The sequence below is a fragment of the Haemaphysalis longicornis genome, unplaced genomic scaffold (assembly GCF_048455015.1).
Source record: "Haemaphysalis longicornis isolate Haplotype H1 unplaced genomic scaffold, Haemaphysalis longicornis Haplotype H1 scaffold_5, whole genome shotgun sequence".
NCBI lineage: Eukaryota > Metazoa > Arthropoda > Arachnida > Ixodida > Ixodidae > Haemaphysalis > Haemaphysalis longicornis.
In genome coordinates this window covers 98,542,014-98,797,613 of record NW_027526385.1, presented here as the reverse complement: position 1 = coordinate 98,797,613, position 255,600 = coordinate 98,542,014, and the positions used below count along the sequence as shown (strand labels likewise).

Sequence of the window (255,600 nt, the reverse complement as noted above, 5' to 3'; positions counted from 1 at the left end):
GTCAGAGAGAAGCGGCTTGGAAGAAAGTTCTTAAAAACCAATGCCCATCCAATTGGACCAGTTACAAGTTTGCGGCTGCCATATTCAAGCGGATTGTTTCTAAAGCAAAAGAAAATTATAACACCGAAAAGTTTGCCTCTCTAACAAAGTCCAAAAATAGACACATGTTGCATAGATTCATTCGTTCCAGAAAGGTTGTACAAGATCAGGATAACGGCAGTCAACAGTCAACAAGTGAGTCCATGGAAACATTGGAACGAATTGCGCAGGAACTGGAAACTCGTTTTTCTTCTGGGTTGGCCTTTCCTTTTGTGTGCCAGGTTTCAAATGAGGGCTTCGCTCCAGTGACAAGGGTGGAATTAGCTGATATTGTTTTGCAGCTGTCTGAGTCTGCTCCAGGGTCGGAATGGAAACTCGCTAAGGTGGTAGTACCATTGTTGAAAAACGAAAGTTTGGGTTTCGTCCAAGACAATATTAGGCCGATTTTGTTGACTAGCAACGTTGTAAAGCTAGTTGAAAGGTTATTGCATAGCCGGCTTATGCGGTTTCTGAACAGTAATTGTATTCTAAGCCCCGCCCAGATTGGCTTCAGACCTGGAAATTCTATTTGGAAGGCCCACGTCGACATCGAGAGCCGTATTAAATTAGCTCGCCGTCTAAAACATGTCAGTGCACTCGTAACCCTAGATATAGCAAAGGCTTACGACAGCGTGGAGTACAGCACGTTGATGTCACGCCTTGCATTTAGCGAGATTCCGGGGTACATTCGCTCCTGGATTGGTGAGTTTTTGAAGGGAAGGAAATTCTTTTGTTCCAAGGGTGGTTTATCGACATCCCAGTATCGCCAATTTAGTGGAGTTCCTCAGCGATCAGTTCTTTTTCCTGTTATTTTTAACTTACTCCTAAGTTCTATCCCAATGCAGAAAGGCATATCTACCTATGTGTATGCCGATGATATTGCTTTATTCTCGGCTGATAGGTACATCCAAGCGTTGTATCAGCGACTGCAGGACTATGTGGTTGTCCTGGATAATTGGCTCAGCACGTTACACCTCTCGCTAAATGTCAGTAAATGTGCTGTTATAGTATTTTCCTGCAATAACCCTATATCATTATGTCTTACTTACCGGTTGCAATCCATCCATCAGGTCACGGAAATTAAATATTTGGGTATAATTTATGACGACCACCTCACATGACGTCGTCATATCACATTGCTGCCAAAGGTGAAAAAGCTGCTGGAGCGCTGCGTATGCTATGTAATCATAAATTCGGTATGCGTAGAGACGCCCTGCTAATGATTCATCGTTACTATGTTCGCCCTGTATTGGAATTTGGTTGCGTGTTATTTTCTGGCTGCGCGACGTACAAACTCCATCCCCTATTTCTGATTGAGAGATTGACTTTGCGTTTATGTTTAGGGTTGCCAAAGTATGTAGCTAACTCTGTATTGTACCTTGAGGCACGGTTGCCTTCACTTCTCTATCGATTTAAATAGCTAACTTGTGACATTTCTAAAACTGTTTGAATCTCCATTACGAGGCTCAACCCATTTTTCTAATTACGTGGCCCCGATTTCAGCGTCCTCAATTGGATTGCGTACAGGCATGGCTCTAGCCTCCAGCCCTATTCTGATAATTAGTCGCCTGTCGACATAAGCTTGGACAACATTTTTCCTCCGCATGCGAAATTATTGCCGGCCCGATTACTCAATAATTTACTTGAAGATCATTTGGCTACTCTTCATACTCATGTCGTCATTGCCACAGACATATGCTTCGCAAAGTGATGAGAAGGTTGGAGTAGGAATATATTCTCAGTCTCTAGATTGGTCCTTCTCAATCAGGCTACCAGACTATACCCCGATTTTTCAGGCAGAATTATTGGCGATAATCTTAGCCCTTAATAAACTACAGCATAGATTTGCGCGGGTGGTTATCCTTTCGGATTCTCTCTCCGTGTGCACCGCTCTAACAAATGATAAAGATTCTTCCCTTCTATGAGCAGTGGGTGGAGCAGCTGACCAGCTCCGAGCTCTCGGACCAGCGCCGACTAGAGGAACGGGCCCGGACGGCCAGCCAGCTCCAAGGCATCTTGGAATAAGGATGCCTCTCACTGGGTGGAGGCCCTACGAACATCCTCCTGCTCATTACTATAATAAATGTTTGTCTCTCTCTCTCTTCCCTTCTCCGGTCATTCCGTTCATTCGTTCCTTACCAGCTTCGTGAGATCCGGTTAGTGTGGGTCCCTGGTCACGCAGGGATAATCTTCAATGAACTGACAGACCAATTAGCCAATTTGATTCTTGGGGTCCTGCCGTCGTGAATTGCCCAATTGACAGTTTTCTTCGGGGGGGGGGGAGGGGGGGGGGGCGAGGTTCAGGAGCTTTCAAGATTTACAAATTAATCGGCAGGATGCCCTTCGATCATGCTCCGACTATATTCACCTCTCTCATTTATGGAAGCCTAAATTCTGTGAATCTCGTAAATGTGAGGTGGCAATCACAAAATTTCGCTGCAGAATCCCCCCTTTAAATTTTTACCTACACAAAGCTTGTCAGGTTTTATCTCCTCAATGCCCTTTCTGCAAGGCCCCCGAAACTACAGAACACTTTCTTTTAAATTGCCGCGGCTTTTTCTCGATGCGACGCACGCACCTTAAATACACGTTTAATCGGCTGAATCTCCCTTTATCTTTAACCGTTATTCTTTCCCTGGGTGCTTCCGTCCTAGGATATTGCAACATAGATGTTGTAACCACCTTTCACTCCTTTGTTGCGGCGACAGGCCGGATTCCCTGCTAGACAGCTATGTCTTCAATCGCATTTTTTTTCCTGACGATCCTGTTCTATCCAAACGTTTCTCAATATTTTTCTCGTACTTCACTTTTTTTTTCTCTCTCTCTCTCTTTAAAATAAACCAGGTCACAGCCTAATCATTACAGGCAGCTTCTTGGTCAATCCCCCGCGTGGGTATGCGCCATGATTTAAGGATCCAAACAACCAACCAACCCACGACAGGATTCTGCATAGTGGGAGCATAGGTACTGTCACACATTTTTTTGTACTTTACGAAATTTCAAAGCTGAGATATATAACTATGAGAAATGCTTCCTTTTTATCAGGACATATCTCCCAGCAAGTTTCAACAGCGACCGTTCAGTATAACATATATTAAATCTATTTTAATCAGATCTGCTCGCACGAGAAAGCCCAGAGCGGGCCAGCATGACATTGGAGAGTTTTAGCAGTCCGTCCGTTCAGTCGTGTATGTTGTTACCGGGTTTACCGGGACCCGTATGCGCCTGCGCGCGCCGAAGGGTGAGGAGGACGGGCAAGGAGGCGCGGACAAGGCGAAGGCCGGCCCGCGGAACTAATCCCCCTACCGCGACGAATGCACAAGTGCCCAGACGGGTCCCGGTCAACACGGTAACTACGTACACGAAGGAACGGACTGCTAAAATCTATTTTAAGTGCGAATGCACTTCTTAAGCGACCCTGAACCTGCGTCCACCGGCGATGTCCGCATAGCATACCCACTTGGGGGATTGGCCAGGAATCTCCTCGTCTTCCTTGGCAACGGGGGGAGATGGGCGCGCGCTGCCTGGCCGCTGACATGGCACATACCCACGTGGGGGATTGGCCAGGAATCGGGCGTGAGAAGGGCTAATGCACCCGCTTAAAGGAGTACTGACACGAAATTTCAAAGCTGAGATCCGCTCTAGCAATCAAGTACAACGACAACACAAATAGGTGTCTGTGAATAAATGCATCTTTCTTTCTTTGCAGTTGTGTGTGTGTGTGTGATCTCTCTTTCGCGAACATTACCGAACCGCGCAAATTCAACTCGTGCATTCGCACTTTCACATTCTTCCCCTCGGGGAAATGCGGGGAATTTTTTAATCTCTGCTCCTACGAGAAAGCCCAGAGCGAGCCAGCATGACTTTAAAAAGTTTTAGCAGTCCGTAAAGACTAAACTTACTGAATGCTTTGACTAGCAGATACTTCTGCACCCCTGAATTACGTCATGCGTTTGCGTTCCTTTTTGCGGTTCATGCCTCGTTTATGAGAATTTTTACCGTTTCTTAGAGACGCCACCGGCGCTTCACGTGTGCACGTGGCAAGTGGGGTCCTCCCTCAACGCGCTGGCATGCATACTTACCTGGTGCTGGGCTGTTCGGTGGTCATGATGGCCGACTTACCTGGTGTCGGAGTTGCGCTGATCCGGACGGGCGGGCTGTTCGGTGGTCACAAGTAAGTTTGTTTTCGTAAGAAAGATCATGTCTCCCGCCGACAGCGCGGGCGGGCAACCCCCTGGGCGACCGCTGGGCGGAGTGAAAACTTCGCCATCTTTCCAACCGACCAAGGACCTCGTCTTCAATGTCACCGTGCCTGCCGACGCATCCGCAGTCTCTGTCATCGACGCCGTCGTCGGCCTCCCGAACGTGTACATGGTTCAACACCTTGGAGGAGTCAAGTTCCAATGTACCGTTTACACGTCTGCCGCCATGGAGCAACTATTGCGACATGGTGGCCTGTCTATCTGCGGCAAGACCGTCGCCATTGAAGCCCTCGCGCCGCATCTCACCCGCGTGGCTTGTCTCTCCCTCCCTGGGTACGTTGCCGACGAGCATCTCCTTAGGGCAATGGCGCCCTATGGCAAGGTCGTCGCAGTCGAACGGCCGGCCACCGTCGACCGTCCTACAGTCCGCAATGGCCACCGCATCGTTCAAATCGAGATGAAACCGGAAAAGCCCGTGCCAAACTTTATCCGAGTCCTAGAACATCGCGTCATTTGTGACTACCCCGGAGTGCTACGAGTCTGCAGCCGTTGCAAAAAAGCAGGCCATTACCGGAAAGACTGCAAAGAAGATTTCTGCGACCGGTGCTCGACCTTCGGCCACACAACAGCAAGCTGCACGGCAAAATGCAGGCGGTGCCGAGGCGACCACGCCACTGCTGACTGCGTCAAGCCACGAAGCTTCGCTGAAGTTCTCGCCGGTCGCGAGCGACGGCAGCGAAGCGTCGCCATGGAAGAAGATGGTGGGAACGACGGAAGCACGCCCCCTTCAAGCACGGTGTCAGCAGAGGAACCTGTGGCACCGTCTCACAACGAGGCTAACCCGGTCGAACCCGAAGCGCAAGCGTCCCCACCTCCTCTACACGTGACAGCCACTGATTCACCGCAGGCAACCCCCACGGGAACGGAACACCCCAGCGAGAGCAGCTCGTGCAGCTCTCCTCAGCCCCTCGTCATCGTGGAAGATGAGTCCTCTATGGAGACCAACGAAGAAGAGGAGCAGCTCCACCATTCCAAGGCCGACGATGGCAAGAACGACGAAGCCATGGACTCGGACTCTTCCGTGTCAAGCAGCGAAGTGAAAGTAGCGCGAGCCGAACTTCGACGCGCACACCAAGCAAAAAGGATGAAAAAAGAACTTCAACAGCTCAGCGATGACGAAGACACGTAAGCTGAAGGCTCCGCTTCCAACCCTTCTAATCATGCTGCTTAGAATAGGAACGCTTAACGTTCGGGGATTTAAAGACGAAAGTAAGCAGAATGACGTCATACATTTCGCTCGCCGTCAAAATATAGATATTTTATTGTTACAAGAAACGAACTTGTCAAGAGCGGCAGAAGTTTACGACCTGAAAAGAAAGTTTGGAGTAGATGGATTTTTCAGCCTTACGACGCGTCAGTTTTGTGGCACCGGTATCTTAATCCTTAGAAAGGATTTGCTTCATAAGCATTTCTTCCACCAAGACTATTGCGGCAGAATACTAGCCTTAGACCTGAAAGTAAAAGGCACGAGCCTACGCATAGTAAACATCTACGCCCCCGTTAAAGAGAGCGAACAAAATCCTTTCTATGAAAACCTTAACGCGTACATGACACACAATATGCCAGTGATACTAGGGGGAGATTTTAACAATGTCCTCAATTCTGCCCGAGACGCAAAGAGCCCGAGACAGGCACCGCGACCAATGTGGTACACGAGAGAGCTAAGGAAGCTGATCAGTAATTGCAACATGGCGGACGTGTGGGTCAAACTGCACGGGCAAACGTACGGCCCCACGTGGGAAAGGGGTCCGGCTAGCTCCCGCATCGACAGGTTTTACGTAACACCCGATATAGCGGACATCGTAACCTTTTCGTCAGTGGAAAACCCTAGACCAAACGCACCGCCGGTATCGGATCACCAGTGCCTAAAAATGAAAATCGCCATCCCCTCGACCGATGTTACGGATCGCCCTTGGCGCCTGTCTAGTAGCTTGTTAATCGATGGAAAAACGAAAGAGAAAGTGGGAGAGTTTCTCCAAAACGAGCTACCAAGAACGGAACCCACTTTAGCCGCCTGGATGACAATTAAAGAAAACCTAAAACAGACGCTCAAAAAATGCGGACGCTGCGTCGCACGCGAACACACCGCACACATGAACGCTGTAGCGACGAAAATACGCATTTTGGAACGCGCGCCACAGAAAACCGCCCTTGTAGGACAGGAGATTGCAATTTTAAAGCAAAAACACACGGAACTTATGCGGGAAACGTCGCTCGACGCGAGACTTAAAGCTTTCAAGATAAACGCCACGGGAGGCCCCAACGCGTATCAGTACTTTCACCAGCGCCCGAAAGCGCCGATCGCCAACATGGCAGATATCGACGCGTTCACAGACTATTATCGCGAATTATTTGCTCGAGCCACCGACGACGAGCAAATCTGCAACCTCGGCGATCTCTTGCGCGATGTGCCGACTGTTGACCCAGCCTTGCGCGAAGCGTTAGAGGCACCTTTTAGCACAGTCGAATTAGACGATGTTGTTAACAAAGCGCGCACTGATTCATCCCCAGGTCCAGACGGCCTACCATGGGCCTTTTACAAAGTTTTTTGGCCACAACTTCGTGCCTTTTTCACAAAACTTGTGCACCACGCAGCATCAGACCGAAACTGGCCCCAATCGTTCACATCGAGTCTTTTAGTCCCGATTCCGAAAGACAACTCTCGAGCAGACGATCCAAGTACATGGCGGCCAATCTCTCTGCTAAATGTTCACTATAAAATCATAATGTCACTGATATCGAAAAGGCTCCAGGCGGCGCTGGAAACGATCATTGATAGATCACAGCATTGCAGCGTGCCGTACCGAAACATGTACAGCCATTTAAGCGCAACCCGTGACATACTAAGCTACGTCACAAAGCGCAATGCAGCTGGGTACATAGTATCACTAGACCAGAAAAAAGCCTATGACAAGGTGAAGCATGAGTACCTTTTCGCCACTCTCAGAGAGTATAAAATCCCGAGCACATTAATAGCAGTATAGGGTCTGCATGGCCGGCATACTAGGAGAGCCTGTTCAACTCGAGAGAGGAGTTCGACAGGGGTGCCCCCTTGCCCCCATACTTTTCATTATCGCCATCGACCCGTCCTTGCGAGCAGTACAACAGGATAGAGTTTTCCGGGGAATTCCCCTCCCAGGTAGCTCCTGCCTGAAGGTACTTGCGTACGCTGACGATGTGACACTGTATGCGCGAGATGAAGTGGATGTGAAGGAAGGTCTGAAATGTTTCCAGAGTTACGCGAGTCTTTCGGGCGCAGAATTAAACATCCGAAAATCGAACACTATGGCACTTGGACTTTTCCGACAGCAGACACCAATATTAGGTCTTCCACTCAACGACAGGCTAAAAATATTAGGTGTCACGTTCAATGAACACGGGCCAATCCAAGAGAACTGGAACACCATAAGGGATAACATCGAAAAAGCTATAAATCAAACACCAGCAACCAACATGTCCATGCACGAACGTGTACATGAAGTTAAAACAACGATTTGCGCGAAAGCATGGCACTTATCCCGCGTACAATTACCTTCACCACAACAGGTCAAGAAAATCCACATCTAGGCATGTTAGGTATCTGCTTCGATGGACAAATAAACCTCTTCAGTCAAGAAAATCCACAAAATTCTCTTCCGATTTATATGGGCAAGCCCCAGGGAACGCGTGCCTCGAGAACAGCTACACAGCACCGTGAACACGGGAGGACTGTCAGTACCGAACCTGTACATTGCCGCCCGGCAGCTCGCTTTGAGAACAATGTTCGACATTCTAGAAGTGAACGACGAACCAGCCGCCACCCTCCTCCGGTACTGGGTTGGCCCCCTAGGAAAGCACATAGAGGACATAAACTGGAACCAGCTTGCCAAAAGCGAAACTCCAGGCCGCCACCAAACCACCGTGGTAACCTACCTGAAAAAAGCCAGGCAACATCTGCAAGACGAAAACCTACGCGAACTATCCCCCATTGAGGCATCAGAAAAGCTCCCCACCACGCCGTTTGGCGTCATACGCCCACCGACTACCCGTCGCCGACCGGAGAAGCGGTGGAAAAGAGCGTGTCCCCCGTGGTTGCCACCGAACCTACGAGAGCTACCGTGGAAGATCGAGGCAAGTGCCATGGCGACCCGCGACCGGCTAGCCAGGTGGCGCATTACGCGCGACTGGTGGTGCACTTACTGCGGGCAGCCAGAGACGACCGACCACGTCTTCGCCCAGTGCAGAGTCCCCAAGGCCTTCTGGCGACGCCTGTCGTGGATCACGAATCTTCATCTCCCACTGAACCCCAAAAACGACCAAGATAGAAATGCAGGAGCACGTGAGAAACTGCGGCTCCTGTACACCGCTCTAGGTCGGCAAGAACTGTGGCGGAACAGGTGTTTCGTTGACTCGTTCCGCGGGAAGCATGCACCGATCATCCTCATGGTGAATAATGTGTCCGGGAAAGCCAAACTCTTCCTCCAAGGCCAGCTCGACCTAACCAACCAGGAATCCTTCCAACAGTCGTGGTGCTTCAGCGGCGTTGTGTGGTTGCGGGGAACGGATCTGGTGGTGCGCGGCACGCGTGCCGGGGATCAACCGTGAACGACTCATCCCGACGAACCGTGCACGTGCTGTGCAAGTGTGAGGCACGCGTGTTAGTGAATTGAAAACGAGTCAACCCAACGAAAAGTGTGTGCGTCGTGTAGGCGCCCGAAACACCAACCAGAGTGACAATGTATACAGAACTATGTGTGTGTGTGCGTGAAGCACCCTGGAGGAGATGAGACACTTTTGTGCCTCCAGGGTGGTGACTGTCGTGTGAAATCCCCACAGAGGATATAATTTTGTAAATAGTTATTTCTTCTAGCGGGGCAATCCAGCCCTCTCGATGCAACATGGACGCTCAAGGAGGCGCTAACGCCATCCCGTGTCTTTCCATACCCATCCTGTATACATGTGTCACGAATAAATATTTCTGCCCGGCGCCCCAAGTGGAGGCTGGCCATTGCACTGCGGTCGGCTGAAGCTTGCCACTACTCCGAACTGGGGTAGATGGGGCATGCAATTTTTGGTAGTGGGGCTAGGCGTTCGCGCCAGCCCCTTCTCAATGAAAATCCAAAATCAGATTAGTGTGGTGAGAATGTTTCTGCAAGTCATAGTAGCCCAACTTTGATTAATGTGCAGATTTTCAGGAAAATCTGTAAACTCGCACAGAATCCATACGCCGCTTGTCTTCACTTGAACTGCCTTAATCACTTTACCACGAATTATGCATATTTGTGCAAGTTTCGGGCGTTGCATTGGTTGCGTCATGGTTGTTCCGTTTCCATGATTTGTTTAAACAGCGGGGCTGTGTACAAGCGGTAAGTTAGCCGTTGCAGGAAAAAATACCAAGAAAAAAAATTGCCCGCGCATCTGCTCCTTTCGTTGCAAATGCCTCCCTTCGCTTTCCCGATCACCTCTCATGTTGTTCCTCTTGCGTCGCGCTCCTTATAAGTGAAACACGCTAAAGGTTTGCTCAAGCCTATTTAAATTTACGGCGTTCCGCTGCTCTAGGCCGGGTGCCAGCGCTGCCGTACGGAGGAGACGCGCGTGAATTGAGGCGCCCTAGTTCAATGTTAATAGTACCGCGTTTTCCTAGTCCACGTGCGTTCCAAGCAGAACGTGGAACCTATCTAGTGGAACCTTTCGTAACTGTTGCCACTTGATTTCTTAATTAAAATGCCGCCAGAAGCTATAGTGGCGCGGGCGACAGCAGGCGACGGTGGAGTGAATTTTTTTCTGCAGTTGATGAAGTATTTAACTCGCACAAATCAAACATGTATAATTTTTATAAAGGATACGCTGCAAATATCACTTCTGTATTAATTTTTTGTCTTATATTTGCGTAATGTATTGTTGTTCTTCAACAATGCTGACAAGTATGAACATTACACCGGACTTAGACGGGCACATTTAGCTGTGACTATATAAGACTGTTGCGCAGGCCTTGTTTTACTGTGGCCGGGAGGCTGAATCGAGTCACAGACAGACAGACAGACCAAAATTTCTGGGTTTAAGTAGCCCAAGGAAAACTATCGCCTTTAAAAATGTCGAGCGCCCGTGTGCCATCGCGGCGGTTACCCAGCTCGCCCATTGTCTTTAGCAAAAAAAAATAAAATAAAAAAAGAACTCTGGCGCTATCGTCAAGCGCTACTGCGCATGTAGAAAACCATAAGGGAAACTTGCACTCACGCGCAGGACTTGAATGGCGAAGCTGTTGTGAGCATTGCCGGACACATTGTTAAGTTTCAATATCATTAGAGTTTTAGCAGTCCGTCTGTTCCGTCGTGTACGTTGTTACCGGGTGTACCGGGACCCGGAGTCTGCGCCTGCGCGCGCGGAAGGGTGAGGAGGAAGGGCGAGGAGGCGCGGACATGGCAAAGGCAGGCCTGCGGAACTAACCCCCTACCGCGACGAATGCGCAAGTGCCCAGACGGGTCCCGGTCAACACGGCAACTACGTACGCGACGGAACAGACGGACTGCTAAAGCTCTATACCCGGTAACTACGTACGCGACGGCACGGACGGACTGCTAAAACTCTCTATTAGAAAGTTTTAGCAGTTCGGCCGTTCGGTCGTGTACGTAGTTACCGTGTTGACCGGGAACCGTCTGGGCACTTGTGCATTCGCCGCGGTAGGGGGATTAGTTCCGGGCCTGCCTTCGCCAGGACCGCGCCTCCTCGCCCTTCCGCGCGCGCAGGCGCAGACGGGTCCCGGTCAACCCGGTAACAGCGTAACCAACTGAACAGACGGACTGCCAAAACTCTATTATCTGCTGCTTGCCCCAAACTGCGGACGTCGGGGCTCCCGTGACGTAGCCGACGCGCTGGCTGCGACTGGCGCGCGCTGCTACGCCGTGTGTATCACGTCATGGTTTCGGGAGTGACGTCATTCTGCCCAGCGGCGTGAGGAGGGTGAAGACCAGCGGTGCGACAAGAATGGTGACGTGCGGGCGCCCTCCTTTCGTGGCGGCCGCTTGGCGTTTGTTTTGTCGAAACCGAAATTGACACAAATAAACGACGCCGTTAATGATTGTTTACGCTGCGATCGACCGTCTAATGTGACATTCTATGATTATAGGGCTGGTAGGCACGCATAGCAACAAAAAAACTTAACTCGAAAATTCAAGAAAGCCTATTTGGCCATGCATTTGTCAAATAACCTGCAGTGAAATTTTAAGAATTTAGTTATAAACGAAAAAGGTCAGTATTTAACCCCGACAAACCTTGAAGACTACTCCCATCCTGTGGATCGTCATCCTGTGGCACCGTACCCCACTGCGAAATTTCATGTCTGCCAAATATGCACTGCTATACACAGACAATCACCCTTTCAATCCCCATGCAAGCAAATATTACGAATTCACTCACTCAAACATTGCTCGTGTTTCCTTAGTGCTTTCCAGAAGAAGATAAGTGCGACTCGAAACCTTTTTGCTTGTACAGTCTTCTGTGCGTACAGGTTCTCGACGTTTCATTTCTGTGCTTCATCAGCGGAAATTCCAGTGTGTAAACATGCGACCTGTAGAAATTGTGCTACCCGATTGCAAATTGTTTCATTTGTATGCCACAGATGATTTTGTGCGCGGCCACTATATGTTCCTTGTTCAAGCAGTCACTTAACAGCGATGACTTTCCGCAAAACGAAAGCTTATATTACGGTTTTTATTGTTTCTAATCATTTAATTTGAACACACTCGCCAATCAGGAACTCAAGCATAGCAAAAATAGTGCAATAAATGGAGGTACCTTGATGTAGTAAGCTTAAAGCGTTTAAACACTTATTGAAAAAAAGTTAAAAAAAAGAAAACAAATTTTACTTTACAAGAATTGAACAAATTTTGATCAATTTGCCGAAAATAAAACAAATTATGTCATACAACCTACCATATATGGAGTTATTACAATGGGTTCAATCATGTATATATTCTTGATGCCGCAGACTGGTACAATGCACCCAAGCATCCACAAACGTCCGTGGGACGTCCGAGGGACGTCCGAAAAACAGCCGAACATCCAATGCCAAGTTTGGACGGCCACGGTACGCCCATGTTTGGACGTACCATGCATTTGTAGACATTTGTAGTACATTTGTAGACATACTGTGGACATCCAGCAACGGATGTGCAAAGGATATATGTTTCCGTACGTCCGAAAGACATCCACCTATAGACGTACAAAATTACCACGAAGCATAAAATAATGGCGTAAACTGATTATAAAAGCAAAAACAAAAAACCACTCTGCCTTTCAATTAAAAAGACTTTGTACATCGAGACCTTGACTTGTATATTGCAAGTTTCACATGTGTGTTTCTAAAATTAAGCCTAATTTTTTAACTTTCTTGAAGCACCTCACTGACTCCAACAGTATCTCTTTGGGGAAGGGTAAATAAGAATTGAGAACCAATAACATACCGTGTGAAGCAAGTTAACCGTGTTCGTGTATGCTTTTCTGCCCAGTAGTGCATTGGTGTCATGATGCGGTGTAGTATTTGTGTGGAAACGTACGCCTCTGTTAATATCCTGTAAATTTTTACTGAAAGTCCATAATACACCCAATTTCCAATGTCCGAATGAATGTAATCCGGACATCCCACAGACGTACATGGTATGTTCATCGGCTCGGAAATGTCCGCAAGAGCCAGAATGGAAGTACAATGGACGGCCGACGGACGTCCAGTGGTTGCTGAGGCATGCACGAAGCACAGCCCATTGCTTGTACACATAGCTTCCCTGTTAATATATCAATCACTGTAATTTTCAACTCAAACACATATTTGCCAAACATTTTGATAAAGGCACACGACTTGGAATAATGAAGGGACAACCTTTATTGTATCACAAAAAACACAGATATCGCGCTTTTAAAATATTCTCTTTAAACAAGGTGAAATATGGCTGCCTGCCCGTTTCTACCATTCAATCACCAAACAGCACCACATCCGGTGCGATCACTTATTAAGCACCATTGGTCATTTGGTCATGCACACAAATTTGCCACAAATTGACCACAGCCACCAAGTGTCCTTTGTAATGCGGCCAACAGCTGCACCCATTTGAGCTAGGTTGCTCGAAGAAACTGCCAGGTCAATCTTGGCCAATTTCTGGACATTACGGAGTTGGATATATCCAACCAAAAAGCACAATTGCGGTGGAAAACTGGACCAGTCTGCACCTCCGGCCCACTTAATTAAAAGATTGCACATTCACGCAAGGCAAGCCTCATTGTAAAAGAAAAGGAAATGGGATCTGCATTTGGGGAAGAAGGAAGAAATGCCGACACGTCCAGGACACAAAGTACAAAAATACAGCACGGCAAATAAAGCTCCCATGACAACTAAAAACACATCTGGCGACTGAAATCTTCCATTAGTCGGCAGATTCCTTACTGCATTCTACTTTCAGCGTACATGTAGTTCGTATGCACTGGGTACCACTAGAGGCCTAATCAGGCCATCACACCACTGCCCCTTTGCTAGAATGAAGCATGGCAAACTGATTGGGCACACAATGAAGTACTAGTGCAGTGCTTTTGCAGTACGGCATACAAAGTTCGCTGCTTTTCTGTGCGACCATAAAACCGTTCTTCCCCTGTCGCTACATGCGATTTTATCTGCAATAGTTGCAACGGCGTTCTGCACAAACCAGATGAAGGTGTTGGCACATTTAAGCTGCCTGCAATTGCTTTTTGCACACAATGATGATGATAATGGTCAACAATAGCTACTTTCTATAACTGGCATGGCACAGCACTTGCCACTGCATGGTGGCTCAAAATTGCTTATGCCACACTTTTACTTGTCTTTGCATGTCAGTATCGTCACAGTGTTAACTGAACTATCTTGCAAAAGTGATTACCTGATGGCATCTTAGTGACAATGGTAATGGACAAATCTTTGTATTACTAACAAGAAGACACTCCTATGCTGAAAAACTTTGTCACTAGAAAAAATGCAACAAGTTTTGCATAGAATGTAGGAAACTTTGTTTTCACTAGCTGTTAAACTAAATTTTGATGCTGGTTGGGCTGAACATCCTACCTATTGCAAGGATACGTAGCAGTATATTACATGCAATTTCTGCATTTCCAAGATGCTAAGTTCACCAAAATTTTTCTAAGGCTGATGTAAAATGCATATGCATGTTGCAATTACAAAATCTGGTACTGTTTTTGTTTCAGCAGAGGCAAGCTCTGTGGGGTACTCAATAGTGCTTTGTTAAAATTGCACAACGGGCAGAAATATATATCCACGCTAGCTATTTATTCAATGGTGTCTTCTAAATGATCATACTAGCCATATCTAAACCCTTACAGCCCCGTATCTCTTCTGTGAGCAGGAACTGTAATTTAATAAATTCGCTCGGTAAAATGCCGACTTTTTCAGTGGACAAGTACTGACACTGCTTTTGAATACAGTTTGCAAACTACAGTAACAAGGAAGCACTTGACACATAAATGCACACCTAGTAGATTAATGTCACTACCAGCTAGAATAGTTGTTATCTGGTGGTCTTAGATGCCGTCGGCTGTCTTGACACTGTAGCCATTCAGTTACTGCACTTGCTAGCTGATACAAGTAGACTTCAAAACACCAACATGTTTTGCAAGCTTTTCACATTTAGTTAGATACAAGTCACGATTGGCACCAAAGATCCAGCCCCATCACACAGTTCATGGCTACATCTTATTCCCAAATGCATCTGCGGAAACAGATTGCCATCAAATGTTTTTCAGCCCAACTGAGACAGGATAACACTAGAGCTTTCAAACAAGGTTTTATGCCATTTGCTGACTCTTTGAACCATCACTAGGGTACCAAACAAGGCACGAAAATTCATTTATGCTCCAACCAATCTTGCTTAACGAACAGACGGTGGTGATCTTCCCGTTCGACTCTGGTGTGCAGAGGGGGCTAGAAATCGGCCGGAAGTAAGCTAACTTTGCATACGGTTTCCTAACAAAGGCGGCATATGCAGAAATTATAATGAAAAGCAATGGTCCCACTACTGCTAGAGCTATGTAAAATAACATTATATTTTAGTATAATCATTCGCTAAACATGAGTAAAATAACAGAGTTCTGCCTTTTAGCCACAGGCATTTACACACACATCTTTTTTGCATTTCAGTTTAAACTCTGAAGATTGTGCGTGCTGAAGTCACAGGTTAGTCGCGTCAGTGTCTTCATCAATGATTTGGAGGGGCATTGTTCAAAACAGCGTCTTCAGCGACAGCTAAATTGCACTAGGAATGACCTTGAAACCACCTCGGACTACTAAACATCCAGGTTTTTTCAAAAATAAAGCCTCCTTTTAGTTATTTGCCCTTTTTACAACTGGCTGAACTCTTCATTGAAAGCTGGTGTCCAAAGATCCCGTAAACAACAGTGAAGTTTGAGCAAAAGACAGAAGCAAGACAGAAGCAAAGTGTTGTACATCATGTCAGAGAAACAGTGGAGCTCCAGAGCAACCCTATAATACAGTTGCAAAAATATGTTCCCAATTTCAAGTACGGAATGCTGTGAGAAAAATGTAGGCAGAGGTTTTGAGGCCTAATCTTGCAGTTCAGCTGCATGATTTAACAAGAAAAAAATTGCAAATAAATTATATATTGCCACAGATAGACTGGCACAAGTGCTAAGCACAAGGTGGAACTGAAACGTACATATACAACGCTAGTTGCGGCAAGACACAGAGAATCAGTTTAACCAAATTCTAAAAGGTGCAAGAACAAAGTGTTTTGGCAGTAGCAGCAGCTACTAGCAAGCCGTCAAGCAAGCTGTCTTGACAGCACAAAAGTGATGGAATAAGTTGCTTTTGTGGATTTTTTTCGTTTTTATAATTTGCACGGAGAGCAAAAGGCAAAACGAATTCCGAATTTGATAGTAACACCGTGTATGCGGTGAGAAAAGTGCCAGTTCAAGGCTTGAAACTAAAATGATTGCAAACAACACTGCAGTGTTTATGAAGGTCACTAAAATGTACACCATTGCAAAGTACAAACATAAACATGGGCAGTCAACAAACACAAAACCGAAACTGCTGCTCCCACAGAATAGAAGCCAAAAAGTGGTCAGGACTGACAACAAAATAAAAGTGGAAATATGATTTGTTTCGCAAAACAACAACAGTTTCCTTCTGAGCAACTTGCAGCCTGCAAGATAGATTTTTTTTTTCACCACAAAAGAAACAACACCACATAGGAGGTGTCGTAAGGCTATCACCACGCGTCTATCTATCTTGGAACACAACGCATTCTGGCACGTCAAAAACATTTTTCGCGAGCTGCACCAAAGTTGACACCGTTCTTGTGAGTATTTTGCATCGATACTTTGCATGTGCTGGCATATTTGAGGTGCACCTGACAAGACCATTGTAGCCTGTGCTAAGAATTGAAAAGAGAAATGCGTACCTACGTAGCAAGGAAATGCTTTTGCAATACCATTCAAGCCTATTGTTCTGCTTTCTTAATTTGTGAGAAAAAAAAAAAAAGACTGCAGCCCTGATTGATTGTTTCAGTTCTCACATTATGCCACTATGAAATGATTGATGGTGAAGGAACTACAAAACTTGGCCACCAATCTAACATGTTTTTTTTAGGGTGTTGTCTTGTGACAATGAATATGAGGAAAGGTCCATTGAGCCCCAGATAGTCACAGCAAGTACGAAATCAAGACCTCAAAACCGCTTGGCTGGGCATAAAGCTTAACAGTGCAATGGCCTTCACTACTCGACACCTTCACATAAAAACACTGTTACACAGCAATTTGCAGCTACCATAAGCACGCACAAACACACACAAAAAAAGTTTTTTGTTCCCGTGATATGAATTTAGGTTCTACGAAAAAAGACAACATTTCTGTCGCTTCCTGCAGTTTGGAGGAATACTCTGTCCATAATCTGGAATTGTACAGTGATAAGATCTTCCTTAAACCAAGTTAATTTTTTTTACCAAGCCACATAACAGTGACATTTCAATGGTAATATAAAAAAATTCCACACAATTTGAAAATGAAGATGACTTGAGCTTTGTGCTTTTGTGTAGTCTCAAGTTTGTCTCAACAAGTTCCAGCATTGTGTTGGCGTTAAAAACTCGTGTTCTTGCAGTTGGGCGTATTCTAATTGATGAATCAAATGATGCAACCACAAGTCTTCCTCAATACTGTGCAGGTTTAAGAACCGCCCTCATTCTTTCCTCAGAATAAACCCCATCTTTTTAAAGCACTGTTACTCTATGGACACAAAGACCAGACGTGAAACTTAGTTGCTAACATTGCACCACACACCATTAGTGACTTTCTGTCACTTGGTAAAAAATTTACGCACATGCCATCGAAAGATAGCCTGAAATAATCTGGAACAAACATACTACACATTGCGTATTGGGCTAGGATATACGAAACACCAGCACCACTGTATCTTCAGCATTTGCCCATTCATTTAGCGATTGGCACAACATCAATTACACATAGAATGCATCTTGCGAGAAAAAAGTTTCTGGCAGCTTGGTGCTCAGCCTATGAAATATTTGCCCACAAGACGTCAGCACCACAGCAGACGATCCTTAATGACGTGGTGAATTTCCCGTTTGTACTAGGGACCATCGATCGTAAAATAAAATACACATTCCTTTCATACATAAAAATACCAGCTGTGCGGCCAAGGTCATGATTACCATACATTCGGAAATGAGCAGCTTAGCCTTCGGAATCACCACATACCATACCTCTGTTCTTAATGTCTCATTCCTAACCCATCCACTATGAGAAAAAAAGAACCACACTATTCTCATTCAAGAGGCCACTCACGCGTCTGTGATGTCAACCCACTTTCATCACCCACTGGCACTTTAAAGTCCCTCTCACACCAAAGACACAGGGCTAGTCGAATACATATTAGGCTCCCCGGCTGGCTTGGATTGGCTTCGTACATTGCGCACCGATGTGTCTGTCCCCTCACTTGGTGGAAAGCACGAGCTTCTGCTTGAAGATCTTTTTGAGTGACTTGCGCTTCTCCTCGTCGCCCATCTCTTCTTGCTTGTCGGCCTTTTTCTCTGCCTTCTCCTTCTTCTCCGACTTGTCCTTCTTTTTGTGCTTGTCCTTCTTCTTGTGCTTCTTCTCGGGTGTGGCCTCGGGTGTAGTCATCTTGTCCTTGATCTCGTCTGAAGAAAACAAGGGCATTCTTTGTAATCACACAAGGTATTTTCACTTCAGTTGAGTCAGTGCTGGCATAAATTTGAACCAACTGTATGACTTAAGCATCCTGTGGTGATGATTGTCAGCTCGTCAGCTCTTTAAAAATTACTTCTCAGATGCGGAATACTTGCACTATAGTGCAATTGTTCAGCTGCAACAGCTAGAAAAGGAATGAACAAGCAGACCAGCCATGAACTAGTTGATCCAGCAGAAAAGAGACGCCTGTTTAATGCAGGTTGTATTTTCCAGCACGATTAAATATCAAAATTAGGAGCATAACAGCACAGCATCCAGAATAATGTGCGTTTAAGACATTTTGATAATCTTGTAAGTCCTGAGTACGAAAGCGTGAGTACTGCAGTTTCTCAAACCAAATCACATATCAATGAGTGTGAAACTGGAATACGGATTGCACTTCCCAGGTCACTAATGTTGACACATCACTGTTGACTGTTACTGTTACTAATGTTACTGTTACTAATCACTGTTACTAATGTTGACACATCACTAATGCTTCGACATCAGTTTTTTGTAACTCCGTAGGTTTCACAGCAGGCTAGAGTCCACTTGACAGCCGACACAAGACAAACAGACCGTACGCCTGAATATTCGGGTACAACTGAATAGTTGAAGATATTAGACGTCACATTCTTAAATCAGATAACAAGATCTATTCGATTCGTGGAAAAAATTTCAGAAACTCTATTTACACACTTTTCTTGAGTGTTTAATGTAAGTGTTTAATATTTTGCGCAGCAATCTACTTTTTTTCGAGACACACAAGCTAGGTTCCGATGCCAACTTGTAGGCTGATATGCCAACCACCTGTTAGAAATGCATTTATGCAACACGAGACTTTGGGGCCCGGGAATCATGATTAGGCTTCTGCGCCGTAGTGGCTACGAAAATAGCTGAACAGGAAAGTTCATGAACTCTATTGCCGCAATCTGGAGTGACATGACCAACCCGTCCTTTTTATCTTTAGCTCCTTATTTTCCAAACTGACCATCAACATAAAGTACAGCACTCGGCGGTGCAATAATACTAACCGATTGTTTTTGGTTAAGCGATCCAAAGTGGGTTAAATAACGGAAACCATTTTCCCAGTTCTTCCGCCACCGCTGCTGACGCACGGGCCTTCGAGACTGCAATCGAAGAACGCCTCCTTTTGTCAACAGTTCGAGGAAATCCCCCTGCCATGTTCTGTGTGCCAACCTGGGGCCTACTCTTTGGCCTCGTTTGCCTTTGCGAGTTGATACCACGAATGTCTGCAGCCACATAATAACGTGCGAGGGCAGAGCCCATGTTCAAGTTGCCAGGTTTGCGAAGCTCAATGCAGCGCCAATTGTTTTCTCTCTTTCCTTCATGCGTGTCTTATTTACAAGTTATTGATTTATGCTTCATATGCCTCTCGTTCGAGTCCTCTAACCGCACCCAAGATTCTGCTGCATTTATCGTTACTTGCAAACCGATAAAACCAGGCTTGAGCATTTTGTTTGTTGGACAACTGTTGGGACTGTCTTCTAATGCAGGCTAGTTGATATTTAACTAGGTGAGGGCAGTGCAAAGGCTTAAGCCACTGTAAAAAACACGGTGCAAGTCTCAGTTGAACTCCCATTTCTTTGAAAGCTTGAAATCAAGACATGACGGCAGGTTTCAGTGAAACAAAAATGCACAGATTTGATCAGGACAATGATTCCCCAAAAGAACGCTGCTCCACTGTGATTGGCAACCCCAAAGAACAACACAGCCTACAGCCGAACAGTACAAAAGCTTCAAAAGCCTTTTGGATCTGACAGTGATGCGGACAGGAATGGACTGAAGACCCTCCGGAGACAAACAGGGGACCCCTGTAACAATCCAAGACAAGCCACAGCCAAGAATACCGCGAAGTCTTAATATGCAAGGAACAAACAGCAATGCATGGATGGAGTACAAACAAGAGACAACAGAGCGAAGCACCGACAGCACAGTTGACAACGCGGAAGACAGTACCAATCCGAGACAAGCCACAGCCACGATTGCCGTGAACTCTAAAGGTACACGGAATGAAGAGCCAATGCATGGACAGAGTACAAGTGAGAGACGACAGGACCAAAGGCCGATGACGATACAGAAGACAAAGCGGAAGGCTATAGTAATCCAAGACAAGCCACACACAGGAGTTCCATGAACTCAGAAGATGCACCAAATGAACAGCCAACGCATACACGGAGTAGGAGTGGGAGACGACAGGATGAAGCACTAATGACGACACGTCTACTGTACAAACCATACCAGGTTATCCGCAGGACAACAGGCCTTGTCTGCAGACCTGCACAACTTTTGGTTTTTTGTTTTTCAAACTACTGAAGAACAGGATTTTACAGCAGAGTGTGCACTTAACAATTTTTGTTTCTGTGAATTACTACCTACTTGAAGTTGTTATGGGATGGAGGATAAGATGCAGAGCAAGGATGAACAAGTGGATATAACTGCACACTGGTTTTTTTGTTGCATTGTGTAATGTTTTGGCACAGCCAGGACAACATGGTGGTGTCAAATGATCCAGTCTGTAGGCTGGCTGTCTGTTTCTGGCTTGATACATTTCTACAGTTCATTCTTTCTACTGCTTCTCGACTAGGCATATATGGGAGGTTTTTCACTGCCTCAGCTACAGGGAAAAATTTTCTGGCTATGGCTAGTTCACAAATTACCGGATTTTATTTCATTGTAATTCACATCTCTCCCATGCTAACCTTATACTAAAATTCCACCTCATTTTTTTTTTTAATGAATCTTGCCACAAAAATAGCAGAACGTAAAAAAATACAGTTGCATTGTGCTCAATTTCACTTTTTCTTCTTAATAACAACAACAACAAAAAGCAAGATAATTACAGTTTAACCACCAGATCTTGCCAACTCTCACGATTTTCACTGGTGAAGCAAGGGTTTTCGCTTACTTTGGGAAAGGTTCCTCATTATTTGGGGGAAAAGAGAAAAGAGGGCATCCTCCAAACAAGCATATGCGTAGGCTTGCTAACATTTTATGGCGTGCGGTGGTTCAATACCCCAACCACTACCTCCGCCTACTACACCCCTGGTCACTCGGCTAATAGATGAAACCATCTGACAAGATAAACGGCTCTAAAATCTCAGTGACCCTGCATGCTAGGGATTCTATGTTTCATGCTCTTAACTGATGCTTGTGGAACTTCAATACGACAAAAATCTGGACTGCACCATAATGTTTTTTGCCGGACAGGCGCCCCCAGAAACACCGTGTGCTGTATTCGTTACCTGCTAGTACTGAGGACACCCAGATCTGATTGAAGGGTGGGCTCATTTATAAAATATCTCTTTTCTGCACTCCCACGGTCAATACCGGAAATGCAATGGGTGCTCCGTCTTAACTACTGTGGGTTCCTGAAAACCTTGTAGGTCTCAAGTCACAAAACCACTATATTCTGGTAAGCCCTGTAATCTCCTGTAGTTAAAGCACTAAAGAAAAATGTGAAGCTACGCACTCTAAAAACTGAATCAAGTCTACTTCATCCTGAGGTTCAGTACTACTCCATCCAACATTCACCAACAAAGTAGTCTTTCACAACACTACACATGAACATTGATTATGGTTACAGTTATACACAAACGCATGAAAATTGCTGGTGTATGTAGTTCATTATGAAAGTGAAGAAGGCTTTGCATGATATGATGCTATTACACTGAACTGTACAAAGTGCTTTCATAAGCTGCCACGGTGATAACATTGCCACTTACTTTGCCTCTGAGTCATCTGCTCTTGTATGCTCCAATCCTCCTGCATGACCCTAGGAAATTGAGAAGAAAAAAAGAACAGGAAAAATCTTCAGAACAGTGATCGTGTTTGCTGTGAGCGGCTACATTATAACAGCCTTCCAGCTTATTAGAAATCTAAGGTTTCCAAAACCCTATCCAAAACCACTCAAATGCAACAGTTGTGTTCTGTCTGTCACCAAAGCTCCTTTTGGTGATTACAGTTAAAATTTTTTAACAATATGCCACATCTAAGAATTGAAAAGTTGTGCAAATATTAAAGTTTGGAGTACTTCGCAAATAATGTTTCACAGTGCAGTCTTACCCTTTGAAATATTTCAATTTTTCGAATATTTGGTAGACGCGAGTGATAGCGCAACAAAAGCTTGCTCCGCCGCACAGCATGTGAACTTTCAAGCTTCAACGCATGGTTTGTCCCTTGAGTTGGCTTTTTCGCACGACGCCGAAGCTGTGCGAGAAAGCCTGACACGTGCAAGCCTTGCGCGAAGGAAGTGCATGCTCACTCTGGTGCATGAGGACACGGTACTCGTGTGGAAATTATAAGCCGAAAAGAAGTTCTCTACCACTATACTGGCATGAGTTAGGAACCAAGATTTATAACTTGTTGCCAATGCTAGCAGTAAGGTACTGGTCATACCTGCCACTAACATGCCCAAGGCCTCTTTTCAACATCGGGAGGAACTGTAGCCAGTCAAATATAACTTACTGTATTCGCAGGACATTGAGGAACCCGAATTTCTTCTATAAATGTATACCAAGCACTTTTCGCGCTTCTTTGCCACTTTGTCTTGATCTGTCATGTACAATTTTTGTACAATGCATTTTCTTAGCAGAACATAACCCCCGGATTTATTTTTTTATTTATTTATTCGTTTATCCTTATCGCCATTACTGGCATTACAGTGGAGGGGTGCACCCATGAAAATTACAATGCAAGCAAAAACACAGATTGTCTTCACATTACAAGTTAGTCTGTTTTTTTTTTTTTGTAGCTGTGTTTTGGGAGCTTATACGTCATATTCCTTTCTAGACTTGGGCACCGTCATTTTACCTTTTTTTTTTTACCAGATGCCAGCACCATATATGAAGGGAACGCCACAACTGCTATGCTGGGCTGTTAGTGCTCCACTCTTTCTGTGCCTCTGTCCAGTGTCCGTGCATTACCCAATGAACCGTAGGTGCTTGATGTTGCATTAGTGGTTGCAGTGCTTGTGTGTGTGTTCTGTTTTGTTTTTATCAACTGTGAGGAACACAACAGCGGATTTTAGGTCTGAATTTTCCGATAGAGTGGGATATGGCGACTCCGGGTGTTGCGAACAGCAGGTGGTAATGGTGACGGTAGCACTCTGCAGTTCTGCGATACAATCAATATCAGGGAGTAAATACGTATTTTTAATGCCACCTTGCTCGTGATGTTCGCCGATTATTTATGTCTACAGAAGCATGTATGTCAAATGCGGAGCGAGTACAACGCGTAGGTCTTGCACTGACTTGCACTCGTAATGAGGCGATGACCACTTTGTTGACATCGCAATACAATATAATCCTGTACTTATACTTATGATGGTTGCTGACAAGTATGAATTAATTGGCCAGAAAAACAACATGACCGCAGAACCAGTCAAATTATTATTCAGAGGTTGTGATCATGATTGGCCTAACTTAGTGCAATGTATGCACACTTTCGCTCGAGGTCGATCTTTGTGGACCCTCTGCTTGTACCATAACTGCTTTACATGGTCAGCAATGCGTGTCTTGTAATTCTAGCACTTTAGATACCGTGAGAATGTGTAAATATAATAAACTTTTTATTTATTCATATTATGTCCCAGTTGAGTTATTTTCCAAATAAAACGTTCGCATATCTCGAGCTGCCTTTGCACATTGTACTGCCGGCTTATCCTGCGGCCTACAAGAAGTGTACGATGCAGAAAGTTACCCTTTCATTGCGTTTGGCAGTGTAAAGCATTTACCTAAAAAGTAAATAAAACGCCGTGATGTTTGAATGTTAGATTAAATGAAAAGGGGATTTTTAACACCAACTGGCTGTAATGACCAAACAATGTACATTATTTTAAATTAATTACAAGGAACCAGAAGTGATGCTATATTGTAAAGGTATATTGTAATGGATGTCATATTGTAAAATGGTTATGTTACATTGTTATATATATTGTAAAGGCTAAAGTTACTTCAAACTTTCAAAAGGGTTCCGTTTCGTCGCCCTTGTCACAGCTTTGCATGTGATAAATAGATTTTGCTCCCTCTGCTTGCCGTTCAAGAAGAGCACCAAGCAGACATGAGAGTTGGTTGTTGGTACAAAGTCTTGCGCTTTAGCAACGGAGTCCACTGATGTCAACTTGGTGTCCACTGGGAAGCGATGCAGCAAAAACATGTCACAACCGCACTGCATTTTCGCCACGCCGTGCCATGCAGATATGCTGCCGGCAGTTTTTTCTCATTTTCTCTGGTTCGTCCCCAACCCATGACAGCACAGTACTGGCCAAGGACGTTTGCACCTTGACCGGCTTTGCAGCATAGGCTAAACAGTCAAAAGTTCTGCAGAAACTAAGCACACAGTGACAAAAACTCTTGTATCATGCCACGGAGCAAGATGCGCAGTTGAAGGAGTGCCCGTCCTGTCTGTTTTCTGTTGTGTGCCTTGTTTCTTGAAGTGCTAACCTCTGTTGCGATGCGCCGAACGATTAACAGCCCAGCGCGCACAGGCAACGCTGGTCTATCAGAGGCGGAACGTGCGTGGGCTGTTGAGTGAACTGGTTCATGAGTATTTTCCTCCTCTCCTGGCTACTTATGGAAAATGGCGTATACCCACTCAATACATTTACTATGGTACAGTTTGCACTCCAACACAATGAGCAAATTTTCTGAAAGAATTTGTGCTCCATGCAGGCAGAGCTGGCAGAACTCATGGGGTTAAGTCTTTTTTTCAGGGCGTCAGTAACACCAAAGTGTATTTTTTTTTACTACAAAGTGTTTGTTCTTTTCCCTCTTCTCTGTACCGATGACAAGCATTTGTACGGCTTGTCCCCACCATAGCGTTCGTGCTGACAGCTCAAAAGTGGCATACAGGTGTGGCAGACAGGAAATTCTCAATGGTGATAATGATGGTGGTGGGCTTTCTATTCACGGCACGGTGATAAAAACAACGCAGGGGGTGGAGCGAGAGAGAGGCGCTCACCTCCTGCGGTCAAGCTCCTGGCTGTCAACGATCTCGTTGCGGGCCTCGACCACCTCGAGGAGTCGCTGCAGGAGCTCCTGTTCCCGCTTGTCGTCATCCTCGCACTTTTGGTTCACTGCACAGAAAACCAAGGCGCCAGTACACAAGTTAAATCGGCACCAGGAGGTGGGCAGCTGTGCCGTGGCAGCCATCCTAGCGTTTGCGGGAAGCAGGCACGCTATATCGCCAGGAGAACGTGACAGTAAACATGATGACAATAACAGCTAAGAAACCCGTCATTGCTCAGTAAAGATGATATTACAGTTGAAACGCAGTCGTGACGGTAACATGAGATGTGTCCCCAGTAAAACAGGCAATGCATATTCACCACTATTGGAAAAATAATTGTACTTTTGCAATGAAGCTCCAATATAAACGTGATTTTGCAAGCAACGGTGTGGCAACAGTGAGGCCTCCACAGCATTGATTGATTGATTGATTGATTGTGGGGTTTAACGCGCCGACGCAACGCAGGCGATGAGGCGCGCCGTAGTGGAGGGCTCCGGATTAATTTTGACCACCTGGGGATCTTTAATGTGCGCCGAAATCTCGTACACACGGGCATTTTTGCTTTTCGCCTCCATCAGAAAAGCGGCCGCCGCGGCCGGGAATCGAACCCGCGACCTCGTGCTCAGCAGCGCAACGCCTTAGCCACTGAGCCACCGCGGCGGGTGAGGCCTCCACAGCAACAAGGACACCATTATTGCGGGGAGTGGCGGTGAGGATCAATTAACAAATCGTATAAAGGGGCTGCTGTCTTTTTTTTATTTCATTGTCCATTGTCTGGTGTCAGTGTAACAGGTTGCCCAACAGATGATACAGCCACCTGGCTTGGGTTAGCTTCCAACCTTAGTGGAAATAAAAAGTCAAAATTATGAAAAAAAAAAAAAAAAATGGCTGGCTTTTCTTTCAATTTCAGAGAGGTCCATCTTTCAAGCTTTAATTGTGCATTTGTGTGTGTGCATGCACCTGTGTGCAGCTTTCAATCGATTAACCCTCCAGTTACATTACAACACTCATTTTAGGCCTCTATCACAATCATTCTCTTGCAAGTGCAATTTCCATTCTTGTGCAAGAAAACGAGCCTATGGAAATGCCAGCCACTACACGCTATAGCATGTATCCCTGGGTAAAAAAGGGGGAAGGCGACGGTGTAAAGCCCCGTTTTCCTCTTGCATTTAAATTAAATGAAAAGGGTGTGAATGAGTGGTACAAAAGAGATATGAGGGCACAGCACTGCCTCCTTACAATTTTCCAGCTTCATCAGCGCAGTTACTTATAGTGAAAACATGTATTGATGACTGGCTCAACAATCAACAGTATCAGGGATTGTTAACCTTGCTTATAGACTGTTTTTTTATGTTAGGCAAGCAGGTACTCAGTTACTATATGACAAAAAATTGACCATCCTGCCTGGATGGTCAATTTTCTATTAGTACAGTACAGTAAGTGTAACTATTAGCATGACCCTTACTAGTAGACACAAGGAGGTCAGGACAGTACACACATATTTTCGATACCACGGCTGCATTGAAACTTGTGCCCTGTCTTTCGTTGTTCACTGAATTTACTATTACTAGCCTAGCTTCACTCCCCCACAGTGCAATGTTTTCCTGTAAAGCCTTATGTGCGTCTTTTTTTTCCCCCCTTTGACAATAACAGGTGCAATGCATAACCACAGCTACCAAAGCAAGGCTATTTGGTCTAGCATCAGTATCACTAAAAGAGTAAACTTTAGCCTGGACAAAATTACCAAATATTTGCTGCAGTTCCAAGCAAAAACATCTGAAGAGCTGACAAAATGCCTCTTCAACCACAGCAAATTCTACAGCAAGCCGGGTTCGCAATAGCGAAAAACAAGAAGAAAAAAAGAAAAAAGACGAGTTACCAGAAATATGCACTTGTTGCCGGTGTTAATTTTATTTGAGCTGCTAAAATTCGTGATGGGTAGGACAAAGCCCTATTGCCTACAAGGCCAGAGTCCAGCTAACTGCAATATCGCCGGACCGCCAATCATTGCTTGGCCACTTACAGCTTGCATTTGCCCAATACTGGCCATGCCAAATTCACCTTCGTCCCTTCCTTGCTGCCTTCCTTGTTCTTTCTTCTTCTTCGTTTTTGCTGACAGTATACTAACACCACATATGACATAAATGAAGGCATAAATGAAACCGGCCAATGTTGCCCATAATATCCCTTTTTTTTCTATTTGGCTTGGCTGGAAAACACCACCTTTTGCCAGGTGCCTTGCACGAAGAGTGCCCTCAAAATTTCGACCTCTTGAAAACCCTATTTCATATAGTCTGCTCAAAAAGAAAGCAACATGCAAAACACAACAGCTGAAATACGCGCGTGGACGCCGCAAGCGGACAGCAAAAATCAGCGATTTTGAAACCGAAACCGAGGATAGTGCGGCCATTGCAGTGATGTTGCAGCTCGCTGGACGGTCACCAGCTCAGGAGAAGGTCTGCATGCAAGCTTTACGCATGCACGGGGCAGCAAATGGGTGAAGCGTGCTCAGCAGAGCTCGACCAGTTCTCCAGACGCGTGGCTGGCCAGAGGAAGACGCCCCCGTCGGCTGGAACGTCACAGACGTGTCATGGTTGTTTACGCGATTCGCCGGCAGGTGCAGCCTGGTCTAAGGTGGAGCTTTTTTAGATGTTTCTGACTGATTAACGAGGTGTTTCCAGGGGCTACCACTTGTGTCCCAGCTGATTTGGGGGTACTTACTACACATCAAAAATAAATTTGGTCGAGGCGAAATTTGAGAGCAGTTGGCCTTTAATGCCCCTTCTTGTAGCCGGCTGCATCACTGAAGAGGAAAAAAAATGGCTGACGGTCACAATACTCCCCAATGCGGAACTAGAGCGCAGTGCAAACTGCAGTCTTCTCGGTGACAGTGCACAGCTGCTGCAACTCAGGGAGTGATTGTGTCATCAGTGAATGCATGATGGTAGACACTATACTTTGGCGTTCTCTTGTAGTGCAATGCCGCCACCGAGAATGCTTCGCGTGGCCTCGGCACACCGCCCTCCCCCTCACACTTTTGCCATGCTTTCATCTTCCAGTTCACTGCTCGCTCTATCTCATCTATCTTTGGAATCTCCTTCCTTCACGTGGTTACAACGAGGCCGACGCTGAGGGCCGATGTGAAACCACAGGAGCGGGCACTTAAGTGCTGCATACTAAAACTGCTTCACATGGTCAACACAATGTTTTACACGGTCCTTCTCCAGTTCTGCTGGGTTCTATGTTGGCAGAAGAAGTCAGCCAGACACAGCTACTTGCTTCCATGAACAGCAAAGTGGCCTATGCAGTTAACTGACTCTTTCCCTCAGGAGAAATAAAAATTCAAAGCAGGTCTCACGTGGCTTGGTCATGATGCAGCGGATCTGGTACTCCAGCTCCACCTGTTCTTCCTCCAGCCTCTGGGAACGCTTGCTGCACAGGCGAGAAGAAACAGAGAGTGTCACAAACACGATGCTCAAGCTGCATGCACAGTGCAGGCTCAAAACACTCGAACGCGCTTTCATTTCACATCACGCTGTGGGAGACTTTTCAGCAGAACCGCAACAGCACAATATGCTAGGCACTCCAAGTCAATGCCAAATTATGACTTCTAAGGTCTGCAGGAAAAGTGACTGCTAGAGTGCGTGCTGAAAAGAGCTTAAAAGTCACAGATACAGGAGAAACCGTCATATTCCTCATTTGACTGACACCTGGTAGTTCCTGTTTTCGAGCACCTCCTATTCAATGGCAATGATGTTCAGAGAATGAAAGCAGTTTACAGTGAGTAAAAATCCACATGGCCGTTGTGACAAAATATTTCCATTCCAAGGTATTCCAATGCTTGGGGTAGGGAAAAAAACGAAAATCTAGTGCTTCCACACTCGTTCTTGCACCTCCCTGCTGCCGCACGAGAGTTGTAACAGAATGGAGAGCTGGGACAGTTGCACACAGCCATGGTAACAGCATTTCCGGGACCACACAGCACTGTACCAAGATCTGTCTACTCAAAAGTGATGCACAGAGCAGCATTATGCAAATAGTAATCAACGAGCTGCCAGAAATGCCACACAGATTGGCATCATTCACTAATCAATGCACGTGATCACCTAAACACTGCACGTAATCTTGTGCTGACAACTCCAGCTGTTTTATGTTGGAATGAAATAGTTCTTCCCCATAAAAACTGACAAAATTTGTAGGTACGTTAGAAGTAGGCCTCATTCTCTCAATGCAGACAAGTGACCAAACACTACACTAGGATCCTGGCAGTGTGGTCCCGGTTTTTGAATTTCTTTTCAGATGTCACAGGATCAAAAATCAAGCTTCCTATTACTTCAGTGGTTCAACATACAACCAGATCACATTTCTTTTTCTGTCTCTCCAGTGAAAACACCAGGGTTGATAGTGTTATTTTGAAAGCAGAATAATATTTCCTTATCTAGGAGCAGAGTGTGCGGAGGTTATAAAACTAACGCTTTCCAGCCAACCCCCACTTTGAAGCAATCAGAAATTAACCACTTGTAGCAGCAGAGTGGCTTACATGTACATGAGTTCCGCCTGCCGCCTAAAGAGGTTGTTCTTCTCGTTGACGAGCTCGAAAAGCTGCATGATCATCTCCTCCTCTTCGACAGTGGGCTCAGCGTCTGCACTCACCAGTAAACAAACAGGTAAACAACAAACAAACAAAGCTCACGCACAGACGTCGGGGTGTGACGTAATGACACGCAGGATGTCCCACAGTCGGTGAAAACGAAGGCACGTTTTTGAGCAAGCTTTGAAGCCCAGAGCGTTACAGTTAATTGCATTTGCCACTAGTAGGCAGCACAGTATGTAACAACAAGGCTATGCAAGGTCATTCTGAGCTGCCAACGAACCACACTTCGTGATCTCGATCAGCGATTGAAAGAAAACAAGTTAGCTACGACGCAGCAGTTAATTCCCAGGGGCAAATTAGCTGGCTTTTTAGCAGCAGATGTATGGAAGAGATACCGCCATCCAGGAGAAAATAAAACCACCATTTATTAACACAATACGCCACAGAGAAACCAAATAAGCAGAAAAAAGAAGTTGCCCAGAATGGGGTGAATGCTAGCTTGAACGTACTCAAGGCAAGTGGCTTATTTCTGCATTCGTTCACACTTCTATTGAGTATCAACATTATGAGACAAGTGTGGCTGTCAGCTTGGCTTCTTCCACATGACTGCTACTTCAGCAGCAAGGACCAACAAGTCTCCAGCAAGAAGCCACTGGTCCGGTGATAATGTAGGGCCCGTGAGACGGAACATTTTCGAAACTAAGTTTCAAAAGGAACGATACGTTTCATACGCTTTTCTTTTGTTCTACATTGACAGCCTCTATCCTGCCTTCCGTCCGTTCAAGCCAGTGTGCACCCACCCACTGTTAGAAGCCCCACAGAAAGCGAAAGAGAGAAATGAGAGAGGAGAAGCATGGCAAGAGAGTGTTGAGCAAAGAAGCAGCGCCCGCAAACCTGAAGCAGCCTGCAACCCAGCGGCGGCGTCGACGACGGAGTGTCCGTCCAGTGGGTACTTGCCGTTGCGGTCCCGAATTTGCATCTCAATCTCACGACCTTGCCTCTCCAGTTCCTCCTGCTTGGCCGTGATGGACTCCATCTCCAACTGGATCTCCTTCAGAGGAATCCGCTTGATCTGCAGGAACATGACAGCTTCTTCAACAGGCCATCAGCGCAGGCAACTGAAAACAGGTGGCCTTCGAGAATGACGACTACGATGATGATGATGGTGTGCATTGACGCAAGGACATTTTGGCCATAGAGCTGCAAATACACCGTGCGGGGGGTGGACACGTAGAAGTTCTAAAAAAATGCATCACATCGGATGAAAGTATTCAAATGTTCAACCACTGAGGGTGAACATTACAACAAAACTAAACCAGAGTTTCAGGAAACGTGAGTTTGTTACTGCTATAAATGAGAGTAGAATTATCGCAGTCAAAAGAGGTCCTCAAAGATGCTACCGCTCACTCTGAGTGTACCTCTGTGATGAGATTAAATTAAGTTCCAAAAGTTCCCAACGGTAGTTATTTTACGGCTGTCGGAATGCAGTCATTGAAGCTCTGTTTACGCCAGAAGAGTAAGCCAAGGAAATTGCCAGTACCAGCAGAACGTCAAATCCCGCCATCAGGTGTGATGCAGTCAGTGGAGGGCTCTTGGCGCGCATAACTGCTTTCCCTAGGGGCGTGCGAATATTCAAAACTTTCGAATATCGAAGCGAATAATGCAGAGTACGCTTCGTTTTCGAATCGAATTGCGCTATTCAAAACATCCGAAAAAATATTTAAAGTAGTTTGAAGCTTCAAAGCATGCGCCGAAAATTTCTACTCGCGGCGACGAGCTTTCCCGCACTGCTCCGGTGACGTGCGGCCAAACTGAAAGAGGGGTCGTTTTAGGGAAGGGCTCCTTGGCCATAATGACAAAAAAAAAAAGAAAAAACGAAACGTAATAGGTTAAAAAAATGGTTCTGGCTTTGCTCAGCTACCCTTGGATATGAAAAGCAAAAAGAAAAAAAAATCACGCCATATCCACGGAATGAATGATGATAAGTGGGGCGAAGCTCGAGAGGGGGAGATCATCGGTAACCGTAACTCTCCCGTGAAAGTTCGCCCATTACATCATTAAGAAAGACGTAAGACTGTGTGCGTACATTGTACAAATCAACTTTCATTTTCGGAGTCAATGCTCCCAGGCCCAGACCTGGTGAAAGACCCCGCGCCATCGAGGACTACCCCGCACCTCCACCACAATTTGTCACGTAGGATGGGACACAACGGTAAAGAAAGAACTTTTATTTAGGGCGAACTTGTGCCCGAACAAGACGAGAGGAAACGAGCAAAGGTCCTTGCGTCTCGTTCGATCTCCGAGAACGACTGCCTGCGTTCGTGGCGTGATCTCTTGCGTGATCCATAGAGAAATAAATCTCCCCCTCGCAGTGCACGTGCGCTCGCGCCTCCATTGGCGAACACAGACAAGCTCGCGCTCCCGGTGCTGAGTTTGCGCTGCCGGTTGCAGCCGGTTCTTGCGCGTGCAACGCGGCCCACTTTGCGACATCTCCGAAAGCATGCGGCGGTCACGTACCACGAGACACAAGGGATGGACAGACCCATGACTTAAGGAGCTTCGCCCCTAAAAAAGCTTGGCTTAGTACGGTTGAGTCTTGGTTTCGCTTGATTAACCGTTGATGTAGCTGTATTGCCGACCACGGCTCAAAACCGTTCGGTCCCGTGCAACGCTCACAGGAGGAGGCCCGGCCTCGCTTTCATTCTCGGCGAACAGCCCGAGACGAGCCAGCGGTGCATGCGTGGGAAGCGGCGGGGACGGTCGGCTGCCGATCAGCTGAGCGGCCGCGACCCGCCGCCTCTACGTGAGCAGAACGACTGAAAACGCGGTCTTGTGCGCAGCGCCGGCAGTGGGCCCGGCGAATCACGCGATGCGCTTCGAGGGGTGTGTCGCAGGGGGTGTGTCTGAGGTCAAAAGGTGAATTTGCGCATCCGCGACGAAAGCTTTGCGTTAAAAAAATTTCCACTTATGCAGGAAACCGGGCGCTCGGTGACTATGTGTGACTATGTCAGTGCAGTAGGCGGCCGGCCTTTCGTACGTAGAGAGAGCTGACTAGGACAGCTTGAGCGCGACCACGCTATTAGTACGTAAAACAAGTATCTCGAGCGAAAAATCCCGCAGCGCCCCCTTGCGGCACCTTACGAATACCACGGGATTATAAGGCTCTGCCTTAACAGATAGCGAGTGAGGCGGAGGGGAAAGTTTTCACCGCTCGCAGGCGTCGCTAGGGGCACGATGACGTCAGCGTTAGGGTTCAATAGTGCAGGCACAGGTGTGGTGCATGCACTGCCCCATGCCTCTGCCGGGCGCACTGCAGAGTCTCCCTCATCTCTGAATTCGATAGCGTTATCGCGTTCCACCTTAATTAAGAGGCGAAACCTTTAAAGGCGAAGCTGGAGCACTGTCCAATTTTTCTTCTATTTTCATTGATTTATTGGAAAGGGCTGAGTTACAAAACTGTACACACACGTGCAATGCGCAAGTTAGCTACGCAGGAAGGACTATAAATTCCTTTAAAAGGACAATGAGCACTCAATGTCGGTGGAGCTTATTGCACAAGCTGCACGCAGCAGGGCCAAAGCTACGCGGCCTACTACCAGGATTGTCCTACCTGCCCAGCATTGGAGGCGGAAGTGTCCTTCCAAACCCCAGGGCCTATTGTTTGTTGCTTTTCTACAGCTGCCCCCACCCCTTCCCAGAATGTCACAGCGAGTTAGGCGAACTCGTAGGGAGGCTTTGCTGGGAGCCGTGTAACATATCCGCCATGCTGCACAAAGCTTGTGAAATGAACTATAATCCACGTTAATGAGTTTGAGAAGAGATTAGCGAAGCAAAGAAGCAAAGCTATCTACTGAAATGTTTGTATTGCCTTTACGTAATAAACTTTTACTTCAAAGACTATCGTCTTCAAAAAAGTATAGTAAGGGGTGCCATACGCACATGCCCCTTGCGCTCACACTCGATGATGATGATGATGATTCCTATTGGTTTCCCCTTTGAAGCGGGGTGATGACATGTCATATTACCAAAAAGGACTAATACAACCATGTTTTACACTCTTGGTTTAATACTAGCGCTGCTTAGAGCAGGCACTAAAGCTTATTAGGCCCGAAATACTTTTTTCCCCCTGTTACAGGTGGTAACTGTCCTAGGCAATATTCCCCTCTCTGCTTTTCGTCCACCAGCATTCTAATCTTCTTTTCGTCCCCTCGACAGCTTTTGAAGTTAACTTCCTCTCTGATACCCTTAAATCCTAGGGCTTCTGGAAGCCCAATATTCCCTTCATGTAGATTTGGATGGATACCCTCGCATTCTAACACTATGTGCCGCATAGTTTCTGTTTCTTTTCCGCATACCACGCATACCCCATCATTTTGTGAATACTTCCCCACAAAACTCTACCAGGCGCGAAAGCCAGCTTTACTGTTATAATACTCTATCTGCGGTGGTGCACCCTTTACAGGCGGCGCTTTTTTTTTCTTTTTTGCTGCCACCGGACCAAGCTTAAGCATAAATAGCTCCGCAGTTAAAAGCAAAATATTAGCAAGTCCAAGAAGAGCTTCGCAAACCTCTCTCCGCACGGGAACGGGAACGGAGGGTGCAGGCCGCTTCTTCCGCTTCCAGTAGCCGAAGGTGTTCTTGGACGGCGTCGGACTGGCCTCCTGGTCGGACTTGCGTATTGACTTGTTCACCTCGTCCTTCTCGCTTTTGTCTCTGCGGGCCGAGACGTCTCCCTCGCTCTTCTTTGCCTGCAACGGGGGCGGAGGCGGCGCGGCGTGCTTCTTCCGCGCCCTCGGAGAAGGCCTCAGCGGCAGGGCCATGGGGGTCCGCTGGAGCATGGGAGACGTGTTCAGAGACCGCTGACTGAGCGGCGTTCCCGTGCCGCTGGAACGCCGAGACGAGAACGGCACCTGCGAAGGCGTTCGCTTGGACGGAGAAGTTGTCCCTGACAGGGACATATCGCGCTCATCGTCCTCTTCTGAGAACGGGTTCAGGGAGTCGTCGTAGAGACTCGACTTGCGCGCCGGCGACGAAGCTGCCTGCGACCCTGCCGCCTCTTCGTCGTCCTCGAGTTCGTCGTTGAAGGGATTTAGAGACTCCGGGTATTCTGGCTCGTCTTCCTCCTCGCTGTCGCTGCCAAACGGGTTGAGGTCCGTTGGGTACGCGCTTTGTTCCTTGTCCGGAGGCTCTGGGTCTTGGGCTTCGGACGGAAGCTGGACGGCCGGGATGCTGGGTTTTGTTGGTGCCACGCTCTCCGGCACCGCCCCGTCTAGCCCAGGGGGCGCTATGGAGGTAGCTGTCCGGTTTGGACTAATACTGTCCCTTGGCTTCCGGCTAAGCGACAGACTGTCTCTGTCTTTCGGGGCGGGACTTCGTTCGCGGGATACTACGGCGTGTTCTTGATCTAGCTTCGGTGCCTCTTCGGCTAATTTAGCTTTTTCTGACATTTCTTCCGGGAAGCCGTCGTCAGAAGCAAGGGACGGTGGTGGTTCGGACGGCAAGGGCGGTGGGCTATCTGACAAAGCGCCGTCGGTTTCTGCCCGCCCGCGCATTTCATCGTTAGATCCAAAGGTCGAGCTCATTACTGACAACGAGTAGCTCCCTGTCAGTCCAGGTTTTAATGTCCTAGTTCGGGGCAAAGGTTTCGGAATTAAGTCCTGCGCGGAAATATCGGATTTGATAACGGGCATGTCCAGGCTGGCTTTGCGGGGCGAAGGGCTCCGACCAGGTGACGTCTGGTCCTTAGCCCCCGGCAGCTTTAGGCTTAGCCTCTCCGTCGTAGGCGACTCCGGACCCGGTGACGCCTCCTCTTGACGACTTCGCTGCTTCCGGAGCTCTGGACTGGCCCCGCCCGCGGACACAGCGAGATCGGTGGCGGATCCTCCCAACTTCGCGCCCTTCTCGCTCGACAACCTCGACGAGAAAAACCTGTCTGAACCACGCAGCGGGCTTGCGGCATTGTTCTCTTTGTCGTCTCTGACGCTCCGTCTGAGCCTGAACGGAGACGTCGACGTGGCGCCATCGGCGGGAACCTGCGAAAAGCGCTTGATATTTTCACGGACGGTCGACGTCGTCCTGGGCTCATCACGACTCCTGAGGAACGACGGCAGTTCGGGTTTCTGGATCGACTTCCACTTGGCCACGGCGCTGTCGCCGCCCGTGGTCCCTTGCGCGGCAGTGTCGTCCAGTCTTGAAGAGTCGACGTCCTTTGTCTTGGCGTCCTCCGACCCGTTCTTCGCAGCACCGTCTGGCACCGCCGCGGCGACGCCGGAGTTAGACGTCTCCCACGGCTTGGCGGTGGTTGGCTTACGCGTCGCGCTCGGCGTCATCTGTGGTGTGCCATCGGGTGTCATGTCTGGCGTGGTGTCTGGCGTCATCATCGGAGTGCTTCCGGGCGTGTACTCCGCCGCGCCGTTTGATGTGGACGTCGGCTGTTGGGTGACGCCGTCCGCGACCATGGCGCTCTGGAACAACTTGCGAGCCACGCGAACGCTCTCCGTCAACTCGAGCTTCTTTTCGGGGACCTCGGGCTTTGGCGGCGCCGCGACGGCAGGTGTGCTGGTGGCTGGGGGCTCGGGCGAAGACGCTTCCTCACCGGCCTTCTTCGGGAGGATAAACTCGGGCCCTTCATCCTGAAAGCAGAAACGGGAAAACAAAAAATGGTGTTTTCGCCGATACACCTTTTAGGTGCAAAAGCCTTCCGGATATCTGTGATCATCCATCGGTTCCACACAAATACCAGGGCTGCAGGAGCACATCTTACACACGCACCAGTATAAGAGCACTAAGTTCCAAGTGTTCAACAGAATGCTGTAATTTTCGGCTGAAAAAAAAGAAAGAGCAAGTGGGCACTTTCTTATCAATACGAGATATCGCAGGCCATGCGCAGCTGGGGGTTGGAAAGAACACACCAACAGCTAACAGAACATGTTTCGGTACAACAAGTTGTCAGTGGTTTTTGCAATCTAGGATTGCTACTAGAAGAGCTGATAGACGGAGTGCTGATCCCTGCCCCCCCAATTGGTCTACCTATGCCTGCACGCAGACAGACAGACGCACCTTTGGGCAGACGGTGCACTCGTACGTTCCGGGCGCGTTGTCGCACTCGTTGTAGGCGCCCGGGTTGAGGATGGCGTCGCAGCGGGAGCATCGAAAGCAGGACCGGTGGTACAGCCGGCCGTCCACGATGAGCCGCTCCAGCAGGAAGACCCGGTTGCGGCACGAGTGGCACGACGTGTCGCCCAGGCCGGAGACCTGCGCGGGTGGCACGTCCCGCGGAACAAAGAGACGGGCGTGAGCGTCAGAGTGGGGACACTATAGCAGAAGCATTTGATAAATGCGCCAGCTCACGTACGGCGGGCTTTTAACTTGCAGGTAACCTAGCGATATATCTTTGCAGAAATCTCTGGGACTTCAGTACAATCCCCTTTTGGTCTTTAATGAAGTGACATGTTTCTGACCACCGAGGTTCAAGACATGGCTTAAATATGGCACTTAGCACAAGCGTCACATGTACCTTTACTGCTAACTGCGCTAGAAGACCCCGCAGAAGCATTCAATAGCTACAGAGTAATTAGTAGTGAGCGTAATGACAGCAGGTGTAATGTGCACTCCACTCGCTTCACCATGCGCAACCACGCGTTGACATTTATTTGGTTACTTTCTGAAAGATTTTAAAGCGCCCGCAGCACGAATGTACAAGACGTATATGATCAAAAGTTTACACATGCTGTAAAAAGCAACCCGCAACAGGTACGTATACTGTACGGAAAAGTTGCAGTCACATAGTCCTTTCGCGTACGCGCGCAAATACATGCACGCATGCGCACACAACACACACGCACGCACCGAGGCGCCCCAAAGTTTGCAATATGCAACCTCAAAGGCACTTCACACATAACGAAGACAAACTATAACATCCCCCTTCCATGGTGGTACGGATGATCTCATGATACAGACTACAAGTGGTGATACTTTCAGAAGCATCTTTGCAAACAGGGTGCGGCCTTCGTCCCTGCACGCGAAGAGGAGGCACCAAAAATGTCCACGGGAATGACAGAATCGCACACCAAAGAATACCCGACGAAGCTACAAATAATTTGTTTGCAACCTCTGTGGAAGAAGTACATTTCAGAACCTTGTTCTGCCAAAGGGCCCATGAAGACGAAATACGAAATTCGTTCGTTAAGCCCCGCTATGCCACTATAACAATGACGCCAAGTAAACACAGGTAAGCCGGATATTAAGGAAAACAGTAAAGCAGTGGCGACCTAACAGCCACTCTTGGCCCGTTCCTTATGACGTCACAAAAACTGCGCGATTGGCGGCCGCTGACCAAATTAGTTCCGTTTGATCGTACCATAGTAATGCAATAGTGTGCAGTTAACAAACGGACAACTGTTTTTAGTGTCCTCCTATTGGGTCACTGCTGACTTCATGTAGCGCGACATTTGAATTTTTTTTTCGCGCGCTATATTAGGTTACAAAAAGATGAACTGAAGATTACCATACTCACTAATGCGAAATTTGCCCGCAGCGTGAACTGCAGTCTTCTCGGTCACGGCGCATATCTGCTGCGTCTCAGGAAGTGATCGCGTGATCAGCGAACGCACGGCAGCGCGCTCTACTGTGCTGTTATCTCCCAGCGCGTCGCCGCTGCCGGAAAGCGTGTTGTTGCAAATCACTTTTGAACCTCCCGCGCAAATGTCACGTGGTTCGGATTACCCACGCAACGGAAGCACAGAGCACGCTGTTGCAAATCGGCTTTGAACTTCCCGCCTAAATGTCACGTGGTTTGGATTAGCTGCGAACGAAACAGCGGGGCTCTTCGATTTACAGTCCCGGACTCACCGCGGACTCCCCGAGAAGCAGTCCGGCATTCGATTTTCCCATGTATTCCTACGGCTTCGGGGAATCCTCGGACTACCCGCGGACTATCCGCGGTGAGTCCGAGACTAAATCGAAGAGCCCCAGCGCTTACGGAGGGGGAGGGCGAGGAAGGCGCTCCACGTGCGGCGACGCGTGAAACCCGAGTGAGGGGAGGCAGTGAGAGAGATGGCGCTACAGCCGCGCGTGCCGCCCTCTCCTCCTCTCCCTTCGCCAGACGCTCCTCCTCGTTTTCTTTCTGCCGTCGCTGCTGCGTTCGGTCACTCGCTCACGAGGACGCTTACGCCGCGGAGCCCAGGCAACGGCTGCCCGAGGGCTGCGCCCTAAAACTTCCCTTTGGAGCGGTGTGGCTTAATAAAGGTATTTTCAAATTAAACGATTTTGCATTTCGTCTTCACGGCTCCTTCAAAAAAAAAAAGGAAAGAAAGAGAGAAAGGCAGGAATTTTACAAGCTTTAGCACTGGCTGAGCAAAAATGTTCCTTACAACAACCACGCATGATGGTCCAGGAACATTACCTCGTGTTGCAAAAAAAAAAAAAAAAATACGACATCGTTACGGAATATTGACACTTCTATTTTTCAAATGTTCCTGCTTCAATAAAAAAATTCTATGACCGCGCCGCAGAAAAGGCAGCCACAATGACACACACACATCGCACCGTCACGTACGCTAAAAACACGCGGCTAAAGAAGACAGCTTGAAGAATACACCGTGTGTGAGCATGAGTGGGCGTTCTGGCAGGCGGCAGAATCGGTGGCAGCAGGCACAAACCGGCGTCACGGCAGCCAACGAGTAGCGTCGCGTCGTCCCGTCCTTGCGAGGCTGTTGAGTCGTCCGAGGTCCCCGTCGTGGGCGCGAAACAATGGGAGGGCGGAAGAGCCCGTCCGTGCTCCCGACAAAACGAGCCAATGCTGTCGTCGACGTCGGGCGCATCGGCGATCCCGACGCCGCTCCCCCAGCGACCATCTCTGGCCGAGGGCCAAGGTGGCCATACGTGAGTGCCGCGGAGAAATGTGCTTAGCAGGTGGAGGAGAATACTGCAGGCGCAGCATAAAAACGCCAATGGTGCGGATATACGTAACGAGGAAACACCCCGTCAACGACTCGCCGGGACTGTTTGGAAGCTCCGTATGTAAAAGGTCCCTGCTTGATACCCCCCCCCCCCCCCCCCCTACTCCATTTCAAAACCCCATTTACAACAAAGCCGCTTTATTTGAAGTGTTTCAAGGTTCGTCACTCAAGCATTGAAGAAAACCGTATTCGCTTTTAACGAGGTAGCACTCATTACGAAGCCAGTTTTCTGTCGTGAGAACTTGTTAAAACGAGGGCTCCCTGTATTCACGTGTACATACATACATGCATACATACATACATACATACATACATACATACACATTCGTTCGTACATACATACATACATACATTGTGTGTGTTATACCCCTGTCACACGGGCACTTTCAATCGCGATTGAAGTGAATCGCGATCGAGTCTTCGAGCGCGCTCGACGCACTGCCCCTGCTACACGGCACGTTTCAATCGCGATTGAGAAGTTGCACGGGTTGCGCTCGTGTTCGCCAGATGGCGCTAACCATGTACTTGCGGCCGGCGTCTAGTAACTTCGCGCGGTCATTCCTATGTAAATATTACCTCACGCTTATTTGGGTCAAGTTATTTGACACAATTTGTGGCGTTGAAGTTGTCACATACTGTGCTATTACTGAGCGGGGACGAGAGTATCGCCGCTTTCGTTCGATCGCGCTTGGAAGCCTCGATCGCGCTTGAGAAACCAGGATTGAGTTCGAGCGGGATCGAGCTCGATCGAGATTAAAACCGCCGTGTAGCAGGTGCCCGATCTGGATTGAGCTCTATCCGGATCGACTCAATCGCGATTGAAAGTGCCCGAGTGACAGGGGTATTAAATGCAATCACACAGTTCGGGCTCACAGCAGTTCCTTCTTAAAGGAGCACTGACACCAATTTTCGGCGTTAATATTATTGTACAGTTCGCTTCCTTCACTCAACAGAATACCCTGGCTGAAATATGAGCGGCCTGCGACGCGAAGAACATAGTTCAATTGGTTCTCATTTATCGCGCCGACGGAGCAGCGCGCGGAGCGGCACTCAGCTAGGGTGCCTCGATGCGCGCCCGCTCCGCTCGAGGCACCCTACACTCAGCAAATGGACATCAGCGTGACATCAGCCCGTGAAGGCAAAAGAAGTGACGAGACAGCGCTCGTCCGAATCTTGTGACGTCAACTTCACGCGCGCGGCCCCACTAGCGGCGAGCGGGCGCAACACCCTCTCAAGCGGACGCCGGTGACGTCCGCACAAAGCGGTAAGGTCAGGCCGGGATTCTGTCATATGCGCCGTTCGGGATAAGAGCACGGGAATTTGAAACAAACTATTTTCAGGCCGTTCAATGTAATTAACTATCGCGCGCTGAAGTATTTGAAGCGCTGTTTCAGGTTTGCCAGACCATTACGCATCGATAAAAGCAATAAAAGTGCAACATAAAATTTTCGTGTCAGTGCTCCTTTAAGCGATATTACCGTGGGGTTATTCAATATGACGCGAAATGTTTTCGCACAGCAAATATCGAAGGCAATAGAATCTTTCTTCGCGCAGATTCAAATTTCGCATGTTGTTCTGCCAGGTTCCACAGACATAAAAGCTATCAGCTATAAATATATCGGCGGAAAATATTGGCGAGTTATAGAACACTAATGTTCCCCAAAAGAGTATTTTCACAGTGTTCGTATCCAACTAGGCTCCTTGACACATGCGAAATACAACTTTTCTGGACTACTTTTTAATGGGTACCGGAACGGTCGGCTACCTTGCAATGAAATAACCAACGTTGAATTTTTCCCTTCCCCATAAAGGACTTCCTAATTTTTATTAGCTGGAATAATTATTTTTCAACGAGCGACTTTACAACAAAATGTTTTGAAAATTAAAAATACCGAACGTCGAAGGAAAAATTTAACCACGCAGAAGTTTCCGTGAATTTTTTATTACTGTAAAAAGTATTTCAAAGCCTCCCAAAAAACTCAAAAATGCAAACTATCCCCTGGTGTGGAGCATACAAAATGTTCAATCAATCAATCAATCAATCAATCAATCAATCAATCAATCAATCAATCAATCAATCAATCAATCAATCAGATCCACGCGCCTCGGGAAGCTCTTGCGCTAAACATCACGGAGTCGCATAAGCGTCTTTTCTGCAGGGAACTTCCCACGAACTTGTACAACGCGGCAGCGGAATATTGTCTGCTCGATGACCTCGTCACAAGGTTTCTTTTTTTTTTTTTATTCTATCAAGGGATTTCGGACAGAACGGCGTAATGGTCTGCACCACCGTGTGAATATTAATTTGGCGCTAGAATATTCCCACTTCCTCGCTTAAACGGCACTGTACACAACCCTCGTCCACCCACCTGCAAACACGCACGCGCGGTGCCGCAGCTGCCCGCATCGACAAGAATTAGCAAAAGACAGACGCTGTGCCGAAATGTAATCAAGTCAACCCTGTCAAACATCACGGGTTCCTCTGCAGCTCGGTGCTACCAGAAACTCATCTTTACTTGAGCTCTACGAGACACTTCGCATACTATTTTGCATCGGATTCAAACAAAGCATTTCAAATTTTTTAAAAATTATTTCAGTGCTTTCTCCTAATTAGTAAAGAATTTCCTACTTAACAAAGATGCCACATGAATTTAGGGTATTTTATGAAGAAATCCAGGCGGAAAATTCTTGTACCATGAGTCCTCCCCCCCCCCCCCCCCCCCCCTTTCCCTTCCCACGATAAGGGTGCCTTACAGGATTCACGTCTGCGAAACTTCGTGTTTAACCTTGCGACGTGCCTGCGGCCGACACTCGACACGCTGTTGATGGAGTTACTTCGGGGAGTTGTTTACCGGGACAACAATAGGGCGTACGTGACACGGGAACCGCACCAATGCCCGCAGCTGGCTCACACCCGCTGAGAATTGACACAGTAGCTAACCGCAACCGAACCGCTGCTCACGCTTTGCATTCCAGGACTGCAGAAGAGTGTCGTCGATCGCACTACACTCGCCTTATCACCGCAGCCGGCTGCTTCTCCGCGCGGTGCAAAGAGTGCGTTACTGCGAGTGTTTTGAACCTGACACGAGTCGTTTACAGTATTTTGACGGCTTTATCTGCTTATAAATTACAGTGGCGGCGACAAACAAATCATGTGAGAAAGAACAGACGATGACACGCATTAAGCACAATCATGTCCTTTTAAAAGGCGCGCGCGCACTGACATCTGGGTCTGTCGCTTGGGCGGAGTATGCACTACATGACCTATAGCCATTCTTAACTTGCCTTAGTGTGTAAAACTTGAAACCCACGACCTTAGGGACAGAAATAGCAAACCAGCGTACAGCATCGGCGTTGAGTGCAGCAGGACGGATTGGAGAGATGCAAGCGGATCAAAAGTTACGAGAGAGCGCAGAAAGTTGTTGTTGCGGAAGGGAGGTTCTGTGTTGTAAGAAAAAAATGGCCCGAGTATCTGCTTGCTTCGCTTCAAATGTCTTCGAAAAACGATAGTCGTTTGCAGCACCTTCCATTTAACCCCCTCTCCCCCTCACATTCATCGCATACTTTTCCTCTCCTCCCATGATCAATACAATAACGGCTTGCTCAATTCAATTCTCCGCCTTCACACTGTCCGAGCGCCAACTCTTGTCACCTCTGGTTTTTGCTGTACCCGTAGCAGCTCGTTTTAGCCTTTCTTTTAGCCTGTACCGTTTTAGTCTGTACCGTTTTAGCCTTTCTGTACCGTTTGTACCGTTTTAGCTCGTTTTAGCCTGTACCGTTTTAGCCTTTCTTTTCAAAGTCGTTTCAACGCGCTTTTTTTTTTTTTTTCGTTGTTGCCGTAACACCCAACCCAACGTGTATTCTTAGCTAAAAGAGCGCTGGTAATCTCAGTTATGCAGTCATGTGCTCATGTGTTTCGCCTTAAGTGTGTCCGAGGTTTCCTTTGCGCCGAAAAATGTGAACCTGCACGAGCCATGCCAACAATTTGAGTATAGCTTTGGAACGGGCCTGCTACGCATACTCCGGGTTCAACATTTTTGGCCGGTTGGCTGAATCGTATGACAGACAGACAGACCAACATTCTCACGTTTAGGTAGCACCCCCCCCCGCCCCCCTAAAAAAACAATGGCGCATCTTGCACTGGCGGTGCAGGGGCTGGAGAAACAGCAGAGCCGGGGTTGACCTAGCTTCTTCCGGTTTTGCTAACTTTTGCTAGGTTTTGCGATGTTTTTGCGAGGCTGTGCTAAGTGTTGAGATGTGACGTCAAGTTTTTACGGATTTTATAAGGCCGTTCCGGTCGGTCGCCTACACACGACAGCGGATCCCAGGGGGGAAGGGGGGGGCAAAGAAGCTATAGGTCGACCAGCTACGCTGTTTCTCCAGCCGTGCACCACTACACTCGGTGACAACTTAAGAACGGCACCGGAAGTTGCCGCTGTGCCTTATCACCGTAGCCGGATGTTTCTCCGCGCGGCGCAAGTAGGGCGTTACTGGGAATATTTTGAACATGGCGTGAGCCGTCCCCGTGATTTTTTGGACTTAATATGCTTATTAACGACTCCAGTGACGACAAACAAACTGCGAGAGACAAGGCAGACGATATCACGCATTCATAACAAACCCCTTTCAAAACGCGCGCGCACTGACGTCACGGGTCCGGCGCTTTGGTGGAGTGATACACTACATGAGGTGGTGCCGTTCTTGAGTTGTAACCGAGTATAGTGCAAGATGCGCCAATGTTTTTTCTCGCGTTTTAGTAGCCTAAGAAAAACGATCACCTTTAAAATGGTATAGTAACGGGTGCAGATACGCATATGTCCCTTGTGCTCGCACTCGAGCAGGCATGAAAGCCGGCTTCACAGTTATAATTTATTTATAACTGCCCTATCTGCGGTGGTGTATACCCTTTACAGGCACCGAAGTTTTTTGTTTGTATTTTTTGTGCCAACGCCACCGGACCAAGCTCAAGCCTAAACAACTCCGCTGTTAAAACTACCGTATTTAATCGAACGCTACGGTAACGAAAGTTTCGTGCCGACTGGAAATGAATGCGAAAGAAAGAAGAAAAAGAAACGCCGAGACAATTACTGCATCTTCTGTCTCTGGGCTACACCTGTCATATGTCTTCAGTACTAAGCCCCCCCCGCCCCTTACCACATCTTGTTTGTCCCCAACGTTGAGGCGTTCCTGCGGATCCATCCCTCCTCGCCCGTTCTTGATTTTGTTGTTTGTTGCGCCTCGGTACTCCCTCCCTCAGTTTCTGTTCGTCTTAAATTCTTTTCTCCCAGTCCGCAGTGGCGCCCGGACGGGCAGGCCCCCCTCAAGATGACACCCCGTTTTCCAAGAAGCTGCTTCAAGTTTAAGCCTGTAAACTCGGCTTAACTTTCTTGAAGCCATGTGCACAGGCTACTTTTTGCGCGAAAATGCTTTTGAACCACTCTCCCCAGCCAGGTAGCCTGCTATCAGCCACGTGTCCTTTTCTTTTGGCGTGCGACAGCAACGTCGACGCCCCGCCAGTACGGCTCAAAGCTGCCAAGTCCTTTTAGTTACGGCTAGAGAACGACGAATTAAGAGTCAGTCGCGCCGCGAAAAGCCTTTCTTTATAGTCGCCGCCGTAAGGTGGCGCCACTGTAGTCACCGCCGTGATTGTTATGGCAGTCTTCATAGCTTGTTGACAGCAAAACGAGCACCCCTTCCGACAGCTTTCCTGTGACCTTTGCCCCCAAACTTTGCACAAATACCTATTCGCTTCAGTCCTGTACTATAAGCACCTCAACACGCCGCGGTGGCTCAGTGGCTAAACGTACGTCTTCACTTGCGGCGCCGCGTGCGCGCCCCGGTCACGTGAGCTGCGAGGTCAGTGCTCTTCTCAGGGAGCTTGGCCGGCGCGGAAAGCCGGCGAGCGGCGCAGACCCGTTCTTCCCTGCTCCCCCGTCGGAGAGGGTTCGAACCGCCAGGCATCGTGCTACTAGAGTGAACTAGAATAAAGTGCTACTGAGCACGAGGTCTCGGGTTCGATTCCCGGCCGCGGCGGGCGCTTTTCTGATGGAGGCGAAAAGCAAAAACGCCTCCAGGCGGTCAAAATTAATCCGGAGCCCTCCACTACGGCGCGCCTCATCGCCTGCGTTGCGTCGGCGCGTTAACCCTATAATCAACCAACTAGAAACACCTCGGAATCTAATCGAATGTGTGATGATATGCCTCCAGGACAAGCCTGGTGGCGCATGTGCTACGACCGTTTTCACACAAATTTGATTTATTGTAATTTGATTTGTTATTTATTGTAATGATTTGTTATTTGATTTGATTTATTTGATTTATTCACACAAATTTGATTTATCAGCCGATGAAGGGGATTTAATCGGAACTTGCCCACACCACCCCGGCCTGCCATCCCCGGAGGGTGGCTCGGCTGTTGCCTTTTTCAAACGGTGACACCTCCTCCTCATCCGCACGAGTCTTTCCGGCGCTGCACGCGTGCCCTTCTTCCTCCGCGGACCTTCCTGGCGGTTGAACCCACCGCGAGCGCGAGGAGGCAGGCAGCGCGAGGAGAATGCGAGTGGGCTTAGCTTTGACCGCCGGTGATTAGGGTTTCCAGGACGAACCAAGTCCCTCAAAAACACGTCCTCCATTCGGCATGAGTTTGCCACATGAGAGCCCTCGAATATCACCCATGGCGGCCACCTGGCCTTCATTGCTGTACCGGGGCTGTTAAACAGTTTCGCTTAGATTATGCCGTTGGGCGCACTTGCGCAACAGAAGGCCGCAAAAAAAAAAAAAAAAGGTCAAAGGCCACCTAAGCACTTCTTTCGAGTTGAGGATGAGAAAACGCCCGAGATCCATCGCTCCCCGCTAGCGTTGTCGCAGGGCTTTGTAATCTTGCCGCGTGGAATACTTTGGGATGGCTTCGATTCGTTTCCTGCGCGTGGCGCCGCCGCTCGTTCCTGCCTCCGCCGTCAAATGGGAGAGTTAGCGACAATGGTGAATTCCGCTGCTTGGTTGTTCGCTCGTTTGGCTGCCCTCTTCCGATAACCCCATCTGCGGTGTGCTGGCGTGGAGAGTTTTAAGGTCGCGCTGTGGAACGCCTCGTGCTCTGGAATGCTTCGCAAGGAGGCGTTTACCGACTCCCGGCCCCGACACGGGCTTTTAAAGACGATGGTCCGTCTGGGGGCTCCTTAAACGCGAAAATTTGTCGTATGTCTGTCTCTCCCTCAATGCAGCTTTCCGGCCAGAACAACTCTTGAGAGAGACATTTATGAAGGCAGAACCATTCCGAACCAATAAATCTAGAAACAGATTACATGCTTGTCAACATTGTTGAGCAAAAAGGAAGCATTAAGCATATTAGGAGGTATTAGGCAATATAAGATGGACTGTGGCCGTGAAATACTGCGAATATCACTTTGAATGAATGAATGAATGAATGAATGAATGAATGAATGAATGAATGAATGAATGAAGTTATTATCACAAACATAGAAAGGCAAGTCAAGCACGTGCAGCTAACCTCACTTTTTCTTCTCCCTTTCCTGTCTGTACGTTTTCCCTTTCTTCCACATTCCCACTCCAGCAGGCGTTCCGTTGTCCACCCTAAGGCGAAGACAAACTACGCCCGCTGGTGGACGTTTCTATTGTCTGGAACAATAAATTCATTCATTCACACATTCATTCGTTCATACAAATGATATTTGCAGCATTTTTTAAATTAAGAATACATGAGATGTTTGCGGTAGCAAATAAAAAATACGCTTTGAAAAAATGTTTGAACCAAAAATGCGAAAAGCGCTCGCGCGCCACACTAGCCCCCGTGGCGGCATTTCAAGAAGCCAAACCGTAACCAAAGGTTCCAGTAAACGGCACGCGAGCAGTGGAGCGCGGTGACATTGAATTGACTTGAGCAACCCTCCACCGTGTTTATCGTGGAAGGATTCAGCCCGACGGGAGGGGGAGAGCGCGAGAGGTGAGCGGGATAGAGACGAGAGGCCTTTACATGGCCGGGGCGGCAGACGACAGCGAAGTGGGCAAATGCGCGGCCATTTTTAGTGGCGAAGCGCCTTAGGACCTCGCTTTGTCCGAGGCTTGTCCCCTGGCGTCAGTGTACACAGTGTTGCGCATGCGCGAGGAGCATTGGATTGGATAGGCTTAAATTGAATTGTATGAGATTGGATTGGATTGGATTTGTATATATGTACTGTACACACGCGCTGTCACTCATTTACATGCGCGAGTGGGCAATGCCACGGGTGATCTACGGTAAGAACGGTCCCCAGTGCTTCGCCCACTCGTCATGATTCACTTCGTGGAGATGCGTGAATTTTTTTTCTCCTTCTTGCGTTAAATGGGCCATTTAATGCCTCCGCCTTTAAAGAAAGTGGAGCAACGCGGCGGCGTAAGCGCTGTGTGGTAATGAACGAAAACGCAAAAATGCATTCCCCGAAATCAATTAAAAGCCATCACAGATAAGCTCTGCTTCCGCACCTATTCCAAAGTGTGTTCTTGTATGTTCCACAGATCGTCCCATAATTTATTGTTATTTTTTTTTTCCTGGAAGTGGCGGGGTGCGTATGTTACGTCAACGACGTTAGATTAACTCGCCTAGCTTGCTTTTCAAGAAAACTCGGGACACAAACTTCATCAGTTGTCTCAACAATGTGGGTTCGACGTTTTCCGAATCCACACTCCTGAATCAGTCGCTTGTTGGAACTATAAAACAACAAAAAAAAATGAATACAACTTATCCACAATCACGGACAAGAGCAGAATTACTTGAGACACTGAAAATTCGTTATTTCTTTCAGTTTGTTTTAAATATAACAATCGGGTATACAAAAAGGTTCGTAATTGGGGCGTGTACAGCCCGACCCCTCGCTTTCCACTCTGGTGAAAAGAACACTTTTGGACCATGTGAGCGCGAGGTTTCAGGTTCGACTCCTGGCTTGATGACACACATGAAGCGTCGATCCGTCGACCCACATTTCGGTACACGGCCATATATCAACAGATGGTTCTAGTTACTCCACGCATGTGCAGCAGGGCCTAATACCAGCTACTTCTCACAAATTTCCCCAAAACACAAACAATACTGCCTTTGCCCGTGATTAAGCAAAAATGGAAATTCTCTAAAGTATATTTACGCCAAAAAGGACTAGAGTGGTCCTAAGCAATAAAAATCCCGGGCCATCTCCACTAACGTGAAACCTGGGGAGGGGCGAAACATGCAGTGTATAAGTGTATTCTTGGAGCTCCGGCGTTTTTGCCCACGGATATGAAACCGTCGGGGTGTACCGGTATACATACAGCTTTGCTGTAAAAGTCTCTTGTCTTTGAAGCGCGAGGCGTAAACTAGTTTCCCGGTGTTTTAGTAGCGTGACTACATGATACGACGATTACGACGACGACATGAGGCGCCGACGGCCCGCGCCCCTAAAAAAAAAAAAACAGACATGGCCATAAGCCATCGAGAAAAGTGCAGGAATGCACGCCGCTTCATTAGATCCCTTTAATATCATTTTTATTCATTAGATCCCCTTAATATCATAGCAATTTCATGTCATTTCAGAAGTGCGCTCGAGTCGAGGACCTTTGTTACCGCGGCGAGTAGCTCACCGCGTCCATATTAATAAAATAATAAATAAAGCAAAGCGCGTAATCTGAAACTGCGCATGCGGCCAAAGGCAAGAAGCCACTCGCTGTGTACACCGTGACGAAGAACTCCACAAAGTAACGCTCACTTGCAGAGGACCTAAAGTAAATTAGATGTGTACTTCCTCCAAGTGCACCTCGAAAATACGATCCCTTTTTTGACGGAGGCGAAAGCGAAAACGCTCGCGTGTCGAAATTTCGGCGCATGTTAAAAAAAGGGCCCATCTCCCTGCGAGGGGGACTCGAGTAAATGCGCCGCATAGGGGGTGGGTGTATTGCGTTAACGTTTAGTGTTTGGGGAATTGGTGGTAGTGAATGCGTTGTATCAGCAGCTTCTTGACGTAGTTTGAATGAGTCAAGGATATAAGGCGCGTTCGTAGCCTTTCATTCTGTGTCGGTTTTGTGGCGCAGTGGGAAGAGCACCATGTACCTCGCGTTCCGTCCACGGGTAGTGAATGCGTTGTATCAGCAGCTTCTTGACGTAGTTTGAATGAGTCAAGGATATAAGGCGCGTTCGTAGCCTTCCATTCTGTGTCGGCTTTGTGGCGCAGTGGGTAGAGCACCATGTACCTTGCGTTCCGCCCGCAGGGTCGTGGGATCGAAACCAGGCGCTGGTAAGTATTATTTTTTTATATAGTGTAGGGGGAGGGGTGCGGACCTGTTGTTGAGAGCGAGGAGGGTAGCGTGATGCGGGAGAGGAGGAGTGGGGGAGAGGGCGCACCTGGAACGGCTGTTGCGGACGCCGAGGCACGCCGACAACGCCGGGTGACATCGTGAGTTAAGGAAATGCCCTGCATTTAAAATACCCAGGTGGTCGAAATTAATATGGAGCCCTCCGCTACGGCGCGCCTCATAACTATGGTATAGGTGCCGCGCTAACCGCCGAAAATTTGAAAATGCGATCACGTGGAAAAAGTTTTCTGGGGAATCCAAGGGATGTGAGTGAGGGGGGAGGCAATGTTTGTGTCCACTTGATTCTTGCACAACGCTTCCTTCTCAATAAGGCCCCGCCTCGCGCCTTGCCAAGACGTTATGCTGCAGAGATCAAGGTCCAGGCCGCGGTAGCCGTTTGAAAGGCGCCATGAAGACAAAATACAAGTTTGATCCATTGAAAAGTCTGCTTTGACTCGCAGTTTTATCGCCAACTACAAACCAAAAAAAAAAAAAAAAAAAAAAAACCCGGGCCATCTCCACTACCGTGAAACCTGGGGAGGGGCGAAGCATGCATTGTATAAGTGTGTTCTTGGCGCCTTGGCGTTTGTGCCCGCGGAGATGAAGTCGTTGGGTAATAGAGGCATACAGCTTTGTTTGAAGCAGGAAGCGTTGTACCGCGAGGCGCTGGGAAAAGTGTCTCGGCGTGTTCTTTTAAGCCCGCGTTACGTTCTAGCGCGATGCATTGGTAAACGAGTATTCCGGTGTGTTCTCTTATAAAAGAACACACCGGAACTCGTAGTACGAGTAACGTTCTAGCGCGAGGTGTTGGAAGACGAGTGTGCCGGTGTTTTAGTACCGTGACTACATGAGACGAGATACGACGACGACGACGACGACAGGAGACGCCAACAGCCCGAGCCCATGAGGGGCTTCGTCCCAAATAACGGAGATGATAAAGAAAACAGATGACGCAGTGCCAACTCCCCGTGCTTCTTTCGGGCGATTTCTCTCTGACGTCACAGAATCTTTGTGCGGTTGGCGGCCGCCGGCCCACACCACGGAGATTACAGTGGGTCTCCGTTTGACCGTTTCACTCGGATACTAACATGCAGCTAGCACGCGGATATCTATGCTTTTGGTGCTGGTTGGTCACCGTGGAGCGAAATTGGAATATTCTCCAATGTTAGGGCCGAAGCCCCTTAGGGGCTCGGGCGGCCAGCGTCTCTCCTGTCGTCGTCGTCGTTTCTCGTATCATGTAGTCACGGTACTAAAACACCGGCACACTCGTTTTCCAACACCTCGCGCGAGAACTCTTCGTGCTTCAAAGACACGAGACTTTTACAGCAAAGCTGTATACCCCCCAACGGTTTTATCTCCGTGGGCAAAAACGCCAAGAATACACTTATACACTGCATGCTTTGCGCCTCCTCCCCCCCCCTTTTTTTTTTGGTGGTAACAAACATCTTTCGTGGCTGGAAAAGAGCTGAATGAGTTACAAAGGCTATTTATTTCGGACTCATTAAACTGATTAAAGAGCACCCTCACTACCTTTTTTACCCACCTCTGCCTAATCCTTACCTCCATCTCGCGCGTACACCAACGCTCACGCGCGCAACTATGCGTTTGAACTGCGCGACAAGGTTTCAGGGTGGACAGGTTGGTGCCCCCCACCACAAGGGAACAGGGCCAAGGAAATGAAACGACACACACAGGCGATGGTGCGAATTTGACGCTAACTGGCGCGACATACGCGCTCGCGGAAGATTATTTGCTCTCTCTCTCTCCACTGAAGTTGGTGCCGTGAAAGGTGATTAAAGCGGCATGGCTGCAACGAGTGTTTCCTGCTTACACGTGTGTATACGTGCGAGTGCGCGCGCGCGCGCAACGTGTCCACGGTTCCGTTTCAGAGTGCGTTCGCTGTACTCGGGAACCCTGCGTTTTAAAGTATACGGTTGTATGCGACTTATACGCACGCGGGCTTTATAAGCAGCCCGAAAAATGGTCACGGAATTAATTTTTTTCCATCACAGTGCAGCTCCTCCAGGCTTTGAAAACTATGCCAAGAGAAAGACCACATTGAAGCTCATGGCTATACTTCGTTTATTTTTATGTATTTGTTGATTTTTCACTTACCAGAGTGGGGACACCTCAGTGCGCCATTTTGCACCATCGCTATTCGTGCAGCCGGAACTCGGCAAAGCCAAGTTCTCAGATATGCCTACACAACGCGAGAATAAGCACCTGGCCAGAATCCTACGAAAAAAAAAAAAAACATACAGAACTTGGCCTATAATTAAAAGAGCCTGCTGGCACGTTTGTATGTAGCTGCGACCGGTAACTTTTCCGCACAACCGAATTATGATTGAAGCAACACGGGCACCACTGCGACTGATTTACACTGATAAATTATCACGCTCAATTGGTGCGCCCCCAAGTGCAGCATAACTCTCTCCAACTTTCTCCAAGTGCAGCATAACTCAACCAGCCTCCCGAGCGCGGGTACACAGCCCCCCCCCCCCCCCCCCCAAATTATTTGCACAAAAAAAAAAAAAAACACGTCAGTGAAAGTCCGTTGCACGCTGCTGTCCTATCTGCCCTGCAGCTGCTATTACCCCGAAGCTCGCCATAATATAAAAATCCCGAAGCCTAACAAGGTGTTATGAAGAGCACATCTGCCCACTTCTGGAAACACCGTCCCTACGCGCACTCTAAACCGGATAACTGACACCAAGCAGAGCGCATACCGTCCAAAATCAACATACGGTAGGCACCCGTTATAGCCAAGTCCTTGGGACACGGTACTGTCTCCGTCGTAGGTGAAACTTCGTTAAAAGCGGAGACGATCTGCTTTTAATGAACTGCTTGGGGGGGCCACCAAACACTTCCAATAAACTGGATTTCCGATAACGCGATTGCGCCATAATCGTATACTTCCGAGGAGCTTTTTCATCAATTTTTTTAAGGCTGGCTAACAGCGGTGAAGTGAACCCAAGCGATCGGAATAATTCTGTAGGTTGGCGAAGCTTCGCACATATACCTTTCAGACACCCACAGCCAGAAACTGCTTTCGTACGGAAGCCTGCGGCACGATCCTAAGCAGTTCTTCCACGGAGCTCCAGGAGTACTACGCTCACCAAATACAACGTAAGTGGAACGCTAACAGGCTTACACGAGACCATATCCTTCAAGCGCACGGCGACGCTTACTTGAAGGTAAGATGTGCGCGCGAAAACACCGCTCTGCTATACACAGAGACCATTTAAGGTCAGCTTCACTACAGTGCACACCTGCGTTGCTGAGAAGACATTTTCGCGGGGGAAATATACGGCACCCGATGACTAAATTTGAACGCCGTAGCGCTAATGCCTACAGAAGCATTCATGTATACCTCAAAAGACTATCACACAGCCCCTTTAAGTAGGCTTCCCCACTACACGCAAGCGCACTGCTGGGAAGGGGTAATGCAGGCGGTCTTCCAAAAATTATGAAGGCCCTAAGAGCTTTGATTCGTGGTATTTTTGTAGGCGCCGAAAGCGACACATCGGGCCTCACAGCTAGACAAGATGAGTCTACATTGGAGTGGCATTAAAAATTAGCATGTATAAGCGCTACGTTCATGAATACGTTGAAATCCATTTCCATTACGCTGCGAACAACTTTATATTGTGCGAAAATTCCGCGAAGTTACCACCACCACCACCAAGAGTACAAGAAACCCTTACCGCAAAAGACGGGAAGTCCTCCACCTGCTAGCACATTTCTTTATTGTGAAACAATCGTAAAAAAACCCAGATAGACACCGGCTGACCACAACTGTGTTTGGAAAACGTTTTTTTTTATTGTTTTCGCACCATACAAATCACTCATCTACAAGAAAGAAAGGAAAAAAAAAACTTGAGCAACAATCTCGCCGAGAAACAGCATGACAAGTTCTCGCGAGGCAAGAAAAAAAGAAAGAATATATTTCACACAAAAAATGCACGTGCGGACAAGAGATATATAAAGAGCATTTAAAACCACATATGCTGTCACGGCAGGTAAACACAAAAAAATAATAAAAAGAGGCATCTATGTACATAAACAATCTATTCTTTATTTCAGCGACAAAAAATGAGAAACACAAATTCTCTCTGCGTAAAAAAAAAAATAAACGACAATAAGGCTTTGGTATGACAGAAATCGTAGACGATCTGCTGTATATGGGGGTTCAATCTGTGGTCCTCTAAACGCTACAAATGATTTGAACTTAATCCTTAATGTGTGAGATGAGCAAACCAAACAAGAAACGTCAAACCATAAAAAAGAGTAGATTTCACAGTAGGAGTGCACAGACTAAGAACAGTATCATTAACAACAGTGTCCCCAGTACACCATAGTCCCTGCGATCCAAAAAGTGCTACCGATCTTAGGTATAATGTCGGCAGTGCTAGGTACAGCAGACTGAGCCTATTAATAAGCCGCGTGCTAATTACTTGAAGTTTTGGTAATTACACCTGCAGTAACCAACGGTAGCACGTGTTAGAGGTTTCAGCGAGACAGGCTGACGTCAACAGCAACACAAAATCAAACGAAAGCAGCTACGGTACAACGGTTTTTTTTGTAGCTCGCGATTATTACCCACACACACATTCACACCTGAAAAACGTATAAACTTGTGCGATTTGGTCTCGAAACTCCGCGCCCATTCCCTAATGCCATTCCCTCTGAATGCGAAAGGAACTCCTCCGCAAGCGCAACTGCAATTACTCGTTTTTGGAACGCATGCTGTGGGTATACGGACAAAAGATGCACACAATAAGGTCATCAAATATAGTACAAGGGAGTCAGGGCATGACCAGAAAAAAACGCTCACCCCCGCATTTGCTCCGATGTCAAGTTTGGCAGTCAACAGGTGCTTCTACAGACGTTACAGTAAATACAAACACACGCATACACATGCACAAGGAAACGAGAGGAACAGCATTAAAACACAGAAGAAAAAAAAGAACGACGACGGATTATCGAGGTGGATTACCAGCGACGTACGTTAGCCAGGCGCAAAGGGCCGGGTACACGCACATGCGCGGAAATATGCGTTTGAACATCGCGCCAAATCGTTTCTATGGACATACAGAAAAAAAAAAAAAAAAAACACGAGTGCACAAAGACAAACGTGAATTTGCAGTCGAACGTCTTCAGAAAAGCTCAGCAGTCAGTTTCCACAAAAACGTTTCAAAAAAAAAAAAAAAAGGAAAACAGCGGAGATGCAACGCCAAGTTTGTATTGACATTGTAAATTCACACGTAATAATAAAAAAAGAACAGACATCACGTGACTTACATTACAGAAAGGAACTCTAAGGAGGAACAACGATTAAAGAAATGTAGGAATGCGTCTAAATTGGACAACAAAGAAAAAAAAAAGGCACATCGGAGCTCCGGAGAGGGCAAGCGGCATGTCGTTGGGGGATTTTTGCCTGCGTGGCGCGAAGGAACAGAAACGCGCAGGCTGCGTACACGTGTGTGGCGGTGGTTCGTTCTCCCCGCGACGGTCATACCTTCGTCGGCGGCCCAATGCTTAGCGCCGCAGCGGCCGGTGAAGACGCCGAGCCGGCGGGCCTCTTCAGGGCCGACGCCGCTGCCGAGGCCCTCCTGCGCGAGCCTAGACCTGCGCAGAGAGCGAAAAAAAAAAAAAAAAAAGGACAGTTAAAAACAGCAAACAAGGCACGACACGCACGCATAACGGCGCAGACAACGACACAGACAACCATGGTCGTCCGCTTTACCCAACGCTTGAAGGTAACCCTAAAGTTAGGCCTAACGGCACGCTTGAAGATTAGAAGAAAAGGTGCGCACAACCAGAGAGTTGTTTCGAGACGACGGATACGTCTGGGGCGTAGGCTCCAAAACTACTTCAAACATCGAGTGCAGCCAGCGCGAGCGAACCTGAGAGATGACTTTCAATAAACCGTGACTTATGACGTGTGCAACTATATATGCAAAACTTAATGGCTGCGCGTGCAGTTCAATACGTGTAATCTTTAGTTCGCGGTTATGCACAAATTGATAGCTTTTGTTTTTAGATGTAGAAAGAAAACCGCACGGCACCTGCTGCGGAAGCCATACAACTGCCGCAGCGTTTGCACAAGGGTGATCATGATGGACGATTTTATAATTACCCACTTTATACTATTATCTAACAGAACCCAACGGCGAAAGCCAGGCATGCCTCTGGACATCGTTCCGAACGGTGTGAATAAGTACGGTTCCGGACATGTATACTCGTATGCTTAATGTTTCGCACAAAAAAAAAAAAAAAAAAAGTGACCAGTTTTGTTATGGTTTTGTCAGCATGAACGCGCCAAGAGCGTTGCAGGTGCGCGATACATGGCCTGGCCGCATTTCCGCAATGCCTAATGGCGTTAGAACTCGCTCGTACCGTAACCGGCCTAGCCAAAGTGTCGGCTGTGCACGACGGCACACGAACCTGCAATGCCAGAGTATACGCTTGACAAAACCTAAGGCCCGCGCACTTCGTCTCCCACAGCGTCCCATGAGATAGCGAAGACAGAAAACTTTCGAAAACATCCTACAGTGGTCAATCACTGCAGGCACGCCAAGGTTTGCGAAGAAACAAACCGCGTCAAGGTTCGCACGCGTTCAACTCAAATCGCAACTTTTCCCGCTCTTTTCTGCTCAGCGCCACACAGAAATCAAGGTTGTGCGGCTGCTCAAAAAAGATGTCCCGCAGTGTTTCCGGAAAGCGAACATACACGAGTCCTTCCGCCAGAGACAGCAGCCGTAAGCGGAGGAGTCAAAGACCCGTGTACGGGAGAGGACCATTAGGGGGCGGGGAGCCGGGTCCGCAGCAGCACTATCTTCGGGCGGTGCCCGGTTTAACGGTGCCGGAAACTTGTGCCTCCAACGACGCGTGTCGATCCCCCCCTTTTAAAACGACCCGAGGGTGTGGTGCGCGGCAGCGGGCATCGTTCGAGCCGTCGCCTGTCGCCGTCGCTTAAGTCGTCGGCGTGCTAATGATCTCCTCAAAAGGTGCCGTCAGCCCGCGCTTAGCACACGACCTCACACGTCCTCGATGCGCCGCTGCGGCCGCCGGAAGTTGCCACAACCCGGTTGCCGCAGCAGACGCAGCTTCGCTGTCTTTTTTTTACTTCACTGGTCTACGCACGCAGCGCAGACGATGAAGCAGACGACGCCACAGCGTCCATCAGTCACGATATTCGCTGGGTGTCGAAGTGTGCGAGTGCCGTAAAACTGTTGACACCCTTAAGGGTAATTTCCACAGTCTAGCAAAAAACGCCCCCTTCAAGTATGTTTCCCCGTGTTTTTGCTGGGTGTAAGGGACGGCGAAAATTCTCCTTAAGGGTGTAAACAGCTTTACAGCGTGCAGGCGCGCGAGCTCGCGATCCCCACACAACGCGGACCCGTGCCCAAGGACTGAGGAAGCCACCGCCCGAAGACTCCAATGCGTCCTCCATAAAGACCTTTATTCTATCTCGTACATCGCTGCGAGAGGCGCTCTTTCAGCTTACGGTACCCGTATTTGCGCACAGCAGAGGCAGGGGCCCGTACTGGTGCCTTCAGAATAGTTGCATCGCGGACCGGCTACCTGCTCGGCTACCAACCGAAATGTACCCGATCAATGGACCCGGGGATTCGCACGAGAGACTTAGGCTGTCTTCGCCGTTAGCGAAGCAACTCGAACTCGACGACACACACCGGGTGTCTTAAAATGCATATCGACTACGGCAGAGAAGGGGATAGGCGTTGAAACGGCTTAACGAAAGGATGACCGAGGGACGACGGCCGCCGTCTCTCAAGCGCGCCTCTGGAGCTGCCATGCAGACGCCAAAGATACCCCCGCAACAGCGCACGTGACGCACCACACGTGCACGCTTCCGTCACGTAAAATCCCACAGGCGATCTGCATCTCGAATAACCAGCCATTCAAGGGTCTGGGCACAAATCGACAAACCCGCTCGAAAGCACGGCCGAGCAACAACAAGCCATAGAGATCCCCGTGACGCAAGGTCAACCGGGAAGCGGCCATCAACTACGTTTTTACTACCGAACCTGCCGGAGTGCTCGCACGACTGCGCCCACGTAGGCCTATAAACAGAAGCCCCGGGACGACAGCACAGGCGCGCAAAATCCGCATCTTTCCTCGACGACGACGCGCCGTAACTGGAGCACGTGGGATGTGGACAGCCGATACACAGCCGCGGAGCGACCGACCGGTGAGAGCTCCCGCTACTCTTTCCCACGGTGCGACGACACGGCGGCGGGCAATGGCACACACGACACACGCGTGGCCGGCGGGGATAATTAAATGAAAATGAGGGTGCACATCCTGGCCAATTTGCTCGTCGCCCGTAAATTGGTCAACCCTTTACGAGTGAAACGCACCCTGCGGAAATGTGGAACGCTCGTTCGGAACGGTTGTCCCTACCCTGCGCATATATATGTACACACGCGCGTACACGGTCGTCCATGTGGGGGGCACTTCTTGCGAGGTTCGCGGGCGATTCATCTAGATCTGGGTGATCTAGATGACCGCGTGAGTTCATTCACCTAGGCCCTAAATGTCATGGCGCCCACCATCACGCCTTTCCGCCACAAAATTACTCGCAACTCGCTCAACTATCATACAACTCATACTAAATAAAAACAACGCCGTTCCTGAAATGCGACGTATTTAACTCACACAGTAGGCATTCTCGCATTTTTTAAATGTTGGCCGAACTTTAACAAAAAAAAAAGTCGTACATTGCAAAACGATTTACAATCTTGAAGGTGTAAATCAGTGTCTTTAACACCCTTACACACCAACAAAAAACACCCTTAAATGTGTTTTATCTTTAATGAACCCCCACCCCACCCCCAAAGGGTGCTTTTTGTTTTGTGATGGGGTGTAAGGGTACTAGTTATAGACAAAAAAAGGGGAAAATCAATTTACAGTGTAATAGTTACGGTACCGTAGTTACTTACGGTACCGAACGACGCGGGACCGACAACTAGGAATACAAGCCACACAACACAAGTCACACTTAGACGAAGCTAATGGCCGGCGGTAAGCAAATTATGGGACGCATAAAGCCGATGACAACAAAGTCCCATGTACCCACACAACAGCGCTGCTGGAACGAACGAAATGCACGCGTCGAGAGTACACACACAACGACACCCCACAAAACACCGATACAGAAACGCAGACAAAACTGACACCGTCGTCTGCTACACTACAACGGGCCACTCAGCGCTCATTGGCAAAAACGAGGGAGCAGACGATTTGCGCAGGCTGCAGAAGCAGTAATACAACCTTCAGCGGAAAGTTTTGCACAACAAAAGCTGAACCACGCCGCCGCGCGTAATAACAACACACGCTCTTAAACACTGTAATCCTGCCATTTTTCAGATTGTTTGCTCTCGGGAGACCTCGAGTAGGATCGCCACGGCGGCGCTGCGAAAATGGCCCGGAGGGTCGCAACTTCCGCGATGACATGTTTAACGGACTTGATGGGCCGTTGCGACTAATTGCGGCACACACAAAGGAGAGCCCTATAGGCACTCAAATTCTAACAAGGAGAGAGACATCGCTCAAGCAACTTTTTTTTTTTTTTTTTTAAGTAAGCTCGCCCTGTAGTATCGTGTTCAGTCCTCCAAACGAACACACTTTTTAAGGAGAGGCTTGTCTGCCAGCGGCAAGGGAGCGTTCCAGCAGAAAATTAGTCCCTTGTTTTGTCTCCGCGCAGCCCCGGAAAGATGCAAATGAACATTCCAGGAACTTTTTCACCAACCTTCTAGAAACAGTGCACTTCGGACGTTTTTGTATTAAAGCAGTTCTCCTTAATGTAGAAATTCCATGCGTTCCTGGACTGTTTCTTCAGAATGATATCACAGCTTTAACATAAACGAGCTGCTTAGGGGTTCCAATACTTTTTCCCTCACCCTAGAATATGTCCATGGCATGAGATCGTTTCGACATGGACACCATTTCGCTCAAAGTTAACAGTAAATCCGAAGCGAGACATCCGATTACGGCCTTTTGTGGTTTCGTGCGGGCTCCAAACCAAAATTACACGCAGAATTGATCTCCGATGACTGCCTTTAGACTGGGAACATTATTTGGCTGTTAGCTCAAAGGCAACCGGAAATAAGGATCCACGGATCCTCACAGGAAAGAGATTATGCCGTGCGAGTGTGAGTATGCTCAGCAGAAATACTAAAGTTCGCTTCACCGCCAAAACCACCACTGTGCTGTGAAGCACAGTTTACGAGAAAGCCGGCGATGGCTCGACAGAGAGGCAGGATCGTCAGCTAGGTACCGAGAAATTTACGCGAAGTAGCCCGGGGAATTCCGACTATAAATTACGACATTTCTCCACCTTGCTCGAGCATGAGTAAGGCTGGAGAACTCTCGGCGGCGACTGTTTTAGTCTAAGCTTCAGTAAGACTGGATCACAGTCCGGACTGTCGGGCATGTGCCGTCAGATTAGCCTGCCGCATAACAACAGCCCGCACGCGTCCCATTAACAAAACAGCCGCAGCAGAGCGTACAGCTGGGCTCATCTGTGAAGGGAAAAAAAAAAAAAAAACGACGACACGGCCCCGTTTTCCACCATGTCTCTCGTGTTTGCATATGTGCTGCGCGGGTGCGAAAGCATTAAAATTGCTGCACCCACGACAAAAGTTCAAAGAAGTTGGAAACTTCGTTCACGTTAGTAACAAACATAGGGAGCTACGACCGTTAGCGACCAAAACCGTAGGCCCTCCCAGTACGAATGCAGTTGGCACTATACTTACGGCTGTCGCTGCACACACAAAGGTCAAGTTATCTCTGACACTGTAACGTGAGTAAATTGGTCCACAGTAAACGCCCGCAAGAAAAAAGTCCTTAAAACCTGGCTCCGCTATACTTCGTCGAAAGTGGTTGTGATCAGCGCTCTATGCATTGCAGCGGGGACCACGAAACAGTTACAATAAAGCGATTTTGTTATCACAAGTGTTTCCGGTACTTCAGAAAAGTGACGTCAAAAATGGCGCTGTGGCGCTGGAATCGGTAGCGACACGCGTCGAAATAGCGGCGGCTGCACAAGTGTACACAGGCAGCAGCACTCTGGGAAGAGGGGGTGCTAAATGGGCGGGTAATACTTACTGCCTTCGAAGTACTGGTAGAACTGGGAGACGTAGGTGGCCACGCTGAGGCGGTCGGGCTCCCGGTAGGCGAGCATGTCCTCGGCGTCCAGCAGCGCGGGGATGCCCAGCTGCGACTCGGCGACGCTGAACGCCAGCCGGTTATTGGCCAGCACGTCGCCCTTGCGCAGCGCCTCGAACTCGATCAGGTCGGGCCGGAAGTGGTGGATGAGCGCGCAGAAGGCCAGCCCGTCGCGCCACGACGAGCTCATGTCCACCACGTTCACGTCGCGGTAGCCCTCCGTCACCCGCCGGCACCACAGCTCCAGGGCCTTCAGGCCCCGCCGTTCGCCCATGGCTGCTGTTGCGTGGGCTTGCCTTGACTTCCTCCGGCCTTGGTCAACCGTCGACTACTGCAGAAGCACTGCTCGAGGACTGCTCCTTCGTGCAGACGGTGCAGGCTCCGGTCAGCGTAGTTGCGGGCCCGCTATCTGGTCCGCACCCTAAAGGCGAACGCTGTCGTCCACTATGGGCGGGGAGGAGAGGGGAGAAAAGGCGAAGGAACCGGGAGGTTCCAGTTGGCAACGTGCGGAACAGGCACACTGGAACCAAGGCGTGTGTGCGCCCTGCTGTGACCAGACTGCCAGGACTGGCGGTGACAACTGCTCGCTTTACGCGTAACTCGGCCGCGGAGAAAGCGCGAACGCACACGCCCGATCTTATCGAGAACGAGGCACGTTTGGGCGGACGAAACGTCATGAAGCATTTGGCACCACGCACAGACGAGGGGAGTACCCATCGCGTGTTTTTTTTTTTTTTTAATGCGCTCCTCTGATAACATTGTCAAACTAGCCGGTACAGTTTAGAAGACAAAAAAAAAGCGCGTGTGAAGGGGGGAGGGGAGGGGGGCAAGGAATACGACCTACATCAATCCCCGAACTTGACGTCTTTGAAAGGCGGGCGCATTCGAAATGTCATTCACCTTACCCGTAAGGTCATCCGGCGTTAACGCACGCGCAGTACAGGCGCAAATCGAGCGCGCCTTCTACCATCCCGAGACAGACAAGAGAGAGCACGCCAGCCAGCGATAACCCTCCCGAGGCAAACGCCGAACTTTCTTCTCAGCCCGTCAAAGTCCCAGCACGATCGGAACCCAGCCCCAGCGCACCCCAGAGGCGAGCAAGGCTGCAGTGCGTGCGCCGCAAAGCGCTCGCCGAAGGCCGGCGGCGCCCGTACAGCGTGTCATCTGCCGCTCAAGGCGGGCTGTTCTAGGTCCGCAAAGAGACACGCAACCCATAGCCGCTGCTCGGCAGCTGGAGCGAGCCGAGCAGCAGGAAACCGGCCCCGGGAGGACAGAACGGTTTCGGTAATGACCTCTTAACGCCGAAGCCGTACGTCGGTCCCCTTTTTTCTGGGTCAGCCGCGTAAGCGAGGGAGAGGGAGAGCGGGAAACGCCGCGCAAACGTCGAGGAAAGTTCATCGACAGCGAACGGGCCCGTATGCAAATTCGCGCGCCATGCCCACGGCGGGAGAAGCGCGCCAAGCCAAGACGCGCCGCAAATAGTCGACGTACGGGCGCGCAATCACGCAAGCGCTTGCGTACCGATATGTAACGGCGCTCGATGCGGGACGTGACAGTCGCGTCTGGCAGATGGAATTGCGGCCTGTTCGGCTCACTGACGAGCAGCCCCAATAGGAGGCCGACGCTTGGAAGAGTGCCGCAAAAGTATTCGTCAATGTCAACTTCCCCAACTTCTAAAACGGCCAAGTCTGTAAATCACTGCCCGTACCGTTAGTACCGTGGCTGCTTAGGAAAGACGAAATGTTTAAACGGAATGACAACCTTCGAAGAAGGAAAAAAAAAAAAAAAAAGGCTCCGAATACAAACTCAAATACCGAATACCTCCCAATTTGTTGTTTTCTAAAACTCGCAATAAAATTGACACGTGTTGTACTATCGTACCACAATAAGCACAACAGAAATAAAATAAACTATAGTTCATCTCACAAGCTAGCTGCAGCACTGTGGAGGCTACATTGTTGTCCCCCTCAGGGCGCCTAACTCACCGCGAAGGAAGCGACAAAAGGCGCCGGGGCCGTGCGGTGCCACTTGCCGAGAAGGGAGAAGGGAGTGTCCTTTCAGGACCCCCTTCACGGCGGATTAGGCGCCCTCAGTGGGCGCACTATTGATAACAATGTAGCCTCCACAGTGCTGCAGCTAGCTTGTGAGATGAACTATAGAGTGCGTATTAGCGCTTTCAGGTTCGCCAATGTGTAATAAGGTGAAGTTAATTATCAGTTTTGGGGCTACAGAAGATGCAAACCGTAAATATATATTTCGAGTACGGTCGAATACTCGGCCGAAACATTATCAAATTATCCAATTTAACAAAAAAGATTCCATTTTAATTCGAAATTTCTAACGTAAACAAATTTACGCACTGAATGATGAGGTGGCTGTGGAACGTCGACCGATGGAACTTCAGATGAGACGGACTGTGTGTTCGCATGGGGGCTGCGTCAATGACCGGAGACCTAAGTTTGTCCGTGCCCTACGAATGCGGCGACCCACACGCAACTGGAACCGAAACTCATCTGCAGCGAAATGCGCGCCGAAGGGGACAGCAGGCGACAAAAGAACGCTCGCAGACGATCGTGCCGGATCGCCTGCCCCAGCTGTAGAGCGACGAAACGCCGCGAGCAGTGCGCTTTGAAGCGCCGCAGATCGTGAGGTTCAAACGAGCCTCTTCGACCCATCACGGCTGTCAAAAAGGGAGCCGAAAGGAGGTCCCAGCCGTAGCCGCGGGCAGAAATGAACCGACAGAGCGCTGCTCTCCATTCGATCACTCAGCCTACATTTTTCAAACGCCCTACGGTTCAACGATGAAGGAGGAACACGAAGTGACGCCTTACTGCCGAGGGTTGGCCGAAATAAGGCCATACTGATTTCCACTGTGTGCAACGTCCGCGCGATGACCCGGTTCTCTGCCGCAAGCTGTCGCGACCTAAATCGGAAAACTAATTCCGATTAGAGGGAACCACCATCAACGTTTTGCGGTGGGGGGGGGGGGGGGGGGGGGGGTCCAGCGCCCCGACCTCCGCAACTTAATCGTTACTTGGGTGTCACGCTGACCGAACCCGCGCACCCGTGAAGTTAAGACGTCCGGCGTTCAGAAGTGCAAAACTAATTAGCATGCGCTCACTAAACAGACGTCACCCACCGCACTCACGACCGAGCGCAAAGTTTAAGCAGGCAAAGAAGTTGCTAGCCTCGGGTCAACGAGAATGTTACCTTCCTCCACGAAAGAAATGAGGCTTGCCCACTTCCGGAAAATACGCCCTCGAAGCCCGAGAAAGGGGGGGGGGGGGGGGGGGGGTTACCGAAAAAAAAAAAGTATTTTGTGCCCAATAAGATTTTTGTGCCTGCCCTAAGCAGCGCTAGTATTAAACCAGGAGTATAAAACAGGTATATTCGTCCTTTTTGGTAAGATGACACGTCATCACCCCGCTACAAAGGGGAAACCAGTAGCAATCATCATCATCATCATGCAATCTGCGGGCCGAGGGTTTGATTCGCTGCACTGACAACTCGTGAAGTTCTCTCAACATGTGCGCTAATCGCTATGTCTACAGACACGCAAAAAGTCTGAAGTTGCCTCTGGTTCCTCGAAGGAACACTTTGTATGCTCAGGAATCAGCCTTGTCCGCAGAAGACGTTCGCGGTGCACCATTTTCGGCGCCTTGGCCCAGCCGCCGACGATTCCCGCACGCATGTCCGCCTCCGTTGGGCCCACACAGCCTCCCACCACCAGCAACAATACGCGGGAAAGTAGGCCTAGCTAGATATACGGTCTCTCAAACCAGGAAAGAAAACAGAGAGCAAGACAAGCGGGAAAGGGTATATGCACGTGCAACGTTACGCAACGAGCATTCACTGCTCGTTTTCGTCAAGTATGCGCAGTGGGGGTGACGAGGTTAATGCGCACACGGCCGCGCAAAACACGCCCTATTCGAAAGCAACATGCCGCGGGTACATCTTCCTGGGAAGACCCGGCACTTAGAGAACGCACGCGTCACCGCAATAGACGCCGACGTACAGGCGTTTACACACACACGAGGGCCGCATAACGTGTGCGCGGGCCGCATAAACTAGGCGGAAGAGACGGCGAACGGGCGACCTCTTCAATCAGCGCGCCGGTATAGGCGCAAACGCTCGCGTGACGGTAATATGCATATGGATGCTCCGCTGGTCCCCTCGGCGCTGCACAGAACCACGCTATACATCACGGCGCATTATCTCCGGGGCGCGTGACCGTCCTTTTGTGCGTGTGTGTGTGTGGGTTCGCGCGCTTGCGGTGTAACGCGGCGTTACGTAACCAGGTCCAAGTTTGCGGTCACTACACTTGGAGCGTGTGCGATACGTCGCCGCCAAATCTGACGGCTGGTCGAATCTTAGGAGCGCTCACTGTTTTGGGGCGATGCGCGGTGTGGAGTCTTTGCAACACGAACTGTGATTACCGTTCGCGGCATGGACGCTGGAAGGAGGGATTAATCAGTTTTCTGCCACTACCGCCGAATTCTCGTTTACAAGGCCTGTCTGTCCACGCTGGTCAAAGCTGAGCTTCACCTTCCGCAAGACGCAAAAGCCTCCAAATATGCGGGGAACAAACGTACGCTCTCAAGAGCCCAACACCTTATAACACTTGCCCAACGCGACGGACCACGCCAAACATTTCATCAGATTGTGGGGCAGGTCGGAAACAAGATAAAGATCAACACTAAGAATGGAAACCCAAGGCGTAAGGACACGCTCAGGCAACAGCAGGGCGGTTCGCAACGAAGAGTTTACAATCACCCGCACTTATCTCTTCCAACCACTCGCGAGTCGCGACGCCGGTTAACGCAGACACAGCCTCGAGTGAAATTCGCACTCGCGCAGAATCACGCGTAACATACTACAGCCCACACAGGTTAGGTATTCGGCACAACGGACGGCAAAAGTGTGCGTGTATGCACACACACCGCTCTTCACCGGTTACAGCGGCGAACGATTGTTTAATCTGTCCCACGTGTGGAGTCCCGCCACCGCGCTGAGCAACTAAACGCTCGGCACACGAGGCCAAGGTGACCGCCGCCACTTGGCAACTCAACGAAACGACCTCCCATGATGCTCCCGCCGTAGACAAACGTCGTTAAAAGGAGGCTGCTACAACTCAGAGACAGGAATTGCGTGTACGCAGAAGAGCGCCCGCGTGCACTGTTTGCGGACGAAACGCCGCCGACGCTTGTTCGTCGCTTGAGACAACCGGCGACCTCCCGTCGTGCGGCAGGCAAGCCACAAGCGCGGACGTCGACGAGGACACGTAAAGTGGGTTGAGAATTCGCACGCGCGCGGCGAATTCGCGTAGTCCCATTGCAGAAGATCCCTCAGGAAGCCCGCCCAGCGCGCCTGCGACGTTCGTGCGTCGTCTGCTGCTGCTCGCTAAGCAAGCAGACGACATTTCAGTTGTTGCACCCGTTACACAGAGCGTGTGCGGGGGTTGCGAAGCTACTACCTCGGCGAGGACACGAATTCCGGCGCACTATGTCACGCGAGAGGATCCGAGCTGCTTCGTGCGCGTAGCTGAGGTCGTTCGTCCGAAGGCTTCTTCGAGGGGAACTCCCGCGGACAAGTGTTGCGGAGAAGAAACCCTCAGAGAACAACTCCGCACCGTACGCTTGTCGACGTGAAGTCTTAAGCAACTTGGCGCGAACGCCGGCGGGGTGCTATAGGCCGGCAGCCGACGTATACTGAGTGCCGGATACATGCAGAATGCAAACACTGCTGAGATGAACCGAGCGTGACAGCGCTATCCTCTTGCGGCGCTGTGTATGCATGAATCGAGGATTAGATTTTGTCATGTTATCAGCGCCGCCGAAATTTTAAAGACGCATTGTATTCCGCTTGACGTCAGCTTGAAACAAATTATACTGGACCCCCGAGTTGCATTAAAGACCGGACTTTCATACTGGATCCCAGGCGCCGACAAATGCCTACATGAAAGTAGAAGGAAAACATGGAAACGGCACAATGATGGTATGTGAACTCCGTGGAGTAATGTTTTGCTTCCTGAAAGTATTCAAGGATGAGGCTTTTTTTTCGCTGCCACTGCAACAGATGATGAAATTTTTTTCCTGAGCAGAGCGGAAGGAGGTGTAATGGCCGCTCGCTGGTGGGGGGACTCTTCAGTCCAGGAGTACTTGCGTTCTAGCTGCCAAACGCACCCTGGCGACTGGTCTCCTCTAGTCTTCAAGGATGGTCAGCAGGCTTTCCCGCTGCTCTAAGGTTACAGAGGTGTCAGGACTAATTTGGCTCTAATCGCCGCGGGAAGGGGAGCTCAAGGTAAAACGCACATCCCCGTCACGAGCGTTACGCAAGACGGGTGTTTTATCTTAATATCGGGGCCGCGGCCAGACGGTATTGATCCAAGGTTTACCGCAGTGAGGTCAATGACGACTCGCGGAGGATCGTGCGCGCGTGAGCGAAAATACGCAGCCGCGAGCGTTAACAACGAGCCATTACGCGAGCGATCAGCAGCGTTTCTGTTTCGCTCGCTTGTAAGCCACGCGTCCCCATTCTGTAGGCGCGCTAATGGAGCTGCTGCAGGCGAAACCGTTTGATATCGTCTGCTCACAACCGCATCGTCTGCCATCTGCCGTGACTGGCCGGCGGACGCCGCCGCCAGGGGGCCGTAGGTCACCCCCAGTTAACTCGGCAACCGATACGCCGTAGCGAACCAGGGAAGAAGACCAATTGATGGACAGTTCAACTTGGTATACAATGCAATCGAGGAATCGCGAGAGGCCGTGCCGCCGTGAACGCAGAAGTGTGAACTGCGTGCATGATTGCGGCGATCGCTTTCCGCCGGGGTCCCGTACAGCAACACGCAATCCGTCGGCGGGTCATATGCCGCGCGCACGAGGCTACATCCCTTGTATGCAAAACGGAAACGGCTGGGGGATGGCCCAAGGTTATTAGACGCCCCGCCGTCCGCGGTCGGATAAAAAGGTCACGTGCAACGGCTTCCAAGCGATGCGACCGCAATATAAGGGACGATAAAGACACAAAGAACCAATGGGCGCAGGTGGCGAGGTCCGGGCTAAACAAGCTCGTATACAGAAAAAGTTTGTTATAACGGAATCGTTTCATCGAATTAGCTATTACTTCCACTCCAGTTCATTAACACCAAATTATATCCAATTTTAACAAAATGTAACTTTTCCAAAGGACTTTTTTTTTTATAACGAATGTTTCCTGTGTTTACCTCATTAATATCTGAAGCTCAATTCAGCCATCAGACCTCACAGACTAAAACCCGAAGTGGCTTAGCTACAAAGCCTAGCTGAAAGTATTCGTAACGCTTGCGCCTTACATAAAAGGCCGAACGAATTGAACTCAACTTCAGACAAGCAAAACAAAAATGCCCTCAGTAGCAGAAAATACTGCATTAAACCTGGCCATGGACGGGTCTCGAGAAGAGAAAAAAAAAAAAAAAAAAACGCCCGAAAATTCGTGTTATCGGATGTGGGTTGCCTCGCAGGTTTAAAAATCTCGTTACTTCTGTTGCATGTGCATTTGTTCCGCTAGGACTGGATATATGTTCCGAAGTGCTGAGCCGAATGCAGCCAACAGCCAAGCCAAGATCCCAACAAAGTGGATAATCAAATGTAAGCGGCAACAAATTCGAGTTATATAGGTCGGTTATAAGCTACCATTAGCGTTTTTGTCTTCTTTCCGCCAGAAATGGCCTCAACGAAAATGGCTTAATGTCTGGACGGAAGTGCGCGAACGAGACACGCCCTGTTAAGCGACCCGCGGGAAAAATCACACGAACTTCTCGAGTGTGGCGGAAACGAAATAGCAGCGCACGCGAGCGGCCAAAGTATGCCGCCGCAGTAAAATCGCTGGAAGCACGCAACAGCACAGACCGCCCGTGAGCGAGCCGGATCCCATAGGATCTGGCGCTTCGTGCAATTGCCGCTTACGTGCGCTCCCGTTCTCAGGCAAACGACCCGTTTACACGTCACCCAGTGGGAACGCCTGCGAGGTCGTTCACTCAGCGCGGAGGTCCGCAAGTTCGTCAGCTATTCGGATCCGCGGCAGCCGCCACTCGGAGCTCGGTTTGCTTGGAAAACAACAATATACATGTTTCGTTCATTAAAAAGACTGGTTTGCACCGGCAGCAACGATTCCAATTGTGTCGCTAATTTCGATCGAATAATCTAGATGTTGAAAAAAAGATGAAGCAGTAGCGACATTATCCCCGAGTCTCAATGGCGTCAAAGGGTTCGTGCGAATAGTCGCCGTCGACATACGTCACTGCCACGAAGCACGACTGCGCAATTGTAGTGAGCTCCCAGTGCAACTGATTGAGTCACTTGAATGCTAACATGATGTTATTAACATCATCATCATTATCGTCATCATCACCAACCTGTCTACGCCCACTGCAGTGCAAAGGCCTCTCCCACAGATCTACAATTGTACCGGTTCTGTGCTAACTGCGCCCAAATTTTTCATCGCAAAAACTTCTTGATCTCATCTGCCCACCTAACTTTCTGCCGCCTCCTGCCACGCTTGCCTTCTCTAGACAAGCTTCCGTTAATAACATACGAACATACTATTTATTATTGGGCCTCCTCGATTTACCAGTCCTGGACGGTCCGCGGGCAGTCCCAGGACTGCGTCCGGACCGGAGGTCCCATAGAAATACATGGGAAAATCGAGCGCCGGATCGCGTCTCGGGCAGTTAGCGGACGATCCGGGACTGATAATCGAGGCGGCCCAGTGTATCCTCTGCTGCGTCACTGCTGACTTGAGATCGAGCACCGCGAAATTTGAAAGTTTTTCAATGCATATTTCGTTACGTTTTTTTTTTTTTTCGATTAAAAAGCGCATTTCGCGGCTCGGACGGAGCTCATAGAGTTACCAAAAAGCTAGTTAGTTCTTTCAAGTTAAACAAGGACGCATTTTGTCTTGATGGTCCTTTTAATCCTTGTGCACCTATATACTTTCGTAACGAGCCGGCCCTATCTACCAAGTACGAGACTTGCGGTCGAACAGCTCCACAAGCACGTCGACCAAAGCGAAGAAAACATTACTCAACCCTAGCGCAATCTCTTTAAGGGGGCGTACATCGTCACATATCGCTTCTTGATAAATCGTTACCACACGCGCCCCCGATGTGTACGAGATAACGGACTCAGGAAGTGTCCCCGCTTGGTCGGTCGTCTGCGGCCAGCAAAAGAGAAAAAAAGAGGAGGGAGTTGGTGCATGCAGACGGAAAAGTGTCGTCTGCTCGGAGGCTGAAGCAGACGGATAACTGGCGAAGCGCAACGGCATCCTCACGAAGTGCGAGATGGTCGCGTTAAAGCAATAATATATAGAGAAAAGGACGCTCTGAAGGAATAAAAAGAACGGCAAGGAGCTCCGCGAGTTCTCAATTAACCCTAAGGCTAAAAGGAAGCACACGAGCGGCTGCAGACGGCGCGCACACCAACTGGATGTGGGTCGCCTCTCTTTATCGTCTGCTACATTTCTTTTTTTGTCGTCTGCTAACTTTTTTTTTTTTTTTTTCCCGGGCCGCCTCCCTGCCGAATGTCGTTTCATTTCACAACGACAACGCGCACTCCAGCACTGAAACGGAACGAGGAAACGACGTGTATAGTGGAGCACGGATAAAGAAAAAGAAAAACGACGTCTTTGAATAATAATAATAAAAAAAAACGCGAGAGGGGGGCGCCCCCCCAAAACCGGAAAAGGTCCCGTACACCCCGATGCGGACGACCTTGGCCGAACTGAACTGAGCTCGTTGCTGGCTGCCACGAATCACCGCAATGGCAGGAATTCTCGACATGCTCGCGGCGAACGTGTTCATTGTTTGTTTGTTCCTGTCGACGCACACTGTTGTTCCTGCCGACAGCTTCCTTTCATCTTTCCACGCCGGAACAAGCGACCCGCTGCACAAAGACACGCGACAACAAACATTTACCAGTAATGTTTTTTTTTTTTTTCTTTCTCGAGTCTCACCTAGCGGCGAGTCCCTTCACAAACGCGGCCCTGCCTCAACGCGACGTCAGGCATAAGAGGTGATGAATACCGTTTAGGCAAATCAGGATATTTAAATAGCGGGAGGTGTCCATTTTGTTCGCAAATTAAATGCAAACGAAATAAGGGAAGACGGAAGATGCAATGAAGAGATGAAGTGAGAAAATTCGGGGGCGAAGAATGGACTCGGCAAAGTTTGGATAGAAATATTTTGAAATATTTGAGAGAAACCTTTGTCCTGCAGTGGACATTAACAGGAAGATGTCGGTGAAGGCGGCGAAGAAGAAAAAGAAAGAAGAAGGGGAAAATGAAGACGATGACGACGATATAAGCTGCTCTGCGTCAGTTCTACAGCCTCCTGAAGATATTGACCAAAGTTTGCGGCACGATGGTCTAGTGTCAATGTAGCGATAACATCAGCCTCGAAGCAGAGAGAGAGAGAGGGTCAACATTTGTTGAACAAACTTAAGAGTCGAAAAAGAAAGGCTGCTGCAAAGGAGCATGGCACGCCGACAGGGATCGCACGCGTGTGGGCTACCACACACCGGTTGGATGAGCGCAGCGAACGACAGTCGCTGTCGTTGTCGCGACGGTGACAAACTTCATCGGACGAGGTGTTCGCGGCAGCCGGTAACAACCGCCGGACCGTCGCCCGGACCCGTTCCCTGCGGCTGCGATTTCTACTTTCCACAACACCCAATATAAAACCGGGTTCACATGTCTTGCCAGGCGAGATAACGAAGACGACGGGGAATGAAATACTCCCGGATTGGAGAGAGCAGCGAATAAAGAAAGAGGAGGAGAAAGAAAAGTGCTTCCTGGGCGCTCCTTCAGCGCCAGACGAAAAACGCCCGGCGCATGCAACATACGAGTCGGGAAACCTGTCGAGATGGGCGGCTTGTTTCGGCCGCATTTTCTTTCTTCGATTTGCAGGGATACTGGGAAGATTCTAACGGGTTTTCCGGCTCCAGCGTTCCACAGGGTAAACCAGCTGACTGTAATCACGACCCCGCAACCGCGGGTTCACTCCGATTTTCTTTTTAAATCTCCGAATGGCCAAACTACTCGGCCATGCATGCTACGATAGTAAGGAGGTGACAGCGCGATATTGATTGATTGTAGGGTTTAACGCGCCGACGCAACGCAGGCGATGAGGCGCGCCGTTGTAGAGAGCTCCGGATCAATTTTGACCACCTAGGGACCTTTAACGTGCGCCGAAATCTCGTACACACGGGCGTTTTTGCTTTTCGCCTCCGTCCGAAGGTAACGGGCGCGATATATGAAATGCAGATTGAAACGGCGTCACGAGAATCGCCCGCAGGAAGACTTTAAATTCCGCTTATCGCAACCTCCCGACCTCTGCTGGCCCTGTGAGTGATTCCGTGCAATAACGTCCCGTCTCACTGATGCTGTGCCGAGAATTCAACCCAACTCATTCAATTAAAAACTCGCTAACGGCGTTACCATTTGTTGGTTCTTGCGACCATTTGGGGGCGCGAATATACAACACACGCACGGCATCGTTGGCCCTCCATTGTGCGTTAATTTTTCTTGATTGATTGATTGTGGGGGTTTAACGCGCCGACGCAACGCAGGCGATGAGGCGCGCCGTAGTGGAGGGCTCCGGATTAATTTTGACCACCTGGGGATCTTTAACGTGCGCCGAAATCTCGTACACACGGGCATTTTTGCTTTTCGCCTCCATCAGAAAAGCGGCCGCCGCGGCCGGGAATCGAACCCGCGACCTCGTGCTCAGCGTAAATATTTCTGACTGGGCTACACAAATGCACGCTTCATAGGCCAGGTGTAGGACTACAATCCTTTTCACTTCACATCATTTTAAAAAAAAGTGTAACTTTATATTAAGCGACCGACAGAGCGAGCGGGATACATGGACAGGGGCGTGGCAAGGACTATGCATGTCCTAGCGCTACCAATGGGTCTTTTGTGGTTCGCACAGTTGACACTTTCTACCGAGAAGCACCAACAAGTTCTAAATCCCACCTCTTTTTTTGAAACACGGAACCCCGGAAAGTTTCCTGTTTTGTCCCGACCTACAATATCCATCCAGGACGACAGGACAGGAGCGGCCGGCTGGAGCTCAGTGGGAGCGGCCTTCGTCATGCGTTGGACCTAATTAGGATGGCGATTGTCACGATGGTGACACAGCGCTCTATCTGGCCACCCCTGTAGCGACGCAAGAGCGACGTCGCACGGTACGTAACCAACTCGCGTAACGTGCACCGCTCGAGTCTTTTGCGTATCTCATTCACTTTCCCCTCGCGGTCGTTCCCACGCGAATGGTTCCGTTTTGTCCCACCCCTCCTCTGGGCAGGGTTTAGCAGATAAGGGCTTTCGCGTGCCGTTATCGTCTCACTGGATCCGGTTAAGCCGCCTTGCACTTGCGCCCTGCAGAGAATACAACGCAGAGAATACAACGGGAAAAGCAACAAACCGAGGAGAAGGCGGCAGACGTTATCAGGCGAGCACAAAAGAGACGTCTGGCGACAGGACGCCCAGTGAATACGGAACGCGCATTTGGCGCCAGCAGACAACCAGCGAGAAGGTAGAGGGGGAGGAGCGCGGCAATGGATTTCCAGGTTGTTAGGTTAGTCTGGATTCGTGTCACAGCCCGAGGGGCCAGGGACAGTGGGCGTGCATTGTCGGGGAGCTGCTCCTACGCCCACAGACCACGATGCAGTTCGCATGCTCAAATGAGTCGGAGCTACTTCCCTCGTGTGTGAGCGCACCGGCGGTTATTCGGCACGCCCGACCCGTGTCCGCATACTACGCTCTGAACGTTTGAACATGTGCTGCATTTGAAGATACGCCCCGCTCCACGCATGCGCAGTGGGTGCTGCTGAAGTTGACCGGGTGGCGCGTTCGCGAGGTTCATTCCGGAGATGGCTAAAGGGGGGTTCGGGGGAGCATTTAGCTGGCCGGCAATGTGGAGAGGATGTGCGCCTGTGGGAGCTTTTCAAACGAAAGTAGTTACAGGAGCCTTTGACACCATCGACACCAACTCGAATGGCACGACTAAGGGTGTACACCAGGCGCTAAATGAGCATCGAAATGGAAGTGCGGAAGCGCGCGTAGCATTGCAGATGAAACACGAACTATTTCTAATATAACGGCAAGCGAGACTCGTTTCTGCTAAACGGAGACGAGCTGGTACATTAAACGAACGCTTTTCTAGCGACGAAATGAAATTTGAGCCTTCCAGGCGGGCGAAACAGCGCCTTTGTGCGTCGAAAGAGGGCAAGCGCTGTAAGGATGACGGTGGACCTCAACACGCCACGAAATCTGGTATATACCGCGCATAATTAGCAACCAAACTTTACCACTGCATGAGGTAAAACACACAACTACGAAAAACCCTGAACAAACAGAACTCGTATTCCCCCCCCCCCCCCCCCAAACACTTATTATTTAAGTAGAAGACACTTATTTGACTTCACGGTCTTTTTTTTTTTTTTTAGCTTGGGACCCTCGTTTGTGAAGCTGTACCTCCTGCACGCATTTTTTCTCTTTTGCTGGAGAAGAATAACCTTGATTTCAGTTGATCAGAAACACGCGGTAAGGTGAGCTGTGAGAGGAGTATACAGCGACCTTAACTGTCCCGACGTTACGACGCACCCGAAAGACAGCCGACCGCCGAATGTTCCCGTAACCTCCGCAGCTCATCGGCTTTCTCCTCGTCCAATACCCACATCCAAACCAAAACCTTGCTTGCGTTAATATCTATCGGTGCCTCAAGGCACATTCAGTGTTGCGGCAAGGCCGCCATCCGGTGTTGCACGTTTATACTCCTAGTTTCCCGCGACACGATCCGCACGTTGTCGACCTTCCCATTGTCACCGGCTTCATACAAAAAGGCGCGACTGCAAGCTGCTGTACACTCCCTGAGGCGTCAGCACCCCACGTCAGCAGGTGGGATATATATATATATATATATATATATATATATATATATAGTGTGAGTGTTCCCCAGCTGGATAGGGGAAGTTGAATACAGCCGGCAACACGCAATCTGTTTGTGGATAAGCTGACACGGTTTAATCAAGCGCGGCGATGCGCGGAGACGTCTCCAGAAACCCGTTATCGGCTGCCAGGAGCTGGGTCTCATCATTCAATTAGCGCTGTTTTTAGTCGCCCGGTCAAGCAGAATTGCGGCCCTTGGAAGGGCGACGAACGAACAGAGGTGACGAAAGAGGAGAGAACCTTGACGTCCAAAAAAAAAAAAAAAAAAAGAAGTTTCGAGGGGAGAATCCGAACATTGGAGCCCGCGCGCTAGGCGAGCAAGCACTTCATTACCGCGTCTATCTCGACGTCTGCAATTGAATGCTCACTTAAACATTGGCTTACGTCATCGCTTCTTTTTTTAAGTTGCAATTGATCGAGCCAGAGGGCGTGCGCCAACGTTTTCGTTTTCTTTAATGCCTGTCCTGAAGGTAGGTGTACACTTCTATGAAAGGTCAGTTGGGTGAAATAAAGACAACTTATTTCCCGAAGACAAATCTCTACGATTTGCCTCCGAAATGCGTAAAACAGCGCCCATCCTTTTGGCAAAGCCGCATCTCATGCGCATATAAATTGTAAACACACATCCGGCTCGACGACGAACTTCCAACAAACCGAAACCAAGGCTTCTAGCATTTCGTTCCGACGGAGATGACAAAATTAATCAATCAGCCGGGGTAACCTTTCGTTCCGTGTAAACATACTCGCGCACATTCAAACGCGAAGACAGGCTGTACGCATTTCAAATTTCCCGCTTCGCTTTTTTGAACGCGAACGTCTGAATGCGCAGCCTTGGCTCAGCACTACCTAAACAAGCGGCAGCTGTCGCGTCGACTAAACATGTCCGAGATGAATCGAGCGTTACTAGGGCCGCGCGAAAAAGTGAAAACACACCTGACGGCCAAGAGGAGAGGCGGCAGAGGCAGACAATTCTGCCTGTAATAGCAGCCTTCGCTTCGATGAAAAGGCTGCAGAGGAAATGGCGCGCTATTACTTGGACGCTGACCAATAGAGAAACGCGTCGGCCGTATATTAATGGCGAGATGTTGGCGCGGATTAGGCCAGCGCCGCGAACACGTGTCCAAGTTGCGCGAGGGGCGCGTTCGAATGTGATGGTGGGCGCAGCGCGATATTTTGTACAACCCGCGACGCTGCGGACTATTTTTCGCGAGTGTACTACTAAACACCGCGCATCGTTGCGCATCGCGGCTCAAAGGCGTCTTACGTCAACCGGGGGCGTTCGGACAAGGACGCGCTCGAAAGGCGGTGCTAAGTGACACTTGGGTGGGGAAGCGGCGGCTACAAGCACGATGTGTTTATGAGCATGGCGAAGCGCGCAGTTGGCGGATGCTGTTGTAACACGAAACCCGAACGCTTTTTCTTTTTCAATGACTGAAGGCGTTGCGTGAATTTCGTTCTCTTCCTGCCATGCAATCGCGTTTTTAACAGCCAGATCCAGGGAATTTACCCGGTGCAAGACCGCAAGTGTAACCACAAGTACGAGGAGTTCGGTCACTGCTGCGATCAAAAATCAGGCGACGAACACTACCGTGCCGACCAGATACGTACCCGAAGCAGCGGTTTGTTCTAGGGACCACCCTAGACGTTTAGGCAAACCAAAAGTTTCGAAGAGGTGATGCAATAACATCGCTAATGTTCGAACGCCTACAAAACAGAAGGCCTACACGGTCACTTGGTGCCATTTGTGACAGTACAGTAAATTTCGCGATAAAACTGAACGAGGCGTGCGGGGACGAGAAACATACCAGACAGTGGTCAGCCGGTATAAGAGGAGACGCAGAATTGATAGCTCAGGCAAGTGGTCATTAACGTTTAACAATTACGGGATAAAGTCAGATGCGGTGACATGACGTCGAACGATATGAGGAATACTGAAAGGGGTGTCCAAATAAAAGAAAATCGTGAACTCAAACACGGGGAAGCCGCGTTCTTACCTTTCGCGTGGCAGCAGGCCGCAGCGATGTGTATGACCAAAGCCCTTGACTCCCTGAGAACACTTCACCTTTACACCACCTTCACGGTCTTAGCCCCTCGTATGTCCCCTCTACCGAGAAAGCCGGCAGTCAGGAGGTACATCCTAGCAAGCAAGCGTCCCTCGCTTCTAGCTAAGCCCTTGTTTGCGTGCGCTTCGAACGTCTACATGTTGCTTCCACGAGACCCTTTTGGAGGCAACCGAAACAAGAGTCCCAACAATGCCGAACGCGTTCCCAGAACGTATGGGGAGAGTTTTGAAAGCACAAGCGCAAGCTGTAGTCCTCCCCGAACCACGGAAACGCGTACGGACGCGGAAAAACAGGATGCGCCGGGGGCATCGGAAAAGAGTGCTTCGAGCGCCGATTGTTGGCTTAGAAGGGGGCAAGATACGGGCATGGCGCGGAGGAGAGGGAGGGGCAACTTCCAGCGTAAAGCTGGATCCGTCCTTGGAGGGCGATGAGATAAGTGCAGGGTGGTGGTGACAACAACGGTGGCACTTTCCTTGATCAAAGCTTGACCGGGGTGGTCGCAATCGAAGTGGGAAAGTGACACGCCAATTAAGGGTCTTGGGAATAATTTCTTCCGTTCGCTCAAGACGTAGATCCTCCAGACGCACGCATGGTCAAGCGACGGGCAACGCATCAACTCGCACCAGAACCAAACCCGACTCGCGCGAAGACGCCAGCAACACCGGTGCCAAGGGGCGAGCCGCTTAATTGTAAGGCCAGCTTTCGAAGCGAGATGTGACCCGAGGAATTGAAGGGAACGATTAAGCGACGCCACGAAATGGAAAAAAAGAAACGACGCTAATTCTAGTGTCGAAATTTCCTTGTTTGAGCGTGATAAAAGCGGTTGTCAGATGCGAAGGCTAACAACGCTATGTGTGTGTGCGTCGCTGGAAACATTTCAAAAACTGCGGCTATTAGAAGAAACACGATACGGAGATATTTTGACGGGGGACCCATGATATAGGACTTACGGTACAACCCAGATGGCACTACGAGTTGTTTTTAAATGTGCACGATGTTGCTGAAACGCGATTCTGCACGGTGTTGGGAGCGACTGCGGCCAAAGTAACAGTTGCCGCCACCAAAGTAACCTCTGGCAACTGGTAAGCTACGAAATTAACCAGTACCGTCAAAACAGCGTCGGCTGCAAACTGTACGCATCGTGGCACTGAATACCTACGATTTCCACAGCGTTGTTTAAAACCTCGATGTAGGTGGATGACATTTCTGGCCCAACCACTTCGTATTCACAGGCGTCTCTCCCAGGCCTCCTCAGCGAGACGTAGTTTTAAGTCTGCTCTCGCCGCCATAAAAGCAACGCGAAAGATGCCGATTTCGCTGTGCAACCACCGATTCGTTTTGGCAGAGACAGGCGACATTAACAAAAAAAATATATTAATGTGATCTTAGGGAATTTTTACTTAGCCCTGAAAAGTTAAACTTCGATAGCGATCGGATTCCAAGAACGTACAACAGCGATAAGCTTCCATGGACTTCCGGTCCTGGCAGTTTCTGGTACTAGAGGCCGAGCCAAGACAGACCAGACGTACGACTAGCTAGTCAGGTGTAAGTGTGGCGGTCGGACCAATACCGTCCTCACACCGCGGAAACAAAACGGAAGAGCAAGCCGAGCGCAGCAGCTTCCTGCACAAAAGCAAACCACGACAACGGTACCTTGCGGGGTAAGAACACGAAAAAAGGAGGCTTAAGAAAGAGAAAGAATCGCGCGGCGTTAGGCCAGCAGCGTCCAAGGCTGCTCCTTGACCCGGCGCATCTCCGACCGCTGCCGTCGCGAGTCCTCGCGAGCGTTCAACAGCGCCTGCATATGCTATAAGCACCCCCGCGCTGAGTGAGCGCGCGCGTGTACGTACAGCACCGCGATACAACGGCAAGGAAGATCACGCCGTGGCGCCAGAGAAACCTGTATATACACGCACTGGTACGAGGGCATTTGGTATGCGTCCCGTTGTCGGCCCGCCGCCGACTGACGCTGCTGCGAAGACGGCGGCGACGACGACGAGCAGGAAATTAACAGGAAAACCGGAACCGCTGGTCAGCGGCAGCACGAGGCGTGGGAAACGGCCCAGTGCGCCCCCGAGAAGGAGACCCCGAGGTGGGAGCACGTCACCCCGGGACTCGACCGCCACCATCGATCTGTCGGGAGAAGTGTTCGCACAGTGCGCCGATCCTTATCGTCTCGCGCGGTGCGCGCTCGTGCAGGAAGGCGTTGATGTTGATGATGACGACGATGTTCCGCGCCTTGAGACCACCGCCGCGTTCAAGGAAGAAACACAACAGGAATGGCCGGTAGTATCCGCTTATCCTCACGGGCAATACGCGATGTACGGACTTAGCTATGCGTTTTTCGGAGGAGACTGCGAATAGATCGTTACGATCCGGGGGAACGAGTTATCTCTCGTTGTATCGAATCGAAAAAAGTTTGTGGGATCAAGCTCAACGTAACTGCCGAGGAGACGCAAGACGGAAGACTATCCAGAGGGTTGCACTAAAATGTATCGAAGCTCCCGAGCACGCACGCCGAAGTTGAACATGGGCGATGAGGCAGACCGCGGAAGCGATACGGATTGACGGTTTAGACCGTGCGGGGACATTGAAATTAGCGCTGAAATCTCGACACGCGGCCGTTATTAGCGTTTAGTTTTCGTAGGAAAACGACCGCCTCGGCCGGGAGTCGAACCTGCGCGCGGCGCGTCCTCGGGACAACGCCTTAGCCACTGAACCATCGTGGCGAGAACGTCTTCACATTGCACTCGTAGCGGTGGCGTCGGAATTCGCGCGATAATATTTTTAAAATGGGTACGGCAAAAGAAAACACTGTGGTCGATTCCTCTGTCAGAGGAATTGGTAAAACAATAAAGTGAATGTGCAGCGAAATCTGCAGCTGAGCATGATTTGCGGGACGGCGCCTGCTTTGTGGGTGTGCTTGGCGAGCGACGTTCTGCTGGCGGGTCGCTTCGGCAAACGTGTACTGGCGTCATCTTCGCGACGGATATGACGTCAGTGAAATCTTGGTGTATCCCGGCATGAAACACTTTCGTGTTAAAATATAAAACCCGAAAACGAACAACCATAAGTATAACGTACTCTTTGGTTCTAAAGGTTGCTTCCCCGCAAGAAGACCCCGTGTGCAGGGGTGCAACCTTTACAGGCCGCTTGCTTCGTTATACTGTCGTCATTTCCGTGACGGATATGACGTATGTGAAATCTTCGTGTATCCGAGAATAAAACACTTTCGCGTTAAAAAAAGGAAAGAAATAAACCTTACACAGCGCCAGTCTTAAAATGTTTTTCGTTATGCATTTGTTTTGTTTTTCTCGATTTAAACGTTTACAAAAGGCCCTTGCAATTACGCACGCACGTGAAGCAAGTACAAGTGTAACGAAACTTCTTCCACCCAAGTTTCCGTTGCATACTTCCCACAAAATGACGGCGGAGCAGTAGCTAAAATCCCACCGCGAATGAATAGTGTGCGAGGCTCCTAGCACGCCGAGAAATCTCGTCACGCTTTGCCTCCCCGCTAAACTTGCCACATGTGCAGCCGTGACGCGTCTTTTTCCCGGCGCCAAATATAAGTACAAGAAAACCGTCGCTATGAATGCGTACCTCCCCATCTCCCTCCTTAAAGTCCTGAAGATTTAATCGTTCGCCCAACAGCTGCTGCGTGTCGGGGCTGTGAAGACGGAGTACAACTTTGTAGAATTTGAAAGAAGTTGGCTTCGGTGACTCACTCAGCTTCATTCCAGCCACGAAGGAGTTTTTTAAAACCGAAAGAAAAGCAGAAATTTCGCGCCAGTGACGTAATACGGGCAGGAGTGGCGCATTACAGGTCAGCACTAGAGACAGTTGTGAGTGTGTTAACTGCCCGTCAGCATTCAAGTAACGGGATGTGTGTGAGACAGACAGAGAGAGAGAGAGAGAGAGAGAGAGAGAGAGAGAGAGAGAGAGAGATAGGGAGAGAGAGAGAGAGAGAGAGAGAGAGAGAGAGAGAGAGAGAGAGAGAGAGAGAGAGAGAGAGAGAGAGAGAGAGAGAGAGAGAGAATTCTGTGACGTCGCAGGGAAACCGGGGGATAGTGAGTGGGGGGGGGGGGGGTTGCCGCTGTTACAGCTGTTCTACCTAAGATCTCCATTACTCGTTCGAATTTCAGGGGAAAATTGTTGGCACTTATCGGGACAAACCGGACTTCATAATGAAGTAATCTTATATTTTGTCTCCCTGGCCGCTTTAAAAACACCAGGACAACTCGTCCCACTTGCTGCAGCGCTTCCGAGAGCTCAAACTGGCTCCAGTTTGCACTACTGGCAACATTATAGCGTTCCGTATCCCGTGTACACTACACTACAAGTTCACAGTGTGTACGCTAGTCCTTAACGTCACGGAGTTCAAACAAGGGGGTGGCCGAGGAACGAAGAGACGAACCCGTTTCCCAGCCTCCCTTACGGAGCGCGCCACTCGATGAAACGAATGACACCGTGCCAGACTCTTCCAAACGCGTCGTGCCGGAAGCGACTCGAAAAGAGGAACCCCACCCAGCGGGGAGGGGGTGCGCCGAAAGCGTATGCGCCAACTCCCGAACAGGCGAGCGAAAATATGCGGTGTGGACGCGACTCCTCGCTAGAGTATATATATTACGCGTACGAGCGCGTACCAAGTAGCACGTGCACACACACTCATCTCGGCGACCGCAAAGGAAAGAAGCTGGGTCACGGCTATAGCCGGGGAGTTCACCGAAGCGTCGGGGGGCAGGTCCCAGAGATATGCTGGCAAACGCGGAAAAGAAGACGCCACTACGGAGCTTAAATCAAACGGGGAAGGGAGGTCGAGGTCGCCGAAGCGGAGAGATATGTCCTCTGGGCGCGCGGTTATGTAAGCCTCGCCCCCACACCGCCCCGAAGCAGACGACACCGTGACCTTACGGCGTCGGACCGACTCGATTCGGCTCCGTACCGGCTTCCGACCACTCGGCAAGGTCAGGCCAAGGGTCCCCGCAAACGCTGACGACGAATAATGTATTGGTTTAACTCTGCGCGGTTAAGTAACTGAAACACCCGCATCGGTCAGCGCAGCCGCTAACACTCGGCTTAGACGACGGGGAGTAGGAACATAGAAGCCACTCATGCCTTGAAAAAGAACAAAACGAAATAGGGGAGGGAATAAAAGCCCTGTAACGTGCCTTCTCGGAAAATGTCGAGGAGATGGTTGTGCGTGCGGTGGTTGTAGCCGCCAAACTGGATCTCTGATGAGAGACCTCGTGAATACAGGGCCAACGCGTTTGATGCTAGCGTTTGAGAGGGAACATTATAGTCTCTTAATAAGATGTATACACTCGTCGAAACCCCAGACAGATACGGGCACCGCCTGATACAACAGCAAGCGTCACCGAAAAGACCGCCTCCAAAAAAAAAAAAAAAAAATGTCGAGCACGAAAGCGAACGCCTTGGCGAGCAGTGCGCGTTTCGAACCGCACGCGCGGCAACAATGACGGCGGCAAGAAGCAACGAAATAGATTTAACAGAAGAACGTTCAGAAACGAAAGCGACGTACAAAACAACCCACCGTACAATAATAAATGGGCTTCACTTTTTTTTATTTTACCACCCGAAAGCCCCGTGGGTTTATACCTAAATGAATGGGTTCCTCAAAACTCCGCCTCGTACAGAACAAAAAGCGCCCTCTCCGCGTGGGCGGGATAGGTACCGCCGCACACAAATCACGCTAGCAGACGACAGGGTAACTTCCAAGGTGCGCCCTTTTTCGCAGATGACAAAACAGCGCTCGCATCGTCGGGCGAGTGAGGATGCAAGCGCTACACACTACTAAAGGGTCGTGTGGGGGGCGCACAAAAATATTGTGGTGTTGTTGCCTTTCTCCCTCGGCACAGCTTTACGCGCGGCCTAGTTTGCAAGCGGGCAGGAAACGGGCTGAATGGGCATGCACGCGCAGACGCAGCAGCGTCTGCATAGCGCAGACGACGACAAGACCCCGGGCGTAGCCTCACACAGTGCACGCCCTAAAGACACGGGTGGGAGACAGACGCTGCACCCAAACCTGAATACGCCGCTGTTCGCGGGTTTTCGCCCCCTTTTTGCTTCTACGACGAAGCGGGGGCGTGTAGAGTAATACGCCCGTCCTAGAAAACATGTCTTTGGTCGATGCCGGCTGAAGTTAAACGCAGTCGCGCGTGAAATGTTGATATCTATGCGCACGGAGATGCTGCCGCGGCGCATGTGTGTGTAACACCAGCGAATTCAACCATATACGACGCCGGTAGCAATGAACTCGACACCGCACTACACTTTTTAGCCTACACCCAAGACATTATGATGCCGCCATACAAGTCGGAAGATAAGCGCCGGGGTCTTCCTCAGGCAACAACCCGTGCGACGAATGCCGCCGCGCTTACGCTCTCGACTCCTTCGCCGAAGATATATTGCCACACCTACCAAACTTCACGGTCGTTGCCGCATAAAAAAATTCGACCACCTTCGCAAGTTAGACGCGAAGACAGAGGAAACAGCGAAGCTGGTGGTCTTCGCTATAGCTTAAACTGCCTGAGTAGATCTGATGCCGAAGTCGAAAGCCCACGCCCGCGCTACGAACCCATCCCAAACGAAATGCTAAGCGCCCCGAATGCGATGATAGCGCAATCGGACAGAAGCCAGTTTCATAACGCGAGGAACCCAGATTCGATTCCGACTACGGGAAGTTTTTTTTTTTTTTTCTTTTTTTTTTTTTTTTTTGAGGCGCGCACTTCTTACACCTGCTCGTCGGCTCTTTGCGGCCTCGCCACTTCCCCTCCCATTTCCTGGCCTAGCATTTTCCTCCTCTCAACTTCGCTGAGCCACGTTTTGAGCGACGCCAGGCACGAATGGAACTCAAGGGATAGCCTCCTTTATTATTTGCGGATACTATTATTTGAGGATACCATCCTTTAAGGGATAGCCTCCGCTGTTAAAATGTCTGCCCAGCGAGCTAACATCCAACACTCCACACTATGCTCGTCACTAAGTACTGCGCCAGCGCCAAATTTCTGAAGGTATGCACTCAGAGACGCCAACATTCGCGCGTCGTATGCAAACCGACTATATTATTCAACTGCAAAGCAAACTGACACGATAACAGATCTCGCCAGGCGTTACGCGGCGGCATGTCTAGACGATGCCGACATGAGTAGTACTAACGAACACACGACCTCCCTTAAACTGGTACGGCACAGACGATAACCCCACGCGGACAGAGAAAACTGCAGCCGGCGAGAACAAAAGAAACCATGAGGGTTTCCGAACACCCCGCATTATAATACTTCCAGCCCCCTCTACTCTAGGGGCCATTAGGGAAGCAAAAAAAAAAAAAAACCCCAGGCGGGAAATATAATTTGTTTTAAAAGCTCCGAACGGCGGGAACACGGTGCCTGCAGATTATTGAACCGAGCAGGAAGGCGCAATTTTCGGAGCGGCAAACTTCAAACGAACAGAAAGGTGCAGCAGCAGCCACCTCCTCGTCAGTTCAAAAAAAAAAAAAAAAAATGTACGCGCAATAGCTTGCGCGCGCACGTCGAAACAAAGGGGGCGTGGTCTCGGGAGCAAGAAGAAGAGGCACACGAGAGTAAATAGGAGAATCGGCAAACCGCCAAAAATAAAAATTGACTTTTGTGAGGCGCACGGCTAAAGCGCACATGGTAATCATCTTGTGCACCATACGCGCCCATGGGTGCGCCATCAGGTTTTTCGGAAAGGGGGAGGAACAGCCGCCTCCAACGGTTAAAGCAAGGAAAGGAAAGGAGACCTGCTAATTCGGACCAAAAAAGAAACAGCATCAAAGAAATAAGGACGAAACTTCTTCAGTCTCGACTACATTCTCGGCCCACACGCGACAGAGGCGCGCCGCCGTATATGGCGCCCTGAGTTCTCTCAGCGACGCAGTGATTTCCCGATCAATGAAGCGACTTTCGTCCATGAAGCTGCCTTCTACGTAAATGAAACTGCTTTCGCGGTGAATGAAGCGACTTTGGGGGTGAATAAAGCAGCTCGAGTCGTCCTCCATTCAAAATAGGAGGAGGAGGAGGAGGAATGTTTTTGTTGAGCAAGGATGAGGTAATGTGATAGTGGTCGGCCTCATAAGTCCAGGAGGCCGTGGGCCTGTGCTGAATCCAGGGCTCGTTGCCAAAGGGCTTGTTTTCGCTCCGGTCAACGTTTACAATAAACGTTGGCTCCGGTGCTGAGCTGGTCAGCGCGGACCGCAATGCTCACGGGAAGGGGAGTTGGTGAAATTGGGGTGGTGAAATTTGCCACGAGTAGATCAGGTGGTATGTAGCGTCACAGTACGGACAGTTATAAGGGAAGATGGATGGGAAGATCATCAGATAGGACTGCGTGGTTATAGAAGGTTTCAGTTTGAAGACTGCGATAGATGTACGCTTGATAGTTGTGTAGCGTGTGATGGGGTGGAGGGTATGTTTTTCTCGTGAGAGAATAATGCGATAGACGGGAGCTGTACGTGTAATCTACTGAAACAGAGGTGGATTTTTTTTTTTTCCTTTTTCAGACAAGTACTGCCGGGGCCAGAAACCAAGAACCACGAGCAAAGAACAGCCGCACAAAGTGTGGCAAAACCAAGTTCCTACACCACCAGAAAAATGAAACCTACACAACAGCGCGTATTCCTGTAGTTTCTACCAAGTCTCGAACGTGCGGGCATTATCACTCGCCTACCAAACTGGCGTGCCAGCACCAAGAAAACAGGCACAAACACCCACAAGAAGCGCACTCACGGATGGATGAACGAGCAAAGTCTCAAATCACTGCGACCCGAGCCACTCGAGCAAGCGGATCCCCTCCCACCAGCGTTGCTGCGTGCCACATAGAAGCAGCAAAGCAGTACCGCTTTTGTTTCCCCTCCGGCAAGAACAAAGCGAAGAAGCGGCGAAACTCACACAGGAGAAAGCAGCCTCTGCGGCGGCGGCGTCTTCGGTAAATACCGCGGGTCGCCAGGGGCCCTCATTCGTACACCTGGCCCCCTAGGCTGTAATTAGGCGAATTTCATCCGGCGGCTGTACGCCTCTTTGGGCGAAACTGAAGCTGTTGAGAGGGGGTGACGAGGTAATGAGCGAAGCCAGGTCCCGGGCCACGGCCGCTCTCTGCGCAAAGCAAAGAGGTGCTGAAAGCCGCCACCTCGTTTCTGGGAAAACAAAGGCGCAGTGTTGCGAGGGACGATTGTTGGCGAGTTTACTTCCTTCACACACGCACCTCCTCCGGCGCTGTTTGCCGTGAACTCGCACGGGTCGCCGTGCTAGAAAACACCCGTTCAACGTGCGCCGTGCGTATTGCGGGATCGAAGCACGTTTTTATTCCCGGGGTGAAAGCAAACACGACAGAGACAAAAAGTCGCCTCCGTGTTGCGCTTTGGAAAGATGTGACCCTTCCTCCAGAGTAGGTCAGTACCGCTGCAACAAACAAGCCAGGATACCACTGCGAGTGAATGAGTGAGCGAGCTTCAATTTGAGTGAGTGAGTGTTGGATTTCCACGAAAGAAAACTGCAGTTATAGACCTTTTTATTTTCTTCGTCTCGGGAGCTTCCAGTTCGTCAGTGGGCTGTGCTAGCGGCCCTACAATTGGCGCAGTCGACAGGAAGATGTAACTACGCATGCGCAACACAGCCCAGAACATGCTCTGATTTTATTGAAGATTAACGGATGAAAAGATTTATAGAAAACGGAAGCTTCATCGTCGAAGAAACGCTACCGGGCCACCTGACAGCGCGTAAAGCCCGTTCTACGTGGGGCGAATTTCGCTTGCGAATTCGCAGCTGCGGCGCCGCTCGTGAACCAAAACGATCTATTCTCGTTGCTGTGGCAAATTTCCAAATGTTTGGAAGAGTGGAACTTCTCTTGTGAACGTCGCTAGCATTTGGCAATATGTCGCAGCAGTGAAAATAGGAAAATAAATCGTCTTGTCGCACGGGCGGCGCCGCAACAGCGAATTCGCAGGCGAAATTCGCCCCATGTAGAACTGGCTTAAGAATAAAGGCTGCGGAAGCACGCAACCACACAACACTCCATTGTGAACGCGGCGTCGTAAAGTATGGAAAGTTGCGCCAGCTGGTACGCATTCATGATATGAAAAAGACAACAAACCTTCTCACAGCGGAACTGAGAAGACATATCAGCACAGAAAAGCGGCGGTGCGCGCAGCTAAACGGCAGGACACGACAACCGGTGCAAAAGACGCATAATAGCGAGAACCACAAACACCGCAGCAGCGATCTCGGTGAATTAGAGGAGCGGAAATCAGAAGGAAGCGCCCGGCGTTGCTGCATCAGTGCACCCGCCTGTCGGGCTCGATGTCGACTCGGCTGTGGATGGGGGATGACTCGGCCGTAATATATTCACAGGCAGGACAACAATAGTACCATGCGCGCCGTGGCGTTACGCAGCCGGTCTCCGTGGTTCGCGTGCGAGGCGTGCCGGCGCCCGCCGCGGGATAAACGCCGGAAGAGAGTGTCCCGCGGCCGAAAATGAGCGGCCGCCCATTAGCAAACCCTGTCGTCCACAGGCTCTCCTTTCTCGGCCCTTCTCTGGAGAGGAGCGGCGGCAGCTGTGGCCACGCACCTGGCGCGTGCCCCGACCACAAGGGCGACGGTCTCCTCGGCAGGTGGCTACTGGGAGAACGCGCCGCCCCAGAGTGTTGGCTCCGCATTAGTTAAGCACCAGCTCGGGATTAAGACGGCACAACACCAAGCTCCCACTAGCGCAGCAAGAAAGCACGACGCGAAAGGAAGCGCACCCTCCTGTTCGGCAATCGACATCGGCATCATACTCTGGAAAGATGGACACATGGCTCTGACTTTAGCTCTGCTTCCTAAGCCTGCCCAAGTACACTGTTGCCGCAAAAGCAAGCGCACCCTCCTGTTCGGCAATCGACATCGACATCATACTTTGGAAAGATGGAGAGAGAGAGAGAGAGATAGAGAGAGAGAAAGAGAGAATACATTTATTGAGCGTCTAAATTGGGAGCGGTTCCTTATTCACTGGAGCCCATATGATGTCATGGCCGCGTGCGCCCGGTCGACCAGCGCGACACATGGCTCTGACTTTAGCTCTGCTTGCTAAGCCTGCCCAAGTACACTGTTGCCACCCTGGCAATTAACTTACGCGGCACAGCACCCACATCTCCCGCTGCCTTCGCCCACTCTCTCTTTCCTACGAGGGTGGCGCTGTTTGTGGGGTTTAACGCACCGACGCTTCACAGGAGTTCAGGCGCGCCGTAGTGGAGGGCTTCCGGATTAATTTTGACCACCTGGGGATCCTTAGGCGGAGGCATATCCATCGTGCCAAAGAAGCTAGGCTACGACGACTTGGCGCGTGCCGAAATATCTACTCCATGCATGCATGCTTTCTGGTGTTCCTTAAAGCCAGTGATGTTTATTTCAGCAACGGCTGCACATAGGGCAGATGCAAAAAAGCTACCGCGGGCACCAAGAGGAGGCACTAAACATTCCAGGCGGGGAAATTCACGAGTGTCTACCAGGAATGCTCGTTTAAGGTTAAGAATGTCGGAGACGGGTCGTGAAAACGTAGTCTACCGAACGAGTTACAGCCCGGACGAATGAGGTGTTGGCCGCGGGCGAAAAGAGACAGGGGCCTGTACATAGAGGACCCCACTTGGTTGGCCTGTGGAAAACGAGAGCGACCAGCAGGCCAGCGATGCGTGCTAATGTCCCTCCATACAGCTCCCGTAGAGGAACTCCATCGTGCGTAGTTCGGGCGCACCAACTATTGGTGAGCTCCTGCACACAAAAGGTGGACACCATTTCCGCGTCATAGTAGGCGACGCGACAGAGAACCCCACATGTCCCTCCGCTGCGCATCTGTCGGATGGCCCACCGCGTCCTATATATATATACGTGTATCCGGCCTTCACACGCGTGTTGTACACGCCGGGGCTCCGTCTTCACGGCTGAGGGGGTGCGCATGCGCGCTTCAGTACGCCCCTCTTCCCACCCTCTGCCACCTGTCGGCTGTTGAGCGTGGCCAGCTGACCGTGACCGGAAAGGGACGTCCGGAAGCGGGCACGCATTTAGACCCGCGGGGCAGCCTTGCTTATTTATGGTTACGGGGACGCCACCCTCGGACCCACAGCCAGGTGAAAACAAAGACCCGGCTTTCGCACGCTGGCGTGCTCAGCACGTGCGTGTACGGACCAAGGGCGGCGCACGGCCTTGGTGCGTACTGTCATTTTGCTTGGGATGCCTCAATCAGCGTGTGCCCGGCGAAAGCGGCTGTGGGCGCTGAGGAAGCTACTTCCGGTCAGAGTGCGCGCACCTAACACGGGGCGATTGATCGAGTATATAGGCCCCTTCAGCTTCTTCCTCCTCGAGACAGCCACTTTACCGTGGGCTGTAGTAGCAGCAGCAATAACATGGGCGCCGTCGACAGGATGATCAAATTGCAGATGCGCAGCACAGTCCAGACCACGCCCCGATGTCCCCAGCGTTTGGAGGATCAAAGGGTCTATACATACACCTGCCAGGGGCCTTTTATACTAACGCTTTAAAGAAGAACTAGGCTAAATTCAAGAGAAGCTGATATTGAGTGGGCCTCTGGGAGGTCGTGGCACGCTTGACGGCAACACAACATCCATCGTTAACTGGTCTCCTCAGTTGCCAGAATTAAAATAAACAGAGGGAGAATAAAAGCAGCTCCTTTTCATTGCAAGTAACTGCGAAAAGGCCCAGCGTTGAAAATGTTGGACGTAACAACACGTGCTCAATCGACGGCCCTAATGCACAACAGGCCACCTTCTCTGCGACCGGCTGTTCGATCATCCCTCGCGAATTCCAATTTCGCGTTAGCGACACGTCATAACACGGTTACACACATATAGAGTCGCGGTCAGGGACAGCAGACGATTGTAAACAGGCCACTCGGGCTGCGGGCGAGTCCGGACCGTCGGCTCGTACATCTCACACGCGTACTAGTGCGTGTCTAACAGATGACGTGCATACGCAGGTGCGTAGGAAAAAAAAAAAAACGCTACAGAGTACAGAGCAAAATTTGAGACTCTGGGAGAGCGATTTCTTCCACACTGGACACGAACAGGCGACGGAGAGTGCCAGGTACAAGTCACAATACATGCCCGATTCGTGTTGATTTTCCCCACAGGGTGAAATCGATAGAAGTCCTCGATTTAGGACGAGCCACTGCGCCAACCAAAGTCGAAATGCATGCTGGAATAGCGGGAAGCCAGCTGAATTGTGTTTCAAACTCTCAAACATAACGCAGAGACGAAATTGAAGGGGAGAAAAAAATTCCGCGCACCTGTTTGCTCCGTCGGAAATGTCATCAGAAAACGATAGTCTCCTGCCGCTACTGAAACATAACACGCTCTGCCCTTACCATCTTTCAGGCTCCCAGCCTCCACTCTCATACCTTCTACGGTTAATGCAATGATGATTTTTTTTTTTCAATTCCATTTTCCCGCACTCCCACTGCTCGCGCGCCATTTACCTCTTGTTTTTGTAGCGTAAGCTACACTGGCCGAGGTTGAGCAGTTTCGCGTGGGGCCGTGAAGGGCCGTTCTGCTCAAGCGCGAGGAGCCTTGGTTTGATTTGGATCAGATCGGATTGGATTAAGTTGGATTGTGTTGGATTGAAATCCAATCCAAGGGGAGTACGGGTGTGTAGAGAATTGGGTCTGCACATTCGCCGGTCTGAGCATTCCAGAGCAGTGACGTCATAAACGCGACAGACGCACTGGCGCCGGTGCATGCCCAGCTGTGCGCCTCCGTTGCGCAGTAGCCAAGTCTGACGCTGCGCAAGAGCCGCTTGATAGCCGTTTCGCGTGGCTCCTGGAGAGCCGCGCTGCGCATGCGCGAGGAGCAGTGACTGGACTGGACTAGATTAAATTGAATTGAATTGAATTGGACTGGAAATCGTTTTAGCAGCAGTAAGCATAATCAGCTGATTATAGACAACCAGGAAACCAAAGAATAACCAGCTGAACCTTAGCTCACGCTACGTATACCCTGGCATAGCCGAGCTAAGCCACTGCTATTTTTTTTTCACTCATTGTCTTTTCTCTGCTATCGTGAAAATCTTGACGTATTTTTTTTTGTCTGTGTCTGTGTCCTTCGTATATATGCACAGACGATTTCGTCACTAAAGATTAGTTGAAGCCAGCGCCTGCCCTGTTCCCTCTTTTGTGTCTTGTCCATGTCTTTGGGCTGCGCATTTTAGTAGACGACGTTTCCCCGACAAGCCCAAACTTGCACATGTACATCATGTAAAGACTAATTAACGTGCGTTCTAATAAAAAAAACACTGCTTCTGCCGGTTATGAACTGACATCCTCCCTTTAGCATGCCTGAGGTTTCCTCGGCGCTGCAGAAAGTGAACATGTACGACCCATGCCAGTGGTTTCAGTAATTAGGGTTTCCCTTGTCTATATATGCTTGTTGAAGAATGGACATTTCAACTTTCGGCCAACCGATTAAACCAAGCGACAGATAGACAGACAGAACCAAATTTTCGCGGTTACGAAGCAGTTTAAGGAAGACAATCGTCTTTAATAACTGGCTGCAGTCTTGGACGCATACACCAGCTGACGATGTTACGGACGGCAAGGAGCTCCTGTACGTCACAGGGCTGTGCAGGCAGAACGGAGAAACCTCGATGAACGGAGCACAGCGCGTAGCTTACGTCAAACAATCATAATAGCCAACCAATGAAGACCGTAAGCCGGTTCCGCCCCATCAAGTGAGAAACGAAAACCGGCCTTTCAGTAGCACGGGCGGGAAGGAGGTTGCGGACGATTTCTGTGGCACAACAAAAAATAACGCCGAGAGGAACAATACAACAACGGAAGGCGTCGGCAAACGAAAACGCCCGAAAACACGAAAGACAAACAGAAGGCGAAGAAAAGGTTCTCTTGGCAGACGAAAATTGCGTTTGACTGACATATCTAGGTCTCAAGAAGCACGCCGCCCGGAGAGATGAAAGGAGGGGGGTTGGTTCGAAGCAGCGTCTCCTTTCAGATACGAGAACGTAGTAAGCCAAGCCAAGGCTGCGATGGCGAGCGCGAATTGGCGCCGTCGTGCGAGCACTCGCTTACACTTGCGCCCGCGGGGGGGCTATCGCGGACGAAAGCAGAAAAACTGGGTCCTCACACAGTAGCACACACCTCGTAATAGCGGGGCGCTCCGCAAGAACCCAAACTGGGTTCACTGCTCTTGCTGCGAATGACACCGATATGGGTTTGGAGAACGCGTCCGTCTGCAGCGCAGTGTAAATAAGTGTCCGAACAACCTGCCCCCGCAGCAGCGAGCGATGTGTTGCTTCTTGCTTGCTTTTCCACCGCGGACAAAGCCCGCTACGGGCCCATGCATTCGAGTCGGTTGCACAGGAGTGACGTTGTGTGCGCTAGCCTGCACATTTACGGTCCTGGAGTAACCCAGGTGATTCAAGGTGTATTACACACGTTTCGGACGATGCGACTGCCTCGAAACAAATTTCCTCGGGCCCACAACAAGCAGTTCGCGAGAACCGGTTACCGGAATTAGCGCGGTTACAACTGGCGGCCACGTTTTCTTTTCATACGAACACTACTGATGCTAGCCGCAACGCACGCAAGAGAGAGCAAGCATCTGAGTGAAACTAAATTACTCTAGCGTTTTACGAACAGCCCCTACAATTGACAAACGGTACTATATTTTGTTTCCGAGAAATTTCGGAGGCTTCATGAAAAAAAAAAAAAAACACCTTCCGCATAATTACGGGAACCATTAACGCTTGTGCGACGTAGACAACACGCAACGGAGCTCTGCCCGTAGCCAGGCTGTCATACTTCTAACCACGCCGCCTTCAAACGCGCCAAGTCGTCCCCACCCGAAATGACCTTTTATCGGTGTTTTCATTCCACGATTTGATGGGATGCGATGCGAGTTCAGCCTGTATTAAAAAAGGGGCCAGTCATAACGCGGCTGGCACAGCATGTCAGTTAAATTGCTTCGCCCCGAGAATTCAATTAACGGAGCTGCAACGAAAACAGTTATCCAAGCAGGGACACCGCATATCGGCTTTTAGTACTGAGAGCAACGTAAAGGAAGAGGTCATTGATTGGATCGACTGATACTGCCTTCTCCTTGGCATCCGGGTAGGAATTTACATGTCCTGTAAGCCCATAGGTTCGTCTAAACCCTCGCTAGTAACAGCGGGCTTGCGTAGATTAAACTCTGACTAACAGGCGACAGCTACCCTACACTACACTCTCCATCCATCGACTGACAAAGGCAAGACAATGACCCTCACGGACGTACAGGCATAAATCAGACGGCCGTAGACGAGGCAGCCAGCACGTGATTTATGTTGCAACCAAAACGTGAGCTCGTGGGAAGTACAGTGAACTAGAAGGTCCGTAGCGCGCGCTGTTCTGACCGTGCACTGTTTGTGGCGTGCTATTTTGAACCGCAATTCCAACACTTGACCGATAACGGCACAGGTGTGCGTGCTTGCGAGTTTGAAAACGTTTGAAAACACGGGAACTATACTCCCCCCTTCCGCGAGCACTCATAAATGTGGCTCTAAAAACACGCTGCGAAGAAGGAGTGTGTGTGCGTTGTGCAGATCCCTGAGCTGCAAGTTTGAAAAGCGCACAAGGCATACGTGCCGTGCCGGATGCCTTGCTCTTTGAGCGCGAAATTCAAACACGCTCCGCGGGCGCGCAAATTTGAAACAGCCAATTTCCGGCGGGATCCCAATCTAAGAAACAACAAACAACGAAAACCAAGCGCGCCAGTTAAGAGTGACAAGTGTCGTGGACACAGCTTGCCAAGGGCGAAACACGCATTTGAAGAGCAAACAAAGGCTCCGCTCGCATACATCGAACGAAGGACACATCTTGCCCCTATGCAAACAGCCCGGGAAAGAACAGTGCGTAATCATCGTCTAAAGGCTATAAGGACACTACGTGGACCACCGAGTCCCACCGCGTGTCTCAATGTCACTCATCCTGTATATATATATATATATATAGTGGCGTATAGACGCATTCTCTTGAAGATGCGAAAATCCCGCCACTCGAGAGACGCGAAAGAGACTCCGGCCAGCACCACGAAGCAGGGCTGGCTGCATGGTCCGTCCCCTTGACAAGGAACGTCAGAAACGAGTTAGAGCGAGCCAGCGGGACGTCCTTGGACAAATAAGGACCACTTCACTACCAGAGATACCCCTCGCCTCCTCTTCCCATTGCGCGAGGAGAGGAAGGGGGCTGTCTGAATTCGAGTTGGTGCGGAACGGCGGCCCTGGACACCAAGCCGTACAACAGGGCCCTACTGCGCAAGCGGCTCAAAAAGCGGCGGCGGCGGCAGCCCCGGGGGACCGTAATTGGCGCACAATGGCACTGCGAAGAAAAACCGGAAAAGTCGCCCGCCACCGACGACAAGGGCGGCAGGGAGAGGAAGAACAAAGGACGGAACGGTGTTGCCTTCTCCACGCGCAGCCAGCAGCAGCGGAGAAGGCTTGTGGAAGCGACGCACGCCCGTTACAAGCTGAAATCTCCGCGATTCCAACTCGAACGAGTCTGGAAGGAATTGGGTGTTTATATGACCCCAGACTCGTCCCATCCTGTTAACGTTCCATTTGTCTTTGTATACGCAGAGCAATTCAATATGAAACATCACCAACTAGCCCCGTTCTACGTCCTTTTGAAGTATGCGGCAGACGCCCGTTATCGCGAAAATGTGAACAGCGCTGTACTTCGAAAGTACCGATGAAAACACCCGCATAGCGTGCTAGGACAAAAAAACTTGCCCTGTTATATATTTGAATGAAGCGATCATGTGATGCGCGTTTACTGCGTATGTACATTTTCCTGGGGTAACGACGATACAGGCGTTTTCATGAACAACATCCTTTGGCGGATCTAGATCAGATTTTTACCGCTTGAGCTGCTAGTGGCGCAGATGCCGTTTTGGCGCCAGACTCCGCACCGATAACTAGCCCTTCCACCGGTGCCATACGGGCACGGTACATCAGCCACAATCCACAATTATGATGGACTCAGTTTAAAGTCAGAAATGCGCATATCGACGGAACCTGAGCGTGCCGAAAGAATACAGCCGACGAAAATGTTCTGCGCGGCGTGTCTCAGTTGTCCCTACTTCGCCTTCCGTCACATTCTAAAACCCGCTCTCATAGTCCAAGAACGCCTTCAATTTTAATATGGCCGGACTTGGGAAGAAACCGCAAGTTAGCCGATATAACTTACGTGGCTCGTGTTACCCGTGAAGCCTTTTTTTCGTAACGGGAGAATCAGCTACCCTTTTCTGTTATGCCCACTACAGGTACTACAAGCGGGACTCGCTAGGGAACCAGTAACGATAACTTAGCTCCACAACAATCGCGATCCAAGAATTGACCTGTCACGTCGGGCTTCTCTGACATGATCATCGCCATCTAACGCCCTTTTTATTCCTCTATTACCCTTAACGACATGCAGCTTTTCTTTTACCGTAGACGTCTGCCCAGCACGCAGAAAACAACAGAAAAAGCAAAGCGCAGGATGACTAAGCATCGTCAGCCCAAGTGGATCGCGTGGATTACGTCGAGCAGGGATTCCTCCCAGAGTCCAGAGAAAGCCGCCCCCCGAAAACAAGCGAGAAAGAAAAGTAAACAGGAAACAACAACAACAACCGGGGAAGATGCGAGAAGAAAGAAGACGATCCGCCCGCCGAGCGCAAACAATTGCGCAGTCTCGGCAAGGCTGGGGCCAGGACACACGCAGGCAATCAGCAACAATGAGCGAAACTGCGGAGGAGCAGCGGCGGCTGATTGCCGCCGGCAGGAAAAGCAGACGACACGGCGCGCGCGAACGGAAACAGGCCACAGAGGAGCGCGCCGAGGAACTGCGTCCGCCCGTTTCCACCGCTCATTCCTCCACTCTTTTGTTCCCGCCTTTTCGCTTCCACCGAGCGCCAGCCCACGTCCCATTACCGAGCACGAGAAAGAAGAGACGAGAACTCATCTTTCCGAACGCGCGCAGGGGGAATACGCAAGTGAGGCGCGTGGGGGGAGGGCCGAATCGGCATTGTCGAAAAAACCGCCCGCGACCGCGAATTTCTCCCAGCCGCGCGGCACTCCGGATCGACGACCACCGCCGTGTGTGCCTTCGGACCGAAGTCGTGGTGGCCGTCGTCATTGACGACGTCCGGGCCGGGGTCACTCGGTTCTGACCCGGTTATTATACCGCAGACCTCGTTCGGATAGCGCCGAGTCTTCGGAAGAAGAGACGGCGGGGCCACCGCGGCTCTCCTCCGAATGAGTTCGGCTCGCTCGTTCGCAGACGACCGCTTTGATGGGCGGCCGAATGAGGTGAAACGGACTCCAGCGAGTCTTTGCGAGTGCGCTGGAAGTGTTGACGAAATTCGCAACTGGGAAACGATAGAGGAGCCACCGGTCAAGCTTTCGATGAGCCGGGTGCTAAAATATTACTACAGATCAAGCAAAAACCATCATCATCAGCCAATGAAAGTCCACTGCACGACGAAGGCGTCTTCCATTGACCATAACACGTTCAACCAATTCGTTCAACCTGCCTCAATGCAAGCGAACGTTCAACCGAAGACTCGACATTCCGTGGCGTTGCTACCAATAACGTGATTAGGAGGTTTGACATCACTTGCTTTGGAAGAATAAAGGCAGTCGAAAGTGCTCCGTGCGTTCACGCTCAATCTTACATTGCACTCATTTTTTGAACACGACGTACTACGACGGTACTTGATGGGTTTGTTACTGGCAAGGCTACGAAATGAAAGAAGAAACGTTATTAACATGGGGATGGCGAGTCTAAAAACAAAATAATAAAGCTCGTTTCCAGGAAGCAAACGCCTTCTTGCCGATGTTTTCACGATTCACGGAACCTGAAATCCACCCATTTCCGTATTTTCACCTTCCTTATTCTTAAACACACACAAACACATAGTGAGAGAAAATGGGAGAGACAACCTGTGACTTTAACGAAACGCAAGTTACCACTCCAAGAGAGGGCAAAAAAAAAAAAAATCCCGGGCCATCTTCACTAACATGAAACCTGAATAGAAGCGAAGCATCCACTGTATCAGTGTATTGAAAGATTGCAAGTCTCTCTCTTCCCACACAGCGCGCGCTGATTGGGCGCCGAAGCAGCGCCCGTGGGAGGAGAAATCGCGCGCTTGCTGAGGCGGTGGCGCCGTCTCTTGCGTTGAACCGAATTTAAGCAATTAAAGGAGACACACACTGGCCGTAAGTTGTCTTCGTGTCACATGCCGCAGCATGCCACGGAGTATGCTAAGTAGCGCGAGGCGTTCGAAAACGAGTGTCCCGGTGTTTTAGCACTGTGACTACATGAGACGACAGGAGACGCCGACAGCCCGAGCCCCTGATCCACCCCACTCGTCAGCCCCTTCGTACTCAGGTCTTACTACAGCGGACGCCTATATTTATGCGGAGGCCGCCGGTCAAAGGCGACTGATCCTTGCTTCTGGGCCGGTATCTGCTCCGACCCGTCGACCCAGCTGCCCCCGTGACGTCTCATGATCCCGATCCAATTTCGGCCTCCGTGTAACCGCCCACCCAAGGATGCCGCCTCGCGTTACTGGCGTCGTCGTGATGGTCAGTTACGAGCCACACGCGTACATTCGTAAGCCCACATGGACCGGTGCAACGGCCGCCATTTCCATTTGTCGTGTGAATTGCGACACGAGTTTCATACTATGTTAATTAGTAAATAAAGGAAGCCAGGCGCTCGTGCCTCGGCGAGTCGTGCTTAACAAAACTTGTTGCTGAGCTAGTTGGTACATAGTTCAAACAAAGTTAAAAACGTGGCGCAAACTAGACGGGACAAGAGTATCTGTGTTTCTTGTCTCTCTTGTCCCGTCTAGTTTGCGCCACGTTTTTAACTTTGAGTCGTGCTTCATTGCAACGAGCGGGGCGTCATGGGCCGTGGAGTACCGTTTTTACTTGGCATGGCTCATTAACAAGCTAGAAAGTTGTCTGTGGCACTAAAAATCATAAAACTGGTGGCAAAACCTTAAAAGTTGAATATCATTCTGAAAAGGTAACTTTTTGAAGGTTTATTCATCGGGAATTTTTTTAAAGCTCCATGCGAGACAAACAAGGCAAAAAGTGCCGCCCCTGTTGCTTTGTCGCCAGCATGGCGGAAAGGTCGCCAGGAGCGACAGGAAGCCATGTTGCAAGCCAAGCCAAGCAAGAATTGCACTCATCTGTTCTGCGGTGCCCGTGGCGGCACGGCAGTTGCGCCAGTTTTCCCCCTAGTTTTACGTTCGTATGGAAGCACAAATTTTGAAACGGAAGAATAAGGGCAACGCTGCCGACGGGCTGAGGGGAACAGCTGCCTCGAACACCTTGTTACGGGGATATATAAATTGCCGGCGGCGCATACGCCGGCGATCGGCAACAATGGGGCACGGATCGCTGGTAGCGGTGCCAATGAGGTTCTATTGTTGAGGTAGGCGACACGGCAATTCGCGCTGGGCTACATTTTTTTTTTCTTCTTCCCGCGAGGTCTGTCTGTGCTTATTTTCCGTGGAATGCGAAGGGAACACGTCATTATTGACAATAGAGCCAAGGTAAATAACAAACGACACGACGCGGACGAGTGACGGGTACTTGCAGGTGGGCCGACACACGCATTTTTCTCTCCAATACGAGTCGGTCCTGGCAATCCCGGCAACGCGTCGAGTACGCATCATTCGGCTATGTTACGGAAACATCGCCATCAAAACGCTCTTTCATTTACCAGATGACGTTGAGTGATCGTTTAAGATAATAAAGGAAACTTGGGGAGGCGCCACTGTGGAGTTACTGGCACAAGGCGAAAGTATTGCGAGGTCCCGCCGGGTCAATTGAGAAAACGAAACGTCCTTCAACACGATTACCAGTACGGGAGTTTACAGGGACAGCTTCGCCGAAAGGCGCCATAAAATGAACGTAACCGTCGTGCGTGCCTTGTTGAGAGAAACTACGATGACCTCGCAAGCCATATAGCGCGCGCTTGGCGACGCGAAAGACCCTCGATTCCCACGAGTGACGCCTCCGAGCACGCTCGCCGAAAAGGGTCCCAAGGATGGCACCCGCTCAAGGGAAAGAGCGGGCGGTTGTGCTTCATCGGTTCCACTCGGAGTGGGCGTCTCATTGACGCCAAAGTGAAACCGAGCGGCTGACTCGCGACCACGACACGTGGTGCCGGGGAGGGAGGAAGGGCTACACCAACGCGGGCCGCCTTCGCCGACGTGGTTACACGCGACACGCGCGCGGGGCTGCCCACAACGCGGGCCCACGGGTGCGGAGGGCTCGTGACACAAGTGCTGAATAGCGGACAGCGACAGTGAATATCGGACACCTGCTCAGAGCCAAAACTATCATATATGTATATACCGAAAGCACCCAGTAACGCCAATTCGCTATATTTCAATGCTAGCGCTCCACGAACCTTTCATAAATCGTTTTACCCGAATTCTCACTTTCTGCGAAGTGTTTCGTGTAATGAAGTTCGTTTACTCGAATTGTCCCTTTCTGAGAATTCTTTTACATAACAAAATCGCTTTATTCGAATTCTCGCTTTGTGCGAAGTTTTTCGTTGTATCCGCTGCAGTGCATGCAGAACAAATACTCGCTGTTTTTAACAAAGTACTGCTTACAACGAAGTCGGTTTCCCGCCCCTAGGAATTCGTTATAACGGGGTATACTGTATGTGTACACGCGCACGATGCACCAAAAGGCCTATGCGGGCAGACGTATCTGCGTTGATCTCTCACCAGGAATCGAACCCGTCACCTCGCGTTGCGCAGCGCGCAGGTTAAGGCGGAAGACAGCTGGCGGTAGAAATCAGAGCCTCGGTATTACGCAACACAAGCTCTGGCCATACTGCGCGAGGTCGGCTCTAAGGCCTGTGCGCAAGCAGTGCTACTACAGCCGGCACAAGTTAAACGAATCGTTCGTTATGCACTACCGGTAACTAAACACTAAACGTATCAATTCTTCAAGTGGAGTAGGCTGCGCAGACCACGTCGCAGTCACCCCCCCCCCCCCCCCCCCACCATATTTTTGGCCTCGTCGAAGGAGAGATCCGTGTTACTGCTCATAGTTTCGGAATCAGTGTTGAACTCAAGAAACGGAAGAAGTTCTCACTGTTTGGGGGGTTGGGGGTCTTCCATGAAATACCTATTAAACGAAGTGCCGTCGCATTTATGAAACATCAGCTAAAGGGCTAAAGCGACATCCAAAGCGAACTCACACAAATGCAGAAGGCCTACGTGAATGGCACGGCACCTAAGAAGTAAACAGCCCCTGAAGCACACCACACGCTGCCCTAAGCCGTTCTCGGAATAGGGTAAGATGGAAGAGACCTCAAGGGAGCGTGGTCAACACAGTGCACCTGCGAATAAGATCGCACGGGCCGGGACAGGCCGCAAGGAGCTTCACAAGAACCTACGGCCCCCTCAGCATACACGGACACGACACAGACGCGGGCTTCAGGGGACGCGAAAAACGGCCCTTTTCTTCTCGGTCGGCAACTCCACACGAGCTGTAACCGCAGCAGCAATAGGAAAAAGCAACGGGACGGCGCCAAACAGAGGCAGCTCGCATGAAGGCGGGACACGTAGAACGCCGACTAGAGAGAGAGAGAGTGAAACCAGGAACAGAACCAGCGCAGCAGATCCCATCCATTGAAGAGAAGCAGCGCGCGTAGCGGGTGTCACCCCAACAAAGAGCCGAGATAAGCTACGAGCGCCGAACGGCCTCAGATAAATCCGCCCAAAAACCTCGTCCACCAGCAGGACAACATTCGAAGGCGGGCGGGGGGATCCCAAACACACGTGTTTCGGGGGGGAGGGGGCACAACACCGGACGCGTGAAACCGCAAGGATGAAATGGTGCGCACGGCATTGAGGGCAAACAGATCTCAGAAAGTCCCGTTCGCGGGTACCGCCACACCCATTCACGGCGGGGAGCAGGCCTCCGTGCGCCGTAGCCGCGGGAAGCCCTTCAATCAGAAGCTGACCGCTCTGCTGCTTCCTCCTAGACAAGCCGCCGGAGCGCAGCCCCACAGGTGCCTTCCAAAAGGGAAGCGAGACCTGGCACTAAACTAGGCTGCTGCACGCACGTTATGGCGGCGGCCCGGCGAACAGCGCATTGCGCCCCCAGCGCCCAAGCAACAGCGGGGGTACGCATGGAAAGATGCGATAGCCGGATATCGAACCCTCGACCACATGTTCGGGCGAACGAGGCCTCAGCCACCGTGTGCCATTTGTAGACGGCGCGAGGGCACTGATGCGAAGAAACATGGAAGCATAAGCTGCTCGGGAAGCGAAGCGTGCCGCATTAAACTGCTGGGCCAATTATTTGATCCCAGTAGGCGTGCAGCAAATTTACCGGAACCGCAGTCCGCGCCAACGTGAAACGCGCACTGATAAAAACAATTAATTGAAACCGGCCAACACATTATAACGACAAAAACGCCTCGAAAGGGGAATGCGATCGAGCCACACGAAGTTACTAGTACGCTGCCCCATAAATTTCGTGCGAACAGCTACGGTCTCAAGAGCTTCCTGTAAACGCCGACGGCATACTTCGAACCGCACACATAGCAATCAGTCCCGTTAAGACGCTCACCTCATCGTCTGCGTACACAATTACCACTTCACTGTTAATCCGGAGCACTGCACTACGGCGCGCCTCATCGCCTGCGTTGCTTCGGCGCGTTAAAACCCCACAATCAATCAATCAATCGCTTCACTGTTTCAATGGAAAAGACGCTCAAATCAGTTACCTTCCCCAAAGAGAAAAACGACGTTCATTCCACCTGATGTCAACGCCCTTCCTTGCATTAAAAAAAACGCAAAAACGTAAAACGAAGAAGCAGAAATCGTCCCCTGTGAATAAAGACAACAAACCGCCTGGCCCACGGCTGCGGTAGATCAAAGGCGCAGCCAGGGAAAGAAGATGGCCGAGACTCGAAGCGTGAACGCATTTATTCGCGAATTCGGCGCTAAGAACAAAAGAGCACTGCAGCCCAGAGAGCGGCCGCAACGCGGCCAGCCAGGAAGACCCGAGAAAGGAAGAGCGGCGGCGTGTGGGGGTGTGTGCATGTGCAGCTTTCATTCCATATATATCCGCGCACAAACGCACGCACAACGCTATTTTTATCGCAGTGCGCGGCAGGTTCATTGAAAGATCAGCAGCAGCAACTTCCCTTTCTCCTGCGCCGCGCATCGGAGCAGACGACACAAAGAGAAAACGTAGCAGACGACACAAAAAGAGCGCGAAGAGTTGGCGGGAAGGGGGAGAAGCGCGGGAACGAACGAAAACTGGCGGGCAGAAAAGGAGGAGAGGAGCGATCATCGATAAGAGACTCGGCGGCATCACTCCGAAAGCCAGCAGAGAACGTACCCACTGACCCACGGTGATCCCAGCCGGCCGGACAGCGAGCCAGGAGCTCCGTTTTTATCGTTTCATCCGGCCCGGCTGCTGCGTTCGTTTCATCCCGGAGAGGGAGAGGGGCGCAAAAGGAAGAGTGTTCCGCACGGATGATAGGCGGCGCGTGAAGTGGATCATGGCTCCGCGCGGTTCTTTGTTACATCGCCCGTGCTGCTATTCCAGCCACCGTCTTCGCCCGAGCGTGAAGACAGGGATTAGATGCGGCCGTGTCGGCTTGAATGACAAGCGCGGCGCGGTTTGAGGAGGGGGTGATGACTTTATCCGGGCTGAGGGGGAAAACGGTGCACGTTCAACGGCAGTTCCTCTGTGCAACAAAGGGTGTACGAGAGTAAAAGGCGACCGGGTGGTCCCAAAGCCAATTCGCGGGGGTAGTTCAGTGCTATTACTGATGTCAGTCCGGAGTAGTTCGCGGGCAGTGCAGGGCAGCTCTCGCCGCAATCATACGGACAAAAAAAAAAGTTGCTGCGGGAAAGTTTTGGACAGCCAAAAATGACAAATCGAGGTCACCTAGCAACGTCTTCCTCTTATCAAGCGATACAGCTATTCATCGAGGCACTGTATCTACACAAAGGTATTTCTTTTTTTAAGGTTTCGCGGAATCGTCGCCAAAGCCACAAGATAAATAGTAAGTACCTCTGAAAGCCAACGGTTCAGATCAGAAAGTAATTACTGATAATACCCACATTTCTTAGTTTTTATTCCGTAAGCGAATCACCCCCTCTTGCGCATGCGCAGACTGGTCATCCCACCGCCTGTGCCAATCAGTGCAGCCACCAAATCAACCCCCCCCCCCCCTCCCTCTTTGGCTACTTTCCTGTCTACAGCCATGACGTCACATTGCCTAATCACAGGGTAACTAACTCAACGATATTAATAACGCTACGCGCTTGACATCGCGTAGCCCTGTCGAAAATGGCCATGAGCGTTACTGCATAACCGCTTTAGCATCGGTTACTCGTAAGAAGGCTTGTTTTACTGTAAGGGTGTCTCCTCAAACTTGTGCACTGTGGGTTGAATTCTCAGCAGCTATTCTGGGATATTTTAAATGGCACAGCTCACCCCCCCCCCCCCCCCCCCCGAATTTATACACGGTTCTTACAGGCTGGAGTGCAGTAGTACGTTTTAGGCCTCTGTTTCGAATTTAGCGTGCATAGAAACACTGTACAGATTTTTGATACTCACGAAGCTGTGGGTATACAGCCATTCGTATTGGAGTACACAGCGTTGTGCCTATTGCCTCATTCTTACTACAGTCACCGCCCCCCTCCCCCGTCTTTTCCCTTCAAAAGAATTTTTCTTTTCATGTCAACAGACGCCCGAAAAACTGGACCTCGAAGTTCACTCACGGGCCTACGTGCGTACAGCAGACGCGGCAATGCTGCGCGGCTACTACACATCCGAAACCGTTAAGATTACGAGGTCGTCACAAGACACTTAGGCCGCTTGCGTGTTATCGAATGCCAATACAAAGGAGCCGGGGCAATGTCGTACAACGGTGCCGTAACGTCTTTCCGGGACTCTTATCTGCTGCGCACTCAAGAGACTGGGAATTGCAGGGATGCGGCCTGCCAGGGATTTATTACACCACTCAGGTGCGTCTCGGAGACGGCATATTGCACGATGCAGCGCAAACATCTGGCAAGCCACGCAACGACGACGTGGAATGCTCTTTTTCGTAAACAAGATAATCTGAGAATAAACCGAGTATATAAAAAAAAGATCCAATAAAACGAAGTGCCGACTGTCGCTCGTTTGTTATTGCCACTGAGACTCCCCACAACATGCAACTGTCGGCAAACCGTTGGCGCACAAAGCCTGCATTTTCCAATGATTTGCTCGCTACCGGACTCCGCATTATTTGCACCTCGCATCCAAGACCGTCACGCAACGGACGGACGTGTAAACGGCGCAGAATTATAATTTTTCGGTTAACGTGAGCTTAGCTCGATTTGACGTGGGCGTTAATTTTACGCGCTTCAGATAACCGCGGCGATAACGAAGCTACCACAAAAAAATGCGCCGCCGACTTTTCAGGAAGATCGATTGATTGTAGGGTTCAACGCGCCGACGCTACTCAGGCGATAAGGCGCGCCGTAGTGGAGGGCTCCGGATTAATTTCGACCCACCTGGGGATCTTTAACGTGCGCCGAAAGTGTTCAGGAGGGACAGAGGCGAAAGTTAACACACGGTGGGTAAGAGGCCACGCAAGCAAGTTGGGGACACATAATAAGCTTCCGCTTCGAGTCGTTCTTATAACAGCAGTTCGGGAAAGCGCAAGAGGCAAAATAAGGCATGGCAGCCAACAGTCGCGGAAGTATACGTAGAGCAAAAAGCGCCTCAACAGCAGGCTACCCTGGCTGCGTCGCGTTGGAAGCAAACCTTTGACGCGACATGCAGAAAACTTGGGCCGAGACACAACGCCACGACCCGCGCGCACGGCACGACAAAAACACGCGCGCCTCCGACGTTCCGCAACAACAAAGCATCGTAATAGAGTCCGCACAGCAGGGGCACCCGACAGCATCGGCCAAAAGACGGAACGGCGCCGATAGGAACCAATAACCTATAGTCCGCCCGGGCTGCCCCGGTGGCTTTCCAAAAAACCGGGTAGGTGGGGGAGCGAGAGAAAATGCACCGGCGGGCTGGTCACAGCAGGGAACACGCCGCACACACACAGACACCAAGAACACACCCAACTCAGAGGGAAGGCACACTCACCTCACGGAGCAGCCGAAGAACACAGGAGCACCAGATCGTGCGACAAGACGAGTATCCCGGGAGAAGCGGCAAAAAAAGGAAGCAAGCAGAGAGATATATCTTCCTACTGAGCGGCCGGTTTCGAGATGCTCTCGGAGCGAGCGACGCACACCGAATGAAGTTGCCGCTCGCCAAAGCACCGACCACCACCGCTGTCTCTCCAACAGCAGCAACAAAAACGAAACGCCAACGCGCAAACTCCGAAACTGACAGACGAAAAAATAAATAAATAACTAACGAGGTCACGCCGCGCAGCGCCCCGTGGCGGGTGTGTCGCCAGGCAATGCGTAACTGAACGACGGAGCGCACATAAGCTAACTGGATGCGGCGGCGATAGGCGGCGCTAGGCGGCATGCGAGGGCAAGCCTTGCGGAGAAGTCTACCTCTCTAAGCAGATTTCCGTTCGCGCGACCCGTTAAAAAAAGCGCGCATTTTAGGCCGGTCAGCTGACAGCGTACTTTGGAGGCTCCGAATGCCCCAGTGCATTTTAGAGCGATGCTGTGTACAGATCATCTCAGCTGTGTACGGATCGGAGGCCGTAAACAAAAGTAGACTACGCTGTGCCGCAAAGCCAACTTCTCCCAAATTCTCTGGCCATCAAACGAAACAACAAAAAAATCAGATTGGCCACTAAGACGACACAATCATTACGTGATATCCGGCTTGGCGTCATTTTCAGTACTGGATGAATTATATGTATTTATGACCTCTGCCTGCAAGTGACGATGTCTTCGTCCCTAAGAAATGTAAATTATTAAAGAGCTTCTTCTCCCGTGATTCGTCAGGATTGCCTACTGGAAAGAGCAGCAATACTGAGGCACAGAACACATGTGCATTTGACAAGCCGTTGACAGAAAATTGCCGAAGGGGTCACTGAAGACTGCAACTTGTTTTTCAGGCTCAAAAAAAGCACGCAAAGCAATTTCTGGCGAGGTGAACATACAGCAATATATTCATTCTTTGAGCATAAACTATCCCTAACATTAGACAATGACGGTTAGTAAGCTCCGTCCTTCTCTTTAAAAATATAAACTATTCCTGTGTATATATTTGAAAGTATTTTGTTTGTACATGGCGTTCACAGTCAACAGTTTTAAAAAATGGAATGAATATACGGATGACGCAACCGCCGCTGGTGCTTCTAGAGCGCTTGTGCTCCCTGTGGTACGGATTTGAAGGAATGATTGGAAAGTATGAAAGTAAGCCGTGCACGTCTGCGCCAAGAATTATGCAGTAGCCAAAAAAAAAAAAAACTCAAATGATAATGTCACTGGCAATGTAACTTCGGGAAGTAGGGGGTAAACGGGGCCAGCATGACCAGGAGAGAGGGGGGGTGCCCCTCGGGAATTTTCAGAGCCCCCCCCCCCCCCCCCCCCCTTTCCGTAGTCAGCACCTGTGGTAACACGTGTTTCATTACAACTGCCCTGAACATATTATTACTACGTTCGACCGCTCGAACGACAACATAACATTGGGAAGTTTAATCTCAGCACGTATGATTAACAACTACCAGCCGCAGCATTAATATGAAGAAAAAAACCATCAAGCCGCCGCTCCCAACACATTGCAGAATCAGCACAAAGCCACCTTAAAACGTATAGCCCCATGTTTGTCTGCTAGCATAGGACTGTAGTTCCTTCCAGGTTTCATCAGGCTATAATTAAGTGGATAGTATGTTTGGTAGCAAACTACAAGCAATTATGTCTTGCTCCTTGCATTTGTATGGACTGCACCCCGGTCAATCGTGCTTTGTGTCGTACAAGCGTTTGGCTTCGCTGTGTGATTATTTTCACATCATGTACCGGGGCAGTCTGTTTGTTTATCTTTTTGCAACTCTAATGGCTGGGGTTCTCGGGGCATGACCACTAACGCCGGAACCTGAACAGGCTCTGCTTGGAGTTTTGCGAGCCACTGCTCCCTAAACAATGTGGCTCCAATTTCAAGTCGACGCCAGAGCAAAGCTGGAACGCAAGCGCTTGTTTTTACCACGATAAACATACAGCTCTTTTTTAATTGATCGGTAAGGAACAACGAAGAGAAATATGAACGACGTCCACTATGTCTGTTACCGCTGCATGCTCTGCTACAGTTGAAGTGCGCGCACATCGACACTGAATGATACATTGCCAACACGTTTGGTTGCTCCACACGAAGCCTACTTCGTGAAGCGCGAAAATATTCTCAAAAGGTATTTTTTCTCTCCAAAGCAGCACGTCCGTTCTTCAACCCCACCGTAACTGTCACAGCATGCCATGGTCATTCCAGTAAAAGTACCCTTTATGTTCTGCGCGCTCGCGAGGTTTACAGACCTTCACAAAAAAAAGGGGGTTGACTATCTTCCAAAAATGCAAATGAGGCGCCTCATTAGGCGTAAGCGACAAGGAGGACCACTCCCCGCGGACAATTATACGTCACGACAAAAGTGCGTGTCAAAATGATGACGCATCGTGAGGTTCGGCTAATGACACTGCCAAGTGCCACTCCCTCTAAAGGCTTGCCGTTTCTTCTCCGTCGTGCGTACCAAACCGCGTGATGGAGACCCCAGCAGCTGCGCTGACCTCAAGGATCCACGGGCCACGACAAAAACGGCGGACAACGGCATCGCTTCATTAGACAACGCACACCTCCTGTCACGGCCAAGGGGGCGCGCGGGCTGTAGCAGACGAAAACGCACGGCTTTTTTTTTTCTGTCGTCTGCATCGCCTGCGTTCGCGCGCGGCCGTCAGGCCCTGTCCGACCGCTGCGCTTGCGGTAACTCTCGTGCCCGGCGTGTTTCTTGCGCGGCCGTCGCCGCAGCAGGGGTGTTTATTTTCACGCGACCTGTCACCGCGCCGAGATTAAGGCCAAAGCTCCGCGGTGATGTAAGATCGGGGCCGCTGGTGCACGACGCATATATGACTCGCAAACGAACTCAGCGGCCCCCAGCGCCACGTTCAAAAGGCGACAGTTCATCGGGACACCGCGTAAACGTGACTGACGCGCGCGTTACGCAAAACGAAGTAAACACTACCCCCTTTTTTGTGCAAAAAAGACGTCCCTCAAAGGACTTCTCTTTTACGGCGCGACGTCACGAACAACGGTTGTTTCGCAAATCTAACCGAACGTTTTTATTTGGTTTTGTTTCTTGCTCGGCAAAAAAGGCGCAACTTCTGGTGAAAATGCGTCATGTTTACAGCGTCATTTGCAGATACGAGATAATCGGGAAGATGACGTGTAACAAAGGATGACTTATCGGGGCATGGAGTCTTTCTTGTGGACGACAAACCGCCCTTACAAAAATGCTTTTTTACATTCTGTAGACGTTCTGTTGACATCCTACCAACTTTATTGCTATCCTACATACTCTTACATTCTATTGACAGTCGTCTGTAAAAAGTCTACTGAATGTATGTTGACACCCGTCTGTTGACTGTTGTATGTAGAAAGTCTACTTAATTCACGTTGACATTTGTCTGTTGACGGTTGTATATAGAAAGTCTACCTCATTTTTGTTGACATTTGTCTGTTGACGAGCTTCTGTAGGATGACCACTAAAAGTGTTTTGACACGCTTTGTCTCAAGTTGAATTTAACGCAAACATCTTTTTCCTTCGTCCTGGAGTCCGATTTCAATTAATTCATATTGGTTTTTGCTAAATACCAGGACAGGTTCACAATATTTGGGGACAAACTATTTACTTGACTTTAACCAAATTACGTTACTTTGTTTGAATCAGGTTTTAAACACACACACACACACACACACACACACACAAACACACGCGCGCCCGAGCGCCTGCACGCACGCACGCACGCACGTACGCACACAGACACACATACTCTCTCTCTCTCACACACACACACACACACACACACACACACACACACACACACACACACACACACACGTATCTTTCTCTCTCCCCCTCTCTCTGCATGTATCTTCACACTTGTGCAGCCCGAGAAAAAAAAAAGTAGCAAAAGGGAGCAACTTTCACTGTTCGTACCTCGAGCCGCGCAGTTTCTCCCTCGGAACAACCAGTTCGTCCCTCAGCCGCACGGGTTGGTACTTCACGACCCGCTCGCTTTCACTCTTCACGGTGATCAACATGACTATTCAGCGGTTCCGAACAAGCGCCAGCCAGCGGCATCAACCACGCGCAACCGCTCGTCACTGTGTTTTGATTTGCGCAAGCTAAGTGCCATGCATGGTTGAAAGGAACGAATTATGCCAGTAAATATTTCGCGACAGACTACTGGACGTGTCTCCAACAACGGCGATAATCTAAAATCGCCTGCTATGCCCACCTAATACGGCCGGCGCAGATGTTTTGGTCGCTCTCGGCCAACCGCCAGCGGCGCCCCTCCCTCTTTGCGTACCTCCGGGAGTAACGCGTCAATCACCGGAGGCAGCCGAAACGCGGCGCGCAACCCATTCCAGATTTCCGTTTTGTTTAGTTACAGCTTGCAAAAATAAAGTAAACATGAAGATATGTGCAATTGCGTACGTTCCAGTGTTTCGCGGTATTATATTTTGGAAATAATAACGCGTAGTTTTGTAAACATGCAATGAGAGGCGCGCCTCACCGCGGCATCGGCATCCCGCGGCTGGCGGGTATATATACATGAAGTGCACTGCTAGCATTTGTGCGGTGTCGGTGTCCTGCTTGCAAGCGCTTGTGGTTTTTCGGATGTAGTACGTTTGTGAGCTGGGGTTGTGTTGTTTGTTGTGTTGTGTTTCAGAGAGTGCGCGTGTGGATGTGTGGCTCCGCAAAATGTGAACCCTCGCAGACGAGGTTCCCGAGGCCTAATCTGTTTCTGCTTTCTTTTTTTTCATTTTTGCTCCCACTAAACGATCTTTTAAAGGGCAATAATGACGACGTTCTATTAAGCTGTATTGACACCACGGTCTAGGAATGGCCGGCTTTTCTCACTGCATCACGTTTCGAATATCCTGTCAGAAACGCTTCGGTTAGCAACAGCGATTGAGTATAAAGTCTACAAAAAACTTTCTGTAGAAAGTCTACAGAAACGTTTCAGTTCAAACACGGTGGCCAATGGTTGACAAAAAGTTGGTAGGCTGTTGCTAGGAAGTCTATAGACAGTAAGTAGACAGTCTACTCAATGTTGGTAGCTTTTGTCGACTTTTGTCAACAAACATTGAACTCAATGTTGGTAAAAATTTTTATGAGGGCGGGTTGTTTTTTTTTTTTTTTTTTTCTCTCGCGGCTTTGTTATCTCCATGGCCTGCACGCATCTGGTCCCGGAACAACTTGTAAAACCCCGCTAGAGTCTGTGAAGCGGGATTGGCGACTCTTATGTCACCAAAAAAGCGCCCTTTCAGGCAACTACGCAAGAACAAAAAAACTGCGGCGCTGCGGCGCAGCGGCGCCGAATAGCCGAAACTGCGGCGCCGAAAACAGCCGTGAATCAAGAGCACGCCAGTCCATGACCACGAGTTCCAATGCCGACATATGCAAACAAGGCAGTAATCATCTCAAGCCGGGGAGGCGATTAAAAGAAATGACTAATACTTTCCCTTCTTGGCGCCGACCCATTTTAGACTGTACCTAATCCTCTAAAGAAAGCACCACTATCACGCGCGCAACGTTTATATCGTGCAGAGTCATACGATCTACTAACCACTCGACAGGTTCTGCGCAGCATGAATCACACTGGGAAATTGTTGCGGTACCCTCATTGCAGCAAAGAAGGCCAGAGGCCGAATGGAGGTGACAAAAAATAGGTAGTGGGCTGTGAACTTGACTATTCGGTCTTCCTATGATCTGTAAGGGGCATAATCGATCTCGATTCCACTGCCAGTGAGAGATCACTGTTGATAAAGTCCTGTGGAACGTAAGAGGTCTTCCTAATAAGGTGTAATTAGTTGTGTGTGGATCTGATGATTGCGTGCTGTCTAGGATGCTGTCTTAGATACTGAGTTAAAATGGAGCAGTTCCAGGCGAGAGGGAGGTCGGATTGTGTGGAGGGTCGGCAATATGGGCATTTTGTTGGATGAGGATGACAAGAGAATCACTTGCGAATGCATAGCAACAAATGTCTCCCCAGAATGTTGGAGTTTATTAACAAAGAGAGAGAGAGAGAGAGAGAGAGAGAGAGAGAGAGAGAGAGAGAGAGAGAGAGAGAGAGAGAGAGAGAGAGAGAGAGAGAGAGAGAGAGAGAGAGAGAGAGAGAGAGAGAGAGAGAGAATAACACTCATTAATTAGCTCCGTAAAACAGACCTCCTCTTTACGGTGGAGCTCATCATAAAAATGAAAACATCATAAAACACACCACTGAATACACAAACTGCGCCACGGGATACACAAGCAGCGAGTGCACCACCAACCGCAGACCAAGATAAGCTCAGCGTGACTTCTTAAAACAACACCCGAGCGTCCGCGGTCACAGAACAGCGTTTACGCAGACAGCGCGGGGTTGAGCAAAAAGGCGGGTGAAATTTCAGCCCCGGCGCGACGACGACGACGCGCAACCCCGGCCAAGCCAATCCAAGCCAAGCCAACGCACGGATCATTGTATTTCGACACGGGAGCGCGTCACGGTGTTTGGACTATCGTCCGCGCGCCCCGGCGAGTCCAAACAAACCCTCCCAACAACTCACCCCTTTCAAACCCGCGTACAGCAGAGGCGAAGCCAACCGGCACAAGTAAGTACAGAGACAGAAAAAAAGAGCCGGGACAGGCTGCGTTTCACACAAAGCGTCACCTCTGGATCGTCGAGCGTGTCGCATGGTCAGTCGTCAGTCTAGTTGCCAACTCGACCGTGAACCAACAAAAAAAGAAGCGACAGAGGAGCCATTTGAACGATTGGCGCCAAAAAGAAAACAGCACGCAGAAGGCAACACTGTTTGAGGCCGCGCCGTCTGCTAGTTTTTTCTGCTTTTTTTTTTTTACGTCGCGCACAGCGCATGGTGCACGTCAATCACGCCTGCATGCCCGACCAGGTCGCGGTTACGCAACAGTGCGTCACAAAAAGCGCTATCAAAGTTGGCCGATACACGCGTACGTCGTCAGCGTGGTGATCATCGCTCGGCGAAACGACACGCTTACGCTTGCACTACATTGGAGTATATGTTCTAGGCACACGTTTTGAAGACCAGTCGAAACGTTAGTTGATACACGTGCGTTCCAGCCTCTTCATTTATTTCCCACACCAAATCCCGCAACGTATTCGTCGCATATATATATATATATATATATATATATATATATATAAATATAAGAGAAGAAAAACTTCGAACAAGGTAAAAGCACGATTGTGGCCTACGTTTCAGCAAAGAGAACTTGCTTTGCCCTGAGGAAAGCAAGTTCTCTGCTGAAACGTAGGCCACAATCGTGCTTTTACCTTGTTCGAAGTTTTTCTTCTCTTGTGTTCTCTACCATCTTCAAAGTTCTACTACTCCCTATATATATATATATATATATAGGAACGCTCCAATCACAAAAATTCATGCCGCTGAAATTGACGCCCCCCCCCCTCTCCCCCCCCCCCCCCCCCCCCCCCACACACACACACACTCACAGAGCTAGGGCACATTTCCCTTCCACACAGGTGAACATCATATTAACTTCGCTGAGGCAGTGTGTCCAAGTTCGAAGCCCCTCGGCTCGCACCACCGAGGTCGTCAGAAGGACATCTGCATGGGACCCGCTCTGGTAATCCGGCGTTGGGCGGCTCGTTGAACAGGGGAGACTTGGACACGCCGCAAATGGTTCCCACGATGCGCGGCACGTCGCCGAAGAACACAGGGAACACTCAACTTGCCACTCAAAGGGAGGCGCCGCGCGACGCCTTTTGTCACCCCCTCCGCTAAACGTTTTTGGCCATCAAGGCAGCCTTCGCCGACGGGCGCCATGGGGTGGCCGCGAAGTCGCCGAAAGCGGCAGCGTCATTGTGAATACGCCTGGTTGTTTCCCGCCGATGACAGTGGCGGTCCTAAGGGGGGAGCGAAGGGGGCGGTCGCCCCCCCCCCCCCCCCCCCCCCCAAAGAGGTCCTTAGTTTCTTATTTTTAGTTTTTTTAAGCATTCCACTTGCGCGAAGTTAAATCCCAGCAGGTTGCACCGCATACGCGCACACGCATCCATGGTTATCACCACCTCCGCAGAATTGGTGCAAGGCGGGGAGCGATTATTTATTCGCCTCGCCCCCCCCCCTCCCCCCCCCCCTCCCCCCCAAAACCGATCTCTGGGACCGCTACTGCGATGAGGGCGGGCACCCGGACGACGGAAGGCTTCGGTGGTCGAATCCGAGAACACCGAGGAAGGATTTCGCAACACCGTATACGCCCATCGTGACAGCATGCACACTCAATAGGTGAACGGTATGCGACCTCCTGCCACTAAAAACGAACGGTATATACAACCAATGCATATTTGCGGTGATGATTTGTAGAGCAGAGACTTCAGGATCTGCTATCCCCCTGGAAAGATAGGCCAACGAGCCACGGATGATATAGCATAGCAGTAACGCTTGGATAAGGAACGACAGTCTACTATGGGAAGACAAACAACTTGACGGAGAGACGAAGTGTATAAGGAAATTCGGAGGCAAAGAATAGACCCGGGGCATCGCAAGACAACAGCGGTTAGAAGTGTGCGCACGGGAGACGCGTTGCTCCTGCAGCGGAAAGGTGACGACGATGATGATGATGAGGATGACTATACTTTAAAACAGCTATTCTCACCAGGCATTCGCAGCGCGGGTTGGCCCACGCGACAGCCACCCGATGAAGGAGGCTGGCTACTTCCTTGAGCCAGCCTTAATGAAACAAGCACGACACTAAGCAAAGCTAAAACCCACAACACGAGAGAAGCTATATTTTCCCTTTCCCGCCGCAGGCGCAGAATCAAGAAGCCTACTTCCGCGAGCGCGCACTAAACTGCACAGACAGACTCGGCCCACGACAGAATCAGACTAAAATTACATGGCCCCATATACGGGGCAGACACGCAGGAAACCGTCACGCAAAGAATTAAAGCACCGGAAAGACGATATATACATAACTGCCGACAAGCTTCGTTTCTGCGTGCGAGCAGGCAAAATCGGGTGCGCTGTTTTGGCGGTGGACGTAGTAGCTTCCGGAACGTCTGCACGTTGCTGCTGCCGTACACGAAAAGGCGACAACAAGACGGAGTCACCGAGACAGTCGCGTGACTCTGTCGCGGCGGCCCGGAAGGCCACGCGGAAGAGCACAGGTCAGTCGACGGAAGCGACAAAAGGCGACGGAATGGACGGTTCCGTCTGGCGACGCTAACGCAATTAAACGCGCCGTTGCGTTTCTCTCTGCCGCACTGGGGGCGACAGAAGCGAACAACGCCACTCTTTTTGTCCGCGGAACGATCTACATGCTATCAAGTCTCATATAAAACAAGAGCTGGATGATGCGCTTTCAGTGACGCATCATCCAGCATCTTATTGACGAAAAAAAAAAAAGCGATGGTGGAATAGCGTTCTGGGGCCCAATTCTGCCAAACGACGGGCCGTCGCTTTGAAACGACGGGGTAGCGCCATTGAAATGTATGTGTTCTGGGGTTGGGGCCGTCGCTTTGAGGTGCTCAGCGTGAAGTAGGAGCTGCAAGAAAAGCACTGTGGCAAGGACGCGAAGCGACACCCACTGCCCTCCGTCATTTCACTTGTCGCTTCGCGTCCTTGCCACAGTGCTTTTCTTGTAGCTCCTACTTCACGCTGAGCACCTCAAAGCGACGGCCCCAACCCCAGAACACATACATTTCAATGGCGCTACCCCGTCGTTTCAAAGCGACGGCTGTTTTTTAGAGAATTCGGCCCCTGGTGAATGGCGCAAGCTTAAATACAAACAATGGCACTTCCGACGACGTTAATATGGTACCTCATCCAGAATTCTGATTCATAATGAAGTTTAACGCGCCGACGCTACACAGGCGATGAGGCGCGCCGTAGTGGACGGCTCCGGATTAATTTTGACCACATCGGAATCTTTAACATGCGCCCAAATCTCGACCACACGGGCGTTTTTGCTTTTCGTCTCCATCACGCGGGAATCGAACCCGCGTCCTTAGCCTCACTAAGTGAGCACAACGGTGCACCGCGGCGGGTTCACCTAGAATCTTTCGTGTCCGGTCATTTGCCGCAGTAATCGGAAGGCGCTCTAAGCCCGAACCTCAGCCAATCTTCACTGAAGCGGCTGCCGTCAGATTAACTAAAACGCAAGAAAAAAAAAAGAACAAACTCGTAAGAAAACTACACCGTAACAAAATAGGCACAACGTCGCAACAAACTCGACGCTGGGCGTCACGCGAAAGCGGACGATCGACCGACTCCGATTCCGGCAACTTCCCCCGACTTCATTTAGAAACAAGAAGTAGGCCTATAAAAGAACGTGCTTCAGAATATGAATAGAGCGCGGGCAAACTTTCCGGACCGTTTGTCACGCACCGTGGAAACTGTGAAACCTGTCCTTTTTAGCTCTTCCAAACTGATCTCGCAATGCACTTCGACATGGCGGCTGGCGGCGTACGAAAGCGTGCCGTAGGCAACGCGCAGGCTTGGTGCCGTTGCCGAATCCGTATACGCATCCTACGCGATAAGCTCTTTCTCGAAGGAAACGTGATGAATACAGGTGTACCGTATATAAGAGCACATTGACACTCTAATCGCGTCGATGCGGAGTTGGGGGAAAAAAGGAGAAGAAAAACCTGAGAAAAAGCGCGCACACGTTTCGGATACGCTTCCTCAACGCACGCGTCGTCCTGTGAGGGCTGCGAATCGCCTAGCTCAATTGTTGCACAAGATGATGATATCAACACCCTCAAACGCCTCGTTTTTTTTTTTATCCCGAACTTCTAATTCGTACCTTCATTCTTTTTCGATTCACGTAGAGCTTGAACAGCAAGAATTAGGGAGAAAAAAAAATAAAGAAACGAGAAAGTGGGAGGAGTGTGTGCGTATTATAGGAAGGAAGGACAAACACAAGCCCAGAAGCCGCAATTTAATCCTAAGTAATCCGAAGATAAAGTAGGCGTGGAACGAACAGCGAGAGCCAACGTTGGCTCAGCCGCTCTCCTGTTGTTTGCGGACCGGGGAGATTTGCACCGGAACAGGGCCCTCGGCAAATTAATCCCCGCCACCACCACCCCGCAGCAACCCGAACAAACCAGAATGACGATGATGATGATGATGATGACGATGATGATTGCATCTGGACAACGCTTCTTTAACGCCACGTAGGGTCTGGTGATCACGGTGAACAAGTATGGTAGCACCGTGTCACCTGTGGATTGCCCGAAATCAAGAAGGGTCGCTTAAAATATTACATGAAACGACTTGTGCGCGAGGAGGAGGAGGAGGAGGAAGTGGTTGTTGGGGGGGGGGGGAGGGGGAGATAGAGGCCGATAACTGTCTGGCGTTACGCAGACACATCAACCAGCCGAACGGAAGCGAGGAGGGGGATAGTGAAAGAGGAGGAGGAGGAATAGTGGAAGGGAAGGAGTATTAATTATGGTGAATGGTCAGCTTGGGGATAATGGTCAAAACTGGAGACTCAAGGGGTAATAAGGGGATATAAAAGGGACATACAGTTGAACAGTTAATAAGCAGAATACAGACTACACAGGCAATTAAGCTAGGGTACACATGGTTCTACGGCTGACAGTCATCATACTGGGGTTACACGGGCTCTAAGACACGAAGACAGCGGGTAGGATAGTGATTATACTAGGGGTACACATGGTTATTAGACATGGAAACAATGAATATGATAATAAATAAGCTAGGGGTACACTGGGTTATAGAACATGTATGATAGTTATACAGTAACACCCGCTTATATCGAACACGGATATATCGAATTATTGCCTATATCGAACCCTTGTATAATTGTGATAAGAATTACATGCATTTGAAGCTTTTTATATCGCAGGCGATTTTGCTCACAATGGATGAATCGAACTCTCCCGCGCCGGATTTTTCGTTCTCACGCGGCAGGCTTTCCCGCAATACATCGGCGCGCAGCGGTGACGTGGGTGTCGCATGCGACTCCCACGCGAGCTCGAACGAGTCCAAACCGGCCGTGGCCGAGTGGACCAGCTCCACGCATGCATGCCGTTGGCGCCGAAAGCGTCACGTTGGCGCTGCGGGCTGCCGTGTCACCGATCTTCAAGTCAGCGCCACTCGCTGCCCGAACGTGCTCGGTTCGCTGGGTTTGCCGTTATTCTCTTGTATCCATGCCTGTCTCCGCTCTATCGAAGACGCCGAGGACACCGTACCGCTTCCCAGCACGAGCGAAGCCGTCGCTGCCGTGGCCCTGCTACGGCGATACTGCAGTGCCATTGAGGGCAGCGGTCTTGTGCTTGTCGACTGTTTAGATACCCTGGAGCAAGCAGTCACCAGCAACGCGTTGCGCTCCAGGAAGCAGGCTACACTCACGCAGTTCTTCCGAACCAATAAATGATGGTTTTCTTTCCGAGAAAGTGTCGTGCCAATAGTGAACTGCAGGGTGGTAAGTGCTAAGCGTCAGCTGGTGACTCCGTCGGCAGGATTGCTCTCATGTAAGTTTTTTTTTTTTTTGCTTCACTTTCTATATCGAATTTTTGCTATATCGAACTATTCTACAATCCTCGCGCTGTTCGATATAAGCGGGCTTTACTGTAAAATTAGGGCTACACAGGGTTATGAAGCATGGTGACATCGGTTGTGATAATAGCTAGTCTGGGGGTACACTGGGTTCAGAAAAGAAAACAGAACAAAACCGAAAAAGAAAAACACACATCTTTCATTGGCTTAGAGGAACTGGGCTCGTCACTGCGGTCACCGTCTGAAGGAAAAAAAAGGTAAAAAAATTTTCCCTAAAGAATGAAAACAAGCTAAATAAAAACGGGAATAACCCTGCACCAGCTAGGCTATTTTAGACGGCCTGAAGGCGCCCGTCTAAAACACACAGGCCGCGGTCATACGTAAAATGTATACATAGCCCAGAAAGTTGCGGAGGATACAGTCGGCCGCGGCCGCCACCGTACGCGAAGGCAGCGAGTTCGGGCCCAATCGTGAGCACGAGTTTTACAGCGAAGCTCTCTTGCTCTAGGTTCTAACGAAAATTGAGCGCGTCTATCGGGTCGCTCCGAGAGAGAATCGCACGTGCTCGCTCCAGTGAAAAATGATCTGTAGCTTTCAATCTACTCTTGCAAGGCATCGTGCTGAACTTGGCCGCTAACACGACCCTATCATTAAGCCGAGCTTGTAATTAATTTACTTGTCCAATTCAGTTCACAGCGAAGGTGTATAAACGAATTCTCGTCTGCTGTTATACACGGCCGCCTACGGAGAGAGTATGGTTACAGAAAACGGATGTAGCTCTTGCTTTATCGAAGCTATGCTGAAACAGATTATATTAGAAGTAATTTAGGCCTAATTCTCGAGAAGTTACGCGTATGTGTCTTTGTTCGATCAATACAGTATAATTGTCGCCACGCATAACGCAATATAGTTATCCAACAAAACAGCATTCGCTGGTCTTCAATCATGTGACGGTAGCGGAAACGCCTTAAATTTTTCCTCCACCTTTCCAACGTATCACAAACGTTAGAACATGTTAACAGGCGGACCATCCGTTCCACGGAATGGTTTCCGAGGGATGGACCATGTAGTAGTGACAGACAAAGAACTCGATAGAGGGATTAAATTAGGAAATTCGGAGCCAAGGCTCGGAGAACTTGGGATGGGAGCAAGCTTTGAGGGGCCTTCGTCCTGCGAAGGTTGTAGGTTCGAATCCCGATTTTTGTTTGTCTGGGTGGTCGCACGTTTGGTGCCATCATTTCTTCGCGCATATCACACAGCACTCGCGTGAGCTCGCACCACATGCGCGCGCTGGTATTCGTACGCGATGGAGGCGGAAGGGAGTCGTACTGAGACGGACTTCGCGGAAGAAAACTACGACGAATGCGCATCCAAGGCGGATAAAGTGGCACTCAGGGTGGCACTCAGCTCTGCTTCACCAGAGAGGCGCAGGCAGACCACTCCACGCAGTTAGCTCCCCCCATCTTTGCGATTATTATTCCTTAAGCGAGCTTGAATAGCGTGCCCTGCATCCGAACGCTGCCTTCCTTCCTCAAAGTTTGCCTCTGTCTCCCTTCCCCTATTTAAAGTCCGTTTTATTCCGAACCACACATCTATGTGTACGGTTTTTTTTTTTTTTTTTGCTTCTTAAGCTCAACGTCTTGATTATTTCTGCAGTTTTTGGGGCGCTTCCTGGGAGGAAAACAATAAGAAAAATTCGTTTTTATTACTTTTCCGACCGTCGAGTATAAGTTAGCAACCGAAGTCGCGGTCTCTCTTCCCACCGTTCGGGTTCACCGAGAAGTCACTTCGCGCGCCCACCTCGTGGACCCGCACATTCAGTTCTCTTTGTGGTCTTTTTTTTTTTTCTTTTTTTTTCCCCTATTACAAGGGAAGTTCTTAACGGGTTCGAGCGCACACTCAGGCAGACATTTTGGATTTTTTTTTTATATAAACCTCACCGGCCGTTAACTCTCCTTCGCTCCTTCCTGTACATATACTCTTTTAAACTGCAAGTTTATTGACCCATGCCACTCCCTCAACAACAGCTTCGCTGCACTCTTCGTGTTCTAGTATTCCTTCGATTTATTTATTTATTTATTTATTTTTCAGTAACGCATGCAGCCCTCTGGTCCCCCGCAATGCAAATCGAGCGGGCACCGAAAACAAGTTACCGTCTTAAACGACGCCGTCTTTTTCTGCATCGCTCTGAAATCTTAAAGCGGGCCCTAATAGGACTGCCGGTATCTCTCGTTTTCATCGCGGTTTTCCTCGGGGAAAAAAGCCGCCGCTGCCGCGAATCCGCGGGGGCCAAGGCTTATACTTAGGACGACTTCCGGGGTGGTATTTGTTTTGTCTTTACTCCCAGCTTTTATCCCTTAAACCACCTAAATAAACACCGGGCTCGTGTCAGCCGTTTTGCCCGACTTCACTAGATTCTACTTCACGGCAGCTTTTACAGCCACCAACGCTGCTCGCTTTGTCTTGACTACGCCTTAACGTTCATCTCGACACAGAGAGGAGAGGCTTGGCTTTCAGTTAGCCGAACCCATTTCCTCCAAAAAGAAAAAAGAAAACACTCCGAGTAAATTGAGATGCATACACGGTAAACCACGCTACGAAACGTGGATATCTCTTCCTTCCTGAGCGCGTGCGGATAAGAACGACCGTTACTTACCTTTAAATGCAAGCCCATGTGCTCCCCCGAGCGAGAGGAGTGAAATCGCGGCTATATATTGCACACAGGAGCAGCGTCTCGCACAGTGTAAAATTATCTACACTCTGATGGATGCAAAGCACTATCTATAAAACTACACCTAGTGTCACTAGATAAGGTAAAGCGTACCGACACTGAGGCACGCCAGTGAGCAACGGCGGCCATTTTGGTGCTTATCAGTGTTGCCAGATTGCCGCTTCTGCGGCCTCGCCGCTAACTTTGACGAGATCATTTGTGAACAACACTGCCGACGACGCAGCAACACGGAATCTTCGGACACACTTCTGGAGCTGAAATGCTGCGAAGCGCGTTATCCTTGATGCGCGTTCGGTACGTCGTCAGTCGCGCGCAGCCGCGGAGCAGGGAGGACAAGCTGAGACTACCACAATTGACCGACAGAAAACGCATAAGCAACAAAATGGCGGCGCCCATGAACTGCCGCAGTGTAAACAAGTGTCACGTGATGCGATCTGACCAATGATCACGGCGGCGGCACGGAACAATAGGAGAAAAGAGTGCCGGTACTCTAACTTTAGTGACACTATCTACACCCTTGCACCCAAGCGATAAAGAGAGAGAGAGAGAGAGAGAGAGAGAGAGAGAGAGAGAGAGAGAGAGAGAGGGAAACACTTTTAGAGGTGTTTTGTCGTTTACAACTTCCTTACACCCAAGCATCGACAAGAGAACACCCTTGTGAAGGGTGTTTTATCGGTTATTACAGCCTTGTAAAGGGTGTTTTTCTTGATTTTTTGATAGAGTGTAAGAGTGTTATAGACAAAAAAGGATGTACACATCATTTTACAGTGCACCGTGCCTCACCCTCCGGTTTCCTTGCAACAATGCGGTTGAATACGCAATCAAAATGATAAAACGGCATGCGCTGCGGTGACCACGCAAAATCAATAAAACACGAATGCGCGTTCTATCCCAAACAGAGGGCGAAAACCAACCTGCAAGTGCGGCAACGAGCTATGATTTTTAGGGGCTAAGCCCCTTATGGGCTCGGGGTGTCGGCGTCTTATGTCGTCGTCGTAACCGCCGTTTCATGTAGTTACGGTACTAAAACACGGGGACTCGTTTACGCCTCGCACTAAAACTTAACGCGTACTAAAAAAACACCGGGACACTCGTTTACGCCTCGCGTTACAATGCTTCCTGCTTCAAAGACACGAGACTTTTACAGCAAAGCTATATATACCTTTACCCCACAACAGTTTCATCTCCGTTGGCAAAAACGCCAAGGCAAAAACAATATACTTATACGCTGCATGCTTCGCCCCTCCCCATGTTTCACGTTAGTGCAGATGGTCCGGGATTTTTTCGTTTGTTTGCTTTTTGCATACGCTGAAAATTGTTGGTCTACGCTCGGTCTGCCGCCGGATATCCTGCATCGTAGCCATGCATAACTTCGCTGTAAAAGCCATTTGTATAATTCTGAGCATTGCGCGTTGCCATATTGCGAAAAATATTCAAGGGCGTGTCGATTTTTTTTTTCTCACAAATAAATTTTATGCGAAACCATAATGTGTCGAAAGAACAGGACGTCCCTTTCGATTGCCAAACACGGATAAGATCCGGCCATGAGTAAGTTGCGCATGCGCAGTAGCATCGTCATGTAGACTGCGCCAGTTGTTGCGCAACTGGCGGAGTCCAGTGATTGGCCAATTCGACTGCGCCAGTTCACCACTGGCGCCGCCGTTTCCGCCCTCCAGTGATAATTTCGCTCTTCCCAGAAGGAGTTCAAAACGACTAGCTAAAACCAACTTGACCTGAAGGCTACCCTATACGGGGCGCATCTCAGTATTGAGAGCCTTTAATGGCTCGTATAATTTAGTAAGATTGAAGTCTGGGCTAAGTTGAACATTATCACAATTATAGCACACAAAAACAAGAAAAAGAAACGAGAAAGAACAGGGACTGAGAGCTGCATCCGCGCCACGTCTTGTCGTGTTTTCTCGCTGTAGTCAGGATAAGGGTCGTACACGAGCTTCGGGCCATCAACGTCAGCGCCACATTCGCTCTCCACACGCTCAGTCCATATCGTCGAGCAAACTAAACCGAGACGTCGTATACATGCCCTCCTGCATAGCCAGGGGCATTAAACGATTAGACAGGCAGAGGAGCCTACAAATCGGCGTACACAGATAGTCGTCAGAAAACGCCGATAACGTGCGCGGCATCATGCAAATCGACGGGGGCTATTAGGAACGAGCGGGCCGCTAAAACCCGATAAGCGCGCGCGAGACTCCCTGACGGCTACACCGATAGCGTCCGCTTCCTAGCTCGCTTCTTCTTCGCTTTCCGACATCGCCTCCCTCTTAGTTTCGCCCTACAAGCAATAAAAGCGAGAAGGCCGGGCATGCTAGCAACAATAAATGTACAGAAAAGAAAAATGAGACAGCGTCTCGGGGGAAAACTAGCCCGAATGCAAGACAGAGACGAAAGGCAAGCGGAAAAAAAAAAAAGAAATACGGAAGAAGACAGCGCTGCGCAGAGTTCGCAGAAAGCGACGATTAAAGGGCGATTTGGCGACGCTTCAACGAAACTTGCCCCGACAGCCTTTCGTCAAGGAACAATCTTCACCGACCGCGTGGCGAGAGGACGACGGACCTGGATAAAATAAGGAAACCTGCTCTCCTCCGTGTGTCACCACGCAGGGGCCGTCGATTAGAGGTCTTCCCGCTCTGCCGTGCCAGCTGGTCATGATCCGAAACGCATAAATCGAGCAGGGCCGAGAAGACGCACGCACGCAGCACACCAAAGCTCGGAGCAAGGAGGACTCTATTCGCGTATACCCACCCAGGAGGGATTGGCATGCCAGCGACTGGATTGATTGCCGCTCCAAAATATTCAAAAAGTCAGTTAAACAGAGCAAAAAAGGTCCTAGGAAACCAGATAAAGGAGTCTAGACGCGAAAATAACTCTTACACCGCGGACGCAGACGAAAACTGAACGGGTTGATCGATCCATGGGGTACTCATCCCAAGCGTGACATGAGAGGGTTGGAGCGAAGGGACTTCAATTTGCCCGGGAGCTTGCGCATGCGTGAGCCAACTTTATCTACGTGTTCGAAGAGCGAGGCGTTCGTGTGAGCTCATTTGCTCGCGTGCTTGCTTCGACCACCTGATGCCGCCATAAAATACTCTTGAGAGCCTAAAATAGCCCATAAGGACACCCGCAGTCATATTCGCATCCACGGTTTAGGGAAATACGGTTGTTTTTGCCTCTGTCGTATTCTCCAGTTTATTCGCACCGTTTTGCATCCGTGAGGATCGAGATACAGCAAGCAAAAAAAGCCCTCCCTTTATATATAAAAGCTTCTAGTTGTAAGCTCCGCGGCTACAACGGAAATTTCCCCGAAAGCAAATTGACCGAGTCGCACAGCGGCCGCGATTCGAGCTTTCCCGCATAAAAACGGCGAGTCTCGATCGGAGCACACATTGATACGTAAAAGCGGCAAGAAAGCGCGGAGGACGGATGCTTTTTCGAGCGCCCAATTTACGATCGCGGGCGCAGCTATAGTGACGGCAGCAGCAGCGAGGCCAGAACGAGTCCCGAGGAGGACCACACCGAAACGCGGCAAACAACACGCGGACAAAACAAAACAGCGAAGCGAATAAACGCTCGCTCGATCTCAGTTGCGGCGGCTTCTGCCAATTTCTCCCCTCATTTTTGCTATTCCCACGTCCGAAGAAGGTGTGCGTCGCCGGTCCGTCCATGGTGGAAGCGGCCCGACCTGTTTCCATCTCGATCTGGGCTACGGCGAGACCGACCGCCGCCGCGACGGGCATTTCATCTACCGGCGAATATATATAATGCGCCCCGTGTATATATATGTATACGCTCATATATAGCCTTATTATATCCGTGGCCACCATCATTTGCCCCCTTTTTTATCGACCGTCCCGCTCTAATTGTGGTTCGTTTAACCGCAGTCTGCACCACGCTGTGCGCACCCGCACTGCTACAGCCGAGTCGCAGGAAGAGCGTCCGTTTTAATGCGAGAGCATTAAATGGTCGACTGGGCAAAAATGACTCCTACTCGACTGCGAAGCGTTCCATAGCACGAGCTTCCCTGCAATAATTAAAACACAAGGACCGAACTGCTAGGCAATGTCAGGGCATGCGAGGAGCCACGCAGCTGTTGGGACGAATGCGGCGTTCTGCGGCACGGATATGTCAAATTAACCCACAATACCCTTACCTCACACAGTGGCGCAGCAGTCAAAACTACAACCTGCAGCGCGAAACTGAGAAAAAAAAACGCATTAAGCGGCTTTTTTTAATCAAGCTCGCCCCCCGCGCGGCAACTCGTGCGCGCGCGCTCTGAGTATCCTGTCAGCCGCGAGTTGAAGAGATCCTACTAAAAGGCGTACCTTACAGCCAATCCACTGTCTGCACTACGCGAAGGTTACACGACACGTACACGGCTCGACATTTCAATGCTGGCGACCATGTTACGGGCATAAGCCGGAGTAAGCCCCAACTTGAGCAGTTATTTGCTGCCTCGGACGGGATTGTCTCAGAAGAGAGGCTTCAATTTGGAATTTTAAGCGCCGGTGCGCTATGAACACCCGACTCTCTTTGAGGCTGTGCGGTTTATACACGGCGTGCTATCCTACAGTCCTGGAGCCCATATTTGTAAAGTTCGGGTGATCATCAAGGTTTTAAAGTTTATTACTGATCAGAACCCACAGGCCACCTATTCAACTATGTCTAGGCCGGTTCGTGGCCCAAATATAATCCTTTGCTTTACAGCGTCACCACGGAGTCGCTTTTGTCAATGAGACTTGCCTCATAGGCAAAGGTTGTGATTCTCTTCGGGTTCTCTTTCTCGGGTTCTCTTTCCCCTCGAAAGAGATCCCCTCGGGTTCTCTTTCTCGAACCCGAGGGGTTCGAGAAAGAGAGAGAGAGAGAGAGAGAGAGAGAGAGAGAGAGAGAGAGAGATAAAGAGAGAGAGAGAACAGAAACGAAAATGATAGAAAAGAAGACGCGGTAGATTTATGAACACCTGTGAGCGACGCACACTTACAATACCGCTATACGCCGTAACCCTCACGGCTTTCTCCCTCCTTTCTCGAGCTCCACCACTGCACTCGCCGTGAAAGCTGGGAACCAAGTAGAGCCAAGTAGAGCTTTGTGGCGCAGAGCGCCACAAAGGCCGCACAGCGAAAAGGAGACGGAGAGGGGAGCAAGTGAACAAGCTGCCGAGGAACCAAAAAATGTAAATAGGGAAGTCGTGGAGGGAGGCCGAACGCGAGGTGCCACCACACGTGCGATCATCGGAGGCTCCTCCGAGCCGTGTCACGTATCGACCCGGTGCGCTGCCTATTTCTCGCAACTTGCTTCTCTATTTGGGTATGTATATAGGCCCGGCAAAGCGGAATAAATCCCCGAAGGAGGCAGGGAGAGAGAGTGTGCGCGTACAGATGGGAGGCGCGTCCCCCTCCGTCCATTCGCTCGACCAGCCGAGACGAGCCAAGCCAAGCCAAGCCACCGCCCTTCCGCGGTGCCTCTCCCTTGAACCGTGGGAAAAAGGAGAACGTTTCAGCGCGCTTCCCCTCCAAGTACGTGCGGCGGCATCGGAAAGAAGAAATGAATAAAAGGTCGCTGTACAGTTTTCACGGCGCTCGAGGGATCGAACCCCGCTGAAAACCGCATGGCAACAGCGACCTGAGGAGCGCCGCTTCTTTCCGGGCAAAGCGGAGGGCGTCTCCGATAGGCTCCCATTCAGGTGTAAGAAAGAAGCAGCAGCTTGCGGGCAGCGCGTAGACGGGCAGCCACGATTGCAGCAGCATGTCCCTTTCCACGTCAGCCGGCTTTTTGTGCGAGCGCGAATTTGCCCTGAAGTAACGGTACTGACTGCACACGGTCGGCGCCCCGAAAACGAAACTATACTGTGATAAACCCTATCATAACGAAATCGCTTTACTCGAGGCGTTTTATGCTCTCCACTGCAATGAATAGCAAGAAAAAAATAATAATAATAATCCTACCCGCTTTGAAACGAAGTGTGTACAACGCAGCCAGTCATAACGAGTGTTCAGTAGGCAGCATGCGGATATTGATTGATTGATTGATTGATCGTGGTGGGGGTTTAACGCGCCGACGCAACGCAGGCGATGAGGCGCGCCGTAGTGGAGGGCTCCTGAATAATTTTGACCACCTGGGGATCTTTAACGTGCGCCGAAATCTCGTACACACGGGCGTTCTTGCTTTTCGCCTACATCAGAAAAGCAGCCGCCGCGGCCGGGAATCGAACCCGAGACCTCGTGCACAGCAGCGCAACGCCTTAGCCACTGAGCCACCGCGGCGGGTGGGCAGCATGCTGAGTGCGAGTGACAATTAGGGTTCGCTTCTTCACGTCGCCGTTCACGTAATACATATCTGCTCCCCGTCGAACTAAAATTCGCACACGACTGCCCGCGTAGGCGGACAGAAAAATAAACACTCCGCCGTCTGCTCTCACGACCGCCGTACTTACATCGGAGTGTCACCCTTTACGACAACTGATTCCATGGACCAAGTTTATGATTTCGTCTGAGAGATAACGCGCTTCAGATTGCCATCCGTTGAAACGGGGCAGCGACGATACGGCACGGGAGAAGAAGTAGGCTGTTCTGGTCCAAAGAGGCGACAGCAAACTGCCGGGCAGAGAGTTCAAAGTGTCTCAATTTCGTCTCCCTCGGTTCTTTTTTCGAACGGAAGCGCGTTACAACTGGACGCACACCCGACCAAACTAGGACGCTGGTCTGCAGCCCTAGACCCGCGACAGCGACTCACCTCTGACCAGAAATGTTCGCCTCCGACGCAGCCCCGGGGTTCCCACGGCGGCCGCCCCTTATCAAAAACGGCCGGCTCCGTTTAACAGCGGCCCACCATTCGGTTAAATGCCCATTGAGAGGCCCCGGGAGGCACGTGTTGGCAGCCTTGTCGTACGCACGTGGTCGTCTCCTCCGACGCTCCCGAGATCAGCGACCCCCGCCAGCCAACTAGGGGCCTCACCCCCGGCGGCCACTCTCTCTCGCTTTAAAGGGACACTATAAAGGCACCGCCGGGCTCTTCCACTCGGCCAGTGGGGCCGAGAAGCCGGTTGTGGGCAAAGGAGCCACCGAGCCATTATTAATGACCTCCCGGCAGTCAGCCCGCGGCCCCCCTCTGCACCGGCGCCCTAAACATTTTCCAAGGCCGTCCAGCTCGGCCTTTGCTTGCCCTGGGTGGTTGGCTGCCCCGCCGAGCAGGGCCGAGCACAAAGAGGCCGGAACGACCACACAGTGCATCGCCGAGGAGAGCAAACAGCGAGAAGGCACCCGGAGATAAGAGTCGGACGAGTTTGTTGCGAGCGTGGAGGAACGGTGGACGGGCTCGAAAAAAAAAAGGACGGAAAGTTGGAAACAAAACGACACTGAGGGAGGAAAGGAACAGACGAAAAGAAGCGCGGATAAGTCTTGTCAGTAAATCAGTTCAGCCGAGGTTTTCCACGGTCCCGACTGCAAAGTAAATTTCACTGCTTTTCACGAAATACCGCTTATAACGAAGCATGGAAATGTGAAAAGTGTGCGGATATGAATTTTTTGTTATAAATAAATCGCTTTATGCGAAGTCTTTCACACCCTGTGTAAAGCCTACTGCTCTTAACGAAATGTCACTAAAACAGAGCGTGAAAAATACGGAACGGATGTGTTCCGAAATTCTCGTTATGAATACACCGCTTTAATCCAAGTTCTTCCCAGCCCCCACCTCACCTTGTAAAGCCAGCCGCTTTTAACAAAATGTCGCTTATAGCGAAGTGCTCAAGTCTCCGTACCCAGATGACAAGGCAAAGCACAATCGTTAAGAGCGATCAGGTGAGCTACTGAAGCAAAACACGCAGGCATGGAAGCGTTGCGCAGCGAAGAAAGCGCTCCAGAGATCGGCAGAGAGAGAAAGAGAGAGAGAGAGAAGGGGTGCTGGGAGGAAGAGGAGGCAGGCTCCCCCCTTTTTCTCATCCTTCCGTGCGCGTCGTCGTCCGACAGACCCAGTTCGCGCTGCCGCGATGGGTGCGACCGGCGTGGCGGGGCGTTGATCGGGCGCGGGGTTATCAAGGTGTATTATACGAGCGGCGCCGATTGCGCCTCGCTCTCTCCCTCCCGATTTTTCTGCAGTGTGTGCGCTAGAGGGGGAAGTCACCACAGCGGGCATCGCATTTCATCTTCCCCACAGGCGCCGGGTCCGGCAGCCGGCTAATCGGGCCACGTCCCCCGCCTGTCCGAGCCAGCCGTAACACGTTTACCTCTTCTTAGCGCCGTCTCGCACCCTCGACGCGGCCGAGGAGTTCTCCGAGGAAAGTCCTGGTGGCAGAGGCAACGCTTGGGACTGCCGCCTCATTGACCCAAGTGCGGTGCCCAACGCCTCGCACAACGGGCCGTTAAGCGCTCATCGGCGTATGCCTCGAGGGGAGGGCAGGGCGACGACCTCGGCTCGCCCTAATTGTGCGCACGGACGAACGGCTGGGATGTCGTCGTCGCGTAGTGTAGGCTCCCCCGTCTACGCGCCCATTGTGACTGGGCTCGAATCCGGGGCTTCGAACGCCGACAAAGGAACTGGCCGCCTCTTCCGAATACGCGCGCTTCGAAGCTATAGAGGCAGACAAGGTGGCCTCTAAGTTGCGAGGTCACCGAAAAGAACGCTTTTGGCCAAAAGGGAGGGAAGGAAAGGAGGTAGATGAATGGCGAGGTTTAGAAGCGGGCAGAGAAAAGGGGGACCGATGTACGTACAACGGCAGAACCGACCAATCGCTCCAAAAAATTCTGAAGGACAGAACGGCAGAGCGGCTGATGTAGACAAGCATCCCCCCCCCCCCCCCCTCACACACGCACTGCATTTCTGCACGCATGATGGTGAACCTTAGATGACGACGATGAGCCACTATGCATAGTAGCGGCATTGCCTTGCGGTGGCGGTAGATCCTCGAGAATTATAATGTTGGTACGGTCCCGTGTTCTTCAAACACCGGTGCCAAACGACGGTGGTGAGGAAACGGCGTAGTAAACGGCGCCTCATGCGCGAACAATACGGAGCAGGGCTGAACGACGACGAAGGAGCGTAGTTATCATCATGAGATTGATCACTGGCGACTGGAACCCGGTGCTCGAGCTCTCTTCTTCGGAACGACCCCGACTGCAGCTTCACCCATCCGGTCGCCTTCGAGGATCAAATTAACCACAACCATCGCGTATTTTTTAAAGCGCGACAGCATTACCGTGATGCAAAAGTACTGAGGCGGAACTGCATGGGCTGGAGCGATTTAGAGTCACATACACGCAGATGTCCGTCGAATAACGTTCTGTGACAACAGAAAGGCCACTTAGGAAAATTTTATGCGCAGAGAGCTTCACAAAATGCTGAAGGCTAGAAGAAAAGAAGAAACACTGGAATGTGTTTCCGGCGAAAATGAATACGACGTTAGCCGCCAATAGAACTTTAAAGGTTGCCTTTGCCCTATTAGTCCCCAATCGTACGAGGAAATGGGGGGCGGAAACTTCGCTAAATACCTCGTTTACTGCTCCACAACAAAGGAAGAGAAAGAAACTGATTCCCTCGAACAGTGCTTTTTCCTCTCTATCTACGGGCAGTGGCAGAAAGTTTATACCTCAATGTGCATGCTCCGTAAGGGGACTAACCTATTATGGCGTACGTTTGACTGCCCAATATTGTTTGCTCAATTCCAAGGCCTCCCTGTCCACCATCGGTACTTTGTTCCCCACAACACATCTCCACGATTGCGATGTTGAAAGATAAAAGCGAAAATGGCGCTTATAACCACGAAAGCATGGTGCTCCCGAAATAGCTATAGCACGCGTCAAGTGTCGCTCACTACGTCTCCCATTACAAAATATACTCTTTATACGTGTGCATACGTCCGATCTGCTCTACTTCATGGCACCTAATGAGGCCACTCCGTGCTGAGTGAATTAGAAAACAATATATATATATATATATATATATATATATATATATATATATATATATATATATATATACAAAACCAGGATGAAAGGATATTTAAATTATAGATCGTAGCACACAACTTCTCGAAATAGCCCCATAAACGGTCGACTAACCAACCAGCCTCGCCGCCGCTCTTTTCATTCCCACTGCGACTTAAACGTTTGCACGAGCTTTCTACGCAGCACGCGCACAGACCAAAAGCGGCCATAATGAAAGCACGCCGCAGAAAGAAAAAAAAAATCCTACTGAATCGGGGTTGTTTCGAACTGAAACCGTTATAAATGAAGCATTATAAGCTAACTGAACGGGCGTGAACGAGTTGCTGACGGCTGTGCGCGCGCGAAAAGGATAAAAACAAACAAACAAGAAACGGCAAAGATAAACATCTCAATCTGTGCGCCCCACAGTTGATAGCGAGCGAAGCCACAAAAAGAGAGGATAAGAGGAAAGTCTACAGTGGGTACACAGCCCGCAGGAACAAAAAAGCCTTAAGGGCCAGGGGAATTGTAAGTCTAATCTGTTCGCACGACGATTATCCCCCTTGGAAAGCTCACGGTCCACCGAACTTCGACGTCTTATCCCCAGCGACTTCTCTGGCCTATTTCGTAACGAAGCAGTGTTACGCGCACACACTGTATACATGCGGAGAAAGACAAAAAAGAAACCGCGCTCCTCACGACGCACACATGCACCCACATGTGCGGTTAGTATAGACAGTTGCGCGCGTGCGGCCGTTTCCCGAGGCGCGCTCAGAAAATAAAGCGAAAAGAAAAACGGTTTTGTTTTCCTCAAGGTTACACGCGACCGGCTGCTGCCGACTGATTGTGCGTAATTGCGATATTTCGAACGAGCAGACCGAGAAGGGGGAAAAAAAATGAGAGCGGCTAAGAAACGATTTCACTCGTGGGCACGCAGCAGGCACAAAGAGCAAGAAAATAATATTACATCTGATACTATCGGCAGGTTATTAAAGTGTCCGAGAAATCGCAAACGCAACAAAAATGGCGATTAATGTGACGCGTAGTTCGACAGGCAAAAATACTTAAAAGCTCTGTAAATGAAGATAGAATTGATTGATTGATTGTAGGGTTTAAACGTGCCGACGCAACGCAGACGATGAGGCGCGCCGCAGTGGAGGGCTCCAGATTAATTTTGACCACCTGGGGATCTTTAACGTGCGCCGAAATCTCGTACACACGGGCGTTTTTTTGCTTTTCGCTTCCATCAGGAAAGCGGCCGCCGCGGCCGGGAATCGAACCGGCGACCTCGTGCTCAGCAGCGCAACGCAAATGAAGATAGAAATGAAATTCGTTATGAGCGGCATTTCGATACAAGTGAACGCCATTCGAAAAGACAATGAACGCAGCAGACGTTTTTGCTTCAGTAAAAAAAAAAAAAAAAATACAGGCATGGCAGGGCAACAAATATGCTGTGTCCAATATAAAACTGCATTCAATGAAGCAAGATAACAAAGAAACACGAAGGTGGGAGTGGGGCCTAGATATTTCTCGCACCCGCAGACTGATTTTGCCACGGAACATCCATACAGGCATAAGACGATGCCATAAGACGACGAAGAGGAGGTGGCTGCCGCGAGGTCTTGCATGACCACTTGTACACAGATCATCCTTGAAAAATACATCGCTGTAATATCGTCCAATATTCGTCTCATATTTGCCTTGCCGCCACGTAACCGTTACACTGATAAAACGAACGCAAACCTGCTATGAGCATTGTTTTGTACGCTAAAACTGCCCGCAAAAATATTTTCGATTAAATCGAACTGCTGCTTATATCGAACTTTTTCCGAATACTCCTATGAACGAAAAATGGCAGCATCTCCACTCCGTGGATGATGGCGAGGGTGCGGAGTACGGGGACTCGAAATGACATCCAAGTTGCGCCCCGACCGTCATTCGATTTGAGTTGCACCTTGGTTATCCCCTAAATGAAACAGCAATTCACGGCTCAAATCGAATTTCGCTTGATTTTTCGCTTGCTGGTGGTGTGCGCACGGATGGACGCGGACGGACATTGTGCGGTCCTAAGGTATACTCCGCACCTAAGAAAACTGTAGGATATTGTGCACATTTAAATTTGTAAGTACGCCAAATCGCAGATTCAAGAGTCGATTTTTGGGCGTAGGTGTTGGAGATGTGTACACGATTCGTGTGCACACACTGCAGGCTCCCGCCGGGATCCGCCGTCTTTTCAGCGGGAAAATTGGGCTCCCGTCCATTCGTTTCGGCCGAGCTCGCGGCCGCAGCTTCGCTTTCTCCTCTGCTCTCGGAGGAGGACTCCGCGAGACGCGTGCACGCAATAACTCGATCCTCACGGCTGCCCCCCGATTCGACCACTTTCACGTGGCGGGATAGATTGACTGCACACACACGCGCTCACTTAAACATCGACCAAGCGGCCTCCGGTGGTGGAAGGCGAAATTATTCCCGAACCACGATACCCAGCCATACAGCGATGTGGCGGTGGCGCCGTATTATAAGTGCCCGCGTAACCCACACCGCGGCGTTACGCAAGGCGCTCACCCCTGCCTTCCGATCACGGTAGCGGATGCATGCATGCGCTGCGCGCGACACAGATATCCGCACCGCGGGAGGGGCGGAAAAGCTCGCGCTTGCAGCAGCAAACGGGCCCCCGAGCGACCGTGTCAGCGACAATTAGGCGGAACGGCCGTCGGACGGACGGGGGCCTTTTAATTACGGGCTCACCCGGAGGAGAGCGAGAGAAAGAAAGAAAGCACGGGCCGCCGCCCCTTCGACACGGAAAGCGAAAGGCCGGCCGCGCGCTCTTCTAGGCCGCATCGGCGTGCACGCGGTGCTGCGGTGAGGGGGCAGCAACCACGGAGTGATCCGGGAGGAGAAGTCACTCACTATCACGCGGGCAGGGGGAACGTCTGAAAAGGATGCAGAGCTGTACCGTCAACTAGGCTATCAACGGATGCAGATAGCGGCCGCTTTCCCCATCGTCCAGGGGCGTACGGGACTCTGGCCAAGTATATAAGCTTCCTGCTGCCGGGCCAGTTGGTGACGAGTTGCCGTAAAGGGCAACGAACAACGGCCACGGCGAGCGCTATCCTGTCGTTTCTCGCTACGCTTCCCAGAGCACTGGAAGGTGTCTTGCGATACCAGCTCTTCCCAGATGTCTATAACAAATAAGGGGGGCAGCCTTTCGTCGCGCGCTTCACTCATCGGGCTCCTGGGCAGCGTAGATCCACCTCCAGACACACCAACGGATGGAGATGAAGGCGGGAGTTCGAACTTTGCAGAGGAGGGGCAGGGGGAAATAAACGCCATTCCGGAAAGATTCCCTCGGGTGGTGGCCGTTGCCCAAAGGGCTTCGGCGACCCCAAGTGCACGCGGTGCAAGGCCGCGCCACCCACTTCCAGCACGGCTCTACACCCCTGCAGGCTTACAGTCAGAAACGCGGCCATGAAAAGACGCAGTTGTTGAGAGAAGGCGGCCGCCGAAATGCCTGGGGTGCGTCGGAGCCTCGCGCGGAGGTGCATGATCGCCGCCGAGACGCGACTTGGCGCAACAGAACGGTGTCGACGCGGAACAGAGGCCGGGAAGTGCATACGCGCCCACCGTCCCATATCTCTCCCGGGCTGCTGTTACAGATACAACATGCATGCACGGACGCATACAAAGAAGGGGGCAAGCGCCAGCGTCACGTGACCTGATCTGCGCTCACTCGAAACGAGGCCAGAGGGCGGCGAAAGTCGAGCCACTGTGCTCGACAGGGCCCGGATAAGGAAGGAAAACGAACGAACGACATCACTGCAGCGCTCGAGTGAGATGTAACACCGGTGCGGCCGTCAAACGAAGACGCGTTAAAAAAAAAAAATCATGAGCCGTTCCGCTCTGTGAAGGTGAATGACCAGCGGAGCTTTGTAGCACACCACACAAGGTGCTAAGCGGGAAGAAGTTATGTGAAAGGCAAATTTTATTTCACTTGACCGCTCACGACCTTAGAAACGCATACATACGCGCGCACACTCCACTGATCTTGAAAAGGGCGCCTAATGATAACTAGTCTACCGAGCGTGTACATTCACATGATAATGAGCCATAAGTCCCGTTTTCATCTTGGAAATGGCGCCTACTACTAACTAACCCACTCAAGACGCATATCCAAGTGATGAGACGCATATACTTGAGATCCACGTCGTACTATAAACAGCGTGACACTTCGGTGATGACCGTCTGTTAATGGCACACACACACAGGGACGTCCGTTCTCCAACGCCTAACGTAGTTCTCGCCCACCAAGGATGAATGCAACCCTAGCAATATTAGCTTTGCTTTAAAAGTGATAACGCTGTCGCTCCAGTGTGTCACGTGTAGTCATAGGAAAGTGTCCAAGACAAAGCTCACGCAAGTTTTAGCTTCCACGTATGGGAGTGCTAACGGAGTATCGAAACATCCAGACAGCACCCCCCGAGGCACTCGCAGCCTCAAGCGCCACCCATTGCGTTGAAAATGAAACGTCGATTTACGTTACGAAATTTTCACAAATTTATCATCCAGGGACAAAAGCCCACAAGCAGGGTAGGACAAGGTCGTTAACCTGTACGTCGAAGCTGTATGACCCGCCGATTGCAGCTGAACGTCGAAGCTGTACGACGACGCCGTATACGAAGCTGTGGAAGCTGCAACGCCGCGGAAAGAAAAGTTGCCACAAGCTAGCACACAAGCACGGAGCGGGATATATACGCTGATTCGTTCCTTGATCATTCCGCCAGTTTTTGATTTAGCAGCGCACGAAACACGGCCGGCCACAAAAACCAACAACAAAACCGACGGGGTAAAAGTTTTCCTGCTCTTGATTATACGCGTCGTGCGTTCACGCGTATGCGTATACTTTTTGGCACACTTCAACTCCGAACGCGAGAAGGCTTGAACTCGCACACGCCGCCCTAAATTGCCAACAGACCACTTTCAACGCGCAAAATAAATCCCGGTTTTCATCAGCGCCCGTTAGTTTCACGAAACAAAAGCAATAAACTCGAAGGAACACGCTAACTCCACCGACATCTAACCAACGCGCTAATTAGCCCCAGGGCGTAAGCCAGTACCTTCAGTCCCCCGTTTTTTTTTTTTTTTTTCCCTCTTCAGCCCATTGTGTAGGGCCAGCTTATTGGTCCTATCGAACGTCAAATCTAATGACCTTCTTGTTTCGTTAATTTTGTTTCTTGTTCCTCCCACATATAGACAGCTAATAACACGGTGTACGCAGAGAAAAAAAAAAAAGAGAGACGGGGTGCAGACCACCTTCGACAGCTAGCTCCTAGCCCTTCCCTTCATCAGCCGTCACGCAGAGAATTATTCCGCGGCCAGGATATACAACGCGAACCAAATTTGAAAGTACAAAAAAGTACAGGGAAATGAGAAAAAAAAAGGGACGCCAAAAGCGGCGTAATCGAATCAACGCATCAGGCCTTACGAAACAAAGGACAGTCGCCCGGGCGGCCAACAGTAGCCGAAGCCAGAGCCACTGCCAACACAGCGAGCGGGCGTCACGCTCCAACCGCCACCACGCCCCGGCGTCTTACGAGAAGAGAAAGGGTGAGGGGGAGAAAAAAAAGAATAACAAAAACGCGGTAGGGGCAATCAACCTACATTTCCTGTGGCCCAAGCGCACCCCGCGTTACACGCATGCATACGTGCATACACGCGTCGCTGCAGGTCGGATAATAACGCTCGGTGGAAACGGCGGCCACCATTACACCGTTATTGTTATCATCATTACCAAGGAAGGGGGTTGTACGCGGCGCAAACATAGACAATACGAAATGCCGAGAAAGAGAAGAAACCAGAAAAAAAAAATGTGGGACAGAAGAGCCTCGCATGTTTCTTTTTTTTTTTTTTCGTTCCGTTTACAATCGATATCGTGCGTACGGGTGGGGAAAACAAAAGGTATACACGTTTTAAATTCTCCCAAATGGCTTGGCCTGAATGAGGCGACGCCGTGCGGCCTTGATTACCGGGCAGCCGATGAAACCAATATGTGGGGAAGAACAATGGGCCCACAGGACACGAAGACTGCAGCCTCGTTTACATGGAGCAGCTCGATGCAGGAACCATAGAAGCCATTGTGTTAACGCGCACAGCTCGGTGTGAGCTTGGTAACACCCATCCTTACTCCCTTCCCTCTCTCTCTGGTACATCCACACACCAACACGATATATATATATATATATATATATATATATATATATATATATATATATATATCGCGAATCAGAATGGGAAATGAGGGGCTCGGGGTAACAGTCAAGAACACCAAGGAAAGCAAAGGGGAAAAGGCGGTCCGTCATTTATTCTCCTGGACACACAGTTTTTTTTAATGTTTGTAACATAGAGAGAAAAGTGGTCGTGGGTTCGGATGCCACACGCCCGCTGGGTGGCATCCGAACCCACGACCAGGGGTTTACCCAGAATTTCGACGATGGGGGAAGGGTGTCGAAATACTCCTGGGGGGAGGTGAGGGGCGGTATAAATCCCTGCCCGCGACCTCCACAAAACCGATCTGGTGCGATAACCGTAGTGGTTATCGCACCAGACCGGTATTCTGGAGGTCGTTTCGGCTGTTTTAATGTTACGATTAGTGAAGTTAACAATTTTATTTTATGTAGGAAACACAGTAGAGAAAAACCTGTGGCTAAAATGCAAAGCCTTGCTTTGCATTTCGTACTTTGTGAAGTTCGCCGTACCATTTGCTTTTTGCTTATGGCTGTAATCCGTAGGTGAAGTGTCTGTCCCCCCCTTTTTTTCTTTTTTTAACGGAATAAACTTGGTCAGTGAATTCACTTCGCTGAAAATCTCGTTTAAAGACGATATCTGCCGACACTGCCACGTAAATGCCTCTCTTCACGCCCTCGCCCACAGCCACGCTCATCTCCCTTTCGACGCTCCCACGATAAACAAAGATGAGCTCCGGTTAACTCAAGTCAATTCTCCCGCGTTGCACTGCTCGCGACATCTAATGGAACATTTTGTCACCGTTACAATACTGCCACAAGGTGAGTCAAAACATTTTATTCAAAGCGTATTTTTTTAACAGCGAAGCGGTTGGGCAGATCGTTTGCGTATGGTGCCCGCAGTTACACATACCAAGCCGAGCGCCCGTGCACGCGTGCCTCGACAACACGTTCGTCAAGAAGCATACCCACTTAGAGAGACAGCCCAACACTGGCCCCACACACACAAAAAAAGCTTTATCGTTCACCGCGTGCCTCGAGCGCACGCTCAAGCTAAGCATACCCACTTAGGGAGATTGGCTAATATTTGGCCACCCACCTACCCACACCCACACACACAGAAAATTCCAGCGTTCGCCGCGTGCCTCAAGTGCACGTTCGTCAAGCAACATACACACTTGGGGAGCCAACATTGGCCGCAAAAACACTCCAGCGTTCATCGTATCGTGGCAACACTTGCTCCGAACGAGAAAAACAACTCATAGCGTAAGCCTCTCGTTCGTTCGTACTCGTGTCGTCGTGCGCATGCGCTCTGTACTATAGAGATAGAAGAGCCGCGACTTGAATGTCGAAGCTGCTGTAGGTGATCGTCGACTTGGGGTATCTTGGGGTATCGCGGCATAAAACACATTCGTGTTAAAATATAAAACCCGAAAACGAACAACCCTAAGTATAACGTACTCGTTAGTACTAAAGGTTGCTTCCCCGCAAGAAGACCCCGAGTGCAGGGGTGCACCCTTTACAGGCCGCTTGCTTCGTTGTAGTGGCGTCACTTCCGTGACGGATATGACGTCAGCGAAACCGTGACTCCAGGAATAACACACTTTCGTGTTAAAAGGCTTTGCTGCGTGACGTGACGTGACATGCTGCGTGACGTTTCACTTCTCCGCGTAGCACACGTATTTAACGCCGGCTTTGTCCACAACACGACAGCTGTGCGGGAAAGCCCGACACACGAAGGGCAGGCATATATGTGGTAGGCCACGGTTTCGACGACCATTACGTGCAAGGGCGAATTGTCGGGCAATACGACACGCATCAGCATAACAGTCGGACACAATACGCGGGTGTTGAATGGCTGTATGGGCAACAGCAGCTGCAAGTGCCAATTGTGGACATTGTGACGCGGATCAACAATATTCATCGTGGGGTGCGCCACGACTTTTGCAAGCCCGGAAGGAGACACCGGCCCACTTTATGGTTGAGAACCGCCGATATAGGGGAACCTAAACGATAAGACGGAGAAATGATGACGTCAGACAATTCGGGTGCAAAGAATGAACTCAGTAACCTGACGATAGAAGCAGCTAGAAATTTCTGGGACTTCGTCCAGCAGCTTACAACACAATGCTTACGAAACATGCTTACAACACAATAATATTTCGACCTCAGCAACGCACACGAAAGAAATGGCTTACAATGGAAGTTTTCAGGAACACCCAAAGAAAAAAGAAAAGAAGAAGCCGCGTCTCCGCTCAGTTCGCTTCAAATGCCGTTGAAAGACGATAGTCTTCTCCCGCCACTGCCCCGTTACCACTCCTCTTTTACCCGCCCACCTCGGTAGTGGTCTGCCCTACTCAATTCAGTTTGACCGCTGCTGCTGATGATAATTAGAGGCCCTCCCTTTATATCGGGACGTCGGTTGTCACCGACCGACTTGCCTGTGTTAATTCACTTTTTTGCCCTACCCTTCACTAACCTAATGGGTTAGCCCTCCTCCCCCCGGTTTTAAACTCACATCGCTTACGCCCCCTTCCTGCCCTTGCACACTGTTTACCTCCCCCTCCTGTTCTAAATTCCAATTCGGTATATTACTCTTCCTACGTCCAACTATCTTCCCCACTTATCTTCCACCACCACTCCAGCCGCCTCTTCATCACCTCTATGATCCTGAAGTTGAGGCTCCCCCTCACACCAAATCCCACAGCCTCTGTCAACGTCGCTTCCCCAACGCCCCGCCGCGGTCGTATCTCTGTGAAGTCTATGGAAATATGCTCTACGGTTTCCCGATCCCTGCCGCAGCATACGCAAGTTTCGTCCTGTTGCCTGTAGTTGATTGATTGATTGTAGGGATTAACGCGCCGACGCAACGCAGGCGATGAGGCGCGCCGTAGTGGAGGGCTCCGGATTAATTTTGACCACCTGGGGATCTTTAACGTGCGCCGAAATCTCGTACACACGGGCGTTTTTGCTGCCTGTAGTTAGCCGCGCATGCCCATGTTCTCAGACACCCCGCCCGTGCTTCAAAGAGCAGCAATGCACTGCCTCGCGTATTGCCACAGAAACCTTCCTTCCTGATTTCTAGTTCCTCTGTTCTATGGGTCTCCAGGGTTTTTTACCGCGTTTGACTGCTCGCACGCCATCTACGGAAACATGTTTACTGCTGCACTCCTTGGAATGCCGCCACGAGCCATATATTTTTAACTAAAAGAATGCAAATACCACTCATGCATTGATGTTTTGCCTCAAGTAAGCCTAATGTTCTCTTTTTGCTGAACAACGTCGACAAGTACGAAGCGTGTTTTTAGATTTCGCGGTAATAAGTTTTGCCTATATAAACTTCTAGAGAGTTCAAGAATTCATTTTACCTTTTGGTCGGGCGGCTGAATCGAGGGACGGACGGACAGACGGACAGACAGGCAAATTTTTCGCGTTCAAACAGGTTAAGACGGACTATCGTCTTTGAAAATACTTTAACCACGGAACGCGACAGCGTGATCAGCGGTCCCGTTTGCGTCGCATTACATCATTTGCTTGTCGCGCTCCTGGGTTGCACAATGACGTAACTGCCGTCACAAAACACTCCTTTAATTTGTACGGCGCCCGCTAGCACTGAAAACTTTCCGCTCCTGCTCGCACGCCACCTGTTCCGGCAGCGCCTTACTATATATACCGGGGATTTCAGCGGGCGCCGCAAGGTGGCGCTGCGGGATTTTTCGCTCACGCCGATTTGTCGCCCAGGGTCAACGCCGCCGACAACGCCGAGTTTTCCGCGACGCGTTAGAACACCAAACCCTTGAGCAGCAATCCCACGCGGGCACTCCGAACCCGCTGGCGTGCGCCCACGAGCGGCGCAGCGGAGCTCTTGTTAGCCGAGGCAATGACCCGTGATGGGGGGAGGGAAAAAGGAGGGAAACAACATCAGCCGAGGGAGAAGGACAAGTAAAGTAACGGTTTTTCGAGAGCGGCGACTTTCAAGAGAACGGACGACCTTCGTCGCTAATCGTCGCCCGGCGACCCGCGAGTCCAGCTCGGCACTCCCGCGCAGTCAGGAGGACCGGCCGAGAAGACCGAGTCGAAGGCCGTCACAATACGTCATCCGGAGGAGGCAGACGGCGCTGAGCCCGCGCGAAATGCATAGATAGAAAGAAACGAAACACAGACACAACCGACCGAACAAGGCAATCGTCCCCCTCCACTCCCGACAACAAGGCCGGCCGAGAGGAGGGAGATTTGGAAGTCCAAGAGCGCGCGCCGCGCAGCCAGAAAACAAGGTGACACGGTCGTTCCGCTACGCTAGCTTTTCGGCGTCTCGGCGGCAGCGCGTTCGTTCTCGTGTATACGTGTCGGGCTCACTGGGCTTTGAAAAGGAGACACGCCGTCTCGAACGGGTTGCGAGCACGCGCCTTCAAAAAAGGAAAGACGCGTAGAAAACGGTAATGGCTTTGAGAAGAGCTGTGTTGTACTACTACTACTACTGCGCGAGGTTGTATGTACGACACGTTCGCTGCTGTACGCGCGTTGAAGAAAGAGAAGGTAGAGTATACGCTGGGACGCAACGCGGTCGGGGCTGTCGCATTTATCTCCAGAAGGCTTGCAGTCTCGCTGGTCAACGATTCTTAAGCGCGAAGCGAGCGTAACGCCCCCGTGTGTATGGAATGTTACAATGTAACAATGCTACCCCTGCCTGCAAAAAGGGACACAAGCAAGACACCGCTGTTTCACTACCTCGAACGTCGTTTGGGGCCGGCGCCACCATTAAGTTCACAGTTTATCACGTCACCGTTATCCATACGTGTGCACCTCACACACACGCATTACGCGATAATTTAAAAATGAGACATTAGACCGTTTGTATTAGTAATCACGTTGTAGGTATGCTCATTTAAAAATAATCAAAGTCCTTTTCTTAAGGGAAAGTTAAGAAAGCGAAAGAAAGAGAAAAATCCCACTCCCACTCATCCAAAGTCCAAGGCCAACGCCCACGCAACGAACCCAAAGGAAATATTGAGTGAGGAGAATGCGATGAAGGATTTGATTGATTGTGGGGGTTTAACGCACCGACGCAACGCAAGCGATGAGGCGCGCCGTAGTGGAGGGCTCCGGATTAATTTTTTGACCGCCTGAAGGGGATCTTTAACGCGCGCCGAAATCTCGTACACACGGGCGTTTTTGCTTTCGCCTCCATCAGAAAAGCGGCCGTCGCGGCCGGGAATCGAACCTTCGACGTCGTGCTCAGCAGCGCAAAATGCGATAAAGGAACGTTCATCATCAGTGATTCCATTACACGGGAATGTGTTTGCCAGTGCTATACCATACCGTGTTTTGTGCGTAGCGACTTCCGATTGTCTCAGGCGTGGTAATGTTTACGTGCCTTTGCTAAAACCCGCTGTGCACAGGTGGCTTTCCTGCAGTGCGTTTTGGCGTTACATCACCATCAGCTACGCTTAGAAAGCTTCGCCTTAAAAAGCGACGTTGTCGACGACGTCACTACCGGCTTAACGTATGTCACGTGATTTTCATTCGCTCGCTTCCGCCTTCCTTGGGACGTCGAAGGCGAGGAACTGGGCAGTAAATTCCTTTTTCTCTCTCCTCCCACCAAGAGGCAAAATTATTGGATAGAGCGCCTCGGAAGAGCGCGCAGCTCTCATCCAAGATTTGAGCGACGGGCGAACGACGTGTGCCCACTCGTCGGCTGAACGGTGCGTGACGCCTCATCGCGCGTGCACGAATTACGCGCGAACGCTTTCATTACCGAGAGACAACGGTGGAAGCGAGGAGTGTGCACCGTCTTCAGCTGTCCGTCTCGCTTCTTTCCCCCTCACACTGTTGTGTCTGGGCGCGCCTGCTCGAGTTTATTTTCCTGGGTTACACCCTTCTGAAGGGGGGCTCAGCATACGGCGTGTTCCTGGATATCGAAGCCTTGGACGGCTCCGCAATTCGGGGCACATTTTAATAAGGAAAAAAAAAAAAAAAGTCCCAACAGGGAGCGCAGCGCTTCCGCATATCTATTTCGGTCTCGTCGTCTGTCTGCGGCTGTATTTATTTGCTCTTCGAGTCATTTGCTGCTCAAATGCTGCGAAGCCTTTGCGGCGGGAAAGGCAATCCAATGCGATTTTATAGCGGTCCACCTATTGCGGAAAAGCGTTTACAGAAGAGCGCTGGCTCTAATGACACGTTAACGTGAGGCGCTCATGAGAGAGAGAGAGAGAGAGAGAGAGAGAGAGAGAGAGAGAGAGAGAGAGAGAGAGAGAGAGAGAGAGAGAGAGAGAGAGAGAGAGAGAGAGAGAGAGAGAGAGAGAGAGTGTGTGTGGCGCCTGCCGAGGTGTGGTGCTCTTTCGCACGGGGCCGCTATTTAAGAATTCGGGTGGGAGAAAACCTACTCAGGAGCCTTTGCATTCGAACGACGGATTGAGCCAGTCAAATAGCCGACGTCGCCGGGGGAAAGTTAATTAATCTAACCCCTCTCCTTGTCGCCGCAACACGGGTACGGCTGCAGACATTCGTCAACGAAGCAGGGCACCTCCAGTCTGCGTGTCAAAAATATACACGGGCGCCTGCGCCTAGCATTTCTTCCGAACCGGGCTAACGGTTTTTTTTTTCTTTTTTTCCCCCCGGCACGCAATTAAGAGCCAGCAAAGACTGAAAAAGCGACGGAAAGAGCTGGAATAGACGCAGTTGGCAGATCTGGGGCGGCAGTTTTAATGGGCGGGGGCGCGTACACACGATGTGCCGGAAACAAGTGCACCATAAAGAAGACAGTGCGTAGAGAGAAGCCTTGTCGGCACGGACGGCGTCGTATCAACCTCGGTTTCAGATGACGAGTCCCCGAAACGCGCCGGGTAATATACTGCGATGATGAAACAAGAAAAATTGCTAAAGAAAGAAAACAGGAGCTGGCGGAGAAGGGAATTAGTGTGTGCATACGCGCGCGTTCACCGGTTCGTGGCCGGCGAGGAAATGATTACGGAGTTTAAAAGCGGCGACTCGCAACGCCGCCACCCTTGGTCTGATGGCCCCGGAAGAAGAGCTAGCGGCAGTACAATAACGGAGCGATCGCGCCAGCAAAGGGTGCACGCGCGCAGCGTAGAAACTGGGTCGACGAGCCTTGAACAAAGAGCTGCGACGGAAGCGGCGGCAGACACGCCAGAATAAACAGAATTCTTGGCGGGATGGGAAGGGAAAAAAAAGAGAAGAAAAGTGGGAAAGCAAACGCGGGGACGCGTGCGCTAGAACAACCCACATCCGCCGTTTGAAGAAAACACAAAATGCGAGGATGGTCTGAAGGCGGCGCGGCAGGGTGTGAAATGATAGTCCCTGCAGGTTCCGCCACCTTCCGGAGTCGACGCAATGGCACAGGACGGCTTCGACGGCGATTAGACATTGCAGAGGGAGGGAACGCTGCTTCCAAAAAGGACCAGAATTGTTATCGGAACTGAAGGTGCCGACGACAGCGGATCAAACTGGATACGCCACAATGCCCTATTCTTAGAGCACTAAATAAAATAAAATAAAATAATATACAACTCAAGACTCAGTGACGAGCACTTACTTGCCTTTGTCTCTCGTTCTTGGGTTGTCCCGGTTAAAGATTCTGCGAGCAGCTTCCCCGGAAAATTTTGTCCAAGCGGTCAAACAGCACGCATCGATTACTTATTTGTAGTGGTTGCTGTGTTTCTTTAGGGGCGAAGCCGCTAAGGGACTCGGGCTGTCGGCGTCTCACGTCGTCGTAACCGTTGCTTCATGTAGTCACGGTACCAAAACACCGAGACACTCGTTTTCCAACGCCTCGCGCCAGAGTGCTTCGTGCTTCGAAGACACGAGATTGTTACATCAAAGCTGCACACCTCTACACCCCAACGGTTTCATCTCCATTGGCAAAAACGTTAAGGCGCCAAGAATACACTTATACACTGCCCACTTCGCCATTCCCCAGGTCTCACTTTAGTGGAGATGGCCCGGAATTTTTTTTTTTAATTTTATGCTCCCCATTCGGGCTCCTACACGTCCACTCCCGGATCTCCAGTTTTTTACACTATAACTGCATATATGACACTCCCCCGCTAGAATGACTTCAGTGCTACAAGGTTTGGAAAAAAAAAGCTTCCAAACAACAGAAAATTGGTAGATAACTGACGCGATGGTAGGAGCAAAGTGGCGTCTAAACGCTGGTCGCGCCGTACACAGATACCGTTCATGTTTCTCTAAGGCGGCACCAGCGACAGGCTTCGGCGATTGGCAGGCCCCACCAAAAGGCTCCACGAATGAGGTGGCCCCGTAGTCCTATCAACGTCGAGCGGTTCCAACCCGTTGAGTTGTCTAAGCTAAGCTAAGCTAAGCTAATAGGTTTTGAGGGAAGGGGGGGGGGCGGAGAAGAGGGGAAGAGGGCGCTTTCGTGCTCTCTGAACTTGGTGACCGCGGATGCTCGGAGTCAAGTTCTTCCCTTCTCTTCTTTACGTTCGCCTTGCTGGTTGAGCGACAGATGGATGCCGCTGACATGGGGAATGAAGACGAACTCGTTATCTGCTGGCACCTTGAGGATCAGACAACCACGACATCTGAGAGAAGAGAGTGTTTAATGCGTCTCCTGCTCTATTTAGAGTGTATTTAGTAGAGGTTATATAGGCTTTCTAAACACAAAGGGTTCCCTGCAGTCCAATCAAAGAACAGCACTTCCCCTTTCGTGAACTTCCCATTGGCTGCAGACGAAATGTCCGGCCCGTGTTCCTTCCGGCCAATTATCCGATGCACAACCGCCTCTCTCAAGGCGATCATTCGTCGCTTGCGGTCTTGCACGGTCCTTGCCTCATTCTTCGCAATTCACAGGGTCACCTCGAGTTCAATGGATCCTCCGCAATGTGGTGCGCTTTCCCATTGTGGTGCAAACATCTCACCACTATCACGCCACCTGCGAAGGCGTCATAACACACACGTGCGTGCGCTGGCATTGTCGGCCACGTAGCTCCGCGCGATCCGTTGGGATATCGTATGTCCACGGCCGCTGGCACGAGTTCCTCGCAGAGCGAGAACACTTCATGTGATGCCAGGTTCAGCGTGGTTCGGCTCTGATCTCCGCCTCGTGGTCGCCGCCGCTTGGTCGAACAGGGTGCAATGCAGAGGCAATGATGACACCGCACATTCTTCAAGTGGTTGCGGATGTTTTCGAACCCAACACTCGGCGTGAATTGTGCATTGTGAGGTGGGTGGTTGTGAACCAAGTGCGGTAGGGGACGAGTCAGAACAGTCCAGGCTCGTGCGGGGTGCAGCTGTTGTCTCTCAGCTATGCGTGTGGGGTTCCCCAGGAGGTCAGTCCTCCAGCGGAGCACTCAAACCCCGGCGGCTGACAACGTTACCGCGACAAAGCCATCCCAACTGGCCAGCACCAGCTCTTGGGTATACAAGCGTCTTGCACAAGTGGGCACTCGCAGAAGCGATGAAGGGCGGTCGCAACGACAACAGGCCACAATTAGGCTACCCAAATTTCTCGTTAAGTCCGGCTATGCAGCGGGAAAAAAGGGTTTACTGCTTATGGGTCCCCACTATTTGGCTGAACGGCCCCGAGCGCTGAGCCACAGCGGTGTCATATGCGTTTCAAAATTCATGCACCCTGCATCCCCACACACGCGTTTTCTTCGTGCACTTCCGTAACGTGCACAGTGCTTTAGTATCTGTCGCAACACGTTCCCTTGACGTACAAGAACACTAAGACCAGAGTTCGGGGTAGCCTGGACGGTAGCCGCCATTTCGTTTCGTCACGCCCAGCGCAGTACCCTCTGGTCGAGTGCACTTCACTGCACGACTCGGCAACACTACCCACATTCGATATGCGACTGCCGCGTGGTGCCTACGGGTCACATCGATCGTTCGCCGCAGCTGGTTCACACTGTTTAACTCACCAGCTTCCCCAGCAAAACAAGGCCGGCCCAGATGTTTCCACAAAAGCACGACGAGAAATTCAATGAGTGTGGAAAATCATCCAGCCTATTCCACGCAACCTGGGGCTGCCTCATCATAAGGCCCCCAGCCCTCAACTCCAGAAACACTTTTGAGCTATGGGAGGCAGCTTTAATCTGCTGTGATCCCGGGCTTCATTGGGACTTGGTTCTTCGAGCCTGGAGGGGAGCGGAAAAGACCGGTGCCCTGGACGGAGGGAGCCGCCCGTAGGCTAGCGAAGTCTCAACCACTTTTAACACGAAAGTATTTTATACCGGGATACACGAATATATCGCTGACGTCATATCCTTCACGGCAGTGACGCAAGTATAACGAAGCAAGCGGCCTGTAAAGGGTGCACCCCTTTACAGGGGTGCACCCTTTAAGAAGAGCACACAGGCTCTTCTTGCCGGGAAGCAACCTTTAGTACAAGAGTAAGTTATACCTAGGTTTGCTCGTTTTCGGGTTTTATATTTTAACACGAAAGTGTTTTATGTAATGGATACATCAATATTTCACTGACGTCATATCCGTCACGGAAATGACGCCAGTACACCTTTGCCGAAGCGACCCGCCAGCAGGACGTCGCTTGCCAAGCACACCCACAGCAGCCGACCGCAAATCATACTCAGCTGCAGATTTCACTGCCCATTTCACTTTCGTGTTTTGCCGATTACTATGACAGAGGAGTCAACCAGTTTTTCTTATTCCAAATCTCTCTCTCTCTCTCTCTCTCTCTCTCTCTCTCTCTCTCTCTCTCTCTCTCTCTCTCTCTCTCTCTCTCTCTCTCTCTCTCTCTCTCCCTCCCTCCCTCCCTCCCTCCCTCCCCCGGCAAGTATCGTTCAGCACACACGATGATGCACCTCATGCAAAAGTGGAGAATCATATTCCATCTTGTGCGGCAGGGTATTGATGGCCTCTTCCCGACAAAGTGGTCGACCGCAGGCATCGACGCGTGCGTAAGGGCGGCCTCCTCGACGACCCTCCGGAACTGTCATGACCACGGCCTGCAATTGCGCCGGTTGATAGGCTAATTCTACGAGCCACGATTCCTCACCTTTCCTGGACAATTAATAAAACTTTGCACTGAACCCCACATTTACGCGCGCATAACGCGGCACTGGAGTCGTGGTCGGAAAGTTATTCGCGCTCCGAAAACACTTCAGCCTGGGTTGTATCCCGTGCTGTGTTGTTTAAGCACGTGCTAAATAGGTGTGCACAATAAAAAAAAAATTACACACAAAACACGCGCAGATAGGTACCATGCCGACAATGTTATCATCCTTAGCCACTTTTTCCTTTCATTAGGGGCCTTAAGAAACAACAGCGTTGACAAGGAAAACCGGACGCAAAAAGCCCGAAAGGCTGGGCGCGCAGCACGCATATACCGTACAATCTCGACAACCGGAAATCGCTTAAACGGAATTGCCGCTTAAACGGAACAGTAGCATGCAAGTTGGTTGGTTTTGTATTCATACAACATAAAAAAACTCGGTAATCGGAACTAAACTTTCCGCGTCACCGTATAAAGGGAACCAGAAATGAAACTTCTTGTAAAACCCACTGGCATGAGAATCAGTTTTTTACGGTTCCGGCTGTTTCGTTTTTGTTTTCTTCCTTCCTCCGTGTTTTTCTTTGTCCTCGTAAGCCTCGTCTCGTTAGTGGTCAGCAGTGTTATATGGCGCAACGAATACAACATCGCAGTTCTTGTTCCGGTCCGTCGGTCCAGATTCGAGACGCCGAAGTTACAGGGATCAGCTCCTGCCGCCTCGTTCGTGCCATCGTGGTGCTATTCGCGCTTCATTACCGCGTTGCCGTCTTCTAAATTCGGTGGCTCGTAAGCACGCGCGAAGTTGGGGCTTCTAGCCTCCGTGAAGATGCAGTTGCAAGGACAAATAATGGATGCATTTTGTAGTGCACGACGACTCATTATTGCAAAATCAACTTTGTGAATGCTGTGCCTAAACCTCTTGTTTTCTTCCTTTCTGAAAAACTATAAGCTACATTCACCTTCTAGCGCTTAGAGTTCTATGAAATGGTATTAAGAGTGTGTACGCACATAAATTCGCACTTTCACGCACCTATTTCAGTAAACGGAACTCCTGTTAAACGAAACTAATTGTTTCGGTCCCTTGAACTTCCGTTCATCGAGTCTACTGCACTTAACTCCTCGGGGCACTGAAGTCTGAGGTGCTTCGCATGCGGAAGCATTATGACTCGCAATCTAAACAGCATATTTAATTTTTGCTCTATTCAGTATTACACAAACGCAGACACTTCACGTTTTTCCAGAACAGCGTTATCCGAGAAAACGCTCGTGTGTCGAGATTTCGGCGCACGTTGAAACATCCACTATGGTCCCAAATTGACCCGCGGCGCACCACCAACGACACAGCCGCTCAGCCGAATCAAGGAACAGACAAGCGCCCAGCGACCACTCCATGTCACAGCTTGGCGTCGTAAAATGATAGCGCCCCGACTACTATCAGATAAGATGGACTGGTGGGGTCACCGAACTCTTCCACGCGTATGCACGCGTGCGCGAGACAAGAGTTTGCACGCCAACGGTTACTTTCAGAAAATGCCAAGCGTTGGATCCGACTCATCGGGAAGGCGAAGAAAGTCGCGCCAAAGGAACGCAGCGCGGCTCGACGGGAGATATTACCGGGCGCTACAGAAACAAAATAGAACTAAACCTCATAGCAATTAAGTTAGAAGGGGGAAATAGAATACAAGCTGCATCTAATCTCGCGGAAGCCGTCAAAATTACCTTTGGGAAATTCTCACGACAGTTTCCAAAAAGCTGTCCGGCCTAAAATTTGTTGAAAAATATTACGTCCCAACGCAACCTAACGTAACGTAACCTCACCGAACCTAGCGTAACCTATAACCGAACGCGTCATAACCTACCCAAATCCAGCCAAACTGCAACAAACCTAATCTAACCCAGCCCAACGACACAGAACACAACCTATATTAAACGTAATTCAACCAGTTCTAGAAGTCCTGTGCGTCGATCTCTCGATATAGTGAAAACCAGACTAAAAAAAAAAGCATTAACAAAATCACGATGACGAAAAATTCCGAAAGCAAAAAACAACAACAACAAAAAAGAACATCGCAAAGTCAGACTTGAACCTGGGCCTTCTCGTTTAAAACCAAATACTATACCACGGCGCAACAGGGCCAGCTGCAAACACGGCTTTTTAGGAAATATTTATCCCACAGAATCTCCGGGCAGCGTTCTTAGCCAATGAGAGGCGACTGCCGTGAGAAATTTCTGACGGCAATTCTCACGGTTGCCGTGATATAAACACTACCGAGAATATAATTACGTCACAGACATTGCTTCGTTACAAAAACCGTCTCCGTATAACAGTGCAGGAAGTTGGGCGAGTCGGCTCGTGTTCACGGTACATGGAACAGCGAAGGCACACAAAGAAAGGGCGCTGACTCGGAACTGGTAGCAACAGATTCCAAAACGAGGTCGCAGTATTCACCACTCCGTCAAGTGCGTTCCGTGCCGCAGGGGCAGGCAGTCGCGTCGTCGTGTCTACGTCACACACGCGTACGGGAACTCCAAAAGAGCAACCTCTAAGAAATGCCACGCCTTCCCACCTGTCAGCGCGCCTGCGCCCGTGCGGGACTGCTGGCCTTGATCTGCTGACTGCCCCCTTTCATTCACACACGCGGGCATAAGCTGACGCGGAGTTCTAGTTGTAACCCATCCGCAAGAGGATGGGTGCGTCGAATGTTAACTTTATCTGACGTCGTTCCAACCGGAAAGGACCTATTCTTCGCCCGCCTCAGACATGTGTACAGTTCTGTTGCCCTTTAATTAAAAAAGAAAACACTGCCTAGATGTACTATTTTACGATATAAGGGTAAATTACGATTACTTCGTTACGTCCATCCTAGGCTAATGCGCGTTTAGTCCTCCGGAACGCAATACGCCGTATACGCAATGAGGGAAGTTCGTCTGGCCAGTTTTAAACAACACAATGTAATACGCACTAGCGAGGGCTCATTAGTTCTTGGCCCTAATTGTAGCATTCACATGTTCTAATATTAATAATAATAATAATAATAATAATAATAATAATAATAACTATTATTAAAACAAAAAAAGTTTTGTGATTGCAATGGGAGCAGAGCTCCGCAGTACAACCAGTTTGGAACACGCTTCGGTGCCTCATGTGTCATGACTCATAACTAAGGCGTTGCGCTCATATATGCACGCGGCGTGCACATTCACATTGCCGGGCCCAAACGTGTTTTTTTTTTTTTTTCCAGGACAAAGAAAAGAATGACATGCCCGCGCGTAACGACGATTTTGGCGCGACGGAAAATCGGGTGGGAGGGGGTTTGAAGGCCAAGAAAAAAAAAAATCAGCGCATTGCCAATAACATTTGACAATAATCTGGCTAAGTGTGAAGAAGGGGAACAATGCAACTGGAAGCGACCAATTCTCTGCCCGCCTCGCCGTCTAACCCCAGTTGAGGTTAAAACTGGCGTGTCAGCGTTCGGATTGTTAGTGACAGGGGGAGGGGTTGGGGTTCTGACGACGTGCTGGAAACCGCATAACACAGCCCCGCGGGCCACATTCGGCCCGCGGACTGTAGGTTGCCGACCCCTGCAGTAGAAGATAACCATCACAGACAGTGACGATCGTATGTAAATATTTTGGCCGCGCACCGTGTATGCGGCTCTCTTATGTTATGTAAATATATAAGTACCCATCTCTGCAGGCAGCGGTCTTGCGACTTGGCGCTTGCTTTGCGTCCTTTAATTGCGCTTAATTTGTTTATTTGACGCTATTGCCTCACCTACTCGGCAGCATATATACTAGTACTCTGCCGTTCGTAAATCATGCGGCGTAAAATGTTATAAGCAAGAGTCATTTAGTTTGGGAAGATACAAAACAAAACTTCCACTCGTTTTCAGGCGGTGCCAGGCCAGCAATGTCGGCTGAGTGCTGCGCTTCTCGCGTCCGCTTGCACGCTCCCGCTGAAGCAACCATTTATGAGCAGCGTTCTGTGTTTATGCTACTTGCGAACTGTTCCTTTGTCGACCGTGCGCAAGAAGGAAGAACGATAATTATCGTCGGGATGTTAGACCACCCGACCTGGCCATGCTGTCCCACGCCGCGACGATCACGGCAGCTCGCTCAAAAGAAAAGCAAATAAACCGGCTTGTTGTAGCGGATAATGTTTTGTTTAGCCTCTGCAACTACTTTGAGGGCTGTTTTATTCAGAATGCAGTAATTTAAACGCACCACATCGCGATTAAATTAAGTACAACCAACTTTCGCTCTGGCTTGTAATTGAAAACACCCGGAGGGCGGCGAGCTAGGGCCGTCTGCTTTTGTACTGTATACCCAGAGGCGTCTGCATGTCGCCAAAACTCCAGCGCAGGAGACTCATTTTGATAAACACTGCTGCAGCCGAGAAAAAACTGAAGCGATAATGACCTTTGTCAAGCATATTATTACACCTCGGAGCCACACAGTTTGGCGCGAGAAAAACGCAACCTAACGCTTGCGCACAGCGACACGCAACAGTTACGTTGCTGCGGCTGTGGTGGTCTAACCCCCCTCTTATTCCCGTCCAGCTGTGGCCACGCTCAAGCGGCTCCAATGGGCTAATCACGGCCATCCCGGGACGTGTCGGGGGGCTCAGCAGAAGGCGCACTTACACGCCTAATCCGTCCTAAAATCCATTACGGCCCGCCCGGACGGAAGAGCGGCGGGGGAGCGCCTGATGACCAACCACCACGCGCTTCTTTCCGTTCCCCGAGTCCGAAGCGAGTATTCCGCCGATACAGAACGGAACTACTAATGCGCCAGCAAACACGCGCGCAGAAGGAGAAAGAAACAATCCCGGAGATTTGAAGCGCTGAACAGCTGATCCTTGGCCCCCCCGGCGAAAAGCAAGAAGCGAGTGGCGCGCCCTGTGTGGTCCGCCCAGCAGCATCCGCAACCGCGTTTATTCACTATCGGTCTCGAAGAAGCCCCGGGCTCCACCTCCTCCGAGGGGGGGTCAGGTTGTTCTTCCTGCGCGCCCTCTTCCTCACGACGACGAGCGGCAGCGGCAATTTGAGCGGGGATTATGACCTCCTCCGATCGCCGAGGCGAAACTGAAAGGGCGGACGAGGAGACGGCATCACGGCACTTGTCTGTCCACACAACGGTTTCCGACGGAGACGCCCAGCAGCCGAAGAAAGGCACGGGGAGAGGTTGCCGCGGGCACACGCAAACAATCGGAACACTGAGGCTCTCTCTCTCTCTCGGGCCAGACACCTCGCAAATCGGATGAAGACATTCGTGACTGCTCACACCCCGGTAAACGCCTTTTCATCCCCCCCCCCCCCCTCGTTGGCGTTTCACGAGCTGCTGCTGCCTTCTCCGAGATGCGAGGGCAGGCGTTGCATGGGGGTTGTCTTCCGTATACGAAAGAAGAGCCTCGCGGTGCTTGGCATGGGTGAATGTCAGAAGGAAGGAACCACAGAGGCTGAGACAGACAATCGCTTGCCGGGATTTGAGCGGAGTTAATACCATACACAAGTGGTCTGTTGCTCTCTCGAGGGTGTGTGCTGAGCGATACGGTGGGAGCCGTATGCAAGACAAAAACCTTTCCTCCGGAGACCAGGCGCTTGCGCGCGTACATGTTCACGTCATGAGTGACGTCGGCCGGCGTTACATTAATTTTGGAAGTTCGTGGGTGCATCCGCGAACGCGGCGTGGATTCACGCCAGTGAGTCCCGCTGTGCCGTCTGTTGCTACAATTAAGAAAAGCCGCGCTAGGCCGCTTTCCCTCGTCAGTTTCAGGTCTCCGTATCCATGTTAGCCGTATGGGTGCGCAAAGATGTTGGGAGCAATCCAAAGGTAAGGAAATCCATGGTGTTTCGAAAAATGGAGGTTACCCCGAATGCCCACACTATTCTATTCTAGTCCACTGTACCCACACTGCGGGGAATACACGGACATACATCCCAGAACCCCGCCCAAACCTCACGACGCCTTCGCCAAGTCGGAGGAGTGGTTGCTGGCCGACTCAACCGCTCAAAGCCAGCGACAGCTGACTGAACGGGCAGAGTTGGCCATCGGCTGCATACCTGGGGTCCCGGACTAGGGGCAACCTCTGTCAATAAATTTACCACTCTTTCACTTGGAGTAACGCTTAGGCAACGAATGCCAAGAAGAAAAAAAAAGTACGGTCAAACTTCAACTACCATCCATACAAGATACACGGTAGTCTGGCGTCCGCCCGCGAAGCAATGAGGGCGAGTAAAGGGGCGAGGGGTGTCGCACGTCAAAATGCGCATATGGCAGAACAAGGAAACGCAAAGAAAAAAAAATACGGTCCTCAAAAGAGACTGGAAACTACAACTGTAACGAATGAGAAATCTTCCAGTGAGATAAAGTTGCCTCGGTGATGAATCTGATGATAGTCTGTTGGTAAGATGTCGCAATAAGCGCTAACGCTGTTTGAAAACGCAGCAATACCATGGAAACTGGCTTTTATCGTAATATTTACGAGCGCAAAACACGTAACAAACGGACACCATGACTGCCACAGTCATTAGTTTACGGACGTGATGGAATCTGATTTCTTTTCTAACGCAAATTCTAGGTACTTCAAGATCTCACAGTAAAAGGAAGCCGATGCAAAGCCCTTCACTCAAAATTAAGATTGCAGCTTTCGAACAAGCACGAAACAGAAAAAAGCAATCATGATACTCCATAATCTGTAACCAGTGCACTTTGCAAGTGTCCACCAACTGGTAAGTTTGTAATGGCATGCTGAAATCTATCTCGTTTCACAGCTAGCTAATAACGCGGGCACCAAGCTGGCTTTCACAGCCGCGCGGGTTTCAGTGCTGACGGAAGCGAAATACAAGAATCCATAGCCACTTAAATAATTTCGGAGCACGTTGAAGGTCAACGGGCACTCCAAATCCCAAGCCTCCACTCCGGCACTCAGCGCCTTTCATCCAGCGGCCGTGTCATCACTTTGAATTGCGCGGGCGTCCCCCTTCGGCATCGCCGCCGGACAAAACAAACGGTACGGTGGCGCCACCCGTCGTCCACTCCTAACACTACGCCGGGCTTGGCTTTTTTTTGCTTTGAACGCTTGCTCCCGCCGTTGCTTACAAACAAAGCCCGCTCACTGTAAACACACCCGTACCTACTTGCTCCTTCTACTGAACCCCACCACACCGCTGCGTCAGCACCCCAAGCTATTATTAGAGTCGTAACTACAACCACCGGGAAAACAAAAGCTCAACCAACAACGCAGACGGACTCAACCACCTAGGACAAGTGGCGCCACCTCTACGCACGCGACCAAAGCGTCCACGCCTTCCTCCTTTCCACACAGAACACCCACAAGAGGAAAAGGCCGCCCGGTTCTTTCACACCGCCAAGGCGTCAACAGCCTCAACGGTGTCGTCTCCTTCGAACAGGCCTCGACGAAAGCCCCTCTCCTCCTCCTCCCGAGCCCACGGTCCGCTGGTTCCGCTTTCACCTGCGCGCGCGGGCGCCATCATTCTCCACGGGTCAGCTGGCTCGCCCGCACGACGCGCCGGGCGGCGCGCAGGGAAGCGTGCCGGCAGGCGACGACGGGGTTACGCGGTTCAGGGAGCGACAATGGCCGACGCCTTTCCCCGTGACCCACAGCCGACGGCGACAATAAAACAATCGGCGGCGCCACAACAACGACGGCACCGACGCTTTCGACCGCGCCGCACCTGTGACAACGGCCAACACCGACCGAAATAGTTTGCCCGGGCTCGTTGTTAAAGCTCAGTCTGGGCGCACAACAAAGCCGCGCAGCTACACGTCACGCGACCGCCTTGTATGTATTTAAAGAATTAAAAAAAAAAAAAAAAAGAAACGTAAATTAAAGCATCGCGTTTCAAGTTACCGCTTCCCTTCAGAGTGATTGGAGCACGCGCGGCGATAGTCGACCCTGCCCAGCGTCTTGGCTAAATGGGCAATTTTTCCGCAGCGAGCAGAAAAACAGAGAAGCAAAACCAGCATGTCATTACATTGGAAGGCTACGCTGTACTGGCGGCGGAGGCGCACAACCTCCACCTCCAGAGCAATTTCCGTACACCCTTTTGAAAAGCCCGTACACCATGCATACCAGGAGGCAAAGATAAGACCTGTAAAGTGCACAAAGGGAGCTCGCCCTGAAGCCGGACAGAACTGCGGTAGCAGTGCACGTTGTGTAAAACAGTGCGGCAGTCTGCTACGCCACAAGAACGAGCTACCGGCTCCTCCGCTCCTTCTCTGCTGCGGTGCGAGTTTACTTCAAACGGATTAAGAGCGCCGCAGTGTTTCCCCTCGCAATTAACAAATTTTTCGGAGCACTTAAGCTTGCTTACGCGATTTGAATGCGAAAGCCTGGTAATACTTGTTAACAACTTTGCTGGAACATCGCATCGCTTTTTTCGCTTTCGTTTCTTTGTCTTTTGGCGCGAACTGTCTCAATAACAGGCGGACTGGTAACACGCGCCACAGCTTCCACAGTTACGCGCGGCCGCGGTGCACCTGTTTTACTCACGCGGCGTCACGCTGGCACACACTGTTTTAACTTTGAATCCCGCCGCTACCAAGTGCGGGGTATAGTCTACCCGGAAACAACATGACTGGTCGATTGTGGCGGGGCCTCTAGTTCCGGTTGACCGTATCACCTGAACACTAACGTGCACAGATAACATACTGACAGCAGCCACCGGACGTACGTCGGCGGGCCACCGTACGTCCATTCCGGCTCTAGCGGACGTCCGTATGACGTCCGTTTTAGTGTCGAGGGACGTACCATGTACGTCTGTGGGACGTACGGATTTAACACTTCCGTACGTCCAGTCGGACGTCCGAAATCGGGTGTATTCTGGATGTTCAGTAAAAATTTCCAGAATCGTATAACGAGAAGTTCCTACAATTGATACTGCAGTGCACGAGGCCAACACACTACCGGGAAGACAGGCATACATAAACACAGGGAACTTTCTTCACATGATTCGTTAGCAGTTCTCCATTCTTATATATCCTTCTCCAAACAGATAATAGTTGGAGACGGTGGGCTGCTTCAAAAAAGTAAAAAAAAAAAAAAGAAATTGGTCTTAATTTTACAAATATGCTATTTACAAGTCAGGGTGTTGACGTACAAAATATTTTTAATTGAAAAGCAAATTAGCTTTTTCGTTTTTGCTTTTATATTCAATTTAAGCCGGTATTTGATGCTTCGTAGTAACTTTGTACGTCCGTTGGCGGATGTCATTCGGACTTGCACATCGGATGTCCGCTATACGTGCGAAAATGCACGTTCAACATGGACGTACAGTGGCCGTCCAAGCTGGGCATTGGATGTTCGGCTGTATTTCGGACGACGGACACCCGTGGTTGCTTGGGTAGTGCTGGCCCATATGACGTCACTCCTGCACATATTACGTCACCGTAGCGCTAAATACGACTGTTTTAAATATTTCTTGCGTTTTTGCGGAGGGGAAAGAAACAAAAAAAGCTGCCGTGGCTGGAAGGGAGGTGTTACCAGAGGCTGACTCTTCTAGTTGAATGAAGTTGTATTTCATCTTCACAGCACCTTTAAAGGCTTTCGAATTAAGATCCCCGTAACGAGAGCACACACATTCCCGTACTGGGTAGTAAGAAAGGAACCTTCGTGACTGCTCCCCCAGCACACCGCGAGCGCGGCCGTCTTGTCATTCAAAAGCGCGGCACGCCAACTCGGGACCAAGCAGCTGCGCTGCCCGTGTTTCGAATATGCCCGCCGCCTCTCACGCGCGCTCACGCAGTCTTGACAGGACGAGCGCACGCGCGCGCGATTCCGCTAACGAACGAGGAAAAGCAAACCAAGCGACGCCCCCTTCACCCGCACATATATCACATCGCTGAATGCGCGCCCCTCCTCACCCTCTTCCTACGACGGGGCTTCCCTTTTTCCTCGTGGAGCGAGCCCTTTTGTTTTGAAAGCACCTGCCGCTGCTGCTCGACTGAGCCTCGCCTGCGGCAAATAAAAACCCGGACGTGTGACACGCACCGCAACCGGAAGGCGAACCCACAGAACAGACTTCGCTTCCACTCCGCTTTGAGAAGCCCCTCGCTCAAGGGGCATTGTTTGCGCAAATGCAAACGGGTTCCAATTTTGCCCCCGTGTATACGCAATATCCATTCACCCCGAATCGCTGTGGGCGGTTGCTTTGGTTCGCCGTCAATGAACCTCAATGAACGGCGAACCTAAACTGGTAGTCAGGCACAACGTTCTTAGAACGTTGTGCCTGACTCCCCCTCCCCCCCTTCAAAAAAAAAAAAAAAATAAAAAATGTTTGTCTTTCGGGGAACCTGCGGAAGAAATATCCTGCTCCTGCAGTTCCTTCCGCACCCACTTGTCACCCGCGCCTTTCACGTGAATGTCACAGTGGTAGGCGCACGCTCGCGTGACTAATCGCAGTGGCCGAAGCAGCCTTCTTTTTTCCATTTTCGTAGCTCCCTCACTGGTAGCCAAGTGCTCGCAGCGTGGTCAGCCTCAAACATCTTTGCCCTAGAGCCACTAAATAAGATCTAGATCTATAGTTCATCTCATAAGCTACATGCAGCACTGTGGAGGCTACATTGTTATCAATAGTGCGCCCACTGAGGGCGCCTAATCCGCCGTGAAGGGGGTCCTGAAAGGACACTCCCTTCTCCCCTCTCGGCAAGTGGCACCGCACGGCCCCGGCGCCTTTTGTCGCTTCCTTCGCGGTGAGTTAGGCGGCCTGAGGGGGACAACAATGTAGCCTCCACAGTGCTGCATGTAGCTTGTGAGATGAACTATAGTGGCTCTACTTTGCCCTTTCCTTTGAAAGCCTTTTTTTGTGTGCGCGTACGAACTCACCGCGAACTGCCCGAAAAGAGGAAATAAAAAAATTACACCATCGCCCCACGTGGGAACCCTGAGGGGATGCAAAGCCGTGGAGTAGTAGCGCGTTAATTGGTTGTTAGAGTAAAGACACGTGTAGTGGCGTATTAAATGTCTTCTTTATTTATCGAGTAGTGGGGAACGTTTTGCGGCTTCTCGTTCTCGAAGCGAGGAATCCGCTGTTCGACGCTGGCGTTTCGAAGCGTTGTCACGTTGCCGAACGCCATCTGGATCAGCTACTCGCCGCTGGCGTTTCAAAGCGGCTTCTCGTTCTCGAAGCGAGGAATCCGCTGCTCGACGCTGCTGTTTACGTTCGGCGTCGCAAGCTCTCCTCTGTGCAGCCTTGTCTTCGGAGGTGCTCGTGGTTCTGACAGTGTGCTGGCTGGCGCTAGTTGAAGGTGTGGCAGCCAGTTCGCTGACGGCATCGTTGGCGTCCATTTCCAGTCATCGGACGGCGCAGTACCGAAGAAGCAACTGAACGGAGCGCGGACAGGGTTTATTTGCAGAGCAGAGGGAGTGGAGAGGAGGAGGAGCGCGCATGCGCGTGATTGGACAGCTGGTGTGGAGGGGGGAGAGGAGGAGCATCACGCGTAGCGCACAGGTGGCGTGGAGAGGAGGAGAGGTGCGGACGCCGGACGACGGAGGGTCGACTAAGAGATGCTTTGCAACTAAAACGCGCAGCTCAAGAAGGCATAGCCGCTCCCCAAGCAGCAAGCTGAGGGGACTCCTTTTGTTTTTCCGCCCGAGGGCCTGCCAAGAATGGCGGACCGGCAGCTCACGCATGCGCAGATCGCTACTGGAAAATGGAGCTTTTTAGGACCATTGGGCCTAACAAGGCGCCTTTGGCATGGCTCCCACATCCCGCTTTCTTTATATCGTAACCATACCAAAGGCGATAGATAAAATTGCACTGGTTATCAGCGTAAGATAGCGTTTAATACAGGCTTTGGCGGCGGTCGCGGTGAGGGACTTTCGGCGTCGAACCTTGCCCCTCCACCAAAACACGGAAACGTCGGCAACAGCTTTCACATGCCAAGCCGCCGCAGCGCCGTCACCTAATCCCGCTGGACACGCCGGTGGCTATAAGCAGGCTGCGCTGCACGGGTCGAAAGCCACGCGTTCGCCCGTCGTTCTTAACAGTTTCGACCTCTGACGTGCTCCAATCTGGTTAACTAGGCTCCCGCTTTGAAACATTTTGCTCGAGTTCGCTAGGACTACGGTCTCGTGCAGAGCCATCTACAAGTGGACATATAGCAACACCGCACAGGAACTGCGGTGGAATTTCCTGTTGCAAAGGAAATGAAACATCCGAGCACGCCTACAGACATTTGTGGGTTGCGAGTCGCGCAACATAACTGGGACATATTTTCTAGCGCAAAAAAGACGGAAACTAAGAGAAGAATACGGACGGGACAAACGCTATTACATCACTAGGAGCATTTCTTGTAGAGATAACCCAGTTCCTTCTCATAAAGATAACCCAGGTTCCCTGCAACGGAAGCGAATGTGCCTTCCGGGAAACCGTAACAAGACACCAGATATCCCGTAGTGTACAGCAACAGGTGCAACGCCTGATTTCTGCCAGTTTCCCGGAAGACGCACTGGCCTCCGTTGCAGGGAACCCCGTGAAAGAGGTGCAGGCCACCAGCGTTGCGGGCGAGTCACGCACAACGCGGCCTGTGGTGGTCCCTGATGTGCAACAATTGTCGCACCGCCTCAAGAAGGCCGCTGGAAAGTGTGGCCTCAACGTCGTTTTCTCTGCACCGGGCTGGTTATCACGAATGTGTAACATCGTGAACAAGAACGGGAAAGAAACAGGTTGCAGGAAAAAGCACGTTGATCGGTTCGTAGCCTAAAGTTGGCGAGCTATACAAGACACCATTGCCCTGTGGCAAATGCTACATCGGCCAAACAGGACGGTGCTTAAACGACCAGCTGCGTGAGCACCGAGCAGCAGTGCAATCAGATGCGGGAGCTGGACATTTGGCGGATCATTGCCTCCGCTGCAAATGTGTTCCAACTTTGATAACACAAAATTCTTGCGCAGCTTTCGTGCGCTAACTGACAGAAATATTCGAGGCCCACAAAATCAACGAGGCGGAGAGATGTATCAGTACCCTGTCACTGGCAATATCAAAGAAGGAACTTGGCCGAATCATGCCTGGGCTGTTCGTCCAAGGCATGATTCGGCCCATCCGTCACGAAGGAAAAATGAGAGCAGACTCGGCGGCGCCGTTTTCAGCCAAGTTGCGGCACGTCTGCCGCGGGCGGTTGGGCCGAGGCGCGAATCGGCGCCAGGCGCAGCACCGAATTTGTGTGGGGCGCTCTGGCCCAACAACACACACACGCATACAAAAATGAGTGGTTAAAGTCAGAGACGTGTGGGTTTTGCCCGGGCTTTAACGGAATAAACATAACGACGTGTTGCGCCGCTGTCCTCTCCCTTTCTCGTGGAGGAACCCTCCTCTTTGGCTTCTTGGCGCTTGCCGGTTTTCATCTGTTTTTCTCTAATTGTGGGGCCGGCGGCGGAGCGAGGGGGACGGTTGCGCAATGTTCGCCGCATGCGGAAGAGTGGCGGCAGCGTCTCTTTGCAGCTGGTTTCAAACACGAACGTCTTTCTTCCGCTACACTCAAGCGCGAAAATGTTGGCCTGTCTATCTATCTGTCTGTGTCTGTCAAAAAAAAAAAATAATTTATCATTGCAACTTGATATCAGGTCCCGCTGTATACATGGTAACTGCAGGGATCGTCGCCAAGTTGCTTTATGTATATAATGTGCACTCTCTACAACTGGACAAAGCTCTGTCCAGCGATTCAGCCGCTCAGCCAAAAGTTAAAAGAATTTTTCAACGAGAGCTTCATATCGGCAGAATATTCCCTAGCTACAAAATCTGGTACCATATTTTTATGAGCATTGTTCAGCAAAAATAAGAGATTAAAGATATTTGAACCCAAACATAAAAACGATAGTAATATTCGCACTGTTCTTTTAATGAAAAACAGACGTAGTGTAATTTTTCAAACAGAAAAAAAACGCGTTAAAACCAATATTTCAAACACAAACAAAAAATTGCTGCAGCTTGCTTTCGTGGGGCAAGGTTGGAGAAACAGCAGAGCTGGCGTACCCTCTCCGTTCGTCGCAGGCCCGGCTCTTGCAACTCACATGGATTTCCGAACTTGCGGCAGAAAGTTCTCCATGACCGGCAGGCCCGGACCGTTTTGTCCGCAGCCCTTCACATCTCTCCCGAAGTGGAGCACGTTAGCAGGCGCTAGCACCCACGGCAAGCGACTTCGCGAACTCTGCATCTGTAGCGCGAACTCGGCGTCTTCAGGCGCAAACGCACGTGAACTGACAAGGAGAACAGCATGCGTGAGATGATGCCACGAACGCTGGACAGTGTTCCCGAAGGTCGATCTGGCCGATGGCGGGCGTTCTTCAGGGCGCAAGCCCACGCGTAAGCCTGGATGATGCCAGGCGCTCTTCATGAGGGGCATGATCCCGTGCGCCTCGTGAGGAGCGTTACGCGGCAGGGGCTACAGCAGACTATCGTCGTTCGATGACATTTCAATGAGCAGATTCGCAGACAGTTTTCGTGCTGATCAATTGCTTGCTTGTTGCCATTAAGGAACTTTCATTTTATTAAAGTGCCGTTTTAGTGAAGTACCGAAGAATACGCTGCTCTGAAACCGAGCCAATCGACGAGCTACATCCCCCACGCGCAGGTCTTTCCAGCGACAAGCAACAAGACGAGCAACGTACGCAGCGCGCATGAGCCAGAACGCAGCAGGTGCCCGGCACCCGCTCTTCCGGTGCAGACCTGCCCGAACGAAACACTCAAAGCGCGGAACGCAACGGAGCCAGTAGGTACATTTTCTGCGCGTGCTGTCCCGGGTACGACGGTCCATGAAACCAACGACATCGCACCCGGATTGGTGGACATGGCCACGACGAGCGAGACGCACGGCGCACAAAACGCACCTGAGGTGACGAACAAACATCCAAATTGGATTGGTGGAGCTGACAACGGCGAACGAAATGCACAACGCACGGAACGCGGCCAATCCAGCCCACATGGGAAAAAACTCTATTTGCGACATCCTCCGACTTGGTCAGCGAACGTCACAACCGCGGAAATCACCTTGCCACAAGCAATAAAAGACGGAGCACGCTCTTCAACCCTACCTAACATACGAGCTCTCCGGCACCAGCTGCTATAAAGAGCCAGCGAACGAACGACATCACACTCGTGCAGGTAGGTCCGTCAACGAGCAACGACACGGCCAGCGAATGCGGCACGTCCGAACCGGAACGAACAAGATCCCCAGCACCCGCTTCTCCGATTGAGATCACCCGACAAACACCATTTCGTACAGGAGGATGGAACCGCGAGCAAGCGGACTCGGAACGAACCGAACGCTTTTGAGCCTGCTTGCACGGGAGAGATACCGATCTCAGCATTCTCGAAACAACGAGAAAGACGAGAGCTTGAGCGACGACACGGACACGGCAAGAACGACAACGAATAGACATGTTCCAGACGAAGGCATCGAATGCTCTACTGATGAAGCGACACTCACGACGCCAAGTAATGTGGGACCGAACGGACGAGACGAACTATGCCCCTTTCCCCACCTCAACGGCTTCACTTGCGAGGCACCACGGCGAAACCGAGCACGCAGCCGACCAATCAGCCACGTCACTCCAAAGCCACGCCACCGCACGCTAAACGAAAAGACAAACGGCTCCTGTACCATACGCAACGCGCGCCTCAATCGAAGCAACCTCCTCAACGCGCCAAACTATGCCATCCCTGCACAAAACGGTCACCTACGCTGCCATATGCATCAAGCACGCTGCGAGCTACCCGAACACAATTGATGATGGAAGCCACGTGACTAACGCAACGCTGCCATATCAGGTTTGATGAAGTGAATTCCACGGTACGCAAAAAAAAATCAAGCCGATTTGAAATTCACCAAACCTCATCGAGACGAACGCCCTCTTAACGAAATTTCTAGTATCACGAACAAAGCATCGGGCACTCAAACTCTGAATAAGCAGACAGTGATCTGGATACGAACGGACGTCAATCTACGCGGATTCGGGTTCGGAGCAGTATTTGGAGAATATGAGCGGGCCAAGAAACGAAAACGGACAACAAACGTTGCCGTCCGAAGACACGCACAAAACCGCAATTTACGGTCACGGCCGCGCCGAGAAGCCTCGAGCCCCCAGAGAGCCCGACGCGGCCCAGGCTGCTTCGTTGTTTTATTCCTGAGAATAAGAAGAGACGCCAGACGCAATGCGAGTGCTTACGCTCCGTTTCGCTCTCTCACGTGTACGTGCCTTCGCGCAGTGAGTCGCTCTACGACAGTAGGGTGACACTGTCACACGTTTTCTTCCCGTGATCCTACCTCCTGATCTATATGTAACTTCAGTTTTTCTACTCAATTAACATTACAATTTTTTATATTTAGTCTTTTATTTGAGCTACGACCTAGCTTACAGCTAACAGTACCGATAAGTTAAGTACTCGTGAGTAAAAATTGAGTACTTATGAGTACAGATTGAGTTCGAGTACTCATTAGTACAGATTGAATACGATTAATCGTGAGTACCGATTTGTTGTGTACTCGTGTGTACAAATTGACATGAGTACAAGGGAGTACAGATTGAGTATGAGTACAAGTGAATACGATTAATCGTGAGTACCGATTTGTTGAGTACTCATGTGTACAAACTGATATGAGTACAAGGGAGTACAGATTGAGTATGAGTACAAGTGAATACAGAAGAATTGACTACTCATTAGTACAGATTGAATACGAGTACTTGTGACGTTTTTTTCACGCGTCAGACGTTTCTTCCCGTGATCCTCTCTCTTGATCTATATGTAATCCAGTTTTCTACTCAATTAAACCTTATAATTTTTTTCTACTTAGTCTTATTTGAGCCACGACCTAGCTTATAACTAACAGTACCGATAAGTTGAGTACTCGTGAGCGAAAATTGAGTACTTATGAGTACAGATTGAGTACTTATGAGTACAGATTGAGTTCGAGTGCTTATGAGTACAGATTCAATACGATCAATCGTGAGTACCGATTAGTTGAGTACTCGTGTGTACAAATTGAGTCGAGTACAAGTGAGTACAGATTGAGTACGAGTACAAGTGAGTACAGAACGATTGAGTATACTCATCAGTACAGATTGAGTACGAGTACTCGTTAGGACAAATGAATTTGAGTACAAGTGAGTACAATTACAATGAGTACGCGATGAGTACGAGTTATTTTGAGAACAGACGAGCTTTTTGAGTCTCAGTTTGAGTGAGTACATCGTGAATGAAAAAAAAATTGATTGAGTTTGAGTGAGTTCTTTCTCTTTTGCCGACCTATGTGAGCAGCAAATGCGGGCTCAGGTTTCACTGGGGAACTAGCCCCCTCTCCCCCTCGAAGAAGACGGAAAGCCGGAGCACAGTAGGTTGCTTGAAGGAATGTCCAACAGAACGTTGTACACTATTCTTCTTCTGCATAAAGAAGTGTTTTCATTTGCACTCGACCGCGTAGTGGTGCGGATCGATCGACGACGAGGACCGGAAAGTTAATTAATCGACACCTCGCTACCGCTACAACAGAAGTGTTTCGAGACACGCCTTACACATTTAAAAAAAAGTTGACTTTTACTACGACGGGTATACATGGGTTGCTTGTCGAACTGGATTGCTGTATCGACAAAAATGAAATACGCTGGCTTGAGGACTTCCTACGACTCAATATCGGCCGCCGCCACTCTTGAGGGGGCCCAGGCGACTTGCTACAAACCTTCCCTGTTCAAAGGGGTGAGCAACTACACCTAACGAGCCACTACATCCAACGAGCAGTTACATCCGAACGTATGTCAGCACGTCCATCGTGCCATTACATCCAACGAGCCAAAACATCCAACATTGGATGTACTGGCTCGTTGGATGTGTTGGCTCGTAATCCGATTCACCCACGTACCTCAGTGGGTGCGACACTGCCTCTGCACAAAGCTCCATATGGGCTTCGGCCATTCCTCCCTCCTAAATCCCAGTTATAAACTGAAGTCAGTCTCTCTCTCTCTCTCTCTCTCTCTCTCTCTCTCTCTCTCACACACACACACACACATACACACACACACTCACGCACGACACGACTGAATGCACCGTCGGTCCCTACCACGTTGTAGCAATGTTGTATCGGTCCCTACACAGAAATACGACCGCGGCGCAGCAATTAAACGATCCCCAGCGTCTCCAATAAATCGGCTCGTGCGCTTGTTTTCCCTGGAAGGTGTCGATCAACACGGCGAGAAGACATACTGCCCCGAAAACGCATCCGAGGGCCACCGAAATAGCGCAGAAGACGCCATGACGTCACCAGTCAGCCTGCCACCTTCGCCGTCTCCATGGGGTTGCTGCTCCCCCCTATCCTTTTTTTTTCTCTCTCGAACAGTATAAACGCCACGCTGTTTGTTTTCGTTCCCTGAGCTCGGCGTTCCGCCTCGCGCGGTGTATTATTCGGAGCAAAGACTACGCCGCTTGCAAGGCAGCCGGGGCCACACACGACCGACAGGTCGTTGAACCCGACTTCTCAAAGAGACATCGACCACGCGAGGGCAGCGGGAAATAGACCGGGCAGTCGGGTTGCTGTCACCCCATCAACCGACGCTTTCAAGATTCGCTCATGGGCTAACGGGCCGAAATGGTTTAAATTAAGCCGTTCAGAGCTTGGTGTAGACTCGAGTGTTCGGACATTCACCGCTGTGGACGCTACCTTGTTGTGAACAGCTTGCCCGCTGAGGGCACCTAACTCACCGCGAAAGAAATCTCCTTTCAAGGCCCCCTTCACGGTGAGTTAGGCGTGCTCAGTGGACGGATTGCTGACAACAATGTGGCCTCTACAGTGCAGCACGCAGCTTCTGAAATGCACCATAGGCCTCAGTAGAACAGACTGTTGGGTAAGTTGCTGCATTATTGGTGAAACTTAGAGCGCTTTTTAACAAGGACGACAGCGTTTGTGTGTGTGTGTTTGTCTTCTTTCTGTTGTCCTTGTTCAATCGCGCATGAAGCCCAACATTCCGCACATGGAGATCCATCCAAATGCCACCTGTGAGAAATATTCGGCTTCCCCAACTCCTGTAGGGTTTAAACGTAGAACAGAAAAAGTAAACGGAAAGGGTGTAGAGGTTAAATAAAAAAAGATTGTAGTGCTGATGGAGGAAGACCAGAGAGGAAAATATAACGTATGACAGCTAATTACTTGTATAATTTACAAAATTTAATTTCAGTCCAGCAACGCAAAAATTTGAAGAGTGGTATAACACAAACACAGAAACTTCTTCGGTGCGATGACTCGTCATCACCACGATATAAAAAAGATACCATTATCAAGCAACCAACCAACCAATCAATCAATATGATAAGGCTACAATAAAAACACAACCTGGGTTACTGACAAAAATGGCCACGCGCAAATCGCTGCAATCCGGACACTGAAATAGTTTGAAACAATAAAAAGGAAGCCACAAAGTAGCTCAGATGCACGCCTCAACCTCACCAAAACAGAACGAACTACCCTACACCGCTTGGAATACACGTAGACGGTACAAACACCCCAAAACCAAAAACAGTGCGTCCCTCTCGACATACGGAGGAAAACAACCAGAGCAGCATGCATTTAACCCACAACAAAGTGCACTCTACTGATGCGGTTAGTGCAACTGACCACCCACGGAACAAAACTAACACCAGCAACGCTTTGCACTACAAGAACAGCACTAGCAATGACCGCCACCGCACGTCAGCCGCCTCCGAAGCTTCGGATTATTCTCGCGCCGAGAGGCGAAAACAAAAGCAGACACCGGCGGCCTGCCAAGGGGACCATGGCCCGAAGCACGAACCGTTTGAAACCACCACCGCAGCAGAGACCGCGGCCGGATGTTTATACCAACGAGCGTGTATGGTGCGAGCTTTGGGCTCTTGCGAGGTGTGTGTGTGTGTGTGTGTGCTGTTCGCCCATGCGAGTCGTCCTACGCCCGATCAGCGCGCCAGACGTTTTCTTCGAGTGCTCCTTTAACTTCGTACCATATACATACAGTCAAGTTCACTTATAACGATACCGTTTATAACAGCATATCGGATATAACGATGAACAGCTATGGCACCGTCAACTTTTGTATTCTTTCTATGGTAAAAGAAACCGCTTATTACAATGCTCCAGTGCCACGATATCGGATATAACGATCGAATCCCGTGATATTGTGCACCAAAAGTGCAACAGTCACGACTCTAATGACGCGGTAGCGCAGCCTACTCAGGTAGTGTCTTCGTAGGAGGCCCAATGCGTGACACAGTCCCTCGGGGGCTTTGTTTCCGCCAAAGACATTTACCTCAGCTAGGTAAAGCACCTATAGATGCTCTTGAAAAAGATTTGCGCTAGCTTCACACGCGGCAAACAAAGGTGACCGACTGTGGCTTCTTTTCCGCAAACTAGTAGTAGTACGACCTTGCTGGCATGCGAATAAAATGTTTTGAGCTCTGTTCCGTCTTTTTAATTCGCAACCCGCATATAACAATTATCGGTTACAACGATGGGATTCCTTGGCACTTGAACTAGACTGTACGTAATCCCAGTTTTTCTCAGTCAATTAATCGTTTTTAAATCCTCAAACCCCAGCTTCTTACATTCAATACGAGCCACGACAAAGCCGACATTCCCCACCTGCAGTATGAAGAGGAGTTCCTTACGACACTTAATTACCCAAGTATTCTAAATTGTTCCTCCAGTCGAGGAGAATCTTGAAAGCGATTTCCGCGTGTGTAAAAAGGTGCCTTCGATTTGGCTGCACTCGCCTGTTCGATTTTCGAGTGCAGCGCGCGGCGCCTGCACTTTTCCGTTCGATTCGGCGACGGTGCAGGGAGTGCAGGATGAGTTCACGGCCTACCCTGCACCTCCCAGGAAGGAGGTGCAGAAGCAGACCACAAAATCGCACGACCGGTGCTGCAGTGGCGGCGCCTGCGCTGAACTGGCCGAACTAATTCTGAACTCACGCATAAAGTGCAGGCCCAATCGAAGAGACCTAAGGCATTGCGGTATACTCCACCCAGGAAACACATGGAGCGGGGGACAGACTCAGAATACGGCCATCGGATTACCCCTCTCCGCACCCCTGCAATGCGCTACTCAAAATACAACTTGTCTGGACACGACTCGAGTCCCTGCATAAGGGTTATATGAAGCAGCGCGCGGCGCGTCTCGCGCACAGGGCCGTTTCTCAAAGGAGAAACGACACAACAGCCGAAATGCTCCAACACCTGGGGCCGACTTATCTGGAAAAAGGGTTCTGAAGCGACGCGGTGATTGCATGCAAATGCACGTATTCTTGGGTCGCTTTGGTAGGCGGGAAAGAGTAGAAAACCTTGCCCAACAGACAAAGCAACACGCAACAGCTAGGGAGCGCCGCTAGGGAGCGCCGCAACAGCTAGGGAGGCTTTGCCGCAGAGCGTTTTGATGTGCAGACGCCGGACACGACTGGACCCTTGAGTCCGTTGCAAAAAGTGGAATCAGCAGAGATGTGTGCACGGGTTATCGCCGGCGTCACAAAGAGAGGCTAAGTGGATCCAGTATGCGTGCGGTGCGTCGACTCGGGCACATGCCGTGCGACAAGCCGTAACGCGGTCAAGTTTCAGCAGGAAAAAAAAAAAAAAAAAATAACCACCGCGATATGGGGACAGGGAGCCATAGAGTTAATACTACTGCTGAGAGCCAAGGCGATGAGTTACCGATATCGCCACTTATTTCATGCCACAATAAAAAAACACAAGGCGCGTCTTCTTCCACGGTTATGGCGCATGCGACACGCACGACGACATGTGAGCGGACGCGTCTGCGCGCGCGTTTCCCGCTCCGAGAGCCGAATTGGATTCCGCTTCCGCGTGCGTACATCCTGCTAGAACATTAGCGCGTAGGAAACCTGATCGCTCGCGCATATGTCTCTGCCACTGAACTCCTCCTTTCTAACCCTTACGCCCTTGCATGTAGGTAGTAGCAGAATAGGATATGCCAAATTTACCTAAATTTAGTGCGTTAAATAACAATCTACTACGCTGTATGCGATAGCCAAGCGCCACCACAACATCAACGTTGGTTTCGTTCCCTTGAACGAGCAAACTAATAGATAGACGCGAAAAGCCTACTCTCGCACAAACAATCGTAGCAGTGGCGTTTGCGTGACATATTTTTCGGCTCTCTTTTATTTTCTTGCATTCACAGCGCCGACGCGCAGCCGGCTAACACACTAGCCTTGAGAAACGATGCAGACGGGCGAAGATATAGCGCGGGTCATACACCTCTCCATTGTCAGAGGACGCGGAGGAAGAGATAAGATACACGAACACAAGCTTGACAGCAGACAAAGAAACGGGCGTAGCAAGAATAAAAAGAATGTCGTGCCGAGCACGAAACCCCTCGACGATATATATCGGACAAAGAACGTACTGTATATGTCTCTGAATGGGAGCGGCCGGGACAGAGGCCGACGGTCGACCAACATAGGTAGCAGCTGCACATGTTCTTGTGGAAGACTTCCGGTTCTCCCAGCACCAATATCGCATGCTTTGAATCGCACTGCGCTATAAGCGATGCTTTGCTAAAAGCAGGAATGTCACGCCCTCTGTAACACTTCGAATAAAAAATTTCGAGTACAGCGACTCTTGTTTCGACGTTTATTTGAACGTTTCGGACGGGGTATCGACGACCCTCGGCCGAAACGTCCAAATAAGGTTGTGTTTCTTATCTCGCCCTTTTTAAATCGGAGCTGCATTAGGCTACCCTTCCACCGACAATTCAAATCCGTGGCCCAGAAAATCCCTGCGCCCTACGGGAACATAAAGACGTTTGCGTTTGAATAGGAATCGAACCATGGCCAGTGACAGAATCAGAGTACTGCGTGGTAAGTGAACGTGACAGCACGTGAGTAAAACAACTGCACGCCAGCCACAGTAAGCTGGAGAAGCTGTCGCTTGAAGTGTGGCCTGCCGAAGTGATTTCCCACCAAAGGACGAGGAAGCGAAAGCGAGTAAGCGAACACCGAGACGCAAACGCGATGTAGCAGCAATGACGGATTTCTTAAAGGGGCACTGACACAAAAATTTAGCATCTTGTTTTTTTCGTTGCGATAAGTAGCTAGTGACCTACTTATAACCTGTAGAAACCTCATTTGCTTCAGCGTGCGACGGTTGTTTAATTAGAGGGATTTTAAATGCGGCTAGTCGCAGTTTCGGTTTCAGCGAGTGCCGCGAAACGATGGATTTTGTGTGAACAAAGCTGACCACGTGACCGTCGGAGGGATATCACAGAGCAGAGCCGCCGTAGCACTGTCGAATCCGCATCGACGGCAGTTTCTGCGAATGCCCCCACGTACTGATCTCGTGAGGCGCTTAATTAAAAAGCGACCGTGGATGTGACGCAGGCGCTGCGAGTGCAAATGCTACCGCGGCTAAAGAACGACGCGCGACGCTCGAGGCGGTGGGTGGCAAGACGCGCGCCGGGAGCAGCCGGCCGGTCTGCCTACAGGTCCGCCCACAGATGTGTTCGGCTCAGCACTGCGGCGGATATTCGAGTGCCGCTCTCGTAAGCGGTGCAGATGACAATTTTTAATCCAACCCGCCATCGCATCATTAACTCCTTTCTCATTTAAGCCACTATGGTCGGGACTTGGGGACAATTTCGTGCAGCGGTAACAAGCTATCACTCAAGCTACCTGCGCCGGCCTGGGCCACTTCGCGGCCGTGGCCGCCGCCTGCACAGCGACCGTGCGGCTAGCTCAGTGGGCTTTTCGTGCCTCCGGCGCGTTTTCGCATCCAATGGTAATATACAGTAATAGAAACAGTGCCTGGAATCGCTGTAGAACTTTGGTCGCGGCCAGCTGCCCGATGAGCTGACGAAATCACGGCGCCTCCGCCGCCAACGATCGGGTCGTTCGTTCTCGAGAGCAGAAGCTCCGCCCTCCGGCCCTCCGATTGGAGCGGCGAGCCGGGCGAGCCCGCGTAAAACGCCGGTAGTGCGGAAGCGGCAAACACAAACTCGTGACGTGTTTGGATGTTGTTTATTTACAATTGCGCGTGGTCCTCTGCTGGCTGCTCGGTTGCGTTTCGCACACTTCAAAATTGATTTTAAATATGTTCTAGGCTGTATTCGCCGCTGATATTTTGCAGATGATGTATATGTGTTCCCACCAATCTATCTCCGACGTTATCTCGCCTTCAAAATTTTGTGTCAGTGCCCCTTTAAGTATCGCTAGGGTTCCGCCTTCAAAGCAGACTTATACCCCTGCTGCACTGGCGTCCGAATGTCAAAACAGACGACTGGGCAAGTCGGTACATTGTCTTGCTTGGTAACAGCGCAAATAAAACAGGACACAAAGGGAAGAAGGAACGGACACAGCGCTGACTTACAACTGAAATTTTATTGCTGTGTCCGTTCCTTCTGTGTCCGTTCCTTCTTCCCTTTGTCCTGTTTTATTTGCGCTGTTACCAAGCAAGTCCGAATGTCATTTGAGTCAAATGTCAAGTTGTGCTGCTACACTAGGTTTTGAAATGCCATTTGGCTCAAATGACATTCGAGTCAAATGAGCACAGCGAGAGAGACATTGCGGATTTCAAATGCCATTTCTAGCACTCTCGCACGCAGCGTCTTCGATTGGCAATAAAAAAATATAATGCTTCCGTACGTAAAACAAACAAAATATTTTTGTTTGTGGACCTTTGTTACATATTTAATTTTCATACTCTCAAAACATTTGGGTCAGTTGCAAAAAAATTTAAAAATGAAACTACGCAAACAGACGCCACATTAGAGTCAAAACTGGTGTCTTCGAATTTGATATCATTTTACTGCCTTAGACTGCGCCTAAATTTGATCGTTGTATTATTGTACAAAAACGCAACGGGGCGACAACAGCGCCACTACCGCACGGCGAGCAATTGTGAAAGCTTTCAAATGCCATCAAAATTGTAGTGTAGCACGGCGGATTCTGAATGGCATTCGAAGCACCCCGTTTGATACCTGTGCTACACGGCCGCTTCAAAGGCCCTCCGAAGGCCGTTGAACCAATTGTCTATCGAGTGTCCCATTGTAAATGCACAGGGCGCACTTGCAGGCGAGCGTTCAATTGTCAATTGAAAGTCGCCGTGTAGCACAGGCATGGGTAAAATGACATTCGGACCCTAGTGCAGCAGCCGGGGTATTAGACGCCCGATAAAATTTTTATGTCCGGTGCGGTCTCAACACCGGGTTTTCCGGCTCATGGTGCCCATAGGCCTTCTGGTTTCAATAATAATAAAAAAAAAAAGTCACTTTCTAGAATCCATGGCAATGGGCGGTTACTGCAAAAAAGGAAAGCTAGAATGAAGAGCGCGTTCTGACTCCGAAATGGGCCGAAACCGCGCGACCAAGCGTGCAGCGTTGCTCAGCTGTCCGTCTCAGGACGGTGGGCTTAAAAAGAAACAGCCGCAATTTCTGTTTCAAGATCGATTCGCAAGTCATGCATGCGTCCTTGGAGTTTCGTTACATCGCACACTTTTAATTAAAAGCCTGCGCTGCGAATACAGGTGAGCAAAATGAACAGCAGCCAGCACTACACGACACCTTACAGAGAGAGGAACGTTTGCGTGTTAGCGTTGCGGATCATAATAAACTGGAAATGGGAGTGACTCGCTTAGCGAAAATTAGAAACAAAAAAAGTTTAATGCCTCGGAAAAGTTCGATTACACAGGTCACATAGTTTCAGTATAGTTTCAGGATCGGAGACAGATCACTGGCAGGGCTACTTCCATGGGCCTAAGTTAACTCGATGCCAGAGAGTCTGAAATCCGAACCACCTTGGCGCCTCACAATGGCTCGCTTCGGGACGGCGGTAATTTACCTTCCGACAAACGTTTTCTGCCCCTGCTCCGGGCGGAAGTCGTGGTGGTGTCACGTGCTTCAAGGTCGTTTTCCCCGCTGGCTGCCGATGAATACTTTTCTTTTCGATTATCGGCACCACCGGGGTAACAGAGTGGCTACCGAGATATCCTCCCATCCACCCCAACCTAAAGCCCCTTCATCACGTCCATCCACGGCAGGGCGGCGGACGAGAGCAGCAGGGGTTTCCCCAGGCATCGAATCAAGGGGGGGTGTCTCAATGGCTCTGGGGGGGGGGGTTCATAAACTAGAAAAGCTGTTTTTTTATCCCAATAGTTAAATAATAGACGTCTGTTAACCAAACGCTCATACCCGTGACGTACGTTTTTCATTTTCTATATATATATATATATATATACACCTGAGAGGCGGTGCTTTCTATTCAATCTAAGAAAAAAAACAAATTTAGAGAAATTCATTTTTTACCATGAAAGGTCCGTATTCAGTTTTTTTTTTTAATTTCTCGCCATTTTTCAACGTATAAGGACATTTTCGAACTTGTTACCAGGGCCAGTGACGAAATTTGAGTTCTTGAAACAATGTTTAGGTAGTACACGAATTATGCAGCACTTATAAATCAGGCACCGATTGTACGCTCCCGATTTATTAAAACGCCAGGATTAGCTTCTGTAGCGCTTCGCGTCGCCAAAATGCCCATTTTAAATGTACATGCTGAAAGAGCATCTGCAAAGATTACGGTTGTAAACAAAGAACGGCATCGAATCAATGAAGAAAGTAAATTATATGTGTGTTTACTGCACTTAGTTCAAGTCAAAGGTGGCCTCAGTCGAAGTAATTCTGGGTGAGTGCCTGTCGATATATGCTTTGCTCGTAGCCTCAAACCACTTTGCCCCTTTCCTTTGAAAGCCTTTTTTGTGTGCACATACGAACTTGCCACGAGCTGTCGAAAAAAAGGAAATAAATACGTGCAACGCTAACAGCCAGCTCGGGGGGCGCACTTTTGTTTATTTTGCCCGAGGCTACTGCCAAGAATAGCAGACAGGCAGCCCGCGCATGCGCAGATCGATACTGAAAAAGGTCCATACAAGGACTGACAAGAGTGAAATTTGGGGATTCAAGGGGGGGTGTCCGGAAAAACTAGGGGGGGTTTACACACCCCCTAGGGGGGGTGTAGGGAAATCACTGGAGAGCAGTACAGAGTAGAGCTCCCTGCGGGAGCTATATACAGGAACTCTATACAAGAACCCTGTACAGGAACTATATACAGGAACTCTAGTACAGAGAGGTGGGGATTTATACATTACCCAGAAGGATCTCGAGAACCCCCAAAAAAGATCCCACATCCACGAGCACCCCGAACGGGGAGTTTATACACACACCCCCAACAGTTCCCTACACCACCCCAAAACTGAAATTCTGGATAAACACCTGTGATAGGGGCTTTACCCTAGCCGTGAGACGGGACTAGAAATAGGCGAGGACCGAAGACTCGAAGGAGAGAAATTCGGTGGCAACGAATGGATTCGGACCGTAGAGGAAAGGAGCATTGGAATATGAGAAAGGCGTCCTCTTCCACTTGACATAGATAGGCTGATAATGACGGTGGTGATACAGTATGCCTGGCTTCATCAAGCCCGCTATGTTTTGCCATCCTTGCACAATTACACGCCGTAAATTTCTCCCCAGCTCGTACGTCGGACTGTGCGCCGTGCTGCATGCGAACCGTGCGTGATAATCCCCTTCTCCCACTGTCCGTGGCACGGGAGATTCACCGCAGACTCCCCGAGAACCAAGCCGGCATTGGTTATTTCTATGGCGTGAAGAATCCTCGGACTATCCACGGTCGACTTAAACTGTGCTAAGTTCCCGTGTTGGTTTTCTCTCAAGTATCAGCTGTGCAGCAACACGGAATCAGGCGCTGCGGATCGCGATGCTGTCACAGAGGCAGCCTTTTTCTATGCCTTCCCCTAAAACGCCCGAAATAAGCTGGCCTGATCCTTGCTGGACTTTTTTTTTTGCGCGGGAAAATGAGACCCGTTGAAGTCTTCGTTCATTCAGGGAGAATATTTCTCCCGCGTACGCCACAATTACGAAGAGAATTGACATCGTCGTTTCTCTGTCGTATCAGCGTATCAGGCCTTCCTGGATACGTTGGAGCAGGCCACACAAGTTCGCGTAGTTAGTTTCGAGCTCAAACCACGGGGCTCAGCACTCATTCTTCTTTTTGTCTACGAACGTTTCTCGCTTGTCAATGCTTGCCACAAACAAGCGCCCAGAGAATACGGAAACATTTAGGCCAACTTCCGAATCGCGTGGCAGCGCAGCACGATAACCAACGGTTTACGTTTGCACTAAAGATATGAATGTCGTGCCCTACGTTCACCTATCAGCTGTGCGATATGTTACACAGGCCTATTTTCTGGTTCTGCTGGCACTTTACCATTTTTCTTTTCCCACTAGCTCCCAAGTGCATGCTATACGCGCACTAATCAACTTTCCCAATATTCCCAAACGCACCATTTACAATATCCGCGCATATTCGTGGTCTGCTTTGCGCACGCCGGCCGGCCTCTCCTACCAGCGTGCCAGAAAGGAACGCTAACCGTGTCCCTCTTGCTCGTTCAACCAAGGCAAACAATTACGTGCATACGTGACGCTACTGCGCGATTCTTCCCTCAGCCACACGTCACACGCGTCAACGCAGCGACGACTGTCAACACCGGCGGTCAGCACACTGCCGCCTTTAAAGGAGGCGTTGGTCAGAAGCATATCAGCGGCGAAAAACCGCCAGTTGCGCCTGCGGCGTGAATCATGCACGCGGGAACGACCTTGAGTGGTGATCCCCGGAACGGCAGTGAACGACACGTTTACCGTCGGTGTTGAATAAACGACGAGGAACGGAAGACTGTTGAACGGTACGTTCGAACGTGTACTTCCCTCCTCCCCCACCCCCCTTCAAAGAAAGAAAGAAAAAAAGAAGAAACTGCGGCCAGTTCGTCGTAAACGCCCCACTGCACACCCGTGTACGCCCTTGGACGGGGTTGTAAGTAGACGTGACTGCGCATACGCTAATGAGGAGTCAGAGGTTGTTTCCAAGTGTTACGCAAATAAAAAAAAAAATTAGTAGCCTCAGGGGCTTCTTCGAGACGTCCCCTCGAAGCGCGGTGGTGCCAAATGCTTCCGACGTCTGACATCTCAGGTGCGCGGAGTCCCGAAATTCTTCCGCGACCGCGAAGCGAAAACCGGAACCAAAAACGTGGAACCGCGAATGCGAGAGGGAGAGACTCGCCGCTGGTCAACAGCCGCCGAGGTGAATTGCGAGCAGCATCGGTCACGAGTGGCGATACCGCCGGAAAAAGAAAAGGAAGCGAAAATGGTTCGGCGGGCATTCATCAGCGGTAACGCCTGCTTCGTGGTGTCCACGGCGGGGGCGATTACCGTAGGCCGCCACAGCGCCCAGCCCCGCCGGAACCGGTTAAAATGGAAACATCGCCGCTTCCGCGGCGGCGTATTCCTTTCATTGGCTCGCGGAGCTTAGTACAAACAAAACTCGATCGTCCCACTTACATTGCCGTCGATGCGAGGCGCTCTTTTTTTCCCGTCGTCTCACGGAGGACACAACGCACAACACGGCAACTGTCGACACTCACTCATGTCAGTCGCTCGCCGGTCGCTCGGGCATGGCTCACATGTTGCACATCAAAAGTGTCACGCTGAAACACATGGTGAACACGTAAATCAAGAAAACACGCTCGCCGAGCACAACACACGCACCGGACGGCACCACCGCACAAATGGCCAATGCAAGCGACGTTAGCGCCGCCTTTCAGAAAGTTCGCAAAACTCCTGTAGCAGACGGCTTTATCTGACCTCATAAACAAGCCCTAAATATAACACATTACACAATTCTTAAAATAATTTTGCAGATTTATTATATGTAAAGTGCGCTTTAAAAGGTTCACGTAATCATAACTTGTTACTGTCACGATCAGGTACTGAGTGAACGAGCCGACACGGGGATAAACACAAGCCAGTTCAAGCCACTTCCATTCTCATGGAAGCTTTCGTCGGCTCGGCAAAATACGCTGCTTCGCAGAGCTTGCGGCGTAGTTTACATGCGAGCGCCGCGCAGTTGAAATTTCAGCCGCAGAACTTGAAGGGCAAAAGCAAAGCATCTCAGGACTGGCTCACGAGGCACCTGAACGACCCGTACGTGCAGCAGTCTCGGTACGACAACTACCGCGCGCGAAGCGCCTACAAGCTCATCGAAATCGACGATAAGTACAGAATCCTGAAGCCTGGATACACCATCGTAGAGTGCGGAGCTGCGCCGGGCGCCTGGACGCAAGTCATCGTTGAAAGAATCAACTCTACAGGAAAAAGTGAGAGGCTTTGCTTAATTATCTACCGACCTCGTGTGTTTCAAACGAGATGCACCCTGCTTGGCGTCATTTAGCTCGCAAGAGTACCCCGTTTTAAAAATGGCTTGAAAATATGAGAGCTAATGTCGTTCACTTATTTACTGTTATTTCTTTCTGTGTCAATTGTACTGCCGAAATAAGTGCACGCATACCGCTGAAGAAAATTTCTCTAGCGCATCCATGATACAGCGTTTAACGTCTGGCGTAAGAACGAGTAGTAAGCAGGCAGCCTTGTCGGGCTGACCTACAAAACTGTTTACTATCGTGTTTCTAGCGTCAGAGGTTTCTATAGCGTGAGAACTGTGCACGCGTCGTGAAACGTAATATAGAAGCATAAACGAACCGATTGTTCACACATCCACCTGGTCTCACTTTTTCAGACGGCCTTTTGCCGAAGGGAACAGTGATTGGCCTGGACATTTTGCCCATCGACCCGATTCCCGGTGCCACCTTCCTGCCAAACACGGACATCCTCAAGCCAGAGTCCGCAGCCAAGATCCTGAAATGTCTCGATGGCAGACCGGTGGACGCCGTCATCAGCGACATGGCGCCGAACGCCTCTGGAGTGCGATCGCTTGACCACGACGCCATTGTCACCCTTTCGTATGCGGCACTCATTTTCTCCTTCCGAGTTCTCAGCATTGGCGGGTCTTTCCTCTGCAAAATCTGGAACGGCAGGGAAGCGACCAAGCTGTCCGAAGATATCCGGAGGTTCTTCCAGTTCGTCCACTATGTCAAGCCGCCTGCAAGCCGCAAGGAGTCGAGCGAAATCTACATCTTGGGCCGGCAGTTTAAGGGTGCTGAGAAACAGGAGTCAACGTAACTAACCCAGTAGCAAAGTAGCGTGCAGGCCGCACAAATCATCCGCTGCACCAAGTTAAACATTAAAAGACTCATCTGCCAAGTGGAAGAGGTCTGGCCTCGCAGAGACAGCTGCAGTTTTGACACTTCCTGCATAGAGAAGTCAACCCAGTATTTTCTACTTGGATCGAACTAAATAGTGGAAAAGATGCAGGAGTGTGAACCACGACCGTGCAAGTTCTGCGAGTCTGCGCTGGCCAAGTACACCTGTCCACGGTGCAACTTTGGCTACTGCTCAACCAAGTGCTACAAAGACGTGAAGCACCAGGGATGCAGCGAAGACTTCTACAAGGACTGGGTCCAGACTTACCTGCGCATGGAACAGGCTGAGCCCGAAGCACAGAGGAAGATGGTCGACATCCTCAAGGCTGCCCACAAAGAAGAAGCGGAAGACTGCCAAGATGACCAGGAAGACGAGGTGGCCGAACTGGTCCAACGTCTGGAGCAGACCGACATCGACCCCGAGACTGCCTGGAGCTACCTCACGGAGGATGAGAAGCAGGAGTTTGAAGAGATGATCAAATCCGGCGACGTCGGCAAACTCGTCCCACTCTGGAAGCCCTGGTGGGAAGGCGTTCCGCTCGTGACCGAGGTGACAGCAGACGACAGTTCCCCGCAGTGCGCCAGTCCCCCTTCCGTCCAGCCCCTCTGCCAGCTGACAAGCAGGGAACCTGCGCCGTGTGTCGTGAACAGTGTTCTTAATGTTCTCTGCGGGTACGTCCATGTTGTCAGGCTGTACAACGGGGAACTCATTGCAGAGAGTGCAGACGACCTGCTTGGAGTCAGCTCTGTACTAACAGACGACACCGTGTTCAGTGCTCCTGCCGAAGCCATTCAGGCCGTACTGCAAAAGGTCGCCACGGGCCAGAGTGGAACGGCCACTGAAGAGCTGCCAGTCTTGCTCAAGACCTTCCGGAAGTTCCTGGAAAGCCCTGGTGTCAAGGGCAATGCCCTGAGAGCTCTGGAAGAGACCCGGAATGCGTTGGAAGTGGCTGCAAGGGTGCCGGGGTGCGAGAGGGAGCTGAAGAGCAAGCTCCGACGGGCCGTCAAGAAAGTGGAGTACATGATGTCGTGGACGGCGGAGCACGGGGCTAAGCTGCTGTCTTGCTTGACGGACATTGACGTGGAAGCTGTGGCAGTCGCGGAAAATGTGGCAACATTTGAAGAGGCTCGCAGGGTAGTTGAGGAGCAGAAGGCATCCAAGCCAAGGGTATTGATCGAAGAGCTCAACTAAACCATATGCATGTGTGAGGCATCACTACTCCTGGCTGGACACTGCCAGCAAATAAAGCAGCTTGGTCCAGTAGGTCTAGCATCAAAGATCAAAGCCACTGCTCTGTGGCGGATTTTTTTCTTGTATATATTGCATCTTGCATAGAGGGGTCTGCGGTTTTGTAGGTAATCCGGCTGTCAGAAAGTTTTCTTTTTCTATGATGCTAGTTTGACAACTTTCGAAGCAAATTTCAGGGAGATGGATCTATGTTTGGCCATACAAGAGCTATTGCTAACCATGCTAGCTGACAGTTTGACCTCCAACTTCACAACTGTTGCACATGGTGACAGGTGTGTAGCTAGAGGGGGGCTTAAGGGGTTCGAACCACCTCCGAAAATTTTCCAGGCAGTGTGCAAGCACAGCTTAGTGATCCTTTTAGCAAAACTTCTCCTGATAACCTATAACCCCCCCTGAAAAAAATTTCTGGCTACAGCTGTGCTTGGTGACCATTCTAAGCTTAGTAAAGCCACCTAACCGGTGCACTTGTTTACTATGGTAACACTTAATGCAACAGTTAATGCTCCCAGAACGTCTGTTGTTTTTAGTGTGTAAGAGAAAGTCCTTCCGGTAGGGTGCACTTTACACACTGCATTTCAGTTTTGCAGGCCATTTCAGTTTCCAAAAAAGGAATCACAAATGCAAACATCCAAGGCACCTGACCTGGGGGTAGCTTGCAGTTAATTAAACCCAGCTGCAAAAAAGCACAGTGTTGCTTTTCGATGTCGTCAGCTGTGTGCCAACATATGAAGAAACAACAAACCGAACTGGCAACAAAACAACAACATTTATGTCCAATGATTCTTAACAGTGCATATACAGAACACAACTGCACTGCACACAGCCTGTCGTCACGAAGCGAGAACACGACAAGCTGCAATCGGCTTGCCATAATGCACTTGGGTGCAGTACTATTGTACAGTTGTCAAGAGACAGGATATCATTCATACCCTGATTTATGCACCAAACATTTTTTCTTCATGACTCATTCCGAGGTTGCACTCCTACATAGCGATCCGTGCGAAGGAGAAGAAAAGACAGACGTGAGAAAAACCACTACATTGGGTGGTTCTCTGGCCACCGAACTTTGGCCAACCTGAACTCAAGAATGAACGAATGCAACTTTCAACATTTTCTCTGTGAAGAAAGGGCAGCTCTGCTACAAGTAGAACTGTGAAGAAAGGGCAGCTCTGAAGCATCAGCCGTGTGTGCGTGCAGAGGTTGATGGGTGCTCTTTGCAGTACGTACATTGAGGCCTTACTGAAGTGTCGTACTAACAACACCTTCTTGAAAGAAAAAAAAAAAAAAAAGTAACCACGCTGCAGTTTCTAAGCACAGCCATTGGTAACTGTGCAGACTCCGAGGAAATGCCATTCGGATCTCGCCATGAGCAACATCACTAACATAGCGACATTTTACTAACCTCTCCTTCTCATCTGCCTATCTGAGGCTTCTACGAATGCCCCGCGTAGAAAAAACATGCGAGAGGCAGGGGTATCGAAGCAGCCTGTGTGAATTCAACTGAAACTTAACCGTTCATATTTGGTAGAATTAAGAAATCAACTGTTTACTGGCAGACCACAGGAAGCAGCATGAAATGATGTGGGAGCCCTACAAGAACTGCCTTTTGCTTTTTTGTGGAAAGACGACTGCAAGGATGTATTTTTTAGTGCCGAAATTTCTTTCGTCTACCTTTTCTACGAAGCAAACGAGTAACGCCCGTTGATGTAATGCCCTTGCGCAACAACAAACGTTGAAGCAATGCCACTCTTGCCGAATTTAATTATTACAGCAGCAAAATTACCTGTCCGCAATTAATCAGCAAATCAAGCTAATTGTGCTGCACTTTTGTCTGCAGCGCAGTACTGTGGCGGGACTAAACACAAATTTGCCTCATTTCTATGTCCCAAAGAGATATCAAGTACATCTCTTTTTGTACATTGTTTTTTTCAGCCTAAGGGACCCTAGGAGCTGCTGCTATTCAGCAGGAATTGGTCATGTGCCCATGCACCCTACAGCTATAAGGCAGGCTTGATGCCATTACACCTCAAAGTAACAAAGCTTTGACAGCATTTGAACACAAACCCAGAGCGCGAAACTAACACTGCCTTCTTTGCCATGCCATAGGATAAACGCTATCAATGGCGCTAATGTAGAACGCTCCTTCAAATTAGTGTCGGAGGTCTTCAACCAATGGAGATGACATGTACAAATCTCCTAGGGCCAACCCTAGAGACCACAGCTGCTTTTCAAGGTGAAAGAGAATGACTGGAAACATTGCTCTCAAATTTCTCTGTTGAGATGTGTTTCAGACGTGACCTTTAACCTCAAACTAATGAAAGATCGAGCCTACAGCAACTGTTTTCAGACTTGGTGTGTTATGATAAGACATTGCCAAGAAAAAAAATGCAGGGAAAGAGAAGCACCAAAGCTGTTTCAACTATGCTCTCACGCTCTTGGCTAAAGAGTTAATGCTTCGTTGCGCTAACTTGCCTTCAAATCAGTTCTAGGAGAAAAAAATCTGCAATAGAAAGTTTGTGTGAAGAAAAGAAGAAACATTTGACAAAACAACATGCCAGCACAGTTTGAGCAGCCTTCAAACATAGAGTTTCTTACAATATACACTAGAGAGGAATCTGGCGCTAGCGTCTATGCGGCGCACATCATGGCCAACTGTGCCGTCATGGGCCGCCGTTATACATCGCGCTCGCCTTAGTTTCATCATTGGCTTGGATTGAAACGTTTAGTGACCGCAAATTATAACAAAGTGCCACAAAAACGCGAAGAATAGTGTGCAATTATGTAAGTGGAAAATAAAAACAGGCTGTTTTAAAACTAAGGAAAAAGGAAGTAAAGCGTATTTTTGCCAGAATGGTTGTGCCTGCTATTCCGCAGGCCAAGGTTGTAGTTACGAACAATGTTAATCTTTGGGGGGAACACAGTAGAGACTCTGGTTTTACTAATTTTACCATTATTTCAAATAAAAAGTTGTTTGAAGAGTTTGGAAGGTTTTTTTGAGCATTGCCTTTGTGGTGAAGCGGTGCACCGACCGCCAGCTAGTTTAACAAGAAAAAAGAAAACGTGGTGTTAAACAGTTGTGCACGATGACAAGATAGGACGCATACAAGCGGCCATATCTGTCGTATCCCCGTGGTCGTATCTTGTCTTCGTCGAAGTATGTTTTGTTCCTTCTTTTCGTCGGCAACGAATTTCGCGGCGGCATATTACCCGCTCAGTCATGCGTCCTTCAACTGCGGCATGAGCAACGTCAGGTGCGATCACGCACTGCCTGCTGTTTCATTGAACACGGCTACAACAGAACAAGGAGGATTTCGGCTTCCTTGTAGCTCGTAAACGTGTTAATGCATAGTGAAGAACGCAAGTCCCAAAAACCGCTTAAGAATCCAATCGTCATGTCAAGCCCAAGCCAAAAAGGGGGGTCTTCCCATGAACCCCCACGACAACATGGCTTACAAGGCACAGTTTCCTCTCCAGTATACTTGCTGAGAAACTCTATGCCTTCAAAGCACTTGACATGTTCTAAGTGAGAAGTTTACCCACGGGTGCAATGAAAGCAACGATGACACTTTTTTTTTTTTTTGCCATTTTGACGCAAACAGAAACTTTGTCAGCCTTATTTTTGCGACATAACCAAAAGGTACGAGAAGCAGTTCAGAACGTGGCCTCTGCAATGAAAGCACGAAATGTGTAGCTGCCTGCCACACCCAAATTTATGCGATCATTCAAAACAGGGCTGACTACATCACTTTACAACAACATCGCCAAACCAAGGGCGTACATTAACAGAGACAGGGCTTTGCTCCAGCTCCATCAAACATAAATTGAAGGCGCCACAGCACACGCTGAACCCTCAAGCAAATGAAGGAAGTGAAAGAAATTATGCTACCTTGCGAGAGACAAGAACGAATCGACTAAATCCTGACACTGATCTCTGTGACACTTCACTCGCTCCGGAGCCAGCTCTCGGTCCAAACAAAAGCCGCAGCCAAAACAATCCAACAGTCGGCAGAACAAGTTTAAAACTTTGACTAGGCTGTTCTACGAAGCAGTAAGCGCACTCCGCGACACTCTTCACCCTGCAAGCAACCACTGCCATGAGCAATTTTCTCGTTCATTCTGCCGACATCTGAATGCGATCGCCAACCTTCTCACACTCTTGTCTTTCTGTCAAGCTTCCCACAGGGCAATCCACTACGTGCCACGATGATCAGCAAAGCCGACCAGCTACAAAGCTTCGTCTACAGCCTCTGACACTGCAATAGTGCACAGCACCAAGCAGGTTTGTAGCCAAGCCAAGACAAAATCGGTAGTATCAAGTGACTTGCTCCACTGCACACCGTTATTTATATCCAAGATCAGAATCGAAACTTATGTCCTCACCTATGCTACAAGCTGGATGACAAGTCAAGCAATGTAAGAAAAATGAGAAGCCCAGTTACAAGGCAGTCAGCATTGAAGAACAGCACTAGCCTAGCAGTTAACTAGGCTGCTAGGATTAGTCAATGTTTATCTTCAGCGCTGGGTAGCCATAGGCATTACGGGAATAACTACAAGCGATTCAATCAAGACAAAAATTGGTATCCGGGCCAGCCAAAAACTGCAAGCAGCAAGGACCAAACAACGGCTTGTGAACTTCAAACAGATGATGAAAAAGGTAGCGCACAAATCTACGACACTCCCCAGCTAGCAAAAAGCTTTTGTACACTTCAACGGCTACTTGCGCCACGCAACCAGCAGCATTCTTATGCCGGACCAGTTTTCTTGGTGATAACCACAGGTTGTCACTTGTACGGCATAGCCCCGCACACGTGTCCGCACGAGAAGTCAATAACAGTATGTTCACATGCGTCACGCCCATAAAGCTCGCAGGCAGATAGTACATTCTGCCTTTACCAGCAGACGACATTAGCTTCGCTTCCCTTCCAACGTCCGAAAACACCGACATCCTGTAGTCTGGTTCCACAAACTGCTTCCACGAGCCACACGAGACAACAATCACTTTACACCCCCATTTCAACGACTTTGCGCAGCGCTGTTGAAGCCACAAAGTGTGCACAGGCATTCAAATATGCAGAACGTAGTACTCTAAAGGTGTGTCGTCTGCTACCTGCTCATGAAAGCAGATGACAGAAGAACACGGTGTACGAGAACATCAGCCATTTCGATTGGCCTATACCGGTGCCTCCTGATTGGCCAGTTACGGCCGCGGCCTCACCGGCACTGCGCAGAGTCGGCGAAAGGGAGGACAGTCTGCAGACAGGGTGTACAACTACAATGAGCCAGTGGCAGCCAAACAGTAGATACGGGTGTCTGCTCCGCACACGTCGATGTCGTCTGCTTGTAAGGCACGGGGTTGTGGCAGTGCACGGCACGCCGCACGCGTCAGTGGAGCGCCCACTCCGCGAATGCGGCCGCCGTGGGTGCTGAATGTCAGTGCTTCCGGACTGTCGTGTACACGCCGACGATGGAGTCCGTGCTGCCGCACGCAAGCAAAGCCTGCATAGCCGCAAGGAAACAACAAACACGGAGTCAGAATGTTTAAAAATCAAGAGGAGACGAGTGTTCTTAGCGAGTTGCGTCCAGCTTCGTGTGCAACCAACATGAATCTACTGAGCAGTGGAATTATATCCCAATCAACCATAGTAGATAGAGTTATATCCCAACCAACTATTTTTTTCCCCTGCAATCTCACACTTATATGCACTGTGAGCCATAACTGCTTACTACACCTAGGAAGGTCTGACACACTAGTGAGAGACCCCCAGGTTCTCTATTTCAATAAATGTCTAAAAACAAAAACATACAGCTGGAATGAGAAAGGCCTATAAAATCCTCAATGCTGTCGCCCAAACAGCCTTTGGTTCATGCATTAGTGCCACCTTAATGCAGGCAGGTTAACTATTACTGGTTTTATGCATCCTTCCACAATAACAATCAATCAGGCTGAAAGTAGCTGAAAACGAGCTTTCACAGGTAAAAAAAACCTCACTCAGCAGCACAAGTCAGTGACTGGTCAGTCTACGCTTGTTACAGCGGATCTGCCAATGATGGACTACCAGTTACAGCAGACCACTTCTGTTGGTTTGTTTGGTCCCCAAGCATTTTAAATGGAATCAACTCTGCTCATAAAGTTTTGACTGAATGTTAATGGTGGACTTCCTTCAGTGTTGCCGGCACCCGTTATGCTTTTTTTTTTTTTTCTTATTTTGGCGAGGAAACTACTATGTCTGGTAAAATTGTTGGCATAGATTGGGTCATTGGTGCAGCCACGCCAAGCCAGTGCCGGTAGTTATTTTTCTCTCTCTTTTTTTTTCTTTGCGATCAGTGACAGTGTAGCTGATTTCACTGTCTGATAAACAAGCATAAATAATAGGGGTGTGCGAATACAGAATATAAATTGTTTTTTTCACTCCTCGATTTTTCATAGGTTTTTGTGCAAAAAACAGAAGCTAGTTTGCAAGTTCGGGAGTCATGACATTCTTTTTCAACCAGAAGAACACACTTTTCAGCTATTACTCGCAGCAGTTCAGTCGCCGAACCACTATGAGGCGGTACCCCCCCCCCCAAAATAAAAGAGAACAAGTTGAACGAGTTGACTGGAGTTGCACTACTGCAATCACAGGCAACGCCTAGACAGCACCTCATAACTCCGAAGAAGCACTTTGCACGCAGGAAAAATATGACATGAAAAACCGAACAACCACAATCATGGAACACGACGAGGCACTTCTTCTCTGAAAGCACATTGGGAGCGTGAAGTGTGAAAGATACGTTGCAGAAAGAAAGCTCGCACTACAAGAGCCTGCGCTATCCCACGTGGTCTAAAAAACAACAAAGAAACATGCAAGAAACATTTACCAACTGCATTAAAAAAAGCCAGAACCGCTTTTGATTTTACATTAACGAAAACTACAAAAGTGGCAGTGACTGCTTTACCGGAAGCTGGTCTAACACGTAAGCATCTGGTTGCCCTACTCAAAATGGCAGCAAGAGTTGATGGCAGCAGCAGGAAGGAAAGATCTTATCGGCGCAATCACAAATTACTCCGCACAGTAGAATAAAATTTAACGCCTCTGCAAGGCCTGCTCGTCGAAAGCGCAGTTTGGATGAAACTTGCCAAGCAGACTGTGCACGAGCAGTGCGTGTGCGTGGACCGATATCTCTCGCTTTCTAAGAGCCAGGCCCATTAGGAAAATCCACTCGACTATTTAAAAAATCGAATAGTATATATTCGATTTGCGAATCGAATTGTTTGCGCAGGTACTATTCGATTTGTATTCAAATATTTGAGTATTCGCTCTCCTACTATAGGCCACCATCGCCAGAAGTATGGGCCTGTCTAAGCAGACGGTCTGTTCGGCCATCGAGAACAAGGACACTGCCAAAAAACTAAAGCCGTTCCACTCAATGTGAAAGCTGTCAAAGTGCAGAGCAGTGATTCGCCATAATGGGCTGTGGCGCTGTTATCCGCTCACTGCTGCCACCCAATGCAATTCAAATTTCCCACGTGAGCCCTGCCTGAAACTGCGCCAGCGGGAGCTCTGTTCTTTTTGTGCTTGTTTCTCCTCCCGCACGTCCCAGCGTTGCACTGCCACTTTTTTTTGCTTGCTATCATAAAAACCAACCCAACCAGCGTTCCTAACTAAATGAACGCGGGCACTGGCGGATAAGTACGTGTACTTTGCCTCAAATGTGCCTGCAGTTTTCTTTGCGCTTGACAACAAGGAGATGTACGACAAGCGCCAGCGGTTTACGAGTTTCGAATGCTTCTGTCTATATAAACCACTTGGCTTTCGAAGCCTCTGAGTTACACCGCGACGACGGAAACCGTGGGGCTCTACTTGGGTCCAGCGAGTGAGCTACGACGACAAGGTGAGCCCCTAAAGTGCTCTGCACTTAAAAACATGACTCCAGTAAGACTGAAGAACAGCGCTTTCGAATACGCTAAGTGGCGCACCCAGAGGTCAAGCCTGCCCTCGTCACAGTTTTTTTATGTAACAAAGAACTCAGGTTCAGCGAATTTCGGCATTTATCATTCCCATGCATACATCATTCTTGTTCCGTTCAATGAAGAAGGTAAGAAATGCCTCGCGCAGCGGGACGGTTCCCATCTATTGTGTGCAATCTTCCGTTGGCTGAGTGGAGTCCTACTGGTCTAATTATCTATTTCACAGCTCTCCTTCATCGGGCTATTTCGTATCAGCCGTTTTACTGACCAGGCTAAGATCATTAAAAATGTTGAAGCTGCCTTGGGGGAATGTCAGGCAGCGATCTCAAGTGTTTGATGAACGGTTTCAGGCAAACATGTTTCTTCACGAAGGATTTAAAAAAAGCCTGGCTTATTCTGCTTGACTTGACTGATTATTATAGCTGGTTTGTAATTCCTCCTAGTAACATTGTTGCTTTATTTGCTCAGCTTAGCGTACGTCTCTACGCACTCGGCCACATGTGCTAGGCCTCTTACAAGTGCCAGTGCTGATATTTAAAGACAGTGTTCGGTGATTCTTTCTCCCCCGTTTTAACACTGTGCAGCGATTCTGCAGGTGTGTAGAAAGGGAAAATTGCCTGTAACATGTATATGCAATACTGTTCAAAGTTCTCACTTTACACTTATATATCCCCCTCCCCCCCTTCGGAATCAGATACTGGTGGATACTTCTTATACAGAAGACATTTCTTTCCTGATTAAGAGGGTCCGTTGTAACGGACGTAGACTGTCCCGTATCTACTCGCGTAATGATTTCTTTTTTTATTCCCAACACGCTAGTGGCTCCCCAACTCTCCATGGAGCTGTCCTCCTCACTGAAGTCACTCGCCGCTTCACATTTGCCATCGGCCCACAGCGCATTGTCTTCCATGCTGTCAAGACACTCCAAAACTTCTTTTCTCACAACGGGAAACTTCCCTCGGTGCAATTGGTGTAAATACTTGGTGTAACTGGGAAAAGCAGTTAGTTAGAAAAGCAGAGAGATAGTTGAAGCCTATCACATTAGCAAGAGGGGTGAAAAGTGCATGAGCCACCCTTCAGTGGTGCTTACTGATAAAGAGGTCCAGTTCATGGATAACGACAAATAAGTCATGTTCCCTTTTGTCCTTTTATCTGGTTTTGTTTGTTTTCGTATGCTACTTTGACACGTGCGGCGTTGTTTGCCTTCGGTATAAATGTTTGTGGCGGGTTTTCAACAAATTCAGTTGAGAGTCAGCGCCTGTCCTGTGGTTATTCTTCTATCTGTCCCATCTTTCGCACTATGATTATGAAACTTCCCTTCTTTGGGCTTACAAAACACGTGGCAATCCCTTTTCATCGCCCAAACCTCGTTTTCGCTAGTAGTGTACACGCACTGGGTCGACACTGAAGTGCCGCTCAGCCACACTGTTTCCATGTGCTTCAACGCAAGCTCCACCACCTTTAGGTTAAAACTTGCTGTGTAGGTTATGTACTGGCCAATCATACGACACGCACCAGGAGTACAAAAAAAGGTCGAAACACTGCTGAACAACAAAACCATGGAGTGTGATGGTGAAGTCGCAGAAGGGCACAGAGCAGAGAAGGAGTGTGGAGTACATTTGGTGCTTTATTAGCACGCCACAGTGTTTTCATGGCGCTATACGCAAGCATGTTTGTTTCGTGTTGAGTAGATGGCGCTCCGCAAGTGCACAATTTTTAAATTATGAGTCACAACATTTGCGCTCACATCTTCAGCTACTGTTGAGACTTTTTTTTTTGTTAGAATGCTTACTGATTGATTGATTGTAGGGTTTAATAACACGCCGACGCAACGCAGGTGATGAGGCACGCCGTAGTGGAGGGCTTTGGATTAATTTCGACCACCTGGGGATCTTTAACGTGCGCTGAAATCTCGTACACACGGGCGTTTTTGCTTTTCGCTTCCATCAGAAAAACGGCCGCCGCGGCCGGAAATCGAACCCGCGACCTCGTGCTTAGCAGCGCAATGCCTTAGCCACTATGCCACCGCGGTGGATAGAATGCTTATTGCAATTTCTGCGCGTACTGTAGCGTGATATCAAGTTTCCGCAGCCTTCTACAAAACTGACAAAAGAGCATCAGCAAACAAACTGCCAAAAGAGCATCAGCAACCATGCTGACATAAAAAAACACATTCCCGCTACAGCCATGCTTAAAGGGAAGGTGAAGCGGTTTTAGAATTAAAAGAAAAGTTGACGAGCAGCAAGTACACATTAAATAGTTCATGTGTACGAAATATTTTCGCAATACATGCAATAGACGCGGCGCAATGAGCAAACAAAAGTAGCCCGATGCCCCGCCCCCATCTCGCCGCGCGATGCCGGAAGACCGAAGAGCGCGGGAAAAAACCGGCTGAAAAACGTCATACCTGGACTTCCGGCTGGATCGGCCGCCTCGGCCACGCTCTTTTCGCCGTGTTTCCTTGTGAATGATACTTGTTTTTGTGGTTGATAGCACTCATATGTACAATTTTCGTGTTCAAAAAGTATGCATGAACGCCAAACGAGGCATACGTTATCATGCCGTATTCCTAAGCAGAATAATGCCACGCCGGGATGCTTGATAATATACGGAAGCGACAGCCGAGGTGGCTGTGCTTGATGGCAGAGAATATGCTACACTACGTTAAATACTTTGTAAACCGCTCCAATGCGTTTTTTTTTTTTTTATGCGACGGACGTGAATGTTCACATTAGATTCTAGATTTAGGAAGGATGGGGAATACTGTTGTACTTTGGCCGGGGATGTTTCGTTCCATTCCAGAAACCAAGTCACATTTGTTCAGGAAATACTTATTTCGTTAAACGCGTCGGTTTTCTTTCCCTATGGGCTCAGGACAGTGTTCAAAAAAACAATTTTTTGGCGAAACTAAAACAAGGGGCCAATCCTGATAGAAGTTCTCTCCCGGCTAAGAGGTAAACAGTATTTCTACAAAGTAAAAGAACCAAGACAACCAGATTACTTATTTTGCAAGTATACATGTCACGATAAGGTGATATGTTTGTCTGGAATTAAAAAAAAAAAACACTCCGAACCACCACCGTGCCATAATTTGTGTTGACTGCGGGGGCCTAATTTTTTGCCCAAGATTCCATGTGGCTGCATATTATAACCTGGCAAGCACTTGTTGTCACTGAACCTCAAGTGTGCTTCAGTGATAGTCGGTGATATATATAATGATGATACTAAAAAAATTAGGAGTGAAAAGTAAATATACGGCCTCTGTCCGACTAGGGCGGTAAATGCTTAAATCTAGAAATGCTGAAACAGGCCAACGATTCATTATCACAAACGTTTGGTGATTGTTACCTCAAGTAACGTAACTACAACGTAACTTCCTTGTCCGACTGGTCTGTTAATTATAACGAGGTGGCCGTAATATTGTAGCAGAATGCGCAACGCACAAGCGAAAATCAAGCCCTACCACAGCCAATAATGCTGAGCAGGCACTAGTATGCTGCAGTGTTTTTAGAATAAATGCATGTGAAGCAGTAAGACGCCACTCATCGAAGTGCAGCTAGCAATCGCGGAGGCGCCGCCGTAGCGCCAGTAGCGCCGCTGCCGAAATGGCGCGCGCGTGTGGGTCTGTGTACGGGGATGAGTAACGGGGCTGGGGTGGGCGACAACCAACAAAGGAAATGCGGAAGCAGAGTCTGCTTGTTGGTTTATGCGTGTACCGGCAAGATGTGTCTCGCATATACGTTTACAGCGCATGAACGATATTTTTTCGCGCAGTGCACGTACGTGCTTTTCGCTGGTAGATTGTTTATAAAACGCCCATTAATCTTCGGCATAAATGGTTTTGTGTATAATAAGAAACAGTTAAGGCAGTACCTAATATTAACATAAGGTATAAAATCCCCCTATGCTGGTTGCCTAATTCAAAAATATTTTGATGGAACCCACTAGTCGACGTCCCAGTCACTGCTTTGGGGTTCTCTGTCGTGCAAAGCAAATTTAAGCTCCAAGATAATTGAACCAACAGCACGGAAAATTAGAAAACAAACTTCTAGTCATGTGCGAAAATTAAACTGCAAGCTAAATTGCCGCAAAGGCAACCGTGCGATCGTTCGCAATGCTTCCGACAACCCGCGCGGCCGAAGGGTGTCCTCCTTTGACGTCATGACGGGCGCAACCAATCAGGGGCGTCAAAAGACGAAAAGCGCGCGTCTTTCAAACGGGGCCGCGCTTTTTGCAAGATAATTGCCACTTGGACTCATGTACGATAAATTTAAATGTGATATTCGGAATCAGCGCGCAAGAAACTATATAACTGTTAATCTAACTCAAATTTTTTGGAAAGCGCTTCAGCTTCCCTTTAAGCTACAGCCAAGCTTAATTTCACATGGTTTTTTGAATGCAGCAACAGAGCAACAAGACACTAGCAAGCTTTGTTGTCAAACTAGAACATCACAGCTTCATCTCAGAGAGTGGCCACAGACACACAGCTGCCAGCATTGTAGGAGCCTAAATTTTTCTTTTAAACAGCTTCAACAACAGGAAACAAGATGTTTCGCCATTTCAAGATGACACCGTTTCTCATCTCTTACACATGAAGGCTAATGTATGCTCAAGACAGTGAGAAGTAATGTCCAATGACGACAAGGGGTGGCTCGGAGTGGATGGATTGGTAATGAGACAAAATTCTGCGAGAGAAACTGGGCCTTTTTGCAAACGCCTGCAAACTTCCACAAGATTGTTTCACTGCGCAGATCATACAACAGCACCACCTTGCAGATTTCAATGGTACACCGGCCTTGTAAAACTATTCGTAAAGAATGAATGGTCATTTTTCATCAAACTTTTGGCAACTTCGTCTCCCTCACTGCAATTCTCTCTGCATAGATAATGTGCACCACCACGCGGAAGATTGTAGGACAGATCACCTCGGAGACCATGCAAAGCGCACTGGAGTGCAGACAGACAGCATCACCCCCCGAGGGGTGATAAGGTGGAGAAAGGTGAGTGAGGCGTACCCTGTAGGGGTGAAAGGCCAGGCAGGAGACAGGGCCGATGCGCTGGTTGACAAACCACTCGTTGTGCGGGATCGACCCGATGTTGTCCCCTTCTCGGTTGTACACGCCAATTTGCTGGCTGGCCGAACCACTGCAAAGCATCGTGTTCACCGTCAACCACCGAGTCCCTTCTGTCACGGCGCGAAGCGAAGGAGCAGGCACGCATCACTCGCTTAGACACGATACCACCTCCAACGCACAAACAAGAAAAGTTCAAATTTAGTCATTGCTGAATGCCCGCCACATGAGAAGGGCAGCAATGATATGAGCCCAGTAAAAGCCAACTGACAAAAGAGCTTGACTTTGAATTTTTTCACTTAGAGTGAAGTCTCTTGCACCCACTAAACTGGAGGAAAAAACGGATACTAAACAGGTAAGATTTTCTATATATGGTATGAGTGAAAAGTCGGACACATGGGAGGATCAATAACAGGGACATACGCTTACAAATTGGCACGGACCTTGCCTTCATCAGAGTAAAAGTACAGATGTGTTCTAAATCTGTACCCTTACTCTGATAAAGGCAAGGCCCTTGCCGATGCGTAAGTAAACTGTTATTGTGTCCGACTATTCACTCATACTATTTCTATGGACTCTTTGCGCAGTTTCTTCTTTTCCTAGATTACACACACACACACACACACACACACACACACACACACACACACACACATGTATATACAAATATAGAGAAAGAGAGATGGAGTAACGGTACCATGCGAAGGCGTCGAAGGCAGGGTGTATGGCCATAGCAGTCATGTCGGCGTGTGTGGCGACCGTGTGGGTGGAGCAGCTCTGTCCCAGCTCCCAGAAGCGCACGTCGCCCGTCACGCAGCCACTCGTGATGCGCCGCTCACGCACGTTCAGGTGCACGTTCACGATCCAGCTGCTGTGCTCCCGCAGCGTCATGATGCGGCTGCATGAATGGAAATGAACGGGGGATGAGGAACAAACGTGAATGGGCACGACAATTTGGCAGCAGAGCTGTTTATTAACCTTGAGTTTGGTTCATTGCCGTTCGAAAAAAAGAAAAGAAAGAAAGAAAAAAAAAAAAAATCTTCCGGCGCCGGGCACCCAGCACGACCTCCGCCCGGCCTCGTAGACAGAGCCAAGCCTCGCACAGTTATGACATCATCGCTCACGCTGGCACCGCTTGACCTTCAAAAACACTCTGCCAATTGTGTTCATGGCATGATCTCACATGCTCTTCTCCTCACCAGTTCACGTGCATTCACGCCTGAAGTGGGGAGCACTGAACAGATCATGCTACAGTTCGCGAAGTTGGCTGCCTCGGGTTCTAGCGCAAGCTAATGTTGTCCACTTTGGGAGAGATGTGAAAGGCTGCGGGACAAACGATTCGGGCCTGCCAGTCATGGATAACTCTCAGCGGCAAGTTCAGAAATCCACGCGAGTTGCAACAGCCGGGTCTCCGACGAACGGAGATAGAGAGCCAGCTCTGCTGTTTCTCCAGCCTCGCACCCCTCTAGTGCAAGCTGCGCCATTTTTTTTTTTTTTGACACAGTCGCTCCCTACCCCATAAAGAAGAAGGAATTTAAATGACATAAAGCTGCAAATTCAATGTTAAGAACAAAGCATGTGCCATCAAAAGCACATTACAGATGTGCATGCGCTGGACTCCTGTGCATCGCAGTGGCTAAGGTTAGAGGAAGCTTGATACTACACAAACATGCCACAAAAAACAAGCTGCAAACCATACATCTTGTAGTATAATAGTGTTTAAGGCTGTTGCAGACCGTCTTTTACCAACAAAAAAATAGCACCTGCTTTGGCTTACAAACTAATCACTAACTTTGAACCCAGAAAGAACAACAAACAATGACTCTTTACACATTCGAGCTCCTCACGTAGGCTACAGGATAACAATGTCAGTTCAGCACACCAGCCTAGAACCCAAGCCCAGTAAACAGAACCAGAAGCCATCATGTGAGAAAAAAATATTTCCAAGCACGTTGCCCACTGCAGGTACGTCAGCTGGATACCCCACCTGCCACTATTTTTAGGAAACAGAACAGAGGTCAGATGGTTGAAGGCATGTTATGTAGCAGCACGTTATCCAAACACAAAAGGGAGCAAGCCAACTGAAATACAAAGTGACACGTATGCAAGGTGCAAAGGTGCTGATTCCTCTTCAAATATCTGAGTTGCACTGTTGCAGTTTGCAAGAATTCCCTTCGACTATAACCAACCAAACACAAAAGGGTGCAAGCCAACTAAAATACAAAGTGACATGTTGATTCTTTTTAAATATTTGTGTTGCACTATTGCAGTCTGCAAGAACTCCCTTCAACTGTAATGCAGCTTTTGAGCGTTTATTAGGCTGCTAGTCAAAAAGCAAGTCGAAAGCAAGCTAGTTAAAAAGCAAGCCAGTCAAAAAGCCAGCCGCAACAAGCCCTCACAGGCAGATGGATGACCGGGATCCCCAGTCAAGGCAGCCATACGCACCACTCGGTCGGAGGGAGCCGTCGGTCGTACACCCTGATCGTGCCGTCACCGCAACCGGCAACCAGTAACGACCCCTCGTGATCGATGGACAAGCTCGTGATGGGGTAGTCAGCACCAGTTGGCATGTCCTGCAACGTGTCGGAGTACCCAAGCAAGAACTTTATACACGGGAAGCGTAGCAAATGAGTGCCAGATCGGAGCTTGTATCTTACACGGGTTAGGCCTGAAAATCTGACGTGCCCATAAGCTTACCAGCACTTTCTTTTCCTGGTTGGTGTCCCAGACACGGATGACCTTCACGTCGCCCGACGTGATCAGGGTCGTCGTTGCCTGGTCCCAATCCAGAACCATCCCAGATCCTGCAACCAGAGTGCTATCTTGAGTACGGCGCAAAACACAAATGCCCCTCACCTTTCCTGGCAAGTAAATGCACCCCCAGAATCTAAATATCTGTGATAAATTTCAAATAAAAAAGTGAAGATAGAAAGGTTTGGAGATCCAGTGTGCGTATTTGCACACGTGAAGCAATCTGCACATTTTCATTTCACGAGTTCCTTTGATTTGCCAGTTTTAAATAGTCTGCAGATGACAAATTCGAAAACATTTTCGACACTGAAGTCCTTGCTGTCACTTCTTTCTACATTGCTATGCTGGGACCCTACATTGGTGCGCTGCTGTGTGTACAGGTGCCGTCAAAAGTAATCGGAACATGGTCTTGTAAATTTACAGGAATTTCTTCTCTGCATTGGTGCACATTTAATTAAAGGAGTAGTCTGCCCTAATAGAAAAAGCTTCATGGAAACCGATAATGGCTTGTATAAACCTAGTAAGACAAATATTTTCTAATATTTAACAATCCTTGTTTCAATTACTTATGACGGCACCTGTAACTGGCTTATTCCTTGCACTGGGCCCCGTGCAACAACCATAAAGCCTTGCTATAATAAAACAGGCATGTTTGAATGTGACTATGCACTATTTTTTTCATTATCCAATTAAATACTACATCATTCAAAGTTCACTTAAATCAGAGTTTATACATTCTAAAATTTTGAAGTATTCAATGCTAATAAATAATGAGAGATGCGCTGTTAGTTTTCCTCATGAAAACTTACGTATATGTGGGCTATGTTCCCCACTGCTCTGGATGACAACAATGCACCGAAACCAAATTTTCGCTAAAAACTCCTTCCTGTTTGAGACTACCACTCAGTGCACTAAATGCAAAGCAATTCTCTAGAGTGGTGTCTTGAGAAATGATTCGGATTCATCGATGTTCACAGACTGTTTCACGAGTTGCACAAAAATAAATGGCCAATTGAGCTTGCATTTAGGCATTTATAGATGCTGCCCATTATATTTTATTTTTTCGGAACTATTAAAATTATTTGAAAGAAAAAAATTATTCACTTTGAAGCCAAAAAAAAAAAATCACAAATGCATAGGTCTAAGGAGAAGCTGAAAGTCCTTTGTTATAGTTACTATACTGTACATGCTACATCTGTATTGCAAAGGGACACAGTTAAACCTCGATGTAACGAACTTCAATGCAACGAAACCCTCGATGTAACGAACCACGGAATTTTTTGTAACTTAAAGTGTATGCACACCATGTATTTTCACCCTCTGTGTAACGAAGTCCCGTTTGCCGGAATTTCAATGTAACGAAGTTTCATGGAGAACTAGGCACGAAATTTAAGTTGTAGAAGTAGATTTTGGGAGACGCAAGCGTTGAAATGGGGTCCCAATAAAACGCGAATGGCGACACGGGTGGCCCAATGCCGCGGATGCAGCCAGCCACGGAGTGTTTGAGTAAGCCCGTTGCCTACAAACTGTGTGGCGTGCATACACGGCTGACGCACTGTTTCTGTCGGAGCTTAATCGTTTACGGCTTAATCGGCATCAGCGTGAACCGCACGGAGCGTTTTCTCCCCGCAAAAACGCAAAACGCGCCCCGCAAGCCACAGGCGCGCTGACGCAGCCGCGGAGACCACCCGCGCGATGCGGGTAGCTCCAGCGACCGCTTCTAACCGCTCGCTGAAACGCAACTCGAGGGGCAAATGAGAGGGACATGCGAGAAAAAAAGCGGATAATGTGGGCGAAATTTTCATTGTAAAACATGACACGCGCCGCTTACGAAAGCACCCATCAAATATATCCTCTGCGGTGGTAAGCCTAATAGTCTTTGGCGTTGACCAGCGTTGCCGCCGCCGCCGCATGCCGCCGCTTTGCACTTAGAGTTCGCTGATGTTTGTTGGGTTTCATCGTCCCAGCAAGCATTTGTGAATCTTTATGAGCCTTGCACGCGCATTTTTTTTTTTTTCACACCGGCGGCGGGAAGTGACTCGCGCTGCAAGCGGCAGTGGGAGGAGCCTGACCAGTTTCGCCATGGTTTTGCCAATGGGGAGGCGCGCACCCTATGGTGGGAGCTTCGAAGCGCTCGGGGATGCCGGCTGGCTAGACGATAAGGCTTACCGCTGCGGAGGATATTTAATGGGCGCTCTCGTAAGCAGCGCGTATGACCTTTTACAGTGAAAATTTCGCCCACGTTATCCACTTTTTTTCTCGCATGCCGCTCTCGTTTGCCCCTCGAGTTGCGTTTCAGCGAGAGGTTAGAAGCGGTCGCTGGAGCTACCCGCATCGCGCGGGTGGTCTCCGCGGCTGCGTCAAGGCGCCTGTGGCTTGCGGGGCGCGTTTTTGCGGGAAAAAAACACTCCATGCGGTTCACGCTGATGCCCGCGTAGACGTTAAGCACCGATAGAAACAGAAACAGTGCGCCGGCCGTGTATGCGCGCCACGTTTTCTTTTTCAGGAAACGCTTCACGGGATGAACACTTCATTATAACCGCGAATTTCAATGTAGCGAAATTTCAATGTAACGAAGTAAATTACGAATTTTACCGACTTCGTTACATCGAGGTTTAACTGTACTGAGATTACTTCATTCTAGCTCCATTGCTTTGTTACAACTTATTTTGTTGTACTAGCGATGTCTAACCGTATTTGTATTGCATGCAAGAGTGGCTTCAGAGCTACTGTTCGTTGACCGACTCTCGGTCGGCTGCTCCAGTCAATTGACTGACTTCCCGACGGCCAGAACAAAGAAGCTCCACTGACCTCTGGCAGTCATGGGCACATCACCGAGGGCCTGAAAGGCTGCGACTAGTTGGCGCTTCGACGAGCTGTTGTAGTTTCGCCACACACGGACAGCGCCATCATCTGCGAGAGAGAAATTTCACTCCACGCATGAGTAAGAGCAACAACGCAAAAGGCACAAGCAAGAGGCGTTAGCAGCAGTTCTTCACCTTGTCGAAAGCACCACCCAATTAGAGGGGTACTGAAGCCTAAAACACGTGCCTAAATACTGTATACGTGTCTAACGACTAAATACATGTCTAAAAACACGTGTATAAATACGACTAAATAGTGTATTGTGGACTCATATCAGTGAACCTCGCTGGGCTGCCATTGGTGCGGGAAACCATATGGTTGACACGCCGGGAGCTAAGGTGGTGGCTTACGCCGCAGAACTGGCTAGGTCGCCCCAACGAACCCCACTAATTCCACAGGATTAAAGTTCAATTCCCACACAAACTAAAATGTGTTCTTACTCTTTACAGTGGTGGCTGTTTCTTGTAGCGAACCGCAACAATGTTGGTTTTTCACACCAACAGGGCACTCGGGGATTCAATATAAACAGCCAAGGTAGCAGCGTCATACCTGACCCCAGCAGCAGCAGTGAGACGTCGTGCGGGTTGAGGTAGGTGAGGGCGGTGATTCGTGTCTGCGCCGGATTGTCGTTCTGGTGGGTGCTCAGGTTGGTCCCATGGTCGTCCCAGAGACTGCAAGGGCCAAGTTCGGGGTGAACTTGTGAGTTCGGAAGGTCCGAACAATGAATGTGACACGCTTAACAAAGTGCGTCTATTCAAGAACAATTAAACTAGGGGCATGAGCAGAATTCGTCAGGAACTTGCACAGAAATGAAGCAGATTCTTAGCCATAGCCACTGCATGATCGTGGAGTGCATATCCCACAGCATAACGTTGAAGTGGAAAGACGTCACCTACGCATAGACTGACAAATTTCTCGCTGGAGCTAGAAACAATGCCACATTCTGTGATAAAGAGCACAAGGCAGTGTTAAAACCGGTCAGGTGAAGGGAAGCGACACAGGAAGCCACCGTTCCACACAGCTACTATTTTACTTAATCTTCTTTTTCTACATCCTCCCCGCCGAGAAGATGCAGGTGCAATCTCCACAACATACAGTGGAACCCCGATGACACATCCCCCGGTTTCACGACGACCCACTTCTTATGACGGATTACTGCAGTCCCAGCAAACTCCCCATAGAAACAATACATTAAAAACCCCAATCATACAACCCTCGGGTGCATGCAGTCCGTTTCATACGACAGACGCTGGCGGGGATAAACCAGCATTTTCCCCACCTTTTACGCCGCTTCATCCCAACCTTTATTTCTGAACCCCCATTTGACGCTGTTTGATGTGTCTGCGGTAAGCCCTACCACTTGCTCAACAGACTCAAGCAGGTGGGTGCTGACGGGCGGGAGCCTTCGACAGCCCCACTGGCTCCACGTGGCAGCAGAGTGCCAGCGCACCACCTGCGAGAAATCAATGTCTACGTAGCTGGTGGAATGCAATTTGATGCTCACATCAAGCCAACAAACATGAAAACACGTATGCAATACCCCGCAGCAATGACCGAACCCCCACATTTTTGCCTGCTTTCCCTCGCCCGTACCACTTTCTCGTCGCGTGGCTTTATTACAGTAACAAAGATTGAAAATGTCTGTGTTTCCAAATATACCACTAGTGAGCCATTATTTTATCTCTACTACCCATATTCTTTGATTTTGTATGTTCTGGTTCATATTATCGTGTTGTCATATCATTTGTCCATTCTAGGTATGCTCAGACTGGTGCTCTTAGTGTACAAGGAATTCTCTCCATAGCCTATTTCTGCAGACTATGACGGTTCAATAGCGAGCTTCGTGATGCGGTCCGGGAAGTATGCTGGAATGTACGTGGTGCTGGTTGGTTTGCTATCTTCGAAAGAACTGTGCTGTAACTTTCCCAGGGTGCCAAGCCGTACCCATGGCTCAACGGAGCCCTTCAGTAGGACCCACGAGGTCTCACTATTCTCTGACATCCTCTTGTGTCCTCGAAATTGGTCAGCTGATTTTGTGGTGGGCGTCTCAAACCTTGTTTTGCCCTTCGGAGTAGCAAACGTTTCCACCATCTCGTTCTGGGCATTTAAAAGGTCTCAAGACCACCGGAAGATCTTCGATGTGATAGATGAGAAGTGAACTGGTAGCCCCAGTTGTCTAGTTTAAAAGCACTTGCAGGTTCTAAGCGCTTACAGGAACGAGGGCACTTTTGTAAGCCCTCGTTCCGATGGCCCTTACTTAGCCAAGATATTTCAACCAAGACAGCTTGATAGAAAGGCAGTGCTTATTGAAAACTAAAACGTTACATCATTTGAAAGCCTCAGCATGATTACCATCTAAAGTGCTGGGTGACTATCAACAACTTTTGCAATGGGACTTTGCAGAGACCCTCATATTTGTCTTTGTTAGTTGTGCACAGCGCGAACTTATTCCCTGTTTGAATTCACAGTGGTGAACAGTGCTGTTTAGACCCGTTGATTCTCTTTTATTCTGTGGAGAGGGGGAGTTGTGGAAACAGATGAGCGGCCGGCGAGGAGGTGCTGGCCCCTTGCTCAGCAACCAGGTTCGTGTTCATGGTCACGTCACAGGTCATGCAGAAACCTGGCCACCTAATGGGGTGGAAGGGGAGAGCTACGCAACGTCAACCTCCAAAAGAGGAGAAGAGTGACAAACTCGTGGTGTGGACGACTGGACTCAAAGACGCCGACAGCGACAGGAGCAAAGGTGGCTGGGTTCTTCTCTTACAGCCTCGACCAACACTGTTGACCCATTTGCGGCGGAGACAAGCAGCTTTGGTCGCCAAACCAACGAGAGACCCCCGGAAGAAAGGAGCACTAGGATGGTTTCGATAATAAACCTCCTTGAGCGTTTCTGTCAGCTGGCCTCGTCTCTCGCCCGCCTCCCATTGTGACAGCACAGCGACGGCAGCCACATGTGGAGGGTCGTCCGAGTGCGACCCACGCCACAATTTGTAGCTTGGTTAGTGTAGCCGATGTGCACAAATAAGTCACTTAACTTTTGCCTTGATTAACTGTACTTTCCTTGCACTTTGCCCAGGTGCAAAATGAAAACTGTTTCATTGCCAATTCAGGAGCCTGACTCCTCCTTTTTCACTGCTACTGCCAAGCACGTCCCAAGTCTGCTCGGTACAATAGGCGGTTCCACCGTGGGAGTGGATGTTGACGGGAGACCAACGACGGTCTGTCCTCTGGTGCACTCGTTCACAAGTTACATGGTATCACAAGCGTGAGGCGCGGCACACTTCTTGCATGGAAGCTAGCTCGCACGTGACCACGCTGCTAGCTAAGAAGGCCACCCCCACAAAACAAGGCATGGAAGCCAGAACCACAGCCTGGTGACAAAGGCCAGATGGTTTGCCTTTTCAGCCTCTTGAATTGTCCCCTCCATTCATCAGATCCACCCCCTGTTATTGTTATTGTCCTGCCAGTTCCTTTCCCAGGTGAGCCCCCACCTGTAGGAGTCCCTGTGAGCGACGCAGAGCTCGGCCTCGTACGGGTGGAAGGCCAGGCAGATGGGCACGCTGGGGCACCGCGGGGAGAACAGCTGCTCCTCCAGGCGTGCACTCGCTGCACAAGGGGGAGGGAACACAGGGGAGGGGAGGGAGAGAGAGAGTTACATACACTCGCAGCACACTCTCAACAAAAACAGGGTGCCCCCCAGTGCATGTTATGCCACAACCGGTGGTCCCAGTGCTGCTTACTAAAGCCCAAACAACTTCCCACAAGAAACTTCCCCCGCAAATGGGATCTCTTGGCTTCGTGAGATGCAGCCAAACTGACCCCAATCTCATGATTTTCGAGTGACATAATTAAAATGGCACGTAAGCAAGCTCGTTCGCCCCATGAACTGGCCACCACAAATACAAAGATGGTCCTGTTCATAGGTATGTATGCACAGGGTTAGAAGAGTGCACTTCCAACAAAACTTCCAGTGGACTGCCGACAGATAAAATCATAAACTCCCTCATCCTAACTAGAAATGCCCGCACCCTCATCCTCCCTCAAAAAAAAAATAATAATAATACAATAAAAAAAGAGAACATGGCACAACCTTTGTGTTCCCACTAAAACCGGCACACACTCCTTAATCAGGGGTGAGACAGCCCAAAGAGATTTGGGAGCAGTTTTCGGAGCAGCAAAATTTCGATTTTGGAGCAGAAGAATCTTGATTTGGAGCACGTAGGGACATTTAATACACCGTCTTGTGAGCTTAAAAAATCATAATTTCAGCAATTTGAAGGGTCAAGTACACATTCCAATCAGTTTTGAATACCCAGAACACTGGAACAGCCTGACGCAAAAGAATTTTTTTAAAGTATTACAAAGTTCTAACTGTACAAAGTTCTAACTGCACTACCTTTTTCCTAACTAGTGATATTGTGTTGTGGATGTACGCAACACTGACAACAAAACTGCCGTTAACATTATCAAATTTAAGGGCTCTGCAATTGTGGCGTGTTTTCTTGCCATTTTAATGCTAAAATTATTATTTTTGTAATCCCAGGCTGCGTTGTATGAACGAGTGTAGTCACGGCAACAGTTGAGCAACTTCGAGATAACGGTCGCATAGCCCAACCAGCCTACCCGTTGCAGTCCGTGGGGCGCACGTCCACCCGGTGATCATTTGAGTAGCGTTACTGTTTAGCCACCTAGATTTGGGCATTAAATTTCACTTCGCATACATCAAGTGTTATTAGTCGCGTGGAATGGCAACCATGCAGTCCTGCAGCTATTGGGCGCTGCCTGGACAGGTTGCGGCGCCGCAGCGCAGCCCGCAACTTTCGTGCCGACCGTTCCCTCCCGGGCCGAGGCTCGCGATCGCGCTTCGAAGCACAGCAACACCTCAGCATTTTAGAACACCACAACGAGCCAAAAAGTTCAATTCACGAACCCGATTATAGACGCACGCACCACGTTTCGCACTCAAGTACAAACCACGCCGAGGTTGTAGGCCCCACATTTCAAAACTTTTTTACGAACCGCGCAACTTCTCGTAATCTCGCACCAATCTCAAACCATATCCCCGCGTTAACGTCACTGTTCAGAGCCACAATTGATAGAATGAATAGACTGGAACCCAGCTGATAGCGTAAAATAAACCAGGGAAAATATCGGCGATGCGCAGTGAGCGCGTGAAGTAGGCAGTAGTAGGCAGATCAGGCGGCGGCCATGTTTGTAGCCACAGCGGCCACAGCGATGCCTAATCGGGAAGGCCGTTTCAGCGAACCCGGACAGAAAGCCAATTGTGTTTTAGAAGCTATCGTTTGCTTCATTTCAGTCTTTCTATTTTTGCCATTTTTGTTGACCGACAATAAAAGCGGTCACCGGGATGCGGGAGGCTTTCGTCCCCGCCGGAACTGACATGAGCATCAAAATCCGTGCCTTTCAGACTCTTCTGGAGCAGTCTGGCGCAATTTTCGCAATTTTCACACTTTTGGAGCAGCTTGGCGCAGGAAAATGGAATTGTATCAAAAAGGCGCAATATGCGCAGCTGTCTCACCCCTGCTTAATTCTGCTCACAAGCTGCTAATGGCAGCATTTATTAGAGCCTGTAAACTCGTTAAAAGCATTCAGGCTTTTGCAATACAAGTACTGCAAGTCATGAAGCTTGCCAAATTCATCAAACCAAAATACGGGTGCTCTTTGATTTACAGTTTTAGGCTCACCTTTGATAGCCTGCAATTAGCCTGAAGATCCTGCAAACATGGGAAAAACGAATGCTAGATTGCTCCTGGAGGAGCCTGCAGCGAGTCCAAGACCGATAATCCAAGAGCCCTCCTTATAGCACATAAAAAAGCGCCAAAAAAAAAGAACCATGTTCAGAGCCCCTCGGTGACACATATACAGGGAGGTCATGCTAAAAAACAATGACATGTACCAGGGAGGCCACGCCAAAAAACACGAGAAAGCCTGCAACCAGCTTAAAACTGTTGAGGAAAGCATCTCCGGAACCATTTTCCTTTTGAATGCATTCCACAAAAATACAAAAACAAAAAAATGAGGGGGAAAAGAGAACAGCACCAATAGACAAGGGCAAAAAAGGGCTGACACCACAGCACTGTGGTGCCCTCTTTCTCTAGCCCTCGTCTGGCGGCAGTGTCCTAAACTGCTCAAGCTCCCCCTGAGCAAATGAGAGCCAAGCCCGACCAACCTAGTTTCCGCCGCTCTGTCTGTGCAGCCGCCCGCCTCTGTGCGTTCCGCAGGAATCGCCACTCCTTCTGCTGGTACTCCTTGCTCTCGGGGTCCAGCGACTGCGGGGCCTGCAGCATGTCATTCCCCGTTTACTTTAGTCCCCGAGACATTCTGGGATTTCTCCGACGCATCTTACAAAGTGAGCTTGGTACCTTGCTTGAACACACTTTGTGCTTTGAATGTCGAAAATGGCCAATTAATAATTAAGTCTCTGCCCACAGTGGTACTTGTAGCTATAAACTGTAATCAAAATTGCGTAGAAGTAGAAAAACAAACACGAAAACTGGCACCTAGAAATAACAATCGTCTTACACAGTAATGACAACTACAGCACTTTAGACATAAATGCAAATTCTCTCGAACTACAGTAACCGCAATTAGATCATGCTATATCTGTGTAAAGAAGCGCGAATTTTCACCAGGACACTATCAATCCCCATAACTTAAGGTCTTCTCCATTTGTCACTTTGGACTGCCAAAGAACTGCCAAAGAGCAGCTCCATATTTCTTTTGCACGTAAATTCCTCCGCTAAATATCGAAAACTACTCCAGACTGGTAAACCGAAGAGACCATTTACCACAGACATCAAATCAGACTACATCTTGACTGATCTGACAGCTAAAAAGATGCGTTTTCGAAGAAGCACCACCACAAAAGTGCTGAAGAGATCGACGCACCCCCCCCCCCCGCCCCGCATGCACATGTGCAAGCACGCATCACTCCAACATTTGTTTTTGGAATGCGTCAGATGAGCGAATGAGAATATTTATGCCATAAAGGCAACTCCATCAACTCTGCATTGAGTCCTGTTGAGTAGTGGTAGCAGAATAACTGGCAGTACAAGGTTTGCAAACGCTACAAAGGCAGCCACGGTTGGCAAAGCAGCAAACCTGGTTAAGAAGAAAAGAAAGCTGCCTTTTCTTACCCAATGCTACTCACCAATCCTGCCTCATTCCAATCCCCCATTCGGGCCCTCGTCAGCCAAGACGACAAAGCAGCTTAGTTTAGAAAAAAGGCTAACTTCCACAATCACACTGCACATGGTCGGTTTTTTTCTGTAGCAAAACATTGCAGCCACCGTCAAAATGTGCTGCCTGAACCTCTGAGCCCTAATCCTGAATCCTGAACTGGAAAACAATGGGCAGCTTGGGTTGCCACTAGCTGTCAGCAGATGCAGCGGACAGTTATAGCAAAAAGAAAGCATGAATGTCTGCCTACCACTTCCATCAAACCGGCTCAACAGCCATAACAGAAAACACTGAATCAACGTTACGAAAATGCTTAAGGGGGGACGCGGGGATCAGATTTCGAAAAGTGACCAAGAAATCGTTTTTTCAGAAGTCACATTTTCAGATTGCACGTTTTATATTCTATGCGTTCACAAAGTTTCCCCGCCGCAAATGATCGCTAAGTGCCAAAGAAAAATATTTATATCGGCTGAGGTGGCAAAATATTTCCTCAAAATGACGAAAACACGGCAATTTTCGCAGCGCTGTATCTCCGGAACGACGCTACCGGGCGCCGCCATCTTGGTCGCGTTAGATCGGCCGGCTCTTTAACTTTCGTTTTCCGGTCGCTCCTTTTATCATCGCTCGCTCACAAACGCACAAACGGCAGAAAGAGAAAGATAGTGAAACGAAGCAACCGATAGATGGTAACACGCGATTGGCTGTCCGGCCGCATTTTTTGACACGGCTCTCCTGATTGGGCGCCGCCATGACAGCAAAAACATGGCCGCCGGGCTGCTGCGCATTTTACGCGCACTGCGCTCCCGATGTTTTCAAGGTTTCCTGGTCGACTCGGTTGCAGTTTGCTCACTTTAGCTGTTGCGGTACTAAACAGTGACATTACTATTATCACGGCGTTAATACTTGAGATCGTGCGCCAGATAGGGAAGTGCGCGGCTCGAAAGACGCATCGAAAACGTGCCCGCGACGTCGCCGTGGTCTGTCCTTGAGTGGGAAACGCGGTGCGTGCGCCTACAATTGCGGTTCGTGAAGCGAACTTTTGGACGCATTGTGAGCATTGCGATGTTATAAAACGCTGAGGTATTGCTGTGTTTCACAGCGTGCTCGCGAGCTTCGGGAATGGAATGACCGACTCGCCAGAAGTTGCGGCGTGCGCTGCATTGGCGCGACGTGTTCGGGCAGCGACCGATAGCGGGATCGATTGCTATTGCACGCGAGTAATAATGATTGATGTACGCGAAGTGAAATTTAATGGGAAAAGCGAAGTGACCAACCATATCAAGGTTACCTAAATTACGATCGTGGGGAACGTGCGCGTAGGGGATTGTAGGGGGGAGGGGGGGGGTGCAATGAACCGTCACCCAGCTTATTTGAGAAACTTTTGCCGTGGCTCTAAACTAGTTCGTACAACGAAGTCTGGGATTACAAAATAATATTTTCAGTGTTAAATAAATTAGAAAAGACGCCGTAAGGGTGCAGCGTTCACAATTCGATATTTTTATTGGGTTTCATTTTTTCGCAGTGTTTGCAATTCTGTTTATTTTGCAATGATTGATTCTCCTGAAGGTGAAGAGCATGGTATGCTAAAATTAATCAATGTTGTAACTGTGTAAAAAAACTATATTCTGCTTTCAAATAGCTCATGTAATGCTTGTGGTGCCCAGATATAACTTTTTGACACTGAACAGCCTCATGTACTAAGCTGTAGCTTTGGCAATGTTATGAAACCCAGAAATCTGCTGAAAGTCTACTGGAACATTAATATAAAACGAAACCATGCCTTACTCTTCATTTTGGAGACAGCTATGCATTAGGCATACATCAAGTAAAGTTTAGGTACCCTAGTAGCCCATAGCGAACTTTGGTATTACACTAGGTGTAAAACTGGTGCTTCTGCCATCTGAAGGCCTGCACATGAAAACCTTCAATTGGCCAGGAAGGCCTCCCAGATTCACCAAATCAAAGGGCAAAGGTCTTTGAGGTTGTCCCCAAGCAAGGACAGCAAGGACTATGCTGCTGGTACAGTTTGAAAAATCGTGAAGTCTTCGTAAACTTCAAGAGCCGTTTTCTCAGAAGTGCATTTTACGAGTTCTTCGTTGCTCGTGGAAAGGATAGCATGGCAACCACTGGACGGATTTTGACACTGTTAGTTTTATTTCAATCCTTGAAAAGTTCTGCAGGGTATGACATTCTCGGATTTTCATTTTAGGGCCTAGATATTTTTTTAAGTGACATTTACGGCACAGTCAGCTGTATACTACTGGGTACAGGTGAAAATAATGTTCTCTGCAAAAAAAATGAAGGGTGTAAAAAAAATTCGAAGAATGTCATACCCTGTAGTGTTCTTTTGACTACAATTCAAAAGTATTCTGAACTTCCTACCATATGTCAATACCTTGCTAGGCTTTCCATGAGCGGGCAACATGTACGCCTCTGTAACACAAAAACTAATAAAGGTATCGTTCTTAAATTTCACAATTCACCATTTGGAGTGTTTTCCAATGCGCCTACCAAATTTCATTACTCTATGTCAAAAAATAAAGTTTGCTCCGATCCCCACCTCCCCCCTTAAAAATGACAACACTGTTCGGCCAAAACTAGTGCAGGCCCTAGCACTCTCCCCACCCCCGTTTTTATTATTATTTTTTGCGGGCAATGAGTGCCTTAGCCACCAGGGTAGCCTAAACGCAGGCGGTTGAGATGAACGAGCTTGGCTGAGTAGCAGGCAGAAAATAACTGAGAAAACTTAAAAAAAACCCAACAGTGCTCAACACCTACACATTTCCCCTTATTTCCAACGAAAGGTACCGAAACCTTCGCGAAATTATAAACCCAGTGCCCCAATGAAGGAGCAAAGCAACTGCAACCACAGTTTTACACGGACAGGAGCTGTAGGCACTCAGAAGATGACAAGTGACAGGCACATGAAAAGAGAAAGAGAAAGAGACAGGGAAGAGGATAGAGGGAGAGGGAAGAAGAAAGAGAGAGAGAGAGGCGGGCGTACCACTTGGCACCAGGGGGACTCCCTAGCGGCCAAGGAGTCCCCTGCTCCCTGCTGGGGCACATCCACAATCTGCAAAGAGACCGGGCCCGCTCCAGCCAACCGCCGGGGGCCGCCGCAGCTACCCACAATGCCGTTACAACACACACAGTCACACGCCAAGGCTATGCTGCCAGCGGGAAGGACGCAGCAAAGGGGAAGGCGCAACAAGCCGCTCACTCTCACGACAACTGCAACGCCACCAGTTTTTCTTGCAACTTGGGCTCACCTGTCACTCTGCATTAAATTTTTATGCGATTCCAATCACCGCACGCTTTCGAAGCACGATGACAGTGGTTGGGCTCTGGTATCTGTGATCTTGAGGACAAAGGAATGAAAACGACATGACAGAAGGGACACGACAAAGAAGAGAGAAACACTTGCGCTGTGTTTGTCTCTCCTTTCTCGTGTCCTGTCTTACGCACTGCTTTCATTCCTTCAATCACGTACCAACCAGCCCAAGTTTCAACTCCTCTGAAGTCTCGAGAACATATGGCTGTGACATTTCAGCGAATGCATGCAGTGTGGGGGCCCGCTAGTGTCAAGCTGAGAATTAATTGAGGCTACTCATGGTCGTTTCATACGTTCCACATTAGGTACCTGCTACAAGAGTTTAGCCCTTCCCTGGAGTAAAAAGAACGAGGCCGCTGCAACCACGACTTAAAAAAGGGCCCGTAAGATTGGCAGTGTAGCAACATTTTAGCTTCCGAGGTCACTTTGGAGGTTAGGGCCTTGCTCCCCTAACCCGCTCTCAGCTCAAGGTAAGGTATCACGGTGCCAGTGGTTTCTCTGTAATATATAGCTTCACACCTGCATTTTTACTTGGAAATAAGCAGTGAAAAGTTGCAACAAACTGTAAAATGGATTCTTTTCAAATCAGGGAGGCATTAACAAATACACCGACTTTCCCTTGCAACAGGCAACGCACCTTTGGTTCCTTGATTTGAGCTATCATACACAGCACGCCCCATGCAAACAGAGCCTGTTTCGTGGCCACTTGTGGGCAATTGAAACGTCTCATTCCGTATCTGTACACAGTGTCGGAAGCCAAGGTAAACGAAGGGGTAGGCAGCACAGTCACTGAGAAGAGCCAGATACAAAGGAAAAGAGAAGAGCGGGAGGAAATAGAGAATGAAGATAGGATGAAAATTTTGACACAGAAAAGTATAGTTGCAAGAAGCGTCTCAAGGCAAACGCGGTACTGCCTGAAGTTATTTTTTATAGCCACGCTTCCTTCTCCTACTCACTTATGAGTGAGCAGTCTCACTCGCAGTCTCACTCACATGCTAGTATGATGCCGCACAAATACAGCAATAGGCTAAGCATGTGAGTATGATGCTGAGGGAGCATAGGGCTGGGGCAAAAATGTTAAATTTGATAGTTGGCACGGACCAATGAGTATGCGACAACCTACGAGTACATAATCACTCGTGAGAATGCACTCACACAGTAGTACATACTCAGGCTTGAGTGCTCGGGTACTGATGAGCACAGACCTCAAAAGTGTCAACAACAACAACAAAGAAGCTGGTGTGGATGATGGGTAACCTGCTGCTTACTACAGACCCAGGCTGGGTCAGTGAGGCATGGACTAGACCGGCCAAGTGCTGATCATAAGCTGTTGCTCTGAACATCGGCTGCCACCTGCTTATTTGCTGTCAACAGGTTTGAGCAGCTGCTTTTGAAGCAACGCAGCAAACATAGCTCTGAGCTAACAATGCTCGGGGTGATGGCGCTATCAGCATAAGCAAGACGAAGAGAGGTACAATTTACCTTGTTGAGGGGACGGGTGAAGTATCGGGAACACCAGTCCACGAATCCCGTGGTCACCAGTGGCGAAGCGATGCGAGAGTTGAGCTGCTCCTCCGTGTCGTCCTCTGCCACCTGCGGTCGGCAACAAAGAGGATCAGTTGGCAAAACAGGGAAAACTCCCGAATGGGAGATTTACCTGCACTAGCAGCACCTGGGCCGTGAGACATAGTGGAGGGTCATAGTGGAGGGATGATTTTAACCACACCAAACTCTCTGCCATGGACCCAAGACTAGCCCGCACTTTGTCAGCAAGTGGATGCAAAAAATGGCACCTGCTGTCCCTGAACTTACCACAACTCGGACACGTTCGTTTTTGAGGAAGACTACATAACCATCCCGTATATCCCAATTGCAATGAGATACACGGTAACGTCACAAATGCATACTGCATTTTCACGTGTATAACACACCCCTGCATATAAACTGCACCCCCCCTTTCAGTCCATGAATAAAAAATATATCCCCGCGTATCGCCCGCACATTTTATACAGGAAACACTGGACTAAAGCTACTATTCAAGCAACATGGCACATTCGTTGATGCAAAAAACTCACCAATATTTTGCACATTTAACACATTTTCCGCAATAACTACACCACTATAACTCACTGTCACTGCTTCCAGACTTGGGCCGCAGCCGTCACTGTATCTTCATACAGTGACGGCTGCGTCACTGTATCTGTCACTGTCACTGCGTCACTGATCGTCATACACAATATCTTCTTCAATTCCGTCCATGCTGTCTGCAATGCAGCACTTCTTAAAGCTCTTGTGAACCATCTCACCTGGAGTAGCCCTCCATGCCTCAACGATCCACTTACAGAAGAGCACATCAAGCCTATGGACGCGGCCTACCAGCATTTTAAGTCATAGAGACTTTCAACCATCCATTCAGTGTAAAGACACTTTATGTGTGCCATGAATTGTGTATTCAATGACACATAAAGAGGCTTAATGGTTTATTAAATGAAACATCAAGTCACCGCCACCTACCATTTTTGTATGAATGCAGAATAGAATTAGTATAAAACAAAAAGGTAAAAGGAACAGTTTACATTAAATTAAGCATCCAAAAATCGACCAGTGTGGCAGTGAAAGCCACCGCCTCATTCGAAACAAAATTCAACTCATATCTTTCATCATCATAGTATGGAGCGGTCTCATTTGAAACAAAATTCAACTCATACCTATTACCATCATCGTAATGAGCGATGTCTTCACAGTGTTTTTAAGTATTCGCAATCACACTCTTTACTCTTGAATGGCGCTTTTCCTTTGTGGAAAACTCTAGCTGACTTGCCCAAAATTTTTGCTCAGGTTGTTCGCTGTGCATGAAAAATGAGCACTATCATTGGGATAAGCATGGCTTAGTTTCTACTGCTGTTGTAGGGGCTTCATGGCACAACATGCATTGCCGTGAAGCTGCACCGAAGGAAATACCTCACATACAATCCACACCTGTACTTCACACCAGAAATATTTGCATTTTAGGTGCAGGTTACATGCGCGAAAGTACGGTATCCACAATGAGACTGGCTGGAGAACTCCGAGGTGGTACGAAACACCTGGAAAGGACGTGGAGAGAGAAGAGTCGTACCGGGGCAGGGACGTCGGGTCCCCGGTCGAAGATCTTGCGTGAGCGGCTAAAGTGTGCCGTGTGCTGGAACTGGTGGCTCCGACCGGATGTCTGCATCGATGGCCGCAGACCAGCGTTCAATGCGGTCGGGGGAGGGGAGTCACTCCTGCGTGGACACGAGAACAGACAAGGGGCGAATCAGCAGCACTCTGGCTTGCTGCAATGGGCAACTGTAATAGCCCGATCATACGAGCACTTCCAATCGCGATTGAATCGACCTGGCTCGAGCTCAATCCGGCTCGAGCTCAATCCAGATCGGGTGCCGCTACACGGCAGTTTCAATCGCAATCCAGCCCCATCCCGCTCAAACTCAATCCTGGTTTCCCAGGCGTGAATGAGGTTTCCAAGTGCGATCGGATGAAAGCGGTGATATTCTTGTCCCCACTGACTAATGGCACAAAAGGTGACAACTTCAACTAATGCCAGAAATTGTATCGAATAACTTGACCCAAATAAGCGTGCGATAACATTTATATAGTTATCGCGCAAAGTTGAAGACGCCGGCCGCGAAGTACATTTTTGGAGCCATCTGGCGTACATGAGTGCAACCGGTGCAACTTCTCAATCGGGATTAAAACGTGTCGTGTAGCAGCGGTGGTGTGTCGAGCGCGCTGAAAAAGTCTATCACGCTTCGCTTCAATCCAGATTCCAAGTGCCCGTGTGACAGGGGTATAATGTAACCCCTGCCCTTGGTTTCGACCACAAGGATGCTCCCAAAAAATGGCGGTGGAGTGTGCCGCAATTTTGTAGACATGCCAAAACATTTGAGTGATATCGTAAACCCCCTTGATGAGAACACTAAAACACACATGAATGACTGGTGTCCTCCATGTGGAAATAGAAGCTGGGCTGTACATCTTATGTTCTCTACTTACAGGGAGAACACCAGGGCCCGTTTGCCTGAATGCGATAAGTTGGTGAATAAGTTCTCAACTACGACTTGACACTCCCTAGGAAATAAGTCATTTACTCAAAACCGAAACAAGTGCGCGGCTAAGTTGGCTTTTCCATCGGCTTTTCCAGCAAACGATTTATTTGTCGTGGCCGACTTCGACTTATTGTAGTCGGCAGTTGTTGTCTTATCGTAGGCAGGAACTTATGCGTACGGACAAACTGGCCCAGCACTTGGAATGTTTTTAATCAATACCTGGCACCTTTCGGCGAGGCCATGCCACCAAGTTATGACTGCGCCAAGGGCTCCAAAGTAAAACTGAATGGATGAACCACTCGGTATACTGGTTCGGCCAACAGCTTCCACTGTTCCCCAGATGTTCAACAGGGCAGGTTATCTAGCATGCTCCAGCATTTACAATGCTGAACAAGGTTGTAGAGTTCAAATTCAGGGCTTAACCCTCATATCATGGGCTTACAATTGGAGATACACTGTAGTGAAAGGCTACAGATTACTTTGCACCACCTGACTTCTTGAACACACACCAATGTTGTGCACAAGTGTAGTTTTCAATTTCGCCTTGGTCAAACCACTGTCTTTGTCTAGCGCCCGTTGCAGTGAGATCTTGGCTATTAACTACACTGTTATGACAGCCTATTAATAATGAAAACAGTTTAGTTTACTTCAGCGGGTCTTACAGGGCAGAACAGGTGTACTTACTTGTAATCAAGTCTACTTCTCCCTATTTTACTCAATAGAAATAATAAACACTCTAACCTTTCCAGCTTTCTCAAGTTGGAAGCATTGTGATGAGAGACAAGACCAAAGGGAGAAGCTCGCAAAGGGAAAGAGAGGCTACATTAAGTGGAAGTATCTTAAAACACTTCCGTACCAAAGAATCACAGCCCCGAGCATTAGGCACAAAAGTTCCCATTCACATTATTGAGCAACTTTGCTGTCCCCCATGAACATAAAGTTCCAAATTTTCGGGCTATTTCAGATGATACTTCAGGCACTTTCCAAATTGAAAATAAACTCACGACATGTAGCTGATCTTGCCGGAAGGTGACGAAGGCTCCGAGTGCGACACGGAGTTCTTCCGGCACTTCTTGGCCTCGAAACTGGACTGTGCCTGCCAAAAAGAAAGTGAGGCGTGAACATGCGCAAAATAAAACAAGCGCTGTGTTTGCGTCCCTTTCGTCCCCATCTGCCACAGTTTGTTCGAGGTACACCAAATTGCATGCGTGGGGCTTTCAATTGTTGAATACACAGACACGTGCTAGAAAGGCCTTTCACCACTCTCACACTTGCAAGCATTTTTTTTTTCTTTTTTGCCAACACTCGCCACTCTGAGCATAGGCTTGGTAAAGCCTGAGCATACGATGCTATGCTGCCTATGCTAGTGTAGCCAGCATAGTGTTAGAGAGAAAAAAAAAACCCTTTGAGCGGCAGCAACATGGTGCAGAGGGCTTTTGTTGGAGAGCCCCATTTGAAGATAAAGATGCTGTCAACAGTCGAGAATTAAGCTATTATCAACACCAACAGTAAACATCGCAATAAGGTATCAGCTGCGAGCACACCAGTCCTGACAAAATGCTCATCTTTTGGGGCAAATGCTGGAGACCAACGCATCTTTAGCAGTAACGATTACAGAGGCTGCTGCTTCAAGCTTGCCTTCATTTTTCCGACATGCCGCATAGGTAATCAACCAGCCCCAGGAGGTTTGAACCACCGCATGTGAATCACCCCCTATGAAACAAAGCTCTTGTGGCATGCTACTAGTAACAGACCGGCTTAGATCCACCCCGTTTGACTACGCATGTTAGAGAGAAATAGAAAGATGAAACGTTTATTATTAGGAAAAAAGGAGGTGGCGCGATTGTCTTAGGGGTGGTGCCCTCCTTCCAGGGCCCCAGACTCTTCTGCTCCTCTCCGGGATCACCCCCAACTCTCTTAGGCGGGGTAGCCCATCTCTGTATACCTTTCCTACAATGAGTCATAGATACAGCAAAATATGCATGGCCCAGCCACTAGAAACCTGTCATTTTGTCACATCCTTCCTGAAACATTTACCCCTGTTAAGCCTTACACCTTATAGATTCCTCGTACCTGTCAGTGCGACAACATGGCACACCAACTTTGCCGCAATGATCACAATTCGGGATGACACGCAATGGGGCAGCAGCCCGTCCTGAAGAGAGCCCCGTCGTCCCCACCGATGCCCACCTTGTCCCGGTAGGCGCGCAGGAGGAGGCGGGCCATGGCGGCCACCTCCGGGTGGGGGTCCTGGCCGAGGGAGGTGAGGGCGCGCCACACCTGGCTGTACACCCCCGAGTAGCCGCCCAGGATGCTGCCCAGCGGGGCCCCCCCCAGGCTGCTGATGGAGGTGCTCGAGGACACCCGCCGCATCTTCTCCACGGGCGGCGGCTGCTGCTGCTGCTGGGACGGGGGCGGCTGCAGCACGGGCGGGGGCTCCGGCAGGCCCTCCACCACGGCACCCGACAGCACTGCACACCCAGGTGAGCACGTGGTGACGCAACTCTCGTCATCCTTTGCCTTTGGTAAAGCCCAGAAGAAGCGGAAATGTCATCATCATCTTCATCATCATCACTTACATCATTATCCACTGCTGGACGAAGGCCTCTCTCATTGACCTCCAACTCCTCCAATCCTGCACTGCTTGAGTCCAATCCTTGCCTCCAAATTTTCTTATTTCATTCCTCTATCGAGCCCACTAAATTCACAGGCCACTAAGTTCTGCCCTGCAGACTTTCCAGTGCGCTGTCAAAGCGAATGACAGCGAATGGGTGAGAGAGATGGTGCAAGTGGAGCAAAGCTTATGAACACTGTTTTTTTTTAGGAGAAGAAAATAGCTAGAAATTGATTGCAAGAACTTTAAAAATGGCACAGACATTTTAAACTTCAAGCTGAGGAAATAAACCAAAATGTCTATTCCTCCATTTACTGTCCCTTTAGAACTTGCAAATTTGCAAGTCAATCAATGTTCATTTTAAGCAAACTTCTACTGAGCTTACAGAGAGTATCTAAGGTAAGCTCCCACAGGCCCTCAACTTTCGCAATCGACAGCCCTGCGCAACAGTTGAGCCTTGCTTAAAATGTTGCAGCAAGTTTGACTTTTGAGATGCAGAAGTGCAGTACAAACTATCATATTTTCCAACGTGCAAGCCAACTGCCTTCAAACTATCATATTTTCTTGTGCGCAAGCCAACTGCAACACATGCCATTTGTTTTTCTGACAGATTGCGCAGCTAAGCCACACATTTCAATCAATTGCCCCAACACATAAAAAGTCCGTTCGTCAAAAAGTTGAACTACCTCTAATTTCAGAAAAAGAAAAAAAGGAAGAATAAGCCACGGCCTATACGGCAGGAAGTACAACTAAAGAGAAACCAAAGCATGAATATCTGTTTGTTTGAACAGAAAAATCACAGATTCCATAGCTATTTTTACTTCAGCCCCTCAACTAACAATGCTTTGTTTGTTTAAAAAATGGCCAATATAATGTTTAAAAAAAATGCTGTTCGTGACAAAAGGAGCACATTAGAACCCATGAGGTGCTGCCACCTGAGAGGATGAGTAGAAAGCACTCTGAAATCGCCTAACATGTTCACCAGTAAACCTGATGGCCGAAGTGGTTGTGTACTTATAATACTGGGCTCCGCTGCTAGCTGCCATGTGTACATGCAGTGGCAGTGTGAAATGATAACTCTCATGCTCCTCCATGCAAATTGTCTGACACTGACTGACTGAAATAAAAACTGCAACAACGCTTAATATCTGAAGCAGTGAGGTGTTGTGCTTACTAGCTCATGTTTTTCTTGGAAGAAGTGCTCATCAAAAGTTGCTACAGATTTTCACTCTGCCTTTACATGACCTCACCTTAAATCAGCCTTTGCCAATCGCTGTTCACCATTTATGATTCGTGACGTCATAAGTCGTAGTGGTGAAAAACTGCAAGGGACGGCGAAACCTGTTTGCACGCATTTGGCACTTTCTGCACCATTAAACAACCACTGCTGCCAGAAGTGGTGTACTATTTGTATTCTCAGTAGAATAATCAACCAAGATGGCCTTTTCTTTTTATACACCCACACACTACTATTTAGTCAAGGAAGTCTTCAAGTAACAGGGCTTGAAGGGCACGTGACAAACAGGCTTGCAACAAAAGGCAGCCACAGAAGCAACAACACGACATGCCTGCACACTGGAACCCTGTCTGACACCGACGTTACAACGCAACCACCACCACCACCACGAGACTCACGGTTGGAGGTGATGGGTAGCAGCTTGATTCGGTCTCGAGATGCGACTTTCTTCATTGTCCCCGGTGTGGCCTCTGAAAAAGGAAGACAAACACGCATTAAACATGCACGACTGTTCAATAGGCTTAGGAATAACTTAATAAAAGCAATGAAAACTGTCTGGCTGAAGGGCCCTGTCAGTATGGAAAATACCATATTTACTCACGTACGAACCCATTTTTTTTATAGAAAATTCCGCATGAATTTGGGGGGAGGGTTCATTATGCAGGAAAAAATTGCAAGAGATTTTTAAAAGTTTCATACAATAACGTAGCTAAGAGAAGCTGAAAAACCTCTCATTTTCACCCGTAGCGTACACACACTGGGTCAACACTGACGTGCCGCTCAGCCGCACGGTTTCCATGCACATGCTCAACCACCTTCAGTTTAAAACCGGCTGTGTAGCACATGTACTGGCCCATCGTACGGTGCGCACCAGGAGCACAAAAAAAAGGTCACAACACAGCTGAACATAAAACTACGGTGCGTAATGGCGATGTCGCGGGACAGCAAGAGCAGAGGAGTGGGTGGTACGTTTAGTGCTTTGTTCGTACGCCGCCAAAACCAGCCGGAGCAGCAAAGAGCAGGGAAAGAGCACAGAGTACATTTTGTGCTTTGTTCAACGACACAACGTTTCTATGGCACAAGAAGGTTTGTTCTGCGTTCAGCAGGTGGCGCTCCACAGGCGCACAATTTTTAAATAAATTGTGAGCCACAGCATTCGCGCTCACATCTCTGGCTACTGTTGGGATTTATTTTTGTTGGAATGCGTTTTTAGCATTTCTGCGCGTACTGTAGCGTGATATCAAGTTACTGCGATCGTCTACGGCATCAGCAACCATGCTGAGATAAAAACACAGTCCCGCTGCATTTTCTATTCAATGTCACAAAAAAGTAAATTCTCAAGAAGAAAAGTAGGGGGAGGGTTCATTACGCGAGTAAAAACGGTAGTCGTCAGTAATAAATTGCAACACCAAATTGGGTCATTTCAATATTGGGCAAGAAAACAACACAGTTCGTAGAAACGTGCACAGTGCTGGACTTGTTCAGCATGCAGTCATTCAGCATAAGTGTTTACACTAGCAACACTCCAGTAAACCTTGCATGGTGCACTAGTAGTTGAAGTGAAAGAAGTGCCAAGAATCAGCTCCCTCGCAGTCTAATTTCCCGTAGCCTTCCTCAAAAGAGCCACTAAGAATGGCCCCACATTTGTTATAGGGACCCCAGCACATATAAGGCACCAATACATTCTTTACAACTCTTCTTTACAATACAATACAACTCTTCTCGAAGGCACTCTGACGCCGTGAATGAAGACTGCCAATGAGCACACGTGAAAATGGAGAAACGAAGGAGCAACAAACACCGCACTGGGTTCCCACTGGAGCCAGGAGGAGTCGATGATGCGCCGTATCCCCGTTTCTAGGAGAACTGCCCTCCGACTCCCGAATATGGAACAACAGTGCACCCTCTTGAGCACTCACCTGCGCTGGCGGGGCTGAGCAGCAGCTGGTGGTGGGCGGCGGTGGCCTGGAGGGCCTCGCGAGAGACCTCCTCCTCCAGGTGCTGGTAGGCCGTGGCCACAAACTGCGTCTCAAACACAAACAGCAGCCACTGCAGGGCCACCACCAGCTCCTGGGCAGGGGGAGAGGAAGAGGGGGAGGAGAAGATAGAGAGACGTCAGGAGGAGGAGGAGGAGGAAGAAGATCCCCCAAGAGACATCTATCCACTGCCGCCTGCCAAGCTAGAATAATCAACTGAGAACTACACATTAACAGGTCCTCTGTCCCTGAAGAAATAGCGATGCTCTGCTTAAGGCGGATTTTTCAGCACTTGACGAGTCACTGGGCTCGGAGGTTTTTCAGAGGGAACCTCCATCCCCATGAGGCGTAGGGCCGGTAAGAAGCAACTGTGGTGTGTGTGTGTGTTGACGCGGCACGTAGGCTTCAGCAGCACACAATGCTACTCGCCATTGAGCCTTCCTGCAGAGCTAAGAGGTCTGTTGCAAAGACCAGTTCCAATACTAGACCGTACAAGTCTGTACATGCTGCAGCAGTGTTGCCAGAACTGTCCCACACAGGCTGCCACAGTGGCTGTTCGCGGTGTCTCAGTCATTGTGCCTCCGACTCTGCAAGAGTGCATTTGCTTGCGTGCATTTGCTGCTTTGACCGCGTGGGTGCTTGTTTTGACCGTTGCATTAGAGACTCTCTTTCTAAAGGTCTCTCTTTCAACAGGGGCCAGCACTTCTTCGAGAGTTACTGAGAAAATTTCTGTGTGTGTTCGAGTTGTCATGCTGTAAGGACGCCACTGTGCTGCTACCTGTACCACCGCTGCTCTCTACTCGCCATGCATTAAACAAGTTTGGCTTTGGCTTTGTCCCTTCATCATTGCAACCGATGCAACTTTCCTGCAGCCTGTTTGCTAACCATGCTACCGCAACGGGACGGGTCGTAGTCGTATGCCTTCATCCATGTTATGGGCCACTGACCAGACAGGAGTGGGGGGGGTGGAACACCACTCTAGGGACAAAACATTCTTTCACCACCTCAATCCTGTGGACTGCTTCCCACACGGCACAGCCACAGTGCTTAGCAGGATATAAAGGCCTCCTTTTCTCTTCACAGTATTCCTGATATTCATGCAAATGGCCCTGCACCCATTTCCTACAGGTGCCACTTCTGTACAAGGCCAATTTTGTATCAAGTCGGCTATTTCTCGGTCACCTTGCGGACCATGGGGCTGCCGTCGTTGGCCACACACGAGATGAGGGTCATGCCAATGTTGTGGTCAATGGTGTCCGCATGGTCCGTGCGCTTGGCCGGGCAGTTCAGGATGGTGCCCAGGGCAAACACCGCAGCAGCCCGCACCTGCAGGGAGAGAGCAGAGCACGCCACAGAGTGACAAGATGCGGGAGAAATCAGCAAAAGAAAATGCCCAAGAGCACTGCTCCCCCCCAACAACTGTTAGGCCAGTTTTCAAACCCTGCGACGGAAATTTCACAGTATCCAAAGTGGCCAGCCACAACAACTTCCATGCAGGTATGTCTCAAAAAGAGAAACAAATAAACAAACAAACAAGCACGCATGCCCCCTCACCCACCCATTCACAATCACTCACCCACCCCAAGAAAGAGAGAGAGAGAGAGACGCTGCCAGAGTACTAAATATGAAAACAAACAACTTTCCATTCATTCCAATTGGCCAAGATAGGTGCCATACAGTGCTCCATTCAGTTAGCTTCCCTCCCTAGTGGTAACTCACCTTTCTGAAGTACCGTACAGATAATCACATTCATGTTTCTAGCAATTTCTATGCCATTCTGTTCCTATCCAAGTAATTCGGACCATTAAGGCTAACGGCAGACTACTGCACAACTATGTAGCAGACGGATGAGTGGGAAAAAATATCAAGCCACCCTTGCAACTATCCACTTTTCAAAGACCGCAGTAGACCCATGTTCAGCTCGTCAAAAACAGAAATGTCAGTCTGTGTGAAGTTTTTCCCCTGTCAAAGGGGGGGGGCAGACTGCCCTGCACACTCCATGGCCCTGCTACTGCAGTATATTTCCTCGACAATCACTCAACAGCTCTTGTTGCTTCCCTTTTTGTAAGAATATTCTACGTCCAAGAAAAATACTCGAACTAGGAGCAACCTCATAAAGAAATAGCCTTGACATTAGCACTTTTACAGAGGTTACTCTGGATCTTCCCCTGGGTTTTGTCGAGCGAAAGTGCTTAGCACCTAATGTCTGCCCACAGAAAAAAACGCGCCCATGCACTCCGTACAGATGGTTACCAGAAAGCTGTAACGTGCACTCGGTGTTTTACATACAGCCCGTGGCCTACCCACTTCGAAGTAACCTGCAGCCAGTGTTTGCCATTGCCATGTCGACACTGCTCTGCCTGCCGATGTCACCCGAGCTGTGCTTTACGCAGTAGTTCGCTGCTCGCACACTCTGCTGTGGGAGACTCTTTTTCCTTCCCTCCAATGCACACTACCCAATTACCTGTGTCGGCGGTAAATTCGAGTACAGCTACGTAACTCACAAACCCAGCCAATCTCTTTTCCCTTACTTCCAACTCCTCTCAAACCTGCTTTTTTTTTTCGCACACGAAGATGAGGTTGCGCCAAAGGAGCTTTCTGCGTACACAGGACTGCCAGATTCTCCTCTCGCATGCCCATACGAAGGTTTGAAACAAACTCACCTCTGGCACAGGGTCGACTAGCAGCGTGTGCAGCTTCTCATGAGCACTGTCCCGGATGCCGCACCAGCGGGCAGCCGTGTAGCCGCTCCAAGTGCGGCCAAGACAGATGGCGAGCCACTGGCGAAGCCGGGCGTGGCTGTCCGTCAGCTGCTCTGTGCACAGCGCTATCACATTGCCCTTGAGCGCTGCCTCCTGCATTTGAAGGAAACCATGAGCGCTTACCAAAAAACTGGCACAGAAGACAAGGCTAAAATCCTCGGTGTAGAAATGAATTCCTCCTTGTATAGTACGTGCCACTGCCAACTACTGTGCATGTGCTGCTGCTTTCCAACTGCACACCCAAAACAGAACACTGAACACACTAATCCATGCAGGACACAGCGTCGTGCCAACATTACTGCTTGGCGACAGCTGTGCGCAAAACTTCAATCAAATATGGATGGGTGCAGGGCAGTTGCACTGTTTCCAAACACCCTTCCCTATAAGCTTTTTTCGCACTGTGAAGGACCGAAGCAATCAGGCTTCACTGTAGCTTTGACAAACCACTCGGCCAGCTCATCCCGGAACAACATCCCCGCTTGTATACGGGGATGTTGCTTGGCCGATGAGACCCCGTTGTTGAACACGTGTTGCTTGTCTTCATTGTCGCTATAGCTTGCCACTGCGTGCAAATGGTATCTGTGCTAATTTTTGGTCTTGGTTTTGTGTATGAAAATGCGTCTTTATATCGGGCTGAGAAGCCTTGTTAGTGTTTGTTTTGTTGTCTACCACCCTGTAACGGCCCCACTGGGGCTAACAGTATCATTAAATAAATAAAATAACGAACAAAATCAATGCAGCAAACAAATAAAAAAAGACAGAATGTTGCATTTTTATTTTAGCTGTTCAACGTGTGATAAAATTGGCGATTTTGTGGAAGGGCAGACGGTAAGCAAACAGAATGAAACGTACCAGGACAAACCAAGCAACAACGAAGCACATCCTCCATCTCTACCCATGCTATCAGGGTAACAGACTAGTGGCGAGGGACTTGGTGATACAGAGATACCCCACATATCAACTACAGAAGAGAAAGAGCAGGAAGAACTCTTTTCCCATCATCTCTACTCTTCCGTTACAGAGAGGGCATAGAAGGCGGCTAAGAGAAGGAATTGCGTTATGGACACAGGACATCTCTCATAGCACAATTCTAGTCCCTCGTTCTATGCAACCAGGGCAGAATATCACAAGATGCAAGCAAGCAACGTGCAAAAAGGAAAACGCTCACCTGGCCGCTTGGGTAGTTGGCTACAATGCAGGACATGACAAACACAGCCATGGTTCGATGCTCGGGCTGCAACAAGGACATGCAAGAAAGGAACCACTGTAACTGAGATGCACAAAGAGCACCCGAGGCAAGGATTTCTGACAAGGCCCATGCCCTGCAGGTCACAATAGAGGCACACAGGGCATAAGCTGTAAACCAGGTCCCCCTGCTTATATCATATTCACTACATCGTTTTTAATGTACACCAATGTTACCCCATAAATTAATATTTGCTTTTGATTGAATGACTGATATCAGTTGACTGATTGGTTGGTTGATTGACTGATATTGGTTTATCCGAACAATCAATTGATTGAACAATATATCAATTCAATGAAACTCACCGGCATCGACAGGTCAGAAAGGACGCTGAGAAAGTATCGATGTCCGTTGTCTCGGACAAGGTCAACTTGGCATGACTGAAAGGCAAGTACAAAGTATTCAAGAGTTGTGGAAACAGAACACAAGGGATCACAAAGCACAGATTGAAAACAACCTCGTTCTCACTTCTACAAAGTGATTATGGTGGTTCGGAGAGCGTAAAGCCAAGAAATCTCAGAGATGTAAACCCACCTGATCAACGGCGAGAATCTTGGCCCAAATGGAGACTAGGAGTGGCCGCAAATCTCGGGCGCAGCTCTGGAGCAGTTTGAGGATGTAGGGAAAGATGCCCACGGACAGTGCCTGTGTGTGCAAATGGGGGAGGGGACAGTGGTGAACCCTTAGGCCCTCCGCCCCAACGACGACGGCTAGAAACACGTTGGGGCGTCAATCCCCCAACTTGGCACCGAAGCAGAAAGGGAGATGAAACAGCAGCACTTGTAAAAGTTCCAAAAACCACGTGAAAGAGCCAATGTCAGCTGAATTTGTGCATGTATTCAGCTAAGGTAATAAATGGAGGCTGGAAAGGTTTGAAAAGTGAACAAGTGAATGCACCAGAGTGCACGATGAAAAAGCAGCATGTGTGAGCTTTACACTTCAGCTCGGAAGTATTGCAAGCGGTGCTATCAGAGCTGCGCACAATAGCTGCAAGCGTAACTAATACATTCAAATTTTTGGGGGGCTGAAGCTACAGCCTGGAAGTGAAGCGCACTGTAATGGAATGCTTTGTATTAATTTAGACGACCTGGGGATCTTTACTCGCGCCAAAACTTCGACACGTAGGCGTTTTTGCTTCTCTCCCCCCATCTGAAGAGGAGCCACCATGTCCGATGCAGGACTGATAAGCTTGCTAATACACTAATTAGCTTTCACGTGAATTCAAGAGAAGGAAAAAAGAAAGGGGGGAGGTGGAGAGAAGGTTCTTGTGCGTCAAACTCTCTAAAAACACACTACATGTGCAGCACTCTTCTAGGCCATGAACGGTCACCCCCGAATTCCCGGGAGATGAACTGACCAGGTTGACGGCCCAGGGCCCCAGGTCGAGGAATCGTCCGAGCAGGTCCAGGGCACGAACTCGATGGATCTGGCTCAGCAGCACCTGCAGCACAATGGGCAGCTGCTCGGGGGGCGGTGAGTCCTCCGACCCAAAAGTCAGCCACACCTGGTTGGGGAGAGGCGAGGGGTGTGGGAAGAAAGAAGCATTCACAGGCTGTGTGAGCAATGAGCAGTCCTTGCCACTTCTTCAAAATACTTTCCAGTACAACAGATTGACAGCGCATTCACATTCTCTTTCCTTTTTGTTCTCCGTTGCAGGAATTTCTTAAGAGATGTGGGCGAGCGGGTGGACCAATGACACTCCGTTTTTAATCTCACTCAGGCCCACAGGGCTTGCAACTCCCAATAAATGGCTGTCATGCTGCTTGCTTGTGACACCCACCATTGATGAGGGTCGTCAATTGCTTTGCTTTGACTGTGTCAGCAAAGGAATAATAATAGCAAAGAAGCATCTATCCCTCTATCTGAGCCCCAATGAATGGATTCCTGGCCAAGCCTACCAAGCTGACATAGCCAACAAGCTGGAAGCCTGTGAACTGTGCCGAAAAGTGATACTACATACAGTTACCAGCCAATCATAAAGCTTTTCTAGATGATGGCAACAAAGTGTCGGGTTGTTAATCAAAATGCACATATATAGATGTGTGTACGCATCAGCCACACATTCATGAGTGGGAAAGAAGGAACTGTTCTGTTGCAAGTCAACCAACCAAACCTCCAGTCAAAGTGCCATCACTTGTGCTGCTACTGCAAGCTCGCCAAGTTTGCTGACCTTCTACGGGGAGACATGCCAGATGCAATGCGATGGTGAAAAAGCCACACAGTCAAAGTGCCATCATTTGTGCTGCTACTGCTAGCTCGCCAAGTTTGCTGACCTTCTACGGGGAGGCATGCCAGATGCAACGCAATGGTGAAAGGGCCACACAAGTGCTTGGTAAGTGTTTAAGAAAGAAATTGCATCCTTCACTTAGCTCTTTGTGTGAATCACTGCAGGAAGCTCCAGCTCCTTACCAGAAGAAGGAATTATCTGGGAGTTAGGTGACAATCCTGTGTTGCGCAATGAACACTCACGTTTAAGCTTTCTGACCAGTGTTACGAATTGACAGCTCACAGCTCACTCCTCTTTACACAACGCAGCGAATCTTTGATTCCACTTCTCTCTAGCACAACGATTAGAGTCCAGAGGAAGACCACCCCTTTCGGTGGAGACGAACAAACACGCCAACAAAGAGAGGAGAGAAGGGCCCCCACCTGGAAGGCGGTGAGCTGCTGGGCGAAGAAGGGCGAGTGCTGGAAGGGGTGTCCCTGCTGGACGCGTGCCAGCTGGGCCAGGCACAGGTCCAGGGCCAGGTCCCAGGCCTGCCACATGGGGTGCTGGAAGGTGGGCGGCAGGGGCGGCTGCGACAGGGGCTGGCAGTCGTAGGCGCGCATCACCCGCTCGGCCAGCAGGAAGTTGCGGAACAGCGAGGCCACCAGCAGGTCCTGGCGGAAGAGCCGCTGGAACAGGGCGGGGGGCAGGGCGTTCCACGCGATGGTGTCTGTCACGGCCGTGAAGATCCAGTTGAGCTCGCCCAGCAGCGTGCGCCGGTCGTGCAGCTGGCCGGGCAGCCGCTCCAGCAGCTCCAGCGTCACGTTGGGCACCAGCCGGCTGGCCCGCTGCAGCACGAACCAGCGCAGCGCCATCTGCACGGGCGTCGTCAGGCACGACGTGAACAGGTCCGCCGGGAGCTCGGGGCTCATGGGCAGCGTCTGCAGAGAGGGGATGAAGAAAGAGGCGCAGAAGCTCGCATGTACTAGTTTCAAACTTGGTGGCGCTTAGTTTACGTATGCATGTGTCTTTTCCCCAAATAAACTTCTTTTGTGTACTAGTAACATGTGGGAGCCACATCACTGTTCAGTGGCAGTTTGACTTCTTTTGTCTGGCAAGATTCCCTCCTGCTGCATGTATTAGGAATCTACTAGGCCACTCACACTATCCAAAAAAATTGCTCGCACAAGAACCCCATGACATTGTAACGTCGGTCCTAGAACTGACAGAAACAAACAACAACCATTTTTGCTTCTTGACCTGTGCTCGCCTGCTGCATACGCTGTTTTCCCTTTGTAACACCCAGAACACTGAAGTATAGCTTGTATTCACTGGCGAGGCACGCATGCAGGCAACCATGTGACTGTTCTGTTACTGGTTACGTCGAGCTCTGCAGTAAGGCGGTATTTGTCCGTGCTAAGCACATGATTTGCATTGGACGTTCCAAACTCTACCCCACCGAACGCAAAGTAATGCCTCAAATACAATGTGAGTGCGATTAATGACATCTCTGTTGACACCACCATTGAGAATCGGGTTGAAACCGAGCAGATGACGCACGCCGGTGTTTTTTTCTTCGGCATGCGGGCACAGTAGCACAAGCCACGCCATGTCTGTGGCGCATCAGCCATGTCTGTGGTCGTTTCCAGTGTTGCCAAGTGAATAAATTGACAGCTAAAATTTTGAGTGAATACCACCTATAGGGCCCCACTGCTGACACTAGGGATACAGGTGACTAGGAGCATAAAGAAAGCAGTTCACTCCTTCCCGAGCGATGATGATGGTGATGCTGGTAGTGGTGTAAATGGAGGAGAGAAATAAGAAGGAAGGAAGAGAGGAGAGCACATGAACTGACCTGGTGCTGCCTGCAGGCGGCCAGCTGGATGCAGGAGCGGTAGCAGGGGGGTGCCTGCCCCTTGACACTGCCCAGGGAGATCTCGAACTCACGCTCGTGCTGGATGGCAAACTTGTTGAACGACTCCAGGATGAGCCCCGCCGAGGAGCAGTCATACACGTAGATGGACGGCGCGCCCATCCACTGTTGCAGGTCGTACATGGACAGCGGGATGTACTGCGTGTACGTCTGTGCGGCAAAGAGGGGAAAGAGGAGGAAACCGTGAAGATCCTCTAATGGACGAGGAAGATGCTGCAAACGAGAGGCCGCGAAATTCACAGGCTTGCAAAGGACGCAACACATCCACTGGAGTGAAACCCAACACCTGATTCATACCACACATCCCAACAACAAGCCGTTTAGAGGTAGGGGCCCTCGTGATACATCTTCCATTATAAATGGTGAATGCAAAGGCTGGCAGACATCATTTACCACTCTAGGCACTAGCACTAGCTCCCCGCTCCCAAAATGTTGTTCAAGACACGCAACCAAGGATGCTCCCTCAGGCTGGGCTTGTTTACAACATGCCCAGACAATAATTCAAGCACACGAAGTACTTTGCATCCAAACTTGTATTGGCAAAAAACCGCTTAGGTCAGTGTTTCTTCTTTTTGAGGGTGCCCAAAACACTACTTATCACGAGGGTTTCAACGAAGTTTGCAAATTAAAAGTGTAGCAGCTTACTGGCTTATCCCCTTTCCTTTTCCTAATTTCAAACTAGGGCAAAGCATCAGAATATGAATCAAAGGCATCTTCAGGCTCCTTCTTTTATACTAAAAATGACCTTGTTTGAAGCTGCCACAGCCAAGCCCAGCTACTTTTTTGACTTGACTATTTTTACCACTTTACCCGCCGCGGTGAATCAGTGGCTAAGGCGTTGCGCTGCTGAGCACGAGGTCGCCGGTTCGATTCCCGGCCGTGACGGCCGCTTTTCTGATGGAGACGAAAAGCATAAATGCCCGTGTGTACGAGATTTCGGCGCACATTAAAGATCCCCAAGTGGTCAAAATTAATCCGGAGCCCTCCACTACGGCGCACCTCATCGCCTGCGTTGCGTCGGCGCGTTAAACCCCACAATCAATCTATCAATTTTCACCACTTTTCAATTCCTATCTCGTAGGAGGGGGAAAAAATCTCACCCTGTTGAAGACCCAAATTTCACCGTTGATGGTTGGCTTGGGCACTCCGTGACCGTTGTAGTGGAAGAGGACACGGTCCTCCTGTGAATCAGTGCCAGGCACAGCGAGAACTTGGTCAGAACATGGCCTCCCTTCATCAAGCATGTCGTTGTTGTCGCTGATTCCAGCCGAAAAAAAAAAATTGAAAAGTGTACGACGTTCGAAATTGGCGTAAATTCCGTACAACAGCTACGCTTCGGTTGCCTCGAGTAACTAACAGCTAGTGAAATGATACCGTACGCTAGAAGTGCTTTCAAACACCCTGCCTCGAGATTAAGAAAGCAAGAAGATAAAGACAGGTGCGAGTTTAAAATAAATCCAAGCTGTGGTCAAGAACCGCAGCTGTACGGGAAGTAAAAATCTGCCAGTGTCATCCAAATATTTTTTGTTCGTGCTTGAGAAATGGTGGCATCTATCTTCTCAGCCATCCCAAAAATAGTTCACATATGAGTAAAGCTCTGAGTAGGAGGCCTAAGGAACAGTGTGAAATTTACAGTCACTGCCACACACTACCCAATCATGACCCTTTAATTGATTTTAACTTTCCTCCCCAAGCAAAAGGGTTTAAGCTTGCTTAATACACCTAGCTGTCCGAACAAGTTCATCTTTTCATTTCAGGCATTATTGGAGTATAGGATGACATCTACATGTGAATGTGGTTGAGATGAACTAGCTGCTGGCACTTTTAATCACCAGTTTACTGACTGGATCTGTCAAGTGCGACTCTCGGTACACTGAAAAGACTCAATAGGCAGTTATAGGAAGTACTGTATGCACCACCTGAGCACAAGTGAGTTTCATACCAATATCCAACAAAAAAGGTATGGCACAAGTGCTGGTATCAAGCTGTCGCTCTACGTGAATGGCTCAAGATGTGCAGTTTCACTGTGAGCAACAGTTCTCTATTTTTTTATTCCTTCTCTTCCTTGTCTCCCTGTGGCCTTTTCTCCTGCAATTACATTTCACTGCCTTGCTCCATTACTCATGCTTCAAAAGAGGTGAACCCATGCTCCAGCACGCTGCCTGATCCCCCATCAGCGCCACTCAAGAGCACCCCAACTAGTAAGTAAGCGGGGGTCAGGGGTCGAGGGTCGCTTGCCTTGGAGTTGCGCCTGAGCGAGGAGCAGAGCTTCTTGACCTCCTCCACTGTGGGGTCGAGGCTGAGCTTGTAGCGGGCCCGAGACTGCCACCGCTCGTACTGTTTCTGGAGGGCCGCCCCAATGCTCTCCAGGGCCTTCTGGGAGGGCGACTGGAGGGGGTCTGCGCACAGCAAGTGAGGACCAGCTAGCTCTCTCTTCTGGTACCACCAAAGTGCACCCCATATGCTTAGCACCAATGAGACCTCTGGTTAGACGTACAACCCTCAAACATGAATGCCTCATCCTCTCTGAAACATTAGCGCAGTTCTGGGCCATTTAGGGGGCTCGTTTCATTCTCTCCTGGGTCGCATGATTCTAGCAAAGACGGCACTAAGAGTGACCTTGTAGCCCAAGGCGACGTCACTTTCGGCTATGATGACACTTACTGTCAAAAAACGGCCTCCTCGAGTATAAGTCTGGGATCGTCCGTGGACTGCCCGAAATGCGATCTGGCGTTCGATTTTCCCATGTATTCCTATGGGACTTGCAATCCGAACGCAGTCATCAGACCATCCAGGACTGGCAAATCGAGGATGCCCAGAGGCTATCAACAGACATCCGTCAGCAAAGTAATAAGGGTCGACTGTATGAATGCTAAGCGCCTAAAAAACAAGAAGTTAAGTGCAACTTGGAGTAAGTGGGAGGCAATATGACTACAGTCAAACTCCGCTACAACGAACTCCGCTACAACGAAATTCCCGCTTCAACGAAGGTTTTTCGATTCCCCGCCCGCATCCCATAAGCCCCAATGTATTAAAACTCCCTCCACAACGAACCACTTTTTTTATTGTTCTCCCGATTCAACGAAATTTTCCCAGGACACAAGTCACTCGATTCGACCCGAAGAGATGTGTCGTTCAAGTGACGATGCACAAGCTGCCGACGACGTTGGACCGGGGCAAGACGCGACAACGGCCGAAGCATGGGCAGCTCTCGAGGAAGCCGGCATTGTTCCTGAGAACGTAGCATTGAGCGACTACGTAAATGCCGACGCGGACGTGATCGTCTACGAGGAGCTGAGTGATGCCGAGATCCTCAAGAGTGCTCGCGCCGCCTCCGCCGCCGCCGCCGATTCATCCGACGACGAAGAAGTCGGGCATGGTGTTCCGACGGTCCCGACGTCAGTGACCGCGTCGCAGGTCATGGACTCCTTGGACGTTTTACGTAGTTTCCTTGGCGCCCATGACGATGATGTCGCCATGCAGCTCCTCGCAGACTGTGAGCAGCGCATTCTCCCGTTGCTCGTGGGAAAGCGCAAGCAGTCAAAAATCAGAGATTTTTTCAAGTTTTGGAAATAAAATGCTCCCAGAGTGTCGTGCATATCCTGTGCATATCCGTGACCGCAAATTAAAATATAAACTCCTCGCTGTGATTTCACGACGCCTGCTTTTGCGCGGATCTCCACGAGTACGACGCGCATATTACAACGCTGGTCTAAGCGCCGCGAGACGCGTTGTGACCGCAAATTACGATATAAACTCCGTGCTATAAAAAGGGTGCTATTTTTGGCGGAGCGAGCTCCAAGCAAGTTGGCAACATTGGGGCGAAAAGGTAGGTGGGAGATTTCACGACGCCAGTTAGACGCCTGCCCTGTTTTCTTTATTTACTGATTTTTCCGCGACAACGAAATTCTCGCTTCAACGAAATTTTTCGCGATCCCCGTGAATTTCGTTGTAGCGGAGTTTGACTGTAGTTTAAAGGGATCCATCTGTTGTGTGTTAGGTGGCAACGCTACATCTAGGAAGCTCGCAAGGTTCACTGCACATTGCAAGGTTCACTGCAGTGGTGAAACTAGAATGGCAGACAAGCGGCATACACAAGGTAAAGTCGCAAAGAAATGGAATGCAAACACATGAACCGGAACACGCAAAACTGAAAAATAGTCTTCCTAGAGTTGCAATAACGACGTGCCATTTGGCATGTTTAGAAAGCCACATTTCCCCAACTTTGTTACTGTAATTAAGCGACATGTGAATTTGACTTACATGGAAGGAAATCGCGCTATTTCTGTGCGTTTCGGCTCATATTTTCATTTTCACATTTCATTTGTTCACGACTGTACATGACGCGTATTGTAAAAAAAAAAAAAAAAATGTGAGCAATTACAAATACAGCAGAGGTGATTTCCCAGCTTGTTTCCCAAAATACTACTGATGACATACACATTGCCAAGTTCTGTGTCCACCCGCCGCAGTGGCTCAGTGGCTAAGGCGTTGCGCTGCTGAGCACGAGGTCGCGGGTGCGATTCCCGGCCGCCGCGGCCGCTTTTCTGATGGAGGCGGAAAGCAAAAACACCCGTGTGTACAAGATTTCGGCGCACGTTAAAGATCCCCAGATGGTCAAAATTAATCCGGAGCCCTCCACTACGGCACGCCTCATCGCCTGCATTGCGTCGGCGCATTAAACCCCACAATCAATCAATAAGTTATGTGTCCCGCATAAATTACAGTACAGCTGTGCGATTAACAAGTTTCCATACGCAATAAGCTGTGGCTCACGCTATGACTGATACAATCACTTGTGCGACGGTAAGGCAGGAGCAGCGCATCATCACTCACACGCCACGTTCCCATAACGAGGTTAGTGGGTGAGTGAGTTGCTGCTACAACAGAATGCACGACAAAAACATGAGTGCATTCTTTATTTGTACAAGCTTCATGCTATTCTTATGTATTCACTGATGAGAAGCAGTGCTATGTCACTTCATCACTAAGTTCTGCAGCTTAGGTTACTGGGTGGGGTGAGTTGCTCATACTAACAAGAACAGAGAACACTCTGCCAGAACAAGCTAGTTCACTGCCTATTTGTATCTGTACCTGTACTGTCTTGTGGCGTACCACCTTCTTATATGCTATCCCAACCACTGCAGACAAAATAAGGAATGAAACGGGAATAAGCAAACGAAAAAGACCTCACCAAGCCAGCACTCCAGTCGAGCACAGGGCTGTGTCTTCACCACATCTGGTGGGTCCACGCCAATGTTGAGGCACATCACCAGGGCCACGCTCACCGTTTTCATCTGCAAAGGATGAGCCGAGACGGTGAGTGCAGTTTCCCAGGAAGGCCCGAGGATAGATTTCTTAAAGGAGCCATGAAGACAAAATACAAGTCGGGTTTATTAAAAAGACTGCTTAGTCCCGATAACAATGATACCAATATCATCGCAATCTTCGAACAAATAACGTAGATATGAAAGAAAACGTGTGAAGCAGTCGCGACTCCCTAGCCAATTTCCCGCAACTTTTCTATGACGTCACGGAACCTTGTTTGTGCGATTGGCGACCGCCTAACTGACCTGTCGCGACGAGACATGACTGGACGTCTGTAGTGGGGCCTCTAGATCCGTTTGACCGCATCACTTGAATGCTAACGTGCAGTTAACGCACTGAAAATTATGTTTTATTGTTGGCCCGGATGACGTCATTCTTGCTCATAACACGTCACTGTGGCGCAAAATTTGAAAGTTTTTAAATACTTATTGCTTTTTTTTTCGTTAAAAAAACATCTTTTGTGGCTGTAATGGAGCTGAGTGAGAAACTGAATCCTAGTTCTTTCAAATTAAATGAAGTTGTATTTTCTCTTCATGGCTCCTTTAAAGGAGCCATGAAGACAAAATACAAGTTTGTGTTATTCGAAAGATTTCGTGTTTTGCAGTGCCCCCAGCGCTTGTTCGAATTTATTCACTGAGAAATTAATCAATTTATGTTAAAATTTTGAGCTAAATCGTGTGTTTTCGTAGCTGCAATGACATCATAGACCGCTCTGCAGCCTAGGATCCCTTGATTCGCGCGTCCGCCGTACAGGGTAGAGACACGTACACGCTGGGGCCGCCATTTTGGATCGCTCGCTCGCCGCCGAAGCAAGTCATTGTATCAAAATCGCGCTAAAAGTATCGCCGCAACGCGGTTAACTGGCAAAGTTTGAATCAACTTATCTGTTTCGCGTTGCTGGGTCGCGTGGGAAACGAAACGAACAACGCGCTGAGCACGTTGACCCAATCGCAGCGGCACGGGACCGTTCAAAGGGTGTCTCCACCCTGTACGGCAGAGTTGGTATCGAGGTATTCGCGCGTTTGTTTACGTTACTCAACCTAGATGGCGCCACCACACCATGGCGTGTCGTTTTCTGCCTTTTTTTTCGTTCTGGGAGAAAATCGTTTCGTGAAACATACTGCTCGCTCGACAAACATGTTCACGTAAGACACCGTCGCGTCAATCAATCGGCCAGTGTCGTCTGAGACAACCCCAAAGCCCCGCAGTCCTGTGCAGCTAAACAAGAATAGTGCGCGCAGTACTAACAGCCGCAGCACGCAGCAGTACTTCTATGTTTACATGTGCTTTCGTAACTTACACTTACCACCATTCTTACGGCTTTAAAAAGAATGTGCCCTAAATTTAAGGCAAATAGCTCGTTCGGCAGGCTTACACTCTCCCTAATTTTCGTTTGCTTTTGCCGCCCTCCGCCAATCGCAGAGCTGTCTCGTGTGACATCATAGGTTCTGTTGCGGGAAATGAGCGAGTGGGTCACATGGCCATTTCCTTTTTTCCTAATTATGTGGCTTATTCGACCGAAGTTTACGTTAAAAGTGGTGTCAGTATGATTCTAACGAGGCAATCTTTTGAATGAACCAAACTTGTGTTTTCTCTTAATGGCTCCTTTAAGCAGGTTTTTAAAACTATGGTTGTTGTAAAAAAAAATTCCTCGGGGCACCTTAAGTCTGCTTACAAGTTGCTTACAAGTTTCGATGGCAAACACCGGACGATACTTATCAAAGTCTCCTTTTCACTGCTACATTGTGTTTACGTCCCTTCCTTCGCTTACATTTCTTCACCTTTTGCTGCGCATTACGTCGAAGGTGGCACTTGACCGCACAGCTTCCCAGAAGCACAGTTCTTCATAGCTGGAGGTGCACATGTTCCCCTCACATGCTGTCAGGTTCACCCGTCACACAATAAGACAACGAGTGCTGCACACACTACACTGACTCTTGTTCTGCAGTTGGCAAAGATAAAGTAGCACAGTGCTAATTCACTTGGCTCCGACTATGCAAACTCGAACTCCATTCCTGCACGAACTCAAATGTGTTTTTTTTTTATTTACCCTTCACGGCGAAGAGAATGTTTTGTACCAGGCAACGACGTCAGTCGTTCACACAACAGGGCCCTCAAGGCCTTTGCATTGAAAGGACGTGCAGGTGGGCTGACACTACTGCAACGTGCCCTCTGAGAACTTCCTTTGACTAATGACGGAATTAACTACCAGGAGTGCACTACCCGGTCACTTCATTTATCAGTAAGATGGCGTAACTAAGGGCTTTTACAGAAGCCCTGATAGAGTGTCTCATTACTCGAGGGCATAAAAGAAGCACTGCTGAAGTGTGAACTTGTTTTGTCAGAAACTGAAACAAATTCCACTGTGCAAAATTACAGTTAAAATCCATGGCTTGAAACTACTTTATATGTTCAAATTTAACTACGCTGACTAAGATACTTATGGTGGAAAAGTAGTCATCCAGGAGAAGGAAACAAAAGGGAAAAACTGGCTGTGGATCTGCTTGCTTCACTACAAATGTCATGAAGAGGGCTACAGTCTTCTGCCACCCCTTTCCCGTAACAGACCCCTGGAAGACCCACCAATGCGAAAATCCGGTGGCCTCCTGGAATGAGGCGGCCTTAGCCAAAGGCAAATAAATGCTCTCTCTCTCTCTCTCTTCACCCCTTCCCTCTCATGATAAATGCATTGGAGGTTTGATTAATTCAATGTTTGCTTGTCCACACTTCTCTTGCCCCACCTGCTCGGGTGTTTTGTTTCTGTTGTGTTTGGACCAGCCCAAGCTGACATCTTTTGTTTTAGTGTATGTGCTTATCTCACCTCTCTTCAACACAGTTTTTCAATTTTTTTTTATTTGTTATCGTAAAAACTGATCCAGCATGTAATTCCAACTATAAGAACACTGGTGTTCTCGGTTATATATATTTTGCCTCAAATTTTTCTAATTTTTCTTTGCGGTAAATAATGTGCACACGTTCGAATCATGCCAGCAGTTTCAGTAGTTTGCAATGGTCTTGCCTATGTATACTTTGTGTTCAAGCATTCCGTCACCACTATTTTGGCTGGGTGGTTGAATCAGGCAACAGAAAGTCAGACGAAAATACTTTCATTTTCACTTATATAGGTAGCCTAAGAAAAAAACTGTCTTTAAAAGACAGCAAGAGACATTTTTTAGTTTTTGTTCTCAAATTCCCAACAAGTTCACAAGTTGATGTGCATGCTGAAAGAAACCCCCACCACCCTCCCCCTCCACAAGTCTGCCCTGTTAATCTGGGAGGCCGACTGTGTTCAGACAACTACTGTTCCCGATCAGTCCTCAAAGTATAACTTTCAGTTGTATATGGCAAAACAACTCGTTCTTGCAGCAATCAAATTTTGACAAAAAGGTGAACGGCCCAATTTCAGTTGACTTCCCTGGTTTGCAATGAGATCATGAAATGCTGCACCCCCACGCGACTATGTCACAAACATTTTCATCCATAGCTTCATGACACGATCACTGGGTCAACACACCATTCCAAGTCTTGTACTTATTAGCAGTTAAAAATGTTTAACGGCGTTGCGGTGGTACATAAATGCGACAAAAAGCACAAACCAAAAAGTAAAATGGTCACGACGCAACAACGATATAAATTCGGTGGGAAAAACAAAGAATAAACTAAGAAAGCAAAAAGCAGCGCCCATTCAAACAGACTTTCAGCTTCACTGCTCGGCAAGTTTCAAAGCATGCTCCATCACCTGCCTGTCAACAGGTCAGTTACCTTGCACCGTAAAGGGATTCCAAGCCACTTGTGAGCTCAGCCCACACCCTCAATCATTACTGGCTGCTAGGTAAACATTGAAACTGCTGCTTGCACCAAACAGTTAACATTCTGCGATGCTCAAATGAGCCACCACCATGCGAGAACTTCCGTACTTTAACTGGGAGAATCGCATATCGCAGAAGACAAAAAAATTGGTGGGATTTTACGAGCCGAAGCAGCACCCTGGCAATGAGGCATGCTGTAATAGAGGGCTCTGGATTCATTTTGACCGCCTGGGGACCTTTATTGTCTGCCAAAATTTCGACACACGGCCATTTTTACTTTTCACTTCCATTTAAAATGCGGCTGCCCCGGCCGGGAGTCAAACCCGTGTCCTTGGACTCAGCACTGCCATTTTTAATTATGAACAAAATTACAACACATCAATACACCGGCTTTTGGTGTCCACTGCTCGGCCAATTGATCGATTGATGTTTAATGGCATCTGTTTTGTATCAGGCTGATGATGACACGTGTCATCTCACCAAAGAAGAAATGTATCTGTGTTGTACTACTCTTTTTATAAAAAATTTTAATGTTTACAAGCAACAGGCTCAAATTAAATTTTGTACGTTACAGGTTGCCGCTGTCGTGCATTGCGTTGCCCTGTCATTCCAATTTTTTAATCCTTTCTTGGCCATGTAGCATACTTTCCCTCTATTAACGATAAAATGTAGGTGTATGGGAAAATGAATATTTCCCTCATGCATTGGGATAAATACAATAACATTCCAACAAAATGTGCCGTATCGTTTCTGTTTCCTTTCCACAGACACACGCCCCATTTCTTCGGCTATACCACCCCACAAAGCTCCTCTTTCTCAAGCAACCTGCTCTAGTCTGAAAAAGCAGAGCTCTCCACTTATCATGTAGAATATCAATTTTCTCTGCCCTGTACATCTATAACAAAATTCTAGATTCCATTTTATTTCATTTATTCGTTTCTGTCTGCTTTGCCTCTTTTTGGGTTATCTGGGCTGTCTCTGTTTTTGAACAGGCCCCCTTCAAACAGGCAGGCTTCCCTGCAAGGGCTACAGGGCAGCCCAATGCCTTTAGCCAACGTATTGAACCGCATGTATTAAACGTGGAATGTGTGATCCTCTCAAGTGGTTTGCACTAAAGCCCACACTTTGCTCAAAAGTGCATGCTTGGTTGGAGCACGACGGTTACCAGCTTTAAACAAGGAAAAAACGTAGAAAGGGGGTGGGGCACGAAAAGAATGTAAACAAATGTGAGAGGCATGTGCACGAACGCGACGCCAACAGTTTTCGCAAGACGGCAACAGTAAGCGAAAGACTACACCAAAACACGGGACGAGCGTGGATACGCAAGCGACACCGCCGAAGCATACACAGAAACAATACGTCTCGGGCGCTTAGTTTCGAAACGAACTTCTCCGTTCCTGTAGTCGTTGTGACGGCACTTTTTTTGTTGCCACTGAATTGCAAGAATATGGGAGGCAAGATCCGCTCAAGGTGGACTGGTGGAAAATCGTTTGAGAGAGCACCTCTCCCGGTCTGCCTTAAATAAAGACGTTGCCGCTACCGTTGCGGGCAGCGTTCATTCAAAAACCGAAAGTGTGTGTAGGCTAACAAACGCGAGGTAGTTAGTTTGAAAAGTGAACGCAGCCACACGGAGGACAGTCGACCCACACAGAATCATAACGGGGCATCACGCGGCAATGTATCAGCAGCTGATAGCACTGCGCTAGTGCGGATGCAGTAACTGCCCGGGGGCACCGGGCATGCGGCACTTTTCATTCGCGCACAGCGCGTCGCTCGAGGTCGAGTCAACCTATTGAGTGTACGCGCTCCCGTCTCACCAACCGTGTCGACTTACTCGCTCTTTCATTCGCCAGGTCTGCGTGGTTATCGTCTCTGACGACTCGTTCGCGTGCCGGGCATCGCTGAACGCCAGCGGTAACTTCCAGTCTGGGAGCTGACTGGAATCGTCGTCTAGCTCCGGTTCACGCATGGCGACGACCATTTGAGAGGCACCACACCTCGTCCTGCCTTCGATCAACGTAAACTCGCGGCCGGCATCATCGCAACGCGCACAGCGGCTTTTCAATCACCACGATATCGCAAGAGTTCCTCCACCAACGAGGCTGTTTTCATTTTTTTCCCCTCTCTGAGAAAGGCGAGAAAGCGGAGAATGGAGAAAAGATGATGATGATGTTAAAAAGGACGAGAGGAGTTTCATTGTTGCCGACGTCTGAAACATTTGATTACCTACAAGAAGAAATTTTGATTATTGTTATTAGCACAAATGCAGTTATAAAATGTGGTTTGAAGTTTAAGGAGGTAATTTTTTACGCAATCAGTATCAACCGCCGCATCCGTGGCATCCGCAGCTTGCTAGAGTGCGTCTCGCATGTCGCGTGCTGATCTGCCACAATTTTTGGGGCGAGGGTGCATGTTTTGCGGTTTTATGCTCGGGACGGAGTTTTATTATGGCTACATTCAGCAACGTCAGGGAGAGGGCCACCACTCCTTGCGGGGTAGTCCCTCTGTTGGTCATGTTCTGAAGTTTTGAAGGGCTGTTCATAGCAAGTAACTCTGCTTCATTGTGGTCTAGGTGTTCACAATGACCCGATGCCTCCAGGCGCCGATTGATTCGTGAGGAATGCCTGGAACATTTGTGGCTCACATTGTCAAAGTAGAGTAAACGTTCCTTTCTGATCAAGTTCAGGGATGGCCCTGGCGGCCGAGTACGGGGAAGTGCGCACCAAGACATTTTCAGTTTCTAGACGGTGTCATGAGACATGCCCAGAAGCCAAGCATTGTGCTAGGGTAAAAGTCTTTTAGAGAAAGGGGGAGCTTTGTGAGCTTTCCTGCATGCATGGCTACGGAATAACTATTTCAGTGTTCCATTGGGCTGGTATTGCACTCATTTTCCAATGTTCATTTGTAGGCATTGATCATTATTTCATCTTGATTTGTGCACTTCACTTGTGTGCGCACACTATCAGCACCTTTCCTCACTGTTTCCACGCTACCAAACCCGATCTCCACCTCCTCATCTGGTTCTGTCCCAAATTCTCACAATGTCGCACATTCACACCCCCTAAAAATGACCCCTCAATTCACTCACAGTAATGATGCCTACCTTGATTCTCTACGAATGGCAGTCTTGCAAGAGCCAGTCTAGAGCTGCACGTTTGCTCCCCACACTGGCAAATGTTTCATTTGAACAGCGTCTAGCTTACATTGAAGAATGTATGGGTACACCTACCTCCAATGCTTCAAAATATAACTAGTAACGTTGCCTACATCAATGTTGGCACAAATCCAGCTTGTCTTCAACTGCCACAGAACCCCGCTCCCACCCTACCTCTCTCCGAATAGGCCTATGCTTTCCCTTCCAATAAAAGTATTCCTGCACCTCCCCTTCTTGTCCTTGGCCTTCTACCACTCAGCAAAACGTGGTTTACAAGAGCTTACCACTTGCTCGAGCAACATGTGCACGAAGTCAATGCCACTCAAGAGCTTCCCTGGTAGGCGACGACTAAACAAGCAGATTTCAAGAGTCAAAAGTCACTTGCCTTAGAGTTCAGCCACTTGAGCAAAAGGCAGAGCCGCTCTACCTCTTCGATTGTCATGGCGAGGCTAAGCATAGAGGGCTTCACTAATGCTGTCACTCACCGATGGTCGGGAGGGGTCTGTACACAAGCAAAGATTGGCTGTCCTTCTTTATGCCATCAAAAAGCATAATAAATGTTTATCGTTTATAAGACCTCTGTCAAGAAGTAATCACTATATAGGTGATTATATATAGGACTATATAGGAGGAGCCTCCTATGCTCGTTTCCATCTCGTGTGTCCCAGGATTTTAGCTATGTCATCATTGGGAGAGTAGGACTATATAGGAGGAGCCTCCTATGCTCGTTTCCATCTCGTGTGTCCCGGGATTTTAGCTATGTCACCATTGGGAGTGACACCATAGCCCGAGGCGACATCGCTTTTGGATACGAGTTGCTGCCTAGCAATGGTGGCTACACGAAACGCTGGACGCCCATCAGCAATGGGAGAACGGGTTAACCTAAAAAATTCGGGGAAGCTTGCTCTCACACGCAAGACTTCAATGGCAAAGCTTTTGTAGGTGATCATTGACAGACACAAAGTCGAGTTTTAGTATCGTTGTGGTGCCGTGGTTGATATTGGCAGCATGGCATTTCAGTGGCCTTATGTTGAGCAAGGCCAGAGTGAGCCTGTCGTTTCATTTGACGTTTTCGTACACCACTTGCAAGCGCGAGTTATCACCACTAGCGGATGCTTTGCACAGCGAGCCTCTTGAAGCGTGGCCTCTTGGCGGCGCAAACTATCCACGGCTGGGCCATGTGGAGTCGAGAATTGCAACATCTAAGTCACGGCTCTTCTACAGTACAGAGCACGAGCTTGACAACATAAGGACAAGCAAACAAGGGGTGTACACTATGTACACTATGGCAACAAAAAATAGTCCGAATAAAAGAGCAGTCCGAAAAACCTGAGTGATTAATCCTATGGGAGAGCTGGCGGTTCCTCGGGAAAATCCGAAATATGCAGCAAGTCCGAATTTTTGGAGTATGAAAAAACGGTTGGCTACTGAACATCCTTGTTCAGGAAAGTGGACTATGCGCAAATCTGGGCAGTATCAGTGAATGGTCAGTAAAACCACGCTTTAAAAGTGAGAAAACACAGCAAAAACTGCTAGCAGAGCGTCGATCCTGTGTACAAGGCCAGACGCTAGTCATTGAGACCTGTGTCATCACCCCTACCACACTCGTCACTCTTAGGAACATCTATCTGTACTTCTTACTCAGCATCGCAGGGGGTAAAATTGCACCACCCAGCTACCAGAAACCGGAGTTCTTACCTAGAAAGCGGCAAGTCTAGAATTGAGCACAGCACCCACAACTCTCAGACATGCACCAGTGTATAACAAAAATATCAAATACGTGAAAAAACAACCCTGGTCTGTCTGCCCTGCTTGCAGATATTCAACTTTGCAAAGCATGCCATTTGCGCTCCAGCAGTTTACTAAAAAGAAAGCCGCCGTAAGGTCAACCATCACGGGTTCAGTTTATTCAATGAATAAAACATGTACAGAGAGTACAGTCATTAAGTTACATGACTAAAACAAATAAAAATATGGAATAAAAATTCACTTGTAAAAGAGTTCTGACTAGTTAAAAGATCGATTGCCATGACTCATGGACAGGTAGATTTGGTTGCTGCCACCTGCGCAGCCAGTTCACTTGCAGACAGACTTTATTCGCACAAATGTAACAGGCAGTGACAAGGCCAGGTGGGGTATGCGAGAACATTTAACGTCACACACACACACACACACACATACCAATGTGTACCAACGCATAAAAGCTCTGAATAAAGTTAACCAAAACTGCGTGAAAAGAGACTAGATGCACAACATTAATGAAGAGACTGCACTTCCCTTTGATGAAGGTAGCGAGAGATGACACAACTAAAAGATGAAATGAGAAAATCAAAAAGGTGTCTGAAACTGAACAATGAATAGTTCCCAGAAGACACAAATAAAAGTGAAGACAACTCGTACCACAAAAGACAATCAACAGCAAGAAAGCTAACCAAGAGTGCTTTCTCTAGTCCAAAAAAAACAACAAAATGACAAACAAATAGGAACTTTTTTTTGTAAATGAGAATTGACAGCGCAAAAGCTGACGTCACAGGTTAATCACACACTTACATAGAGGGAAAAAAAAGAGGGATAATTTCTCCCTCACAAACTGCAACTTGACCAGACTGGACTGACTATTGCTCATTTGGCAGCACGGTAAAATCTTGCACCAAACAACACAACCTCAGGTACAAACGTAGAACACACGGCTGAACTCGCAACAAGCACTTTAGCCCAGCCGTAGAGCAAAAGGCACAACAACGTTAAGAATTTAAAAAATGGCCAGTGGTACAGGCATCTTCTGACCACATGTGAAATCGAGAGGCTAGTGGGTGTGAATTTCTGTAAATACTTATATCACACGGGGATGTCCCGCACACAAGCCCACGGCAAAAAATACTGCGGTGCTTAAAGCTGCCCTGACTTTTTCTTTTTGAACACAAGCAATGAATGCGACGCAAAGCCAGCCTGTTCCGTCCCATAACAGACTTGTTTGCCTATTTTAGAAATATACCACTTACGTACTGGGATAGAAATAAACAAAAAACACACTTTCTTCTAACTGATTAGCACCAGCTGGTGCTCGATGTCTACTCCATTTCAGTACAGAATAGATCTATTTTTACAACAAGCGAGCTAGGCCTTTTGGAATTTTTTATGGACCTTCAAGTGTTTTCGTGTAGCACATAATGGTTTTTAATGCCGTGGGTCGTGAATTAGTACCACAGGTATGTGATCAGGCGAGTCCCCTTTTAAAGAAGCAAACCCCCGACTGCCAATCTGCCTGCAAACACAAACACGGGGGTGTCCCGTGAGTGCCGATGTGCCTGCCAACACAAACTCAGGTGCGGCCCGTCTCGATCAGAGGGAGGGCTCCCTGGCGAAGCCCGGCGACCCGCTGCTGTCGCCGCACGTAGTCGTCCTTGTCGAAGTGGCGGAAGCAGACGCGGGGGCTCTGGGGGCGGTTGCGCTCGTGGTTGATGGGCAGGCGCTCGTCCCAGACGCGGCGCAGCTCCGGATCCTCCGGCAGCGCAAACAGCCACAGGCCGTCCTTGTCGGTGGTGTCCCGCGACTTGCACCCCCGCACGCAGCAGTAGTAGTCGTGCGGGCTCTGCGGCTGCCGGCTGGCCAGCGACAGGGAGCAAGAGAACAGCTGACACGCCACACTTGGAAAGAGTAGTGATGAACGCTTCTGTGCAGAAAACTTTTCCCCCCGTTACAGAGCAGAGTTATTTCATATAGACCAGTTGTCATCAAGCTCCCCTTCAGAATCAGAACAGTACGGCAGGTTATCACGGCAGGTTAACACAACAGGTTATCAGTGCTTCGTTCAAGCACGACCCCCACCTGGACACAAAAACTGACCTTTGCTAAACATTCAAATTAATAACACCACTGAATACAATATGAATTTTCGTTTTTTAAGTTAGGAAACATTAAATGATGCAAGTGTAATGACGTGTGATGATCAAAGTGCGCTTGTCTTTCTATTGCTTTGAGCGACTGTCCGATGCCTGCATGGGTATGCACCTCACACTGACAACTGTCATCACCTGACCATGATCGCGTGGCCCCTTGGACTGCTTGCGCTTTGTTCCTTCTCTCATCGACGGCTATTCCCCTTCGGTTGCCCTGTTACATTTCTACGGTCTTCATTTGATTCTGATTGTGGGGGTTTAACGCGCCGACGCAACGCAGGCGATGAGGCGCGCCGTAGTGGAGGGCTCCGGATTAATTTTGACCACCTGGGGATCTTTAACGTGCGCCGAAATCTCGCACACACGGGCGTTTTTGCTTTTCGCCTCCATCAGAAAAGCGGCCGCCGCGGCCGGGAATCGAACCCGCGACCTCGTGCTCAGCAGCGCAACGCCTTAGCCACTGAGCCACCGCGGCGGGTCAAACGGTCTTCATTTCATGACTTACGGCAGCCAGCACTTGAGTGCTACTTCACCTTTCTGCCAACAGATGGTAGGCTAGTGAATTTTCCCCGTGGGCACACAGTGGAGCAAAAGAACCAGAAGGCTCACGACAAAGTATATGAAACCTGGAAGCGCAGGGGAAACAACCAAGGCAATAAAAATTGGAGTGGAAGAATCAGAGACAACGACCCAGAAAAAAGAGGGTGGACTTAGATATCTACAGAATCGGAAAGCACGAGATCACAAGGGAGAAGTTCCTTGATAACACCAAAGGGAGTGCATTACTTTTTGAAGTTTGAAGCTCGGGCGGGCGGCTTGCGGACAAAAACGCCAATCCGCAAGCCGGTGCAGGAAGAACTGTGCGTGCAGGTTGCGGCAGGGAGCCACAAACCACTGCAATGGAGTGGTAAAGGGAACTGGACAGCAGTAGAGGCTAGTAAAAGAAGGTTAGAATGTTGGTGGGAAAAGAGCAGAGAAGAGTCTGGGAAGACATGCAAACATAGCAGTCAGACTAGCACAAAAATTCCCTAAAGTTTTTTTTTTCTCTGTTGTTTTTGGGTGCAACACCACTCCGTTGCAAAGGGGACGCCACTAAGCAATATCATCATCAGCAGCAGCAGCGTCACCCCATGCTTGCCCCAGCGCAAGAGGCCAACCGCAGACCAGCTTCTGATACACGAGGCCTGTAGGGAGTTTCGCAACAGGTATGTATCGAGCCCTGGTTCCAGGGAGCTCTCCAAGGCCATCTGACTGCTCATGTAAGCTCGTGCACAGCCACAAACGCAGATGGAATTGAGGCTTCCACATTGTTGGCCTAACAAACTGGTGGTGGCAGCAGTGTGCAGCGCATATCTGCAAGTTAGCCACACCGTCTTGGAAGATGATTTTACTGGTTGTGGTATTTAACGCACCGAAGCTACACAAGGGCTATAAGGCGCGCTGTAGTGGAGGGTTCTCCCAGATTAAGATTAACCACTTAGGAATCTTTGATGTGCGCAATAGTCTCGAACACACGGGCATTTTCACTTTTCGCCTCCATCAGAAAAGCAGCCACCAAGGCCGGGATCAAACCCACATCCTTGGGCTCTGCAGCACGCCGCCTTAGCGACTAAGTTACTGCAGCAGGTTATCTTCGAATATGAAGCATGCGTGTTCCAAAAGTATGCATCATTTCGCTGAAATGAGCTGAATCGTGATCTATCTTGTCCTGATGTGCGGAGTAGTTAAAGTGGTGATTTGAACTGGTCAGTTCAAAAGTACAAAGATCTGCCCCTCACACTGAAGAGGCAAGGAGTGAGGAGCGTACTTGCGTGTGCATCCAATGCCTTCGAGAAAGGGTTTGCTAATTGTGCGGTAGCATGCAATTTCTCTTGTACGATTCAAGCTACGCTACACCAATGTCTGTCTTAGAGCAGACACAATGACTACGTCTCCTAGAAGCAACTGAATGCATTATGGACCACACTGAGGTGAAAGTAAGGGCAAGTTTGCACTGATTGCATCCGCACATAAACTTCGGGGTGCCCTGAACTGTTGGGACACACATTTTAGGAGAATGAAACCTGTTGATGAACGTTTAAAAGCCATTCTGGCCACGGTAACTGACACATTCAGTGAGCCTGCAAGCACACAGTGGCCACTGGCCCAGCTTTCCAAACACCAAGCATGTGTGGAGGTATCACTCCCAACACAAAGTAGGGCACCAATGAGAAACAAACAGGAAAAAGAAAAAGAAGTTGTACCACCCTGTGCCCCATTTTTCTGGACTCCCACGTATTTGCCAGGTATAAGACATGTGGTTAGGTTACTGTTAGATAACTACGGGCCTGTTGCACCACATCCACCATCAGACAACGTTTTGTACACCCTGCCTCTAGCTACCCCATTACACTCCGGCGCCGTAGACCTCCTCATTCAACCTTTGCACCTAGTTCGCATTTTCTCAAAGTCCCAGGTTTCACACCCCTCCAGCTATACCCAGGCTATGAGGATGCCACGGTGAAGGGCTACAGGTTCTTTTAAACCGCCAGGAAAGAGCCTTTAGCGTGCGCCAAAATATTGACACAAAAGCGTTTGTTTTCCATCCACATCAATGAAATGGACATATTGTCCATGTAGCATTACTGCAGCCAACACCCCACAGCATTCTCTGCAAAGCCCGTGAGGGTACAGCTCAGTTTTCAGCAGTAACTAGTTACTAGTACCACGTTACCGGTAACTAGTTACTTTTTTCTTTAACTACTTATTTTTAGGTTAGAGGAACTTGTAACTGTAACAGTGTTACATTTTTACACAGTAACTGAACATACCGCTGCTACAGTTACTTCATTTTTTTAGAACGATATTATCCAACAGCAACTCGTTAAAGGGCGACGAACAGTTCGCGCTTTCAACTTTTTCAGACTTTTCTCACTGGGTGGGCACCTGATATCGCACTTGATGTCTTGAATAAAGTTTATTCAACCACTTTCTTCTTTTCAATATACTCTCTGTTTCCCCTTTCCACAACACGGCTCCCTTCGCAGCTTAGAGGAGGAAATTACTGAGAACTAGGATTATATATCTTCCCTGCTGAAGATTGAGCTCGGTCTTTAGGGTGATTTCTTAAAACTTTTCCTTCGTCTTGAGTCAAGCGGAAACATGAAAAAAAAGGAAGCTGGCACTTATACCTCCGACAACAGGAAGCCTTTAAGATGCAAACTTTGACAAACAACTCTATACTCGGTTACAACTCAAGAACGGCACCACCTCATGTGGTGTATCACTCCGCCAAAGCGCCGGACCCGTGACGTCAGTGCGCGCACGTTTTGAAAGGGGTTTGCTGTGAATGCGTGATATCGTCTGCCTTGTCTCACGCAGTTTGTTTGTCGCCACTGGAGTCATTTATAAGCATATTAAGTCCAAAAAATCACGGAAACGGCTCACGCCATGTTCAAAATATTCCCAGTAACGCCCTACTTGCGCCGCGCGGAGGAACATCCGGCTACGGTGATAAGCCACAGCAGCAACTTCTGGTGCCGTTCTTAAATTCCCTGACACCAAGGGTGTATTAACCAAAATTGGCCTCGTACCAGCTCACTGCTGAAAACGTCGTCAAAAGACCATGGTCTTCTGCCGCGCCTGCCACGTAAATGACACTCTTCTGTTTCCTGCCGACCTCTCACACTCTTCCTCCCCCATCATAAACATGGTTTTGCTCAAGTCAATTCAATGTTGCCGCATACCACTGCTTGCACGCCATCTACTGGAACCTTTTGTTACTGCTGGACTTCTTGGAATGCCGCCATGGTGGCTGCGAGCGCTTTGTATTTCTAGATCAAACCATTTTTCCAGGGCGTACTGTATTTACTTCCTATCACAAAAAACAAGCAGCCATGACGTTTACTTTAACAACACTGCAAATATTACTCGTGTGTTGATGTTGTGCTTCAAGTATTCCTGAAGTTTTCTTTTTGCCCAACAACACTGACAAGTATGAACACTGCTGCCAGATTTAGTACTCGGGAAACCTTTTGCCTATTTAAACGTCACGTTCAAGAATTCTGTTAACTTCTGTCCGGGCGATTGAACTGAGAGACAGACGGACACAGACCAAAATTTTACTAAGAACTACTTGGTAAAACGGAAGATTGGACAAAATGGTCGATCATTAAAGGGAAAACCAGCGCAAAACGACGACGTACAAGGAGGAGGTAACAACCGGTATCAGCGCTGTGCCTGTTACCTTCTTGTGTGCCATCGTTTTGCACTGGTTCTCCTTTTCTTCAAGAAAGACTATCAGGGCCGCAGCCAGAAATTTTTTTCGGAGGGGGTTATGGCGAATTGCAAGGAAAGACATCTGCCGAAAGAAGCACTAAGTCTGGCTCACGTGCTGCCTGGAAAAAATTTCGGAGGGGGTTCGAACCCCCCCCCCCCTTGGCTACATCCATAAAGACTTTAGTCTTTAAGAGGCGATGCAACAAAATGAGGCGTACACAACGATTGTTGGTGTGGCAATGGGCTTAAGTGTGCCCCCTTTTAGCTTCTCGTTGTCTGGGGTTCTACCAGTGTAATTTGACTACCCGCATGCCTTCGTAAATTTCTATAAATCAACTGTATCATTTACTTGGATTTATACAGTAGTGCAAAAGTAATGACGTTACATTCCTAGTAACTGTAACACTGTTGCTTTTTACTGATAACGTTGCCCATGACTGGTACAGCTACAGCTGCAAGCTTCACCGAGGATTGACAACTACCATGCCGTTGGTTGTAACTACATGGGCCTCAAGCGGAGATGTTGGGCTCACACAATTTCTGCACATCAGCTATGCCGTGCTATGACTGAGAGCCACTGCAATTTGAAATTACAAATAGAGCCAGAGGGACTGTGGTCTGTTGGGAGGACTTCTCGTAATAATCCCCTCCGAGATCTATACCTGTGTTCTGCAACTCCCTTCAAACATGCACAGTCGAAAGCCACTCCAAAGCGAGTTTTTTGCAGACTGCCATTAAAACAGAAAGAACATGGAATGGTCAAATGAATCCCTACAGTGACATCTTTCATCTCGATTAAGAATTACTGCCCAGCCTAATGTATCCAGCGGAAACTCAGATTTGCCAGAGGCTTCAGAAACAGGCCCGCAAATGGCAAATTTTGTGTGTAAAAATCACTATTACATTTCATGCAGTGAGTAGTAAAAGGGGGTAGTAATATTGTTATGGGGATGCAAGCTGAAAGGCTGCTACAATATTTGTGCCTTAAACCAAAGAAATGACACTTGTGGCACAAACATTTCAGGTATGAATGGCTTAATTACACCTATGTTTCACTACTGAAGTAGGTCACAGGCTTAAACAGTCAACCGAGAGTGAGAGACCAATTCGACAACCCTCGCTATTGCAAAGGCCTTCCTCATGTCCATAACGCCCAAAAAATGATTAAAAATAAGAAAAAAAGAAAAGAAACCTGAAAGGAGCAGTGAATGGTTCTTAATCCACCACCCAGTAGCCTTGCATGTGATGTTCCGTATCGAGAAAGGCAGAAGCCAGGCATTTCCAGTGGGATGCAGAAAGTTAAACATGTTGATATGCCGCACTGTCCTCTAGACCGCCTTAAAAGAGACCAAATAATCCTTATTTACTAAAAGAATGTGTACAACTAAGCCAAATGAGCATTTTATAGTTAAAATAAAATCACGCGTCTTGCAAAAAAATTTTGGCACTACTGGAGCTCAAACTCCGGTTGGACGACAACCACTCTGGTTGTTTGTGCCAAACCGCGCGATTCTACCCCTAGCCTCTGAGGCCAGTTGCTCAAAATCACAGAAAGAATGTGTTGCAAGCGAAACAATAGACGGCGCTGGTTGCATGCAAAAAGTGCTGGGCTAGTGGAATCTCGCTCCTTTCCGTAAGGGCCGATCGAACAAGTAGCAGGAGAACGCTCGAAATCTGCCACAACTGCATAACAACTTACGGGCTGGTAGTTGGCATGACGACCGGCACACCATTCCGTAAATTCATCGTCACCGGGGTCGACCTGACTGCAGCCACCTGTGATGGGGCGACCTGTGATGGGACGGCCTGTGATGGGACGGCCTGTGCAGGAGGAGTCCCCGAGGATGTCTGGCCAGAGGTCTCTGCTGGACCACTGCCGTTTGTGACGGCCGGTGTAGTGGCGGCCGGTGTAGTGGCGGTTGGCGTAGCGGCAGCCGGACTACTTCCATTTGCAGTAGCCAGCACAGCGGCGTGTGACTTGCTTGGTCTTCCACGTGGTCGCCGTGGTGTGTTCGCTTCTGGTGGCCTCGCGCTGTCCTTTCGGGGCCGACCAACAGGTCTCTTGGTGGCTCCCGGCTCCTTGGGCGTCTTCTCCTTCCGAGCCACCTTTCGCCGGCCAGCCTTCTCATCAGGGTCGTCAACTTCCTCCGAAGATGACGAGGCCCCTTGTCGGCTCAGCCAGCTAGCCTTCCCCCGCTTCTTGTCGCGCTCAAAACTGAAGTCCGGGTCGTCATCCGAGCAGTCCGAGTGGCTGTCAAGCATGTCTTTCATCTGCTCACTCGTCAGCTTCATTGCTGGAAAGAAAGGAAGGGCGGGGGGCGTTGCGATCACAACACTGCTGTTTTCGCAATAAATTCAAACTTGGGGGTTTAACACGTTGAAGCTGACCTCGAGCTACGAGGCAGGCCGTAGCGAAAGGCTCCGGATTAACCCGGGTATCTCTAATGTGTGCCGAGATCTCAACAAACGCGCGTTTTCGCATTTATCTGAAAAACATCCACCGCAGCTGGGATCAAACCCGCGTCGTTGGGCTTAGCAACACAACGCCTCAGCCACTGGCCCACCGCGGAGAGCCTGTCTTCACTACGAAGGTTAACCCTTTCAGCCCTGAATTTTTAAATCTCAAGCAAAACAACATTTTCTGTGCGTTTTGCTAAATTTTAGGGTCCCCAATGCCCACACACAAAAAATAGAGCTGGAAGTGCAAGTATCAACAAATTAGGACATCTGGCAATTAAAAATTGTGTGTTGAGCCGAGGCATCACTTCTGCAATTTTCCTAAACGTTATGACTACAGGCCTACTAACAAACAACAAAAAAAAGGCTTCGTAATGTACGTACTTCTAGATTTAAATGCTTGGGAATAAAACTCGGACCGCCATTTTTGTCAGCATCAATGTCATAATTTGTTCTTTGTAGCATGAAGCTCCACTAAAATTAAGCAACAGTGATATCTATTGCAATAGACATCAATGAGGAACAATTCCCCAAAAAACTAGCAGTGTTGGTTTCTCTCTCTGTGCACTAGAGGAACGGTTCTTTACGCTTTACTCAGTCCAAGCAACAGTGGTGCGCGTCGTTACAGTGCCAAACGTGTGTGTGTGTGTGTGAGGGGGGGGGGGGGGGGGGTATGCGAGTCTTGTTGGAATACTCCAAACGAAACTCGCTTGCTGCCTGCGGTGGCAAATGCTTGCGCCAAGTTGGCTTGCGAATCGCGGTTCATCGGTAGAGCCAAAAAACAAAAATATGCTTTAGTTCGAATGCTGGGCACATCGCTTTTTTTTTTTTTTTTTTTTTAACCCTGTGCCCTTTTTGAAACGCCATTTGCAGTTTTGCTCTATGATAGACTACGAATCAAGAATGCTCGCAGTACGGCAGACGCAGCAGCAACGACAAACGCGCTAACGCCTGGTAGGGGACCGCGGCGTCACCAGACTAAACACAGCCGCTTAAGTTACGCACCATTTAATCCTCAGCGAACACTTTGCAAATACTTTACCAGCCAGAGTGACACAAGTGCATCGCTCGATTTACGCACCACTGGATCTTCGGGGCCTGTCAGACATCGTCTCGTAGCTAGGCGGTCGGCGCAGGGAGCAGCAGCGAAGCGCCTTGGTCAGGGTCGCGGAAAGATGGTTCTGCACTGCCGAGTTTGTGCCCACACTTTGCAGCGCTGTCAAGCAGCAGAAGCTGACAACCAGCAGAAGTAGCAGCAGCGATTCCAAACAGCACGCAAAATGGCGCCAGCGCGCGCGTCAGCAAAAAACATGGAGGAATGCAACAAAAAAAAAAAACGAAAACATTTTTTCAGGGTTGCCAACCCTTGCCTTGGGTTTTGGTTGCGTTTCCTTGAGTTCAATTCATGTTGAAATAAAGAACAGAAGAAATTTTAAAACCTGCATACTTTGAGCAGCGCAAGGCGCCTCTTCCTGTAACTATTTTTCTCTCTCGAGCTAGCGCTGGACAGGCTATGGCTGGACGAAGCGGACGAAGTCGCCTCTTCTCTTGCCTCTGCGTGCGAGCCTTCGTCGGTTGTACGGTTCTTCTGCGTGCGTAGCCGTGCGCGAGTGCGTCGGTTGCTGTTTTTTCTCCGCAAGCTTTCCTTCGACGTACTCGGGCAGACATGTATCGTCGGCAACCGACGAGGATCGAGGTCAAGCTCGACGACTTGCAAGAGTACGAGGCGCTCAAGAAGGAATGGGACGACAAGGGAGCGTCAGTGTGCGAAAAGGCCGGTTCGGCCAGCGGGAAAGAGCCGCCCAACCCCGACTCTCCAGCGAGCCCGCCTAAGCCGACCGTTCACGAGCGCATCGGCTACAAGCCGGAACCTCGGGTGGCGAGTTGAAATGTGTCGTGCGTGCCGAACGCTGGAACCACCTCGGACTCCTTCAGCAGTGGCATTATTCCGCAGATGACATTTTACTTCGCAATCCGACCAATGCCGTGTACTTTGTTACGGAGTGCCTGGATGTGCACTCAGTCTGCAACAAAATCCTTCATCTCGAACTGACGGCTTGCCGAAATTATTAGTACGGTCATAGCCTAGTGTATACTCGGTAATAAAGAAGGCCGTGGTACGGTCCTTGCCTTCTTTGCTTGATAGTACGGTGCTGTTCGGCCCCACAGGAAGCATAACGCACCTAGTTCTCATGTGCTGTCCCGAGACGTGACGTTATGTTAACTGTGGTACCTCTGGAAACTGGTAGCTGATGTTCGATTTATTGTAAAAATTATCTGGGGAACAGGTTTAAAGGTATAACTACAAAATATTCTTTATTTCACGCTAGCAACACGTAGATTGGTTAAAAGGGCCATGCAGACAAAAAACCAGTTTGTTTTATTCCAAAGATTTTTATTGTGCCCTCAGCGCTTGCCCGGAAACAAACGATGCTTTATTCAATAAGAAATTTGAATATTTAAGTAGTTTTGATTCTCCCGCCAAATCGTGTTTTCGCGACGTCTGCAACGACATCACAAGAACCGCTCTGCAGCTGATTGCGGAGCCTCATTAACCGTTAGTCAACCTAGATGGCGCCGCCACGCCGCGAAAGGCCGTTTTCTGCCTTTGCTTTGTTTTTGACCGTATTTGTACCTGGCTTGTTTCTGTCAAGGTAAAAAATAATCGTTTCGTGAAACACGGTGTTCACTCGCCAAGTATGGCCACGTAAGACATCGCTTACGCCAATCGGCCAGTGTCATGAGACAACCCCAAAGCACTGTTATGACACCGCAGTGCTGTGCAGCCAAAACAAGCATAGTGCGTGCAGTACCCACAGCAGTACGTGTTGGTACTTTTATGTTTACGTGTACTTTCGCAACTTTCATTGTTTACCCCACCATTCTTCCTGCTGTAAGGCGATTATGCATTACATTTAAACCCAAATAGCTTGTTCGGCAAGCTTGTAAGCCCTGTCTAATTTGCTTTTGGCGGCCTCGGCCAATCGCAGAGCTGCCACATATGACATCACAGGTTCTGTTGGGGGAAATGAGCTAGTGGGTCTCTTGGCCATTCCCTTTTTAAGTGCAGAGCACTTTAGGGCCGCGCCCTGTAGTCGTAGCTCGCTCGCTGAACCCAAGTAGAGCCACACGGCGTTCCGTCATAGTCGCTGTCGTCGTGGCGTAACCCAGAGGCTTCGAAAGCCAAGTGGTTTATAGTTATAAGCGTTCAAAACTAGTGAACCGCTGGTGGTTGTCATACATCTCCCAGTTTTGTAGCGCAAAGAAAACTGTACGTACATTTGAGGCAAAATATACGTAGTTAACCGGCACTGCCCGCGTTGAATTAGTTAGGAACGCTCGTTGTGCTGGTTTTTACGATAGCGAAAAAAAGTGGCAGTGCAACGCCCCCATGTGCGGGAGGAACAGCAAGCACAAAAAGAACAGAACTCCCACTGGCGCAGTTTCAGGCAGGGGGTGCATGAGCACTGCGAAGGCAGGAAATTTGAAATGCATTGGGTGGTAGCAGTGAGTGGATAACGGCACTACAGCCCATTATGGTGAATCACTGCTCCGCGCTTCCGACAGCTTTCACAATGAGTGGAATGGCTTAAAGTTTTTCCCTAATTATATAGCTTATTTTAGCGAAGTTTATGTTAAAAATGGTGGCAGTATGTTCCTAATGAGGCAATCTTTTGAATTAATTAAACTTGTGTATTGTCTGCATGGCTTCTTTAAGGGTACGTTCAAACTGTTTCGTCTGAACATCAATAGTCCAGAGTTCAATATATGCAGGTTTAACTGAGGCATGGAACCGAGGTACTTGGGTGCACCAAATCTGTAGGTCAGTTGCAAGTTGGGCGAGTTGGTACATGTTCATACTTAATCACAGCCTGAAAGACGGGACAGACAGCAAATAACCAGCGCCTGACCTGTGGTTATTCTACTATCTGTCCCATCTTTTGCGCCGTGATTAAGTATGAGCACCAAATCTGATTTGAAAACACGATACAATTTTTAGGGCTGGCTACCATTGTACATCAAGTGAGATTTCCAATATACTCAGTAGGGTAATGTTTCGAATTCTAAAGCAGCCAGAAGTATATCATCTCAGCTGCATCGTAACAGCGCATGCTTACTTTGCAAGCTGTTTCAGAGGCGAAGCACCTTAGGGGCTCAGGCTGTCGACATCTCGTGTTGTCTATGTCATGACGGTAAATCAAGTTGTCAAATGGTGGTCAAAAGATAAGTGTAGAATTGATAAAACCAGTTCTAAATAAGCTAACATGATGTAAACTAATTTAAAATACAGGAATAATTATTCTATTGCATTAGTAGCAAAAAATTGTTAAATTACGTCTTAAAATTGGCTTCAAATGCCAGGTTTTCTCCTGTAAAGCACACTTAGCATATGGTGTCGTATGATACGAAGACAACTCACGACCAGTCTGTCTCTTACTTAATTGCTTAAGCCCGTTTCAACACATCAGAGGGCGCCACCGCCTCAGCAAGCGCACGATTGCTCCTCCCACCGGCACTTCTCCAGCACACTCCGCGTCGCAAGACAGAGACCTACAATCTTTGGATTCACTTATACACTGCATGTATGCACCCCCGCAGGTTTCGCATTAGTGGAGATGGCCCGTGATATTTGTAATGGCGGCTGAACACAAAAACAAAAGCCAGCGCACCTAGATTTTGGTGCAC

The 255,600-nt window shown here is 49.4% G+C and overlaps 6 protein-coding genes across 9 annotated transcripts; 3 read left to right on the top strand and 3 right to left on the bottom strand.

Moving 5' to 3' along the window:
- Nucleotides 1-14,640: 14,640 nt before the first annotated feature.
- Nucleotides 14,641-178,024, bottom strand: Mical-like (MICAL-like protein). 4 transcript variants are annotated; one of them, XM_077670976.1, is made up of 11 exons: nt 177,779-178,024; nt 61,605-62,108; nt 55,990-56,099; nt 37,258-37,452; nt 34,767-36,830; nt 31,093-31,270; nt 30,145-30,247; nt 28,963-29,036; nt 25,557-25,671; nt 22,322-22,371; nt 14,641-18,526 (listed from the first exon to the last, which is right to left on the bottom strand). In XM_077670976.1, the coding sequence occupies exons 2-11, from the start codon at nt 61,936-61,938 to the stop codon at nt 18,321-18,323; spliced, it is 3,429 nt and encodes a 1,142-aa protein (XP_077527102.1). In that variant the 5' UTR covers nt 61,939-62,108; nt 177,779-178,024; the 3' UTR covers nt 14,641-18,320. The 4 variants fall into 4 exon arrangements, with proteins under 4 accessions (XP_077527102.1, XP_077527101.1, XP_077527104.1 ...); XM_077670975.1 differs by lacking the exon at nt 177,779-178,024 and adding an exon at nt 105,919-106,207; XM_077670978.1 differs by lacking the exon at nt 177,779-178,024 and adding an exon at nt 105,919-106,207 and having other exon boundaries at nt 31,156-31,270.
- A 192-nt stretch (nt 178,025-178,216) lies between these two features.
- Mrm2 (Mitochondrial rRNA methyltransferase 2) lies at nt 178,217-179,456 on the top strand. The gene is made up of 2 exons (XM_077670973.1): nt 178,217-178,593; nt 179,013-179,456. The coding sequence occupies exons 1-2, from the start codon at nt 178,266-178,268 to the stop codon at nt 179,453-179,455; spliced, it is 771 nt and encodes a 256-aa protein (XP_077527099.1). The 5' UTR covers nt 178,217-178,265; the 3' UTR covers nt 179,456.
- Nucleotides 179,457-179,641: 185 nt separating this feature from the next.
- Nucleotides 179,642-182,049, top strand: LOC144138599 (zinc finger HIT domain-containing protein 2). Its single transcript, XM_077670972.1, has one exon. The coding sequence runs from the start codon at nt 179,642-179,644 to the stop codon at nt 180,725-180,727; it is 1,086 nt and encodes a 361-aa protein (XP_077527098.1). The 3' UTR covers nt 180,728-182,049.
- Nucleotides 181,532-239,304, bottom strand: Raptor (regulatory associated protein of MTOR complex 1). The gene is made up of 28 exons (XM_077670974.1): nt 238,982-239,304; nt 233,205-233,307; nt 230,249-230,409; nt 229,111-229,191; nt 227,933-228,160; nt 226,521-227,018; nt 225,229-225,375; nt 224,406-224,516; nt 224,177-224,251; nt 223,794-223,859; nt 222,527-222,718; nt 221,046-221,189; nt 219,807-219,957; nt 218,286-218,357; nt 216,227-216,507; nt 215,041-215,132; nt 213,070-213,214; nt 211,434-211,544; nt 209,625-209,693; nt 205,611-205,719; nt 202,912-203,026; nt 199,970-200,091; nt 199,367-199,468; nt 196,502-196,608; nt 196,250-196,377; nt 194,502-194,702; nt 193,748-193,877; nt 181,532-186,280 (listed from the first exon to the last, which is right to left on the bottom strand). The coding sequence occupies exons 1-28, from the start codon at nt 239,126-239,128 to the stop codon at nt 186,215-186,217; spliced, it is 3,954 nt and encodes a 1,317-aa protein (XP_077527100.1). The 5' UTR covers nt 239,129-239,304; the 3' UTR covers nt 181,532-186,214.
- A 2,887-nt stretch (nt 239,305-242,191) lies between these two features.
- Nucleotides 242,192-252,210, bottom strand: LOC144138597 (uncharacterized). Its single transcript, XM_077670969.1, has 3 exons — nt 251,996-252,210; nt 250,157-250,751; nt 242,192-243,906 (listed from the first exon to the last, which is right to left on the bottom strand). Exons 1-3 carry the CDS (start codon nt 252,021-252,023, stop codon nt 243,624-243,626), a joined length of 906 nt encoding a protein of 301 aa, XP_077527095.1. The 5' UTR covers nt 252,024-252,210; the 3' UTR covers nt 242,192-243,623.
- A 205-nt stretch (nt 252,211-252,415) lies between these two features.
- LOC144138598 (anaphase-promoting complex subunit CDC26-like) lies at nt 252,416-253,052 on the top strand. Its single transcript, XM_077670970.1, has one exon. It carries the CDS (start codon nt 252,581-252,583, stop codon nt 252,800-252,802), a length of 222 nt encoding a protein of 73 aa, XP_077527096.1. The 5' UTR covers nt 252,416-252,580; the 3' UTR covers nt 252,803-253,052.
- The last annotated feature ends 2,548 nt before the right edge of the window (nt 253,053-255,600 follow it).

What these genes read in the sequence shown, in the direction of transcription:
- Mical-like (XM_077670976.1), bottom strand. Translation starts at nt 61,938, where the DNA reads ATGGGCGAACGGCGGGGCCTGAAGGCCCTGGAGCTGTGGTGCCGGCGG. An exon ending in TGGGTTGCAGGCTGCTTCAG is followed by an intron (nt 30,248 to 31,092) that starts GTTTGCGGGCGC and finishes TGGTGAGTGCAG; the next exon opens with ACGCTGAGCCCACTGTCGAA. An exon ending in CAGGCGGAACTCATGTACAT is followed by an intron (nt 29,037 to 30,144) that starts GTAAGCCACTCT and finishes TCGCCTGTGCAG; the next exon opens with CAAGCGTTCCCAGAGGCTGG.
- Mrm2 (XM_077670973.1), top strand. Translation starts at nt 178,266, where the DNA reads ATGGAAGCTTTCGTCGGCTCGGCAAAATACGCTGCTTCGCAGAGCTTG. An exon ending in AATCAACTCTACAGGAAAAA is followed by an intron (nt 178,594 to 179,012) that starts GTGAGAGGCTTT and finishes TCACTTTTTCAG; the next exon opens with ACGGCCTTTTGCCGAAGGGA.
- LOC144138599 (XM_077670972.1), top strand. Translation starts at nt 179,642, where the DNA reads ATGCAGGAGTGTGAACCACGACCGTGCAAGTTCTGCGAGTCTGCGCTG.
- Raptor (XM_077670974.1), bottom strand. Translation starts at nt 239,128, where the DNA reads ATGGTCGTCGCCATGCGTGAACCGGAGCTAGACGACGATTCCAGTCAG. An exon ending in GCCTTCGACGCCTTCGCATG is followed by an intron (nt 193,878 to 194,501) that starts GTACCGTTACTC and finishes GATGCTTTGCAG; the next exon opens with TGGTTCGGCCAGCCAGCAAA. An exon ending in TGGCCTTTCACCCCTACAGG is followed by an intron (nt 186,281 to 193,747) that starts GTACGCCTCACT and finishes GCGGCTATGCAG; the next exon opens with GCTTTGCTTGCGTGCGGCAG.
- LOC144138597 (XM_077670969.1), bottom strand. Translation starts at nt 252,023, where the DNA reads ATGTCTGACAGGCCCCGAAGATCCAGTG. An exon ending in CAGGCCCCGAAGATCCAGTG is followed by an intron (nt 250,752 to 251,995) that starts GTGCGTAAATCG and finishes CTTTCTTTCCAG; the next exon opens with CAATGAAGCTGACGAGTGAG. An exon ending in GTCATGCCAACTACCAGCCC is followed by an intron (nt 243,907 to 250,156) that starts GTAAGTTGTTAT and finishes GTCGCTGGCCAG; the next exon opens with CCGGCAGCCGCAGAGCCCGC.
- LOC144138598 (XM_077670970.1), top strand. Translation starts at nt 252,581, where the DNA reads ATGTATCGTCGGCAACCGACGAGGATCGAGGTCAAGCTCGACGACTTG.